The 243,793-nt window shown below is 37.0% G+C and overlaps 19 protein-coding genes and 1 long non-coding RNA gene across 40 annotated transcripts in view; 9 read left to right on the plus strand and 11 right to left on the minus strand.

Moving 5' to 3' along the window:
- Nucleotides 1–4,827, plus strand: part of LOC107224304 (neurexin-1) — a 90,363-nt gene extending 85,536 nt beyond the window's left edge. For all 5 annotated transcript variants that reach the window (XM_046744951.1, XM_046744953.1, XM_046744952.1 and 2 more), the window contains one exon: nt 1–4,827. This exon is cut by the window's left edge and continues 2,248 nt beyond it. The gene's annotated coding sequence lies outside the window, so the exon portion shown is untranslated.
- A 17,217-nt stretch (nt 4,828–22,044) lies between these two features.
- Nucleotides 22,045–24,558, plus strand: LOC107220932 (integrator complex subunit 11). Of its 2 annotated transcripts, XM_046744993.1 has the most exons (3): nt 22,045–22,253; nt 22,362–23,881; nt 24,085–24,558. In XM_046744993.1, the coding sequence occupies exons 2-3, from the start codon at nt 22,385–22,387 to the stop codon at nt 24,373–24,375; spliced, it is 1,788 nt and encodes a 595-aa protein (XP_046600949.1). In that variant the 5' UTR covers nt 22,045–22,253; nt 22,362–22,384; the 3' UTR covers nt 24,376–24,558. The 2 variants fall into 2 exon arrangements, with proteins under 2 accessions (XP_046600949.1, XP_015515225.1); XM_015659739.2 differs by having other exon boundaries at nt 22,045–23,881.
- Nucleotides 24,559–25,543: 985 nt separating this feature from the next.
- LOC107220891 (protein stunted-like) lies at nt 25,544–27,820 on the plus strand. Of its 2 annotated transcripts, XM_046744994.1 has the most exons (4): nt 25,544–25,703; nt 25,885–26,015; nt 26,916–26,941; nt 27,700–27,820. In XM_046744994.1, the coding sequence occupies exons 1-3, from the start codon at nt 25,675–25,677 to the stop codon at nt 26,927–26,929; spliced, it is 174 nt and encodes a 57-aa protein (XP_046600950.1). In that variant the 5' UTR covers nt 25,544–25,674; the 3' UTR covers nt 26,930–26,941; nt 27,700–27,820. The 2 variants fall into 2 exon arrangements, with proteins under 2 accessions (XP_046600950.1, XP_015515161.1); XM_015659675.2 differs by lacking the exon at nt 26,916–26,941.
- Nucleotides 26,696–32,115, minus strand: LOC107220876 (negative elongation factor D). The gene is made up of 12 exons (XM_015659647.2): nt 31,993–32,115; nt 30,945–31,126; nt 30,547–30,766; nt 30,344–30,451; nt 29,965–30,114; nt 29,735–29,865; nt 29,475–29,662; nt 28,842–29,094; nt 28,543–28,753; nt 28,209–28,349; nt 28,007–28,136; nt 26,696–27,915 (listed from the first exon to the last, which is right to left on the minus strand). The coding sequence occupies exons 2-12, from the start codon at nt 31,124–31,126 to the stop codon at nt 27,878–27,880; spliced, it is 1,752 nt and encodes a 583-aa protein (XP_015515133.1). The 5' UTR covers nt 31,993–32,115; the 3' UTR covers nt 26,696–27,877.
- Nucleotides 32,116–32,458: 343 nt separating this feature from the next.
- Nucleotides 32,459–39,982, plus strand: LOC107220906 (serine/threonine-protein kinase NIM1). Of its 2 annotated transcripts, none has more exons than XM_015659686.2 (8): nt 32,459–32,593; nt 32,797–32,855; nt 34,987–35,248; nt 35,565–35,779; nt 35,923–36,037; nt 36,333–36,623; nt 36,738–36,883; nt 36,997–39,982. In XM_015659686.2, exons 3-8 carry the CDS (start codon nt 35,023–35,025, stop codon nt 37,240–37,242), a joined length of 1,239 nt encoding a protein of 412 aa, XP_015515172.1. In that variant the 5' UTR covers nt 32,459–32,593; nt 32,797–32,855; nt 34,987–35,022; the 3' UTR covers nt 37,243–39,982. The 2 variants fall into 2 exon arrangements, with proteins under 2 accessions (XP_015515172.1, XP_046600547.1); XM_046744591.1 differs by having other exon boundaries at nt 32,475–32,660.
- A 1,482-nt stretch (nt 39,983–41,464) lies between these two features.
- On the minus strand, nt 41,465–49,103 carry LOC107220922 (PP2C-like domain-containing protein CG9801). 2 transcript variants are annotated; one of them, XM_015659721.2, is made up of 7 exons: nt 48,408–49,103; nt 47,127–47,353; nt 46,226–46,900; nt 44,775–44,972; nt 44,378–44,681; nt 43,768–44,254; nt 41,465–43,498 (listed from the first exon to the last, which is right to left on the minus strand). In XM_015659721.2, the coding sequence occupies exons 1-7, from the start codon at nt 48,572–48,574 to the stop codon at nt 43,280–43,282; spliced, it is 2,277 nt and encodes a 758-aa protein (XP_015515207.1). In that variant the 5' UTR covers nt 48,575–49,103; the 3' UTR covers nt 41,465–43,279. The 2 variants fall into 2 exon arrangements, with proteins under 2 accessions (XP_015515207.1, XP_015515216.1); XM_015659730.2 differs by lacking the exon at nt 46,226–46,900.
- Nucleotides 49,104–49,239: 136 nt separating this feature from the next.
- On the minus strand, nt 49,240–52,251 carry LOC107220913 (2-(3-amino-3-carboxypropyl)histidine synthase subunit 2). Its single transcript, XM_015659700.2, has 4 exons — nt 51,405–52,251; nt 50,591–50,924; nt 50,016–50,497; nt 49,240–49,900 (listed from the first exon to the last, which is right to left on the minus strand). The coding sequence occupies exons 1-4, from the start codon at nt 51,558–51,560 to the stop codon at nt 49,448–49,450; spliced, it is 1,425 nt and encodes a 474-aa protein (XP_015515186.1). The 5' UTR covers nt 51,561–52,251; the 3' UTR covers nt 49,240–49,447.
- Nucleotides 52,252–52,700: 449 nt separating this feature from the next.
- Nucleotides 52,701–56,780, minus strand: LOC107220866. The gene is made up of 8 exons (XM_015659635.2): nt 56,512–56,780; nt 56,234–56,377; nt 55,270–55,895; nt 54,505–54,725; nt 54,190–54,331; nt 53,700–53,856; nt 53,124–53,600; nt 52,701–52,969 (listed from the first exon to the last, which is right to left on the minus strand). Exons 1-8 carry the CDS (start codon nt 56,520–56,522, stop codon nt 52,798–52,800), a joined length of 1,950 nt encoding a protein of 649 aa, XP_015515121.2. The 5' UTR covers nt 56,523–56,780; the 3' UTR covers nt 52,701–52,797.
- Nucleotides 56,781–104,865: 48,085 nt separating this feature from the next.
- LOC107219738 lies at nt 104,866–110,084 on the minus strand. Its single transcript, XM_015658063.2, has 8 exons — nt 109,930–110,084; nt 109,612–109,755; nt 108,464–109,089; nt 107,944–108,167; nt 107,455–107,596; nt 106,712–106,826; nt 105,592–106,065; nt 104,866–105,420 (listed from the first exon to the last, which is right to left on the minus strand). Exons 1-8 carry the CDS (start codon nt 109,938–109,940, stop codon nt 105,261–105,263), a joined length of 1,896 nt encoding a protein of 631 aa, XP_015513549.2. The 5' UTR covers nt 109,941–110,084; the 3' UTR covers nt 104,866–105,260.
- Nucleotides 110,085–110,977: 893 nt separating this feature from the next.
- LOC107219742 (biorientation of chromosomes in cell division protein 1-like 1) lies at nt 110,978–118,061 on the plus strand. Its single transcript, XM_015658070.2, has 3 exons — nt 110,978–111,291; nt 111,724–115,574; nt 116,113–118,061. Exons 1-3 carry the CDS (start codon nt 111,157–111,159, stop codon nt 116,213–116,215), a joined length of 4,089 nt encoding a protein of 1,362 aa, XP_015513556.1. The 5' UTR covers nt 110,978–111,156; the 3' UTR covers nt 116,216–118,061.
- Nucleotides 118,062–122,737: 4,676 nt separating this feature from the next.
- On the plus strand, nt 122,738–133,325 carry LOC107219746 (mitoferrin-1). Of its 2 annotated transcripts, XM_046745926.1 has the most exons (6): nt 123,496–123,636; nt 123,707–123,885; nt 126,228–126,510; nt 126,770–126,994; nt 127,074–127,284; nt 128,831–133,325. In XM_046745926.1, the coding sequence occupies exons 3-6, from the start codon at nt 126,234–126,236 to the stop codon at nt 129,021–129,023; spliced, it is 906 nt and encodes a 301-aa protein (XP_046601882.1). In that variant the 5' UTR covers nt 123,496–123,636; nt 123,707–123,885; nt 126,228–126,233; the 3' UTR covers nt 129,024–133,325. The 2 variants fall into 2 exon arrangements, with proteins under 2 accessions (XP_015513560.1, XP_046601882.1); XM_015658074.2 differs by lacking the exon at nt 123,707–123,885 and having other exon boundaries at nt 122,738–123,636.
- Nucleotides 130,200–150,707, minus strand: LOC107219741 (dedicator of cytokinesis protein 1). 7 transcript variants are annotated; one of them, XM_046745919.1, is made up of 23 exons: nt 150,544–150,707; nt 149,169–149,410; nt 148,306–149,051; nt 147,982–148,132; nt 147,657–147,827; nt 147,178–147,558; nt 146,870–147,085; nt 145,935–146,257; nt 145,221–145,569; nt 144,202–144,300; nt 143,707–143,897; nt 143,185–143,535; nt 142,643–142,919; nt 142,282–142,529; nt 141,276–141,407; nt 140,922–141,201; nt 140,604–140,827; nt 140,148–140,459; nt 139,720–140,029; nt 139,348–139,457; nt 138,649–138,774; nt 136,792–137,047; nt 130,200–136,316 (listed from the first exon to the last, which is right to left on the minus strand). In XM_046745919.1, the coding sequence occupies exons 1-23, from the start codon at nt 150,584–150,586 to the stop codon at nt 135,852–135,854; spliced, it is 6,003 nt and encodes a 2,000-aa protein (XP_046601875.1). In that variant the 5' UTR covers nt 150,587–150,707; the 3' UTR covers nt 130,200–135,851. The 7 variants fall into 7 exon arrangements, with proteins under 7 accessions (XP_046601875.1, XP_015513555.2, XP_046601877.1 ...); XM_015658069.2 differs by having other exon boundaries at nt 147,982–148,135; XM_046745924.1 differs by lacking the exon at nt 130,200–136,316 and adding an exon at nt 137,560–137,589 and having other exon boundaries at nt 136,912–137,047; nt 147,982–148,135.
- LOC107219734 (protein ATP6V1FNB-like) lies at nt 133,662–135,293 on the plus strand. The gene is made up of 3 exons (XM_015658059.2): nt 133,662–133,931; nt 134,134–134,291; nt 134,384–135,293. Exons 1-3 carry the CDS (start codon nt 133,662–133,664, stop codon nt 134,613–134,615), a joined length of 660 nt encoding a protein of 219 aa, XP_015513545.2. The 3' UTR covers nt 134,616–135,293.
- A 3,333-nt stretch (nt 150,708–154,040) lies between the features above and the next one.
- On the minus strand, nt 154,041–190,735 carry LOC107219735 (tyramine/octopamine receptor-like). Its single transcript, XM_046745339.1, has 7 exons — nt 190,336–190,735; nt 163,108–163,391; nt 162,225–162,362; nt 159,059–159,171; nt 157,974–158,307; nt 156,797–157,106; nt 154,041–155,687 (listed from the first exon to the last, which is right to left on the minus strand). Exons 2-7 carry the CDS (start codon nt 163,282–163,284, stop codon nt 155,512–155,514), a joined length of 1,248 nt encoding a protein of 415 aa, XP_046601295.1. The 5' UTR covers nt 163,285–163,391; nt 190,336–190,735; the 3' UTR covers nt 154,041–155,511.
- Nucleotides 190,736–192,002: 1,267 nt separating this feature from the next.
- LOC124295412 lies at nt 192,003–199,959 on the minus strand. The gene is made up of 4 exons (XM_046745356.1): nt 199,936–199,959; nt 196,367–196,602; nt 194,540–195,686; nt 192,003–192,305 (listed from the first exon to the last, which is right to left on the minus strand). Exons 2-4 carry the CDS (start codon nt 196,564–196,566, stop codon nt 192,003–192,005), a joined length of 1,650 nt encoding a protein of 549 aa, XP_046601312.1. The 5' UTR covers nt 196,567–196,602; nt 199,936–199,959.
- A 5,206-nt stretch (nt 199,960–205,165) lies between these two features.
- Nucleotides 205,166–207,688, plus strand: LOC107219743 (V-type proton ATPase subunit S1). Its single transcript, XM_015658071.2, has 2 exons — nt 205,166–205,842; nt 205,960–207,688. Exons 1-2 carry the CDS (start codon nt 205,237–205,239, stop codon nt 206,479–206,481), a joined length of 1,128 nt encoding a protein of 375 aa, XP_015513557.1. The 5' UTR covers nt 205,166–205,236; the 3' UTR covers nt 206,482–207,688.
- LOC107219737 (heparanase) lies at nt 206,539–211,570 on the minus strand. The gene is made up of 6 exons (XM_015658062.2): nt 211,333–211,570; nt 210,071–210,366; nt 209,592–209,838; nt 209,000–209,353; nt 208,338–208,779; nt 206,539–208,261 (listed from the first exon to the last, which is right to left on the minus strand). Exons 1-6 carry the CDS (start codon nt 211,415–211,417, stop codon nt 208,099–208,101), a joined length of 1,587 nt encoding a protein of 528 aa, XP_015513548.1. The 5' UTR covers nt 211,418–211,570; the 3' UTR covers nt 206,539–208,098.
- An 857-nt stretch (nt 211,571–212,427) lies between these two features.
- LOC107219740 (zinc finger FYVE domain-containing protein 9) lies at nt 212,428–225,752 on the minus strand. 3 transcript variants are annotated; one of them, XM_015658066.2, is made up of 16 exons: nt 225,464–225,752; nt 225,104–225,223; nt 222,088–224,484; nt 221,579–221,805; nt 221,222–221,321; nt 221,017–221,093; nt 219,703–219,880; nt 216,856–217,077; nt 216,654–216,776; nt 216,381–216,545; nt 215,875–216,034; nt 215,305–215,720; nt 214,943–215,186; nt 214,744–214,864; nt 214,475–214,636; nt 212,428–214,342 (listed from the first exon to the last, which is right to left on the minus strand). In XM_015658066.2, exons 2-16 carry the CDS (start codon nt 225,159–225,161, stop codon nt 214,187–214,189), a joined length of 4,806 nt encoding a protein of 1,601 aa, XP_015513552.1. In that variant the 5' UTR covers nt 225,162–225,223; nt 225,464–225,752; the 3' UTR covers nt 212,428–214,186. The 3 variants fall into 3 exon arrangements, with proteins under 3 accessions (XP_015513552.1, XP_046601500.1, XP_046601499.1); XM_046745544.1 differs by having other exon boundaries at nt 219,703–219,817; nt 225,625–225,741; XM_046745543.1 differs by having other exon boundaries at nt 225,625–225,741.
- On the minus strand, nt 217,450–218,239 carry LOC124295469. The gene is made up of 2 exons (XR_006905404.1): nt 217,888–218,239; nt 217,450–217,803 (listed from the first exon to the last, which is right to left on the minus strand). It is a non-coding gene; the product is annotated as an uncharacterized LOC124295469 (long non-coding RNA).
- Nucleotides 225,753–227,421: 1,669 nt separating the features above from the next.
- Nucleotides 227,422–243,559, plus strand: LOC107219744 (ankyrin repeat domain-containing protein 13C). Of its 4 annotated transcripts, none has more exons than XM_046745545.1 (10): nt 227,422–228,134; nt 229,061–229,102; nt 229,176–229,280; nt 229,612–229,743; nt 230,016–230,227; nt 230,316–230,447; nt 230,546–230,707; nt 231,393–231,793; nt 232,649–232,708; nt 234,149–238,096. In XM_046745545.1, exons 1-9 carry the CDS (start codon nt 228,020–228,022, stop codon nt 232,704–232,706), a joined length of 1,359 nt encoding a protein of 452 aa, XP_046601501.1. In that variant the 5' UTR covers nt 227,422–228,019; the 3' UTR covers nt 232,707–232,708; nt 234,149–238,096. The 4 variants fall into 4 exon arrangements, 3 of the variants coding, with proteins under 3 accessions (XP_046601501.1, XP_015513558.1, XP_015513559.1); XR_006905403.1 differs by lacking the exon at nt 232,649–232,708 and adding an exon at nt 243,537–243,559 and having other exon boundaries at nt 227,424–228,134; nt 234,149–234,243; XM_015658072.2 differs by lacking the exon at nt 234,149–238,096 and having other exon boundaries at nt 227,423–228,134; nt 232,649–233,126.
- Nucleotides 243,560–243,793: the final 234 nt, after the last annotated feature.

The raw sequence follows: 243,793 nt of genomic DNA on the forward strand, positions 1-243,793 counted from the left end.
AAAACTGAAAATATGCAAAATTGCTCCCGCACTACCCAAATGCTTAAAAAAAAAACAAATCGAAAAAAACGGAAAAAAAAACAACAACCTTACAAGACGGTGGGCGAAAATTATCGGATATGTGAGTGAGACAGCGAGCATCTGTGCGAGTGTCTGTGTCTGTGTGTGTGTGTGTGTGTGTGTGTGTGTGTGTGTGTGTCGAGTTTTTGTCTACTGGACGATGAGACGCGTTGAAGCGTGTGCGCTAGAAATAATGTTTAAAACAATATGCGTGTGGGACAGAGTTTTTTCGATAAATATTTTTGGGAGCCTGCGAACTTACGCAGTTCGTTGTGTTTCAAATGCATGTGTGATTAATTATTGTTTGTTTTGAATTACATACATTCAGCAACGAGACGCATCCGATATACATTATACATATATAATAGGAACAAATTTTAGAAAATTTTTTAGAAGGTTCGCGTGACGCGTGTGTCTGTTTGTGCATAAACGAGCACAGGCTCAACGGTTTTACGCTTGTGTAGGTATATGATGAAGATAAAAAAAGACAGAAAACCAAAAAAAAAAAAAAAACTCATCATTAGTGTATATACGCAGGTTCCCTCTGTTATATATCGTATAAATAATTTGACATGTATACTGGCGTAACGACATATGTATACTGTGGTATATGATTTAAATAACATATATACATACATATACATATGCATATAAAGATGATACAGTAATAATAATTACACGCTCCTAAAAAAATTGTGTATAATAAATAAGGATATAGTGAAATTATGTATTTGTTGTAGAAAATTAATAATAAATTATGAATACCAGACGCGATTTTAGTTTTAGCAATTCAATCCGCTTATGTATAATTAATCCAATCCATACTTTTTCTCGGTACAGGTTATTAGATTATATTTTTCTTGATTTTTGAACGGTCCAATTTACGCATTATAATAATTACGTTATTGTACGTTTTACGTTAAGTAGAAAATGCTAAAACTAAGACGAACAAGGCGAGCGTTTATTGGATATAGGATTAATTTGTTACGCATAGTCGTTATAAATATAAAATAATAATAATTATAATTATTGTTGTATAGAAAAATGTATGTTTGTATATCTATACCTATATTCGTCTATGCATATATTTGTATAAACATATACGTATAGATATAGTGCATATAATATTCGATTGTGTTATACGTGTAAATTGTTTACCAAATTTATCGATTTTAATAATAAAATCAGCATTACGAGTATATTATGTAATAACAGAGAGAGAGAGAGTGAGAGAGAGAGAGAGTAAAACATTAAGAAAAATGATCGACAAAGTAATGATAAATTAATGAATAAAAATTAAAAGAATTAAAAACGATACGAACTTGAGAAATTTAGGAATAAATAGAGGTGATTAAAATACAACAGCATCCCAAATGCTTAATTCGAACCTATGCACGCAGAGTGCAAATCCAGCATTGCCAATATACCGAAAGAAAATTGTATAATGTCCGACAGGGTTGACTGATCGTGTTACAAAAGAGTAAGTTGATTACGTTTCATTACCCAAAGTCGTATTAATTCCGGAATGAAGTTGAAAAACTACAGTGGGCTGATTTTTTTTCATTTCAAACGGTGCGCAATGTACTTGGAAAATTCATCGTCACAAGTCGCAGCTGTTGAGGTGTTTGAATTAATAAATTAACCTGCTTTGTGTACGGTCCATTCCACGCCAAATTAGCAGCCCCGTTCACCACACATCCTTCGATTTTTATAATTTTTGAAGTGACGGTGCAGTAAATATTGAGATCCCATTATCGTGCGGTGCTCAAAGATCGCTCGCCAAAATCTCAGCCCACATCGACGAAACAATGCAGCCAAATAAATCTGCTCACTAATTACCACCCCGATTAATATTCAACAGTGGTAAGAATTTTTATTTATTCATTTATTTGTTTCTTTATCGTTAAATTTTAATTCGCAATCGCAAGCGAGCTGCGTGACGAGATAAGAGAGTTGAATTGTTGAATTATGTGAAAACGCACGAGACTAAAGTGAAAATAAATACGATAATAGGTTTGTAAAATGGTGTGAAGAGACGATTCGGAAAATTGTACAGTAATAGTTTTATTTTAACACAAGTTTGAAAAGAAAGTATGTTATACATGTGCGTGATAAAATCTAACACAACACACGCAATTCTGTAATTTCTCTCTTAATTATTTCTACTGAATTTTTTAAACCGAGTGATTACTACGCTAATGCAATTCCGGCTTATCTAGTTTGATCTGATTCTATTCAAGCTTAACTAAATGCACGGATTCTAATGAAGGATCGTTCTTTCAACCTAATCATTTTTTTCCTCGACGAAAAAACGTGCGTATTATGTAAATTATACACTATTGAAACTGTCTATTCCTACTGTTAATAACTCGTTAGTCTCTCTAGTATAAAATCCAATCATCGTCTATGCGTGCAAAATAAATTCCAGGTGTATTGCAGTGCTTGTCAAATATCATTCGAGCTAAGATTCTGGTAGCCGATGAATTGAATTTAGTCAAAAATTAAACGCGTTGTCACGTCTTGTCTGTAATATATATATTATCTTTTTTTTTTTTTATATATATAAAACTCGTAATCCAATCAAAAGACTGCGGAGATAAAAATATCATCATAAAATGTAAAAAGGTTTCGAAGATACGATTTAAGTTAACCGAGTTGAATTCAGATGAAACATATTTTCCTAAATGGGGAAATAAATTGACGAATCGAGAATATTTTTTTTTTTTTTATAGATTTTCTTGTGGAGCAATTTTTTTGCACATGCAGACGTAGAGAAAGTTTTGCTACCGTAATCTTAATACCGATTGGCATACCTGGATTGCTTTTTCTTATTATATTTATTTTTTTAAATCTATTTTTCATCCACTAGACAAATTTATCGAATCCATCCCGTAGGCGTTAGATATATAAAAAAAAAAGTATATCTATATTGTAACGCCATCAACGGCGAACAAATTTAACTAGCGACGTATAACTACTTGATACGAAACTATAATTAAAGAAAGCTGCTGTTCAGTTCCAAAAAATGAAAATTGCAACGAAGTGAAAAATTAATTAATCGAGTAACTAATCGATCCAAGCAAAGTATTAGGGACATATATTTTATAAACTTGGATATTTCCTGCGTAAATATTTGGATGCAGTTAACGATGGTGTTTTGAATTTACTTTTCATTACGCGCCGAAAACAATTGACTCGTAAACGGGCAAGTAAATTTTAAAATAATCAATTTTGTTCCCGTTCCGTATTAATGTTGATTCTTTTTTTTTTTACCAATCATCAAACAATTATTATTCATCAAGTTGGAATTAGACTCACAATAGTTGTATGCATAGGTTATACTATAATATTGTACGATTATAATTCTGAAAATCACGGATCACCTACTAATCACATTATTGTGAAGTTTCGTATCACGTGACGACTAATCACTAAACACGGCCAGCATTAACAATAAATTCGTCAAATTTGAATTCTTTTCCAAGCGAGTTTGAAGAAAATATTGTTACCACTGCCTCCGCCTATTAATATCTGCATATCGATCCCTCAATGTACTGATGACTAGGATTTATACTAACGTACTAATTAACTTCTAAAAACAAATTAGCAATTGTATATCGCGAGGATTTCGCGTCAACTCGACAACCGGAGAGAACGATATTTTCAAACACATTGCACAAAAGTCTTTGACAACGCATAGATTCGAGAGTGAACGATCTGGTGTGAAATCCCCCGTATATGCACGCATATTATATAATACGTAATATACATATTTAAAAAAAAAAAATATCACGCTATATGTAATTGATTACACATGAAAATACTCTTAACTATTACCACGATATTATTATATTATTGTAGTATCGATACGTCGAGACATTTGTTGTATGAAAAATCGACAGTTGGAAAAACCAATTTCATAATTTTCAAATTCAAACAGGACTGTTGTTCACGTTCGTTGGAGTCGTTTTAATTTCCTGCTGATATAAATATACTCCGTTTTTGGTTGGAATTTGCCGAAGAATGATAGATAAAAATCAAGTATCAACTTCAGGTAACCAAGGTATGCAAGAATACGTTTTTTATTGTGAAATTGAGGAGCTTGAACGATTGTAAAGAAGTTTTGAAGAAATCAGTGAAAAGAATTGATATTTCTCTGTACAGTATAAGTCGAAGCACTTTGCGTATTTATAATTTCAAAGGAAAACAAGTTGGGTAATATTTGGTGAGCGATATAAAGAGTGGAAAAAAAAATAAAAAAGAGTCAAATTTCGTAAACATATTCTACTGTAGGTAACTCTATCGACAAGTGAGGTTAATAATTCGCAATCGATATTAAACCTTGCAAAAATTTTTAGCTTGCTAATCAATGTTACTGTAAACAGTTGCTAAATCTTTAAGACTCATCTAGATTTTTCACGGTACAATGATTCAGAAAAATTCTAAAAATTCTTGAATCAGACTTCCACAGGTCGGAATTTTCAAACTCGCCTCTTTGAATCTTTCGCTGTTTTCTTATCGTTTCCGGTCTCACATAAACATTGATGAGTTTTAACGCTCGAATGTTTTAAAACCGTTTATGAAAATTTTGCACGCACGCACATAAGAAAACATAATATACGCAGTAATGTAGCGTGACGTGTGAATGCTGTAAAAAGCGTAACTTGCACCTACCCCGAAATATAAATACGATATTAAAACATGTAAATATATAGTAATAATGCGATGAGTAAAAATTATATTATATGAATAAAGTACTGACAAGTATATTGTACCATTCAATTTCACTCTATAATCATCACACTGACAATGAGAGAAATTTTTAGTTACGGTTACCGCTCAGTCCTTAATTATTTTCATTTTTTATCAAAATAGAAAAATATAGTTCTAGGTAGAAAACGAAAATTAGTTTTCTAGCTGTTACCGGAAACTCTAGTATCCGTTACTATTCTTTCTCATTACGATCACTGTTCCTATATTTTCTTGCAACCGTTGGGAAAATTTAATGCTCGTGCAAGAATAAATTGACGTTAAAGCCTCGTTTAACTAAAAAAGTAGAATAAAACCTCAGAAACTGATTTTGCATTGCAATTACCAAAAAAGTATCAACGATAGCGCAAAATGGTTAGGCGTACTTCGCTTTTCGTAATTCCAACAATATTCAAACAGTTTTTTTAACGATATCTGCTTTACTGAATTTATCTAGTTACTGTAACAAATGAAATTTTTCTCAGTGCAGTGTCCATTAGGATTCGCTGGTTCCTTAGTTCCGTTAAGGCTAACCAATGATTTGTCACACAATTTGGTGTTCATTCTGCAAACAATACGCAAGGAAGATAATTATCTGCAATGATCAAACAACGCGGAAAATGAACAACAATATATAGTAATAGGTAAGTGGATTTGTACTTTTGCATACTTTAAGAAAGAGCCTCTGTTACACTGCTGCATGAACGAAGGCACGAGAATAAAGTCGAATTGTAGCGCAATTTAGCTCTTGCCCTCAGATGCTTTCATTAATTATCGCAATTTCTACTGACACATTGTTAATGTGAATGTAAAAGTCAGTCTCAGTGTTTATTATCAAGGAAAACAGTGATAAAAAATAATTAACAACAAGGCGACTAGAACAGTTTATGAAAAACAAAATGAGGAAATCAGATCTCGCAAAGCGAAGGCAGAAGGATCGAATTGAATGAAGAAAAAACTGCTTGTTTGAAAATGCCTCGCTGCAAATTCACGGAATAAATAGTTCTGTCTATTGATACCGGAAATTAAAATACCAAATTCATTTCGCTGACGAACAGAATCCCCACCTACCAATCAGCAATCTTTGACTACTGAATTAATCTTGAATCGAATACGAAGAAATTCCTTGGTCGTTTCTCTGCTATTGGTCCTACGCTCTTTTTTGTGCGTTTTCTGCGTTCCTGGTGGTCCGATTAGTTAGTAAATGATCACACGCATCGATTCGGAGACATAGGAATTTCTGAACGAAAAAAAAGTAAGCCTGTATGGAATAAATTTGTTGATGCACGATATCGACGTAATTTTGCGGAAGAAAACGATTGCACGCAGTCCGGATACGCTGCTAGCTACAGATCAAAAGTTACAGCCAAACAACGGAACATTATTTTCGTCATGTTTTCTTCTGCTGGTCTTTTCTTCGTTATTTCTCTGCTTTTGGACCTACGCACTTCTTGGTCAGCTCTCTGCGTTCCTGGATGTCTACTCAGACCAGTTAGGATCGTACAACCGATACGAAGACGAAAAATTTTTGGCCCATAATAAAGTAAGGCTGACCCCTTTATATGATACATGAGCAGGGTGTTTGAAAAGGTGGTTAAGAAAAATTACAAATTCGTAGCTACGCGGCTTTAACTGTTTATTTAATATGACTTAATTCTAGTACAAGTGTTTGGGTGTCAGCGTGTAGTAATTCAACAAGTTACCTAATAGAATGAAGGTGGAAGACAAAAAGTAAATGCAAAAGTATGATCGAACATTATATATAATAATTCTGATTATTATAACAGGAATATGAAGTGCAATATGCCTTATTTCGATCGAAATATGAAAAATATAATAATGGATAATCATTGTCATGGTTACTGACTATAGTTTAGGTTCCGGCTTACGTACTAGAGCACCTCTACGGAATACGATCTGTTATGTATAATATTGTGTTAGTACTATTTTATGTGTAACCCGGATTGAAATAAATAAATAATCTAACGTTCTCATATTATATTCGCATTGTATCAGCTGTTTGTCCTACGATGATTTGAACGCCTTCTCCCAACTTCTAGAGGCCCGATCAGTCCAGGAAAAGTCGTATCACCAGAGCCATAGATGAAGAGGGTCTTGCCTAAAATATCGTAAAAAAATTAAGGCAAACCTTTTACATCCTGTTTCCTAACATTGTAATGGGGGAATCAATCAATACCATCAACCATCAATCCCTTCGGATTTTTAGGTGACAATTTGTCAGTTTGAAAAATGCTGAAATTAATTCTGAGATAAACTATATCGACGTTATTTCGCGAGAGGAATCGATTGCGTTCAGTCAGACTACGCTGCGAGCAGCGGATCAAAAGTTGCAGCCAAAATTCGAAAGACTTCCTGTTGTCATTTCTCTGCTGTTGGTTTTATGCTCTTTTTGGTGCGTTTTCTGCGTTCCTGAGTGTCCAGTTCTTAGTTTAGACGTTCTAGAAAGTATTCTATAATGCCGCATTAATAGTATCGCTGAATGAAAAATGATCTGAATAGAGGTTTCCTCGGACCCTTCAGATAAACAACAATATTCACAGCTGATGGGTTGACGTATGTCCATACCACGAAGTAGCGGTCCTTGCACATTGTTACAATCACTTCTGAGGTTTCAAGTTTTCCATTAATATCGGGAATCGAGATATCGACTATCGAAAGGGGGATATCGAAGTAACCTGTCTTGATTATCATTTGAACAAAATATGAGTAGACATGTGCAACGTGAATACGTTGACTGAAGAATATGAAGACGGATACACCTGGGTAAATTTTTCTGACCAGTTTTCCGCGAGCAAGTGGGCCCAGGTGGGCCTGGGAGCGTAGGAGAGTATGGACTCTATGGACTCTACCTAACGGACTCGCACTGACATTCGTAGCAGCCAAAGTAGTGTCGGAATGAAAGCTCGAGATTGAGTCCGTATGACATTAGTACGCAAGACTACTTGACGACTGCGACTTATCGTTAAAAATGTCGATCAGCTGCATCATCCCCGTGAAAAGACGCGTAACCGCGTCCACCGCCAACCACCGGAACAACTTCCGAGTACCTCCAACCACCGTCAACCACCTCCTCCCACCGCCGACGATCTTCGTTCTCCTCGTCCGCCTCATCGTCCTCGTCGTCCTCGTCCTCCTCGACCACCGCCGATCACTTCCAACCACCGCCAAACACCTCCTGCTACTTCCAACCACCTTCGTCCTCTTCGTCCTTCTGCTCGTTCATGTATTCCATAACATTATTATTCACAATTATTTCAACAACTTTTCATTTGCTCTCTCGATCTTGTATTTTCGTAGGTATAGAATAGAAACGCCGTTCTAGCTAGTCGCAAGTGAAGTATCTACGTTGGGTAGAGAAGCACAATTGTTTTTCGAAAAGTGTTCATATGGAATAAAATTCGGAGTAACTGTAATACATCACGAATGCGTTAATTTTGGTCGAGGTGAAATGGATGCTCCGTATATTAGGCAGTATTTAACGCAGTGTCCTGATTTAAAGACCTGAAAAGGTGATTGTCGGCGATTTTTTTTTCTTCTTTTGATGGGGAGAGATAGAACGAAGCTTCTTAAAACTTCGAGTGTATTTTAACACACGTTTGAAAGGTACAAGCAAAAATTTTTATCTTCCAACTGTCGCAGAATGACAGCGTTATTAGCTGACCCGTTAACTGGAGAACATATCCTCAGTCAACGGCTGACCATCGAAGGGCCTAGCCGCTTGAGTCTGGAATCGGCAGGAAAGATAAAGTGCGTATTTCTTGTCTGAAATGTAAAATCAAAAATCGTACATCATATCATATCATCGTACATCATACATCATACATCACCATACATCATGCATAGTATTGAAGTTCGAAACCAAAGTTTGGATGTTCGGACGTTCAGAAAGTGATGCAACCGAAAATTTTGTTTCTCTCGACGTCATCGATATAGAATCAGCTAACCGAATTCCTCAGTCTGTAAACAACCGCGCGGTAGAGCGGACGTATGAGAATCGCGCTCCGCAGATTTCGAGTAACTGGTTCTCTACCTCCTGAATCCTGCGCTCCGGGTCCACTTTCTGGTGCAACTCGAGCTCCAGGACAAGCGCTCCGTAATTTCTTTGCTCCAGGTCCGCTACCTGGTGAAACACGACTTTCAGGACACGCGTTCCGTAGTTTTTGCGCTCAAGGTCCACTACCTGCAGAAACTCGACTTCCAGAACAAGCGTTCCGTAGTTTTGGCTGTCCAGGTACTTGACCTGATGACTTTTGACCTTCCGGACTAATTTTTGAGTTTACAAGTTTTATTATTCAAAACGTCATGTTTTGTACTATCAAAGCAATAGCTAATAAAATTGCAATCATTTTTTATAATTTTCTCATAAATTTCTTGGTGAAATGTGCCGGTAAAAAAATTATATTAATCCTTATACAATATTTTTGATGTCTTACAATACTGAGAACATTTATCAGTATTCGAGTTACAAGACGAGGTGGTTGGCGGTGGTTGGAAGTAGTTGGAGGTAGACGAGGAGGAGGACGAGAAGGACAAGGATTTGTGCTCGGTGAGTTTAACGTTTGTTTAATATTTCATGGCAATTGTAATGATATTTTGTCTGAAATTTTTCAAACTTGTCATGTTTACAATCAATTATCTCAATTCATTTTTTGCGCAAGCACATATTCAGTAGCTTCAAATGCGCTGATAAATTTATTACGTATTATTAATTAATTAATTATATTAATCCTTACACAATATATTTGATGTGTTCTTATACTGAAAATATTTATTACTATTCCAGGTATGACCCGAGGTGGTTAGCAGTAGTCGTTGGAGGTGGTTGGAGGTGGTCGCAGGTGGACGAGGAGGAGGAGGATTTGTGCTCGGTGAGTAAAACATTTTCATAATATTTGATGGCAATGCAGTTATATTTCATCCATAAGTTTTCAAACTTGCCATGTTTACAATAAATTATGTCAATTCATTTTTCGCGCAAGCACATATTCAGTAGCTTCGAAGGCGCTAATATAATTTATTACATATTGATTGATTAATTATTCATATTATTCGTTACACAATATTTTTAATGTGTTCTTATACTAAAAATATTTGTTACCATTCTAGGTATAACCCAAGGTGGTTATCGGTGGTTGATGGAGGTGGTTTGCGGTGGTCGAGCTGGACAAGGAGGAGGACGAGGAAGACGAGGAGAACAAGGTGGACGAGGAGGACGAGGATTTGTGCTCGGTGAGTAAAACAGTTTTACAATATTCAATGGCAATTGTAATTATATTTTATCTAAAATTTTGGAAACTTGTCACGTTTACAATAAATTATTTCAATTCATTTTTCGCGCAAGCACAAATTCAGTAGCTATAAATGCACTTATAAGATTTATTATATTATTGATTAATTGATTACTTATGTTAATTATGTTTCAGTTCTGTGCCCCACCTAGTGATCCGCTAGTACATATCCTCCGACGTGACATCGCTCTGCTACGTATGAAGAAGAAAAGATTTATTAAGATGCAAATTGCTCCTCTCTTCTTGCCATTGTGCTTTTAGCCATTGTTGTGCTGTGTGTTTAAAATTTAGGACAGTATGTAATATAGAATAACAGGTACAGCTACGAATATAGCACTACAATAAATCTTATAGAAATGAGCTCTCATTGAGATTTCTCTGTATTTATAACTCGACGCGAGAAGGCAAAAATCAATGTAATGCCATCTGTAAGGTAATTGGACTCGTATTTGCACTACGAGAACTCGTTGGGCATTTTGCGGTGAAATTTGAAAAATTGTTGTACAAGAAATTAAATAACTATAAAAATGGATAAAAAATATTATCTCTAATAGTGAATGTAGCTAATACAGTTTTAACCGTATATTGATTATGTTAATGATCTATTGTGACAAGATCGGAATTAGATAAGCTTTCTAAATACTCTTTTCTAGACTATTAATTTATATCATGTATATGTAAATGTATATTTCTTCAGTTTATACAGTCACTGCACTAGGATTACCCTTGCCATGTTTTATGGTGCGCTTGTGTAATTTGTATATTATTAACCTTACGTTTTACTCTATTTGCGACAAGTTGTGAGTGTTTCTAATTTCTTGGCAATTATTTATGTACATGTATGTGTATATATGTATATGTATACTTATGCATGCGTATATACATATATACACATATATAAAACTAGATTTTTACAATAAACACAGAGGTTTTAGTATATTCACATACGGATTTCTGTGTATAGGTATACTTGAACTAAAATATCCTTATCTCTAATACGGAGTTCTTCGTAATTCGCATTTGTTCTTGTAACCCAATGTCCTACATACGATGGCAAAAATCGAGATCCAACTTAACTGAGTCTCAAAGCCCTGTTGACATAAAAGCAGCTATTTGATAGAAATTATAGTTTGTAGTTTACACAGCCCATTGCATGATATTTCATTTTAAATACATATGTTTCAATGTATTTAGGAATAATTTATCAAATATACAGAGGTCATGTGCAAATAATAAATGAATTTAACAATAAATTTAAGCTTTGTTACTTCTTTTATTTTATTATGGATAATCAAAAACATTTCCGACTATTCGTGCTGTGGAAGCATGGGGATTAAACCAAATGTAGCAAAAGATTAGAAACAGTGTATGTAGAGTACGGGTATTTTTTTAATAATGCAAACACGTGCCGCTAGCTTAGTTTTGACATATCTAGAATACCACGCCTTGCGAATTAGCTTTCCAGACAGAGATGAATAAGCGATTTTAAGGACTGCATTCTCGTTGTTGAATACTCTATGCCTCATGGGAAAAGAAAATCTGTAACGACGAAATTGATGCACCGGATCATCGTCGACTTCAACTTTTGAAATGTCCTACCATTTCCGAACACCTCCAATCATCCTATTTACCTATATTACTAGATTAGCTATGATATGAAAAGAGAAGAATTATTCATTTTGAAATGGGATTCTATTCGACACGCGCTCGATGTATCCCAAAACATTAATATTCAAAATTATTCCAACAACTTTTCATTTGCTCTCTCGATCTTGAATTTTCATAGGCATAGAATCGAAACGCTGTTTTAGCTGGTCGCAAGTGAAGTATCTGCGTTGGGTGGAGGAGCGGAATTGTGTTTCGAAAAGTATTCGGATGGAAAAAAATTCAGAGTACTAATTTTTAACGAGATGAAATGGATGCTTCGTATATGAGACAGTATTTAACGCTGCGTAGTGATTTAAAGACCTAAAAAGGTGATAGGGAGAGAAAGAACGAAGCTTCTTAACACTTCGAGTGTTTTTTAACACACATTTGAAAGATACGAGCAAAATTTTTCATCGCCAACTGTCGCAGAACGGCAGCGTTACTAGCCGACCCGTTCACTGAAGAATATATCTTCAGTCAACGGCTGACCATCGAAGGGCCTGGCCGCTTAAGTCTGGAATCGGCAGGAGAGATAAAGTGTGTATTTCTTGTATGAAACGTGAAAACTAAAATCATTATACATCATATCATATCATCATACATCATACATCATACATCATACATCATACATCATACATCATACATCATCATACATAGTATGAAAGGTCGGCACTAAGTTTGAATTTTCGGATATTCGGAAAGTGACGTCACCAATCTCAAATCAGCTAGCCGAATTCCTCAGTCTGGAACGAACCGCGCAGTAGAGCGGACGGATGAGAGTCGCGCTCCGCAAATTTCGAGTACCGGGTTCTCAACCTCCCGGATCCCGCGCTTCAGCTCCGCTACGTATTTCGAGTACCGGGTTCTCAACCTCCCGGATCCCGCGCTTCGGGTCCGCTACGCGGTGAAACTCGACTTCCAGGACAAGCGCTCCGTAATTTCTTTACTCCAGGTCCGCTACCTGGTGAAACACGACTTTCAGGACACGCGCTCCGTAATTTTTGCGCTCAAGGTCCACTACCTGCAGGAACTCGACTTCCAGAACAAGCGCTCCGTAGTTTTGGCTGTCCAGGTACTTGACCTGATGACTTTTGACTTTCGGGAGTAATTTTGCGTAGTTCCGGCTGTACAGGTTCGTGACCTCGTGACTTTTGACCAAGCACTGTCTAGTTTCTGCGCGGGTCTGCTACGCGGTGAAACTCGACTTCCAGGATAAGCGCTCCGTGGTTCCTGGTTCATGTTTACAATAAATTATTTCAATTCGTTTTTCGCGTAAGCCCAAATTCAGTAGCTGTCGGTACGCTAATAAAATTTCTCGACTTCCAGAATAAGCGCTCCGTGGTTCCTGGTTCATGTTTACAATAAATTATTTCAATTCGTTTTTCGCGCAAGCCCAAATTCGGTAGCTGTCGGTCCGCTAATAAAATTTCTCGACTTCCAGGATAAGCGCTCCGTGGTTCCTGTTTCATGTTTACAATAAATTATTTCAATTCGTTTTTCGCGCAACCCCAAATTCGGTAGCTGTCAGTCCGCTAATAAAATTTCTCGACTTCCAGGATAAGCGCTCCGTGGTTCCTGGTTCATGTTTACAATAAATTATTTCAATTCGTTTTTCGCGCAAGCCCAAATTCGGTAGCTGTCAGTCCGCTAATAAAATTTCTCGACTTCCAGGATAAGCGCTCCGTGGTTCCTGTTTCATGTTTACAATAAATTATTTCAATTCGTTTTTCGCGCAACCCCAAATTCGGTAGCTGTCAGTACGCTAATAAAATTTCTATAACTTTATAATCTTTTCATAATCTTTCTGGTAGATAATATCGATAAAAAAATTATATCAAACCTTACACATTATTTTTGATTTGTTCTTATGCTGAAAATATTTATTACTATTCAAGGTATAACCTGAGGTGGTTGAAGGTGGTCGGAGGTGGACGAGAAAGAGGACGAGGAGGACGAGGATTTGTGCTGGGTGAGTAAAACACTTTTATAATATTTGATGGCAATTGTAATTATATTTCATCTGAAATATTACAATCTTGTCACGTTTACAATAAATTATTTCAATTCCTTTTTCGTGCAAGCACATATTCAGTAGCTATGAATAATCTTATACAATTTATTATATTATTAATAAATTAATTAATATTCTTATAATATTTGATGGCAATTGTAATTATATTTCATCTGAAATATTACAAACTTGTCACGTTTACAATAAATTATTTCAATTCATTTTTCGTGCAAGCACATATTCAGTAGCTATGAATAATCTTATACAATTTATTACATTATTAATTAATTGAATAATTACATTAATCCTTACACAATATTTTTGATGTGTTCCTATACTAAAAATATTCATTACTATTCCAGGTATTACCCGAGGTGGTCGGAGGTGGACGAGGAGGAGGACGAGCTGGACGAGGAGGAGGACCAGGTGGACGAGGAGGAGGACGAGGTGGACGAGGAGCAGGCGGGGTGGGTCGTGGGAGAGGACCTCTCCTCTCCTCGGAGGAGAGGAGGGGGAGGGGCAGGGAAGGGGGAGAGGTGGGCGGGGAGGGGGAAGGGAAGGGAAGGGGGAGAGGTGGGCGGGGAGGGGGAAGGGAAGGGAAGGGAAGGGAAGGGAAGGGAAGGGGCGGAGAGGGGGAGGGGGCGGGCGGGAGGGAGGGCGGGGAGGAGGGAGGGAGGGCGGGAGGGAGGGGGAGGGAGGGAGGGAGGGAGGGAGGGAGGGAGGGCGGGCGGGTGGGAGGGAGGGTGGGAGGGTGGGCGGGAGGGAGAGAGTGGAGGACGGATGTCGATGCGAGCCCGTTAGAGTTAATAGAGCAGTACCGCCCCCTACACGCCCGCCCGCCCGCCCTCCCACCCTTCCCCCTCCCCCCCGCCCTCCCTCCCTCCCTCCCCCTCCCTCCCGCCCTCCCTCCCTCCTCCCCGCCCTCCCTCCCGCCCGCCCCCTCCCCCTCTCCGCCCCTTCCCTTCCCTTCCCTTCCCTTCCCTTCCCTTCCCCCTCCCCGCCCACCTCTCCCCCTTCCCTTCCCTTCCCCCTCCCCGCCCACCTCTCCCCCTTCCCTGCCCCTCCCCCTCCTCTCCTCCGAGGAGAGGAGAGGTCCTCTCCCACGACCCACCCCGCCTGCTCCTCGTCCACCTCGTCCTCCTCCTCGTCCACCTGGTCCTCCTCCTCGTCCAGCTCGTCCTCCTCCTCGTCCACCTCCGACCACCTCGGGTAATACCTGGAATAGTAATGAATATTTTTAGTATAGGAACACATCAAAAATATTGTGTAAGGATTAATGTAATTATTCAATTAATTAATAATGTAATAAATTGTATAAGATTATTCATAGCTACTGAATATGTGCTTGCACGAAAAATGAATTGAAATAATTTATTGTAAACGTGACAAGTTTGTAATATTTCAGATGAAATATAATTACAATTGCCATCAAATATTATAAGAATATTAATTAATTTATTAATAATATAATAAATTGTATAAGATTATTCATAGCTACTGAATATGTGCTTGCACGAAAAAGGAATTGAAATAATTTATTGTAAACGTGACAAGATTGTAATATTTCAGATGAAATATAATTACAATTGCCATCAAATATTATAAAAGTGTTTTACTCACCCAGCACAAATCCTCGTCCTCCTCGTCCTCTTTCTCGTCCACCTCCGACCACCTTCAACCACCTCAGGTTATACCTTGAATAGTAATAAATATTTTCAGCATAAGAACAAATCAAAAATAATGTGTAAGGTTTGATATAATTTTTTTATCGATATTATCTACCAGAAAGATTATGAAAAGATTATAAAGTTATAGAAATTTTATTAGCGTACTGACAGCTACCGAATTTGGGGTTGCGCGAAAAACGAATTGAAATAATTTATTGTAAACATGAAACAGGAACCACGGAGCGCTTATCCTGGAAGTCGAGAAATTTTATTAGCGGACTGACAGCTACCGAATTTGGGCTTGCGCGAAAAACGAATTGAAATAATTTATTGTAAACATGAACCAGGAACCACGGAGCGCTTATCCTGGAAGTCGAGAAATTTTATTAGCGGACTGACAGCTACCGAATTTGGGGTTGCGCGAAAAACGAATTGAAATAATTTATTGTAAACATGAAACAGGAACCACGGAGCGCTTATCCTGGAAGTCGAGAAATTTTATTAGCGGACCGACAGCTACCGAATTTGGGCTTGCGCGAAAAACGAATTGAAATAATTTATTGTAAACATGAACCAGGAACCACGGAGCGCTTATTCTGGAAGTCGAGAAATTTTATTAGCGTACCGACAGCTACTGAATTTGGGCTTGCGCGAGAAACGAATTGAAATAATTTATTGTAAACATGAAACAGGAACCACGGAGCGCTTATCCTGGAAGTCGAGAAATTTTATTAGCGGACCGACAGCTACCGAATTTGGGCTTGCGCGAAAAACGAATTGAAATAATTTATTGTAAACATGAACCAGGAACCACGGAGCGCTTATCCTGGAAGTCGAGAAATTTTATTAGCGGACTGACAGCTACCGAATTTGGGCTTGCGCGAAAAACGAATTGAAATAATTTATTGTAAACATGAACCAGGAACCACGGAGCGCTTATTCTGGAAGTCGAGAAATTTTATTAGCGTACCGACAGCTACTGAATTTGGGCTTACGCGAAAAACGAATTGAAATAATTTATTGTAAACATGAACCAGGAACCACGGAGCGCTTATCCTGGAAGTCGAGTTTCACCGCGTAGCAGACCCGCGCAGAAACTAGACAGTGCTTGGTCAAAAGTCACGAGGTCACGAACCTGTACAGCCGGAACTACGCAAAATTACTCCCGAAAGTCAAAAGTCATCAGGTCAAGTACCTGGACAGCCAAAACTACGGAGCGCTTGTTCTGGAAGTCGAGTTCCTGCAGGTAGTGGACCTTGAGCGCAAAAATTACGGAGCGCGTGTCCTGAAAGTCGTGTTTCACCAGGTAGCGGACCTGGAGTAAAGAAATTACGGAGCGCTTGTCCTGGAAGTCGAGTTTCACCGCGTAGCGGACCCGAAGCGCGGGATCCGGGAGGTTGAGAACCCGGTACTCGAAATACGTAGCGGAGCTGAAGCGCGGGATCCGGGAGGTTGAGAACCCGGTACTCGAAATTTGCGGAGCGCGACTCTCATCCGTCCGCTCTACTGCGCGGTTCGTTCCAGACTGAGGAATTCGGCTAGCTGATTTGAGATTGGTGACGTCACTTTCCGAATATCCGAAAATTCAAACTTAGTGCCGACCTTTCATACTATGTATGATGATGTATGATGTATGATGTATGATGTATGATGTATGATGTATGATGTATGATGATATGATATGATGTATAATGATTTTAGTTTTCACGTTTCATACAAGAAATACACACTTTATCTCTCCTGCCGATTCCAGACTTAAGCGGCCAGGCCCTTCGATGGTCAGCCGTTGACTGAAGATATATTCTTCAGTGAACGGGTCGGCTAGTAACGCTGCCGTTCTGCGACAGTTGGCGATGAAAAATTTTGCTCGTATCTTTCAAATGTGTGTTAAAAAACACTCGAAGTGTTAAGAAGCTTCGTTCTTTCTCTCCCTATCACCTTTTTAGGTCTTTAAATCACTACGCAGCGTTAAATACTGTCTCATATACGAAGCATCCATTTCATCTCGTTAAAAATTAGTACTCTGAATTTTTTTCCATCCGAATACTTTTCGAAACACAATTCCGCTCCTCCACCCAACGCAGATACTTCACTTGCGACCAGCTAAAACAGCGTTTCGATTCTATGCCTATGAAAATTCAAGATCGAGAGAGCAAATGAAAAGTTGTTGGAATAATTTTGAATATTAATGTTTTGGGATACATCGAGCGCGTGTCGAATAGAATCCCATTTCAAAATGAATAATTCTTCTCTTTTCATATCATAGCTAATCTAGTAATATAGGTAAATAGGATGATTGGAGGTGTTCGGAAATGGTAGGACATTTCAAAAGTTGAAGTCGACGATGATCCGGTGCATCAATTTCGTCGTTACAGATTTTCTTTTCCCATGAGGCATAGAGTATTCAACAACGAGAATGCAGTCCTTAAAATCGCTTATTCATCTCTGTCTGGAAAGCTAATTCGCAAGGCGTGGTATTCTAGATATGTCAAAACTAAGCTAGCGGCACGTGTTTGCATTATTAAAAAAATACCCGTACTCTACATACACTGTTTCTAATCTTTTGCTACATTTGGTTTAATCCCCATGCTTCCACAGCACGAATAGTCGGAAATGTTTTTGATTATCCATAATAAAATAAAAGAAGTAACAAAGCTTAAATTTATTGTTAAATTCATTTATTATTTGCACATGACCTCTGTATATTTGATAAATTATTCCTAAATACATTGAAACATATGTATTTAAAATGAAATATCATGCAATGGGCTGTGTAAACTACAAACTATAATTTCTATCAAATAGCTGCTTTTATGTCAACAGGGCTTTGAGACTCAGTTAAGTTGGATCTCGATTTTTGCCATCGTATGTAGGACATTGGGTTACAAGAACAAATGCGAATTACGAAGAACTCCGTATTAGAGATAAGGATATTTTAGTTCAAGTATACCTATACACAGAAATCCGTATGTGAATATACTAAAACCTCTGTGTTTATTGTAAAAATCTAGTTTTATATATGTGTATATATGTATATACGCATGCATAAGTATACATATACATATATACACATACATGTACATAAATAATTGCCAAGAAATTAGAAACACTCACAACTTGTCGCAAATAGAGTAAAACGTAAGGTTAATAATATACAAATTACACAAGCGCACCATAAAACATGGCAAGGGTAATCCTAGTGCAGTGACTGTATAAACTGAAGAAATATACATTTACATATACATGATATAAATTAATAGTCTAGAAAAGAGTATTTAGAAAGCTTATCTAATTCCGATCTTGTCACAATAGATCATTAACATAATCAATATACGGTTAAAACTGTATTAGCTACATTCACTATTAGAGATAATATTTTTTATCCATTTTTATAGTTATTTAATTTCTTGTACAACAATTTTTCAAATTTCACCGCAAAATGCCCAACGAGTTCTCGTAGTGCAAATACGAGTCCAATTACCTTACAGATGGCATTACATTGATTTTTGCCTTCTCGCGTCGAGTTATAAATACAGAGAAATCTCAATGAGAGCTCATTTCTATAAGATTTATTGTAGTGCTATATTCGTAGCTGTACCTGTTATTCTATATTACATACTGTCCTAAATTTTAAACACACAGCACAACAATGGCTAAAAGCACAATGGCAAGAAGAGAGGAGCAATTTGCATCTTAATAAATCTTTTCTTCTTCATACGTAGCAGAGCGATGTCACGTCGGAGGATATGTACTAGCGGATCACTAGGTGGGGCACAGAACTGAAACATAATTAACATAAGTAATCAATTAATCAATAATATAATAAATCTTATAAGTGCATTTATAGCTACTGAATTTGTGCTTGCGCGAAAAATGAATTGAAATAATTTATTGTAAACGTGACAAGTTTCCAAAATTTTAGATAAAATATAATTACAATTGCCATTGAATATTGTAAAACTGTTTTACTCACCGAGCACAAATCCTCGTCCTCCTCGTCCACCTTGTTCTCCTCGTCTTCCTCGTCCTCCTCCTTGTCCAGCTCGACCACCGCAAACCACCTCCATCAACCACCGATAACCACCTTGGGTTATACCTAGAATGGTAACAAATATTTTTAGTATAAGAACACATTAAAAATATTGTGTAACGAATAATATGAATAATTAATCAATCAATATGTAATAAATTATATTAGCGCCTTCGAAGCTACTGAATATGTGCTTGCGCGAAAAATGAATTGACATAATTTATTGTAAACATGGCAAGTTTGAAAACTTATGGATGAAATATAACTGCATTGCCATCAAATATTATGAAAATGTTTTACTCACCGAGCACAAATCCTCCTCCTCCTCGTCCACCTGCGACCACCTCCAACCACCTCCAACGACTACTGCTAACCACCTCGGGTCATACCTGGAATAGTAATAAATATTTTCAGTATAAGAACACATCAAATATATTGTGTAAGGATTAATATAATTAATTAATTAATAATACGTAATAAATTTATCAGCGCATTTGAAGCTACTGAATATGTGCTTGCGCAAAAAATGAATTGAGATAATTGATTGTAAACATGACAAGTTTGAAAAATTTCAGACAAAATATCATTACAATTGCCATGAAATATTAAACAAACGTTAAACTCACCGAGCACAAATCCTTGTCCTTCTCGTCCTCCTCCTCGTCTACCTCCAACTACTTCCAACCACCGCCAACCACCTCGTCTTGTAACTCGAATACTGATAAATGTTCTCAGTATTGTAAGACATCAAAAATATTGTATAAGGATTAATATAATTTTTTTACCGGCACATTTCACCAAGAAATTTATGAGAAAATTATAAAAAATGATTGCAATTTTATTAGCTATTGCTTTGATAGTACAAAACATGACGTTTTGAATAATAAAACTTGTAAACTCAAAAATTAGTCCGGAAGGTCAAAAGTCATCAGGTCAAGTACCTGGACAGCCAAAACTACGGAACGCTTGTTCTGGAAGTCGAGTTTCTGCAGGTAGTGGACCTTGAGCGCAAAAACTACGGAACGCGTGTCCTGAAAGTCGTGTTTCACCAGGTAGCGGACCTGGAGCAAAGAAATTACGGAGCGCTTGTCCTGGAGCTCGAGTTGCACCAGAAAGTGGACCCGGAGCGCAGGATTCAGGAGGTAGAGAACCAGTTACTCGAAATCTGCGGAGCGCGATTCTCATACGTCCGCTCTACCGCGCGGTTGTTTACAGACTGAGGAATTCGGTTAGCTGATTCTATATCGATGACGTCGAGAGAAACAAAATTTTCGGTTGCATCACTTTCTGAACGTCCGAACATCCAAACTTTGGTTTCGAACTTCAATACTATGCATGATGTATGGTGATGTATGATGTATGATGTACGATGATATGATATGATGTACGATTTTTGATTTTACATTTCAGACAAGAAATACGCACTTTATCTTTCCTGCCGATTCCAGACTCAAGCGGCTAGGCCCTTCGATGGTCAGCCGTTGACTGAGGATATGTTCTCCAGTTAACGGGTCAGCTAATAACGCTGTCATTCTGCGACAGTTGGAAGATAAAAATTTTTGCTTGTACCTTTCAAACGTGTGTTAAAATACACTCGAAGTTTTAAGAAGCTTCGTTCTATCTCTCCCCATCAAAAGAAGAAAAAAAAATCGCCGACAATCACCTTTTCAGGTCTTTAAATCAGGACACTGCGTTAAATACTGCCTAATATACGGAGCATCCATTTCACCTCGACCAAAATTAACGCATTCGTGATGTATTACAGTTACTCCGAATTTTATTCCATATGAACACTTTTCGAAAAACAATTGTGCTTCTCTACCCAACGTAGATACTTCACTTGCGACTAGCTAGAACGGCGTTTCTATTCTATACCTACGAAAATACAAGATCGAGAGAGCAAATGAAAAGTTGTTGAAATAATTGTGAATAATAATGTTATGGAATACATCGAGCGCTTGTCGAATAGAATCCCATTTCGAAATGAATAAGTCTTCTATTTTCGTATTATACCCGATTATTGTAGATAATCTAGTTTATCTAGTCTTCTAGAAAATTATAAAATTTATAGTATGCATCACGTATTAATCGTAAATGGATCATTTATATTAGTATCGTACGTGGACCGCATATACATATATACTTTTTGGTCTCTGCATCATTATTACATCTGATCTATTATTATTTGTGATCCATGTATACATTCTCCTCTCGGGTACCTATACTTTAATTAAATCACTGTTTTGCGATGAATTTTGGAAGAAATTTGTTCTCATTATTAATTTCCTGAATCGCCGACAAGCTGGTAAGTATACACAGGCCAAATACTGGCTTGGACTTACCATTGCGAAGACTGTGTTACTCGGAAGGCGAATGGGGTAAATGCAACCAGCAATCATGTCGAAATCGGTAACCCCCTGATGTTCTGCAATAAGTTCTCAACTCTACCATTGGCAGAGAGAAACCTCTATTGGAACATTTCAGGAGGCGCAAGCGCACAACGATTTTCGGTTGTCGTACCAAAGCCCATAGGGAAACTGTCTTTACATTCTTCAGTCAACGGTGAGTATCACTCTGGTGGTGATTTACCCATATGTAGTCATCTCGTAGTTGCACGATAATCCTAACCTAACCTAACCTAATCTTATCTTATGAAGATCTCTTTACTTATCATGTTACTTGACCTCCAAAATATGTCTATTATCTAAACTAATATGGCTAAAGCCTATAAATAATTAATATACACCAAACAAAGTGAATCAACGAAAATAAAATTGGAGGTTAGTAACGGCATCGCGATGTAAACACAACACGTTCGTACTTAAAGAAAATTATTAAATATTCGCAATTCCGACCTTTTCTATCTAGAAATTTACTCAAATCCACAGACACGATTTAATAATCACAAATAATGCCTGATATCAAAGTAACGCCTCTTGGCGCAGGCCAAGATGTGGGCAGGAGTTGTATTCTGGTTACCATGGGAGGTAAAAATATAATGCTGGACTGCGGTATGCATATGGGATTCAACGACGAGAGAAGGTTCCCGGACTTCTCATACATAGTGCCTGAAGGACCAGCCACTAACTACATAGACTGTGTCATCATCTCGCACTTTCACCTGGATCACTGTGGGGCGCTACCCTATTTCACAGAAATGGTGGGCTACACAGGTCCGATTTACATGACTCACCCGACCAAGGCGATCGCCCCAATTCTCTTAGAGGATATGCGCAAGGTAGCAGTGGAGCGAAAGGGTGAGAGCAACTTCTTCACCTCCCAAATGATCAAGGACTGCATGAAGAAGGTAGTCGCTGTTACGCTGCACCAGTCAGTCATGGTTGACCCTGAACTGGAGATAAAGGCTTACTATGCAGGGCATGTGCTGGGCGCTGCGATGTTCTGGGTTCGAGTAGGTTCGCAGTCCATTGTCTACACTGGTGACTACAACATGACTCCGGATCGGCATCTAGGAGCCGCCTGGATCGACAAATGCAGGCCAGATCTGCTTATATCGGAATCAACGTATGCCACCACCATCCGAGATTCGAAACGATGCAGAGAAAGAGACTTCTTGAAAAAGGTGCACGAGTGCATAGACAGAGGCGGCAAGGTTTTAATACCAGTATTTGCTCTTGGTCGCGCCCAGGAGCTCTGCATACTATTAGAAACTTACTGGGAGAGGATGAACTTGAAGGTGCCTGTGTACTTCGCCCTTGGTCTGACGGAGAAGGCCAACAATTACTACAAGATGTTCATTACATGGACCAACCAGAAGATAAAAAAGACGTTTGTTCAGAGGAACATGTTCGATTTCAAGCACATAAAGCCCTTTGACAAGTCCTACATCGATAATCCTGGCGCCATGGTGGTCTTCGCTACTCCTGGGATGCTGCATGCTGGACTGTCGTTGCAGATTTTCAAAAAGTGGGCACCCAACGAAGCCAATATGGTCATCATGCCGGGGTTCTGCGTCCAGGGAACTGTCGGCCACAAAGTTCTAAATGGCACTAAACGTATCGAGTTTGAAAACCGGCAGATCGTCGAGGTCAAAATGGCTGTGGAATATATGTCATTCTCAGCTCACGCTGATGCGAAAGGCATCATGCAGCTGATTCAATATTGCGAACCTAAGAACGTAATGCTCGTTCATGGTGAGGCTGCAAAAATGGAATTTCTGAAGGAGAAAATTAGGCAGGAGTTTGGTACCAGCTGCTACAATCCAGCCAATGGAGAAACGTGCGTTATTTACACTACTGCCAAAGTTCCCGTCGATGCCTCGCTAGCCCTTCTGAAAGCTGAGGCAAAGAGATACTCTGCTCTGCCTCCAGATCCAAAAAGAAGAAGGCTCCTACATAGCGTGTTAATGCTGAGGGAAGACGGCGTTTGTCTAGTTGATGCTGACGAGGTAATACACTTTGATATCCATCATAAGTCATCTCACAAGGAATTTTTATATTTTCCTTTATGATGCATTACATCAGTCATGATTTGAATACAGTTTTCAAACATTTTTCAAAATGTGTAATATAAATGGTTGCACATTTTCAACCTCAACAAAGTGGGCGAAAATCAATAGTAACTTTGAATCACATTCAAATTGATTTCCAGGTTGCCAGGGCAGCAGGAATCACAAGGCATGTAGTAAGATTCACGTCTACAGTACAAATAAGGGATCCAGGTCCTGCCCACGCGACAACGCTCAAGCTTTTGCAACCATTAACGGAAAGATTAGTAGGATGGACGGTACAACTCACTGATGGTGCGATATCAGTAGAATCAGTATTGGTTAAAGTCGAAGGAGGTGAAGATGAATCCAAGAGCGTGTATGTTTCGTGGACGAATCAAGACGAAGATTTGGGAAGCTATATTCTGGGCTTCTTGCAAACAATGCTCAACTGAAATCTTTCAATCAAATTTCTATGAAAGATTTTTATACACAGGATTTTGTATAAAACTTGTGCGTGTGCACAAACATATAGATATATAGGATTATTGACTGATTGGTACTTGTAAAAATTCATTGCAGAGATACGTCAACCAATCACCCCAAATTCGTCTTCAATAAAATTCATTGATTTATAAGAAGTGTATTTTATAATTGGTCGTATTTTGACTAAGAACCAAGACGAGCAGTTTCCATATAATTTCTCTGATGTACATATCATTCCATTGTATGATAATGATGATTTGGTGAAAAAAATGGTAATAACTTGATAAAGCACTACCTTTGCAGCATGGTTTACCGAGTCATATTTTTTTATGTTAGCTCTGTACATAAATCCAAATAAATTCAATAATTTATTTGCCTTAATATAATGTTTCCTTGATTTTAAAAAGAGTAAAAACTATTGCTTAAATCACTTAAAATAGATCTTAAATAGATTTCTCAACTACTGACCCTTTTCGAATACAATATTTTAATTTGACGGAAAATTAAAAATTATCAATTTTCTATTCTTTCGAAACGTGACAACTTTCAGCAGTAATATTGAATGTATAATATTCGAAAAGTGAAAGCTCAATAATTGTGGCATCCACCTTAAGCATTACATTGCTACATTGAGTACTTGATATCAACAGGTTCTTAATCTTCGATTTACAATGACGGATTTGACAATTTACGCAAAATAAGTCATTAGATCGAATCTCGTAAAAATGTCCGGTTCGGTTACCTGAAAAATTTATAAATCTTACTTAATAGTGGACAGCGACAATAACAAACCACGAAGAATTAATTTTCATACTTCGCGATTTCGTTGTTTCACTGCAAAACGATTAACTATCTATTAACTTCAGTAAGACATTTGACAAAATCATCAGTACTCGGAGGATGAGCAAAAATTCAAGTGATTCTGAACTATAGCGTGCCCCGCTGTCTAGCGGATAATAGCGGTGATGCCACAAGTTTGAGGTGTCGTTCTCTTTACTCTTCATACTTTATGCAATATTAATTTAGGGTGCGTTCCGAAACTTGCGCTAAAAGCTCCGTAAGACATCGACAGAGCTAGTCACGAACTCGGCAGCGCAAAAGAGATACAAAATTATTGACAGCACTGAGAGCTAATTTCGGAACACATCCTTGGAAAAGCAGACTACTATTTCCGGTAGCAGTTCTGATAGCTCTTCCCCGATCAGTGCCTCCCGTTTGGTCGATTGAGATATTTTCTGGAGTGAACTTGACGTTGAAAAGGAATAAAGATGAGTGCGTGGAGGCAAGCTGGACTTAAGTAAGTTTATGCGCTTCATTTATTGTTCAGATAAAACTAGTCCAGTAACCTATGCCACAAGAGTTCAGCTAGAAATTCGTTTCACCGATTTTTTCTGTATAAGTTATGTAACCTAACATAATGTGAAATTAATTGATTAAGGTGGAAAACTTGAATACTACATTGGTATTAATTATTTCAGCTACATCAACTACTCGCAAATTGCTGCTAAGCTCGTTCGGCGTGCTTTGAAGCCTAACTTTCAAGCTGATGCTCTCAAAAGGGATGATTCTACCGTCAAGTTTACCCAATGGAAGGATGGCAAGGCAATCAGTAAGTTGTCTACTTTTTCTTATCGTCGACTGGTTGTTCTATTTTACAAATACGATTTACTTCCCACTCTGGTTAATCAAATTTGTTTAAGATATTTCTTATTTGAATGGCAATCAAAATTAACTTAATGATTTTGCTCATATTCGTCTACTTCGTATACACAAATATTTAATAAACACAATTTGACCCAGAGAAGAGTCGTTAATTCCAATTGATTTTTTTTTTTTGGCAATACAAAGGCTGCACATGAATTTACCAATTGATTATATTGAATACAATTCGGTTCGGCTTTCATAGATTTTGATCACGTTTTATTGGGTTTCTTAACTACGGCAGTCACACAATTCTCTTAGTATTCCAATTAATAAAAAAACAGTTCACTTGGAATATGGAACAATCAGTCCTGTTTTGTATAGTTACAATACTTTAGTAAAATTTCCAGTTTGAACAGTTCAATTTATTCTAAAAATTCATTGAAATAGTTTGGTAATCCAGTTTTGTAATTTAAAAATCATCCAAATGATTTCTTGCATTTTTATTCATTTATTTTGACCTCATGACTTTGGCCAATGAGCTAATTTCACTATAAGTAAGAAATCCATTTTTATTCACTGTAAAATATAGCTACGAATATCTTTTTTAGTTACAAATTGCATCCTTACTTTTTTTCGTTCCTCATGATGCCTCTCATCTTTATTCATAAATGAATATTGCAATGGGTTAACAATATACTTTAGAAATCCGTGACCGATTCGAAGCTTTGCCTTTTGATTCAATCATAGCAGTTGAAGGATTAAAAGTTCAGATGTACTCCAAAGATTTTCACAAAATACTAAAATGTGACCCTTAATTTTAATATTTCTGATTTCTATTATCTGAGTAATTTTGTACCTTTTACAGCCGATAAATACTAAAGTCATCAATACGTAAGTTTATAGTTTCAAGTGTGATAAAACAAAAAACGCAAGTACTTGCATTTTGAAATGTTGTGAAAGTGTGAACTGATGTGTTATAATAATAATTATTTTAATCATTTACAAGTATCTATGTTTCATTATTAATCACGCATGGGACTTGATTACAATTTCGTGAAAACTAACCATCTGATTCAAGATTTTAAGCAACTAATCCTTTTGTCCAAACAATCAACAATTGATTATTGAATTAATACCATTTGAAGGCATGCAATATCGGTTGAGAATTGAATTTTTTCCCTAAAACGAACGAAGCCCTAATTATGCACAGACTGAGAGTTATGACTAAGATAGACTGAATAATTTTTTGAAAAATCGGTATGATTTATTTCAACTTCAGTAAAAGTTTAACATGTTCATTTTATTGTACGGTGGTAAAATCTTTACCTAAGTTCCAGTTATTTCGCAGCTGTATACAGCCATCTGACCAGGCTACGTCTTGACTATTGGACTCTTAGTCTCCGCCATTGGTCTTATTATCCTATTATATCGCTCTTGCGTGTAGTGGATCATGTGCATAATAGTTGACAGAGAGTAGAAAGTCCTTGTCATGATCGAATAGTCGAAGTAGCCTGATCCTGTCAGTCAAGTAGATGACACTCTACTGCCATCATATTACTAATCAATAGTATGATAAACTAATAAATATTCAAAAAAAAAAAAAACTTGAATTAACTAATTTCTGTTTAAAATGAATAACTTTGTTTCAGAGCAATAAACTACAACATTGTGGCACCATAGGGCAGTTCACCTGATGAATGCGGGTTGATTAAGAGTAATTCATGTATGATTATACCAGTTGTTATGTAAAATAAACACATCTTCACACAACCGGTAAATTTATTCTTTCGGTTCTCCATGAGCACTGGCGTCTCTGTTCTTTAACCGTCATCTCACAGCTGTGCCACTGTGTGCCTTGCAGTGAACTGAAAACAATGAAATGAATAGTACAACACTGTGTAAAGAGTAACACTTTGATGGTATTCAATTTGATGATGTAATGTTGGGCCAACGAACCTATGAACTCAGAAACAAGGTCGTTATCACCATCGCCACGCATCGTGCCTGTTATCTCATCATCTTCCACCATAGGTAAAAATAGTTGGATAAATTCCGGAGTGTATGGTGGTGCAATAGCCTCTAAAACCTAAAATGCAGATACAGATTTAGTAAAAATATAAAAAACACAGATTGCTGGAAAAGCCAAATCGGTGCTTACCTCGGTGACAAAATATCTAATAAGGGAAACGTCAGTGTCACTGCGTTGCCAGCACTGCTTAATATAGCATACAACAGGGACAACACATCCTCGACTCAATAAATTGACCATTCGGTCTATCAGCATCTTTTTCATCTCCAACTGAAATATTATAAGTTTGTCAAATACTGGGTCTTGCAATAATCGTTTATAGGAAGAGGCTTGCAAACTGTGAAACTGTGGGAAGTCTGCCTTGCTCTAGAAACTTGTAATTTCACACAGATACTAAAAATGTCTAAATTTAGGTAATAGTATTATGCGATAAAAATATAACAACTGGTAACTAGGTATTCACCTGAACAAGTATTTCGAGTTCATCCTGTTTGCTCTCAAATAACTGCACCAAGAGTTGAAGCACTTTTGGATGTAAGAGAGGATGACAGGCTACAACCTCGTCCAGAAGAGCCAAATGTATAGGACAGTGTTCTGTGCTCAATTTAAAATACGATGGTTCTGTTACCGTACATGCAACCCATCTGATCACACCAACGCTCACCACTGGAAATCTGTAATTACACATTTTATAGTTTTCTACCAATCAATCGTTTTGGAATTACGAAGCGTATGATTGCTTTGAGCTCAGATTGTGCTTACCTAATGCACTGATACAACGTGTTCAACTCGGCTATCAGTTCAGTTGAACCTTTATTAATATTGCAAATGTTATGAACTTTCTCGATGGCTTGCATCGTGGTTTTTAATTCATCTTTGTTGATCTTTCGTTGTGTTCCCTTCTTGGCTGGTGTTTCGCAAACACTAGCTGCATATGCCAGCAAGTTAATATACTTTGATTTATGCTCTGGGTTTACCTTTACTCCTGGCTTAAATAGAGCATCAACCAATAATTCTGTAGAATATTATACGACAATGAATATAGTAAAATAAAATTGTCCTGATTCACAGAAAAATAGATTTTCTTCAATCGACCGACTTCAATTTTTACTAAAACCTTCCAATTTTTACAGAGTTTCTAAATGCCAAAAATGTATTGCTACCTTGCCATTATATGTGACTCATAAAACATTTTTAGTTCAGTTCAAACTTTTTCACACATTTCAAAACTTTTCTAGAACCAATAAAATTTTGTCAAACTTGGAAGATTTCTAAATATGCGATTTTTACAGCTTCCATAACTATCTGTATTCCGTAATTATCAGTCTTATTTTTTTTTTATAACTAGTACGATTTTTAAGGGAGAATAACAGAATTAGACAATTGAATATTTACCTAAAAATTGAGGATTCCGAATTAATTCAACCGGAGGAGGTTCTGGGTTGGAGTAATTCCTAAACAATACTGTTATATCAGCCGGATTCAAAGTATTTCGTGATAACATCGAACCTAAGGCTTGACAAGCGCTTGGACTACCAGCTGCTCCGTTTAATGCCATTGTTATGGGAGTTACATCGTGACGGCTGAAAACGTATTCGTTGTCATGTACCAGTAGATCACATTAACCACAAATAAAACTGAATGATTTTTCTTACTTCTGTTGAGCGCACTTCGTAATCTCTTGTGAAAGTCGTTTCATTGTAAAACCGCCCCGAGGTTCTTGTGCTAAAATTTGTAACAATACTTGACTGTACACATATGTATGTTGCCCATGACAAACCATTTTCTGTAAGTAAAATTTTATGGATCATGAGTGATGTTTATGATTTTTGGCGGTCTGAAAAAAATGTTACTTCTTTTATTCTTATTATGAGGAACAACTTACGGCACATTCCTGTATGCTAGATTGCCAGTCCTCGGTATTTTGAAGGAATCCTGCAATGGCAGTTTTTAATACTCTCGAGAATACTTCTATTTGTTGTGCAGCTGTTGAAATGCTTGTTATTTCTCCTTGGAATCCAGCATCAGATATAAGCTAAGAGAAATGTCGTAATGGAAATGGATTATTTGATAACTTGCTATGTAGAGTATACATGATATTTTTACATCAATTATGTATAGTAGCAATTCGTGCAAACAGCAATTTTGCGCAAGGAATAACTATCACAATATCAATTATGAAATACTGGGAAGCTTTAACAAACTTATTAGCAGGTAAATAAATATTTTAAATGTTCTAATGAAATATAATTATGATTACTCACTTTTATGGTAAAATTTAACATCAAGCAATCAGGATATTCTTCAGCAAGTCTATAAATCAGTGAACGCCAAGTAGGATGTTGTATCATCTCTGTTAACCAGGCTGGAGTCTGTAAAGTAGAACAGAAATTTATTTACAAAATGATACATTTCAAGATTTTGAAACTAAGCACGAATGAAATTTGGAAAAAAAATTATAACTCACTTCACCCTCCTCAGTGAAAATTTTGTCAGCCTTTTTTGGATCAAACGTTTTAAGAATCATGTCTTTGAGATTATTTTCTACCATAGCTTGTACATCCGTTACTTTTACACCAGCAAGAATTAACCATTCGGCCAGAAGATTTGCCATCTGAGCACATGCCGTATAATTTTGAGACAATAATTCAATAACTTGTTCGGGATTACCGCCTGCTTGGAAATATCTGAAAGAAAATACTCAATTGAGATGATTTTCATATGCTTCACCAAGTGTGGATAGGCTTGGTCTTGTGTAAATAACCAATCGTAAGAACAGATAAATACAAATATACCAAAATGAAGCAAAAAACAAAATTAAATAGGAATTGTAAATTCAATGACCTCTCGGTTTGCTAGTCTTACCGTTTCAACTGAGTGAATATACCAGGCTCCATGATGTAGTCCGGCGTTTTAAACTTGTCCAAACATTCTTTAAGAACATCTTGAGGATTATCTGTTCCATCGTCACCTCCAAAATCGTCTGGGCCACCTCTACCCATGTCGTCTCCCCATCCTCCTCGATCCTCATCATAATCAGTCTCCATCTAGAATATTAAACACTTTATTGACAGATAGCTATTTGGTTATTCGATATTTAATAGAAATTAAAATTCAACGTATCTGGACTTTATACTTGTTACTTCGCTGAGAGAATTTCGAACAATTAAAAAAATATGAATATATGTTTAGATAGGACATGTTTCCTCAAGTACATATGCAATAAATAAAATATACATAATTTTGGAGAAATTATAGGTGAAGAGTAGGTTCTATAGTTTCATATGGGATTAGGGACAATGTTTAAGTCAACGCCAAGTTTTCTTTGCATTGTTAGCGATGAATGGTTGCTCAAATTTTTTAAATTCCAAAAAGCATCACTAACAGTACAATAAAGCTAAAATATGTAACTTGACAATTAGCTTTAGAGCTAGCATTACCCGTGTACTTAAAGTATACTGGCACAAGTAATTGCCTAATTTCAATCAAGAATGTCCTAAGATTTACTCAACTCCTTTGGATTGAAGTTTCTAAGATTATTTAAGGGTTTGTAACAGATAATTGTCAGTCAAAAGGAAATGCAAATAACCATTGCGAGCGATACGTGAAAACTGAGGTGCAATAAATTAACTTGCAAGAAGAAATGGTGGCATTAATAAACAAGAAATGAAAGATTGTATTAACTAACGCTGTGGTGTTTTCACAACAAGTCAACGGCAATTTTCAAGCTAAAGCTATCATCAAATTTGAGGTTAGAAATGTATTTGATGATGAAAAGTAGCTGCAATGTAGAGAAAATAGACAGTAATCCGGAGAAAATCACACGTCCGGTTGCAGTAGGAATATGTCTATATCTCTAGACGTATAGATAGAAAATTGATAGACTTTTACTGGATAAAATGAAGATTCTTACATCTCGCGCGTCAAATCGTATCAAGCGTTTCCCTCACAAATTCTTGTTATGGATCTGTACAGCAGTGAGCTGAGTGAGCTTCCAGTTAATCGCCTCGATCTTGGCCGCCATTTTCTAACGAAAAAAAATAGAGGGAAATTTTGAACACATATAAGTAGGTAGACACGTTATTGATAATAAAGAAACATATTACAAGCTAATTTTCAGCAGAAACGTTTATATAAGATATTTTTGAGAAAATATTCAGGATGTTATCATATTTGAGAAACCTGATCTAGTAAAAATGATGAAGTTGGAGAATAAATTGAAGTGACTCGGTCAATAAAATAGAACTACTACATAACCTCCGGTGAGTTTTTTTGTTTCAACACAATGCAGGGTCGACGAAATGCAACCCGATGACGCTCTTGTGCAATTCGATTATTCAGCGGACGCCAAGTGCAAATTCAAATTTCAGTTCTCGCTGGGTCGACGCGCGCGTTCAGTTTCAGTTGTCATTTGCGCTTGGTGCGCGCGGTTCTGCATCGTCCCGAGCAATGATACATCGATCATAACCTCATTAATAATTTTTCAGTATAATTGGATTCCCCGTATTCGTCATGTAAGCTTTTTTTTATGTAAGACTGGGTGTAATCGAGTTGTTGTGATCGTTCGTCGTCAAAGAACTGGTGCGTACTGTGCTTCTCACAGTACTGAATTCAAAGGGTGTATCGACTGAATATTCCTAGATGTCAAAAATATTTCTGACAGTTCAGTCTCCCATCATCCTCTCGGTTGCATCAATTAAGTGTTCAATTTTTCCAGTTGTAAAGAATCGCGCAACGGAACGACATGGCCATTTGATCAAGTCAACTATAAAACACGTAGGTATTTTTATACGTATAAATACAGTGATTGATATATACAATTCTACAAGTTTTCCACCTGGTTTCAATGAAATTTAATTCAAGGTGAACGTCCCAATTTCTAATCATTTTTATAAGGGTAGTGGCAATGTTTTCATGAATGTAACTAACGCAGTGAAAAAACGAAAAGTGTACAAATTTTCACATATTGATGTAAATCTCTAGTTTTTTCAAATTACTGCATAAATACGAAAACTTGGAACTAGATGAAAGAAAATTCAAACGGCACGTAGTACAAAAATATGACCATTTCTGATTAATCGAAAAATTCGCACAAACGGTTTTTCATTCATGACGTCTAATTAATTTGTATTAAAAAACAATCTTTAAGGTACTTCAACGCACAGCTTAAACCATATCATTCGTTCCATATGTTAAATCAGATCTTAAGGAATCAGAAATTGGATCAACTATCTTGCAAGGCGATTGAAAACCTCCAGTGTGCTATAAGTACCTACTTAGGAAGCCAAAACTAGTTGTAGGATGTGATTTGGTATTGATACCTTTGTTGCCACGTTTCAAACAGAGCTAGCAGTCTTATCACTCGCATTGATAACATTCTTAGCAGGTGTTTATTGTATCCAGCTGCCACACCAAGACAAACTTCATAGATCTGTAATTTCTAAAATAATCAGATTGAACTTGATAATCAAATTATCGATATGAAGTTGCATTAAATGGCAATCAATGCAAAACAAATAGTTGATTCTAAACCACTGACAATTTGAGAAATACAAAAAAACTATAAAAATTTCCATTAAAACAATTGAAAGTTTAAAAAATGGCATAGAAATTATTGTTTAATGTTACAAAAGTTGATCTAAATTTACCGAGTCTTTGTGTAGATACAATACTTCCTAGTTCTGTTCCTTATAAGTAAAAGAAAAAAAAGTAGAGTAGAATATTAGATTATTTCAGTAAACGTCAATAATCCAAATCGTCTATGTTGTCAATTACATTTAAACGCAAAGTAAAAAAAAAAAGAAACCAATCCAAGTTTTAAGTATCATTTCGGATAAATATGCTATTGCGAAGTAACACACTGTTCACCAAAGCTGACTTTAGACATGTATCTAAACTTGAACTCCTGAACTTGTAATTTTTCTTTCATAATGTTATCTATTTTTACTCATGTTTACTCGGCCCTGTTTTGCTCGTGACAAAAGAATTTCAAGCATCCTGAAGCCAACAAAGTTGTTTATTTAATGTAAGATGAAGCAATCTCTGGTAATACACGTGCTTTTCATTTCAAATTGTGATTTAAAAATCTAGAGAAACCGAAAAATGAAATTTCAAAGTTTGTTATTTCTGATGGAAAACTTAGTGGCGTTTTATACTTTACTTGCTTCACTGATATTCAGGTAATGGATGTATAACAGTGTGTGTAATTTTATGCGCATAAATATTCTTGGTACTAAGCTCAAATTTATGGGCATAATTTATCACCTGTACTAAATATTGATCCATATTAGTCTGCAATTGAATAATTTACGTTACACCCTACATTATATTGATACCGATTATTTTTGAACACATTCTCATGCAACTCGTTGAACATTTGTATGCATCTCATGATTCAATAATAACATATTATAAGCTCAATAGAATAATCAACCTGAACATTTGTTAGATCAGCCTATTATCTCTGATTGTATCTCATCTCTTCATTGCATCCTCCGGATCTTTCCACGTGAATTGATTCTTTGAATTTATTCTTTATTACCTCTATTCTATCCGTTTGAATTGATTATTATTTTTCAAAACGCCTCTGAGATGCAAATAATTTGAAAGATTTTCTTTTAAGGTCTTCGGAGCTAAATATTTTAGAAGAGCACTGCTAACTTTAAAAGTCTATAAACGTTCGTTGCTTTGCATCAAGCATGACTAAATTTTCATACCTTATGACGATTAGCAATTTATTTCTGAAAATTGATGCCTAGTTAGTTTATTGAATTTTTACTTATTCATTTATACAGGCGGCAAAATTAATGACGAAAGTATAGATTACATATTTACGTGAATTTCCTTTAAAAATACCCATTTTTCTAATTTTTTTACACATCATTATCAAAAAGAGTTTAATTTTTAGGAGTATCCCGGTGTCAGCGAAAAAAATAACTGATAAATGAGGTCGTCCACCATCTGTGTACCCGGTTCCGTCCCTCTGGAATCACCCTTGCAAAATGACAATTTTATGCCAAAAAATGACAGACCCATGGATCCAATGGAAGATATGCAACGGCTGCGTAATGTCACGCTCAGCAAAACTGTCGGCCTGTACAGATTGCGCGGGGATCTTGGATCCGGGAATTTTTCCAGAGTCAAAATGGCCATTCATCATCCAACTAATGGTGAGTAAGTTTGCTTTACCTCATTCCACGCCGGTTTCGAAGTAAGTGTTACATTTCTGAAATTCAACAAGCTTTCAATCACGCCTTTGAATTGTGTGATCACTTTTGTTCAAATGAGTTTATGGCATGGTCGTGTGTCGTTTGGCAATTTTATAATCTTTCCTCAGATCATATACATACTCAAATCAGATATGTGCGACAACTAATTGTAAAGAGCTCGTTGCGAAGAAAGGATAAAAAAAAAAATGAATAAAAAAACATCATCTAATAAACGTATTGATAATATTTGCATAAGCAAACTGATGTGAAATTACAGAGCGTGTGGCGATTAAAATTTTGGATAAAACGAAACTTGATGAAAAGACACGAAAGATGCTGGCCAGAGAGATAGCTACTATGGAAGGGATTTGCCATCCACATGTAATACGATTGTTTGAAGTTGTTGAAACGTACGCAAGAATCTATCTTGTTACCGAGTATGCTTCTGGCGGTGAACTTTTTGAGAAGATCTCCGTTCAGGGCAGATTCAAAGTACGTGTGTTACTTATTAATGAATTACAATTGAACCCAATGCTTAGAATAACTAAATTGAAAAGTTTCAGACTTAAAATATTTTGATATGCATGAAAATGGCGGTCTGAGTATTATAAATTTATACGATATATAACTTTCAGGAAGAAGAGGCAAAGCTGTTATTTGTACAGATTTTATCTGCGGTAAAATATATGCATACCCTGGGATTCATTCATAGGGACATAAAAGCAGAAAACGTTTTCTACGCAGGACCTGGTAAGGTAGATTCTCACGTGTCTCCACCATTTTGTAATGATAGAATTTGCAGTTGAAAACCTTTACATGCTGTTCCAAAATTACGAAATAGTATTTTTGCAAATGGGAAAAAATTCGGTGATACTATGAAGATTGGAAATCACAGAGAACATTGTTTACAGATAAAATGACACCAAAGCTAATTTTAGATACGTAGGATTCCAATAATCGACCGATGAAACATGTTGCGAAGGATGCGAGGTATCGAGTAACTTGTCAGATTTTTTTTACCATTACGATAAAATTTTTGTTCAAGGTCTGATAAAACTGGGGGATTTTGGATTCAGTACACGTCTTACCGATGGGCCTGATCAGGTTTTAAAGACTTTTTGCGGCAGTCCACCATACGCAGCCCCAGAATTATTTCGGGATGAATCATATCTCGGGCCCTACGTTGATATTTGGGCTCTGGGAGTATTGCTGTACCTGGTAGTTACCGGCACGATGCCTTTTCGGGCCCGCACTGTTCTTGGTCTTAAAACTCTGATACTTGAAGGAAAGTTTGTCACTCCTGACCACGTCAGCTTGCCCTGCCAATCGTTGATTTGTAAGCTCATTTTCACTAATCACTTGTACAACTGTTAAGCCGTGCTAAAGTCCCTGAAAATACCAAAGAAGCTTATCCTGTAAACAGTCGTTACATGTGCAAATTACTTGATAGGTGGATTGTTGTGTCAAACGCCTCTGGAAAGGTTGACAATTGATCAGATGCTGGCGAGCGAATGGCTCAAAGATACTACCGTACCTCCACATACCCCGTTTCAAGATTGTCTTTTACTGCCTACGATTACCAGCGATCCTAATCAGGTATGTATATAATGTTTGCATCGGACAGAAATTTGGCGTAAACAGTGAATGTGAAATTTGATAATTCTGCAGTAATCTGGTTTATTTATAAGGTATACCATTGATTATTTCAGATTCCTGGAATCGAGCGTGTGGCTCGATTAATGTTGGAAAAATTAGGTATAGATGGAAATTTATTAGCGACGCATGCTGACAAAGGTCCGAGGTCCAGTGTAATTGGAACATACAGGATAGTTGTGCACAGATTAACAAAACCTCCACGGAACCCGGTGCAACCAGACACGTCGAGTGTCCCGAAAACATCGCAGTCGTTAATAACTAAGAAAGGACTAAAATCCAAGATGTGTTTGATATTATGATCACTGGATAGATCAGTAAAAAAGCATGAATAAATGTTAAAACTTATTACTTGTATGACCTAAGAAGATGAGTCTTTTCACTATGAAAATTGAGAGAAAATTTGGTTTGAAGAAACTGAACTTCCTCGATACTACGAATTGACCAGTCGGTGGAGACTGGCACTAGGAATGAGTCCTAAAACAAACGAAACTATTAGCAATCGTATAATAGTGGAGGATATAAATGTACTTGGACTCTAATCCTAGAGGCAATTTGGAACAGAGGTATCCAAAATCAAGCTCAAACAGTAGTTTTCTTTGATTAGAGAAAAATTTGCAAGGTGTTTTTCAGGGCCAGCTCTTGGCAGCCCTCAACACCCGTACCGTGTAGCGGTAATAAGCTCGTGTAGAAATGTACTTCGTTTAAACGATGCACGATATTACATGATAAATTATTAAGTACAAACGTTATCAGACTATTGCTCATCAACATTATTTACTATTGTAACTTTTGACAGTTGCGTGTATATAATTGCTATCATCGATTTCTTTTAACTCTCGAGGTATGTACATATCAGGAACTGCTTCACAGTGATTGATCACATTAACAATCTTATTAATAATACTTGGCGTTTAACTGTCAAGTGCACTTCAACCTTGCACTTCAATTTATCTTTTTATTTTATCGTATTATTTATCTTTCAAGTAACATTCAAGTTGTACAATAAAGTACAACTTCATTGTTACTTCAAAGATAAATATAAAATATTACCGTTTGACCGATTCATCGTAAATCCATGTATTTAAGTTTGAAGTTAAAGTTAAGTTAAAATCAAGACCACCGCATAAGCCTAGCGTAAGGAATATTGAATTTCATAGAAAATGATTCTATGTGAAAATTTCAGTTCACTTTGTGAATAACATTCACACGATCGACGGAAAGACTTGACTGGGTAGAACAGTATCCAAATAATACACACAGCTTCTACCAAAAAGCAAAAGAGAGTTGTCCTCGGATAAATTATCCTTAGATAGTTACAGTACTTTACTGTACTTAGTACAAATGAACGTTACCCCATAAAGAGGTTTAGTATTAGAATGGTAGCCTTATACTTGTAAATATTTTCGAGGCTGTAAGATACTATTTTCACGTACCTATATAGAAGCACAGAGTTATCGACTTGAGTTTAAAGAAATTCTTTCTCTAACTCAACGTGGTGTAATATTGAAACTGGTCATGAAAGTGGGCTGTTAGATTTCACGTTTTGTTGAATTCAAAACGGAAATGCTATTTCTTTCAATGCCTTGAAGCCGTATCCTAGCAAATCCGTGTTGAAATAGATTTTGTAGCATTAAGAGGTGTTATATTAGGTGTATATTAGTTGTATATACCTTAAATTTATATTATTGGTCAAATTTTCGTGTATTCTTTTCTTTTATTCATAGATTTTTCCACTAATTACGTCTTTAGATGTGCTCAGGGTGAATAATATTGCGTATCTTATAAGACAGAGTACTTGTCATACCATTTTTTACAAGCGGAATCTCTTCAAAATATATACTGAATTTGATTGAGAATCAAATATTTGGCGTAACAACGTTATTTTTTTCAGTGTCAATTTTGATTCCACTTCTACTTTTTGTATTAATTATAATTTGTTATTATTATAATTCCGTTTTCAAAGTGGCCTTGCATATCCAAATTTAAGGTATATACACATATATTTATGTATACAATATTAAACAACGTAGTTGCTGGACAAACTACGAAACATTATCAATAAGGATATTTTCCACAAGTAAAATTTCCGTTTGATTTACATGCATTGCGCTGGCGCAATTTAATCGTATTGTTCAAGAAAATTGAATCAATGTCAAGACACTATTTTCTAGATATATTTCTTCAAGTTAACCCTACAAATTTCATATTCTATAGGTATGAATTGGATTCGCATGAATTATGGTGATGTATAATAAATGTGACAATATGAAATTTGAAATTCTATAAAAAAAATTGCTTTCGCCGTGCTATGATTTTGTAATAAACTGAATATGAACATGAGCTTTAATTCTGTAGTCGATGTATGAAAAATTTTATCAATACATACGATTATGGTAAATGACTGTAGTCACGCATTTTTCGTGGCTGAAAACCTTGATTTATTATTCATGCTTAAACGCATATCACGCTTTAAGATTCATTTTAAAAAAATTGCATTGTGGTTTATTTACCATGTTTTCAATTTCCAGAGCACTAACCTTTACCGTAACTATGATAATATATGAGGATATATTTCTCAAATTAAGTTTACGCGAAAAGGCTCGAGTATAATGGTTTTTAAGGTAATAATTTCACTCTGCACAATCCTTTGAGAATCCACGGGTAGTATATGAAAAATCGAGAAACTCTTAATATAATGTTAAACTTCAATGAATAAAATGATTTTTTCTTCCTCTGAGAAAATGTGAAATCAGAAAAAATTGTGACTGTACATGATGATTTACGAAAAATGTGGAAAGGAAATTTTTTAAATTTACACAGTGTAGAAATATATGCAGCCTATAAATTCTTACACTCTTCTTTTGAGAATAAAGTTTTCTGCACCACTTTTCGTACACAAGACTCGAAATACTAATTGTGCTACCGTTTCAAAATGAATTATTTTTAATTACGCCTAATTTTTATCATACAATAAGTGTTACATAGTTATTGTTGTGTATATAATAGAATGCAATATGTGATAATATCGAATATACTCAGTGTTCCCTTAAAAAATTTTGAATTTATTATTGTCCAAAATCATTATTCCCTTTTTTTTACAGGATTAAACTTTGAAAATACCTAATTTTATTCACTAATAGTAAGTCAGGCTTAGAGTTTGAAACACGAACTTTTCTACTCATACAATATATAGACACAGTGAAAAGTCTCTGAGATAAATATGTTTTGGAATTTTGTAGACAGTTTACCGAACATGCCCAGCAAATAATTGTTTCACATTTGCATTATTGGTAAAATTAGAAAATCTAGAAGAGTACTTTTGGTGTTCTTTTTATCATCTGGTGATGTACTTTCTTTCTTTGTCGAAATGGCTGAAAGGTCGACGATGTCCCTTACATCGTTTAGCAGACAGACATCAATGTGCAAACTTTTGCGCTCCTGCTGTACGTTCGTGTCGATCTGAACCGTTCAAACGCTAACAAATATCCTTTGAAAGATGTTGACGCTTGTATCAATTTGATAATCAAAGGAAAAAATTAAGGCTGTACGTTTATAATGATTGAATTCTGCTTCTCACCTAACGTTTAGATCCAAAAACTCTGAATGAAAATCTGTACATTGGCTCCATATTTTACCTGAATGTTTTAGCATCTCAAGCCTCTGTTGGACTGTTCGTTTGATCACAAGCTTTTTTCTCTGTTCTACGCTGAATTTTCAACAGTCAAGACTCATTTTAGATGTCATTCTAAATGCGTCGTTGAACATAAGAGTATATAGTTAGTTGTACGAATAATTATTAAATTCTCTAGTTAGTCTAGCTATTTAAACCTGAGGATTCTGTGAAAATCAGCTATTACTTAGAATAATATAAATCTTCAAAAGATCAAGAGATCTTTTAATTTTTTCTATTACTAGGAAAAATTCAGTTCCTCCGTGTGGTTCAGTTATTCATACAAATGCGAATTAATTGTATAATTTACCATCAAATCCTGTCTCTTTCTTAAGTATTACACGAAATTTTTTTTTGTCAAGTATTATATTTATTGCTACCGACTGCGAGCTTCTTTGGCTGTGTTATGATTTGAATTTACTCACGAATTAACTTTATCAAAAATCACCAAATTTCATCACCGACATTTTCTATTATTAAAACACGATAAACAAAAGCGTTTTCTAGTAAATTTTGGCATCAACTTCATAACAAAGACCTTCTCAATCTTGCCAAATTATTTCTCAACGTCACAATCCTAACGTTTGTGAAATTCAAATTATACGTTTGTTTACTTTCAAGTCATAAAAAGATTGTACACCACTACAGCTAAGTTCAAGATCTACTATACCTAAATAAATTTATTGGCTGATTACTATTTTTGAATTGATTATCCTTAGTAATAAGTCAATTTTGTTAAATACATAAGCGAACTTTATTGTTATTATTATTATTATTATTATTTATATGTATATATTATATTGTATAAAAAAGAAAACGTACGTTTACGAAAATAACACAAGACTGGGCAGTGTTCTATTATACAGGTATATTGGTTGTGGAATAATTTGGCTGCTTCAATGTACGCCTTCACCTATTCGCACTGTATACGTCTGTTTACTCAGAGATGTATAACTAATTCCAAGGCATTCTATGCAAAATCACTCACACTTCAGTTTGGCAGTTTTTGAGAAACAGTGTGTCACCAAAATTGAAATCTGCCAATCGCTATGTTTCTAACACCGTTCAATATTTGGGAAAAGTACCTGCATGATATTTAGTTATGTTGGATCGAACAAGACGACACTAAAATAATAATTCAATATCATATGTTACCTACATTTAATGAACTGTAGTTGATTAAGCAAGGGATGTCCCTTCGCGATTGTAAAACTAAAATGAATTATTGTTTGTAAATGTTACATCTAGTTATTTTCTGTTTTTCATTTTTTTTTTTTTTCTTCGTAACCAAATATTAATGTTAAATTTGTCTTTTAAGCAATACTGAACTTAATTTTCTTTCAATACTAACAGGACCACCATCCAATTATCACGTAATCAGTTTGGGCAGTTGTACAAAAGTATGTGCCGTTTCATATGAAAGTGGATCCTTGTATGAAAGTTTTTTATACTGGAATATGTATATAATATGGGTATTGATTTAAATAATTACTTTTTAGTATAAAATAGTTGGCTACATTTATGTCAATATTATCCGCGTTATATACTTCGGAGAGTTTCATATTGTTACATCTGAATATTGGTTTCCGTCTTTGGAATTTTATCAGAATGGTAAGTAAAAGTTCATCTAAAAGTGAACAATGGTGAAAAATCGTTGACAACACATTAATGTAATTAGAACGAAAATGAATCACACTTTGTGTGTTTGACAGCATTATTTCGAAAAATTAAATTTAGATCAAAAATTATAATTTGTTACGCTTATCTGTTACAAGTCGCTTTATAATGTTCATAAAATTATTAAATAAACAACAAATTTTCAGGTCGTACGATTACGAATCATAAAATATGACCCATATATTTAAAGATATTCCTGCCAGTTTGACTGGAAACTTTTGTTTTGTTCTTTCAGAATTATTTGCTCGTTAAATTATTATATTAATAGCTGCTAACTGTGAAGTGGACAAAGGACCAGACTCTAGACCTTGTATTCTTAACGAGGTTAATGTTGCTTTTTCTTTTTTTCTCAGATACAATGAGAAAACAAGAGATTTCTATGAAGGAAACACTCTCCAATGAATCAAACTTCTTTTCAATTAAGTAAAAGCAACTCGTGAGAATTACAAAGCATACTTCAAAAAACGACAATCATTAAATCCCAACTAGAGTTTGATGAAAAGTGCAAGTGACATATAATTCTGTAATATGTTGCAAATTTTAATTTCTGAAATTATGCATTTGAACAGCAAATTTTCGGAAAAAAAAAATTAAATCAAACTTCAAGTTTTTTTTTTTTTTCATTTTACATTACTATCACAGAAAATAAAGGATAAATTCGCTGCGAAAGTAGAATCTAGAGCCTGATAAAGTGAGATGAATTGCTTCATATGCTACGTTACCAGGTGTAGCGTAATAGCTTCGATTTAGTTATATGGAATCCATGTACGGAAATTTCAAACCGCTTTACGTCTTACGTGGTTTATCCTAATCAAAAGAATAACTTTCACCGTTTCTAACGCACAATATATACAAATAATTATACATGGTACATACATGGCGACTACCTTAGCTCTTTAAGAATCATACTATAAACGTTATTCTCTTGTAAAAATAAAAATACTTCCTATTTGTACATGTACACGTTATACATACAATTTTATGAACAACTAAAGATTGGTATCAGATTCGGTGTACTGACCAACCGTGTACGCCACGACAGTTGCATGATCCAGTTTACCCGGTACCATTGAAATCTTTTCCAGCATTTTTTTACGCCGATTTCTTTGTTCCAATTTTGATAATTGGATCATGTGGCCATCTTTTTGCTGAGCATAATACAGATCTGGATCTTCTAGAATACGACGTTTTGCAGCTGTGATCCTCACCTAAAATACAATTGTAACAACTTGCTTTGAGAAATTTCAATTTTTATTTCAAATAGTTATTTTGAAATTTGCCTCAATGTTTCATTCGACAAGGAAGGATTAAATCGATCGCTTAGAGTTGAGAATGACTTCGATAACCGCTGTTCCTTTACAGTGGAATGGCGAAATTTTCATTTTCAAGAGAATGATCTCAATTTGAAAATACTTGAAGTGACTTCTAAACTCTGGTATCATCAGCGATTTATTCGCTGAATTGTTAATAAACTTACCGCAAAATCGAGAAGTAATTCGCAAAGACGTCTGGCATTATCGCAAGGTGGTCCTTCCCCGGATACTCCACGCCTCAACAAATCCTCCATTCTTAAAAGAGTCAGTTCGTGCCTTTGATAAGCCTCAACGACAGGTAATCCACTGTTGCTACTACCGATCGAATCTGACCTTCTTAAATTTTCGGCAGACTTACGACGAGTTCTGGTCCTACTCTGGCCCTCATGCTTGACACTTTTGTCAGAACTTGCAGTGTTATTGGTAGGTAATATGGCAAATTTTCCCACTACTGGATCAAAGTTATCCGATATTCCATCGCTGGTTAAAAATACTATATCGCCTTTTTCCACCTCGGTCATAGACAAAGTCAGATTATTCAACTCTGGATTAGAACCGTCGACCGGACCCAAAGCTCCCAATGCATCTCGCATATCTCGCATGCAGTGAATGTCGTGAGAGCCTTGCGTTATCTCCCTTACACCCGTTCGTCTGTACAGAACAACATTTGAGTAGATGGAAGAACGTTAATGTCGACATTGACAATCGATTCATTTCGTTTAATGCTTTAGAAGCAAAAGAAATTTTTGTGACTAGTGGAACTTTTGTTTTTACCTGGAATAAACGTACGCCAAACTGTCGCCAACGTTGCACGTACACGCCACGTACCTTTCGGTACGACAATTTGACCCAGAGTTGGTACGCAGTAAGGGTAGTACAGCACATACTGTTAGAGTCGTGAGCATTCCTTGCTCCTGTAGAATGAGAGAATGCGCCGAGTGAAAGGAGCGTAACAAAGCCACGAACACGTCCCTAGTCGTAGTTACTCCACCGCCTGGTGCTGACGAGAAAAGAGCCTTGTTCAAGTATTCTATACTCCCGTGCACCGCTGCTCGAGCGGCAATGCTTGCTTTTGGGCCTAAGATAAAAAGTCGATGAGTCATAATTGTAAATAATTCTTGTTCGCTGTGTTGACATTCATGGATCATGAAGTATTTTGTCAAAATTATACCCCAGTTAACGCCATCAGCGAGACCCAAAACGGCTGCCTTTGGTCTAGCCGAGATACCAAAACAATCGGCAATTGGTTCTCCGTTGTTGATATTTGTCGTTGGATTCTTCTCATACAGCGTGGTCGCCACTCCGTAGGCTAAATCGTGAGGCCTGAACCAGTCTGATACGCAAGCTATTTCACCGTCAGATGTTGTTCCTAAACAGACATTTGGAAACCGTTAGAATTTATTGACATCAATTTTTCAAATTTTGTCTTCTATTCAATTTACTGAACATCGCCAATGACATACTTTATGAAAATTTGAATATGGATATAAAGATGCTACGTTACTTGCATGGAAGTGTTTATTTTTTGACTGGTCTACATTTGTTGGCACTCTTACTCCACCTCTTTGGATAATTATTTATAATTTGCCAAGTATCAAGACTATAACTACTACTTTAGAATTCTTGGATGTAATAAAGCTGCATCCCAAACAGAGAATAAGTAAGTTCAAATCGTAGATGTTGGAAATACACACGATTTTCCAAGAATTCTACTTGATACTAGCAAATAATTCAAGCATACCGGTAAAGTCACTAAAAGTGATTCAGGGCACAATTTCTTAGCATTATCTGTCATCTGTATATATTATAATATGCACAGACTTTCATTAGAGTCATTTTGACTAAAAATCTAAGTCATAGAGTGAACTCATTGATGCTAGTTATTTACTTCTGTTACCCCTTTCATCTTTTAACAAATAATTTCTGGCTAAAGATCGCATGTCATCTGTATAAATAAAAACCCCCTTGCCAGCTTAAAACACTGATTGAAAGTATATGAACATCGCTGCTATTCCGGAGTAAATCACATCACTAGATGTTTGGATTTTTAGGTGCTTCGGTTTTAAATTAACCAGGAAATATGCGTTCACACTGGATTTTGATGATTAATTTATTTCGTAATACCAATACCAATACTGTTTTCTTGATTCTTCCAATACTCTACGAATATAGCCCACTATTGTTTCATCATTGTCATTTTTCCATTCCCTGCATTCCGCAAGTTTTGTAAGTACCCTTGACTTGTGAATAAATGTATCTGTCCAAAAATATTACTAAACATGCAACTACTATGATTTCAGCCAGTATAAAAACATTCTAAGCATATCATTGAATGACAGCAAAATGAGTAAATCTACCCCATCAGTATCAATAATCTACTCTACCTACATACTTACAAAGTATATGAAGTGATAGTTACGTAAAGCGCATAACAATGTGCTTTAAATAATAAGTTTTATAACTATCGTGATAATAATAATGATAACAATAAAAGTAAATACTATTATCGTGTCAAAGAGCACTAATGACGAAAATTATAAGAGGTTGCAATAATGGGCTTATTAATGATCCATTAGCATATCGAAGGTTTCCAGCACATGCAAATAATGCGAGGATAAACACCTTTTTTTGCCTTTCGAAACGGAGCTGGAGCACTTTTTGATTTCCTCAATGGATTCATCTCAGAAGCAAACTCAGACGGTGGTGGAATTATGTCGTTTTTGAAATTCCCTTCCTTGGAAGCATCCGCAATATCATTGCTTATATTTTCATCATTGAATTGCATACCATTGTCATTCAGACTATCGTCAAAGCTTACATTTGCCTGTTTGGTAGGTACAAATGTACTTTCTGGTATGAAACTGGTCGTTTCAAATGTAAAGTGTTCTTTGGATGTGAGACTGAACTGAAAATTGTCCAACTTTTCTTTGATTTTAGCATCATAATCAAACGTATCTTCTAATTTGGAGGTTGAATCTTCAGCGACCATAACATCCGTTTCTAAATTATCAATATTCTGCCTAGGCAGTCCTCTGACTCCCACATCAGATTGATCTCTCGATGTTGTATAATCTTTGCAGTCATCGTCCAACAAATCAGTCTGTTCGTTATTGCAATTGGATTCCAAACTATCCAACAAGTTTTCATTAGAATACTTGGAATCTGGATCATATAACTTTCCAGCGGCACGAATTTTAATTGAACTGTTGTCGATGGGACAAGACGGGGAATCACTTGGGCGAATCATAAACCATCGATCGTGAGCCACAGAGAATATACAGTCCATCGATGTATTTACTGTATTCAATACATGCAATGCTCTTATCAAAATGTAAAAAAGCTTTCCCCTATTTCTCCGATACAGATAACTTACAATGTAATACGAATAGTTCATTTTACCACGTTATATGATACCAAAAATAAAAGCAAACGTGAACTCGCCAAATAATTTTAAAAGAATTTATAAATTTATTTGCGAGTGTTCAATCTTGCTTTTGAATATATCTGATGTTTCGTTACATACCAGTTCTTTCATGGTCGGACTGTTCCAAAATATCAATGTAGTCAACGTCTGGATCGCTGATACTTAAATGCCGCTGCTTCAAGTTTACCGTGGTCAAACCCAGATCTGGGCCTGTTAAAGCTGCAAATACTTCCTCCCCATTATCCAAGGTACATAATGGATACGATGGTAGCTCCTCCGGATTACGCCCATGCAGTATTACTGGACCCTCCATCTTAATCTCCAATCTGCATAAATAAGAATAATTGTCAGGATAATTTCATATTTCATTCAATATGTCTGGTCTAATCTTATTAATAAAATTCCTAAAATCACAATATGAGATCAATTAGAAAGACTAGTAGGGATTGAAATTGAAATACTTATACAAGATTATTATAAAACATTCATATTCGAACTATCCCAACTTTTCCACGTTTTTTAGTTCAAACAGTAACTTTCTGTTCGTTCAATTCTGATTCTAAATATACACTTGTTGAAAAAAAATACATCTAAAATAATTTCCATGCTGTTTAATTGATTATACACCAATTGATGAAATTTTGTTATCAACATCATAAAGCTGTGTATAAAGCTCTATGAATCATAACGTAAACAAAATCTACCTTGATACAATTCCCCAAAATCCAACAGTTCTTATCATAGTAGTTAAACTAGTATGTAAAAGATTATCAGTACTGAAAGAGAAACTTTAGATGTTTGACAAGATCCATTGACGTTTGTTTCTTGTAGGTATGTACATTGTCAAAATTTTATAAATGATATAATTGGTAAGGTAGAAAATTATGGCAATTACACTATTTGTTATTTACAAGCAAAATCACGTGATTTTCAAGATATTTTGGCAACATTATACAGAGAAATGTGGCAGCGGTAATTTAAATTAACGTTTCTAGTCATACGACAATGTTTAACCATTGACCAATTGAATAATAACCCTAGCAGTAAGTAAACATTGTTGAATGATCCTCGGTGCAAAAAAAAAAATAGTTTTTTATACAAATGAGACGTCTTAAAGCCTGAAACTGTTTCAGGTGTGCAATTAAGGTGTGGTGACATTGAATTAAAGAACAATTTAAACAGAGTCAGACAGTATTTCTATACAAGTACATAACACTTGCATACCTTTATTGTTGCCAAACTTAAAAGAGACTCACAATGTTGTTGACAACATCAACAATTGCGTGTGAAAATAGTGTAAAAGAAATTAAAAAAAAAAAATGAAAGAATGAAATAATTTGATTCAAATGTATATTGTGTGAAGTGATTGAATACACATACCCATTCAGGTATCGAGTAATGAAACAACCGCCAGGTAGGTCCTGCGGAACATTTCTAGGACTACGTGGAGAAGATTCACCGTGGCCGATATTCTCAACAGCAGCAGCAAGATTGCTGACAGACAGCTGACGCATAAATCCAGCAACGCGTTTTCGTAAACTCGGCATTTTAACAATCAAGGTATTACTTCAGATTCCTTAAATCGAACAACTGACACATTTTATCACAACTTTTAATACTGTCAAATGGAAATAAGGAAGATATGCTGGACCAAAAGCATTTTTAAATCGCAACCAACTTGTGTCAGACACTTATAGCAGCCATTTTGGAAAGAATGTCAAATCAACGATAGGTAGATAGGAAACGGAAAAGAGAACGACGAATTCCCACTTCAGAAATTGGGATGGTTGAAGGTTGAATGGGACTTCGTTCGCGTGTTTCGGATTTTAACCCCTAGGGGCGCTGTATCGTAAACATCGTGATACAGCGCCCCTCCTCGCCCCTCCAAACAGATATAGGTTGAATAAGCTGATTTACCCGTAATCCGGTACTTTCAGATAATCATATTTCTTTTTTACCGAAACGATTAAGCCTTTATTTATTTTCTTCAAATTATTTAAAATAGTTTTGAACCATTGAAATAGATGCAGATCTAAATTTGAATTAATTGAGTCCAATGCATCTCGAGCTGAAGTATTTTTCTACTTGCAAAATATTCTACATGTTTTAATTGTTTAGACTGCTGATCGTATTCCAAAAAATAAGACCCCGATTAACACGGTAAAAATCATATTAGAATGATCGGTGGAGTCAAAGAAATAAATGCAATATCTACGATTTTTAGCATTATGCATTATGAGATCGGTTTTGTACACGTACATTAGAAAACTTTAGCTTAAAGAATTTCTTTTTTTTTTTCGTTTTGTCATTTTCCAGATCTTAAGGATAATTGAGTAACTTCACTCAAATGCCTTATCATGCGGGTTAACATGTGTGAATAAATTATTTAATTATCGAAACACTAAAAGATTACTACGTTGTCATGTTTCCTTTTTCAAAGGTTCATTTTCATAAGCCATTGGCAACCCAATACGGCCTTTAGCTGCGATTTTAACAGAATCCTGCCCTAACTTTTGTTCAAGTCCTTGCCAACTTCTGTTGAGTAAATAGTCAGCTCCTCCCTTTCCAATCGCAACAGTGCCAGCTGACTTTGACACTAATTTCCCCATGCCGTTGACTGGAGATTCGTCGTTGGTTAAATTCCTGATAGATCCAGAAATTAGTGATACATCTGAGTCACTGGAAGTTTCAAGAGGTACATAATTAAGCCCCGTGGAAAGGATATGCCGAAAGTCCATGCAATATTGCGTTGAGAATGCTCTTGAAGCGTTGAACGCTATTTCCACTTCGAAAGGTGTTAACATTGGTTTGAAGAAATCTCTCGAATCGTATACAAGGTTTTCTGGACAAGCTATCACCACAAACGCATCTATCTATAATACAGAAAAGTTTCACCATTAAATAAGTGTAATCATTTTGTACAGATTGATTATCTGCAATCATCATATGGTAGTATGAAGAGTAGTAATTGAAGTCAGCTATATTTACCTCAGGGAAATTAGCCAATTTTGCTGGATTTGGTTTGCCAACGCATACAATGTAGCTCTTTTTATTTTTTCGTTTAAGTACGTTTTTTACTGCTGCAATAGATTCTAAGTAATTTTTTATGCCGAGCGTTGCCACCACTATACCGACAACACGAGCATCCTTCAATTTTTCGACTAGATATCTCCTTCTTTTAAGCCATATTGAATCACTTGCCGTAAAGTGAGCAATTTTGCTACCATCAAAATGGTACCAACTTTCAACCGCCATTCCTAAAGCTAAATTGTTCAAGGTTTTTCCATTTGGACCCAAAAAAATGGCCTTGTAGTCATTTATATTGTAACCAGCATCCAACTTGTAACTTCGGCCAAGAAAAATTTCACTGTCCACGTCACCGGAGTCTGTGTACCTCGTGTTAGAGGAACAATTCAATTTGGTCAGAGTAAAATTTTTGTACGTAGATCTCAGAGTATTATAAATGCATTCTGTAAAAAAAAAGTGCAAATTGTTTAGTATAATATGCTAATAATTTTACAAAATTTTGGGTGCCTGTGAAATCAATAAATAAAAATATTTACCAGCTAGATGCGCGTAAGACACGTCATAGAAAAACAAAATCCTCTCCTCTTCCATTTCAAAATGTTGCTTGAACTCGGCAACAAATAATCGTATGTCAAGTTGTTGCTTAGGCAATATATGGAAGACTGGTAATCGGCTTGTAGGGTTGAGACAGGCGTGTCCAAAATGTACGATCCCATCTGCATTGACATGTTGTGCCGTAACTTCGTCTACGCAACAACTTCCGTACGACGAATCTCCCAAAATGTAGACATTCTTGTTTAAACGCTTTTCTAACCGTAAAGCTATCTCAACAGAATCTGGTAAAAGTGAATCCGGGAACTGCAGACATACCTGTAAATTGAAAGAACAAAAAAAATTTAATATATGAAGCAATGTTACTCTTATGAATGAATGTTCATGCAATTGGAATCAAATGATCATTGAAATCCGTAACTTTATGTAAAATTAGTAACGTACAGCAAAATCTAATTGTTGAATTGATCAAGGAATTAGTTCGGACTATTGCTGTATTTTTGGATATTGCAATGATGGACAATTTTTGTTTATTTGAATTCAGTAACGCTTTATTGCATACGAGAGTTATCTCTAAACCAAAGATGACACTCGGTTAATCTATTGACAAGTTTACCTCACCGCCGTACAGAAACTTTTATCCTCAACTTATCTCAAGAATAATTTACTCGTAAACAATCAAGCGTGACAGTAAGGAGCAAATAATTCTATCGAAGTTGTTGAATGATCGGACGGTGAATTAAATTTACAAAAGTGAATCACGAATTAACAGGTATTAATTCTCCACTGCCAACTGACCTTTCCAAGTGAATTATTGTTGATCCATTCAACACACATATCCAAATCATATTGAGAATCCAAATTTTCAGGAAGCGTTTTGGTAGGCAGACCATCAACTTCAGCGACCCGTTCAAAAACTGCCTGTTCATTGCTACTGAAATCTGCAGCTGGCATTTTGGATATAAATTATTGTGCAAAAGAATACGTGACACAGATTAAAACGACAATCTTGTCATTGATTTCATACGACTTAATATCGAAATCAGACCACATCACAATCTTCTCTGTATTGTTGCACAGATTTCAAAGTGCCAAATTACAGAATTTGACATTTGGTAAAAACAAACTGCATACGAATTAAGAATCACATGTGAAGTCACGCAAATTATCACTGCAGTTGTTTTTCCAGACTGCAGATGTAAAATTTCCTCACAATATTTGCGACACTAAACTTTCAATTGCTGGGGTCAAACGTTTCGATGCGTCTCGTATCGTACACCCGTACGAACACATGGTTGCGTATATTTCGCGGGTACGTGACCCGCAGTGTGATGACAATGGCCTCTCAGCATCTTTGACATCATGCGCAGTAACCAAGTTTAAGCTGAGCGTAATCCGAGTTTGAGAAGCACTGACGGAATGCCACTCAACACACACGCCGTTGATTGAAGATATATATCAGTCGTCGCAGACGGTGCTTTCATGGAGACAACACGAGGAGCACGAACTCCAAGTAAACAGCTGCCTGAAATATCATGACACTGGCGTTTCGACACTTTGGTACAAAAAGAACACTGTAATAAGTTCTGTCAATTCACCCATTTGAGTTCCTGCTCCTTGCATAGTCTCCATGGTTGCTTTATTCACTTTTCAGCATTGCCACACTATACTTCATGGTTGTATTCCTGTTTCAACTGGCGGCGTTGTTTGAAAATACGGTTTTGAAAGACGAACGAAATTACTGCCGGTACTTGCAGTCGTTGATTTATTGCAGTAAATAATTATTAGATCATGACGGTTATCGCAAAAACGACACAAAACATTAATATTTGTGCTTTTCATTAGATAAGAATCTCAATCTGATTTTATTCTCACCGGTAAAAACTGCGATTAACGGGGTCAATTTCGACGCTATTGTATATACGTATCTCGAATTTTTCAAAACGTACCTCAAAAGCATTAAAGGACATAATGAACGCAAGAATAAAGAAATGGCATGATTTTTACGAATTTACTATCGCGATTTCGGAGAAATCATGCCATTTCTTTATTTTTCCATGACACTCATCATACAAATCGAATAAGGATAGTAACAATTTCAATTCAACATGTTTTTGTAGATGTTTTACAGGAAAAATCTTATTAAAATAAATAAATACATTTTGGCGAAGCTAAACAACATATTGGTATATTATAGACAATCCAGCCGAAACAATGAGTCAGTGAAGCGATATGGTAAAAGCAAGTCTTTGTGTACAAAATGCAAATTGAAATTACGTGGAGGTTTCTGATAACCATTATACCCGTAATCCCATCTGACAATTTCGAATTGAAATTTTGGGCGGCGCAATTCATTCTTTAATCTGAAAATTGAGAATGTACATACAAAAATATGTAATGATGCGATAAACATAACAAAGTATGAAAAACAATTACAGGATAGCTCAAAATCAAAAAATTGAAGATACTTAAAAATATATTGGATCAAAGACGACGATTTATTTGCCTTCAAATTACCTCTGTAAAACGGACTTGAGTTTGTCACAGGTTGCCTGTGTAATTCCTTGAATTTCATATATAAGTAAAACCAGTTCACACGACTGTACTAGATTTTTGATGGGCAACACCAGGTCCCCGGTGGTATGATTACCAGTACCCAAACTTTTGATATAAATTCTTCTAAGTTTGCGATTTTTTCCAAACATGGTAAATATCGTAGAAGTCTGGCCAAAGTTGTCTTGCTGAATTGAAAAGTCTTTCAAATTAAGACAATGGGCTAGCATTTGATATAGTTCATTTTTGTAGCAGCAGGCACCACGATGACCCAAATTTTCAAGCTTCAATTTCTCCAAATTTTTACACTGTTTTCCTATTTCAATAAGAAATTTACCACTCCTGATCGGCAGGTTTACCAGGTGCAAAGTTGTGAGGCTTGTCCAACCACTGATTAGATACAAAGCGGTTAAATCCCAATATTCGTTTTCTTTTAACGTACTGCAATAACAAACACGGAAAATATTTATTAAAGATTTTTCTAATTTTTAACGGTGTTACTTTCCACTTTGTCACCATATTCTCTAAATTTGCTTGTACCTTGCGCTTAGTGTCAGGTCTGATACATGTGGAGTATTTTTTACGAGCTTTGCAAAAGATGAACTCAAGTCTGGTGTTTCTGTGTCATTAACGAGGGATGTACGTCTTTTTTTGAAGGCCACTTCGGTATGAAGATCGGTTTCCTTTTGACTTGTTACTGTAATTACGCAAGTATCGAATGTTGTCGAAGGTACTTTCCAAGTCAAAGTTTATAAGGAGATTCAACTACGTTAAGACATTATTTTATGACATTTTTGTGACTCTGGAAGAATCTACAACGTTTTGGAAATGAGCAACTATTCATTGAGAAGAAAACTTGAAGAGAACTTATCGAACTCGTAAATAAGGATCAAATAACAAGCTGAAATTTGCAAAGGCACAATTGACATAAATATTCCATATCTTGTTTGTTCGAAACAGTTACAAGCCTATTGCTGCAGATGAAATTACATTAAAATCTAGTCAGCTTGGATAAAAGTAAACAATTCACCTTTGTGTTTTACTAGGTTACTTAGTATGAGTTTCGTCAGACATGGAAACGCTGATCCAACTAAATACACATCACATTCTGGTTCAATGTTGTGGCTCAAATATAAATACGAAATTTGATGCCTGGGATTTTTGAGCAGTTGCTGAAATACATATAATTTTATGAATTTTTTGAAAGTGAGGTAAATTGTTCGAATTTATTTATTCATTAAACACAACTTTTGTTTCAAGTGTTGAACGAAAGTAAAGTAAAGTAAATAAGTAAGACAACTAAGTATCCTTAGTTGGTGACTCATGCACATCGGTTATTCCATACCTTAGCTTCGTTGATCTTCAACAAACACATATAGTCAAGCGTACAGTTGGATAAGCAGCAAAATTTCTTCAGGGCTTTGTGGCTGTTGGTGATTTCGACGACCTCTCTCAGTAAAAATTGAAAAAACAGACCACAGCCAACTTTCTGAAGAGATTGCGTAAAGGGGTTGAAATCCACGAGTACTTTTGCTCTAAGCTTCTGCGATACCTCAACATTTTTTTCTAAAAACATTTGTACTCAGTGCCAACCATCATTGCACATATACGGCGGCATTTCTCCCAGTTCTATGCTGTAACACTTACCAAATGTAAAGACCCTTAGATTGATTCTGATACATTTAAGTCCATCAATGGTATCTGCGTCCCATGTTGAACAAGTAGTAACGGACCACAAAGGTTACTTTGAATGAGTCAGAATCGCTCTGAGGATCTTTACAAGATATTACAAGTACCTCGTTTAATTTCGACTGATTTTGGCAATTAAGCAATTTAAATTGAGAGCTTAATTTCGAACTGAAAACAAGCAAATTGGCTCTACAAGCCATCCATTGTTGCACTGTGTGTTATACTTGAAGTTTAGTGATTTTAACACCATTTTCGCTACAACTTTGTACATTGTTGATAACCTTCTATGTTTCGTGTTCATGGTCGAGTAACTTTTGGTACTATAGAAAATACATCAATAAATTAAAAAAAAAAAAAAAAAATTAACTGCATATTAAAATATGTCTCTTATTTTAACAATACTTTAATATAATACGCATACCAAAATAGAAGTGATGCGTATCCACAGCATCATAGGATTTGAATTCCATCCACTGTTCCGGATTTGGAAGCATATCGACAATGATTCTTCGCAAAAATTCTGTATCGCTTCCAAAGCAAGCAGCTATTTGAAGATTTTCTAATTTTTTCGGCTCAGTTAGCCAGGGGTCCCCTTCTCTGGGTAAAATATTTTCGTGTCTCTGTAATAATCGTAGCTCCCGCAACTGTTGACATAGTTCTAACGCATGAATCAGCGTTGTTTTGTATTTGACATCACACAATGTCATTGTTAATTTCGTTAGTCTATTGAATGGTAATTTCAACATTTCACAGCATTGTCTGTTGTCAATTAACGATGTAGGCCAATCAATGGATAAAATTCTAAGGCACTTCATAGGTGTCAAAAAAATTGCCAGCTGCATAACATCTATGAATTTCAGTCCAATGATGTTGATCTCGACTAGATTTTTTGCTTTGCCAATAGTATTCAGCATATCTCCTGGTCTTGTATAGTACATGTTACTGACATTTATTTTAAGTATATGCTCGTACTTTTTCTTGCTATTAAAATATTGTTGCACGTCTGAAATCGAGTTTAGGTAGCCTTCTTCGGAAAAATCTAAGTGCCTGAAAATTAAGAAATATCGTCAAAATGCACACTAAGAAGTCTATCACTAATTTCAGTTTAAGCAGTGTAAGCAGTAGGACTTTTTTTCAAACCCTGCTTTTTACACTTTTGTGAAAGGGTAGTAACGTTGTTTTTCGACAATTAAATTATCATTTCATATTATTTGGACAGCTAAAGAAAGCATTGAAATTCAAATACTGCAGTGAACGGATTATAAATGTTTTCAATATACTATTTTATCATAACATCACAAACTGATATAATTTCAGTTGAATGCATCGTAGCCTAATAATAACATAATCCTGTATACACGGCGCAGTGGAAGAGTAGTATTTACCTCAATGATTTTTTTTCGTCGAATACAAGGCTATGGAATCGCTTGCATGATTTACTGAGCAGCAACATATCCCTAGCATTCAAGTATCCAATAATTTCCAACAATATCTCGTCCGGGATATCCAAAATGCCCCAAGTAATGGAACTGAAACATGAAGCATAATACAATATCAATGGATCGCGGTCACATGTGAGATTGCTTAAAACAAAAAATTGTTATTAAGCAATTGATTGTACTGTCTGTAAGGTTCTATTGTTATATCAATTGTTAGTATATACCTGTTACTCATTTTTATTCCTTTTACGCTTTTCAAGCTTCAGAGTGCGTAGACTCGCACCATGTGCATCCCATGTAAACAATGATCCTAACCTGACTTGACCTGACAATACTGATGTCAGATCATACGGATCATACGGAGGATAATGTGGCGAATGGAAGAAAGGACCCATCATGATATATGTTCCTTTTTTCCGCTGCCAGTGCTTGTAACATGGCTGCTGATGGCGGCTTGTAGCATGCTGTTTATGCGTGTGAGTTGCATCACTGGAAAAAAGAACGATTCTATCAAAAAACGGATAGTGGCATTAAGTACCTGTTTTCACCGTCGGATAGAGCTAGCGTGTAAAGTCAATTTTCCTTGGTGATTCCCCGCTTAGAGTCTAGACGCCTTGTAGTTTAGCTATTGAAGTATTCTTGTACAAGCGGTGTGTAGATAAAAGCTATGTATATATGTATAGACATTAAAGTTATAAACGAACGTATGTAGTGGAATGAATACGAAGAGGTGAATCATGAAATCAGGAATTCATCACACGCGAATGAAGAAAAGACAATATTATTTCCATTGAATTGAAAAACAAAATAATAATAATGACTTTTTCCTTATACATCACGGGATCAAAAATTCATATAAATAGTGCGGTTTTATAATGCAGTCATACGCAATGCGTGCGGGAGGCGCTTGATGGTAACTGTTAAAGCAACTTGTCAACCAACTTGACCAGATTTTACTTTAGTAAGGCAAACTATAGTAATGATAATAAATTCATGTCTAATGTTGGGTGGATCTCAGTCCTCGACACCATCGAAATGGATGGTAAAATTAAATATTTTTTTATTCTGGGACGATATAATATGGTACGATAGCGAATTTTGCACTGTAATATTCGAAAAGAAACCTGTGTACGGGATTTAGAAAATCTCTAGGATGATTGTATCAACTTCAAATTTATTAAAACTGAATGCATTGCAATGTTCAAAACTTGTAGCTTATCATATATCGAGAGTATAAATCTGATACTGGGAGATACTAACGAAGCGTTCTGGTCCTACCCGAAGGATAAAAAATTTAACATAGTCGAAATATATTTATTTAATGATCAAAACTCGTTTCAGGTGAAGAAAAAAAAATGATAAAAAAAGATTTGTAAGTATTTTTCCATACCGATGGCCAAATTCTTCCATTTCTAATCGCTTAATTGTAGGGTTTTGTGAACTAAAAATCATGCAAGCAGTGATCAACGATTGTTTCAATTTTCCGACAAAGTAATCAGTGATTTGCAAATATGATGAAAGAAAAATGTATAACCAATTTTCTACATTTATAACATAAGAAATAATTAATTGAAGGTTATGAGGTATCAAAAGAATGATTTGGACCACCTGTGTGAAAAAGTTTAACACTATTTTTATTTCGAAATAGTTTTTTGATGTCAAATAAAACTTGATTAGAAAATGAGTCGAATTTGGACTATGTTCATTGTTTTCTCTTCGAACTAGAAAATCCACAGGGATTGATACATGAAATTGGATTGAGATGGGAGCTTGGGATTTCAGCTTCAATGGAAAAAAATTATTGAGAAAAATTTTAGTCGATAGGAGCACCAAACTTCGAGAATGACTATCGAAGACCGGCCTAGTGTAGACATATCAGATAGGGGGATGTTCAGAGGAGATCTGAGAAAAGGAGGGGATCGCACATAGTAGTGAGTAGATACTTTTTAGCCATGTGCAAGTACGAAAATACGTGACAGATAGAGGAACGAAATGAGAAGTATGAGGTTACGGCAAGAGTTGAAAGTGACAGTCCGGGAACGTGCTGGACGTGAAAGATATAAATTTGGAAGAACTTACATCATTATTATACTCGTTTCCACGCCACTGCAAGCGGTAGAGTATTCGGCGCGCTTTTTTTACCGTGGTATCCCCAGTAGGCCTAATCCACGAATAAGAAACTAGATTTAACACTACGATTTTTAAAATTATTCTTATGAGAAATATTAACGCGGTTTATCTGGGTCCGGCAAATAACCAGTCTCGGCCCACGTCCGCCCCAACACAGACTCTCCCCAGACGTCACGTTCCCGCGACTAGGACATTCAGTGAAAGTCCAAACGTACAACCCGCCGCCACCAGGGTGTCGAGACACCGCAGTGCACCAGCTTCGTCTCACCTACATAAGTACTGCTTGATTCCGGTACCCTGGCCGGGCATCGGAGCAGGTACGTATACAGAAGAGATATAGGCCTGGGATATGCCTACTGGCGTCACCATGCACAAGGACACGGTGAAACTTAGGGGTCGCCCAGAACGTCGTAACGTCTGGAACGACTCTACGGGTGCACGGCCTGCTTAGAGACGAAAGCGTGGGACAGGCGCAGTTTTCAACTAGAGATTCTTGCCATCTACGAGATGTTCGCAATTTTATTCCGAATAGAAGTCAACAATTACAAGGTGTGATACCTGTTTGAAAGGTTCAGACTCCAATTTTAAGGTGTGAGACGTGAAAGGTTCACACTCTTGTTTCGAGGTGCGGTCTCAAAATGTGAGAGGTATTCTCCGCTTCTCTTTCAAGGGTAAACCGACCAGACGTATTCACTCCTTAATCATGGAGGAACCGATCAGGGGTTTGCGAATTTTCCGTGTTAACATTAGCGTTCTACTTGTTTCCTAACGTACCAGTCAGGACCGGTAAGCAGTTCGCACTTTGATTTCGAGGGGGAATCGCGGCAACGCGTCGAGACTCCATTTCGAGGTGTGGTACATAAAAGGTTCAGACTCCAATTTTGAGGTGTGAGACGTGAAAGATTCACACTCTTGTTTCGAGGTGCGGTCTCAAAATGTGAGAGGTATTCTCCGCTTCTCTGTCAAGGGTGAACCGATCAGACGTATTCACTCCTCAATCATGGAGGAACCGATCAGGGGTTTGCGAATTTTCCGTGTTAACATTAGCGTTCTACTTTTTTCCTAACGTATCAGTCAGAACTGGTAAGCAGTTCGCACTTTGATTTCGAGGGGGAATCGCGGCAACGGGTCAAGACTCCATTTCGAGGTGTGGTACATAAAAGGTTCAGACTCCAATTTTAAGGTGTGAGACGTGAAAGGGTCACACTCTTGTTTCGAGGTGCGGTCTCAAAATGTGAGAGGTATTCTCCGCTTCTCTGTCAAGGGTGAACCGATCAGACGTATTCACTCCTCAATCATGGAGGAACCGATCAGGGGTTTGCGAATTTTCCGTGTTAACATTAGCGTTCTACTTTTTTCCTAACGTATCAGTCAGAACTGGTAAGCAGTTCGCACTTTGATTTCGAGGGGGAATCGCGGCAACGGGTCAAGACTCCATTTCGAGGTGTGGTACATAAAAGGTTCAGACTCCAATTTTAAGGTGTGAGACGTGAAAGGGTCACACTCTTGTTTCGAGGTGCGGTCTCAAAATGTGAGAGGTATTCTCCGCTTCTCTGTCAAGGGTGAACCGATCAGACGTATTCACTCCTCAATCATGGAGGAACCGATCAGGGGTTTGCGAATTTTCCGTGTTAACATTAGCGTTCTACTTTTTTCCTAACGTATCAGTCAGAACTGGTAAGCAGTTCGCACTTTGATTTCAAGGGGGAATCGCGGCAACGGGTCAAGACTCCATTTCGAGGTGTGGTACATAAAAGGTTCAGACTCCAATTTTAAGGTGTGAGACGTGAAAGGGTCACACTCTTGTTTCGAGGTGCGGTCTCAAAATGTGAGAGGTATTCTCCGCTTCTCTGTCAAGGGTAAGCCGATCGGACGTATTCACTCCTTAATCATGAAGGAACCGATCAGAGGTTGTCACTCCTCCGCAATGGGCGAACGGATCAGGGGTTTGCGAATTTTCCGTGTTAACATTAGCGTTCTACTTTTTTCCTAACATATCAGTCAGGACCGGTAAGCAGTTCGCACTTTGATTTCGAGGGGGAACCGCGGAAACGGGTCGAGACTCCATTTCGAGGTGTGGTACATAAAAGGTTCAGACTCCAATTTTAAGGTGTGAGACGTGAAAGGGTCACACTCTTGTTTCGAGGTGCGGTCTCAAAATGTGAGAGGTATTCTCCGCTTCTCTGTCAAGAGTGAGCCGATCAGACGCATTCACTCCTCAATCATGGAGAATTCGATCAGGGGTTTGCGAATTTTCCGTGTTAACATTAGCGTTCTACTTTTTTCCTAACGTATCAGTCAGGACTGGTAAGCAGTTCGCACTTTGATTTCGAGGGGAAACCGCGGAAACGGGTCGAGACTCCATTTCGAGATGCGGTACATAAAAGGTTCAGACTCCAATTTTAAGGTGTGAGACGTGAAAGGGTCACACTCTTGTTTCGAGGTGCGGTCTCAAAATGTGAGAGGTATTCTCCGCTTCTCTGTCAAGAGTGAGCCGATCAGACGCATTCACTCCTCAATCATGGAGGAATCGATCAGGGGTTTGCGAATTTTCCGTGTTAACATGAGCGTTCTACTTTTTTCCTAACGTATCAGTCAGGACTGGTAAGCAGTTCGCACTTTGATTTCGAGGGGGAACCGCGGAAACGGGTCGAGACTCCATTTCGAGGTGTGGTACATAAAAGGTTCAGACTCCAATTTTAAGGTGTGAGACGTGAAAGGGTCACACTCTTGTTTCGAGGTGCGGTCTCAAAATGTGAGAGGTATTCTCCGCTTCTCTGTCAAGAGTGAGCCGATCAGACGCATTCACTCCTCAATCATGGAGGAATCGATCAGGGGTTTGCGAATTTTCCGTGTTAACATTAGCGTTCTACTTTTTTCCTAACGTATCAGTCAGGACTGGTAAGCAGTTCGCACTTTGATTTCGAGGGGGAACCGCGGAAACGGGTCGAGACTCCATTTCGAGGTGTGGTACATAAAAGGTTCAGACTCCAATTTTAAGGTGTGAGACGTGAAAGGGTCACACTCTTGTTTCGAGGTGCGGTCTCAAAATGTGAGAGGTATTCTCCGCTTCTCTGTCAAGAGTGAGCCGATCAGACGCATTCACTCCTCAATCATGGAGGAATCGGTCAGGGGTTTGCGAATTTTCCGTGTTAACATTAGCGTTCTACTTTTTTCCTAACGTATCAGTCAGGACTGGTAAGCAGTTCGCACTTTGATTTCGAGGGGGAACCGCGGAAACGGGTCGAGACTCCATTTCGAGGTGTGGTACATAAAAGGTTCAGACTCCAATTTTAAGGTGTGAGACGTGAAAGGGTTACACTCTTGTTTCGAAGTGCGGTCTCAAAATGTGAGAGGTATTCTCCGCTTCTCTGTCAAGAGTGAGCCGATCAGACGCATTCACTCCTCAATCATGGAGGAATCGATCAGGGGTTTGCGAATTTTCCGTGTTAACATTAGCGTTCTACTTTTTTCCTAACGTATCAGTCAGGACTGGTAAGCAGTTCGCACTTTGATTTCGAGGGGGAACCGCGGAAACGGGTCGAGACTCCATTTCGAGGTGTGGTACATAAAAGGTTCAGACTCCAATTTTAAGGTGTGAGACGTGAAAGGGTTACACTCTTGTTTCGAGGTGCGGTCTCAAAATGTGAGAGGTATTCTCCGCTTCTCTGTCAAGAGTGAGCCGATCAGACGCATTCACTCCTCAATCATGGAGGAATCGATCAGGGGTTTGCGAATTTTCCGTGTTAACATTAGCGTTCTACTTTTTTCCTAACGTATCAGTCAGGACTGGTAAGCAGTTCGCACTTTGATTTCGAGGGGGAACCGCGGAAACGGGTCGAGACTCCATTTCGAGGTGTGGTACATAAAAAGTTCAGACTCCAATTTTAAGGTGTGAGACGTGAAAGGTTCACACTCTTGTTTCGAGGTGCGGTCTCAAAATGTGAGAGATATTCTCCGCTTCTCTTTCAAGGGTAAACCGACCAGACGTATTCACTCCTTAATCATGGAGGAACCGATCAGGGGTTTGCGAATTTTCCGTGTTAACATTAGCGTTCTACTTGTTTCCTAACGTACCAGTCAGGACCGGTAAGCAGTTCGCACTTTGATTTCGAGGGGGAATCGCGGCAACGCGTCGAGACTCCATTTCGAGGTGTGGTACATAAAAGGTTCAGACTCCAATTTTGAGGTGTGAGACGTGAAAGATTCACACTCTTGTTTCGAGGTGCGGTCTCAAAATGTGAGAGGTATTCTCCGCTTCTCTGTCAAGGGTGAACCGATCAGACGTATTCACTCCTCAATCATGGAGGAACCGATCAGGGGTTTGCGAATTTTCCGTGTTAACATTAGCGTTCTACTTTTTTCCTAACGTATCAGTCAGAACTGGTAAGCAGTTCGCACTTTGATTTCGAGGGGGAATCGCGGCAACGGGTCAAGACTCCATTTCGAGGTGTGGTACATAAAAGGTTCAGACTCCAATTTTAAGGTGTGAGACGTGAAAGGGTCACACTCTTGTTTCGAGGTGCGGTCTCAAAATGTGAGAGGTATTCTCCGCTTCTCTGTCAAGGGTGAACCGATCAGACGTATTCACTCCTCAATCATGGAGGAACCGATCAGGGGTTTGCGAATTTTCCGTGTTAACATTAGCGTTCTACTTTTTTCCTAACGTATCAGTCAGAACTGGTAAGCAGTTCGCACTTTGATTTCGAGGGGGAATCGCGGCAACGGGTCAAGACTCCATTTCGAGGTGTGGTACATAAAAGGTTCAGACTCCAATTTTAAGGTGTGAGACGTGAAAGGGTCACACTCTTGTTTCGAGGTGCGGTCTCAAAATGTGAGAGGTATTCTCCGCTTCTCTGTCAAGGGTGAACCGATCAGACGTATTCACTCCTCAATCATGGAGGAACCGATCAGGGGTTTGCGAATTTTCCGTGTTAACATTAGCGTTCTACTTTTTTCCTAACGTATCAGTCAGAACTGGTAAGCAGTTCGCACTTTGATTTCAAGGGGGAATCGCGGCAACGGGTCAAGACTCCATTTCGAGGTGTGGTACATAAAAGGTTCAGACTCCAATTTTAAGGTGTGAGACGTGAAAGGGTCACACTCTTGTTTCGAGGTGCGGTCTCAAAATGTGAGAGGTATTCTCCGCTTCTCTGTCAAGGGTAAGCCGATCGGACGTATTCACTCCTTAATCATGAAGGAACCGATCAGAGGTTGTCACTCCTCCGCAATGGGCGAACGGATCAGGGGTTTGCGAATTTTCCGTGTTAACATTAGCGTTCTACTTTTTTCCTAACATATCAGTCAGGACCGGTAAGCAGTTCGCACTTTGATTTCGAGGGGGAACCGCGGAAACGGGTCGAGACTCCATTTCGAGGTGTGGTACATAAAAGGTTCAGACTCCAATTTTAAGGTGTGAGACGTGAAAGGGTCACACTCTTGTTTCGAGGTGCGGTCTCAAAATGTGAGAGGTATTCTCCGCTTCTCTGTCAAGAGTGAGCCGATCAGACGCATTCACTCCTCAATCATGGAGAATTCGATCAGGGGTTTGCGAATTTTCCGTGTTAACATTAGCGTTCTACTTTTTTCCTAACGTATCAGTCAGGACTGGTAAGCAGTTCGCACTTTGATTTCGAGGGGAAACCGCGGAAACGGGTCGAGACTCCATTTCGAGATGCGGTACATAAAAGGTTCAGACTCCAATTTTAAGGTGTGAGACGTGAAAGGGTCACACTCTTGTTTCGAGGTGCGGTCTCAAAATGTGAGAGGTATTCTCCGCTTCTCTGTCAAGAGTGAGCCGATCAGACGCATTCACTCCTCAATCATGGAGGAATCGATCAGGGGTTTGCGAATTTTCCGTGTTAACATTAGCGTTCTACTTTTTTCCTAACGTATCAGTCAGGACTGGTAAGCAGTTCGCACTTTGATTTCGAGGGGGAACCGCGGAAACGGGTCGAGACTCCATTTCGAGGTGTGGTACATAAAAGGTTCAGACTCCAATTTTAAGGTGTGAGACGTGAAAGGGTCACACTCTTGTTTCGAGGTGCGGTCTCAAAATGTGAGAGGTATTCTCCGCTTCTCTGTCAAGAGTGAGCCGATCAGACGCATTCACTCCTCAATCATGGAGGAATCGGTCAGGGGTTTGCGAATTTTCCGTGTTAACATTAGCGTTCTACTTTTTTCCTAACGTATCAGTCAGGACTGGTAAGCAGTTCGCACTTTGATTTCGAGGGGGAACCGCGGAAACGGGTCGAGACTCCATTTCGAGGTGTGGTACATAAAAGGTTCAGACTCCAATTTTAAGGTGTGAGACGTGAAAGGGTTACACTCTTGTTTCGAAGTGCGGTCTCAAAATGTGAGAGGTATTCTCCGCTTCTCTGTCAAGAGTGAGCCGATCAGACGCATTCACTCCTCAATCATGGAGGAATCGATCAGGGGTTTGCGAATTTTCCGTGTTAACATTAGCGTTCTACTTTTTTCCTAACGTATCAGTCAGGACTGGTAAGCAGTTCGCACTTTGATTTCGAGGGGGAACCGCGGAAACGGGTCGAGACTCCATTTCGAGGTGTGGTACATAAAAGGTTCAGACTCCAATTTTAAGGTGTGAGACGTGAAAGGGTCACACTCTTGTTTCGAGGTGCGGTCTCAAAATGTGAGAGGTATTCTCCGCTTCTCTGTCAAGAGTGAGCCGATCAGACGCATTCACTCCTCAATCATGGAGGAATCGGTCAGGGGTTTGCGAATTTTCCGTGTTAACATTAGCGTTCTACTTTTTTCCTAACGTATCAGTCAGGACTGGTAAGCAGTTCGCACTTTGATTTCGAGGGGGAACCGCGGAAACGGGTCGAGACTCCATTTCGAGGTGTGGTACATAAAAGGTTCAGACTCCAATTTTAAGGTGTGAGACGTGAAAGGGTCACACTCTTGTTTCGAGGTGCGGTCTCAAAATGTGAGAGGTATTCTCCGCTTCTCTGTCAAGGGTAAGCCGATCAGACGTATTCACTTCTTAATCATGGAGGAACCGATCAGAGGTTGTCACTCCTCCGTAATGGGCGAACGGATCAGGGGTTTGCGCGTTTTTCGAATTTCCATCAACGTTTGATTATTGTTCTACAGCATCGACCATTGCCCTTACGCACTTAGATACATCTTACAACTAATGTATATGAAAGTAATCCTAGTCTTAGAATCTAGCTCTAGAGCAACGTTGCCTTTATATTCCCTCAAACATCAGCCTCAGCCTTTATATTTCAGCCCTCTAGGATCATTGAGTTTTGCTTCTATAATTTTACCTTCCAGCATCGGCCACTGTGAACATGCACTTTCTTACCCATACATGTATGTCTACGTCTATGTCTACCTTAGAATTTGGACTCCATTGAAATAAATCTCAGTATCTGAATTTAGCCCCAGAGCTTTGACCTTCACCTTTCTACTCCCTCGAGCATCAGCCTCCGCCTTTAGACTTCTGCCCTTTAGCATCATCGACTTCTGCCTTTAGAAATTTGCCTTACAGCATAAGCCTTTGCATGCATGCACTTTCCTACCCATGCACTTATATCTATTTCAACACTTAAACACTGATTAAATTAATCCTAGTCTCAGATGTAGCCCTGAATCATTCACCTCTGTCTAGGTTAAAGTCCTTGGGTACCATCAATCATTGGTACAGGAAATTTATTATTAAGCTGAATTCTGAAAAAATCAGGGTTAGAAAACCGTTTACATAAATCATTTGATTAGATGGAGAAAAATCTGTCGAGCTAAAAGAACAAAAAAATTAATCGGGAAAATATCATAAGGGTTGGAAAAAACTCAGATTAAACTGGTTAAAAAACTTTGTGGACGCCAACAGGAACAACTTCAATCAGGCCCCCGAAGAGATGCGACGATTCACTGGAAAGCTAATGGAATTTGGATTAAGTGTGTTGCATTATTTTGTGAAAACATAAAGCAATTCATTGGGCCGACGTCGTGGGCACACTTGCAGTACTATTACAAGCATGAAAAGCAAAATTTAGGGTCAAATATGCAAAATGACAAGGTTTTATGTGAATACGGTCTTCCAAATACATGATTTATAGTTTTCGTCGTCTATGATGATATAAGAAAAGTGTTGTCTGCTTCACAACGGTTCTGCTTTTCCCGGGAATCAGTATGAACTAACCTGATGAACAAAGAAAAAAAAAACGCTGGAGGAAATATCCAGGCAAATGGTTGCTGCCATTAGTTTTGGCTGATTGGCGCAATTCTGAAATAGAAAACTCATTTTCCGAGATCAGCTGTGAACCAAAAAAGTAAATATTTTGCAGGGTAGGGAAATAATTTTGTGCCCCTAGGGACACCGAACCCCAAATGATTGACACAACACAGAAATTTTCAATTCAGTGACGTGAAAAAGGAGGAAAAAATTATAATTGAATGGATGGAAAATATGACTAGTACACTAGATAGCTGGAGCTAAAGAAAAATGTGAGTAGCAAATTAAACTCAAATTCGGATTATTGATGGAGCGTTTAGTACGGTGACTGACGGTACTACTGCAGTTGATTTCTGTAAGTTCGTACAATATTTTGTTAGTACATTCAATATCTATCATCAGTGAGAACACTGCACAGAACAATTCATCACAAATTCAAACAAAAACATTACGATATCGTGAGGAATAAATAACGTGCGACGGCGTTCTGTTTCAGATAAACCTTGGTTCCACTCACAGCAATCACGTGAAAAGGAAATTCACCCTTATCAAGCCGCTGCACTCTTCACGTAGCGGTTTCTTCAACGTTGGTTTCGACGTGAGCATGGATCACGTAGGAAGCATTGGACTGTGTGGGAAATCGATAAAATCGTGTATTCAAACTATTAATGGGAGTCAATCATATTCAAGTGTAAAAGTTCTGAGTCGAAAGATTAATTTTCTAGATAGATGACTATTCATTGAAAATTGGATCCACTGCTGTCCTATCGTTTTTGTGTCGATAGAGTAGCTGTTCGAGTGACGTAGTAGTTTCTCAAGAAATCCAAATTGACCGAGCTGGAACGGAAAAATCTGTCTCAAAAAAGCTCTAAGGGAAAATTTATTGCGAAGGTTCTTCGTAGATTGTTTCGATTGCGAAGGAATATTCCTCTGTAGACTATAGGAAGTCGGACCAAGAACCATTGCAGAAAATATTATCTTCAAAAGAGAATTATTTCCGTTTTCACAACCAGTGATACCAATGAAAAAAGATCGATTCACCTGAAACAGAGAAATACTCGTTGTGTTAAAAAATTATTCAGAGATTTACTGAAAACAACACGTGATCCACAGAAGAATGATTTTTCCATGACTTCTTGCGAATTGGATTATTCGAATCCAGTAAAGTATTTGTGGAATGAATAAGCAATTTGCCGGAACTTGATGGAACGTCTGACACACAGACGTTTCTTTCATCATTTTAGTATGAGAAGGAAATGATTGAGTGACCTGGAACATGGTGTGAAATTATAGCTGCAATAAAGGCAAAGTTTTGTGAGCACAATAACAGTAGGTATAAAAAGGATTTTACCGTCACATCATACAGCAGAAATGGACAATTATCGGCCAAATAAATGATTGACATCATTCTGATCGTCATTTCCATATTCAGGATTTTAGATCCCATGTATCAAAAAATGCCGCTCTTGTTCTCAGTCTGAAGGTATCGAATCAGGAGTAGAAAACGTGCAATGGCGTTCTGTTACAGATAAACCTTCATTCGACTTAGGGAAATCACGCGAAAAGAAATTTCTCAGTTTCCAAGCTGCTGCACTCATTTCGTAGCAGTTTCTCCACGTTCGTTTCGGCATGAGCATGGATCACGTCAAAAGCAGTGAACTGTAATGAAAATGAATGGAAACATGTATTCAAACATTTGACGCAAGTCAATCGTATTTGCGTGTAGTACTTCTTGGTCGTAATATTGATTTCCAAGGTGGATAATTAATCATTAAAAACCCGTTCGTCTGCTCACCTATCGTTTTTGTTTCGATAAAGTAGCCGTTCGTGTGCCTACGTCGTTTCTCAAGAAAACCAGATTGACCGACCTGAAACAGAAAAATCTATCTGAAGAAAGGCTCGAAGAAAATATTTAATGCAATAGTTGTTGGCAGATTGTTTCGATTGCAAAAGAATATTCTTCTTTGAACAATCGATTATCGGACCAAGAACCATTGCAGCAAATATTTTCTTCAAAATAAGATTATTTCCGTTTTCGCAACCAGTGACGTCAATGAAACCGGATCGATTCACCTGAAACAGAGAAATGCACGTTGTATTGAAAAATGATTCACAATTTGACTGAAAACAAAACGTAATCCTCAAAAGAGTGATTTTTCCAAGATTTCTTGCAAATTGCATTATTCGATACTAGAAAAGTATTTGTAAAACGAATAAGCAGTTTGCGGAAACTTGTTGTAACGTCTGTTTGCCAGTTTGTTTGTTTCATAATTTTAGTATAAGTATAATAGGATAAGATTAAGTGACCTGAAAAAAAGTATGAAATTATAGCTGCAACAGACAAAAAGTGTTATTAGCACAATAAGGGGGGGGGGAAAAAAAAATGACTTTACCGTCACATTATATAGGAGAAATAGAAAATTATCGACCGTAAAAATGCTTTGCATAATCATCATCGTCATTTCCACATTCAGGATTTTCATTCCCGTGGATCGGAAGATGCCGCGTTTTTTCTCAGAGTCAGAGGGTGTGTCAAGTCAGCGCGCAAAAGGCAGCGATGTCTAACTTGCACACGGGTTAAAAACAAATAAAAAAAAATTCACGTTAGAATTGTTGATAGCGTTCGCGAAATCGACGCGCTAAAAGGCGCGATCGATTGATTCGGAAGAAGGCACAACTTAGAGTAACTGGACTTGTCGCATAATCCTTTAGAAAGAAAATCCGCATCAGCGTCTTTACAATTCCGACACATTGCGATGCTGATTCTTTTTCTCAGATACGAAATCAAGTCCGGGCAGGGGGTTGGGGGAGGATGAACAGCATGCATTGTCTGGCGTGACGGTCGGCGGTCCTCTTCGACGCGACGTCTTCGGGCTCAGCATCTCTTCTCATCCAGCGCACCACGAAACGCGTGGATGATTCAGAGACGCGTTCAGCCCATTCAGGCGATTACAGAAAGTGGCATTCGGAGGAACCGGCAAAGTCAAGACGTCGGGAGAACACGCGAATTTCAGCATCATCAAAAGTTACCACGACTGAACAATAATTCTGCAATCGCCTGACGCTGTGGAATGTACAAAAGTTAGTCACTTCCGGTACATCGCGACCTGCCTACCCTCGCCTGATTCCCTGTATCTTCGAACCACCCAACGGAGTTTTCGAAATATAGAAAATAAAAGAAAAAACAAATAAAAAAAGGAGAGACAGACACTCGCACTCACAATCATAAACAACCGATCCCATTGCATTCCCCTCCCTACCTGCCCGATTCAATACCTATATACGAGCTAACGATTGTCACACTCTTTCCAACACAATCATTCTTCTCCAATCGCCTCGTGGTTGTGTGTGTGACTTACTTGTTCGTCGTGTACCTGTAGGGAGGAATCTGTTCCTGTACCGCCACCCGCCAGCTACTCTTACACTGAGTAGTTTTGCGATTACTGGAGGGCTCGTGGTACAAAAACGACAAGAAAATAAAACGGGTTAGACATCCTATATGATGCTTAACAGCATCTTTCTAAGCGAGCTAAACCTGCAATTGTTCAATTCGTGCTGGCTGATGTAAAACGGAAAGTAACTCGAATAAAAGCATGCAATTGAACTGCGTTAACTTGTGCCAGACTTTAGGAGTTAAATCGATTACAGAATCGTTGAGAAATAATCAAACCTCAGGTAAATCCACCGCTTAAACGACAATACCTCGAATAATTTCAAAAGTCAATCTAATTTTGGTTTTGCAAGTGTCGAGTAAGCGAGGGTTCCCTGTCGCGATGCTCATTCCGCTTCAGGCAGCGGGCAACGGTTGTGACAATACTTGGACATTGCTCGATAAGATTACAAGGAAATGATTCGATTGACGAATGAGCTCCGCTGCCTTAGCGAATGAGCCTATCCGTGCAGCTAAGCGAACATTTTGTGTGACAATTTTTACCGCCACGCCACCTGACAAAGGGACACCAGGGAAGAAACAACCAAACCCAAACGCGTGCGACTCACGGACGTTTCCGATTATTCCAGGGGTTACTCGGATGTCTCTGCTTCCGAGCCATGGCGCAGTGTCCCCAGCAAATTCCAACAGTCATCAAATGTGTCAACGTCACGTTTTTCCTTTTGCTCATTTCCTCGAGGCTTCTCGTAGTTGAACTGAAAAGTCAATCCATATCTTTTGCTCAGTTCATCTATCGAAGTTTGTTCAACAGGTATCGGCACGGTCAAAGCAAATTAATTATTTTACATTATTTCTTCAAATAGGCATATCGTTGGTGTTACATATTTTAACGTAATTCGATGAGTTTCTTTTGCTTGAATAGTAACTCAAGGATAGATATTTCTCTTACCCGTCACAGGCCCCTTTGCACTTCGACGTGCGTTATTTTCGCATCATCTTATTGGACAGCTTCAGGATTGCATGCGTGCTCGTTGCGCTGAAGTGTAAGAGAATACGCATGTTAAATCACACGATAAATTCGGATTTTATGTAAGCACACGCCGCGCCGCTGCGTGTATCGAAAATAATTGTAACTTCGAAAGAATGATCTGCAGAGTGTACAAATGAAAGACAGAAGCACGCGTAAGTACACAGAATTGAAAATCAGATGTAGTTCAGAACGGAGTGAGGAGATTATGAATAGACAGCTGGTAAGTAAAAATCGTAACGATAGCGTACCTATATTTCCCCATGAAGAATCAGTCGGTGCAGCAGCGACGTTCCTTCTGTATGTTCGTCCGATCAAGGAACGCAATTCAGTCCATTTATAACCATGACTGACGTTATAACTGCAGTTGAATTCCGTAATTCGGTGCGATATTTTGTAAGTGTATTCAAACTGCATCATCAACGAGTACACCGCATCGTAAAATTCACTACAAATTGAAACAAAAATATAATGATAAAGTGAGGGATGAATGATGTGCGATCGCTTTCCATCTCAGATAAATTCTACACCGTGGTTTCAGGTTGCATTATTCATCGAAGCGTGAAAAGGTACGAAAAACTTGCTCGAGGTATCCGAACAGTTGTCTGATAATATTTTGTCTGCAACATCGACTGGCCATGAAAATCCGTAAGAAAATCGGTATCAGTCGACCATGAAAATATAGCCGGCAAGAATCGAATCGAAAACGTACCTGCTTATCCTCGTGGAGAAGCAGTCTGTGCACCTTCGACGTTTGTTCTGTATGCTCGTCTGATGAAGGAAAACAATTCGGTCCGTTTATGACAATGACTGACGATATAACTGCAGGTCGGTTCTGTAAGTTGGAACGATACTTTGTTAGTGTATTCAATCTACAACATCAGTGGATACCCTCATGTTGTAACGATGTAAAATTCACCGGGAATATAAACAAAACTAGAATGCTGTATGAACAGAATGAATTATGTGCGATCGGTTTTCATTTCAGATAAACACTACATCGTAATTTCAGGTTGCATCATTTAACGTCGCGTGAAAAGATGCGAAAAACTAGCTCGACATATCCGAACAGTTGTCCGATAATTTTTTTTCTCAGCAACATCGACAGGCCATGAAATTCCGTAAGAGGGACGAAATCAGTATACGATGAAAAGATACCTGGCAAGTCAGAATCATATCGATGACGTACCTGTTTATCCTCATGGAGAGGCATTCGGCGCAACTAGGACGTTCGTTTCGTATGCTCGTCCGATGAAGGAAAACAATTCGGTCCGTTTATGACAATGACTGACGATATAACTGCAGGTCGGTTCTGTAAGTTGGAACGATACTTTGTTAGTGTATTCAATCTACAACATCGATGGATACCCTCATGTTGTAACGATGTAAAATTCACCGGGAATATAAACAAAACTAGAATGCTGTATGAACAGAATGAATTAGGTGCGATCGGTTTCCATTTCAGATAAACACTACATCGTAATTTCAGGTTGCATCATTTAACGGCGCGTGAAAAGATGCGAAAAACTAGCTCGACATATCCGAACAGTTGTCCGATAATTTTTTTTCTCTGCAACATCGACAGGCCATGAAATTCCGTAAGAGGAACGAAATCAGTATACGATGAAAAGATACCTGGCAAGTCAGAATCATATCGACGACGTACCTGTTTATCCTCATGGAGAGGCATTCGGCGCAACTAGGACGTTCGTTTCGTATGCTCGTCCGATGAAGGAATACAATTCGGTCCGTTTATGACAATGACTGACGATATAACTGCAGGTCGGTTCTGTAAGTTGGGACGATACTTTGTTAGTGTATTCAATCTACAACATCAATGGATACCCTCATGTTGTAACGATGTAAAATTCACCCGGAATATAAACAAAACTAGAATGCTGTACGAACGGATTGAATTATGTGCTATCGGTTTCCATTTCAGATAAACACTACATCGTAATTTCAGGTTGCATCATTTATTAACGGCGCGTGAAGAGATACGAAAAACTAGCTCGACATATCCGAACAGTTGTCCGATAATTTTTTTTCTCTGCAACATCGACAGGCCATAAAATTCCGTAAGAGAAACGAAATCAGTAGACGATGAAAATATACCTGGCAAGTAAGAATCATATCGATGACATGCCTGTTTATCCTCATGGAGAGGCATTCGGCGCAACTAGGACGTTCGTTTCTTATGCTCGTCTGATGAAGGAATACAATTCAGTCCATTTATGACCATGACTGAGGATATAACTGCATGTCGTTTCTGTAAGTTTTAACAATATTAGATTAGTGTATTCGATCTGAAACCTCAACCGATACACCGCGTTGTAAAATTCACCCCGAAAATAAACGAAACTAGAATGCTATACGAGCGGAACAAATAATGTTCGATCGATCTCCATTTCAGGTAAACACTACATTGTAATTTTAGGTTGCATCATTCAACGGGGCGTGAAAAGATACGAAAAACTAGCTCGACATATCCGAACAGTCGTCTGATAATTTTCTTTCTCTGCAACATCGACAGGCCATAAAATTCCGCAAGAGAAACAAAATCAGTAGACGATGAAAATATACCTGGCAAGTAAGAATCATATCGATGACGTGCCTGTTTATCCTCATGGAGAGGCATTCGGCGCAACTAGGACGTTCGTTTCGTATGCTCGTCTGATGAAGGAATACAATTCAGTCCGTTTATGACAATGACTGAGGATATAACTGCAGGTCGGTTCTGTAAGTTGGAACGATACTTTGTTAGTGTATTCAATCTACAACATCAATGGATACACCGCGATGTAAAATTCACCCCGAATACAAACAAAAATATAATGATAATGTGAGGGATGAATGATGTTCCATCGCTTTCCATCTCAGGTGAACACTACATCGTAATTTCAGGTTGGATTATTCAACGAAGCGTGAAAAGGTACGGAAAAATTAGCTCGAGGTATCCGAACAGTTGTCTGATAATACTTTGTCCCCGCAATATCGACTGGCCATAAAAAACCGTAAGAAAAACGGTATCAGTTGACCATGAAAATATAGCCGGTAAGAAAGAATCATATCGATGACGTACCTGTTTATCCTCATGGAGAGGCATTCGGTACACCTTCGACGTTTGTTCTGTATGCTCGTCTGATGAATGGATACAATTCAGTCCAGTTCGAACCGTGACTGACGATATAACTGCAGGTCGTTTCTGTAAGTTGGAACAATATTTTGTTAGTTTATTCAATCTCCAACATCAATGGATACACCGTGATGTGAAATTCACCGCGAATACAAACAAAATATAATGATAATGTGAGGGATGATTGATGTTCCATCGCTTTACATCTCAGGTGAACACTAAATCGTAATTTCAGGTTGCATTATCCAACGAGGCGTGCAAAGGTACGGAAAAATCAGCTCGAGGTATCCCAACAGTTATTTGATAAAATTTTTTCTCTGCAACGTCGACTGGCCATCAAATTTTGTGAGAATGAACGAAATTCGCAGACGATGAAAAGACAACTGGTCAGCAAGAATCATATCGACAACGTACCTGGTTCTTCCTCATGAAGAAACAGTCGGTACAGCTGCAACGTTCGTTCTGTGTGCTCGCCTGGTGATGAAACGCAATTTGGTTCATTTCTTACAATGCCTGACGATACTACTGCAGTTGATTTCTGTAAGTTCGTATAATATTTCGTTAGTACATTCAATATTTATAATCAGTGAGAACACTGCACGGACCAATTCAGCACAAATTCAAACAAAAACCTTATGATATCGTGAGGAATAAATAACATGCGATGTCGCTCTGTTCAGATAAACCTTGATTCGACTTTGAGCAATCACGTGAGAAGAAATTTCTCAGTTTCCAAGCTGCTGCATTCATCTCGTAGCGGTTTCTCCAACGTTCGTTTCGGCATGAGCATGGATCACGTCAAAAGCAGTGAACTGTAATGAAAATGAATGGAAACATGTATTCAAACATTTAACGCAAGTCAATCGTATTTGCGTGTAGTACTTCTGAGTCGTAATATTGATTTCCTAGGTGGATAATTAATCATTAAAAATCCGTTCGTCTGCTCACCTATCGTTTTTGTTTCGTTAAAGTAGCCGTTCGTGTGCCTACGTCGTTTCTCAAGAAAACCAGATTGACCGACCTGAAACAGAAAAATCTATCTGAAGAAAGGCTCGAAGAAAATATTTAATGCAATAGTTGTTGGCAGATTGTTTCGATTGCAAAAGAATATTCTTCTTTGAACAATCGATTATCGGACCAAGAACCATTGCAGCAAATATTTTCTTCAAAATAAGATTATTTCCGTTTTCGCAACCAGTGACGTCAATGAAACCGGATCGATTCACCTGAAACAGAGAAATGCACGTTGTATTGAAAAATGATTCACAATTTGACTGAAAACAAAACGTAATCCTCAAAAGAGTGATTTTTCCAAGATTTCTTGCAAATTGCATTATTCGATACTAGAAAAGTATTTGTAAAACGAATAAGCAGTTTGCGGAAACTTGTTGTAACGTCTGTTTGCCAGTTTGTTTGTTTCATAATTTTAGTATAAGTATAATAGGATAAGATTAAGTGACCTGAAAAAAAGTATGAAATTATAGCTGCAACAGACAAAAAGTGTTATTAGCACAATAAGGGGGGGGGGAAAAAAAAATGACTTTACCGTCACATTATATAGGAGAAATAGAAAATTATCGACCGTAAAAATGCTTTGCATAATCATCATCGTCATTTCCACATTCAGGATTTTCATTCCCGTGGATCGGAAGATGCCGCGTTTTTTCTCAGAGTCAGAGGGTGTGTCAAGTCAGCGCGCAAAAGGCAGCGATGTCTAACTTGCACACGGGTTAAAAACAAATAAAAAAAAATTCACGTTAGAATTGTTGATAGCGTTCGCGAAATCGACGCGCTAAAAGGCGCGATCGATTGATTCGGAAGAAGGCACAACTTAGAGTAACTGGACTTGTCGCATAATCCTTTAGAAAGAAAATCCGCATCAGCGTCTTTACAATTCCGACACATTGCGATGCTGATTCTTTTTCTCAGATACGAAATCAAGTCCGGGCAGGGGGTTGGGGGAGGATGAACAGCATGCATTGTCTGGCGTGACGGTCGGCGGTCCTCTTCGACGCGACGTCTTCGGGCTCAGCATCTCTTCTCATCCAGCGCACCACGAAACGCGTGGATGATTCAGAGACGCGTTCAGCCCATTCAGGCGATTACAGAAAGTGGCATTCGGAGGAACCGGCAAAGTCAAGACGTCGGGAGAACACGCGAATTTCAGCATCATCAAAAGTTACCACGACTGAACAATAATTCTGCAATCGCCTGACGCTGTGGAATGTACAAAAGTTAGTCACTTCCGGTACATCGCGACCTGCCTACCCTCGCCTGATTCCCTGTATCTTCGAACCACCCAACGGAGTTTTCGAAATATAGAAAATAAAAGAAAAAACAAATAAAAAAAGGAGAGACAGACACTCGCACTCACAATCATAAACAACCGATCCCATTGCATTCCCCTCCCTACCTGCCCGATTCAATACCTATATACGAGCTAACGATTGTCACACTCTTTCCAACACAATCATTCTTCTCCAATCGCCTCGTGGTTGTGTGTGTGACTTACTTGTTCGTCGTGTACCTGTAGGGAGGAATCTGTTCCTGTACCGCCACCCGCCAGCTACTCTTACACTGAGTAGTTTTGCGATTACTGGAGGGCTCGTGGTACAAAAACGACAAGAAAATAAAACGGGTTAGACATCCTATATGATGCTTAACAGCATCTTTCTAAGCGAGCTAAACCTGCAATTGTTCAATTCGTGCTGGCTGATGTAAAACGGAAAGTAACTCGAATAAAAGCATGCAATTGAACTGCGTTAACTTGTGCCAGACTTTAGGAGTTAAATCGATTACAGAATCGTTGAGAAATAATCAAACCTCAGGTAAATCCACCGCTTAAACGACAATACCTCGAATAATTTCAAAAGTCAATCTAATTTTGGTTTTGCAAGTGTCGAGTAAGCGAGGGTTCCCTGTCGCGATGCTCATTCCGCTTCAGGCAGCGGGCAACGGTTGTGACAATACTTGGACATTGCTCGATAAGATTACAAGGAAATGATTCGATTGACGAATGAGCTCCGCTGCCTTAGCGAATGAGCCTATCCGTGCAGCTAAGCGAACATTTTGTGTGACAATTTTTACCGCCACGCCACCTGACAAAGGGACACCAGGGAAGAAACAACCAAACCCAAACGCGTGCGACTCACGGACGTTTCCGATTATTCCAGGGGTTACTCGGATGTCTCTGCTTCCGAGCCATGGCGCAGTGTCCCCAGCAAATTCCAACAGTCATCAAATGTGTCAACGTCACGTTTTTCCTTTTGCTCATTTCCTCGAGGCTTCTCGTAGTTGAACTGAAAAGTCAATCCATATCTTTTGCTCAGTTCATCTATCGAAGTTTGTTCAACAGGTATCGGCACGGTCAAAGCAAATTAATTATTTTACATTATTTCTTCAAATAGGCATATCGTTGGTGTTACATATTTTAACGTAATTCGATGAGTTTCTTTTGCTTGAATAGTAACTCAAGGATAGATATTTCTCTTACCCGTCACAGGCCCCTTTGCACTTCGACGTGCGTTATTTTCGCATCATCTTATTGGACAGCTTCAGGATTGCATGCGTGCTCGTTGCGCTGAAGTGTAAGAGAATACGCATGTTAAATCACACGATAAATTCGGATTTTATGTAAGCACACGCCGCGCCGCTGCGTGTATCGAAAATAATTGTAACTTCGAAAGAATGATCTGCAGAGTGTACAAATGAAAGACAGAAGCACGCGTAAGTACACAGAATTGAAAATCAGATGTAGTTCAGAACGGAGTGAGGAGATTATGAATAGACAGCTGGTAAGTAAAAATCGTAACGATAGCGTACCTATATTTCCCCATGAAGAATCAGTCGGTGCAGCAGCGACGTTCCTTCTGTATGTTCGTCCGATCAAGGAACGCAATTCAGTCCATTTATAACCATGACTGACGTTATAACTGCAGTTGAATTCCGTAATTCGGTGCGATATTTTGTAAGTGTATTCAAACTGCATCATCAACGAGTACACCGCATCGTAAAATTCACTACAAATTGAAACAAAAATATAATGATAAAGTGAGGGATGAATGATGTGCGATCGCTTTCCATCTCAGATAAATTCTACACCGTGGTTTCAGGTTGCATTATTCATCGAAGCGTGAAAAGGTACGAAAAACTTGCTCGAGGTATCCGAACAGTTGTCTGATAATATTTTGTCTGCAACATCGACTGGCCATGAAAATCCGTAAGAAAATCGGTATCAGTCGACCATGAAAATATAGCCGGCAAGAATCGAATCGAAAACGTACCTGCTTATCCTCGTGGAGAAGCAGTCTGTGCACCTTCGACGTTTGTTCTGTATGCTCGTCTGATGAAGGAAAACAATTCGGTCCGTTTATGACAATGACTGACGATATAACTGCAGGTCGGTTCTGTAAGTTGGAACGATACTTTGTTAGTGTATTCAATCTACAACATCAGTGGATACCCTCATGTTGTAACGATGTAAAATTCACCGGGAATATAAACAAAACTAGAATGCTGTATGAACAGAATGAATTATGTGCGATCGGTTTTCATTTCAGATAAACACTACATCGTAATTTCAGGTTGCATCATTTAACGTCGCGTGAAAAGATGCGAAAAACTAGCTCGACATATCCGAACAGTTGTCCGATAATTTTTTTTCTCAGCAACATCGACAGGCCATGAAATTCCGTAAGAGGGACGAAATCAGTATACGATGAAAAGATACCTGGCAAGTCAGAATCATATCGATGACGTACCTGTTTATCCTCATGGAGAGGCATTCGGCGCAACTAGGACGTTCGTTTCGTATGCTCGTCCGATGAAGGAAAACAATTCGGTCCGTTTATGACAATGACTGACGATATAACTGCAGGTCGGTTCTGTAAGTTGGAACGATACTTTGTTAGTGTATTCAATCTACAACATCGATGGATACCCTCATGTTGTAACGATGTAAAATTCACCGGGAATATAAACAAAACTAGAATGCTGTATGAACAGAATGAATTAGGTGCGATCGGTTTCCATTTCAGATAAACACTACATCGTAATTTCAGGTTGCATCATTTAACGGCGCGTGAAAAGATGCGAAAAACTAGCTCGACATATCCGAACAGTTGTCCGATAATTTTTTTTCTCTGCAACATCGACAGGCCATGAAATTCCGTAAGAGGAACGAAATCAGTATACGATGAAAAGATACCTGGCAAGTCAGAATCATATCGACGACGTACCTGTTTATCCTCATGGAGAGGCATTCGGCGCAACTAGGACGTTCGTTTCGTATGCTCGTCCGATGAAGGAATACAATTCGGTCCGTTTATGACAATGACTGACGATATAACTGCAGGTCGGTTCTGTAAGTTGGGACGATACTTTGTTAGTGTATTCAATCTACAACATCAATGGATACCCTCATGTTGTAACGATGTAAAATTCACCCGGAATATAAACAAAACTAGAATGCTGTATGAACGGATTGAATTATGTGCTATCGGTTTCCATTTCAGATAAACACTACATCGTAATTTCAGGTTGCATCATTTATTAACGGCGCGTGAAGAGATACGAAAAACTAGCTCGACATATCCGAACAGTTGTCCGATAATTTTTTTTCTCTGCAACATCGACAGGCCATAAAATTCCGTAAGAGAAACGAAATCAGTAGACGATGAAAATATACCTGGCAAGTAAGAATCATATCGATGACATGCCTGTTTATCCTCATGGAGAGGCATTCGGCGCAACTAGGACGTTCGTTTCTTATGCTCGTCTGATGAAGGAATACAATTCAGTCCATTTATGACCATGACTGAGGATATAACTGCATGTCGTTTCTGTAAGTTTTAACAATATTAGATTAGTGTATTCGATCTGAAACCTCAACCGATACACCGCGTTGTAAAATTCACCCCGAAAATAAACGAAACTAGAATGCTATACGAGCGGAACAAATAATGTTCGATCGATCTCCATTTCAGGTAAACACTACATTGTAATTTTAGGTTGCATCATTCAACGGGGCGTGAAAAGATACGAAAAACTAGCTCGACATATCCGAACAGTCGTCTGATAATTTTCTTTCTCTGCAACATCGACAGGCCATAAAATTCCGCAAGAGAAACAAAATCAGTAGACGATGAAAATATACCTGGCAAGTAAGAATCATATCGATGACGTGCCTGTTTATCCTCATGGAGAGGCATTCGGCGCAACTAGGACGTTCGTTTCGTATGCTCGTCTGATGAAGGAATACAATTCAGTCCGTTTATGACAATGACTGAGGATATAACTGCAGGTCGGTTCTGTAAGTTGGAACGATACTTTGTTAGTGTATTCAATCTACAACATCAATGGATACACCGCGATGTAAAATTCACCCCGAATACAAACAAAAATATAATGATAATGTGAGGGATGAATGATGTTCCATCGCTTTCCATCTCAGGTGAACACTACATCGTAATTTCAGGTTGGATTATTCAACGAAGCGTGAAAAGGTACGGAAAAATTAGCTCGAGGTATCCGAACAGTTGTCTGATAATACTTTGTCCCCGCAATATCGACTGGCCATAAAAAACCGTAAGAAAAACGGTATCAGTTGACCATGAAAATATAGCCGGTAAGAAAGAATCATATCGATGACGTACCTGTTTATCCTCATGGAGAGGCATTCGGTACACCTTCGACGTTTGTTCTGTATGCTCGTCTGATGAATGGATACAATTCAGTCCAGTTCGAACCGTGACTGACGATATAACTGCAGGTCGTTTCTGTAAGTTGGAACAATATTTTGTTAGTTTATTCAATCTCCAACATCAATGGATACACCGTGATGTGAAATTCACCGCGAATACAAACAAAATATAATGATAATGTGAGGGATGATTGATGTTCCATCGCTTTACATCTCAGGTGAACACTAAATCGTAATTTCAGGTTGCATTATCCAACGAGGCGTGCAAAGGTACGGAAAAATCAGCTCGAGGTATCCCAACAGTTATTTGATAAAATTTTTTCTCTGCAACGTCGACTGGCCATCAAATTTTGTGAGAATGAACGAAATTCGCAGACGATGAAAAGACAACTGGTCAGCAAGAATCATATCGACAACGTACCTGGTTCTTCCTCATGAAGAAACAGTCGGTACAGCTGCAACGTTCGTTCTGTGTGCTCGCCTGGTGATGAAACGCAATTTGGTTCATTTCTTACAATGCCTGACGATACTACTGCAGTTGATTTCTGTAAGTTCGTATAATATTTCGTTAGTACATTCAATATTTATAATCAGTGAGAACACTGCACGGACCAATTCAGCACAAATTCAAACAAAAACCTTATGATATCGTGAGGAATAAATAACATGCGATGTCGCTCTGTTCAGATAAACCTTGATTCGACTTTGAGCAATCACGTGAGAAGAAATTTCTCAGTTTCCAAGCTGCTGCATTCATCTCGTAGCGGTTTCTCCAACGTTCGTTTCGGCATGAGCATGGATCACGTCAAAAGCAGTGAACTGTAATGAAAATGAATGGAAACATGTATTCAAACATTTAACGCAAGTCAATCGTATTTGCGTGTAGTACTTCTGAGTCGTAATATTGATTTCCTAGGTGGATAATTAATCATTAAAAATCCGTTCGTCTGCTCACCTATCGTTTTTGTTTCGTTAAAGTAGCCGTTCGTGTGCCTACGTCGTTTCTCAAGAAAACCAGATTGACCGACCTGAAACAGAAAAATCTATCTGAAGAAAGGCTCGAAGAAAATATTTAATGCAATAGTTGTTGGCAGATTGTTTCGATTGCAAAAGAATATTCTTCTTTGAACAATCGATTATCGGACCAAGAACCATTGCAGCAAATATTTTCTTCAAAATAAGATTATTTCCGTTTTCGCAACCAGTGACGTCAATGAAACCGGATCGATTCACCTGAAACAGAGAAATGCACGTTGTATTGAAAAATGATTCACAATTTGACTGAAAACAAAACGTAATCCTCAAAAGAGTGATTTTTCCAAGATTTCTTGCAAATTGCATTATTCGATACTAGAAAAGTATTTGTAAAACGAATAAGCAGTTTGCGGAAACTTGTTGTAACGTCTGTTTGCCAGTTTGTTTGTTTCATAATTTTAGTATAAGTATAATAGGATAAGATTAAGTGACCTGAAAAAAAGTATGAAATTATAGCTGCAACAGACAAAAAGTGTTATTAGCACAATAAGGGGGGGGGGAAAAAAAAATGACTTTACCGTCACATTATATAGGAGAAATAGAAAATTATCGACCGTAAAAATGCTTTGCATAATCATCATCGTCATTTCCACATTCAGGATTTTCATTCCCGTGGATCGGAAGATGCCGCGTTTTTTCTCAGAGTCAGAGGGTGTGTCAAGTCAGCGCGCAAAAGGCAGCGATGTCTAACTTGCACACGGGTTAAAAACAAATAAAAAAAAATTCACGTTAGAATTGTTGATAGCGTTCGCGAAATCGACGCGCTAAAAGGCGCGATCGATTGATTCGGAAGAAGGCACAACTTAGAGTAACTGGACTTGTCGCATAATCCTTTAGAAAGAAAATCCGCATCAGCGTCTTTACAATTCCGACACATTGCGATGCTGATTCTTTTTCTCAGATACGAAATCAAGTCCGGGCAGGGGGTTGGGGGAGGATGAACAGCATGCATTGTCTGGCGTGACGGTCGGCGGTCCTCTTCGACGCGACGTCTTCGGGCTCAGCATCTCTTCTCATCCAGCGCACCACGAAACGCGTGGATGATTCAGAGACGCGTTCAGCCCATTCAGGCGATTACAGAAAGTGGCATTCGGAGGAACCGGCAAAGTCAAGACGTCGGGAGAACACGCGAATTTCAGCATCATCAAAAGTTACCACGACTGAACAATAATTCTGCAATCGCCTGACGCTGTGGAATGTACAAAAGTTAGTCACTTCCGGTACATCGCGACCTGCCTACCCTCGCCTGATTCCCTGTATCTTCGAACCACCCAACGGAGTTTTCGAAATATAGAAAATAAAAGAAAAAACAAATAAAAAAAGGAGAGACAGACACTCGCACTCACAATCATAAACAACCGATCCCATTGCATTCCCCTCCCTACCTGCCCGATTCAATACCTATATACGAGCTAACGATTGTCACACTCTTTCCAACACAATCATTCTTCTCCAATCGCCTCGTGGTTGTGTGTGTGACTTACTTGTTCGTCGTGTACCTGTAGGGAGGAATCTGTTCCTGTACCGCCACCCGCCAGCTACTCTTACACTGAGTAGTTTTGCGATTACTGGAGGGCTCGTGGTACAAAAACGACAAGAAAATAAAACGGGTTAGACATCCTATATGATGCTTAACAGCATCTTTCTAAGCGAGCTAAACCTGCAATTGTTCAATTCGTGCTGGCTGATGTAAAACGGAAAGTAACTCGAATAAAAGCATGCAATTGAACTGCGTTAACTTGTGCCAGACTTTAGGAGTTAAATCGATTACAGAATCGTTGAGAAATAATCAAACCTCAGGTAAATCCACCGCTTAAACGACAATACCTCGAATAATTTCAAAAGTCAATCTAATTTTGGTTTTGCAAGTGTCGAGTAAGCGAGGGTTCCCTGTCGCGATGCTCATTCCGCTTCAGGCAGCGGGCAACGGTTGTGACAATACTTGGACATTGCTCGATAAGATTACAAGGAAATGATTCGATTGACGAATGAGCTCCGCTGCCTTAGCGAATGAGCCTATCCGTGCAGCTAAGCGAACATTTTGTGTGACAATTTTTACCGCCACGCCACCTGACAAAGGGACACCAGGGAAGAAACAACCAAACCCAAACGCGTGCGACTCACGGACGTTTCCGATTATTCCAGGGGTTACTCGGATGTCTCTGCTTCCGAGCCATGGCGCAGTGTCCCCAGCAAATTCCAACAGTCATCAAATGTGTCAACGTCACGTTTTTCCTTTTGCTCATTTCCTCGAGGCTTCTCGTAGTTGAACTGAAAAGTCAATCCATATCTTTTGCTCAGTTCATCTATCGAAGTTTGTTCAACAGGTATCGGCACGGTCAAAGCAAATTAATTATTTTACATTATTTCTTCAAATAGGCATATCGTTGGTGTTACATATTTTAACGTAATTCGATGAGTTTCTTTTGCTTGAATAGTAACTCAAGGATAGATATTTCTCTTACCCGTCACAGGCCCCTTTGCACTTCGACGTGCGTTATTTTCGCATCATCTTATTGGACAGCTTCAGGATTGCATGCGTGCTCGTTGCGCTGAAGTGTAAGAGAATACGCATGTTAAATCACACGATAAATTCGGATTTTATGTAAGCACACGCCGCGCCGCTGCGTGTATCGAAAATAATTGTAACTTCGAAAGAATGATCTGCAGAGTGTACAAATGAAAGACAGAAGCACGCGTAAGTACACAGAATTGAAAATCAGATGTAGTTCAGAACGGAGTGAGGAGATTATGAATAGACAGCTGGTAAGTAAAAATCGTAACGATAGCGTACCTATATTTCCCCATGAAGAATCAGTCGGTGCAGCAGCGACGTTCCTTCTGTATGTTCGTCCGATCAAGGAACGCAATTCAGTCCATTTATAACCATGACTGACGTTATAACTGCAGTTGAATTCCGTAATTCGGTGCGATATTTTGTAAGTGTATTCAAACTGCATCATCAACGAGTACACCGCATCGTAAAATTCACTACAAATTGAAACAAAAATATAATGATAAAGTGAGGGATGAATGATGTGCGATCGCTTTCCATCTCAGATAAATCCTACACCGTGGTTTCAGGTTGCATTATTCATCGAAGCGTGAAAAGGTACGAAAAACTTGCTCGAGGTATACGAACAGTTGTCTGATAATATTTTGTCTGCAACATCGACCGGCCATGAAAATCCGTAAGAAAATCGGTATCAGTCGACCATGAAAATATAGCCGGCAAGAATCGAATCGAAAACGTACCTGCTTATCCTCGTGGAGAAGCAGTCTGTGCACCTTCGACGTTTGTTCTGTATGCTCGTCTGATGAAGGAAAACAATTCGGTCCGTTTATGACAATGACTGACGATATAACTGCAGGTCGGTTCTGTAAGTTGGAACGATACTTTGTTAGTGTATTCAATCTACAACATCAATGGATACCCTCATGTTGTAACGATGTGAAATTCACCCGGAATACAAACAAAACTGGATCGCTGTATGAACAGAATGAATTATGTGCGATCGGTTTCCATTTCAGATAAACACTACATCGTAATTTCAGGTTGCATTATTTAACGGCGCGTGAAAAGATACGAAAAACTAGCTCGACATATCCCAACAGTTGTCCGATAATTTTTTTTCTCTGCAACATCGACAGGCCATAAAATTCCGTAAGAGAAACGAAATCAGTAGACGATGAAAAGATACCTGGCAAGTCAGAATCATATCGATGACGTACCTGTTTATCATCATGGAGAGGCATTCGGCGCAACTAGGACGTTCGTTTCGTATGCTCGTCCGATGAAGGAATACAATTCTGTCCATTTATGACCATGACTGAGGATATAACTGCATGTCGTTTCTGTAAGTTTTGACAATATTTGATTAGTGTATTCGATCTGAAACCTCAACCGATACACCGCGTTGTAAAATTCACCCCGAATATAAACGAAACTAGAATGCTATACGAGCGGAACAAATAATGTTCGATCGATCTCCATTTCAGGTAAACACTACATTGTAATTTCAGGCTGCATCATTTAACGGCGGGTGAAAAGATACGAAAAACTAGCGCGACATATCCGAACAGTTGTCTGATAATTTTTTTTTTTCTGCAAGATCGACAGGCCATAAAATTCCGTAAGAGAAACGAAATCAGTAGACGTTGAAAAGATACCTGGCAAGTAAGAATCATATCGATGACGTACCTGTTCATCTTCGTGGAGAGGCAATCGGAACACCTTCGACGTCTGTTCTGTATGTTCGTCTGATGAATGAATACAATTCTGTCCAGTTTAAACCAAGACTGCTGATGTAACTGCAGGTCGTCTCTGTCAGTTGGAACAAGATTCCGTTAGTTTATTGAATCTCCAATGTCAATGGGTGAACCGCGTCGTAAAATTCTCTACAAATTCAAACAAAAATATAATGATAACGTGAGAGATGAACGATGTGCGATCGCTTTCCATTTCAGGTGAACAGTACATCGTAATTTCAGGTTGCATTATTCAACAAGGCGTGCAAAGGTACGGAAAAATTAGCTCGAGGTATCCGAACAGTTGTCTGATAAAACTTTGTCTCCGCAACATCGACTGGCCATAAAAATCCATAAGAAAAACGGTATCATTTGGCCATGAAAATATAACCGGCAAGAAAGAATCATATGGATGACGTACCTGTTTATCTTCACGGAGAGGCATTCGGTACACCTTCGACGTTTGTTCTGTATGCTCGTCTGATGAATGAATACAATTCTGTCCAGTTCAAACCATGACTGCTGTTGTAGCTGCAGGTCGTCTCTGTAAGTTGGAACAAGATTTTGTTAGCGTATTGAATCTCCAATGTCAATGGGTACACCGCGTCGTAAAATTCTCTACAAATTCAAATAAAAATATAATAATAATGTGAGGGATGAACGATGTGCGATCGCTTTCCATCTCAGGTGAACACTACATCGTAATTACAGGTTGCATTATTCAACAAGGCGTGGAAAAGTACGGAAAATTGGCTCGAAGCATCCAAACACTCGTCTGATAAATTTTTTTCTCCACCACAGTACACGCTGTAAAACAGTGGATCGCGAATCGACTGGCCATAAAATTTTGAAAGAAAACTGAACCTATTTCCAAATTCGAAGAAAATCTCGCAGCCTACACCACAATTCTACTTTCAAACAATATTCTGATAAACTTATGCCATCACCAATGAATACAGGCGTCAAAATAGTCTTACTCGATGATAACCGCTATTCGTAACAACCGACGCCAACACTCTTTCTCACTCACGTACGCAAATTGCAACGAATATTCACTTCATTCTTAATATCGTGATTGGTAATTCGCCACTCGATTACTACGTAGATCGTAGCAATTCTCTTCATGCAAACAAATGTTGGATTGAAACTCACTCAACGGCGACTGCGAATAGAAGTCCCAGAAAATTCGAAGCTCGCGTAGCAACTGTCTGTTCTGAGAATTCGGTGACGGATGACGCTGACGAATTGAGAAGTAGAAATATTTGAGTATCGGACCAATCGAAGACTCGCCTTCTCCCGCCGGTTTCTGATTGGCGGAAATTGAACCCTGCCGCAATGTACCGCACTGTGTTTTTTTTTCTCGACTTGCCGCTCAAATCGGGCGCAGCCATATTGAGAAAAAATGTGAATGACGCTTTTTACATTTTTCTTGATATATCCGAACGATAAATTGAGTTGTCGTTAATTATATCGATCAAACTGTCAACTAGAAAATTATCACTGTATTTTGCTATTTTCCGACTGATGTCTGATAACTATCCTCCGCGACAGTACACGATGTAAAACAATGGATCGCGAATCGGCTTGCCATAAAATTCCGTAATAAAACTGAACCTACGGAGTAATTCGAAGAAAATCTCACAACCTACACCACAACTCTGCTTTTAAACGATATTTTGATAAACTTACCATAACAGATGAACACAGACGTCAAAATTGTCTGACTCGATAATAAATGCAATTCGTAACAACTGACACCAAAACTTTTTTTCACTCACATACGCGAATTACAACGAATATTTACCATAGTTGTTATATCGTCATTCGTCATTCGCCACTACATTATTTCGTAGATCGTAGCAATTCTTTTAATGCAAGCAAATGTTGGACTGACACTCACTCAACTGCGACTGCGAATAGAAGTCTCAGAAAATTCGAAGCTCGCGTAGCAACTGCTTGTTCCGAGAATTCGGTGACGGTTGACGCTGACGAATCGAGAAGTAGAAATATTTGAATATCAGACCAATCGGAGAGTTGCCTCCTCCCGCCGGTTTCTGATTGGCGGAAATTGAACCCATCCGCGATGCTACTGTGCAGTGTTTTTTTTCTCGACTTGCCGCTCAATTCGGAGCAGCCATATTGAGAAAAAATGAGAATGACGCTTTTTAGATTTTTCTTGCACATATCAGAATGATGAATTAAACGACAAATAACACGAGACGATTTGTTGCCAGCTAAATCCGAACGATACATTGTATTTTGCTATTTTCGAACTACCTATCAAACCAACATTGTATACATCTTGCAAACAATGCTAACAATCACGGCCAACTCCAAACGAAATACGTTCGTAGTTGAATCAGACGGATGAGTATATTACGTGAGGTTGATCGAAATGAGTCTCGTTAATAAATGGATCATCCTGTGCAATATCTAGGCCATTAAACGACCATTTAGAAGTGTCACGACAGCTAATCAGGCCTGTTTCGCCCCGCGAAAAGTAGCAGTCAGAACCTGGTTTTGATCGCGATTCGAATCTTTCATCAGGTTTGATACGATCACACAAAGAGAACCAAACGTACCTTGTAGCAGTGATGGACTCTCCAATGCCAATCTTTCTATTTGCCGGGCTCCGTGATCTTCGGGGTTCGCTGCATGATTAACCATCGAACGCGATCCGCGGATTTAATTTAGGGGTAGAGCCTGGTCACTGCGCTGAGAAGGCCGGCGACTGCAATCCTCCCCCCGCCGTGGCGTACTTTTTTTTGCACTTCTCGGAAGCTCATCACGCCACCGACTAGCAACAGTGTCGGTGTAGAGTCACTTGTTACATCTCCCGTCTAAAAATTGCGCAATACGTGACGGTCGCTCAGCAGTGCCCTACACTTACCAACCTGATCGGTAAGAATGTTGACAGATTCGACAACGTACCTGGTTCTTCCTCATGAAGAAGCAGTCGGTACAGCTGCAACGTTCGTTCTGTGTGCTCGCCTGGTCACGGAACGCAATTTGGTTCATTTCTTACACTGCCTGACGATACTACTGCAGTTGATTTCTGCAAGTTCGTATAATATTTCGCTAGTACATTAAATATCTATAATCAGTGAGAACACTGCACTGACCAATTCAGCACAAATTCAAACAAAAACCTTATGATATCGTGAGGAATAAATAACGTGCGATGTCGCTCTGTTCAGATAAACCTTGATTCGACTTTGAGCAATCACGTGAGAAGAAATTTCTCAATTTCCAAGCTGCTGCACTCATCTCGTAGCGGTTTCTCCAACGTTCGTTTCGGCATGAGCATGGATCACGTCAAAAGCAGTGAACTGTAATGAAAATGAATGGAAACATGTATTCAAACATTTAACGCAAGTCAATCGTATTTGCGTGTAGTACTTCTGAGTCGTAATATTGATTTCCTAGGTGGATAATTAATCATTAAAAATCCGTTCGTCTGCTCACCTATCGTTTTTGTTTCGTTAAAGTAGCCGTTCGTGTGCCTACGTCGTTTCTCAAGAAAACCAGATTGACCGACCTGAAACAGAAAAATCTATCTGAAGAAAGGCTCGAAGAAAATATTTAATGCAATAGTTGTTGGCAGATTGTTTCGATTGCAAAAGAATATTCTTCTTTGAACAATCGATTATCGGACCAAGAACCATTGCAGCAAATATTTTCTTCAAAATAAGATTATTTCCGTTTTCGCAACCAGTGACGTCAATGAAACCGGATCGATTCACCTGAAACAGAGAAATGCACGTTGTATTGAAAAATGATTCACAATTTGACTGAAAACAAAACGTAATCCTCAAAAGAGTGATTTTTCCAAGATTTCTTGCAAATTGCATTATTCGATACTAGAAAAGTATTTGTAAAACGAATAAGCAGTTTGCGGAAACTTGTTGTAACGTCTGTTTGCCAGTTTGTTTGTTTCATAATTTTAGTATAAGTATAATAGGATAAGATTAAGTGACCTGAAAAAAAGTATGAAATTATAGCTGCAACAGACAAAAAGTGTTATTAGCACAATAAGGGGGGGGGGAAAAAAAAATGACTTTACCGTCACATTATATAGGAGAAATAGAAAATTATCGACCGTAAAAATGCTTTGCATAATCATCATCGTCATTTCCACATTCAGGATTTTCATTCCCGTGGATCGGAAGATGCCGCGTTTTTTCTCAGAGTCAGAGGGTGTGTCAAGTCAGCGCGCAAAAGGCAGCGATGTCTAACTTGCACACGGGTTAAAAACAAATAAAAAAAAATTCACGTTAGAATTGTTGATAGCGTTCGCGAAATCGACGCGCTAAAAGGCGCGATCGATTGATTCGGAAGAAGGCACAACTTAGAGTAACTGGACTTGTCGCATAATCCTTTAGAAAGAAAATCCGCATCAGCGTCTTTACAATTCCGACACATTGCGATGCTGATTCTTTTTCTCAGATACGAAATCAAGTCCGGGCAGGGGGTTGGGGGAGGATGAACAGCATGCATTGTCTGGCGTGACGGTCGGCGGTCCTCTTCGACGCGACGTCTTCGGGCTCAGCATCTCTTCTCATCCAGCGCACCACGAAACGCGTGGATGATTCAGAGACGCGTTCAGCCCATTCAGGCGATTACAGAAAGTGGCATTCGGAGGAACCGGCAAAGTCAAGACGTCGGGAGAACACGCGAATTTCAGCATCATCAAAAGTTACCACGACTGAACAATAATTCTGCAATCGCCTGACGCTGTGGAATGTACAAAAGTTAGTCACTTCCGGTACATCGCGACCTGCCTACCCTCGCCTGATTCCCTGTATCTTCGAACCACCCAACGGAGTTTTCGAAATATAGAAAATAAAAGAAAAAACAAATAAAAAAAGGAGAGACAGACACTCGCACTCACAATCATAAACAACCGATCCCATTGCATTCCCCTCCCTACCTGCCCGATTCAATACCTATATACGAGCTAACGATTGTCACACTCTTTCCAACACAATCATTCTTCTCCAATCGCCTCGTGGTTGTGTGTGTGACTTACTTGTTCGTCGTGTACCTGTAGGGAGGAATCTGTTCCTGTACCGCCACCCGCCAGCTACTCTTACACTGAGTAGTTTTGCGATTACTGGAGGGCTCGTGGTACAAAAACGACAAGAAAATAAAACGGGTTAGACATCCTATATGATGCTTAACAGCATCTTTCTAAGCGAGCTAAACCTGCAATTGTTCAATTCGTGCTGGCTGATGTAAAACGGAAAGTAACTCGAATAAAAGCATGCAATTGAACTGCGTTAACTTGTGCCAGACTTTAGGAGTTAAATCGATTACAGAATCGTTGAGAAATAATCAAACCTCAGGTAAATCCACCGCTTAAACGACAATACCTCGAATAATTTCAAAAGTCAATCTAATTTTGGTTTTGCAAGTGTCGAGTAAGCGAGGGTTCCCTGTCGCGATGCTCATTCCGCTTCAGGCAGCGGGCAACGGTTGTGACAATACTTGGACATTGCTCGATAAGATTACAAGGAAATGATTCGATTGACGAATGAGCTCCGCTGCCTTAGCGAATGAGCCTATCCGTGCAGCTAAGCGAACATTTTGTGTGACAATTTTTACCGCCACGCCACCTGACAAAGGGACACCAGGGAAGAAACAACCAAACCCAAACGCGTGCGACTCACGGACGTTTCCGATTATTCCAGGGGTTACTCGGATGTCTCTGCTTCCGAGCCATGGCGCAGTGTCCCCAGCAAATTCCAACAGTCATCAAATGTGTCAACGTCACGTTTTTCCTTTTGCTCATTTCCTCGAGGCTTCTCGTAGTTGAACTGAAAAGTCAATCCATATCTTTTGCTCAGTTCATCTATCGAAGTTTGTTCAACAGGTATCGGCACGGTCAAAGCAAATTAATTATTTTACATTATTTCTTCAAATAGGCATATCGTTGGTGTTACATATTTTAACGTAATTCGATGAGTTTCTTTTGCTTGAATAGTAACTCAAGGATAGATATTTCTCTTACCCGTCACAGGCCCCTTTGCACTTCGACGTGCGTTATTTTCGCATCATCTTATTGGACAGCTTCAGGATTGCATGCGTGCTCGTTGCGCTGAAGTGTAAGAGAATACGCATGTTAAATCACACGATAAATTCGGATTTTATGTAAGCACACGCCGCGCCGCTGCGTGTATCGAAAATAATTGTAACTTCGAAAGAATGATCTGCAGAGTGTACAAATGAAAGACAGAAGCACGCGTAAGTACACAGAATTGAAAATCAGATGTAGTTCAGAACGGAGTGAGGAGATTATGAATAGACAGCTGGTAAGTAAAAATCGTAACGATAGCGTACCTATATTTCCCCATGAAGAATCAGTCGGTGCAGCAGCGACGTTCCTTCTGTATGTTCGTCCGATCAAGGAACGCAATTCAGTCCATTTATAACCATGACTGACGTTATAACTGCAGTTGAATTCCGTAATTCGGTGCGATATTTTGTAAGTGTATTCAAACTGCATCATCAACGAGTACACCGCATCGTAAAATTCACTACAAATTGAAACAAAAATATAATGATAAAGTGAGGGATGAATGATGTGCGATCGCTTTCCATCTCAGATAAATCCTACACCGTGGTTTCAGGTTGCATTATTCATCGAAGCGTGAAAAGGTACGAAAAACTTGCTCGAGGTATACGAACAGTTGTCTGATAATATTTTGTCTGCAACATCGACCGGCCATGAAAATCCGTAAGAAAATCGGTATCAGTCGACCATGAAAATATAGCCGGCAAGAATCGAATCGAAAACGTACCTGCTTATCCTCGTGGAGAAGCAGTCTGTGCACCTTCGACGTTTGTTCTGTATGCTCGTCTGATGAAGGAAAACAATTCGGTCCGTTTATGACAATGACTGACGATATAACTGCAGGTCGGTTCTGTAAGTTGGAACGATACTTTGTTAGTGTATTCAATCTACAACATCAATGGATACCCTCATGTTGTAACGATGTGAAATTCACCCGGAATACAAACAAAACTGGATCGCTGTATGAACAGAATGAATTATGTGCGATCGGTTTCCATTTCAGATAAACACTACATCGTAATTTCAGGTTGCATTATTTAACGGCGCGTGAAAAGATACGAAAAACTAGCTCGACATATCCCAACAGTTGTCCGATAATTTTTTTTCTCTGCAACATCGACAGGCCATAAAATTCCGTAAGAGAAACGAAATCAGTAGACGATGAAAAGATACCTGGCAAGTCAGAATCATATCGATGACGTACCTGTTTATCATCATGGAGAGGCATTCGGCGCAACTAGGACGTTCGTTTCGTATGCTCGTCCGATGAAGGAATACAATTCTGTCCATTTATGACCATGACTGAGGATATAACTGCATGTCGTTTCTGTAAGTTTTGACAATATTTGATTAGTGTATTCGATCTGAAACCTCAACCGATACACCGCGTTGTAAAATTCACCCCGAATATAAACGAAACTAGAATGCTATACGAGCGGAACAAATAATGTTCGATCGATCTCCATTTCAGGTAAACACTACATTGTAATTTCAGGCTGCATCATTTAACGGCGGGTGAAAAGATACGAAAAACTAGCGCGACATATCCGAACAGTTGTCTGATAATTTTTTTTTTTCTGCAAGATCGACAGGCCATAAAATTCCGTAAGAGAAACGAAATCAGTAGACGTTGAAAAGATACCTGGCAAGTAAGAATCATATCGATGACGTACCTGTTCATCTTCGTGGAGAGGCAATCGGAACACCTTCGACGTCTGTTCTGTATGTTCGTCTGATGAATGAATACAATTCTGTCCAGTTTAAACCAAGACTGCTGATGTAACTGCAGGTCGTCTCTGTCAGTTGGAACAAGATTCCGTTAGTTTATTGAATCTCCAATGTCAATGGGTGAACCGCGTCGTAAAATTCTCTACAAATTCAAACAAAAATATAATGATAACGTGAGAGATGAACGATGTGCGATCGCTTTCCATTTCAGGTGAACAGTACATCGTAATTTCAGGTTGCATTATTCAACAAGGCGTGCAAAGGTACGGAAAAATTAGCTCGAGGTATCCGAACAGTTGTCTGATAAAACTTTGTCTCCGCAACATCGACTGGCCATAAAAATCCATAAGAAAAACGGTATCATTTGGCCATGAAAATATAACCGGCAAGAAAGAATCATATGGATGACGTACCTGTTTATCTTCACGGAGAGGCATTCGGTACACCTTCGACGTTTGTTCTGTATGCTCGTCTGATGAATGAATACAATTCTGTCCAGTTCAAACCATGACTGCTGTTGTAGCTGCAGGTCGTCTCTGTAAGTTGGAACAAGATTTTGTTAGCGTATTGAATCTCCAATGTCAATGGGTACACCGCGTCGTAAAATTCTCTACAAATTCAAATAAAAATATAATAATAATGTGAGGGATGAACGATGTGCGATCGCTTTCCATCTCAGGTGAACACTACATCGTAATTACATGTTGCATTATTCAACAAGGCGTGGAAAAGTACGGAAAATTGGCTCGAAGCATCCAAACACTCGTCTGATAAATTTTTTTCTCCACCACAGTACACGCTGTAAAACAGTGGATCGCGAATCGACTGGCCATAAAATTTTGAAAGAAAACTGAACCTATTTCCAAATTCGAAGAAAATCTCGCAGCCTACACCACAATTCTACTTTCAAACAATATTCTGATAAACTTATGCCATCACCAATGAATACAGGCGTCAAAATAGTCTTACTCGATGATAACCGCTATTCGTAACAACCGACGCCAACACTCTTTCTCACTCACGTACGCAAATTGCAACGAATATTCACTTCATTCTTAATATCGTGATTGGTAATTCGCCACTCGATTACTACGTAGATCGTAGCAATTCTCTTCATGCAAACAAATGTTGGATTGAAACTCACTCAACGGCGACTGCGAATAGAAGTCCCAGAAAATTCGAAGCTCGCGTAGCAACTGTCTGTTCTGAGAATTCGGTGACGGATGACGCTGACGAATTGAGAAGTAGAAATATTTGAGTATCGGACCAATCGAAGACTCGCCTTCTCCCGCCGGTTTCTGATTGGCGGAAATTGAACCCTGCCGCAATGTACCGCACTGTGTTTTTTTTTCTCGACTTGCCGCTCAAATCGGGCGCAGCCATATTGAGAAAAAATGTGAATGACGCTTTTTACATTTTTCTTGATATATCCGAACGATAAATTGAGTTGTCGTTAATTATATCGATCAAACTGTCAACTAGAAAATTATCACTGTATTTTGCTATTTTCCGACTGATGTCTGATAACTATCCTCCGCGACAGTACACGATGTAAAACAATGGATCGCGAATCGGCTTGCCATAAAATTCCGTAATAAAACTGAACCTACGGAGTAATTCGAAGAAAATCTCACAACCTACACCACAACTCTGCTTTTAAACGATATTTTGATAAACTTACCATAACAGATGAACACAGACGTCAAAATTGTCTGACTCGATAATAAATGCAATTCGTAACAACTGACACCAAAACTTTTTTTCACTCACATACGCGAATTACAACGAATATTTACCATAGTTGTTATATCGTCATTCGTCATTCGCCACTACATTATTTCGTAGATCGTAGCAATTCTTTTAATGCAAGCAAATGTTGGACTGACACTCACTCAACTGCGACTGCGAATAGAAGTCTCAGAAAATTCGAAGCTCGCGTAGCAACTGCTTGTTCCGAGAATTCGGTGACGGTTGACGCTGACGAATCGAGAAGTAGAAATATTTGAATATCAGACCAATCGGAGAGTTGCCTCCTCCCGCCGGTTTCTGATTGGCGGAAATTGAACCCATCCGCGATGCTACTGTGCAGTGTTTTTTTTCTCGACTTGCCGCTCAATTCGGAGCAGCCATATTGAGAAAAAATGAGAATGACGCTTTTTAGATTTTTCTTGCACATATCAGAATGATGAATTAAACGACAAATAACACGAGACGATTTGTTGCCAGCTAAATCCGAACGATACATTGTATTTTGCTATTTTCGAACTACCTATCAAACCAACATTGTATACATCTTGCAAACAATGCTAACAATCACGGCCAACTCCAAACGAAATACGTTCGTAGTTGAATCAGACGGATGAGTATATTACGTGAGGTTGATCGAAATGAGTCTCGTTAATAAATGGATCATCCTGTGCAATATCTAGGCCATTAAACGACCATTTAGAAGTGTCACGACAGCTAATCAGGCCTGTTTCGCCCCGCGAAAAGTAGCAGTCAGAACCTGGTTTTGATCGCGATTCGAATCTTTCATCAGGTTTGATACGATCACACAAAGAGAACCAAACGTACCTTGTAGCAGTGATGGACTCTCCAATGCCAATCTTTCTATTTGCCGGGCTCCGTGATCTTCGGGGTTCGCTGCATGATTAACCATCGAACGCGATCCGCGGATTTAATTTAGGGGTAGAGCCTGGTCACTGCGCTGAGAAGGCCGGCGACTGCAATCCTCCCCCCGCCGTGGCGTACTTTTTTTTGCACTTCTCGGAAGCTCATCACGCCACCGACTAGCAACAGTGTCGGTGTAGAGTCACTTGTTACATCTCCCGTCTAAAAATTGCGCAATACGTGACGGTCGCTCAGCAGTGCCCTACACTTACCAACCTGATCGGTAAGAATGTTGACAGATTCGACAACGTACCTGGTTCTTCCTCATGAAGAAGCAGTCGGTACAGCTGCAACGTTCGTTCTGTGTGCTCGCCTGGTCACGGAACGCAATTTGGTTCATTTCTTACACTGCCTGACGATACTACTGCAGTTGATTTCTGCAAGTTCGTATAATATTTCGCTAGTACATTAAATATCTATAATCAGTGAGAACACTGCACTGACCAATTCAGCACAAATTCAAACAAAAACCTTATGATATCGTGAGGAATAAATAACGTGCGATGTCGCTCTGTTCAGATAAACCTTGATTCGACTTTGAGCAATCACGTGAGAAGAAATTTCTCAATTTCCAAGCTGCTGCACTCATCTCGTAGCGGTTTCTCCAACGTTCGTTTCGGCATGAGCATGGATCACGTCAAAAGCAGTGAACTGTAATGAAAATGAATGGAAACATGTATTCAAACATTTAACGCAAGTCAATCGTATTTGCGTGTAGTACTTCTGAGTCGTAATATTGATTTCCTAGGTGGATAATTAATCATTAAAAATCCGTTCGTCTGCTCACCTATCGTTTTTGTTTCGTTAAAGTAGCCGTTCGTGTGCCTACGTCGTTTCTCAAGAAAACCAGATTGACCGACCTGAAACAGAAAAATCTATCTGAAGAAAGGCTCGAAGAAAATATTTAATGCAATAGTTGTTGGCAGATTGTTTCGATTGCAAAAGAATATTCTTCTTTGAACAATCGATTATCGGACCAAGAACCATTGCAGCAAATATTTTCTTCAAAATAAGATTATTTCCGTTTTCGCAACCAGTGACGTCAATGAAACCGGATCGATTCACCTGAAACAGAGAAATGCACGTTGTATTGAAAAATGATTCACAATTTGACTGAAAACAAAACGTAATCCTCAAAAGAGTGATTTTTCCAAGATTTCTTGCAAATTGCATTATTCGATACTAGAAAAGTATTTGTAAAACGAATAAGCAGTTTGCGGAAACTTGTTGTAACGTCTGTTTGCCAGTTTGTTTGTTTCATAATTTTAGTATAAGTATAATAGGATAAGATTAAGTGACCTGAAAAAAAGTATGAAATTATAGCTGCAACAGACAAAAAGTGTTATTAGCACAATAAGGGGGGGGGGAAAAAAAAATGACTTTACCGTCACATTATATAGGAGAAATAGAAAATTATCGACCGTAAAAATGCTTTGCATAATCATCATCGTCATTTCCACATTCAGGATTTTCATTCCCGTGGATCGGAAGATGCCGCGTTTTTTCTCAGAGTCAGAGGGTGTGTCAAGTCAGCGCGCAAAAGGCAGCGATGTCTAACTTGCACACGGGTTAAAAACAAATAAAAAAAAATTCACGTTAGAATTGTTGATAGCGTTCGCGAAATCGACGCGCTAAAAGGCGCGATCGATTGATTCGGAAGAAGGCACAACTTAGAGTAACTGGACTTGTCGCATAATCCTTTAGAAAGAAAATCCGCATCAGCGTCTTTACAATTCCGACACATTGCGATGCTGATTCTTTTTCTCAGATACGAAATCAAGTCCGGGCAGGGGGTTGGGGGAGGATGAACAGCATGCATTGTCTGGCGTGACGGTCGGCGGTCCTCTTCGACGCGACGTCTTCGGGCTCAGCATCTCTTCTCATCCAGCGCACCACGAAACGCGTGGATGATTCAGAGACGCGTTCAGCCCATTCAGGCGATTACAGAAAGTGGCATTCGGAGGAACCGGCAAAGTCAAGACGTCGGGAGAACACGCGAATTTCAGCATCATCAAAAGTTACCACGACTGAACAATAATTCTGCAATCGCCTGACGCTGTGGAATGTACAAAAGTTAGTCACTTCCGGTACATCGCGACCTGCCTACCCTCGCCTGATTCCCTGTATCTTCGAACCACCCAACGGAGTTTTCGAAATATAGAAAATAAAAGAAAAAACAAATAAAAAAAGGAGAGACAGACACTCGCACTCACAATCATAAACAACCGATCCCATTGCATTCCCCTCCCTACCTGCCCGATTCAATACCTATATACGAGCTAACGATTGTCACACTCTTTCCAACACAATCATTCTTCTCCAATCGCCTCGTGGTTGTGTGTGTGACTTACTTGTTCGTCGTGTACCTGTAGGGAGGAATCTGTTCCTGTACCGCCACCCGCCAGCTACTCTTACACTGAGTAGTTTTGCGATTACTGGAGGGCTCGTGGTACAAAAACGACAAGAAAATAAAACGGGTTAGACATCCTATATGATGCTTAACAGCATCTTTCTAAGCGAGCTAAACCTGCAATTGTTCAATTCGTGCTGGCTGATGTAAAACGGAAAGTAACTCGAATAAAAGCATGCAATTGAACTGCGTTAACTTGTGCCAGACTTTAGGAGTTAAATCGATTACAGAATCGTTGAGAAATAATCAAACCTCAGGTAAATCCACCGCTTAAACGACAATACCTCGAATAATTTCAAAAGTCAATCTAATTTTGGTTTTGCAAGTGTCGAGTAAGCGAGGGTTCCCTGTCGCGATGCTCATTCCGCTTCAGGCAGCGGGCAACGGTTGTGACAATACTTGGACATTGCTCGATAAGATTACAAGGAAATGATTCGATTGACGAATGAGCTCCGCTGCCTTAGCGAATGAGCCTATCCGTGCAGCTAAGCGAACATTTTGTGTGACAATTTTTACCGCCACGCCACCTGACAAAGGGACACCAGGGAAGAAACAACCAAACCCAAACGCGTGCGACTCACGGACGTTTCCGATTATTCCAGGGGTTACTCGGATGTCTCTGCTTCCGAGCCATGGCGCAGTGTCCCCAGCAAATTCCAACAGTCATCAAATGTGTCAACGTCACGTTTTTCCTTTTGCTCATTTCCTCGAGGCTTCTCGTAGTTGAACTGAAAAGTCAATCCATATCTTTTGCTCAGTTCATCTATCGAAGTTTGTTCAACAGGTATCGGCACGGTCAAAGCAAATTAATTATTTTACATTATTTCTTCAAATAGGCATATCGTTGGTGTTACATATTTTAACGTAATTCGATGAGTTTCTTTTGCTTGAATAGTAACTCAAGGATAGATATTTCTCTTACCCGTCACAGGCCCCTTTGCACTTCGACGTGCGTTATTTTCGCATCATCTTATTGGACAGCTTCAGGATTGCATGCGTGCTCGTTGCGCTGAAGTGTAAGAGAATACGCATGTTAAATCACACGATAAATTCGGATTTTATGTAAGCACACGCCGCGCCGCTGCGTGTATCGAAAATAATTGTAACTTCGAAAGAATGATCTGCAGAGTGTACAAATGAAAGACAGAAGCACGCGTAAGTACACAGAATTGAAAATCAGATGTAGTTCAGAACGGAGTGAGGAGATTATGAATAGACAGCTGGTAAGTAAAAATCGTAACGATAGCGTACCTATATTTCCCCATGAAGAATCAGTCGGTGCAGCAGCGACGTTCCTTCTGTATGTTCGTCCGATCAAGGAACGCAATTCAGTCCATTTATAACCATGACTGACGTTATAACTGCAGTTGAATTCCGTAATTCGGTGCGATATTTTGTAAGTGTATTCAAACTGCATCATCAACGAGTACACCGCATCGTAAAATTCACTACAAATTGAAACAAAAATATAATGATAAAGTGAGGGATGAATGATGTGCGATCGCTTTCCATCTCAGATAAATCCTACACCGTGGTTTCAGGTTGCATTATTCATCGAAGCGTGAAAAGGTACGAAAAACTTGCTCGAGGTATACGAACAGTTGTCTGATAATATTTTGTCTGCAACATCGACCGGCCATGAAAATCCGTAAGAAAATCGGTATCAGTCGACCATGAAAATATAGCCGGCAAGAATCGAATCGAAAACGTACCTGCTTATCCTCGTGGAGAAGCAGTCTGTGCACCTTCGACGTTTGTTCTGTATGCTCGTCTGATGAAGGAAAACAATTCGGTCCGTTTATGACAATGACTGACGATATAACTGCAGGTCGGTTCTGTAAGTTGGAACGATACTTTGTTAGTGTATTCAATCTACAACATCAATGGATACCCTCATGTTGTAACGATGTGAAATTCACCCGGAATACAAACAAAACTGGATCGCTGTATGAACAGAATGAATTATGTGCGATCGGTTTCCATTTCAGATAAACACTACATCGTAATTTCAGGTTGCATTATTTAACGGCGCGTGAAAAGATACGAAAAACTAGCTCGACATATCCCAACAGTTGTCCGATAATTTTTTTTCTCTGCAACATCGACAGGCCATAAAATTCCGTAAGAGAAACGAAATCAGTAGACGATGAAAAGATACCTGGCAAGTCAGAATCATATCGATGACGTACCTGTTTATCATCATGGAGAGGCATTCGGCGCAACTAGGACGTTCGTTTCGTATGCTCGTCCGATGAAGGAATACAATTCTGTCCATTTATGACCATGACTGAGGATATAACTGCATGTCGTTTCTGTAAGTTTTGACAATATTTGATTAGTGTATTCGATCTGAAACCTCAACCGATACACCGCGTTGTAAAATTCACCCCGAATATAAACGAAACTAGAATGCTATACGAGCGGAACAAATAATGTTCGATCGATCTCCATTTCAGGTAAACACTACATTGTAATTTCAGGCTGCATCATTTAACGGCGGGTGAAAAGATACGAAAAACTAGCGCGACATATCCGAACAGTTGTCTGATAATTTTTTTTTTTCTGCAAGATCGACAGGCCATAAAATTCCGTAAGAGAAACGAAATCAGTAGACGTTGAAAAGATACCTGGCAAGTAAGAATCATATCGATGACGTACCTGTTCATCTTCGTGGAGAGGCAATCGGAACACCTTCGACGTCTGTTCTGTATGTTCGTCTGATGAATGAATACAATTCTGTCCAGTTTAAACCAAGACTGCTGATGTAACTGCAGGTCGTCTCTGTCAGTTGGAACAAGATTCCGTTAGTTTATTGAATCTCCAATGTCAATGGGTGAACCGCGTCGTAAAATTCTCTACAAATTCAAACAAAAATATAATGATAACGTGAGAGATGAACGATGTGCGATCGCTTTCCATTTCAGGTGAACAGTACATCGTAATTTCAGGTTGCATTATTCAACAAGGCGTGCAAAGGTACGGAAAAATTAGCTCGAGGTATCCGAACAGTTGTCTGATAAAACTTTGTCTCCGCAACATCGACTGGCCATAAAAATCCATAAGAAAAACGGTATCATTTGGCCATGAAAATATAACCGGCAAGAAAGAATCATATGGATGACGTACCTGTTTATCTTCACGGAGAGGCATTCGGTACACCTTCGACGTTTGTTCTGTATGCTCGTCTGATGAATGAATACAATTCTGTCCAGTTCAAACCATGACTGCTGTTGTAGCTGCAGGTCGTCTCTGTAAGTTGGAACAAGATTTTGTTAGCGTATTGAATCTCCAATGTCAATGGGTACACCGCGTCGTAAAATTCTCTACAAATTCAAATAAAAATATAATAATAATGTGAGGGATGAACGATGTGCGATCGCTTTCCATCTCAGGTGAACACTACATCGTAATTACAGGTTGCATTATTCAACAAGGCGTGGAAAAGTACGGAAAATTGGCTCGAAGCATCCAAACACTCGTCTGATAAATTTTTTTCTCCACCACAGTACACGCTGTAAAACAGTGGATCGCGAATCGACTGGCCATAAAATTTTGAAAGAAAACTGAACCTATTTCCAAATTCGAAGAAAATCTCGCAGCCTACACCACAATTCTACTTTCAAACAATATTCTGATAAACTTATGCCATCACCAATGAATACAGGCGTCAAAATAGTCTTACTCGATGATAACCGCTATTCGTAACAACCGACGCCAACACTCTTTCTCACTCACGTACGCAAATTGCAACGAATATTCACTTCATTCTTAATATCGTGATTGGTAATTCGCCACTCGATTACTACGTAGATCGTAGCAATTCTCTTCATGCAAACAAATGTTGGATTGAAACTCACTCAACGGCGACTGCGAATAGAAGTCCCAGAAAATTCGAAGCTCGCGTAGCAACTGTCTGTTCTGAGAATTCGGTGACGGATGACGCTGACGAATTGAGAAGTAGAAATATTTGAGTATCGGACCAATCGAAGACTCGCCTTCTCCCGCCGGTTTCTGATTGGCGGAAATTGAACCCTGCCGCAATGTACCGCACTGTGTTTTTTTTTCTCGACTTGCCGCTCAAATCGGGCGCAGCCATATTGAGAAAAAATGTGAATGACGCTTTTTACATTTTTCTTGATATATCCGAACGATAAATTGAGTTGTCGTTAATTATATCGATCAAACTGTCAACTAGAAAATTATCACTGTATTTTGCTATTTTCCGACTGATGTCTGATAACTATCCTCCGCGACAGTACACGATGTAAAACAATGGATCGCGAATCGGCTTGCCATAAAATTCCGTAATAAAACTGAACCTACGGAGTAATTCGAAGAAAATCTCACAACCTACACCACAACTCTGCTTTTAAACGATATTTTGATAAACTTACCATAACAGATGAACACAGACGTCAAAATTGTCTGACTCGATAATAAATGCAATTCGTAACAACTGACACCAAAACTTTTTTTCACTCACATACGCGAATTACAACGAATATTTACCATAGTTGTTATATCGTCATTCGTCATTCGCCACTACATTATTTCGTAGATCGTAGCAATTCTTTTAATGCAAGCAAATGTTGGACTGACACTCACTCAACTGCGACTGCGAATAGAAGTCTCAGAAAATTCGAAGCTCGCGTAGCAACTGCTTGTTCCGAGAATTCGGTGACGGTTGACGCTGACGAATCGAGAAGTAGAAATATTTGAATATCAGACCAATCGGAGAGTTGCCTCCTCCCGCCGGTTTCTGATTGGCGGAAATTGAACCCATCCGCGATGCTACTGTGCAGTGTTTTTTTTCTCGACTTGCCGCTCAATTCGGAGCAGCCATATTGAGAAAAAATGAGAATGACGCTTTTTAGATTTTTCTTGCACATATCAGAATGATGAATTAAACGACAAATAACACGAGACGATTTGTTGCCAGCTAAATCCGAACGATACATTGTATTTTGCTATTTTCGAACTACCTATCAAACCAACATTGTATACATCTTGCAAACAATGCTAACAATCACGGCCAACTCCAAACGAAATACGTTCGTAGTTGAATCAGACGGATGAGTATATTACGTGAGGTTGATCGAAATGAGTCTCGTTAATAAATGGATCATCCTGTGCAATATCTAGGCCATTAAACGACCATTTAGAAGTGTCACGACAGCTAATCAGGCCTGTTTCGCCCCGCGAAAAGTAGCAGTCAGAACCTGGTTTTGATCGCGATTCGAATCTTTCATCAGGTTTGATACGATCACACAAAGAGAACCAAACGTACCTTGTAGCAGTGATGGACTCTCCAATGCCAATCTTTCTATTTGCCGGGCTCCGTGATCTTCGGGGTTCGCTGCATGATTAACCATCGAACGCGATCCGCGGATTTAATTTAGGGGTAGAGCCTGGTCACTGCGCTGAGAAGGCCGGCGACTGCAATCCTCCCCCCGCCGTGGCGTACTTTTTTTTGCACTTCTCGGAAGCTCATCACGCCACCGACTAGCAACAGTGTCGGTGTAGCGTCACTTGTTACATCTCCCGCCTAACAATTGCGCAATACGTGACGGTCGCTCAGCAGTGCCCTACACTTACCAACTTGATCGGTCACAATGTTGACAGATTCGTTTTTTTTTTTTTTGTGCACACTATAGTGTACAATTTTGATTTTCGTTTTTTACGATTTTTCCGAGATACACAGCATATTAAATAGTTGTCAAGGATACGAAATAGGAGTAAAATATCCTGAAAAATTGATTACCGCTATTTATTTTGTAGAATTATTCTCACATTTCAAGAAATACGCAAAATTGGAAGAAAAAATTCAATTCCTGAAACATGCCCAAAATATCTCAAAACCGTCGAATAAGTATTTTTTCACTCAAATAAAGGCACTCTGAGTCAATATTTTCATTTTAAAGTGAACAGGTTTAAATCCGACACGCTAGGTAACTTCTGAGAAATGTAAAGAAGCCTTTCTTGTAGATTAACAAAGAAATTGATCATGATTTTTGCAATTAGAAAGAAAAAAAAGAATAGAGAAAATTTTAAGATAACGGAAAAAAACACAGTTATGAAATGGATATAAAGTTAAGATGTTATTTTGGCATTAAATAAATTGACAAGTACCTCTAATTTACTATACAACATCCAAAAATGATTGGTACATTTTTTTCCTGACAACTAATGACAAATAATAATAAAGATATATAATTAAGAATTCCTTCAACTATTTAGGCGGTATAGCGAGTCGACATAGGTGAACGGAAGTAGTAAATCTTTGTGACAGTGATGAAGATCAAAGTTGAGAACGTGATTTTTGCCAGGACCGCTGCATTTAATGACATCAAACTGGAAACTCGGGCGACTTAATTCAACCTTTAAACTGTAAAAAAAAGGATAATATTAGTTCATAAATATACCACATATTATTCAAGCCCATAACTTTAACATTGATAAGTGGACTTGTCCCGTCAAATAAATTAATAAATTTAAAAAAATGTATCAAACAGAGTATTTGAATTGTATCAAATGTCCAAAAAATTGCTGTCATCACCTCTGTAAAGTCGATTTCAATTCATCACAAGCATCATCAGCCAACCCTTTATATTGGCACACAAACAATACCAGTTCACGAGATCGTATTAACTTTTCAATGAAAGGTATCAAGTTTGGTGACTTTCTTGATCTGCCCAAGCTTTTGAGACAAACTCTTCTGAGCTTGAGATTTTTGGAGAGAGTTTCGAATAAACGAGGTATTTGACACAAGTTGCTCTGTTCAATCGAGAAGTCTTTCAAGTTGTGGCAAAATGTCAGCATTTGCATCAACTCTTTTGTGTAACAGCAGGTTGGTTGCGGCCCCAAATTTACTAGCCTTAATTTCTCTAAATTTTTACACTGTGCGGCTATTTCCACGAGGAAATGACCATTTTTGATCGGGATTTTCACCAGGTGCAAACTTGTAAGGTGTCTCCAACCTGCGATCATGCGAAGCGCGGCCAGATCCCACAATTGTGCGTCCTCTAGTATTCTGAAATTATAACATATATTAGTGAAATGTTCTCATGTATTTCACGTTTATTTTATATAGGTACCAAATTACAATGTAGACTAAAATCAAAATGATAATAAAAGTGAGAATTGTTGAGTACACACGATAAATGCGCCATGTTCCCCATTTGCAGGATCAGAATCAGCGATTTTTTGCCACATGTATAAATGACTTTCGCAAACTGCATTTTTTTTATCTAGGACTTTGATGAAAGTTAAATCATACTTCATCTCTAATAATTCTAATTTCGTTTGACATAAGACAGAATTTATACTGATATGCAACCATTGCCCAAAATGATTGTGGAGTTCAAATGATGTAGATTTCACGATAATATTTTACTAATCCATTCTAATCCAAGATCTCAAAACAGTGTTTCCCTTATAAATTTAAGCGCAGTTGAAAATGATCTAACGTTATTATTGGAATCAGCTTTGTAGTACAGTTTCAAAAAATACCTTTTCACCCTTTGATATTTAGTTCACGAATTCAACTAACGCTCGTGTACAGAATAAAAATGCAAATATCGAAAACGTCAAAATTCATGAGAGTCGAGAAGTGTTATTCATGGTAACATTGGCTACTGCTACTACTTTAAATTATCTGTTTAGTCAACATTAATTACCCAGCATTTATCGTCAATGCTTTTACATTTGGAGTATTTTCCACTATTGCATGGAAACATGAAGTTTCTGGTTCTAAATCCTCGTCCTCAGAATCTTTATATTTTCGCTTCATACCTGTTATCATCAATTTTGATAAGGACCCCAAAGTCGACCATGATGGCATGAAAATAAATTATAAAAAAAGGAGAATATTATTTCTCTAAGTCAAGTTTTCAAGTATCATAGCACTAGCTAAAGTTAACAATGGCATGGTCACAACACTCAGAACTTTTCAGACCATTTAACCCTTTCAGTCACAGTAGCCACTATCAGTAGCACGCTTTTTTTCCTTTGTTGTATAATTTTTTTATATTCCATTCCAATATATTCTGACAAACTGAATCACGTGACTGAAAGTCAAGTCTATGCGGAAAAGTATAAAAAATGGATGCGAATACTAGTGAAATTCATCATTTAAGTCACTGTAAAAGAATCAGGAGATAAATTTCAGCGGTCAATAAGTGAAGTATCTTTGAATCTTTATCTTTACGTTGATAGATCAAACGTGATTCAATCTTTCAATTCATTTCAACTAGTTGAGAAGGAGCATTTTCAATTTGACAAATTACCAGGCTCCTGTAATTGAAGTGTATCATCATTGGAGTATTTTCGAATATAACAAAGATTACTTAAAATTCAGTTTGAAAAAAGCCATGTAAATATTTAAATATAATTATTCACACAATGGAAGTGAGCTACTTACGATTACTTATTATTATGTTGGACAAAACAAGTTCCGTCAAACTTGGAAACATTAATAATACCAAATACAGCTGGGAATTCTGCTCTATGCTCTGGTTCACGTTCATGTAATAAATTGGTTGGCTTGGATTTTCAAGCAAGAGCTGTAATGTTTAGAAGGTTTCAATTACCAAATCATAGTACGAAAAAAATAAAGTGATTCAAGAGATCATGGATGAAAATAATAATTTTTCTTGTCAATGCAAGTAAAAATAAAATCTGTTACAGCCAAAGTAGCGGAGGTTTCATTGTGATCGAAAAAAATTACTCAAAATGCGAATAATAAATATTTTTGTGCTGTTGATTACAGTTTTTCACGCAATAGATTGTATTACACAAATTTTACTGGACATCTCTATCAGTCATCATTAAGCCTTTGATTCATTTGCACTACTTTTTGTAATTAATTGACAAGGTTTATTTTCAACGAGTCCGAAACTTATAACTTTACCTTTACATCCTGAATTCTTGGCAAGAACTGATCTGGACCGTTATTTTTAGACAGAAAGCAGTTCCTGTTCAAGATTGTATGTTTGGAAATCCTCATCAATTCCTCCAGTATGGTTTCAAAACTTATGCACTTTTCAACTTTCGACATCGTTCGCACAGTTTCCCAAGCAGAAGCAGTGTGAATAATGTTCTCGCTTAGGTACTTAGAAATTTTAATGTCATTTTCTGTGAAAAACGAAAAGTCATTCAATAGAATCGGATCATGAGTATGTGAGTATGTGTTGGCCTATTTGCCAAATTGGTAGATCACATATCAACAACAAGTTTGTACTTTACAATAAATTTAATTATGAATGTGCAATATTCAAATAATCTTGGATCAATCCTGAACCCCTCTCCTTTGAAATTTCGATTGAATTGATTGTACTTTTCCTGCAGTTCGGAGAACTATTGCCGAGATTTCAAATGAGTTTTCAAGATAGCTCTTGTCGTACATCAAGTACAGTAATTTGGATACGTACCGTAGTAAAAGTAACGCGTGTTTCCGAAATCACCTTTACTAAGCCTGATCCATCGTTCAGGGTTTGGCACCATAGCTAAGATGATTTGTTCAAGACAATCCGTATCACATCCAATACATGCTATTAATCGGAGTTTGTGCATGATTTTTGGTATTCTTAGCCAAATACATTGACATTCAGAGTCTAAAGTAAAGTATGTCTGTACCAAACGGAGTTCTTCCAAATGAATTATTCCGTTGAACGACCTGATGAGGTGCCACTTGTCATTTACATTGCACAATCTTATGGACAAGTGGGTAAGTCTTCTTAATGATTCTACCAATATTACGTGATACAGTATTTCGTTTTTACATTCAGTCGGCCAAGTGATAGATATTTTTTTCAGCCTCTCTAAAGAGTGCAACAGATTGAAAAATTGCTTGCAATCTTGAAATTGAACAGTTGACATGTCGAGTTCGATGAGATTTTTTGCCTCGGAGATACTTTTCAATATCTCCTCTGGCTCTGGGCAGTACATGCCTGCAACATTCAAGCGCCGTATATGTTGACATATCTGTTTGTTGAAGACATATGAGTTCACATCTGATTCTGTTGTGAGATATCCATCTTTGGAGAAGTCTAAATTCCTGAAAATAAAAAAAAATCTTTTAAAACTCACATTCACACAAAACTCATACCTTCTTATTATGTAATATTTACATCTTAGAGATTAAACACATTAAACGTATGTATGGCCAAATATCGAAATCCATGAATCTCAAATGTGCAAGAGGCCTTGACAGCCCCATTCTACACACAATTCTGAACAAAAACACTCCAACACATTTTCATTTGAAACAAAAATAAAGAAATTTCATGGAAAATCGTGATAGCAAATTCGTAGAAATCATGCCATTTCTTAATTTCTGTGTCAAATGAAAATGTATTGAAGTGTTTGTGTTCAGAATTGCGTACAGAATGGAGCCATTAAGCCCTTTTTCGCGTTTGAGATACGTGGGCTTTGATATTTGGAGGTATGTACCTCAACGTTGAAATCGACCATAGCATCCCCTTAGAGTAATGACGACCGATTCAGGTACGCAAATAAACGTACAAGTGATGTAAGAAAAAATATTCTGTAGCCAAAATTGCATGCACATTTTACTCACCTCAACGCCCGTTTGTCATTCAACACAAGTGTATGAAGTCTCCTACAGGAATATGCCAGAGGCAACCTCTCTCGGATATTTAAGCTTGAAATAATTTTCATTAAAATTTCGTCTGGAAGATATAAAATGTTCCAAACTTCCGTCCTGAAAAAAGAAACTAAATAATCATTTCATCAAAGTCGATCAAAAACCTACGCCTAATAGTCACATATTCCGACGTTGAAACAAATGTCATCCACTAATTTTCTAAGATCAATTCTCACACATAAACCGTCGCGAGTGCATTGAATCATTAATCGGCTCTCTTCACGCACATACCTGCAACTCATTTTCACGTCTAAAGTCCGTTTTGGACCGCGTCTAACATTAAAAACAATAATTTCACTCGAGCACGATTACGTTCACATACTCGTCTCGTCACAGGCAGTTATTAGTGCGAAAACCAAACAGAATACCTGCTGAGCTCTGTCTCGCCAATTTCAGACTGGTCACTTTGAAAAGAGCCGGTAGCCGATTGTTTTGATCCTTGGCTAACCAATGACAAGACGCTATTTCGGCATAAGCTTTACCGCGAAACGTAGCATTCCAATATTTTAACCAATGGTCTACTTCGACTGGTTGCACTGTTTTACAGGCAGCTGATCACAAGTTTATGGGTTTGTAAACATCTGCGTTATAATTTTGAAGTGAAACTTCTTTAGGTAACTACAGAATGTTATGAAATGCTATGTTTTGAAACCCCCAACATACACCTATCATCGGTCTCTTTCCTTTGAGTGGATCTTGGTACCCCCACTCTTTTGTGCCCTAACACAAAAACTTACAAATTGCATGTTTAATATTTCAAATAAAAACTGAAAATCGCTAATTTTCCCTAACCTCATTTGTGTAATTCTTCTCTTCTCTTTCTCATTCTCTCAGCCTCATTGTTTAAATATAAGCTAATCAAAGAGGCTTTTTTTTTTTGTAACTGACGGTAAATCACTCATAGATTTCAGAAGTTTCACTTCTATTGCGCGTGATTACCACACACATGTTTTTTTATCTGCTTATAAATCTTTAATCAAGGGCTCAAAAAAATTCATATTAAGAAAGCATAGCAATCATTAACAATACAATGTTATTCATCTGTTGAATAAATCATAAAGATTTTCACGTTACTTGTTCACTTTCAACAACTGCAGTGGCCATTCGCTATGATAAACGCGCACTTGATTACCGAGTGCTGCCGGACGGTAAATGCGGATCGGTTACCGACACGCCTCACCATCATAAGGAATACGAAAGTGTTGCTCCCTTTGGGACGTAGGCGTAGTTTCAGCTGAAGGATCAGCATCAGCGGTACCTCTTCTAAGTTCTTTTTAAATCATGGAACTTGGCGAACTTTACGCATGCGTTGCGTTCCATGCCGTACTTTATCATTATAAATAAATATGGCGACAGACTGTTGAATTGTTGTGACACGTTCGAGTGGACGGTGATTTACCGAGGTTAATAAAAGGGTAAAAAGCTTGTTCGAACAGTTGACCGATTAGGAAGGTGACGATGGAGGCGGTGGATATTGGCAGCACTCTTTTGGCCGGAGATCCGCGCTTGGTTGATCACATAGTTGGGGAAGTTAAATCGCAAGGAATTTTCGATCAGTTCCGGAAGGAATGCATCGCTGATGTTGACACAAAGGTTCGTTGCTTGATTCTACGATAAAGTACATCCCCAGCAAAATGCATTCCCATATTCACTGAGTCTTGACCAAGGTGAACAGCGAGTTATTATACAGATTCAACATCAATCATCTACAAGTTTTAATTGTTATCTTTCACTCGGTTTACTCAATCACTCAAAAAGATATGATGGCGAATTTACAGCGGACAAAAATGCGTTTGGCCTGTTGCATCGTTTGCAATATCTTCAAATAAATTGGACTTAATTTTGTAAATAGATGCCGAACACCTAATTAATGATTATGTATGTCAGTTTAAAGAATTGCAGAATCGCTGCACCTCGTTGGCTTGTTAAGATGTCACGTTCTCTGTTATTCGTAGTCAATCTGCTACCTCGTACAAAAACTTGTCATGGAGCATGAATAATAAATGTCAATTAACTTTTTTACAGCCAGCGTATCAAAACTTGCGTACCAGGGTCGAAAGTTCCGTCAATACATTTCTGTGCAAGCAAATATGGAAGCCGGACATGAACAAAAATCAACTGCGAGAAAACTTACGAAAGCACATACACGACGCGGCCTACTTGGATGTTGGAGTAGAACGCATCGTCGATCAAGTTGTTAACCCAAAAGTCTATTCGGTATTTATGTCGCAAATTGAAGATGTGGTGCATAAATTTCTTGGGATTGAACGACCCAAAGAACGTGAAAAAAATGGTACAAAAAGCCTCAAGGATTTGCTACCTAAAGATTTGGATCCTGTTTCACCAGAGTCGGACAAGAACAGCTTGAAAGATGTTTCACTCGAATCTGTGGATGCGAACTTGACTGCGACTGTTGTAAGCAACGATCATTTACCACCGAAAGATGCAAATAAAACAGAAATAAATATTCAGAGTAACGAAAATAGCAACGATAAATCGGCAAACGATTGTAACTCGGCCAACAGACAATCTGAAAATTTAAATGATCAATCCGATGGTACTACGAAGAATTCTAACAAAAATCTCTTTTCTTCGAATTTGAACATTTCTGGAAAATCGGATGATAAACCTGAAGAGGAAGAAGAGGACAGTCCGATGTTTGAACCGATAGATATAATGAATTTTAATGAATCTAATGATTCACATTTGTCGGGTATTTCAGAACTTACAAGCCATAGATCACGAAGCCCAGATTTTTCCAATGATTTTTCAAGAGATAACTTGGACTTTAGTAATCACGACTCTCAACTGAGTAAGGTTTCCTCAGATTCTCGACTGTCAATAGTCACTGATTTCGGTTTGTCCAATCATGCAACGACGCCAATGTTACCCGAAGCTTCGAAGGAGGAGAGCAACAAAGGAAAGTCGGTGGAATCTGTTCACATTAGAAGTAGCAAAGATAATTTCAAAGCAATTCGAGATATTGAATCAAATAAAGGTAACAGCAAGGATGGAAGAAATTTATTGGAAATTATTCAAAGTAAGGAAACGTCGCTGGAACTTCGAGATTGCAAGGATTCAAAAAGTATTAAAGCCTCGATAGATTCCACTGATGCTGGAGTCAAGGATAAAAATGACTCCAAAGATAAATATAAAGACAGCGATGCTAAAAAGACAAAGTCTAGCAAAGATAAGGACGATATCAAGGAATTGAAATCTTATAAGGACCGAGACAAGGATCACAGAAAGAAACAGACTTCGCACAGCAGTTCTAAGCATGAAAAAACCGATAAATATTCGAAAGATAAATACAAGGAAAAGTCTGACAAAAGCCGTGACAGTTTTGAAAAACCCAGAGAGAATTTAGAGAAGGGCAAAGAGGCAGAGAAGCTCAAAGAAGAGAAAAAGGATTCAGACAAAAAGGAAAGCGTTGGAAAGGATTTGAAAGATATTTATAAAGAAAAAATTCGAGAATTAAGAGAGAAAAAAGAGTTGACCGAAAAGGAGAAACTGGCTAAAGATCCCAAAGAATCTAAATCAACTAGAGATTCTAGAGACAGAAAAGACTCATCAAGAGATCGACGAGATTCAAGGAGCTCTTCTGCCAAAAACTCTAGTCGTCACGAGGACAAAGCAAGTAAAAATGATGACAAGTCAGTCGTTAAAACAGACAGCAAATCGTCGAGCAAAGGCAACGAACTCAAAGACCCTAAAAGCGAAACAAAGGACAAAGGGAAGCGTGATGACAAATGGCAGTCTAAAGATGGCAAAGAGAGCCGAAGTAAAAGTTACAGTAATGCAAAAAGTGATTCGACAGAAAAGAGCGACAAGTCTGAGGCAAAGAAAGAAGGTAAAAATGATATTCAAACGAAAGATTTGGAGCGAAATGAGCGATCTGATGCAAGGAGAGATTCGAAATTGGAGACAAAAAAAGATTTGAAAACTGAACCACAGAGTAAAGATTGTGAGAAGAATGATCGATTGGAAGCGAAGAAAGACTCAAAGGTCGATTCCCAGAACAAAGAACGAAAGAGGAAAAATGATAAGAAAACAAAAGCAAAAGACGATCATTTCAGTTTGAGGAAGAATCCAAGTGAGCGACGCTCGACTGACCGAGACGGCTCAAATGGATCGAGTAGCAAAAATTCGCAGAAGAGTAGCTCAAGCTCCATTGCCAATTCGGGTAGAACAGGTTCTAGCAGCTTGACTAAAGAAGCGGGCGGGACGAGCAATTCTAGCAGCGAAACATCCGATAGTGTAGATATTTCACCGAGCGATGAAATCATGTCCCCGATTGAATCAATGGAAAAGGATAAGGAAAGCGTAAATAGAGTGAAACCTTTGACGATTAAAATAACAAACGAGAATGAAACTAGCCAACCCGACTATTACATCGAATCAGATTTGATGCCTAAAAGAGTAGAACTAGGGCTTGCCGAACTGAGTTTACCATTGAAAAAACGTCCGTTACAAACGGATATCTCTGCACCAAATCCGAATGACTTCAAGGTGAAGAAACCAAAGTTTGCAAAGAACTTTCAAGAAGCAAAAAAACTGATGAAAATCAGAAAGAAAATGGAGAAACAGAGAATGAAAGAATACGAAGCAGCTAAAGAGAAATTTCAGATGGCTAATCATTCTGATAAGCCTACAGCATTGCCGGCAACTGATAAAGACAAAGAGTCTCCTATGCTTCCGGACGATGAGAGGGTTCAAATTATAGAGGTCACCGACGACGACTATGAAGAACCTTATCCGGATCTTTCGATGAAAGAAATAAACATCAGTCTTGAACGACAATCTATATCCAGTTTAGAAAATCCGCTAGTCTTTAATCCTGAAGAAAATTTGGCGAATGTTTTGGAAAAGCAATCCACGTTGTCGGAAATGGAGAAATCGATTAGACGTTCGTTAGAAGATATGATATCGGACAGAAAATTAACAGAATTAAAAACGCAGGTGGAAAATAGTAACGATTCAATGGCATCCATGACAAGTGTCCAAAATAAAGCATCCGTCGCAACTGTACACGATGTTGTCGATGTACCAAAACAGAGTGAAACAGGATCTAAGTCCGAAACTACAGTAATCAACTCGGGGAATAAGAGGTCCAGCATTACGAAAGCTGCTTTTGACAGGACAATTAATGATGCATTAGCGAACAATCTAATGGAGATGAAATATACATTTGAAGCCGAAGCAAAGGTCTTGCAGAGTTTGGAATCCAAAAAAGACAAAGTAGAAGATTCAGTGAAATCAATAATACATGACGAACAAAAAGGCGATGATGATTGTTTAGGTGTCAGAGCATCTGAAGAACCAATGTTCTCAAATGTATATAACAAATTAAATGCTGACACTACTGATAAAGTTGCATTATCAACGGCGGACGACGAACATAATCATTGTTTGTACTTTGAAGCCGACAACGAGAGAGCTGTGAGATTTTCAAAATTTTTGAAATCCGTCGAGTTTGAGGCCCTAGAAGATAGTACAGGTCAACAAAATTCTACAGAGTCTCTTGAAAAGATTTTAGAAAGTCTAGGAGGTCAAATCGTTTCGTCATTGCCTAAGACAATGGCGCCGCCCATGCCAAAGCGGAAACAATCGACGAGTCCTTTGATGGATATTATATTGAATAGTTCGAATAATAACAACATTCGTCAGACGATAAAAGAATCGACGCCAGAGGTCGAGTCGAGTCCTTATAAAAAACGAAAGCTGGGCCGTCCTAAGAAACATAGAGCTGTCGCTAACATATGCGCGATCCAAAATTTACCCAATGGAGAGAACTTTGTTATGCCTTTGAGCCCGGAAAGCGACGTGTCTGCCACTAGTGAGAAGAATTTGCTTCATCTCCTAAAAGAGGACAAAAGGTATCGTAAAATGTTTCACAGAAAATCACCAAAGGAACTTTTTGTATACCTTTCGAACTTGCCAACATATCTTCAATAATATTCTTACATCAGTTTATTCGGTAGAGTGTTTTTGTGTTAACAGCAACGAATTAATCTCTTCAAAAATGATCATTCATATCAATGTAAAGTGGCCTGATTAATCTATTTGGGTCTAAACGAGACAAAAATATAGCCTACTTTTTTTATCAAAACACTATCAAAGCAAAATAAAAATTCAAATAAATTTATATACTTGGCATCGCTAACTTCAATCTCAACAACAAATCTGTATTGATATTGCCGCCATTCGTACAGTGATCTTTGGAAACTGATAGATACTTGTGAAATTTAGAGTTGTGTACATTGAATTCGATTTTCTTGGTCAACAATTGGGTTTTTTTAAAATTTTTTTATCATTACTGCGAACATTTTTTTAATCAATCTCCATTACTCAGTATCCTCTGAAAATTAAATCATAGATAGGTAATTGAAAATAGTGTGATTTGGATGATTGCAGCCGGCAGAGAAGCAGTCAACGTTACTCAAGTGACGACCTTTACAAGCCCAGGCCTTTTTTCTCCAGCTCGTCCAGGCGAAGTAGAAGAACCAACCAGGCATAGCATTCTTTTATAGCACTTAGTGTCAGATGTTAATGAAACGCAATACTCAAGGATAGAGTACAAAATTCAATATCAAAGCGAAAAGACAGAGTGGTTGAAACTGTCCTGGGTGTCCTTCACTTTCATTTCTAAAAGCCACATCTTGATAAAACTACTAGCCACTTTGTGCTATTTTTAGAATCATTTGTGTTGCGCCTCAATTATTTTACGCAAATTTACAGCTTATAGATCACGTTTCATTCTATTGATTTTCTTTTAATTCTTACAACACGATTTACTCTATTCTACTTTACATGAATGAGTACAGATGATAAATGAAATTATCATCGATATCATTCAATTAGTAAAATTACTTACTATCTTTTTGTCAACATCAGTTGAGTGGCTTACCATTGAAGCGATTCAAATCATTTCGAAAATGAGTCACTATAATCTGTCATCCGGTGTATGGACGTTTTTAAATTCTTCAACGCATCCAAACTTTTAATATTAATAATTCGTCTGTGGCAAAGTGAACATTCAATACTAGAAAACCTGATTGATATTCTTATTTTTGTTCTTCGAATCTATAATCTCTGCTTGTACAATCAAGTCGACAATCCAATATTTATTCAGAATTCTACGAAATTTTCTGAGGTGGTCAAATTTTCCAAGGATGCTGGAAACCTTGTCAATTTCAAATATCTTTCCATTTAAATCTTGATCCAAGTGTAACATAGTTCGTTATTAGTCTTCTTGAAGTCACATTTTTCTTTCCTCTTTTTTTTTTTTTTACACATTGACCACAAAATCATACATAACTACCAAAAGTACGCTTTGAGATAACCATTGAGGTACTATTTCTAATCTCCTGTAATAATCGTTGTCAGTTGATATTCAACTCTCTGAAATAAGTTACATTGTCCTCAGAAATTATATTGATCCCAAGGTGATCAGATTGTCTTCAATTTGTTCTTTGTATCGATAATTCGGAAAATTGAATGCTCTGATAAAGAAAAAAAGAAGATATCCCGAACTTGATAAATTTTGAATTTTCTGCATAATGCTCGATTCCTCAAGCTTTGCCCGATACTCTAACTTTATTGTACATATATGATTCACGATTTAATATTAAAAATAAAAATAGAACAGATTAGACTGAGAAAATTTATTCATAATTCATCATATAAAAATCTAGAGATGCAATAATAACATTGAAATGGATTCATTTTAATGAATCTTCAAATATAATTAGAATGTATTTAAATCATTATTCTTGTTACTAAAATTTCATAGCAATTAAATATAACTTTTTTTTTTCAGAATTATCGAACACTACTTAATCGTTTTGCATTGAAAGTTCCAAGTTTGATATTCCTTCACTAAAGGCCTTTTCATTGTAAATAACTAATGCATGTAAAACAACATTGTACATACATTGTATACTTAAGTGTGTGTGTGTGTGTGCATGAATGTATATACTTATATGTACATATATTTATACATGCATATATATATATATATATATATATATATATATATATATATATATATACATACATATATACATATATATATATGCATATGTATAAATCATCGCAGTTATAGGTATGTCATATATGTATATACACGTATACATATCCATGTGTTTATACAAACAATGTAAAAGAAAAGAGCTATTATTAGCAATGGTTCTTGACTACTAGAGAGTTTATTTATTGGAAAATTTCATAGGCAAAAATTATAACAACGGGCAAATCAAGTTCTTTGTAACGTATTTAGCGAATATTCGAATATTAGGCGTTATATGGATTACTTACTGCTGTTGTATGATTATTGCATTTTATATAAATAACTAATAATCGTATTTGGAAGATTAATTTATAATTTTCTCCTGATTTCCCAAACCCTATTCACCCGCTGATAACCGTATTTTCTTGTGATGCAACTACGACAGATCTGTTTCGTTGAACTACTTACATTACAGAGAATTTTTCTCTGCAGACAACCGCAAATGATAATGCTGTTCCTACAATTGCATGAAAGAACTTAATGAGGAGTGTAGGTTTTTAGCGATCATTATGTGGTACAAATAAATAGAAAATGTTGCCGACAAATTGGACAAACCAGGTCACGGCTTATAAGAAGAATAATATTTGTATAAAAATTCTGAAAACAAAAAAAAAAAAAAAAAAAAAACTGGTGCACCGTCTAGATTTGCAACACGGGTGTAAACACTTGATATCGTCGATGACGAAAAATTTCTTTAAAATTATAACTCTACTTTGTATGAAATATCTGTTAAAAATTGTTTTTTCAGTAAGCGAGACTTTCAAGCAGAAAAGAGAGGAAAAAAAATCGCAAGTATGCACAAAATTGGCAAACAATAAATTTGTGTATATTTTTGTAAAAAATAAAGTAAATATTTAGAAAATGTCGGAAAATTTACTCAACTTTTATGTTGGTCAATGATCACGATTGTAGTAAAGTATGGGGGGGGGGGGCAATAATTTTGCAAGCCAACGCGATTTGCTACGCTGTTATATATGTATAATCTAAATTCTAAACAATGATACTTTCTTCGGCAATATTAGTCGTCTGTGTCCCTCGGTAGGTAAAACAGTTTATAAACAAATTGTATAAAATTATATACTCTGAAAACATAATGAACTCGATTCTTGAAATCGACCGCAAAAGGTAAGGTCATTGCACTTACAGGCGCAGTGTACAGTATAACTTGGCAGCAAACTACTAACCATAATGATACTTTTAATGTTAACCTTTCGCAACCTCTGCTCAAGTACATAATCTTTAATTGAATCATAGTGATACGTTGCTTTCAGTAGCTTACGAACTGCAATATATAAATGTAATACGTTTACTGCCGATCGCGGTAAAGGTGTGTGTATATATATATAATAGAGAGAAGTTTACGATAACGATGAAATTGCCACTTCCTATTTGGGTGTAGTTAATAACAGGATACGTCGTTGTGCTATATTGTTGTACGTAAACAACTACACGTCGATCCATACCGATAAACAGGAAATTCAACAAATTATACATAATTCAACAAATATTGCGTAATCGTATATTTTCAGTTGATAGTGCATTTCATTCATACGTTGTACGTAATACTTTTGAACATATCCAACGAGAATGCGAAAAATCTACAGTAATAACCGTCAGTAACTCCCATTTCCGGTATTCCTTAAATCCCCGCAATCTGTTGTAATTCGGCGAAAGCGACGTCAATCAATGCACCAAGAAATTACCGTAATCTACAGGACGTAGTTTGATGCATTAAAATTGTTTCATCATCCTTTAATCGACGTCGTATATTGTACAGAAATAGGTGACATTATTATTTTTACTGTGTAATATACCTATTGTCAGACATTCCATTCTGTTACTGTCATAAATTTGATCAACTTGAAAAATACGTGTAATTTTTTGTTCGGATCGTGACTGACTCTCAGCGAATTTGATATCTCCAAATTTCTTTCTCAAAATTCATTCTTTAAATTGTACTAGATTGAAGTTAGTAAGTTTAATTTTAGTTAGTAATATTGAAACTAAAATGATAGTATTAAAAATATAGAACGACTTTGATATTAGTTTAACTTCCAATATCTGAATACACATTGCTTTTGAAAAATAATAGATTACTCAATTTGATACGATCCTACATTTGTGAAATAATGATTTTTCCTAAAAATCAACCGTTGCCAAACTTCACTCTCTTTATAGATTAACAGGATTTTAAAGGTCATGTTCGATAATCGATTCTGGGAAGTTTGTTTTTGCCTTTTTTCATCCTCGCAGGTATAACACCTAACTTATACCGAGAAATTCCGACCGAAGAAAGTTCCTTCTCTACTACGAAGATATTACGTAGTAGAGCCTAGATTTTCGTTTACATCTGTGAGGATTGAATAAAGCGGCTTGTCGCCGTATCAAATACACTCGAAATCTTACATAAGCGTCATACGTACAAATAACATAATCACCATGGTTTATTAAAAGACATTTCCGTATTATAATTTCACTTGATAATATCAGTTGTAGCCACTGTGAGTTGTTAACACTGGGTGATGAAGTTAGGAAACAAACAAAAAAAAAAAAACAATCGAAAATCATCCTATAACGGTATAATAAATTTGGGGAATTCCTCAATTGTACGTTGATAATACGACAGCAATCCCTGGGAATGAATCGAATGAGGCCGCTTACACCGTATACACAACGTAGGTTGTGTGACCTTGGATGATTGTCACGGAGGTTAACTTAAATGCATTTTAAATACACTACACGTGATATGTGAATGTAATATTAATACACAAATATTGTCACCGCTTTATTGTATATGAAAATGTACCGCAGTGTATTACAAGACTCCTGATACACTAGTTGTTACAGAGCGTTATCTACCTAACGTTTTTGCATTATATGCACGCCGGTATACGTTGTAGGATTAGGTACATGCAGATATAAGCGTGTGTTTTCATTATACGCAATGTACAATTATCTCGTGACGCGTGTATGTTTAAAAGCGTCCACTAATGACTAACGGAACAATGAGTTTGCATTATTTTCAATTACACTGGTCAACAAAATTTTGTAACAGGGAACGGAACGTGCTTACTAATTTTTAAACATTTATCTATCTTTTTTTTTTTTTTTATCTTAGTTATTCAGTAGAGTGGTTGTGTTTTGTGTTTGCCGAGTTACATGTCAAGTGATTCTTGAATAATGTCAAGGAGTGAAATTACTTTGAAAACTCAACGAAGAAATTGGTAGCATAAAAAAAATGTGACAGAGTGTGAGTTCCTAGTATCTGTTGCGTTGCAACATATTTTTGTTAATAAAAACTGTATTTTTAGAAACGCTAAAACAGAAAAAAAAACTCATATTACAATAAAACTATTCGTATCAAAAATATTCTAACATCATTTCTATTATATTAAACCTTGTTTCTAATATAAACGGTGAAAAATTTTCATATTGCACATAAAAATTGAATCTTTGTTGACCAGTGTTATCGGCTAAATTATATAGCCTTTTCTTCCGAAGGCCATAGAGTAAATTTAGTATTATATGCAGTACAACAGCGTGTCATTCTGATTCAAGATGCATATTCTTCGGGCTTGTGTGCAGTCCAAAAGGATCATGAATCGAGATAAACAAGCTCCGTACAAAAAAATTTACGGGAAAAGTGTTGCGCGGTAAATTTTACACACACATGCGCTGCGGTGCATGTTTTTTTTTTTTTTTTTTTTTTTTAAGCATAGATACATATGCAGATCTATAAATAGAACGCTGGTCCGTGCTTATACAATATTCGCGATCGACGAATGTTGCCGTTTACGCTTTCTATGTGAACATCTGATAGTATTAGTAGATCAATATTCCCATTGTACGGAACGCTCGTATTTCAATGAACATCGAACGGTTGGATGAAAAATATTGATCTGTATTTTACGTCAGAATTAACTGACGCGTAAAAGCACGCGTTGGTCAGTTTCAACGTGTGTTTTATTTCATGTTTGTGTGGAATCTGCAATAATGCATATCAAACGCGCTATCTTAATACGTTCGAAGTATCGTATGCAGAAAAAATTACAGAATGCGAGGTTCCAAAGGTGCAATCTAGGATGATGCGGTTGAATTTAACGAATACATCATCTCTCGACAGTGAAAAAATAACATTTGTCATCACAAATCTCAGCTTGTGTATATATTATACATAGGTATCCCCACATGTAGTTTATTATGGCGCTTGTAATTTTTAACCATTATTACTACGGCCTGGATTATCATGCAAATACATATTTTTTTATTTAAATCATTTTCATTCCTCATTTGTTTTGCTACATAAAGTATAATGTTTGGAGGCAGAAAATACAGTTTCGATTTTTCATATTTTTTCCATATTCTAGTTTTTTAAGTCTGTATTATACGTATATATTTCGTAATTTTGAATGAATATTTATCTGGGCTCTAATCATTACTGTTTCAGAGCGGTCACAGTAACTTACAAAATTATATAGTTTGTAATTGAAATCTCTACGAAACGTTAGATCTCAAATCGATTTCGCTTGCAGCTGTTCAGTTATTAGTCGAAAAAATCGATGCATGCAGAATATTACAGTGTGGCAATTAGGTACGATAAATTATAGGCTTGTTGTATTTGGATTGACGTGAAAATATTCTTCTTATTTCAAATCTGTCCTTGTAATTTGTGAAGGATAAAGTATGCATCTGCGAACGAAATTATCATAGTTCAACGAATTTTATCTAAAAATTTCACGACAACACCTTTGATTGAGGAGAGTGAAGTTCGTAACGTTAACGTAACGATTGATTTTTAGGAGGAATCATTATATCGCTGTTGTAGGATCGTTTCAAATTGAGTAAAACAATGATATTAGTTTCAATATTTTGTTACATTTATTTACTAACTTCAATCTGGTTTTAATTAAGCTTTATTTTTGAATGCGAGTGTCGAAGTTTGTTAATTTGTGTTCAAAAGATGTTGTTGAACAGAATTATTCGACAAGGTTCACTTCATTAACATATGTTTAATAATTTTTTTCATCGAACGATCGTAACTATATCTGTGATATGTGGATAACTTCATTCTACACAATTTGCCAACCCGTCCCCGACACCGACCACGTGGTGTCATTGGCTACATAATGGCGGTAGAGCGTTATGCTCGAAAATGAACTCTGCGCATGCGCGTATTCACGGAGAAATTCTAACCTAGCTAACATAGTATGCAGCTATAGGAACGCAGTTATCTTAATGAAATGCGAAAAGGTCACAGTATCCGAGGGTTCGAATATGTTTAATTCAATGTTAATTGACCGTTGCGATCCTAACCCGTCCGCGTCATTTTTCAACTAGCATAAAATACAGCGATTAAACCGTACCGAGGTGGGGGACTCGGGGCTTCTCCGTGGAAAGAGACCGTCTGGTTTTCACAACCACAACTAACCGTCTCATTTCTACACGACTAACGCGAGCGGCCGCATGGTGCATGTGCGGAGGAGGCCGAGCTCGCTTTAAAACCGAGCAAGTCGAAATTATCGGCGATAGGGGAAGTGATGAGGCTATCAAGCTCCTCGGATATTCGCCAATAAAGTGTGATCGTTGAGCGTAAGTGCAGTGACTGCAAATACCGAGTGATTTCTCTTCCTCTGACTCTGCCGTTGCCGCTGCTGCTTGCTCTTCTTACACCGTTACCAAACCGTCGAGCAGCGCGATTCGAGGACCGACCGTTTCTCGTTATTCAACCCCTAACCATTCGTCGCCGGTGAATAATGAATGTCGACGAATACGAAAGCCTGCCAACGGGTTCCGTCGCCGTCCACATGACAGCGGGTGCCCTCGCCGGCATTATGGAGCATTGCGTAATGTACCCGTTGGACAGCGTCAAGGTAAACGAATACGGCCTCTATCACATCCTCTCCAACCATCGATTCATTTATTTCTTTTAACTATATTCAGACAGCTAGGCGACTCCTGGATCTGGTCTTCTATCGTCTCGCATCCTCGATACGGCGTGACACTGCAAGGCCACCGAGCATCTCTTGATTTTCTGCTGTCTAATCGGGTCATTCGACAATTGGCCAAAGTGGGGAGAAAATTAATTTCTATTTCTACCATCGAGGAACTACGTCTAAAACGTACCAACTATTCCAAATCTATCGAGATCTCCTTCCGTTTCTCATTGTGCAGCAGTTTTCTTACATAATTACACATTTACTCATTTACTGTCGTGCCGAGAGACAACTAGTCCTCTCTCTCTCTCTCCACCCCCCCTTTCTCTCTCTCTCTCTGTCTGGCTTCTTCAGGCATTCCGTATATTCTATAAATAAACTCTTATTTCCAATTCAAGAGAGACACCTTGGCGTTATACACATCTTTGCACAGAGTCTTCGAGCAATTGTTACATGGGTTTCCGTGCTTCCGTTAAAATCGATAGTTTTCATAAGAATGACACATGGGTTAGTGTTCTGCTTTCGTGTTGACGGAAGTGTCGAAGCAATTGTATTTTCAACTGGACTTAGCCTTCCTCTTTGTAACTGGATACGTTGGCCAGCCTCGATTTCAGTAAATTCTAACAGATTGGATAACTGTGGTAAACAAACAATGCCACAATAAGCAGATTGAGATAGGAAATACAATCCTGCTAGGTATATCTTATCTTCTCTTTTCCCACCACACAAAAGGATGCTCCCCACTCTTTAATATCCACCAATTGTTTCACCACTCTTTTTACTGGCAAATATATTGTTCAACCTATGCAGATGTCCAATGAATATACCTAGGTCAAGTTCAATTGTCAGATGGTCGATCGTTGCATAATCTCACTTACTAAGTATCTTGATTCAGGCTTTGGAATTTACTACGCTATAATTGTTTGGATACCTCCACCTTCTACTCCCTTGCCGACTATCAATTAGTCAAAATGGGCTCTGCTTGACGCTATCTGATGTGTTACATAACCAACATGATCCAGTCTATTTTTGTCCTTTTTTTCTCCATTCAGCACTGAAACTATGATTAGAGTATTTTTACAGGATGTTATTCAATCAGGAGGATTATCAAAGTTATGCAATTAAGCCTGATGTTGTTGTCATTCAATTTTTGGCTGATACTTGAAATTTTTACATGTAATGTATATCTGTCATAACGTAACCAGCGGTGTTTCACAATCGTTTATTGGGTTACTTTGGTTATGTTCTATCTGTTTTCAATTAATATAAGAAATTTACGTCTTTTATTTAAATTGTCATTTATAAACATTAAGCAATTTCTGACTTTCGAGAAAAACAGAAATTTTGCTTTATAAACAACTTCCTTGCGCTCAACGGAGCTTCCTCAAGAACAGAATATTAAATTTACAATATGTTATTTCAATGTGACCCAGTTGCTGCGAAGTTTTGGGTTAATCATTAACACCATTTCAAGAGTTGACCCTTTCAGTGCATTTGACGTGTTATATACGTCAAGAAAAGAACCAATCATCAACTTGTGTAAAGCACACGTGCTGCGTCATTTCACTAAAAACACCATATTGAATCGTGATATTCATGAATTAGATATCATAATATGCATTTCGGTTATCATTCAGGTTCAACAACTGCTCAGCAAAAATTGAGGTTTCAAGTATCGATTTATTTCATAATTTGGAAATCTCCGAACGTCTGAAAACTTTCTGAACTTTCGGTCAGTAAAACAGCTACCCAAGTGGAAGTGAACGCTATTCTCTGGAGACCGATTACGCATTGATAATAATCGGACCGCTTTACCTTATACATTATTCATCAGAATAATACACAGTTGTTTTCGAATGATGAGTGTGACCTTTAAATCCTCGTTCATGCATAAATTGGTAAAAGTGAAAATATCAGAATCACATTACACAAATTTGTAGCAAATAGCTGCTTGAGAATCGTTTAGTTAGCTGCTGTTACATGCATTAAAAAATTTAATGGAAGCAAACAAGAGCTGGGGGATTCTATCAAACTCACAGATAGAACGCGCGATATCTTCACAATACTGCAAAAATAAACATTATCGGACTACGACTTGGAATACAACTCGACAGATTGTCTCTTGACGAGTGTTTTCTTATTGTTCAATTATCATACGTACGAATCTCAGCTCTCACGAATACCCGGCATCGTTTTTCAATACACAAAGCTTGATTCTGAGTATGTGTCACTTCCATCGCTTTACTGATCCCATACAAATTTTTCTGTGTACCAAGATATTTTTCTATCTATACAGGGAGGGCAGACGATATGTTTATTTTCCAGATGAGGTATATCGTAGTGTTTATCTACACAAGCGACATACATCACTTGTTGTTGCACGATTCATGTACACTTAGAAAATTGCTGTTTTATAATCCGATCACTTGGCGGACATTGACATGTTCATATTATAAGTGCACAATTTAGACGAGTATATTTGTCGAAAATAATTCAACTATTCTTGGAAAATTATCTGCCTCTTTCAGACAAGAATGCAAGCGTTAACACCCGGCCCAGGTGGAGGTGGCGGAGTTGGCGCGGTTCTAAGTAGAATGGTAAAACAGGAAGGACTTCTGAGGCCAATCAGAGGCATGGGAGCAGTTGTCGTGGGGGCAGGTCCTGCGCACGCCCTTTATTTTTCCTGTTACGAGTGGCTTAAAGATCACATGCTAGGACCGCGATTGCCTCCGCAATTCAATCATCTTGTTTACGGAGCCGCGGGTTGCGTAGCTACAGTTCTTCACGACGGAGTCATGAATCCGGCAGAAGGTAAATTGACGTAATAATAATCTTTCAATTGTCTGTTGCATAAATTTGCGCATAATTGGTATAGAGGGGTCTTCAATGTACTGTACATCTTATTCAGTTGTGAACAATTGCAATTTTCATTCAATGATGTGTCTGATGAAAGATAAAGAATTTAATTTCTTTTCAAACATTTTATTATTAACTAGAAATTAGAAGAAGAAGAAGAAAAGTCTTGTCGTAGTTTCAAAAAATGATAACAGTAAATCTGATAACATTACAGTGGTAAAACAGCGACTTCAAATGTACAACTCGCCCCATAGAAACGTGATCGAATGCTTACGGCATGTTTATAAAACTGAGGGAATTGGAGCTTTTTATCGAAGTTATACAACCCAGTTGGCAATGAACGTACCTTTCCAGAGTATTCACTTCATTGCTTACGAATATGCACAAGCTTGGACAAATCCCGATCACATCTATAATCCTGGAGCTCATATGATTTCAGGTAATGAGATGTTGCGTCGTAATTTCTACGATTCAAGAAAAATATAAAACACCGTCTCATAAGAATTACCTTACTTCAGGTGCTATGGCGGGTGCGATCGCAGCTGCAGCTACGACGCCGTTAGATGTATGTAAGACGTTATTGAACACGCAACAAGGTGGCGCTCAAGTTGAAGGAATGCGAGATGCATTCAGAACAGTTTACAAGTTTGGCGGGTTCCAAGGCTACTTCAGGGGTCTCAACGCTCGCGTACTTTATCAAATGCCAGCAACGGCTATTTGTTGGTCGACGTAAGAAAACTTGTCGTTTTTTTTACTCGTTACTTTAAGTTGTCGAAACTATGAATTGTCTTACATTTTTTTTTTTTAACCTTATCTTAATGTTGAGCGAATCAGATTATGATAATATATGCAATGAAAGTCATCGTATGTAAATGTCCACTTTGATCTATTGCTCTCTGTCTTTTCAATGTAAAATAACAGAACGTTGACCTGAAATCATGAATGCAAATATCTAGCACATTTTTTTTCATGATCTAGAGCAAAGAAAGAAAAAAATAGAGAACAGCATGTTCGAATCTGAGATAAACTATACCGAAAAGCAATTAACTCATATCGATCGGTTTAATAGTTTCATTGCGACACAGATCTATTCGGTATCTGGTCAGCGTATCTAGTCAATCAGGAAACGTGCAAAATCTTGAAATTTCAATTGTACATGCTTTACTTTTTTTTTACACACTGGAAATAAGACTTCAATGTCAATTCGCGATGGCAAGTGATATATTTTAATACAATTTGACGCTATCCGGTGTTGTTTTAATACTTATCAGTGCTTAACTCTTTTATTTGCGGCAGGTAAATTTGAATGCCGAGCTATATCTGCATTGCGTTCTGTAGTGCCATGACATTTTTTTTTTTTTTTTCACCTGAATTTCATCATATGTGACAAGAATTTGATGTAACTATAATACAGCCTGGATATTCAATGAGTCGCTGAATACGCATAGTTCCTCTGACTACATTACGAAAAGGAAGAGAAAAAAAAAAAAGACAACCGAAGAAGTATCGACTGGCATTATCACCTTTATGCCATCGCATTATTTTACACGCCTGGCTATATCATCGCACAGACTACCTGTTCTTAGAGCAATCACAATATTCTTATCTTCAACTGATAAATCAGTGTTTTTTTGTTATCTTGAATACTCGTTACGTCAGAGATGAGTACTCAAAGTTTTTTTCTAAAGTACCACTCGGAATAACATGAAAACTGAAAAAAAAAAAAAAAGCTAATGGTCGTAATAAAGTGTGGCAATCGGTGAGCCTGATATCGCCAACTATTTTAATTTGTTGTAATTACAAGTCATGCTGATAAATCCCACCTTTCATTCAGAGATCCTCGTATCTAAAATTTAAATCACAAGTTCTCCTGTCTGAGGAAAATAGATCGTCTTGTGTTTTTTTGTTGCTATTACTGAGATTTTACCAGAAAGCGGGGTTTTAAATTTCTCAGAAGAGTTATTGTTAGTAGCTTCGTCAATGAATTTACTGTCTCTTGCGGTTACGTTGAGTAAGAAATTCTGATATTTGTGTCCTACTTGAGTTCAAAGGTTGAATTCAATAATCGATGAATTTTAAATACAAACAACTAAGTGTGAAAAAAAATGTTATTTCTGTGACGCAGAATTTTTTTTCTATATTTCCACTCCTCGAGTCACATGGTAACACTATGGTAGAATCTCAGACGTGAATATACATGAATATTTTATATAATAGTCTCAATGTTACGCACCAATCGTGATTGATTTGTTAAAATTTTATATGAACGTTACAGGTACGAGTTTTTCAAGTACGTGCTGCATGGTAAGCAGGATGATGTTCAGAGTCTGTACGGCGAAGTGGAAAGTATGGAGAGTCAGACGCAATCGCACAGTTCGACCACAAGGCCCAGCAGTTTTCAAGGAGCGAGCGTATATTTCAATAATCAATCTCCCGGCCCAGTTTTGCTAGACGTGACTAGAAGTTAGGTATTCCTCCACAGATCGCACGTTGAAATTGAAACTTTTGTTGGAAAAGTTTAATTGCTGACTTTATACATTTCGAGAGTTTATTATTATCGATTTTAGAACGATATTTTGTTATTCCAACTGTTGATACGATATTATGTATTATGTACAATACGTGTTTAAGCAGAGGATAGAAAGCAAAACAGAGAGTCGAGTGCAGGTCACTGGCTCGACAAAACGGTATCTATCTGTTTTCCACTTAGTAATCGGCATGACTTTGGAGAGCACTTTTTATCACATTACCTATTTACCTAAAATACGACTCGTTAAATGCCAGACAAATGAAATTAGGAGAGAGATTTTAAAGTAATTAGATTTGTTTCTAAAAATTCAAGCTTCGTTAATAAAGGCTTGAAGTTGCTCTGGAGGTTCGTGACAGAAATTTAAACAAAAAATTTTTTAAGGCTACATTTGGAACAAAATATTTATTATTCTGTACAATATGATCAATGCTTTGAGACGTATCGTACCGCTTTTGCCAAGTGTATTTAGTTCTGATACTTTTAACATAGTCTTGGCACAAATGTCATACATGTAATGATTCGATAAAATTTGCTGCAAATGTAGCCTAATTGCGTGTACCCAGGAATAATCTATTTCAGTTTACAGTGCATTTAATAGTTAGAGACCCACTGTTAACGAAATAACGACTGAGAAGAATCATCTTAAGTATTTTTTTTTTCGTTTTTTTTTTTTTTTTTTTCTTCTTGACTTTTCTTTGCTTCATCGCATCAGTATTTACGGAATATGTGAGACATTTTATGACTGCGCGTGAGGTGCTTGTGTAAAAAAAATTTAAATTCCCTTCTCCGATATAAAATGTATTTGTGTGTCACATAACATGAGACTTCATTGACACAAATTTCGTAAATTGAATTAAACGGCCGCAGCAGTTACATACGCGTACCGAAGTATTAATGCGACTTTTTACATTAATTAAGAAAAATTTTTCCATCGATGTCTAAGATTTTTTCATCAGTCATAATTATGTAACGTGACTTATAGTTTTATGTAAATAAAAAGTTGCCGCAGTGCGCATCAATCATGATAATGTGGAAATTTTTTGCTAAACTATTATGCAAAATTAGTTTTAAGATCTGATGTTCAAACTTCATAATCGATTTTTTCCCTAGATAAAAAATTTTCTATGCAGTCGAAACCAATTGTTTTCGAAATGCAGAGTTGTGATCAAATAATTGAATTCTCGACATAGTGTAATTGAATTTCTACTTATTGTTAATAGAGAAAGAAGATTCATCGTATACTCCTCTCGCATATAAATAGTACAAATTTCCAATGAATATTCTCAACGAGCTGGGAAAGTTTGTATTTCTGTGATTTCTTAACACTTCATGTAAAAGATTTGTTTTTATCACAGAGCGAAATAACTGAAATGTAGAAATTAGAGGATAATCTGAGACATCGATTGAAAAATCTAGACTCATTGTCAATTTACATAGAAAGCCGCTGATATACCGTTGATACATGTGAATAAATTCAAAAGGTCTTGGGCACTACGATTATTGATTATTTAATTCTTGTAAATATTAGACACTATTCGTTGTACAGTATTATGATGTAAATTTTGTGAATGTTAGAAATATAAATAACTTAATTGCCTAATTACGAAGTATACTTAAGGTACACTGGCCTAACTTACAGTATACATTTATTTCCTTTGGAAATGTGGTAATTTATGTACTACTGCATTTCAGTACTGTATTAGATTCTTCCTGTTGTACAGTACTAATCCTCCCATCAAGCTTTGGATTAGCGCATAAGAAAATCGATAATAAAAAAGAAACAAATTTTGCAGGAGGGATCACAGATTTTGCTAATGAAGAAATTTCAACAACAATAAGTAGAATTTACCGATATGCATCGGGTATTAATGGCTGTTTTCCAGTTTGTAAGAACCGAATCCTATTTTTCGTTTAAACAGTTACGTTCCATGTTAACACGGCGATAAATTACGTACAGGGTATTCTGGTTCAATTTAATGCGCCATCAATCTCTACATTATATCATTTTTATTGGTCAGAGTATATTTTGTTACTTTAGTAAATTAGAACAGATTAATCGATCTCATTCTGAAGGACTGCGGATTGTGGTGCATGAAAAAAGCATCGATTTAACATTAAAAACCATCTTTTGAATTTCTTTAATCTTACGTATTTCAAAATTTTATTACCTGATTCATTTTCCCATACTGCTATAGAAGTTTGGAATAAAAAGCAAATTGTTACAAATATGAAAAATGGAAAGATTGATAGAAAGAAAAGTAGACGAATTTTAAACGTAAAGCATATATAACAACATCAAATACAAAGGTGAGATATTTTTGTTGTTGAACAGATTGCGTTGAGCTCGAATACTCTGCACTTTCCTTTGGTTTAAGAAATGTAAGTACCGATAAGTGTCAGACAGAAAACACAAGTATTTTCACGACTTGTTAATCACAAACGATGGTAGTCGATAAAATAATTTCGATAACTAACATCAGCTACACTAGTCAACCACATTCTATGAAATAATGGCATTCACCACAGATACATATTGCTTATATTTTTCCGTAACATCGTCTTATTTTATGTAGCGGTATACATAATTCTCAGCAACCTTGCATTTGGAATACAGCCTTGAGAGAAACTGTACAATAAAAAGTTTAGATTAAGAAATCAATTATGATGGGGAGCATGCAGTAATCAGAACTAAGCAAATAGATTTTACTGAAAGAATCAAGAGAGCTAATTTTAATGCCATTCTCAGCACAGATACGTAAGGAAATTAAATTTAAGGTATAATTTTCCACTTTCAACTATTTAGGGATGACTTTGGTCATTATTTTTTCAACACCAAACATCACTGACGAAGAATGTGTTACATTACGATTGGGTACGGTATGATTCTGACCCACTTGGTTATACGTTGCTCGTTTTAAACAGACTTAGATTCCGATACGATGAAAAAGTACTCGCAAAGAATAATATGTTTAACATGGTTTCACTGGCTCGGATACTGTATGATTCATCTAATTGAAACGAAAGCTTGGTTTATTTCAGTATTTTAATATTTACTATCATGTTGATACTAAGTCGATTCAGGACGTACGCTTTACCAAGTTTTGAACTGGAAATCACAAAAAGAGATAATGCACAATTCTTTTTTTTTTTTTTAGCGAATATCGTGATGGACGAAATATGACCCCGGAAATCAGAGCCTTTTTTTTTTTTTTTACTACAAAGAATTTCCCCAACGTTGCTTTCTATGGCTGTGATAACTGAGTCAAACACATATGATGTTGACTTTAAGAGGGAGTAATATCATGTGAAAGCTCACGCTTAATCAAGCCATATTTCGTTTCTTTTTTTTTTTTTTTTTTTTTTTTTTTGTAATAGGAGTAATAATATCTTTGACGGTAAATGATAAATACTAACTTGTATTAGGTAATTTATTTTTTCATTCTATATAGATTCCTCGTTATTCATTGCAATTCAAATTAGACCATTATAACATACATCCGTGAGTATGTTGAAATGGGTGACGAATTTTCATTCTACTTATCATGTAAATATAGGCATGCTCCCACTGATACTTTACCCTGTAAGAATGAGGACGAACTGATATTGTACCAGAATAATAAACAAGCATCATTCATTCACCGAAACGTGGAAAAGAGCAAAGTGCGGAGTGTAATAATAATGTAAATATTTAATATTATACGTATTAAAGAATGACTCAAGGAGAAATAAAACATCATGTTTTCTTTTTATACTTCTAATAATTATGAAAACAATGCGCTGGTGTATTGCTAAAGCCAAAAGATACTGCACGCATATTACAGCGTTCTGAAGAAGCAATTTGTATACGATTCTTAATTTTTATTTCTTCACTCCTCAAGTCTACACTTGTTTTCAATATTAGATAATTTTCCAACTTTGAAGTATCTAATTCAAAATAAATTATTACGTGTTTTTGTCTATATTAGACAAAATAGCAAACCAATATTCGTAAAGGTTTTTTTCATAATCTTTATAAAGATAATTTTTCAAGTATTCACTAAGCATTGCAAACATGACATGACATGAAATCAAAAAATAGTCGCACAATCGAATAAGGAAACGTTCCCACATTTTTTGACGTTCAGCATCTTTTGCAGTAAATGCAATGGTTTTTTTTTCTGCAAATTTTACATCTTAGTACTCCGTAATTGACAGTTTTAAGTAATAAATTGTGTATTTTTTTTTTTTATCTTATCAAGAGCTCGTTTAAAAAAAGTAGATATCAGAACTGAAATTGTAATCAAAGATCAAAAGGGGTTCATGATTCTACTTGACTAAATACATAAATACATTAATTAAACATTAGGTAAACTGCTGAACTTTGTTTTCGTTAATATTATTGACCTGTTTTAATCTGCGAACAGTTTTTATCCGTTACTATAATTACTCTGCAAAATGTGTGAACTTTATTCAGTCTTTGTGTCTCGTTTATTAAATTTAACCGATCAATGAGTTACCTGACAATGCAATGAAACGATGACATGAATTCAGATTCGAGTCATTAGAGTGTGATTTGTTTCTTAGTAATGTTTCGTCGATGTTGGTGAAATTTTTTAAAAGTAATATTTATAATAATATTCAATTCACAAAGATGGTTAAAAATTCAAGTGCATGCGACACGCGATGTCAGTTGTTATTCACTGAGGCAATAAACACAGAAAATTCATCCAGACTTAATTGGTTCAGGAAGAACCAACAACGGTTAATCGATAATTTAGGCAGCCAAAAGTTGGTCGGCAAAGCTAAGGCTCAAATAGCTGAACAGGAAGAGAAGCGTCGGAAACGCCTTGAGGCCGAACGTAACGAGGTGAATTGCCTTTGACATCTATTTTAATACCGGTTTTCTGAATATCAAATGAACTACCGTTAATAACAGTGAAATGAATGACAAAGTTCTATATTTTCTGGCTATCAATTTTCACTGGCGTTATTCATCATGTTTAATGAATAAATTATTGTAAAAATCTTGACTAGAAACTGTAAAGAATTGAAATTTTTTCCCAACTTAGAAACAGCAAAAGTTTACTGGACCTCCGAACTGGCGACCCGCCATTGATGGTGCATTGAATTTAGATTATATGAGACCTATAGAGCCCAGCGTATCGAACTTGTTATACGAAAAAGGAATGCCCAGTTATGAAGCGAGAAAGAATTATCTCAACGAGAGGTAACAGATATCGAAAGTACAGAATATTCGTAAAAAAAATACCGTTGTTAGCTGGCTTTGACCTTGTTTATTTGGTATTTAAAATTTTTCAGGTATGAAAAGATGTTGGAAGATCGTTATTACTATCTTTATGGTAGCAGCTGGGTTTACGGTTGGCGTTTTAAAGATTTCCCACCCGTGCAAGCTACAAAATTGGGTAAACGTCAAATAATTCAGGCTTCGTTTTACCGTCGAAACGCTTCGAGCTTGCAACGTGATCCAAATTGGTATAAAATTTGCCAAACTGGAAATCCAAAGAATTATAATGACGTTTTAACGTACTGATAAAATACTTTCAAACATAGGACTCGATCGGATAGATTGACATCCGCTAAAGGTATTGAATTAAATGAAAAATTCCGTTTATTTTATTAATGTCAATGATTCGTCAAGTTTATTGTTTATCGCGAAAATCATATTGATAATAATAATAATAATAATGCACGAGAACTAACAAGGCTAATAAAAATATAATAGAAATCTCTTAATTTATAAGTTCGCATTTCGCTACTTCGATACAGTCTTACTAATTGTGAAGATTTTCTTACCGACATGGTTAGCGTCTAAAGAAGTAATGTTTTTCTTTATAACAAATCAAAGTACGTTGATTGAACAAGTTTTAACAAACTTTTATTGGGTTGGCACAGAATATTCTAAAATCTAAGTCATCCCGCGTCGGTTTTTGTTTTTTGTTCGTTTGGCGAATAATAAAGCGATATGAACAAGTATTTAATGCAATAACTCTTTCTTTGCCGGCATCCGATAATTTTCTACTCAGCGAATGAATAAAGATTGATATGATTTTCCTTCGTTTTAACACAGTGTGTGACGTATGTACGTACGTATAAAATGTGACGCGTAATCGTGAACAGAGAAATGACTGACTTCGATATAAAAGTGTTAAAAGTGATAAAAATACTAATTGGTTGGTCCCTAACTGATAGTTTACATAAATACATTACATTGAGCTTAAAAAAATAAAATGGCACTATTCTTGTTTGTGATATCTTATTTTTGCGTGTTATTATTAAAAATTGCATATATATGCATGTATATATGTATATAAACATATATCTATGTAGACCTATGTGTATATGGTGATAAAATTTTGGTTATTCAACATTTATATGCATAATTTATGGACTAGTAGTTAAATTTCTTATTTTAAATGCTATTTGTGTAGTAACTTATAGTATTTATGCATATATATATGTAAATGTATATGTTTATGCATCTATGTTATAAGCTAGGGAAAACGTGATTTATTATCGATAGATCAGGTCAGTTTGGAACAGTTAAATAATTCTAAAATTATTCGCGATCTCTTTGGTATGATGATGAAATGGTAACCGCTTGACGAGTACGCTAAATTATTCTCAACTCTTTCGATCTTGATACGCTACAACGGTACCTTTTACTAATGTATAACTAATTTCCTTCAAACTAAATTCATAATTAAATTAAGGAATGCCAGAGGGATTCAAGATTTGAAAGCGTTAAGCATCTTTAGTCATACCGCTGTCACGCGGTTGACGAATCGTCGGTGGTACTGATGTCTGTGCTCATCATCGAAAGCACAACTGTTTGGATACTGTGCGCAGGCCGTTTAGGTTTAGGTGGCGGAGTGGGCGGAGTCGATTGATTAACAATTGGTTCCGGAGGCGCAGGAGGTTTGCATCTAATTCTTTGACTATTTTGCCGATTGGAATTGCTTGTGATTTCGGATTTGTTATTGTGTATAAGCGTGTCGTCGGGTAAATTGCAATAATCAGCCTCGCGTGTTTTTATTGGTAACGGTGGTGGAGGATCGTCCTCAGAAGCTGTACTGTCCGTAGTTCCCACACTGTCTCTGTTGCCTTTGCCTAATCCGCTAGGATCCAATCCATTGCTGGTGTTTCTTAGATACTGATGGGACTGGCCAGACCAGCGGTTACTCATTCTGCGTTCTTTTTCTACCTCAGATCTTAGCGGTCGTTTGGGTGTCAGCTGTAATACGTGCATATCCAATATTAGTCTAATGTCGACTGAAAATTAAACACCACAATGATTCATCGACTTGCTGCGTCTTCAGAATACATGGAAGAATACCTTCTGATAATAGCAAGTTTTTATGAACCACTAACAATAATTTTGTTCAAACATCTATCTCCAGACTTCTTGAGGATTGGTCCTGTAAAATTGTTTACCTTTTACAGTAGAGTTTGTGAATTTAAACTCCACGACGACTCTTTCAGTTCTGTTAAATTGTCCATTTAGAGTTCAATTGTTAAAAAATTCATATTTCACAGTATCGATCAAAGTAACTTGTTCAACTGAAGGAATTCAAGTAATTTTCTGACAAATCTTATTCATGTATATTACTTAATTACATCCAATTTTACAAGCCTTGTTACGCCAAGCCTGGCTTATATATTTGCCAATTATCGCTTTATTCCATATGTAAAGAATACTTGGAACTCACCTCTTGCCTCAGCTCAAAAACAGTTGTTATAGTTGATTGTGAATTGGAGGAAGGCAGACTCGTTGGAGGCGTCTGAGCTAGATCAGGCATCGTATACCATTGACTGGTTGGTTGATCGGTCTTGTGCGAGACGGCCGAATCACTCTTGCGGGAACTTCTTCGTTTCGTATCTTTTTTCTTGCTTAATCCAGAATTTGAATTAGCCAATGCTTTGAGCGATGCCGAGGATAAGATGTTGGAACGAATTGAGGTATTTCTGTGAATTTTCAAACAATCGAATTACTCGTCAAATATAAGATTGAAAAAATATTCAGTAGTGCATCAATTAAATTTCCAACATCAGCATTAACTTGTTACATGCAATCGGGTCTGTAAAATCGAAAGTCTTTGTTCAATTGATTCTTTTCAAGTCGTATGGCAGGCAGTCTGAATTTAATACGCTAGAATACATGATGATCTTAGAAAGCAGAAACGATAAAAACACATCTAAATGAGGTTCGTCATCAAATTTGCATAGAGCTCTTATCATTTGAATCAATATTTAATTTCAAACGACCGTTTCATTTAATCACGTGTTTTACATTTAGATCACCTAGTGGTTGCCAAACTTAAGTCTCAAGTTCCATAATCAGAATTTCATTGCGGAGTACAAGAGAGAAAAGAACGAATAGACAAGATTTTACCCAGTATTTGCTTCTAAATTGTTAATCAAAATGTTAATATGGATTTATGCCATCAATTAGCTGCATGCAATATGTTATTATTTACCGTAAAGAGTCTTAGTCGAGGCACTGAGCTCTGTTTTAGGAAAACAGGTAAAAATAATGTTTTATAGACATTTAAACATAATGGAATAATGATAACTGATTGCCAGTAATGCGAAATGCCGAATACATAAAACAGACAAAAAGAAGAAGAAAAGGTATTACAAATTATATGTTTGATAATATGAAAATAGATGTAACACAATCTCAGACGAATATTGGTGACATTAGAATGACGTGAATACCAATTTAGGTTAATTTGTTTAAAATTCTTTAAAATTCTAAAACAATTATTCAGTCCGATAATTTACTTGCGCAAAATGGCAAATAATTTTATTGTCTCTCGAAGCATTCACGCTTGTGCATATATATATACACATATATAACAACACATATTCATTTTTCAACTGAGCAAGTATTATATAACAATAATTGAGCAGCGGAAATTTCTCTTATGAAATATAAATATCAGCTTTTGGAATAGTATAAGAATGCAGTAGTTGCAATTGTTTAGATTTGATTAAAGTACAAAAAATCCGTCATGCTCGAAACTTCTTTACCCAAAGATATTGAATCTATTATTACGAAAAAATGTATTCCCACGTTTGATTGCAGTATACAGAAAGAAAGTATTGTTGATTAATGGTAAATTGATGTTGTAGGATAGACGAAAACTGAAAATGCACTTAAAAATATTAAGCTAGGTACGGAGGAAGGAAAGGAGAACGTTGTGCGTGATTTTATCTGGACCTTCAGCAACATTCCTGCAACCAGATTTCACCCAATTGATTTTACTTTGTAGTAATGAACCTTCAAGTGGTTAGTTTCAAGTTGTAAAGCATCAATTCATGTAAACGTATTATGATGTTTAACAATATATTCAACATTCCAGATGTCAGGAAAAAATTGAAAATTTAGAATAAGTTTAAACCATTGATTTGCTTGTAGAAATATTCAACCGAAACTAATTTTGTGATGCTTGTTGATGATTGCAAATAGGTTGAAGGATACGAATTATGTTCGTTGATTACTCTTCTAAAAAAATTTTCCTGACAGTGAAATTGGCAAATTTTATATTGTTAAAGGATTTTACCTTGTTAGACTGACGTTCGTGGTACCAGAGTTTGGTGAACTGTTGTTAAAATTGAACGATGTGAATGACTTGAGTGTTGGAACTTGTGATTTCGTAAGTGAACATACTCTGGAGCGAGTTCCGCCACTAAATTACAAAAGGTTTTTTATGACAAGGATATAAACATCTATTATCTAATAGTCTAGTAACAAATCTCATTTAGGTAAACGTTCACAGTACACTCTCCGTAAGTATTATAAATTTTTAATCTAGACAACTGCCTCTCGATATGCATGTTCACATATCCTAAAGCCAAGTTGATTGAGAGACTCGCTACCAAATACTACGCGAAAAACAATATCGATAAGTATTTGTTAATTCTCTGTTTCTTGAAATTTCCTCTTAAAGACCTGAGTTTGAAAAAACTCATTGAGAATGTACTGTATCACTAAACGACAATGTATTTGAACGGTTTTCAAACTTTTTTTTAACTCTATCATTGCAAGCAAAAATTCTTGTCCAGTAGTCGTAAAACTATCTGCGGTGTATGAAGGATCTGATGAAAAATACCTTGATAAAAAGGATATATAATAACATTTTAGCAGTGAGATTAGTGGATAACCCATAAACCATTGGTCAGTGATAACATTGAGGTCCAGAGTAAACAAAAAAATTGTAAGCTAGTGAATGGATTTGAAAAAAATATGCTTCGAAACTCACTCGTTGCTGACAACACTTGCTTCGGATAGTCGATGATTTTCTCCTTTCAAAGTTTGGTGTCTTCTCATTGTTACCGACTGAGTCATAGTCTCAATTTGGAGATCACATGTCTGTATAAAGAAACGGATGAATTGTTATCAAAAAAAAGTTCTCAAGAAGAATATATTGCAGCTCACTAAAATAAAAACTCTTCGATCAATACACACATCGGGTAATTGGGAAATGGCGTTTCTTAGATCATTCATAACGGTTTATAAATCAACAATGAATCCATTATTCATTACTCTCAGGTGAAGAATAGAATTACAATAGATGCATGTTACGGATGCCTGATAATCTGCTCTCCCACCATTAGCTATGAATTCAACTTACTCTCTTTCCATATTTTCCCTCAACGTGGGCGCGCATAGCTGAAAAACACTGGTCTAATTTCTGGTGGAAAGGTCCCAGTTCAGTTGGTGCCCTGGCCTTGTGTAATTCCAGACCTATGCCAAGTAAGGGAATTTGCTCGGCTATAAGACTCTCGAGTTTCAATAGCTCCGAACTATGATCGGCATGGGAATCCCTGTATTCGGGATTAAGAAAAGCCTTCTCGTAGTTGTCGACACCTCCCATCACCGCTGGATCTAGTACTCCGTTTAGTTTCATGCTTAGGGGATTCAGAGTTAAGGTACTATCGGCTCTGTAAATATCATTAAGGAAATTCTGAAGCATCGACTATTAAATTGTGTCAGACCTGAACTGACAAACGGAACTAAGTAGTTTTCAAATTTGCTATCAAACAAGTACGAGTAGCGTACCTATATTGAATAATGAGGTCCCTCAGATCCTTGTTTGTCGCTTCCATTGTTTCAATAGCGTTCTGCAACGGACTGACAAGGTATGTTTTACTCGAAGTTACTGGAAACCATCGTAATATTCCTGGCAGAGGATAGCTCGTCACTAGGACTGTCCTCTCGAGCCACAAAGAGGCAAATTCGTTAGCGTTATTCCCGCTATCCTTATCTTTGGCATCTTTTTCTGACGGTGTTGACGAAGATGTTATTGTAGAATTTCTTCTCGGAGCTGGTCTTGAGAATCGAAACCGCTGAACATTGTTTACTCGATGATGCCTAATGATCAGAATGAATTATTTATAAGATCGAGTCGCGTGCATGGATGGCCATGAAGATTTGAGTACCAATTCAAATTGAATAAATATTTCTACAAGTTTATCTAATTCAATAATCGTTAGGGTAAGTCAGTATTTGATTTACCTAAGAACCGCTTCAGCCGTTACTGGTTTTCCACTCAAACGATGCTTTTTTTCACTCATTAGAGGTTCAACTTTGTTTATCTGAACGTACTGACTAGCTGATTCGAGTATGTCGTCGCCGGGTGGTGATAATTTGTTCATTTGCTCGGCATTGGGCAGTTGATTCAAAATTCTACTACAAAAATCGCTGAGCCGTTCGTACTCCTTGCCACGGTAGACAAACACCTTGAAATAAATATTAATTAGGTAATGATGAAGTGAGATTCTTGTGCATTGAAGATTCAAACTTTAGAATTGGTAAAAATGATTCAATTATCACCTTGTTTTGTAAAAATGGAGGATGACCGCGTCCATAATAAGCTACTCTGAAGTATTCCGGCTCCGGTCTGAGCTGTTTTACAATGGAATCGTAGAAGCTTGCCATTCTCTTCAATAACACTGACATTTGGGAATAGTCAAATGTTTCTTCCTCGTATTGTTTTGCCAATTCTTTACAGACGTCAAGAGCACACTCCCACATTTTACCTTTGTCGAAATAGTCAATAATATCGTAATAGAGAGCTTCTTTCAATTCTCGATGCGTCTGGCGATTATCATACCTGTAATATTTGAAACACTAATGAATTTCTGCGATAAGATTCACAATTTCTTCGTAATCAGAGTGATTTATTACCTCTGAGAACGTAACAAAGGCGGCAGAGGTTGGTCACTCCAATCGAGTAACTGACTGTAGAGTTTCAGGGAATACGCAGCTTCTGTATAGTTGTCGCAGTCCAAATGTAATTCGCAAAGTTTATTCACGTACCTGGTAGTAATTTACAAAACAGAAACTATTCGTTAGACATTTGTATAAAGTTTAATCATAATTGTCATAGATTCTCGAATGGAAATTTTTAACTAATCCTTATCCTTAAGGGAAGTTTTACCAATCTCTTTACCAACAATTATAATTTATTTGGAACATTTATCAGTTAAAAATTACCGAGTCTAACTTCTACATAAAGCTAAATGTGTTCCACCCAAATTGTGTACTACATTGCCGTGAAAAAAGTTCATTTAAGTTTTGACTTTTGATACCTTTTTTTCGTTTATATGTAAGCATACAGATTAGAATAAAATGGACGAAATAGACGACATGACAAATTATTTATTGCAAAGGTGCATTGGAGTGTCTAGAAAAATTATTTTGCTTATTTTCCAACACATTTATCTCACCAATTGCTGATCCCTGTTCATCGATTGAAAAAAGAGAAGGCAAGTGTGCCATGATAATTTCTAATCCGTTTGAATTTTGAAATCAAGTGTGACCCGATTGATATGATTGCAAAATTAGTAGAAAACAAGGCAATGTGAATACTGTCTTATAATTCATATATAAACAGATGGAGGAATCTTTCGAATGGACGCCCAGTTTATTTCAATTGATCATATCAAGAAACCACGAACTTGATAATGTATTCATTGTCATCATCATCGGACACAACGCATATTACATTTCCACATATCCACAGAAGCAAATTCAGGTGAATAACTTGAAGGGAATAGATGTCTTTTTTTCTTTGCTCACCGGTGTACCGGATCAATCCCAACTTCGAATGACTTCGGATTCGAGAAGAATTGATTTGAGAGATTTAGTATATTAACAAGTTTTTGGAATCTGGATAGTGAAATTTACATACCTGATGTACATTTCCTTCCGGTTGATCTCAGAGTAAAAGTCTAAAAGGTTGACTGTACAAAGCATGCGATGTTCCTGAGATTCCGCATGAATGATATCTCTGTATTGCAACAGTCTTTCCATCAATCGAGCAACAATATCAACAAATCGCAAACCCATTTCGCGCATTGTCGAATGATCTTTGCAGAGAGCGGTCATCCTTTGTACCCAAAGTACACGAAACTGTTCGTCACCTCTACCACCTTCTACCTATATAATAATCCGCTAGTATTAGATATTAGTAAATTCCACAAGATGCATATACGAAATTCAAGTAAAAGTTGACTCGTGCATTTTTGGTTTCGAAATATCATATCACATACCAAAATATCTAATTTTGCAATCATCTCGTCTTCGTACTGCGAGAAATTTCCTTTTATATGCGCAGGATCACGTTTAGTATCTCCATAACCTTCGGTTATTCGGGAACTGTAAAATTCGCACTGCATCATGTCGAAAAATATTGGAATAGTAGCTATTCGTAATTCCGTTTCGGGAATCAACGTCATCTCTAATATTGCTCCAACCAACGAAGGAATAAATAGGATTTTGTGTTGTCCCAGGTTGAACCACATCGATCGAATTTCAAACGCTGTTTCCCTGTGTTAGGAAAAAGGAAAACATTTTTCATCAGGGTTAAACATCTAGAATTCAAATGTCTCAAATCTATTATAACATCCATTAATCATATGGAATTGTAATCAGAATGGATGAGCGCTGTTGAATGTTCTGAAGGTTCTTTTTCTTAATTAAAAGTAAACCATATGGTCAAATAAACATCTACTGATATTGTTTAATTTGAACAAGTTCCATTCAGAATTAAACAGTGTAGCGATTTTAGTAGTAATATTAGATAAATACATACCTGCGCATGTCTTTGTAACGTACAACTATACGATTGCGTTTTGTCGGACTGAATGTGTCCAGTTGAAGGGATGGTTGCGTAAGAAATGCAATCGCACAGTGAAAAAAGTTGGACCAAGCTTGTTGCTCAAAGTTCTTGAAGAAATAATCTCTTATTGTTTTCGAAAAAAATCGCAATGATTTCAGAATTATACTATTCTGAAGCATAATCATTTCGGACCAGTCGCTAGGAAATACACTTTTCGATACAAGATCTTTGAACACCAGTAAAATCTCCATGAGAAAATCCAGAAGATCGATCGGAGTCCCAAATTGATTGATGTAAATGTCGTAGTGATGTTCGGTCATTTGTCTGTAAACAAGAATAAAATGGTAAATTTGCAATAATACTTTTGCATCTTCGATGAAGACTTACGAAAATATAATGAAACAGCAATTTAAATATCTAAAATACGTGAAACTGAATCAGAGCATTTCCCATTTTAAATGCTAATTAGACGAAACTAGCTAAAAGCAGATCTACCTGAAAATGGCCAGCATCACGGATACCAAATTTCCCACGAGAGGATTTTCTCTGTCCATTGAAATGACCGTTTGAATGACAGTTCTCAACGCCGTCAACATTATTTCTTTCACATCGGAGACTGTCGAGCCTACGTCGCTTCTAAATGTCAACTCGAGAATGTCAGATAAGATCTTAACGCACAATTCCACCTGAAATCACCGAAATCTGTACCTCACATGCATCTGTTTACTCGGATCGTGACGAAAAGAATTTTCATTGTACTTAGAAGGTGGATGCTCAAGTGACTCGAAGTTAAACAGTGAGTTGAATTTCTGTACAAAATCAACGTTATTTCGGATATTACAAAATTCAAGCACGTTCATTCTTCTCACACAAGTTTTGATATGTGTAAAAAGGAACGTGATGCTATTATTCCGCACATATTGCATCGTCGAATAATAGTGCATTTTTTTTTGTTTCCAAGCTGAGCCACTCATGTACTTCATAAATTACCTCTTCCGAGTAGCCACGGTGCTGGTTGAGTCGATGTCTGTTCTCGCCGAGCAGCCTGGCTACCTTCGCCACGCTCTTTCCAGGCGTGCCTGACAGTCCCTTTACACGCCAATAACCAAACCCAAACCGAACACAGAAAATAAAACAACCCTGTGTTAGTCGATACTCGACAGTGGATGATACCAGTAATAATAAATAAATTAGTCGCGTTTCTAATAATAATTATTCACTCAAAAGGATTTAATTACGGATACATCTATCCGAATAGAGTCATGCCATAGGAATGGTTTGAACAATGTATTGAGAACGACAACATACTTGAAGAATTCAGAAAGTGCCACAAATCATGCTGCGTACTCTGATGGAAGTTATTCACACAAGATCTCCACCTTGGGTACATGCTGGTATGGTAGTGATTTCGTAACTGTTAACCAACAAGATCACTTTTAACAACAGATGTGAATAATGATGAATGTTAATCGGTATTAAGACAGATATTGTAGATACAATTGTGGTACAAGAGAATAGACGAGCATGGCAGTAGAAGATATCATAGAGAGCTGCGTGGCGAAAGGGTGTCAGGCTGCAGGGCAAGCACATTAAATGATTACAATATAATGATTACAAAATGCATGTAACTAATTAAATAAGCTATGTGAAAACGAAGAATTTGTGACAAGGGTACATGGAATTCATATTTTTATACATTGAGCGATCTAGCTCAACTCTGCAATTGAATCATTAAATTTATTTCATTCCTTAATACACAATCAGCGAAGCCGTTTGAGTTGAGCTAGAATGCCGAATGTTTGTACAAGACATAATTTTTATCAATTTCAGTTGCACCTTGTGTATTTGACGTGATTGTACGATGGCAGAAATTGACAGTTATATTATCGTCAAGTGATATATATTTTTCACATTCCATTAATAATTATTTGCTCGGATCATATATTTTCATGGCAGTGCTAATAGACGAGTGGTTCGATACGATGACGGTTAAATTCGCAAAATCTTACCTCTTCTTTCGCTTCTAAGAGACTTCTGACCAATATTGTAATAGTGGGCAGGAGTATTGCTCTGCATTCGGGACTCAAGAATAGCGGACTGTGAACTATGTCGTTCACCGTCATCATTTTTTGTTTCGTCAGTCTACCGGGTGGCAGGGTGACTAATAGATCAGTCAATATATTGCTGAGCTGCTTTTTATTGTAAACTTGGAGAATGTGTGGTATCGTGGTTGGTAAATACTTTAGACAAGCACCCTGGACCAAGAGTGTTCCATCAGTTTCGTGACTCATCAAATCGATTATTGATTTTAATAGTTCCGTCAATGACTGAGAAAATTCTTCTTCGTCTTGATTCAACCTTTGAGTGAAAAGGTGAGATATAATTTTATTAGTATGAAAACTTCTTGCATTCTTCAAAAAAGTAATTTGATTATAACAACATTTCAAATCGCGAGTGTCAATCTTTTGCACCGTTTAGCTCTGAACATAAAAACTCATTCGTCTATCGTCAAACTATATTTACATGGTAACGAAATGCGGCTGATCGTGAGCAGCACTATCGTTACGTGCGAACGAAAACTAAGTATCAAACAAAACAAAAAATACAACGAATTCTTATTAGAGGCCGGCTCTTAATGTCACAGGAAACTAGAATTCCTTATAGTTCCTTCTGGATTAGTGTTTTTTGGAAATTTAAATTACACAAATCATACTGATACTCACTCAGCGAATAAAAGTCGTGATTTAACAACAAATCTCAAACAGTATTGCAAGCTTTTCATAGTTTTAAGCAATAAATCTCGTTCTTGACCGTCATTATTAGTCGCACTATCTATGCGCTTGCGCAATACTGTGATTAACTTTTTGTAAGCTAAAGTTGCTGAGAAATTTTCAGAAATATACAAGTCGAGGACTGGTTGAAAGTGCTGGTACTTTCTGTCCGAAACCAGCCCAATGATATACAACAGGCATCCAAAAACCATGTCGTCGTACTCATCACTGTCCGAATTCCTCATTAAAATATTAAACAGCGCATCTAAAACATCCTGCAAGTAGAAGATTACTGTTGTTGTTTTAATGTTGTGTTGTTTTAAAATTTATTCAAATTTCTAACATGAGATGACGCATGAATCATCACGTGTATCATGTGCCACGTATGTGTGTAAGTTTCAAAGATCAATTCTCCTACTTGATGACGTAAATAGGCAAAATTGATTCATTCACGAATTCATCATTGATCAACAGTTTACCGAGAGGAAAAACGTAACTCAGGAATTGAATGAATGAGGTCATTCTAATGAGAAATATTTGAGTGCACAAGCACCTAAATACTCAAATACTTTGATACAAGAAAGACATATCAATATTTTCCTTGTTTATCTTTGAATACGCTATTTCTGTTGGCCATTCAAATATCAGTCAATCGCTAAGATAACGAATGTATTTTCATTAAAATTACGCTGTTTGAAGAAATATTAATGAAACGGAGCAGAGTGATCCATTTTGGAGTATTTTTTCACATGCTCGTGTAATTTTACACAGCAAAATAATAATGCGAAGATGGTACGAACGTGGCAGATTCAGGCACAGTTCAAGTTCGGAGAAAAACTGGAATTCAGAAGGAGTAGCAGAATTATACAAATGTTATAAAATGCTACCTGTAAGAACTTTACAACTTCTTCACCATCAACTTTCATCAAAGCGGTAAGAGACTCCTTCAAGTCTGTCTGCCGCGATGCCCACTTTAGTAAACCAAGTAGATCGACATTTTGCGTTAGTTTAGTGGAACAAACATTGGTTGAGATTGAGAAGTTATCCTTTGAACTAAGGGTGAACGGCCCTTGCGTCAGCTTCTTTTCGGCATTCAATTCTTCCTGGTGATTATATGGACATGAGGATTGATTTTTCAACATTTACTCATCGATAGAGGTAATTTTCGTCCCGTTTAGAATCTTCTAATTCTTACCAATTCTCCCTGCGTCGATGGTAATTTCAGATAAGTCGCATCCGTTTCTTCATACTTTTTATGGTCCAATTTATAGACTAGTAGCTCATGCTTAATGTCTTGCAGAGTAGTGCCGTTGCGCTGCATCAGTTTTACATAACTCAGAGCAAACGGCTTTTCTGACCTGTCTTTTGCTTCGTTCGAACTACGATGTTTGAAGGTAAACTTCAAGTGAGCGTGTCTGAATTCATCTATGGGTACAGCGATTTTAAACGTTTCAAACCACTTTGGCTTGTCTTCGTGATAGTAGATTACGCTACGATACTCGTCAATGCCTGGGGCTCCTCCTCCCAAAGTCATCACACCAGGTATGGCTACACCTCGTTCGTTACAGACTTTTATCTAAAGAAATAGGAAGTTTCAAGTATCCTGTCTTTTGCCAAAATTTTGTAAATTGTTAATCTGAACTTTTTTCCACAAAAAAACTTCTCCACACTAACCGTTACTTCCACATTTTTGTCAGTAGATTTGGATCCTTTACTGAATTCGCCTGAATTCAAAGTAAGATATAAATCATTCCTGACGTCACCCGGCAAAATAACTTCTGGAAATCCCATTTTACGAGCAATTGCCACGTTTCCAAGTACCAAGTGTGGATTTTCTTCACGCACCTGTAATAATTGGCAAACATAATGTCATTATGGTACATCGTCGCTAGATTCTAAAGACTTTACAAGTAGGTTTTACATTGTTTTTGATATTTTAATGTTTCTGCCGATATTATAAATTATAAAATGATCCCTCTATGCGTAAAAGTTTGCGTACCTGCTTAGTGTCACCTCTCAAAAGTTTTATGCTAACCCAAAGGCCCTGACCGCCTACAGCATTTGAGCTGTTGCCGTTGCCCTTCTGACTGTTCGTATCTTTCTGCCCAAGAATTTTTCGTAATGTACCATCTAGACTCTCTTTCTCACAGCATCTGAAACCAAACAAGAAGAAGCCAACAAAACTTTCTTATCTTTGGAAAACAGAATACAATCGACAGTATTCAGGTTGTATGAATGTGTGATTTAGTTGCCTGCATTATTAAACGGCAGGTATCTGAGAAACTCGAGGTGTCCCATTTGCAGAGGAATAACATTAACTTACTGCAAAAAGGGGATGAAGTGATGCGTTTCCACATCGCCTTCTAGCTTTCCAGCAATGAATAAAGTAACATCCATTGCGGCAACGCCGAAAGGCCGTCTCATGTTTTCAGAGCTCCTTTGCTTTTGATTTTGCTGTAATATGCTGGATCTTCGATGATCTATTTCCTTGGCATACATACTTCCCACGCGAACAGCATAGCAAACCAGGTAAACCTTTTCTCTTGACAAATCACGAGATCCTAGATCGGTGAAAAGCACTCTTAGATTGTGCAATTGATCGATATCTCGTGCCAATCCTTCACGGCTCCAACAAACCACGTAATTTTCTGTTATCGCCTTCATGTCTTTGCCGTCGTAAAGCGTCAAAAGTAGTTCTACATCCTCTGCCATTTTGCAGACAAAATTTCTAACGCTTACAAAAAATATGTGCGAGTACACAGGCAACTGAGACTTCACTGGTTTCTTTTTCAGACTTATTGTCGCCTTTCTTATTCTTTCAGTGGCCGTTTCATGGTGGTAATAAAGTTGGATAGTGCTGGTTTGTTCCGGATTTAAAACGTTTCCATGTTCGTCACGAACGACCATATCCAAGCCCAGCAGCTGGTTTCCTGTGTCTATTTTTGCAGTTGCCAACCTCTTCATGTCTTTTAACTCATCTACAGTTAAAGTGGCGCTCAGGATTTTACTTCTGTATCCAATCAATTCAAGAATCTGCTCTTGTATTGTACGAAAGTGCGGCGAGTGTGTCTGGAAATAGATATAGAAGAATTATCGTCAAGTATTAATAGAAATATTCCTTGTCTTTATATAAAATTAATGCAGTTTGCGAAATTCCACATTACTATATGGCTGTTCAATACTAACGACGTATAGATGCTTCCAGTGATGTCCCCATTCGCGAAGTACGCTGGTAATTTCGTGCGTGAGTGCCTCCGTGCTGCTAGATATTTTTGATGTGTGCACATAGGACTTTGGAAAGATTCCGCTATTTCCTTTGTATTTACTACAGCCGTAAAACCATTCGTCACACTCTTGTAACATTTGAACTACTTCGCCAACCGTCAGCCGCAACCGGTACGGTCCATCTTCATCAAAATTATGGATAGCTGAAAGTATATAGTAATTATCATACCATCATGTTGAACATTGTATTTAATATTTAGATCGAGTAATTAAAAAATTTGTAGGAAAGAATTTCTGGTGCTCTGTAATAACTTAAAATGAGTAAATATGATAAATTTTATCTATCGGTTAAAATTATTTGTGAACAGTCGTAAAACAGAGAATCGAAAGTATTGACAAGCATTTCCTAATTCATAAAAATTCATACTTGAGAAATCAATCATCTGCATTCACTCAATAAAAGATTCAAGCGATGTGACTTGAAAAATTTTAAAAGAACGCAAGTTTGATGATTTTGATCAATAAATGCTCAACGAATCAACGGGGACTGAAATTTCATTTTTTTGTACAAAATTTGTACACACATATGTGAGTAAGTTGAGAAAATATTAATCTTAACGCAGAGAGAAATTTCAGTCTTTAGGATCTTAGGATCGACAATAAGTGCATTGAGATAAATCGCTCAAGGTGCATTCGTTAAGTGAAAATTTGATTCGATTCGTCGGTCATCTATTTTGTTTAAGGGGTCCGATGAAAAGGACGCGGAATGCAATTTATTATTAGTGCGATTGGTAAATATTAATAATTAGGTACTAAAGTACAATTCCGCATATGAATACGCAAAGTACATAGATGTTTACTTAGGTGTAAGTTATTATTATTCATAATATTTTTTTTATAAACAAGCATTGCACGTGTTGACAGACGAATAAAGGCGAGCATTATCAATATGAATTAGTCTAATGTCGACGTTGGTCGAAATTTGCGACGTTGTATAAACGATAAAAACCTCAAGTGGGGAAACTGATTGTAGTAAAGTTTCATAATCAGATGACAGACGAAATGTAGTTCCACGTCCATAGGACGGCCGATAGAATTTCAATGAATACGTGCGAGTTCGTTAAGATTAATAATGAACAAAAAGAAATTTTTTAAAAACAAAAGAAACACGATTCGACTCATGTGCGAGGCTAAATATGCGAATAAAAATTCATTCATTCATTCCATCGTACTGGGCACCTCCCAGGATACGAAAGCTTTTCCCAGCAAAGTACAGGCTAAACAGTCATTTTCTATATGTATGATAAATTAAGGTGAATAAGAATTGAAACAGTACCAATTCCCTGCAGATCCTTGACTTTTCTCCATATTGACGTCATTTTAAAATATACACCTTACACATTTATGTACACTAGTTACATCCTAAGTAATTAACATGAACGGGGGGGAGAAAAAAAGAAATAAGGTGCGAACTGAGATGTTGTTATTTTATCGCAATATCTAACACAACTGTACCCCCACCCCGGTATGAAACAGGATGCCAGGGATCCACAGGCGTAGCTTACGAGGGAATTGGCTAATTGGAAACGGAAATCGGCAACGCGCATGGTTGGTGGTTACATATCATCATCACTCAATTATTATTCAGCACATAGAATTGCGGAGGCGTGATGCTTATTATTTTCATTACGATTCCGAAGCCTTAGTGATCGATTTCATGTTGAGCTGGTATTTTGGAACAAGTCCGAAATATAATGACCTAAGAAAATTATAATTCAAATGTAATATTAGGATTCGATTTTCGTTATCAGTTACTCTGCAATTTAACATCCTGAAAAATTTATAGCTGCATATGATTACGAAGGTGAACGATTCAACACCTTCGATCATTCCGAGATCAGATACTTTATTCAGACTTCACGTCACACGTGAGAAGAACCTATTTAAAGTAAGGCAAGCAGATCGAAAAGGGCGTCATTCATTCTGACTCATCAGAGCGAAAGGCAAAGCGCAATGTAACGCGTGTTCTCGAACAAACATTTTATGCGATGGTATTAATCTAATCTGGACAGTCGAAGTCCGGTTGAAAGAGCGGATAAAATGTTGCGTACACTTATGCATTGTCACAAACTGACGTCTACAGTTTGTTAATATTCGATGTGCTCTTTGCATTAATTGTACCCTGAAAAGATGCGAGACCGAAATAGTTGCGTTATGAAAAAGCGGACTGATATCTTTAATTCGATATTTGATAAGGTATATCATTTGATCCAAGTACACGTTGGATTGGAATAACGGTTTTTTTCATATTCGTCATCAAAATTAGGAACTTTCGAAAGGAACAGGAAGAGTAGTCCCTTTCACACCAAATTTCAAGCCATTGAGAGACTGTAAAATTAATTTCCCCGTACTCTGCATCGTTGACTGTAGATGCAAGATATAACTTTGAGTTCTTGGAAAAATCGAAAAAATATTTAGGGTAACCCCTTCTGGTTGGTACTGAACTTTGACGAGTCTTGAAACACGTTAGAATTGATTTTCGATGATGCTGAATCGATGGATTTTTTTCGGAAGGAATTGATTTCACGTAGTCTCAATTCGTTGCAGTCAGTGATTGAAATGTTACAGTGAATAGAAGATTGAGTGTGGTGCTGCGCCTAATTAGAGATAACCGGCTTTGATGTAACGCCTAACTACAGGCAACCAAGCAATAAGTTACAAAAGTACCAAATCAGAGACTACCAAATTTAAACAGTAAAACAAGCACCTAATTATGGGCACTCCGATGGAAAATTTGTCAGATTTCATACGAGTGACACAGGCAATCGATATCGCAAGCAAGCATCGTAATCAATCAGTCCCTGTTTACGTGCTACTTTCTAGAGTCATATGTTCCTTGGATACGAAGAGCAGTTTTACGATGAAATTTCTACGATTCGCTTGATTCGGACAAAACTAGCATGTAAGCAACCGATCGCAAGCCTTTCCAGGCAGGCATGCATGGTTCGGATGTTCTCCTGATATCACGGACTTTACGCTGAAATAGAACAAACAGCAGACTATATTAAAAAATTTGTTTTTCGTATTTGGTCTGTAAATTTTGATGCGTTGCTTTGCAGGGTGTTCGGATTGTGCGCAATCGATTTCTCTCGCAAAATTACGCCGATGTAGTGCATCGAAGCAATTTCTTTCTTTCAATTTTCAGAGCTTGGAAACTTTTACTCCGATTCGGTTAATTCTAATCAAAAGTAGCATGTAAACAAGCGATATCGCACACCCCTTTAAGCAAGCAGGAATGCATGCAGACACGCAGCATCAACATCACAAACGACCAATCAATCAGTCCTCGTTTTTAAGCGAACTCCTCGGTTCAGATGTGCTCCTGATACCACGAACGAACATGAAAGTAGTCGGGTAGATAGAATAAGCATAGGACACACAGATCGATACGCCTAATAGAGAAAAAGAAAAAAGATATGGCATATAATGGAAGAATAAGTTGTTAATAATGTTTAGAAAGGGAAAATTTTTACAAACTATCAAATTCTTTCTTTCCATGCTGAAATGCGGTATTATCAAATTTCAATTCAATTTTTATAATTTATTTTATACTCCGGTCACTGTCCTAAATGCAGAAATTCATATTTTGATGTATATTCACAATTGCGAGTCCAATAAGACGTTGACGACTGGCTTCCTGATTTCTGATTCAGACGGTTCGGCCGATTTATTCTATAAACCACAAAACACAGAGCTAGCTGTACAATCCTGCTAGCAGATTTGATGTAATCGTAAAGCATCGCATTACCCGTAGGGACCATTCCGACCAACGCGTTCTATCTAATATTATAGAACCCGATCCACGAGAGATAATAACCTCCCGAAACCCTCGTTATGGGGGTCTATCACCACGTAATGTTCCGGTACCTAATTTCTCATTGGTACGTAACGAGCATTTCACCAACTTACGTGCAACTGGTGACACGCCTCACGGGGTCACCTTTGATATTAAACTGAACAATTTGCACCAAGCCTTATTCTCGGGAGGAATTTAATCCCAGATTTCATATTCCCATAGAACGTAACCGGGGAAAATTTAATGAATTGCGTAAAAATTCCCCCAATACTTGCCTGCGTGTGAAAATGTATGAAACCCCAGCAAAAACATAATTACTTTTCGGTTTAAAATCAGTGAATATGACAACTAGACATATCGAATTAATGGTATAAGTTATCATTGGTGATGGCATCGAAGGACTAGGTACTGAATTTTTATCTCTAAAAACGTATTATTGCGGAAAATTTGCGGCAAACAGTTCCACGGAGATTCGACTAGCATTGAAGCAGCCGAATTCTACGTTTGGCCCGGACCCACGTTCGTAATTTGATCATCCTTCACGAAGAATGTTTTTCATTTAGAACCACTTCCTTAATTGGTAAAAATGACGTTCATTAGCGTTTGCCATTAGTGACATAAATTACAGACTGAGCTCCCCGATGGTTTACTTCACCAAGACGAGTTTGTTGCGTTTTTTTCTTTTTTCTTTTTTTCTTTTACTTTTTGTTCTCATTTACTCCGCAATTTCTTTATCCCACGCAACTAATTGATGGAAGATAATAAAGAAGCAATACATACATACAAGCTTTTAGCGAAATAGCCGTATTTTGACATCGAGTGAACTTTGTCTTCTTGTGTAATTTTGATGATAGTATAATAATGTGGTAACGGATTTTTACCATTCATACGCTACAATCTACGTGATAAAGTTTGTACTTGTTGGCGAACGGGAAAAAGGACCAAGGGGACAGTGATCGGAATGATTAGAATATCAATCAATTTTAACTAGAATCTTCATTTCGATTAAATAGTTTGAGATAATTAACAGCATACAGTTCTGACTAGATAAAAGTTATGGATAGTTTTAACGAAAATTACCTCTAGAACGTCAACGATGAGGCTAATTTATCCGACGCTAAAAGTATAGTGTTATGGTAATAATATATTTTCACGTTATTATAATTATAATAATAGTTGTTATTGTTATTATTACCGTTTTTACACAATTGACATCGCTATTATAACAAGATCACGTCTATATTCGTACAATTTTGCACGTCGATCTGGTATAACGTCAAAAAAAAAAAAAAAATATCGACGTCTCATTAAGTACATGAGTTCTTGGAATTAGAAAAATTATTAATTGTCTTTATGGAATTTTCAATCACCGTAAGAAAACACGAGTGAATTTGAAAATCGTTGAAACTTTTTTTCACTCCTGAATTGGCGTTATTTGTTGATTGTTACAAGCTTACATATATGTTCTATTCAACTACAAGTTGATATACGCTATATAAACTGCGGGGAATAAAACGATTGAAAAAATGGGTGCTATGTAATAAATCGTTCCACAGATCGCGAAAAATCGCTCGTTTCACTTCCCTGCTGCTCGTAAATCAAATTTTTGAATCGTTTAGATACTGCCGTTACAGACCAGGGGCTATACTTTCATAATTATTTTTTCATTTCAGTGTGTGCATTTGGGCTGATTTCGTAGAAACGTTACATGGGGAATTTAACATCTTCTAAATTCTCCTGCATTTATGCAATTCAAGATACATTTTACTGAAACTCGCCTCGATATAGGGAACTAAGAATACATTTCACAGAAATCCGCCTGAATATATGCAATTCGAAACACGTCGCACTCAAATCCGCCTGCATTTATGCAACTCAGGATACAGCTTAACCAAATCCGCCTGCATTTATGCAATTTAGGATATACGTCACAGTCAAAAATGTCTATTAAACGTACTAAATAGTGTCACAGATCGCGAAAAATCGCACGTTTCACTTCCCAACTGACCGTAAATCAGAGTTTTGAATCCTTTGGATGCCGCCGTTACAGACGAGGGGCGATACTTTTATAATTATTTTTTTCATTTCAGGTTTTGCATGACACTTTTTGCACCGTCACGATGAAAATTAATGTCGTTGACGCCCTTTCGCCACAGAAGGGAACATTTTTCAATATTTCTTACGGACGTTTTATGGATCATCTACGCCCTGCGATTTCTCAACCTGCACGGATGTACGTATACGCGTCGATGTTCCGCTTTTACTTTTCCTTTATCGATGAGAGAGCGCGTGAACGTCAAAGTAATTGATGACACTACCTACTGTGCGACACCTTCACTATTCCCATCGCGCACAAACCGCACACCCATATATCAGGTCACACTATTAATTTCACCCCAAACCAGATTGACCTGTCCTGCACTTTGTCCGCGTCACGCGTCGTCGACTTTATGTTCTCGAAGCTTCGGTTCTTGCATCGGCCGTTGGCGGTTTTACTCGGCGTTGAACAATCGGTCCGGCTCTTCCTCTGCACAACTTCTGGCAAGTCAAACGCCAGAAAGCCAGTCTGAAGTCGGCCGAGTAGAAGGCGTAGATGAACGGATTTATCGCCGAGTTGATCCACCCTTTAATCAAAGAATTACCGGAAACACCTCAATATATCACATTTTGGAACTTCGCTTTTTATCGAAAATCTAACAGGCTCCAAGTTTGTAATTTTTTGCAGACAGCTTCCAACTGATTAGTATGATAGAGTAATTCGAGGTAAAAGTCTAACGAATCTCTGGAATTTGCTCATATTCTTTCCAATCTTCTTTCTCTATTTGAAAATTAACAAAATTAATCAAATTTCTCGCAGATTTTTCATATATATAATATCTGAAGGTTTTTGAGAGTAATTTTTATGTACGATTAATCGATTAATCGTAAAAACCAAAGTAGTCGACTAATCACACAGCAACAATAAATAGAATTAATAAGCCTAGTAGCAAAATTTTCTTTACTTCGAAATCGCGTGACTATTAAAGAGGTTTAGAACTTTTTCAAGTTCCTAGAAGTTCTTATTTGAAACGGAACACCGCGAGACGAAACGATTGATCCTAGTAGGTACATGGCACTAGAGGGCTAAAGCTTTATTGATGTTCTTCGACAGGTTAATCTCCCGGTTGAAGCCCACAGGGATTGACGATGAGCATGGAAAAAATGACGTGCGAACGAACGAAAAAGTCGTAAATCCGCACGTGTATCAGGTATTTCCCTGGATTTCCGGTCAGACATAAATCTGTAGTTCGGATCTGGTTGAAGAAAAAGCGTTCATCGAAAAACAAAACGGCTAACAAGAGTTGGAAAAGATTAATTATAAGGGGGGTAATTACTAGTTTTTTCGAAAATTCCAAATCAGTATAAAACGTGTGGTAAATTTTATCAAAATATTTCAGCAATATTATCAAACAGTTTTTTTAACGACACTTGTTTCACTCAATTTTTCTAGTTACCGTAACAAATGAAATTTTTCTCAGCGTGAAATTATAGAAAATTTGTTTCTTCAGAAACTTTAGGATAATCCAATCTAATTTGATGGGATATAATAATGCAAAACACATTGATCGCGTCCTGATGGATCAATTCTATTACGAAAAGTGTTATTTAGCAGCAATTATTAGGAGAAGCGCCGAATGCAATGAATAAAATCATGAATAAAATGAATGAATGTTTGTAAAAATCGTACACGTACCTAACCATGTAAGCGCCGGCATAAGGGTGTTGGGTGGATTAGTGGGCATGAATGGGGTAGCAAGGTAGAGAATGAAAAATGGAAGCCAGCAAGCGACAAAACCACCCACAACAACCGCCAATGTCCCGGCAGTTTTCGTCTCTCTTGCCACCCTGTTGATGCAGCTCTGCTGATGAGTCCTGAAGGTCATCCTTTTCCCAGAGTTCTCAGCTTCCCCTTCGTCGGCTATCTGATCGAAAGGGATGCCTCCACTCTCGAGGGGCGTAGAGCAGCCGGATCGCTTCGATTTCACACTCCGCGAACGCTCTTTCTGCAAGATTACACATTAATTCATCTTAACGTTTAAGACGGAAATGTGATGAAAAGTCAAGCTAACTCGATCCGGCGTAATCCATGCATCCGCGTTTCACTCGGTCCAGCGACTTGAGAGGAGGTCGATTCGACGGCAAACGGAATGTATCGAAGAGGAATCAATACCGCTTCGTTCGTTTTATTGGGAGGCAGTCGGGCGTTGGGTATTCAAAAAATTTAGGGATCCGTATTATACGATAATGTTTATTTCTCTTCATTATTATAAGCATGCGGAAAATGCTGAAATTGTAAACAAGAGCTTGAATCAGATACTGACTTTCGATTTCGAATCGTTTTAGAAACTTGACAAATATGGTACTTTGATTCGTTTGTCTTTAACTCTGCGACGTATCTTCTCTCATACAATCCCACTAATCGAGACACCAATTTTTTTTTTAAATCACACTTGTACCGTTTCGAATATTTCATTATTCAATATTTTCCTGACGTTAACAAAAGTATCGAATCGGTTGCAAAAAAAAAAAAAAAATCTGTATCAGTGAATTTGTTCGGTGATTCTACTAAATTTCTATCACCATCTCAAGGCTGCATATATGAAACTGAACATCGTGACCAAACAATTGTCTTGTCCGTAATTTTTTTTTAATTTTTCATATCTAGAAACACGATCGTGTCTTACGAATATTTATATACTGCTTTTTCTACATGACAAATGCTCAGTGTGCGACTACCTCGTGATAAAATTGCCAGGTCATCAGATGATTTTCAAATTACCTGTTCGAGCAGAAAAATCTTCAAGTAAAAATTTTATTAAGGCTGTAAATGACGAAAACCAGCGCCATTATTTCGTTACACGAATCCATACCTGATTAGTAGTTCGTCTGTTTAACGGTTCCGAGCTGGTAGTTTCGAGGTGTCTGTGACGTCTGGCAATGACGCATGATATCCTAGCGTAAACGTAGAGCATGACTAGCATAGGAAGAAAGAATGAACCCATCGCGGAGAATATAACGTAAGAGGTGTCCATGTTGTATGAGCATTTTTTTTTATCTGTACTCTGGGAGTTGGGGAAGCATCCAAGCATCGGAAGGCTCGCTATAGCGCCAGCGATTAACCAAACGACGATGATCATCGAGCCGGCGAGACGTTTGCTCCTTCGACGTCTGCTGTAGACCAGCGGTTGTGTCACTGCGAGGTACCTTCAAGATTCAATGTTCGTGATATAAATCATTCGATGAAATATACATGTTGCTTGAAAATAGATACCCTTTGATTAATTTCATTACGTTTAGTACTGTCGCGAAATCTTTAGAAATACGACGATAATACCTACTGGAATCGCAAACAAGAGGCTTAGATATGGATTCACAGTTTCAAATCCCTTTGAAACTTTTTAAATCTAGTAGATTTGTTCGATTCTACCCCACGATGAGGCGTTTTATTCGAAAGGTTGTTTTCTACAAAGTTACTGAAACGGATTGTCTTTTTTTTTCACCAACTACATTCAATATTTACCATTTGTTAATTATAGTCTAGGTATATCATTACAATATTAGAAGTAGTCTTTTGAAGAAGACTAGCTGTCATGTATTGAAATCGAAACGAATATTTTTAACATACCGGGTCTAAACGTGAAAACAAGGCACTTTGGTGCCTACAGATAGGCAGCCGGGCGTTACAACATCGGTTTTGAGATAGAAGATTGTAAATCCGGTTGCCTGTTTGTAGGCGCCGAGATGGCTTGTTTCCACGTTTAGGTCCGATATTTAAAACGATTCTAAATCAAGTATCGATGTTTAAGCTTCTGTTTAAAATTCCAGTATTTTCTACTTTCGTATTTGTGAACAGATCTTCGTAAATTCCGAGTATAATCATTTGGTAAGTACTGAACCAATAAAATTGATGAGAAGTACGGTTTCTGGCCAATCAACGTCCTAAGTGATTAATTACCTATCGATCGATATGGCGCACAGGGAAAGAATGCTCGCGGTGCACAGAAGAACGTCTAGAGAGACCCATGAATGGCAGAGGATTTCTCCCAGTTCCCAGTGTCCTCCGTTCAGCTGCAAGCATTGCCAGAAAACACGTAACGGGATAATAATTTCAAGTCTGAGCGGCTTTCGGCCTTTCGTTTGATGCTGCGATTCTCTCACGGAGGAAAATCGTGATTCCACTGTTCTCCCTAAATTCTACTCAGTAATATACCTTTGATCACGCGAATCCACTATACGTATCGGCTTATTTCGTGGAAATGTTACACGGGTAATTTATCATCTTCTAGTTACATTTCACCGAAAACCGTTTGCATATCGGAAACCAAGAGTACATGTCAACCACATCCACCTATATTCATGCAATTTAAAAGGCATTTTAACCGAATCCGCCTGCATTTATGCAACTAACAATACATTTCAATCAAATCCGCCTGCATTTATGCAACTAACAATACATGACAACTAAATCCGCCTGCATTTATGCAATTAACAATACATTTCAATCAAATCCGCCTGCATTTATGCAACTATCAATATATGACATCCAAATCCGCCTGCATTTATGCAATCCAGAATACATTCTACCGAAATTTGCTAGAAGTTGGATTACATTTTACACATCGACGTTTGTTCAATATTTTACGATTGGCCTACTCAGTATACAACTTTTATCGAGGTTTGCGTCAAGTTTCTTATTCGCCAACCTCTAACATCGCATATTATAAAAGTAGAAAGTTCTTCGCGTTAATTTGAAACACAATGATTGAGTAATTCAGTTGCTCTGCGCATCTCCGTTGAAAAGACCAAGTATCGGTAGATTGCTCGTGATACATTTCTAGTAAGAAAAAAAAAGAAAAGAATTACAGAGCTTGAAAATTGCCGATGAAAGTTGGCAATAGACGATTAAAATTTAATTTTTGTTTCTCAGTTTCTATAGTTTTTTTTTCTCTTTTAACTGCTTAAATTAGAACATCCACTGGCTGTTCGGTCTAGTATCAAACTACTCTAGCACTCAAGAAAGTTTGGAGAAGTGAGAAAAACAAAGACCATAATTGTAAGATAAAACAAAGTTCCGAAGTGGGCAACAAATTTCGATAAATTTCTCAGCGCGTTAACTTCTACCGATTTATTCGCACTCGTTGAAGCATTTCAGGTATTCGTCCTATTTTCTGCTAATATTATTTGCCCAAAAAAAAAAAAACAAACAAAAAGTTGAAACTCATTTATCGACGAAATGAACCGCAAGTGTAAATCACGACGCATTTAAAGTTTCAAGTCTAGAGATGAGTTTAATACTGTTTTTGTGGGCAAGACGGTGTTCAGAAAAGTCCGACTTCGGCAATCAAGTTACGTCTGAAGCTGAATCAAGACTGTCTTGAATCTAGAAACGGCCTGTGAATACCGGCCCAAGTGCTAATGATAATTTTATTATACCCTTGGGAAAATTCCACGGAGATGTTTTGTACATACCTCAATAAAATTCAGCAAGGAAATAACGAACGCTTTGAAATATTTATTCCATGCTTTTTCCCGAGGACAATATATTCGAAATCAAACTGTATTCATTGTAACAAACGAATCGTGAATTCAATCGTACTGAATTACGATTAGAAACTATTTCCATCATCGCCGAGCTCACGGGCTATAAAATTATGCATCCAATCGTAGCCAATTTGGCGTATAATCGATCTACGTGACGTGTGTAACGCATGCAATTTTGTATCCAATTACAATTTCTGCGTATCCCAAAATTCTACCTTTGAACAGTGATAAACTTGAAACGCAACTGCAGATCGGAATGAAAAGTCAATGTATCGAATGATTCAACGTCATCGGATCTAGGCGACGAAATTTTTAGATTAAAAAATTTCTAAGCGTTGAACTTAGGTTGTACGGTAAGTTTTTTTGAACAAACGACTTTGGGATTCGGTTATGAAATTTTTACTCCAAGGAAAAAAAAAAAAAAAAAAAACAAAACGATGAAATACAAAATTCCTAAATCGGATTCGAGGGCTTTACTTTTTAAGCTCGTCGCTCATTTTGAGTAAGTTAACGACGCGTCCGTGAGTACTGTAGCCAAAAAATTTCTCGTATACGGTTTAACAGCGCACCTATACACGGAACTTTGTATTCCACTCGAATACAACGCTCATATACCCGCCCAGAGAGGTCAGCATAATTGATGGGGTGGTTTACAAAAAAAAAAAAACACTGAACCGGGAACGGGGATCCCTGTAGCCCTCTTAAGGGATCCGAGTTCGTTGTAAAAACTGACGGTACTTTATTTTATTTATTTATTTATTTTTTTCTATTCTAATTCTATGGAGCGCGAGAGAACTGAAAGTCGAACGCTTGCAAATCCCATATATATATATATATATATATATATAAGTAGGGTAAAAGGTTTCTCGTCACTTTCGAAAATTCAACCAATTTCGGCGAGTACGTAACAGAGAATTTTTTCCTCATTTGCAATAATACTTAATTGTAAAAAATGCAGTGCGTATTGATGAAATTTGTAAAAGGTAAACCTTCGGATTGCAACTAAAAACAAAAAGAGATATATTTTTACATGGATATCTTGTTTTTCTTTCTTTTTTTTTCACGAAGATAGTAATAAGATTTATATTTTTTTTTTTTTTGGGGGGTAATATTGGTAACGGTAGACGACGTAATTGATTTTGTAAATTATTCAAATTAATGTAAAATTTCAATTAAGAAGATACGAATTCGTAATATCGGAATCCGTCGAGAAGAAAAGGAGCGAGGAAAGTTGGTTGAAAATTGATTGTCATTTAGTTAAAGGTGTATAAATTATTTTCTATATACACAGGGTTTGAAGTTACTGAAAATTCCGGTATACCTTGTATAACTTTTAAGCGATACAACCGACCTGCAAGAACTCAATTCCGTCCCGGCGTAGGGATTACAAGTTTTAATTGTGACAAAGTCTTTCAAGTTATAATCCGTTCATTATTCGTAACGAAACGATAATTTGATCATCCGATAACCAGTCGATCAGATTAAAAAATTTTAAAGACCAAAAGGTCATTCGGCTTGCGCACTTTGGTACGTATGTACATATTAACAAATAATTATCGGTACAAATAATTATTACATACCTGCAACAAGACGGCCGGTGGCATAACTGCTAATCCAACTAAGAGATCGGCCGCTGCTAAGCTGGATACAAAACAATTTGTAACCGACCTGAGACGTCTCGTCGTAATTACGGCAGCAATAACCAGAGTGTTTCCCACCTTGTAAAAGTGAAAAATTAAATAAACATAAACTAATAGAAATTTTTAGTTCCTGTTACCGCGCGGTCCTTAACTATTTACATTTTTTACCACAATCGACAAAATGTTATACTTTTTTTTTTTTTCTTTTTTATCACGAGGCCCAAATTTCAAATCAAACCCTCGGTAGACGTGACAAATTTATGCAATATACGTTTTGGCTATTTTCGAATAATATTCTAAAAGATTTTAAATTCTTGTGTCAAACGGTGAGAAATGAACTTCCAAAAACTTTGATCGGTTCCGATTACACTCCAATTATCTTCACGCAATTCGCAACACTTTCAGATTCCCGATGACAAATATTTTCGGCAAAGTTTTCTGGTACTAGAGCAGAGTTCGACGATATAAAGGAACTTTATCGACGTCTCGAGAGATTTATTTCACAAAATACCTCTTGCAAAACCCATCCAGCAAAGTTTCCGAAATATTTTCATCCAAGTTGTCGGTCTCGTTAATTGATTCTGGCAAAATAATTAAAAGACCAAAAAAAAAAAAAAAACTCGAACAGCCCCAAAATACTTTTCAGTCAAATCCATCAAATATCTCTGGTAGTGTTGAAATTGCGTGAAATTAATCAGAATAAAATCATAGATAATCGACAAGTTTTTGAACGAATTTTTCAGACGCAGTGTCAATAAAAAAATTAGTCAATGGCTCGTTGGTTTAACAGTATTTTCCACCTAAATTCAATCACGTAGCTTACAATTGTGACAAATATGAGCACGGAGAATACAGCGGCCTGCAGCAAATCCGTCCAAAGAGGCGTGTATTCGTTCGTGAGATTTTTCCCGCTAGTTGGAACGAAATTATTATTCGTACTGTAGGTTGCAGTTGTCCAGATGGAACCGGATGTGGCCGCCGTTGCTGCCGGGCTTGCCATTTTAAATCTCAACTGTAGGGCGCGTCACGTTTCTGGAGCCCGTAATTTTATCGGGCGGCGTTGAATTTCCTGCGATTGCAGGAACTCGTTCAGGGTTCCTTCATTATCTGGAATGACGAAAAGAGCGCTCGTTATTACTCGAAAATTCTTGTGATAAAATTCACCTCCAAAATATCTGCAAAAAAAAAAAAAAAAAAAAAAAAAAAGGGGGAATCAAGCGAAACTTTTTGTAAGGATGTTCAGTTTTAAATGAGGGCTGATTTTGAGTTGTATTCTACGTATGATGATTTCTTTTTAAATTATACAAAGTTTTTCGCTTGTTTTTCTTTACGCTAATTACCGATATACGAAGAAAGAAGAAACAAGAAGAAGAAGACAAATAAGAGGATCACGAATCACTAAAAGATTAGCATTGGAAAAATTTGTTTAAATTATACTGGAACATTTTTTTTTATGTTTAGTAAACTGATAAACGTGCATTCACAATAATCACACATCACGTCGCAGAGTAAAACAGAAAAAAGCATATTTACCGAAAAAATTTTACTTGACAGGAAAATTTCTGTTTAAAGGCTGTCTTTTTTTCCTTCTTTTTTAATCGATACAGACGACTTTTACGTGGATTCGAACGGTTCGAAATATCGACACGAATATGATCCACTGCAGTTTCGAAAAGACTGAATGAAAAATTATCCTTAATGGTTACGTGCAAGATTATAAGACAGCGGTTTTCAGAAGAAGAGAGAAAATTGCGAGACTTAAATTTGGCCGGAAGTTTATGCGCTGCGGTAAAACTTCGCCGCGATAAAGAAAAATCCTCAAATTGAAAGTCGCATTATACGATACTGACAGTCTGTGAATAATTTTAACTGCTTCTTCTGGCAAAATTATTGGACTTTTTTCTAGAGGTCATCGAGACATTGAAAAGTTTTCAACATAATTTTCCTGTGTCTTCGAGAGTCAAGTGTGTCATACCGTTTAGACTAGGCTTATCGTTAGAAATATCGTTTTTCTGTCTCCCAAAACTATTGATCTGGTTGTAACGAAATATAGCCTAAAACCTGGCCAGACGTTGTAGCTATTCACAGAAAGAAAAATAACCAAAATCTGTTCGGCAGTTTTGGAGTTATAAGCGAACGTACGAAAAAACGTCAAGATTCACGTAGAGGGAATTCCGTGCCAAATCGACCAGGACCTGGCCCTCGACCTCTCGGATTTTGTCCATAATTTTTCATATTGTCGTTCCAATATTAAAAAGCAATAAAGTTTTTCTTCACTCGTTTTTCAATAAATTTGTTTTATTCATGATATTTGTAAATTTAGAAAATTTGAAAAAATTATCATACAATTTTTGTCAGATGTAGAAATTTTTAATTGTAGACCCAGACTCGGTTGGCTTTTGAGTCTACTCTTATTTGAGATCTTGAAACAAAAATTTCCAAAATTAGATGCTCAAAGTTTTTTACTCAAATTTTCAAAAGGATCAAACCCTGGTCTATTCTACGTGGAATGCCCTATAGGTAGAGATGCAGTTCGACCCGTCATGAGAATTGCATGATTTTTAATACCCGTTCGATACCTCGGGCAGAAAAAATATCGTCCACCATCACAGCAGTTCACCTCCTGCAGAAATTTAATCTTCATTCAGGAAGAATAAACCCTTAACTCTGATGTTGACTGTTTTTAAATGTCCAATTCGTGCAGAGCAACGACCCAGTCGTTGACTCTAAGTCAAGCGTGCAAACAGGAAAATTGTACAAATTCTGAGCAGGAATATAATCCGGAAAATTCGATCGAGGAAAAATGTTGGTTTTTCCACCTGTCGAACAACTTTGTTTTCGTGAAACTGGAAAATACGCGAATAGAATTATAATGCGAAAATTTTTGTCCCGATTCTTAGATCGACATCCAGGGAAACTTGGATACGTTGCTTTGTATTTTTGCCTTGCTCGGCACACTCCCAGGAGAATTTTACACCCGTCACGCGGCTTACGACGATATGACACGGGAATCCAGAGGGAATATCAACATGAAAGTACAACACCGACAGCGTCACCGTACATCATGTATCTATATATATATATATATATATTTCTAATGTACATTAGGTGTACATAGAAGGTATCTCGATCAGATTTACGGAATATCGTGACAAACGTTACTGTCGAAGAAGTTCAAAGCTCCTCTTTCTGCCATCGAAATGGAGGAAAGAAAATATAAGCTGCAATAACGGATAAAACCAGTTTGAACATCGACGTTTTTTCCCCGCAATGTAAATTCAACCGCGGCACTTTTTTGAGTCTACATCATTGCCGGGAGAAATTTCAATAACCGGGGTTATTAAACGGAAAATTTTGTTCTTGGTACAAAGTGAAAACTAGATTTGTATCTGAATAGGTAGACAATCCCATTTCTCAAATGATCCGACGATCGATGAAGTAAAACAGAGTCAGAATATCAGCCGACGTCGAAAATTCTAGAAAAAGGTTTGTGTCTTGGCTAAGTGTCGGTAAGAACTCGGTTTAGGAATCTGTATCCAAAACCGGGCTTGTACGTACCTACTTAAATTAGCTGTAACGGCAGAAAATATAGAATTTGTTGGTATTCTTTTTTATCGCGGTTGGCGTAGCGGTAAATTAATGTTAAACCCTCGTTGAACTAAAAAAACAAGTAGTCGAATAAACAAATAAATTCAAGTACATCGGTGATAGTTGTGCCGTATCTAAATTCACAAGCTTTCTTACTTGACTTCACATCGTCAGCGTTGGCTTCTATAAAATCGGCTACAGCTGTAGCGTCGTGTAATTTATAATTTCTGCTGCAGGATCCCCTTTACCGACCGAGCTAATAACGCTCGATTCAAAAACAAGATGTGCCGATATGTTCGAGTGATATTCGCGGGTTCCGAGAGGCCGTTAACCGGCTCTCGAAGTTCGTTGACAACATTCGGCTTCGTAGCCTGGATCCTGCAGGACCTGGGATATGCGACGAGGAATGGCAAATTCACCGATGGGTCAATACCGGATGACTCTCGTACAGTTTCAGCGCCCGAGGCAACGCCGGGCGAAATTGAGTCTTCATTTTCGCTGACTGCTTCGACTCATCTCTTTTGCAGGGATTTGGCAATACCGGCAAAGTAGCTTCGACACATTTTTGAGTGGGTGTTGACTTTTTTTTTCTTTTTTCTTTCCGTTTTTTTTCCCCCCCTCTTTCTTCTTTCGTTTCGTTATTCTTTCTACACGGCTTAGGAATCGAAGAGAATCCGATAGTCGATACTTCTATGTACTTTTTTATATCTGCGATACACTCACTCCGCAACTTTTTATTCTTGTGCATTATACGTGACGTTTCCAACTCATAAACCTTTATGTATGTATATAAGTGATACGAGATTTGAGTCAACTTTCTGTACAATAAGAATACATACTTTTTTTCGCATTTCCACCCCGAAGAGTTTATTCCGTGATATAGATAATTCATTGCCGATCATAGGTGAACCTTTGTATCGATTTTAAACATCTGATCGGTATTGTTTCAACTTAATTTAACTCAGCGTATCTAGTAGAGTGAATGAAAGATTGACGAACACGTAGCGAGCTTTTACTACCTTTCAATCTTACAAGTCGATTGGTTATGGCCAAAATTCGATACTTCAAATCAATTATCTTTGTGTATTTATCGAATTGTTACATCGGTAAGCTACAAAGATTTCTTGAAACATACGGAAATAAAAGATACTGTAATACGTAAAAAAAAAAAAAAAAACTTAGACAACGCTTAAAAATTTGTTGAAAATTTGATAGAAGTAGTAAATTTAAAAAAAAATTTCATGCCATTTATGAACAAAGCATCAATATCTACATTTCTTTACAATCCAAATATATTCTATTATCATTTTTCAGGACAGATCTTCGTAGTTTACAATTACAAAACCAGCTTGATAAATACTCAATGTCCGATTATCTGGTAACAAAATTGACAAAAAGCTCTCGATTTCGAATTCAAATTAACTGTCGGAATAAAATCACACAAAAAAACAGTTTCAAATTCGAATCCACTAAATATTTCAAAACAGATTCAAAATCACTCGCACAAGTTCCCGGGTATCGGGTGATAATTTTACCGGCATTGATAATGATCGGAAAAAATTCTGCGAAGTTGTCAAGCGTTTGTTTGAGCATGTGTGAACAGACTTGTACGCAGATACGCGGTACGAGCTTTCTATACGTGTATATATACATATCATCGACACTGGTACCGATAATAATAATCATATGTGTAGATGCAGAGCATATTCATTTCAATGGAGCTTTATTCAACATATTCATCCCCGCAACTGAGGGGCTGCATTCGACTGATTACAGATGCATCACGTGCATACGAATCATGCTCTGCATTCGTGTAACGGTTATTCGCTTCTCGCTTCAAGAGTTCGTCATGGATTGTCCAGGATTTTTCTTTTTGAGTTTATATTTGAATAAATAAATTTTGATTCTATATAACTGCGCGAAGGGACAAAGGTAAACTTTATAAGTAACGTATGGAGATTATTGTTATATTATTCGATTAATGGAATCAAAATTTATTTATTTAAATTTTAAAGTCGAAAAAAAAAACGACAACATTTTTTTCTGTTCACCTGTGGTTGATTATTATTTTTAATATAAAGTGATTTAAATGCGAGACTGAAAATTGTTTCATTGTTATTTACAAAAAATATCTGAGGAAATTGAAAATTTTACTCAAAATCCAAAATATCGTTCTGGTTTCTACGAACGTTCTTGACACTTTTTTCTGAAAAATCTCTACTCAAAATTGTTGAAAAATACTTAGCAACAGAAAATTTATCTGAACAAAGAACATTCGGTCGTTGTTAACTTTGAAAATATTACTTTATCGTTTGCCAAAGTGAGTTAATTTAATCCAATAAAACCGAAACTGACGTGTTACGTTTTTTCCAACAAAAGAAAATAACCGTTTAATCTAATTTCACTCTGAAATTTTCTTATTAATCGGAAATTATTCAAAATACAAAATTCGTGTATCGAAACTAATTTTTATTCTAAACTAGATTAAATTCCCAACATTTAATAAAACATTTCCTTCGTTACTTTCAGTCTTTTCAATCGAAATTTTCACTTCAAATCGTTCGTCCAATAATTCGCCGCTTTTATTTAAGCCCCCTACGAAGTCATTGACTTTTCAATTTCACACCGATACATGAGGAAATAATAAACAAGCTCTCGTAGCTGTTCGCGAACTGTAATTAGCCGTCTCGTGTATCCATTGCACTGATGAAATTGCACTTTCATTGCACGGAGAGAAAGGAAGAGAAAAAAGAAAAATTAAGCATAACAAGAAAAAAAAAAAAAAAAACGGTTCAGGCTGCTATATTTTTCGTTCGCGAATTATCGGGGATGCTGAAATTCTCTTGCCTTTGCTATTCACGGATTATAATTATTATGCCACTGAAGCATGTCGTTGAAATATGTATATATATATATATATATATATTTTTTTTATTACATATATATGCGCGAGTTTCAGGTATTTCATTAAATTAATTTCTTGCGTACCTCGCGCTTGTACTTGTATTATATATATATATACATGTACGTATAAAACGCACTGGCTAAAAAGATGTGCTAATTTTAACGGATTTCGTTGTACCTTCGTTGCGAAATTTATGGTAATTCAAAAACACACGCGTTTACGAATAAAGTGCGTTAGAAACAAATTTTCACTTATTATTCAACATCTTGTTTACTGTAATAATACAACATGTTTCTTAATTTATTTCGATATTTTCGTAGCGAATTAATTTAATGCGTATTTATTAAACAAATCAAATTTTGAAGTTGCGTGTGGATTGGAAATACTATAAGTTTACGTTATTTTTTTTTTTTTTTATAACTTTGAGAACGAACGGATTCTTATAATTAGACAAAAAAAAATGTCAACTATTTTTTCCATTTTTATTTCGCATAACACTACCGAATTTCAATTTTTGCACCGCTATGCGGTCTTGTGTAATATAATATATGTATGGGAAATTCCATGCGAATTCCCAACCAACGCTTGACCCTCACAATTTTTGACTTTGTTGCAAAAATTTTACTGCAATTGTCCCAACTCTGAAAGAGTATCCTGAATTTTTTCACATTTTTTATTCAACTGATCGATTGTTTACAAATATTGAGAGTGATTTTGAAAAGGATCTTTTTTAAAATTCTGAAAACAAGGTGATAAAAAGTAAAAAGAAGCAGCATGCTTATTAGGATGGTTCTTATATGGGATCAGAAAATAAAAAATCATGACGGAGCCTGTTAAATCGATTCCAAATGAGGGAAAAAAAAATCCCTAATTTTTTCGGACTTTCATTTCATTTCCCCAGTCTCTCTGTTTAAGCGGGAGGTTTCAAATTATTCAAAAATGTGCTCACTCACTATATTTTATACTGAATTTTGTATCAAAGTTATTCGTTGGTAAAAAAAAATCCATAATCTCGAATATTCAGTGCGATTCGTCCAAAATATGATGGACATTTTTTTGAATAGTTTGAAAATTCCCGCTTAAAGGGTTAAACTAGGGGAATGAAATAAAAATGTGCAAAAATTTAGGGATTTTTTTTTTCTCACTATTTGGAAACGATTTGACACGCTTCATCATGAATTTTTATTTTTATTCGATCCCGATGTAAGGACCACCCTAATTCACATAGATGCAAATATGCGATTTCCGTAGTTTCTAGTAGCGGAATTAATTTTCCGGCCGCATTCGGTGATCGATGCTTTCCCCCTTTAGATATGGGAGTAACTATCTACTACCCACGTATCTACATCGCGTAAAGTCGATGACGTTACAAAGCTGCTGCACTTACGATTCGAAACATCGAACGAGGAGATTTCATGACGGGGAGATTATCCCGAGGGATTTTGATCAGCAAAGAGGAACGGCGTTGTTCGTACAATAGAAAGGTTCGTTTCAGAGGCATCATCGCGACGAGTAATATATGGTACAACCCGTGCCAATTAGGAGGGCATTAATAATAAGGGATAGTCGGTATGATAATCCAGACGTGATTCGCATCTCTGATTCGATCATTAATCACCTGCGTGTCGATCGGCAGCGGCTCTGGATTATTATATCAACGCAACGCCGAATCGGGGGGCTTAATTATCGTGAAACTTATAAAGCCGAGCTGAATTACAGGTAAGGTTTCTTAATTTATCCGTTAACTTCGCACAATCGCGAACTTTACCGCGAAACGTTCGTTCCGTTATTCAAGTTGAAGCTTTTTTTTTTTTTTTTACCTCATACATTATTTTTAAACATGGAATACGGTTGAAAAAATTTTTCAAACTCCGAAGAGGCAAAATGCTTTTCGATAAAATAATACGATAAATAATCGAGTCGAGAAAAAATTAAAGGACACGAATTTCAAGCGAAGGTAATTAATTTGTAATTTTTATACAGTTCTCCTGCTTCGATGTCAAAACTCGATTGTAATTCTTCGATGTCGTTAAAAAATATCTAAAACAAATTTTTCATCGCAACAATTACCTTTTACAATCAGCGACATTTTTTTTTTTTTTTCTAAACTTTATTCTAGACTGTAACGATTTTTTGACGAATTGTTTTTTTCGATCAGGTGAGCCGATAAACTTATATCAAATGTATATTTTTCGTAACGAGAAAACAAAAAAAAAAAAAAAACAAGGAAAAAGTACCGATACAACTTGTCAATAATATGACTTTCGATATTTTCGTTGAAAATGAAGGCGTCTAAATATTCGTTCTACACGAAGAAGATTCGGTTTAACTTATCGATTGATTTCAGTGATAATTTCTTTAAACAGTGTAGATATTTCAGAATTGCATGTTCTCCGTTCAGACATTGAATCCGATACAAAAAAAATCCTTGAAAAATTGAGCGATCAAATATTCTTTCATCCACGTATCCGCGTACGATTGTAAAATCTAGATCGATGGCGGAGAAGAGCTTACAGAAAGGACTGGCGTAAATTTCGAGCTTTTCTATTACGAAAAAGGGCTTTGTACTCTGCAGAGAAGGGGCTTAGATTCGAATTTAATACCTGCGTCCGTCCGCGACACGTTTCACCCTGAGCGTGTATGAATCAGGGTGCCACATGCCGAAGGTAAAAAAAAAAAAAAAAAAGGGGGGGGGGGGGGAGGGAAAAAACGACACGAAAATGAAGAAAGAAATAAGGAAACGAAGAGACAGAGACGGAGTAAAAAAAAAAAAAAAAAAGAGGGAGGAAGGAGAAAATATTGCATATCGTTCGCCGGGATATACGTGAAGAGGACGGTAAAAAATTTTGCGCCGCAATGATATCCAGTCGGAATAATCCTCTGGGGGATGACACGCCTGTCTACCTCGTTGTCTGCTGCTACCATTCCCTTTAGATGCATCAAGGGGGACGAGGGTGATTGTAATGCTGCTCTACATCGTCGTGCGGTGAAAAGAGTGTAACTCGGAGCTGCGAGTAATCCGAGGATTGTGCGATGCAATCCTGTTCTGTACGTGTACGCTGAGAAGAATTTCATTTGCGATAGTAACGAGAAAAATTGGGTGAAAAAAAAAACTGTTTGAATATTGTTGGGATTACGAAAAACTAGGTACGCGTAAACATTTTGCGCTATCGTCGATCATTTTTTGGTCATTGCAACGCGAAATCAGTTTCTGAGGTTCGCTCTGATTTTTTAGTTAAACAAGGCTTTAACGTCAATTTATTATTGCACGAGCGTTAAATTTTCGCAACGGTTGCGAGAAAATCTAACAACAGCGATCGTAATGAGAAAGAACAGTAACGGATACTAGATTTTCCGGTAACGGCTAGATAACTAATTCTCATTTTCTACCTAGAACAATATTTTTCGATTGTGGTAAAAAATGATAATAGTCAAGGACTGAGCGGTAACCGGAAATAAAAATTTCCCTCAGTGTACGTACAATTCATGCAGCGCGAATTCTACATGGCTAGATTTTGACGTTGAAGTTTTTATGTTCGAAAAAAAAAAAACCATAAAAGCTTCGTTCTTTTGACGCTTTCGCGAGCACCGAAAATTCTGTGGAATTGATGCCGTTCACAGAGAATTCGAGGATCACAGGTTGAGGGGTTGAAATTCCGAATTCGAAAAGTTTCGAAAGCGGGTAATTACGAATTTTTTGGTGGCTAAAGATAGGGTAAAAAAAATTCTACTCTCACGAAACATCAACGTTTCGAGTGTTCCGAATCCCGAAGCTCAAAGCTCCGAAAGGGCGAAAATGAGAAAATTTCAACATCTGAAACATGGAAATTCTGAATGATCGAAGATTTTCAGCTCTGTGGATTTCTGGTTCGGTGAAACGTCGCCACTTTGAGTTTTCTTTGTTTTCGACTTTCGATATTTTTACGTTCGGAATCATGGTTATTCTGATTTTTTACTTCGCTCTATCGTAACTTGATTTTTCGAAACCCAAGAGGAAATTATCCGAGTTGTAATTTTGAAATTTTAAAAGTCACTGTGACGAACCATAAACGTTTAAAACACCGAATCTCAACTGCAAAACAGTTTTTATCAACGAAGACACTGCAGAAATTTGATTTCACTGAAAAAATTCATGCAGTTTGTACGATTTTATAAGCGAAAAATATATCTCGTTTGACTCATGAATTTATTTCTGTACTACAAATCGTTTGAAAATCAGACAGATTTTTCCCTCAGCTTGTCGGATGAGAAAGAAGAAAATCCGGTACGCATAAAAGCGTCATAATTTACGGACGATAAAGTCGCGATGAATCAGCAAGAAGCGAATGCAAATTATTGCTATCTAACACCTAAAACTCACGGACGATTTGCGAAAAATTCAATTACGAAATCAGCAAAAAAAAAAAAAAAAAAAACGACGGATGCAGTCTTAATAATTTACAGATGTTAAACTTGTGATTGAAAAAAAAAAAAAAAACAATTTTGACGAATAAAATCAGCTATTTCTCGCTAGAATGAAACAAGGAATATACATTTTTCGGTAAAAACAAATATTAGCATAATTATATTTCTATGATGAAAAAAAAATGGTAGAATAATATGAATTTTCAAATTTTTTCAACGTAACGAGAATGTTTCAAGTTAAATTTCAGGTTCCAAAATTTTGTACCGTTATCGTAAAGAGACATTTTTAGTTATAAGTGTTAATAAATTAGTTTCAGTGACGCGTTTGGAACCAAATCGCTTTGCCACATTTTCGTTTAAACAATTTTTGAACCTGATTGTACTACGTCCCATACATTTACAAAGAAATGAGGTCGACTATATAACCGGAAATTTGTAACGACGCACTTCAGAAGCACATTACACAAGTTCGAAAGGAAGTTAAAAAATTTACCCTTCAAGAAAAAAGACAAAACCCCCAACAGGGATATTTCTGTGCTAAATTTGATTTCACGCCTGTCGCTTATGGCTTACCAATGAAATTTGATACCCGGATTTAATGCTTTAAACTACCGTCCTCGTTTCGGGCACATTTTACGACGACTAATCGTCGAATTTAAATTTCCACCTCGCCGCTCGATTCTTCCTCAAACGAATCCCGCAGAGCTTTCGTGACTTGCCTCGGGCAATAATACCGGATTGCCAAACACGGCTGCAGGAGTGAGATGGCCAATTTTTACCATCCGTTTGCCGTATCGTTTCGAAATATGACAAACACGTGTTCAATTTTATCCACACGACAGACCTCAAGGATATCAGGATATTACAATAATTTCAGCGTAACATCAGGACCAAGGGCGTAATCTTTCTTGTAATCTGATGCAGATGCTTCGTGTAATTTTTGTAATCGCTTGTAATCCCCCGTAATCGTTCGTCACCTTACAACTCTCTTTGTATCCGTCGTATTATCTTCACAATCCTTGAAATCATTGTAATATTTGTAATCACTTGTAATCTCTTGGCAATCCGTGAATCTTCGTACAATCCTTGCAGTCTTTTGGTAATCTTTTCTGTCTCTGAAACCTTTGTAATTCTTGTAATCTTTTTACAATCCGTGTGATCTTGGTGTAATCCTTGCGATCTTTTTGGTAATATTTATAATCTTTGCCGTGTTTGGAATTTTTGTAATTATTGTAATCTCTTTACAATTCGTGTAATCCTTGCAATCTTTTTAAGCAATTTTTGTAATCTTCACTGTCTCTGAAATCTTTGTAATTCTTTTAATCTCTTTAGAATCCGTGTGATCCTAGTGCAATCCTTGCGATCTTTTTGGTAATATTTATAATCTTTGCTGTATCTGGTATTTTTTAAATTCTTGTAATTCCTTTACAATTCGTGTCATCTTCGTATAATCCTTGCAATCTTTTTGATAATTTTAGTAATCTTTGCTGTCTCTGAAATCTTTGTGTAATCCTTGCGGTCTTCTCGGTAATATTTGTAATCTTTGCTGTCTTTAGAATTTTTGTAATTCTTGTAATCTCTTCGAAATCCCGGCAATATCTTTGCAATCCAGTTTATCTACGTGTAATCCTTGCAGTGATTGGTAATGCTTGTAATCCTTGTAATCCTCCATGTAATCGTAGTCGGTGTTCGCCACTTTTACACAGCGATTAACCCCTTAATCAAAACGCGTTGAAAAATAATTTTCGGTTTTTCGGTGTAAGAAATGTTTGATGAAATTGTCGATTTCTTTCAGAGTGTACGACTTGTCGGACATTCTTCACATCCGAGTTTACATCTCGTTCGGTTTTGATGTAGATAATTTAAAAATCTAAATTTCATGGATACGCGTATCTTCTCATCGAAGATTGATAAACCGAAGTCAAACGTTTCGCGGTGAGTTGAAATTATGACAATTTCGGTTTCGGAAGGTAATCACGCAATACGTTCGTATTTCCTCAATTAATCACTGTTGTTGTACACATTCCACAGCGTCGTTTTCATTCCGATGTCGTATAATAATATATGTACGCGGAAATGATAAATTGCCCATCCTCAGTTGAGTGTGGTAAGAGCGTGGATCGCCATCCGTTAGGAAAACGATCGCCGAACAATTTTCCAGAAAGCTGTTTTCGCGAAAAAACGAGCATAACCGAATCTAGTTGAAAAAGGAAAATTCAACGCGTTGTAATTGATCGAACTGTCGCGATAAAATTCTCGGTAAAAAAAAAATTTATAACCTTCTCCGCGTATCACGATTTAATCCATAAAATTGCCTGAATTGAAGATTTTTGATTCATTCATTCAAACCCTTTTTATCGTGTGAAATTCTACAAAAATACGATTGCGTTGAGGGACCGAAGAAATTTTCGAGAGATACATTTTCCGCTGAACCGGCTCTTTCGTAATTTATACCTTCCATCCAGTTCGCCAGATTTACCGACCTATGAATAAACGCCCACGTGAAAACTCTCAACTTTTCATCAAGGATCTCAATAACTACATTCGAGAAACTTTAAGCCCCAGTCGAGATTTTGTTATTTGTCTGAGGAGAATACGATACCATTTTTGCCGTTCAAGAAACGGTCCAATTACGCGATCTCCTAAAAGTCGTTATAAAATACAACTGTGTTCAAGATTCCACAGTTGAAATTCGTCGGAAGTTTTTCAAATCGTTTCTTAAATCTAGGGAACAGTTATGTCGCATATATCAAACTTCGAATCGATGATCTGAAATTTCGATCCCAACTTCAGACTGCGGAATAAGATAATCGACGTGTCCTGAGCAGCTTATTTCGATTCGTCAATCCTTGTTCAAAGGGATTCGAGAAGTTGAAGCTGCCTAAATTGCCCGGAAAAAAAAGACCGCCGGAAATTAGGCTTTACACGAAACTTGGAAAAGGGTTCGACGTGCGTTCTTTAGCAAGAGACGGAGAAAGATCTGCGAACCGCCACATAACCGACACCCTTGCCGAGAACCGCAGACCTATTTCGAGTTGTTCGGGGAGAGTTGGCAAAACTGCACAGAGATCGAGGTAAAAGCATCATGCCCGACAGAAGTCGAGTCTTACGATTAGACTGCGGCTCGAATGGAAGAAAAAAACTTGGAGGCGAGGTAAAACTTCTATTTCCACAGCCTCGAAAGATTTGCAATATATACGTAATTCCTGCGCAGAAAAACTTTTTTTCGGTACGTCACTTTTTTATTCGGGAGATATGCGACGATCGGTTTTAAAGATAAATGAGCCTGCCAAGAAAAAACGTTTCAAAAATATCCAGAAATGCTAAATTTGGGCCGATAGTTGTGAAGAGAAATGAATATAAATAAATATTAAACTCTGCACTGAGAGAAATTTTTAATTCCGGTTAACGCTCAGTCCTTAACTATTTTTATTTTTTTACCACGATCAAAAAATACAGTTCTAGGTAGAAAATGAAAATTAGTTATCTAGCTGTTACCGGAAACTCATTTTGCTCATTTCTCAGATCCCTGCGAATTGTCTGAAGAACATTCGTGGAATTGTACGTCATAGTATGGTTATAACGCACAAATATAATTATTTACGAACACCTTTTGTACTGTGCTCAAAACACGCGATACTTTCCATCACCACGAAAAAGGAACAAGGACCCTTTAACTCTCAAAACTTTAAGAACAAACCTTGAATCGAACCTCCAACTCCTGAAAATTAAAGTACCAAACTCTAGTTCAAAGTTTTCAGTAAACGATTGAACTTGTTTTGACGGTATTCAATTTATTGTATCCTCCTCTATAGATGTATTATTACAGCAACATTCGAGTGTTCACACTGAATAATCCAAGAACCATTTGGACAGAATTTTGACAATTTTCAATAACATTTGAAAATCAAGCAAAGCAGTTCGACTGTATCTATTCAACGTTCTTACGAATAAAAAAAAAACCTTTTAACGAGAGTAGCTTCAAGTTAATATGAATGCAAAGTTCAAAAACTTGTGATTACATTGAACAGCACTACCTCTGCAGGATTATAGGAGGTTCTAAACAGACCCTACTTTGAGCCTAAATTCGGTGAATATGGAAATTTTCGACGTTTTTAGCGTCAAACTTGGGGTCTAATATTGCATGGAAGTAGAATTCACTCAACTATCTTAAAGCCGTAGATTAAAGTAGGCGCTAAATTTCGACTCTTGACTGCTCGAGATTTCTTTTACCCAATTTTTTCTTAATATCCCAACTCTTGATTCAGACGTTACATCTCATTCATTCTTAATGCAAAAAAGAGGAGAATCCAATGTAACGAGTTTGGACCCCATCAGGCCAAGGATCGAAAGGATTCAGAATCAAATTAGAACGGTCCAATTTCGAAACTTTTGGAAGCAGCCTTGTTGCCCGGATCTCGAGCTGAAATTCGATCCGTTTCGGGCAACTCGGCTCGAGTACTGAGCGATTTTAATATGTGAAATTGGAGGTCCTAACATGGGTGCGTCGGTATTTGCTACTTGTTCTCTCGAGGCTGCCGGTTTCCCTTCGTTATTGCAACCGCAGGGTTCGGTAGGAATGTTTCACCCGAGGACCCGGGTATGAATGGATGTAAAACCACACTTTGATCAGTCATTTTGAACGGAAGCATTAACAGCTGCATCGTATAAGCCTGTGTTGCAATATTGTTAGCACTGCAATTTGAAAGATACGTTCGCAATTTCCGCACTAAATTATAACGCACCTACTCATCCAGCAGCATTGCTAATTAAACAAAAAATTTCTCTCAGTGCCCGAGCTGGAATCGATAAACAAGTTTCAAAGATTGTGTCAAAATTTCAAGTAGATCGGATAAAAATTGACCGAGGAACCATTTTCTTATTAATTTCAATGAAAAAATTTCAAAACATTCTTGAAACGCAAATTGTTCCAAGTGTATTCGTTTGAAAAAAAAAAAAAAAAAAACACTCCTACAAATAGGCATGATTTTGGACCGCCAAAGCTGTACCACCACCCTTAATTGGGCACGATTATTAGCGAGTGCAGAAGTAAGGACTCTTTTCCCCCGACGCGTTTAAGCCGAATAGAAAAATCGCTTTCTTCGCCTTCGAATAACGCCGAACGGTCCATCATCCCTTCTTATGGTTGGCTATTCCCGCGACCCCTGAGAACTCCTTCCCGCCCGACTGGATACGGGTAAAAAGCTCCGATTGATACGTCGGATGTTAGCCAGCTGCAGGCAAAGAAAATCCCACCTCGTAGCAATGTTCAATAATGTTCTTATAGCCTCGGATTATCAACGCGACTGATCCTTAACGATGTAATGGCTATACATTGATCCAGTCTTGTATTTGCGAGATGATTGATAATCCGATACATCAAGTGTGACATTTTCTTGGACCGACTCTCAAACTTGTGATTACAAAGAAGTTGGCATGGTTGAAATAGCTCCAAAAGCAGTAGCAGTTCATCACTGTTGACTCTACATCGTATCGGAAATTCTTTGGAGTTCCCACGATCCAAATGCGAAATGAAGGACAACACAACCTGAGAATCAAATAAAATCAGGTTAAAGTCACTTCTCTTTCGCAAACATAATTTCTCAATATTTGATCAGAATCAGCCGCATGGAGGTTATCCCCGTGTTCGCAGTTAACCCTCTGCTCAAACCCTGATTACGTAAACTTTTCCTATACATTTTGAGAAAACACGGTCAGTATCTACACCTCAAGAACAATAACCGTAAGCCTTGTGCGTACGATGAATATACAAAGGTCCAGATGGCGAACCATCGAAGTTGGAAGCATAACCTCTTGGTATGCGCGAGACGTTGAGTTTGAAGCCTAAGAAATAGGTGGTTCTCTTTTAAAAGGGGGCTGGCACAGGCAGCGTCTGAGAAGCTGCCCGACGTGTCTTGAGTCAACAAATTTTATCTAAACAAATAGTCACTCTCGGAAATGGCAGTCTCCTTTATATTTATTGGAGGTATAGTATTTTTTTTTTTAACCTATATTATACCGTTTCGAATTGGTTCGGCAAAAAAGATTCAGGCTATATGTGTAGGTGTAACACCCGTACGCCTATACCGGGAAAATCTCTGGAAACTTGAAAATCAACCGCGCATGCGTCAAATAATTAAATCTCATTGGTCGGCGAAATCTTCCCGCAGCGATATTCTTGTCCGCGACGCAGGCCGGCCAACGTACGAAAAATGTGTACGTTTTAATTTCCAAAGAGCATAAGCATTGAATTCCGACCGTTCTTTGAAGAATCAACTTTCCGACCCGACAACAAACGCTTCCCAAACCTTTCCGAGTCGCTACCTCAATTATTTGAGATTCTAACCTCGAAAATTCGTATCAACTGCATCGCCGGCAGAAACAGTTTGACAGCTGAAAACTCGGGTTGGCCAGCCTGGAACGAAGAGCCGATAAAACTCGCGCATGCGCGGTTGATTTTCAAGTTTCACGAGATTCTCCCGGTATGGAGATATACGGTATCATGGTCGAGTACAAATTACGTCTATGTATCCTGCAGCCCATGTACTCGTAACATCGGCAAATACGAGGCTCAACGAATTTTTTTTATACATGCAGCCCGATCGTATAACCGCTTATCTCGGATTCGGGGAAACTCCGACGTTGTTACGAGGCTCTGGAGCTGAACCCGTATTTGTTACCCTACCGCCAAAGCTCATTTGGCTCTGTACGATCTGTTACGACCTGTAGTTAACCGTGCGAAGTTCACGCGAACCCCGAATTAATACCGCCGCAAAATTTCTGTACTTGTATATATAGACGCCCGGCTGTTGAATTATCGACGATTCGATATTCACTCGAACAAATCTCTCACGTGAAATGATTGTTTTCAGACTCGAATGAATCGCTCATTCTTTCGAGTCCTGTCCTCTGTGATAGATACTCATTTCATTCTATTGAAGGTATTTTCGGGTTAAGGTTTTTTAGTACTCCTACCCTTACCGACCGAGTAAACTCGCCCTTTTTTCTTTCCACATTAAATAAGCAAACGAACGGAAAGGGTTCAAATTTCGATTTTTCACAATATTTCATTGCGTATCTTGAATAAAATCAGATTATTTTAGATCTCAGATGGTGTGAGCTTATTTCGACCCCGGTTTGAAGCGGAAGGGTTGACGTATCACATATTGTAGCTACGATAAGAGTTATTATCGTCGTATTAGATATATATTAGAAATCTGATGAGAAACACAATTTGGCGTGATCTGATATGACGCTTACTATTTCGTGGTATCTTTTTATTTCCCAGATAGATGATTCCTCGTGGTATAAGTCGAAGCAGATTCTTTACGAATAAGGATATAATAAATTTCCACCGAAATCACGATATTCAGCTGATTCGGTTTTAATTTCGTGAGATGATGAATGTCTTTTAAGCAGTATGAATGAGAAAAGTCAAATCTTGTTAAACCGAACAGAGCTTTGGAGAATAAAATTGTACATAATATATATATATATTAAACATATAATGTATATATATATATATATATATATATATATATATAAATATTGTAATTCACGTCTGAGCGAAGAAGGAGACTCGTTTTCTAATTGAGGGTGAAAATGCTGTTTTCACCATTTTCCTGCCGGTGGTTTGGCCTGACAGCATCAGATCTGTTATATTCTCAAGTGGCAAAAGCCCTCCTTCTCCCCCCTCCAGAATTCCGCTCGATTCTTTCTCCCCGTAGCCGAGGCAGACGACGAATTGGATACGAGATAACACGAAACTCCGAATATTCTGCGCTTTCCAACCGACTCGCAACAATTTCGCATTCCTGTTAATGAGACGTGGAAAGGACTTTTTCACACCTAATTCCCCTCCCCATGTTTTCTACAAATGAACCAACAAGACACAGCTCTCTCTCTCTTTCTCTTTCTCTCTCTCTCTCTCCCTCTCCTCAGACTCGTTCTACACAACACGCTTTGTTTTCTTTGTTTGCGTAGCCGCGACAACTCCGTTGGGATTTGGAGATAGGATGCAAGAACACTCCACTCGATTATTATTACTCACACATGTGAATTTCCAAAATTTATACCATCGTCACGACGAGGAGATAATTTTTATTTTTGTGCTTCAAGCGTCGTTCGGTTTATTTATTCATTTATTTTCTTTTTTCTTTCTCTTTATCTCTATCTGTTTCTATTTCTCTCTCGCCTTACTGGCAGACTGATATATGAGACTCAATATATACAGACTTTCAATGCCTTTTCACAGCTACGATATTGATCTCAAGAAGAATGAGTTAATCCTCCCCGTGTCGAAGGAATATAAAAGAATGAAAGTATCATGTATTTATCGTTCGAAGGGACGGATTTTCCCGACTTCCGTAAACTTTTCACTCGGTGGTATTTTCGGGTCGAAAAGTTATTAGTTTCGAAACGAAATTTCTTCGCTCTACAGGGTGTTTCCAGGTAAACACCGCGGTATGTTGGGTTGCCTATTTCTGAGCGGAATAAATATCGGTAAAACAGAACTACCGAGTCAGGATCACTTGGGTCAAGTCAAGTCGTACAACAACTTTATCGTGACTCCGGAATGAAATCACTGAACGCTTCAGCATAGTTTACAAAAAAATGAAATAACTGCTTGACCAAATTCATACAACTTGGCAACACGAGTAGTTCAATCTGACTCGCGTGAACTTTAAAAGAGCTACTTGCCGATAATTCGGTACGTCTGTTTTACCGATATTTGGTCCCCTTAGCGGCAGGCAACTAAACATACTGCGTTATTTGCGAAAAGGAATTTACGAAAGCGAAAAAATTACCTTCCACGTTATACGTAAAATTATCATGGTATTATCACGTGCTTTACTTGAATGCTTGGTAATAAATAATATTCGTATTCTTTACAACCAGGTGGGAATAAGAGTGGAATATACTTGAGGGAAAGAAAAAAGAACAAAAAAAAAGAAAAGAAAAAACAACGTTTTGAATGATTCACGCGAAGGGAAAGCCGTCGAGAGTCACACAATGGATAATGAAACACGTGGACGAGATTACGTGAGCACGCAATGAAATCGGTTCAATTATACTGTCGAAACACTGCACATGGTGAAAACCCAGGGGATTACGGGTCAAATTGCAAATTATTGTTCACCCCAAATGGTTATATTCTCACGGTTGTTCATTGTGTTATCAAATGTCTTTATTCGCAAGTTGTGAAATTATTTTTTATATAAAATATGAAATTAAAAATCTATGCTAACCATTTTTTTTTCTTGTGTTCAAATGATTCGAAACAAATCAGAGCGACATCGTCAACTTTTACGTATGACTTCAGTATTTTCTGCTTTCATATTTTTAAAGAAATTTTTTCACATCCTTCGAATATATAAACTTGGTAGCTAAAAAACGTACGACTGTATCGTGATAAAATGAACAAAATGCATTGACTTCCAACCAAGCAACCTCTTTGAAATTTTTTTTTTACACGAGGTATATTATAATGTAACCTACCTCGTTTCATCTTTACTACATATGGAAAAAGAAGATCCCTTTTGCAAAAAAGAGTCAGAGAAACTCGAGATTCGGGCTTATGAACCACCGGAATAAAGCTACCAGAATACATAAATAAATAACGCAGACAACCCCGGTGAATATATTTCTCTCAATTATTTACGTCTTCTGCAATTTTCACGTATATCCTAATAATTCCAAATTTCCAGAACTCAGTGAAATTTTTCAGAAATATTCCCAAGATTCTTTCTATACATAACTTGTTCGTTAAATTGCTCAGATTTCTTTCAAGAATTTTTGGTTGATCGTAGATTAAAAAAAAAGAATAAAAAAAAAATATATATATAAGATAAATAAAATTTTAAATTCCAGAGAAAACTTCAACATTTTTTTTACGAATAATTTCAGAGAGAAATTGTGTGTGTGTGTGTTTTTTTTTTTTTTTTGTTGTACTGAACAATTCTCATTTTTCATTTGTGCCAAAAATTTTCGTATACCAGCTGCTATGAAGATTTTCGTTTCGGGTTCGAATCATTCTGGCTTGAACCTTTATTCCGAGTTGCTTGTTTTCGGCTACGTTTCCATCACATTTTTATACATATGCACGGACGAGTGTTCCGACGGTCTTCCATACGCCCCATAATACACGTAACGTCTACAATATTACTGAACACATTGCTTCTGCAAGGATAAGGGAGCCATAAAGAACTTAAGCTCCTGCTTTACGATTGCATGTTGTAAAAATAATGGGTGAGAGAGATAACTGGCGCTCGATGCTGCGATTATTTTGGGATTTCGGAGATGTTTATTAATATTTCAAATTCAAAAAACACGTAACGATATTTTCGAATGGAAATTTTTTATAAAAATTATAGGAACAGATACAAATTATATGATAAATATAATCATCGAATTTCGATTAATCTGAAAGAAATTAAAGATAAGAATAGTTCGATTGGAATTTCTATTTTTTTTTTTTCTCACTTTTATCTTCGACGACCAGTTTGAATCGAAGTTTTATCGCAAACTATGCTAATGCAGGTTTAATTTCTTTCTTTCTTTCTTTCTATCTATCTCTCTGTGCGTTTGCATTCAAGTGGCGCAGGACCAAAAAAAAAAAAAGGAATAAAATGAGGACACAGTGAAACGGGAAAAATGAGAAATATGGGTAATTACGATACATATCTCTCCGGTTTGTACAATATTTCACATACGGATTTCAGATTGCAAATCTTCCACTCGGATGAGGATATAAAAAAGCTGACCGTATTTTTTTTTTTTTGTTTCTCTTTTTCCGTCTGCAGGAACTGAATACGAAACAAAAAAATAAAAATAAATAACGATTCATCGTCGCGAAATTCGTACGTCACGAATATAGAAGATGAATTTTTAGAAACAAACGATTGGACTAATCTGAGAAAAGAATTTTGTCGATGTTTATAGACAATAACAACAGAAAATTGCCAAGTATGAGTTTTTTTTTTTGTTTAGCTTTCAACACCAGACGATGTATTTAAACGAACTCATCTTCAAGCTACTAGAACTTTATATCAATTTTTTTTGTGTATTTAGAAAACTTTTCATCATGTTTCTTTGCGGATTTTTCCTATTTCTGACAGTATACTAAGGCGTTTTCAATATTCAAGAGTCATTATTGCGATATAATGTACATTATTATTGTTAGAAACAAGTTGATTGAAAAAAATTGTAAAATTTCAAGAAATATTTCATTTCCGAGAAAGTTATATACATGTTGTACATGAATTATAAGTTTTTTGGGATCGCTGATTACGCATCTGAAATTGGATTTAAAAAATTCGAGATGGCAGATCCGATATGGCGGACAAAAATTTCAAATTCCATCGAATCCGGATAAAAAAGTCTGTCCAGAAACTTTTGGGATCGCTGATTACGAATCTGCAATCAGATTTAAAAAATTTAGTATCGTGAATCCCATCAGCGGCCCTGAAATCCCTTGCATAGAATTTTTAGACCGTATTCGATCAAATTAGAAATTTTTGTCCGCCATATTGACTCCACCGTCTTAAATTTTCAAAATCCAATTTAAGATTCGTAATAAGCGTCCAAAAAAAAAAAACCCTGGAATATTATCTTGTTATAAAATCAGACTCGGCGCACAATAACTCTGTGTGACTCAAAGGGTTGGTTTAGGTTACCTACTAAAATTTCTTTTTTTTTTTTTCCAACGATTCTGAGATGGCAAAGAGCTTACACATCAAGCAGGCGCGCATTCATGCACGGCACGGCATAGAGAGAGAGAGAGAGAGAGAATTAAGAGCGCGAGAAGGTGAAGAAAATTAATACTTGCGAGAGTGGTGCTAGATTATCGTTAAAAACTGTATTAAATTTTCCCTAGACGGAGCGAGTGTAAGAAGCGAAGAGAATTTGAAAAATAAAAAAAAAAAAAAAAAAAAAAAATTGAAAAAGCTACGAAAAAGTTTCGCAGTATCAAGCTATCGATAAAAAGAATGTGATTAGCATAAATGTATATGCATGTAATACATATATATTGCGTGTATAATGTACAAATCTACAGACTGTTTCAGGTAAAAAAAAAAAAAAACAGGAAGAGCTAAAAAAAAAAATATACGGCCTTTTTTTAAATCCTCCCGCACATGGCTGAAACTTGTACGCGGTGTGGTGGCTTGAGAGCGAAAAGAATTTCACACACACACACAGGTAGCATTAATTGAATTTATTTTCCCCAAGTAGCCAACGCGCACATTTTTCTAACTGGTATAACTTAAATAAGTCGAGCTTGCAGCGCGTGGATACAGAGAAAATCGTTTGAAAAGAAAAATAAATTACTAAAAAAAAAAACAAAAATTTTTACTTTTTGCCCAACGTATATGGGGGGGGGGGGGGTAATTAAAACCCTCGAACGCGATTATCGAGTGGTGGGAAAAAAACATATATATATATATATAACGCATACGTGGATATATAGATATCTACTCGTATATATTGCGAAATTAGATTAGCTTATTTTAAGTGAAGGTTTTGTAATTTTTTAGGGCAGAAAATTATCTGCGATATTTTCAAATCGAGGCAAATACACAGAGTGACCCGTTTTAAACTATGCACTCAAATACATCGAAGACTATATAAACTTTAAACAGTGATTAATTATTACCGACAACTGTACAGATTTTTAACGTTTAATCAAATCGATTCAATAATGATATAATAAAAGGGCATCGAATCAGCTTGATTACTACGGAGTTTCAAACGATTCCAGAAAGCAGCGTAACGGTCTTGAATTTAATTTTTCTTTAACGCTAATTGAAATTTGAAATATCATTTTATGGATGCTCGTCGCGTATTTATCATCGATAGAAAAAAGGAGGAGCCGAGAAGCTAATCTATCGAGATTCGTAGTTTTCTCACGCGCTTCGGTTAACTTAATTTCCAAGTATCGTGATACGCCTTTCCTCTGTCACTATCTTCCAATTAATTTCTATTTTTACCTCCCTCGGGATATCCACAAAGAAAATCAGCCACACTTCGGGCTGAATTACAGCATCGAGAAACAATTAAGGAATCGTGTTGCGTCGGTGTAGATAAAGCGAAGCGAGTTTCATTGGTATTCAAAAATTGTCTCGTGGAGGTAAAACTTCATCTGATATCTCGACGCGAAAGTGTTTGAAAAAGTGAATCAAGTCTGATTCGTTCTTTACTTTCTCACGAGGTTTAAACACTTTTGTACATATTTTCAACGGACAACGTTTTAAAAGAATCTTAATAAATGATAGTCAATTTCTTAATTCAGGTGGAAACAAATTTCTAATAAATCTTTCGTTCCAGTGTGACAAAAAAAAAAAAAAAAGAAAAATTGCACCGAGAGAAATTTTTAGTTCCGGTTACCGCTCAGTCCTTAACTATTTGCATTTTTTTACCACAATCTTTGCTGTAACAAATGAAATTTTTCTCAGTGTGAGAACGAAATAAAAAATTTTTCTTCATTGATAAAATTCTTTCAACATTGTTCAAGATTGTTTCACACATTTCTTAAACAATTGTTTTCTACAGTGGATAAATATCCAAATATTTACTACTTAATATTCGTCGATCCCTACAGTTTTATTTTTTTTTTTTTAATTCACAATTCCACATTTATCTTTCACACATCTATGCAACTGTGCACGTATGCTTTCAGGACTTGTATGTATTCAAGAATATAATACAACGAATCAATCTGAATCCGACTCCGCATCTCTGGCCACCAGGGACCCTTGCCTCTTGGCGAATCAATTCAATTCTATTGTATTCACATCTCTCTCTCTCTCTCTTTCTGTATGAGGTATAATCTACAACCTAAACAACATGAATAAATTTTCATGTGACCAAAATTTGGGAGAAGAGAAATTTGATATGACACGAAGGTAGAAAGTTAAAAGAAACTAGAATTCTATTAAGACGATTGAAATAAAAGTTTGGAAATTGTTGTAATTATATTTATAGTTGTCAAAATTGTATTTCTTTCAATCATAATTGCTACGTAACATATTTTTCTTTCGGTTCACTGAATTTTTTAAGCAACGAAATAATGCTTGAAAATTAATTTTTTTTTTTATACGCAATAGTTGAGATACAGTTGTAAAAAAAGGACAGCAAAAAACGCTTTTAGATTATCTGAATACGTTTATAAAGACTGGCGCAAATTTTCATTTTCTACAAAGAACTTTATTTATCCGCTCGTGATGGGGAAAATCACAATGTTTCGGAACACTATAACTGTAAGAAATTTCTCTCGGTGATAAGGAAGTTTTTCTTTTTATCGACGAATCTAATCTGAACTTCCGACTCGTTGCAGCCGTTTTTCGTTCTTTGCTAAAAGAAAGGTAAGTAAAAATGGCAAAAAAGAAAAAGAATTTATGTACGATCTGAAAGTTCAATTAAGTAGTTCGGAATGTAGAAACTTGCCTCTCGATTTCTGTAATCCTAGAACCAATCGCGTGCAACTTTCTATGAAAACAAACCAGCCAGTTACCGCTAAATTGATATAACGTCAAATTCGCGATCCTTTATCGCGCCAAGGTCCCAAGGTGTTTCCTGTGTCTTCATTTATCAAAGTTATGGGGCGCAAAGTTTACCCATTTCGCCTACAACATTATTACAATATCAGAGATGCATCACCGTCTTCAATTTTCATCGTATTAAAACGCTTTCCGCTATACATTCACTACTGTAAAAGTTCAATCGTTAGAAAAATATCTTATTTCACGGATGAAAAAAATGATCCGTGAAACGTCGATGAAACAGAAAAAAAAAATAAATAAATAAATAAAAAAAAAAATCCACCAACAGACGGAAAAATGTGAATACGAATTAGAATTAATCATCATACTAATTTTCACAAAAATTTGAAATTCCAGTCGAGCTTCTGTATAATTGAAATATTTAGCAGTATGTTCGTATACAAGTTTTAAAATATTCTAAATTTTATATTATAATATTGTAAAAAACTGTTGTGTAAAGGATTTGGGTAAACGGTATTACGAATACGGCGGTATTTTTTTTGTTTTTTTTTTTTTTTTTACAGCGACAATCAAAATTTTTGCACCGACTGTATAATGATGATATTTTATAATATACGGAAATACGTTTCACGACTTTTCCTACCAAATGAAATCATGTATGAGAGAGTCAGAGAATATTGCGGGGGACGATGCCCGACAATCATACTTGAATCGTATATGAGAATCCACTTCTTTATAAAACGTAAATGGGATTTTCTCGAAATATATGTAAAAATTGAGGGTAGTAAGCTTTTATGGCTGAATGCTTGATCCCAAATACTTTTGGTAATACGATTTTCGATACGGAGGCGAATCAACCTCAAATTTCATTCTAATGAATTTATTTATTACGCATCGTATGACAATCGATTGACCGAGTAAGCAAAAAAATTTTCCTTTTCTGTCCTGCGGTAAAAAAAAAAAAAAAAATAGAGATATTTAATAAAAGATCATCAAGTATCATTCAAATTTACATATAATGTTAGTTCTGTAACTGTTATTTACAGTTTAATTTTTAAGTAACTGCAATATATTCCGTAATAAATTACGCGCCTTTGAATGTTGTGTAATTTTCTTTTTTTCACACGTTTCGAGGACGTTTCTTTTTTTTTTTTTCTCAGTGCACGGTTAAAAAATCTGTGTAGAAAATGACTCCAAAATTTCGGTCGAGCAAGCTTCAGTTCAATAGAAACGTACTGTCATTTGTCGTTTATTATACGAGAAGCAAAAAGCGTTGTCAGGGTTTCGAAAGTGTAACTTGGGGGAGCTTAAAACCCGATATAACGGAATGAGATATTACGATCCCCGGTCGTTATTTGCAATATTTGTAAGTCAAATGCCCGCCGGCCTCGTAAATTATCGTTTCTTTTTTTCGATAAAGATAATAATAATTATTGGATGTAATTTAAGGTCTGTGTGTAAATCGAGAGAGCGAAATATCTACTTTTCTTTATTATTCGATACTTAATTATTGTCAAGTTTTTCCACAATCGGTAGATATTGTTTATGGATACAAAATGAAAGTCAGTTTTATGCCTGTAACTGGAAAATTTACTACGCCTCGTTATTCTTGTTTTTTTTTCTTTTTTCATTATAATCACGGTCAAGATATTTTCCTGTAAGTATTTCGATAATCGGATTCGTTTTTGATCTTTCTTTTTATCAGATATTTCGTAAGATCGTATTGATCGTTTGTAATTGTAAACTGTTATTCGATTTTGAAAATTTTATAAATCAGAAGAGTTATGCCCGGTTTAAGACTAACGTATAATTACGTCAGATTGTCCAATAGTTATACGTAACAATGAAACTCACTTAAGCACCTGTAAATTTTGTACATTAAATTCTTGAATTAAAAGAGTCAAAAAAATTGCCACCATACCTACATATTATCTACCAATTTCGACGAAAAAGTAAACAAGGAATTTCATTTGTCAACGAACTTGTTTGGCTAAGAAAAAATTTAATAAACTAAACTGCGAAAACAAATTTAATTCTGCAATAACCAGAAAATTTACTATATTAACAGTTACAATTACCCTAAACAGTAACTTGTGCCATATATTTTTATATAACACGAACAATACCCAAACCGTTATAATAATAATTTTGCCAATTTTGCCATAACTTTGTAGAGAAACGAAATTTGTTTCCCACGACATATTTAGACGGCAAGAAACGAAAAGTTAAAAATGATCGAGAAATAAGTTTCAGTTTGGATTGTAAAAAACTTTTCTACCAAACATAAATAATTTTCTATTAACGCTATACTGCATATTTCTGCTTTTCTTCGACTTTCACGGTCCGCAAGTACCCGAATTTTTCAATCTAGAAAATCAACTCGGTAATCCTTTTTTCAAAAAACATAATACCCTACAAGAGCATGCCTTGAAATTTTTTTTTATCGCAAACGCTTCAATAGTTACAGCATTTTTAATGAAAAAAAAGAATTTTTTTTTGCGCGTTATTTAAATGAGAAATTTCAAATCGCCAGCGAAACCTTTTAAAATTGATCTAAAAATCTTTCCAAACGGGAGAATTTTTTTTTCGACAGATTAGTTTTTTGGCTCACCCTCATATGTATATTATATACATATATATATACAAATATACTTACAAAAATTATTCACGTCGTCCCGCGATCCGAAAGTCTGTCGAGGATTTTTTCGCCGTTATCTCTTTCGCCCTTGCATGCAGAAACATTTTGATCGGAACCGAAGCGCGGGATAATAACCGAGGGTGTTTTTCGGCTGCTCTTGGCAGCTGTGATTTACTTACGATCTGCTGAACGCTCGGAGCATCTTCTATGTATCAGTGATATATACCGTCTTTATTATCGGTACACACCGAATGCGGGAATGCGATCCAAACTCTACCCGATAAATTCCTTCCAGTCACCCCCACGATGGATCGTGCATTATACCTACGAGTAATGTTTTCAGCCCTTTTCAAACTCGGTAGTGAATTGTAGTAACAGTGGTGGAAATCGATGTGGTAAACACGCCGAGTATGAAGATATATTTTTACGAACGGTTAGTTAAATATACATATAATATATATACATGTATATGTATACGTATGTATATCACACCATAAATTCACTGCCCTACAAAATTTCACCCCCCGATTGCAAATAAATTTACCCCATCGATTTGTCGTTAATTTTTTCTTCATCTTTCAACGGTCGAGAGAACGATACGAGATAGGTTACCAAAAAAAAACCTAAGGTATTTTCAAAAATGCATGGTGGGGGAGAGGGTTGATTTTTCAAAAAGATTTTCTTTCGATTTTTTTATGTTTTTTTTTCCTCTCGTTTACTCTGAATTTTCTATTATAATCGTTCTTTTTTAAATTTGCAAAGTGGAAGGAGAGGCGCGCAAACATACAAGGAAAAAAAAAAAAAAAGAAGAATTGATTTTGAGGATTTTGATCGGCTTCGAGGGTGAGAATTTCAATATTTGAAAACGGTGCGTGGCCTCGATTTCAAAAAAAAAAAAACGACGTTACGATCGTGGTAAGAATCGATTTAGAACGGTGACGTCCTCTCGCGGCGAGAGTCACGCGCCGACTGAACATCCCCCAGAAAGACAGAAACAACCCCCTGGTGGACCGGCTGGCATGATTCGCCTTGCGTTTTACGCGTACGATACGAATATATCTGCGCGATTGTGATGACGCTGCTGCTCGCATCGCGGTTCACGTGTAAATTAGGGTGGGTTTTATTTTCAAGCTTTTTTGAAATTTCGCAATCACAAGGAAGGGATATCTCAGATTTGATTTATTTTGTAATACGTTATAGCAGACTAAAAACTAAGCGACAGGTATTATTTATTTATTATTTTTATCTGCCATTAATGCATGTCAAGGGGTGATTTTGCAGAAATTGAGTAGGTGTCGATTTTTGACTAACCAACCTCTCAAAATTCTCACGAGTTTTTTTCCGTTTCTGAAAATTACGTCGATCGTTACACGTTGAACATTTACAAGAATGGAACGTGTAAACAATCTTGCAATAATACAAGCATGAAATTTTAACAATCAACAATGATTGAACTGTAAATTTTGTGTTTGAATGAATTAGAAAAAACTTTTAAATCAATTTTGAGCTCCTTCCTTTCCTATTCCAAATTTATAACTATACAATTACACACGTCAACAGACCGATACTTTTGTCTATAATGTAATAAATTTATACATCGCTATATGTTCGACCATAAAACTGGTTTGATATACGTATAAAAAATAAATTTTATAACGTACAAGATTTACAAAATTACATACGAATCATATAATGTTTTGATGGTGTTTCTTTTGTTCGGTCGAAGAAGAGGCTTGAGACGACTGTGAAAGAGGAAGCGATTGTCTGGGCGAATAAGAATCCAAGATCCTTTCGAGGTTTTGCAGTTTCCTCAGCTCGTCCTGAATGTGGTTAAGATAATCCCACCGCAGTAATTTCAAATGCCTTACGTATTCGGGCGCGTTGCAATTTTGGGCGTAAGTTATACTGCAGCAGTCACCCTGAAGAGCCCGCGCTATTTCAACGCAAATTTCTTTCTCCGACTGACTCGGACGTGCGACGCTTTCCACCTAATCAGATAAAATTAATAAGCCCGAGAGAGTTCTTGATTTAATTAATCTTATCTAGGCGTGTCTGGTCTGCATGCGTGTTTGCATAGTGTGAGCTGTATATAGCTGTACAGGGTGTTTGCGAATAAATGCATCGGTATGTTGGGTTGCCTACCGCCGAGGGAAACAAATATCGGTAATACAGATCTACCGAGTTATCGGTAGGTCGCATGTTTAAGGAGGCATTTATGGCAAAAAAAGAAAAAAATCGGATTTCAGTTTTTTTTTTTTGCATTTTCATCCCTTCTCTGAATGAACCCGTATCGATTTTGGCTCCAAACAAATTTTTGAAGGTCGAAGACCGTTAATTTTGATGAGCCTGCGTACTGCAATTATTTGACAATTTAAAGTCTGAACGTATTTTTCTTTACTTTTGATTTTTCAAACGTGCCCGCAAGGTTTCTCCCACAGTGTCTGACCACTTCGCCTGAAATTTTTACATAGAACAGAGCTTTGTCGAAATTCTCACCTGGTAGTGAGATACCTTAAATTTTATGTTGAAAAACGGTTCATTTTTTGTCATCATTGAAAAATATGATGTGTTTTCTTTCAAAATAAATCTGTTGAAAAGATCCTATGAAAATTTGTGGACACTTACAAGTAGATTGTGACGGAAAAATCCGTATGCTATACTACAAATATTCAACTAAGAAACCTTACGCGCGATGAAGTTTCACCGTTTTACACTCTATTAAATTTTCACTCTGAGCATCCCTGATACATTTAAATGAGTATCTAATGGGACAAATCTACCCTAAAAGATGTAAGAAATGCATACCTAAAATCTATAAAAAAAATTAACTGAAATACTTAAAGTCCTCGATTGATTGTGTGTCTCGACTAAAGTGATAACGACTCGGTAGATCTGTTTTACCGATATTTGTTCGCCTTACTGTTAAGCAACCCAACATACTGCGATATTTACTTGAAAAGACCCTGTATAGACGTGTTCAAATGGTGATTGAAGATACCCAGCGGACTGTTTTTCATTGTGCGCACGTTTCGGTTTCGGGAAATATGTAATTAAGCGAGATATTCCCAGAATTACGATGTATCATATGGAGGAGGAGGAGGAGGAGGAGGAGTGAATACTGTGAAGCGCATTGGTTGTTTCCAACGATGATAAGTGCGGTACTTGATATACATGTACATACATACGCAACATGTAGTCACAGCCGTTTCTTGCGAAGTCCTTTTTTGTTTACTTACACGGAGAAAGAGAGAGAGTGAGAGAGAGAGAGAAAGAGGAGAGAGAGAGAACTCGCATAACAGAATTTACCACCACGCGTCTGGAATGTATCAGTTAATGCGAAAATTCATCATGTGTCACAATTGTAATAAGATTTATAGCGAGTCCCGCTGTATTATTTCGACCCTCATTTGTCTTCGTGTACTTTTTAGCGATTCTCGCAAATTGTATTATACAGAGAATGTTATTTAAGCTGTATATTCGCATCCAAATGAAACTCGCCCCGCTCAATGAGGTGCTAGTCATTTATACTATGTGGGGAATGTAAATCAGGTTTAGAACATATATCGTAGCTGTATCGTTTATCGTAAAAAAAGAAAATCGTCGAGACAGAAAATTATAAAACAAATGTCCGAGGCTACCCTACTGCATAAAGGTGATCAAGTTGAACTTGATAGAGATTCGTTTGATTTAAACAATATCAATATCCTCAGAGAGATTACGATTTTGTCGATGTCTTTAAATTCGAATGTGTTAAATTGTGTCTAAATTAGTGAAACTTGCAATAAAAAAAACTCACAAAAAAAAATCGCATTCGAGTTGGGTACAGCAGACATAAAATGCTCTAAAATCGATGCTGATATTTTTATTGAACATAGTAATCAGTGTTCACTGCAATTTCTCAAAGCAAAGATTTTTTTTGCAAAAAATTGTTCCTGCGGCGAAATACTCATATAATGAAACTGCAGTAAGAACGTGTGTATTTTAAATGGCAAACCTTACAACCCTTGCGCAAGGGTTTGGACTTCAATTTATTAATTTCGAATCAATTTGGAAGGCGACCAAGTAAAAAATTAAAAACCACTCTAATCTATAGCAATTGTAGCATCAAATTTGGTATAATCAAATCCAGTTTTGCGTCAGGATAGTTTACAACGATAATCCACCCCAACCAGTAGTCAAAATCCAAATCCCTGATCCGCAACGACGAAATTGATCAACAAACCTTTCTCTCTTCGATAGCAGTGCCGAGTTCCCTGCTCAAAGCTCTGTCGATCAGATCAACGATGTAGCTTTTGCTGGCATGTAAGTCAAGGTCACCCCCAGCATAGACCAACTTCTTTGTACTCCCAGGTGTAGTTTTGTTGCTCTGAGATAGACCAGTCCTAGTTTCGTTAGCCTCAATGACCTGCCCATCGTTGTTCTTGGAGATCCGAGTTGTCGGAGTTGCGAGGCACCTACCGTAGGTAGGATCAGGGTATAAAATATCCTTGAGATCCCGGGACAAGCTGGATTCTCGAGATTGGATCTTGCCGTAATCCTCAGGGCCCATTAAATTCTCCCCTGATTCCTCATCGTTGCCTTGAGTAATCAAGGACGTCGACTTGCGCTGCACGTTACCACCATCAGCCCCATGATCGCCCGAAGGACTCCTACTCCTGGCGTCCTGGTTCCCGTTGACCTCGCAATTCTGCGTTGCGGCCGGAAGTTTACTCGGCAGAAAACTAACCCTACGTTTCAGTTGGTCTCCGTCCTCACCGGGACGTCTTTTTTCCCACTGTGTATCACCACCCTTCTCCATCTCGAATTGGCGGACTTCTTTGCTGAGCTCGTTAAGCTCTCTATTGTCCTTCTCCAACTGCCTTCGCTGCTCCTCGTCCTCAAGGTCCATCTCCTTCGACCCGACCTCGTCCTCCTTCTGGATCGAGACTCCCACTGATCGTCCCTTCGGGGTATTGTAGTCCCGGAAATACCGAAGCACGGCGTCGCTGTCCAGGTCCGTAACCTCGTGGTTACTCTGATCAACTCTGCTCCTTTCGACTCGACGATTTGGCCTTTGTCGGAGACTCCTGATGGGAGTTTGATACTTGGCACAGGCTGCCCGGGTCGTTTCCTCGTTCGCCAAACCCGAGCTCATCAGGTCGTGATAAAGGACATTGAGCATCTGGTCCTGCTCGCTTTTCCGCTGTTGACGAACCGCCAGGCTACTCATCGGCTTCTTCGGATGAAGTCGGACGCAGTTTTTCACACCCTGCACAGAGTTGGTCGTCGGTCTTCCGCTCGGTTGCTGGATCACAGGACCTCCGAATTCCCGGGGGTCACGGGCAAGTTCCTCGAACCTCGCAAGGACCTCGTCCATGTCTTCGACTCCCCTGTGAAATTTCAAATTTTCGTATACGATATTGATATGATCGTTATTCACTGTTTGGACAGCACGAAACTGAAAGTTGTCGAAAAGGTGTCGAAACGAAATGTCTAACCAAACAGTAGAAACAAAACTGAATATCGTCAAGATCACGTCTAGATGACGTCTTTTAACCCATTTTATTTTTTTTTATTTTTGACATCTAAAAGTCCTCATGTACATCTTGTCGAACTAAAGATATCCAAGTTATCTTTTCCATGTCGACAAATAGATCATACATACATCAATTCGTCGACATTCAGTTTTGTGCTGTCTGAAGATGATAAACGTCCTCATTTTTTACGTCCAAAAGTTACCAAGAACGTCTTTTGGACATCATCGAGCTATATATTGGCCGTCATAAAATGAGACGTCGGTCATATTCCGGAGATATTGTCGATGACTTTCAGTTTTTTCCTGCCTACAGGGGTGTTATTTATAAGCTGTTGGATTCAAAGGTTGGATGTCTTAAAAATATCTTTTCCATGACAGCTCAGAGACGTCGGATAACGTTAAATTCATCGTTTTATCGATATGTTCTTTTGGCCCATTTCTTTGATGAAAATGTTTAAAGATGTCTTTTCGGATTATAGGATGTATATCAGACATCTCTGAGACTTCGGAGAGTTCTGAGTCGGGTGTTGTTACCTCAATCCGCCGGACGATGATCTGACGACGTCGGGAGGACAAAGACAAGAGGGACAGTGCTGCGGGATTTTAGGGTTTCCTGGTTTCCTTTTCCGACACCTTGCGCAGTTGTTACTTATGCGTGGCTGACTTTGGTGTTCTCGGCGAACTGGAGCCCGCGGTGCCTGACGATGCCGGCTGTTTCTACTGTACAACTCCATGCAACTGCAGTCCGTTGTATCAGACTCCTGCAAAACCTGACGAAGGAATGTGAGAATCAAAAGATTCGAATAAAGTAAATATGCGTACATCCAGCAGTGACCTTTGCGCCAATGATTATAACAAGGACAGAGGGGCAGAAAATTTTTTGAAAAAAAAATTCCACGACGTTTCCAAAGTTTTCCTGAACCTAAAACCTACACTAAAAAGATTTCCCCTTTCAAATATGCACATTTCACTACGTACGTGCAGACTACAGAAAAATTTCACGACTGCCGTGATTACAAAAAAAGCAATTATATGTAATAATCTGTAATCATCGGTGATCTTTTTTTTTAAAAAACGTCAAATAATGTACACCAAAGTATAGTGCATACTCTTTTTGTCTAGCTGACAACGGGAAGCGAATTGAGAACATTAAATGCTTTGCTAACAGCAGTCTTTATTCCAAATTCGGTCGTTGTATGCTCTAAATATTATAGACATTTTTGGTGCATGTTGTTATTATTATTAATATTATTTCTGTTTTTCCTGTAATCACAATAACTACGATATTATTGAAAAGATTACAATTGGGAAAATTACTGTTTGATTGCAAACGTTTTTTTTATGATTACGCAATGACTACTCGAGTGGCTAACCCCTTGTATTATTATAATAAACACGAATGGAATAAGCATAGAAGAATTAGAATCCGAATACAACGTTGTAGATAAAAAAAAAATTTCCCAATTTGATGACACCTTAGCTTTTTTTTTTTTTTTAGAATTCTATTGTCACATAGTATGTATCACTATATATCATTTGTACAATTAACACTGCTGGACATTTTCCAAACGGTTTCTTTTTTTCTTTACTCTCTTTTCTTAACTTTGGATTCATTGTCAGACCGTGCGAAAGTTGTGACACAAGAGATTGCTGCATTTAAAATGATATTTTGAATAGCAGTATTTTTTTCCTGCTACTTCTTTCGCGTACACACACACACACACACACACAAACTATGGGTTTTATCATACGTCGAAGAGTGAAGGAGTAAACATAATAATCTGTATATATATGTACTTACATATGTTTGTATAACCTAGTGTCAACATTCGCACAAGTTATTTCTTTCAAGTTGAGAAAACTCGTTTGATGGTTTTGGTGTAAGGAAAGCTCATAGTAAAAGGAAAACTTTGACCCCATATTGCATGCATTTAGATGAAAAGCAATCAGCTGGATGGATCTCATGAATATATTTGCAAAGAAAAGAGAAAAAGAAAGAAAAAAAAAAAAAAAACACGTTCTTCTCGTGTAAGACAAGATCAGAATTGTGATAAAAGACACAATGTTTGCATTAGGGTGCTTCAAAAAAAAAAAAAAAGAAAGAAATATGCTCCTTGCTTCCTACCGAAAAAAGTCTCGTATTATTTTCTGATAAATTCACTCGCTTAAAAGTTATTTAAGGACCTTAAATACCTTTACGTGTTGAATAATTTTTGAACGAGTGAATTTTATTGGAAAATAATAACAGACCAGGTCTGAAAGAAGAAAAAAAGACAATTTTTGTTTTTTGAAACACCCTAGTTTACATATGTATAAAGAAATAAATTGAAGCAGATTATTTAGAATGTACAAGATAGGGCAAGTTTGAAGTTGACTAAGGAGAATATCGAAAAGCCTCAACAGCTGGTGCGTCTCTCAAACGATAAATTAACGATTGATTACATACGGTTGAGAAACTAACCGGTTCGCCAGAGTTTCGAATCATATTATTTACAAAGCCACCGCCGCCAGGATAAACTTTTGCTTGTAACTTCTCGTGCGGAGATATTTCGGATGTTTGATGACGAACGGCATGAAATTACGTTCATATTATACGCATGGCAGGGTTTTCTTTTCCCGAAGATATTATATTATATTTTGCACATATATATTACAATACTTTAAACCGATTAATATGATAAATGTCGTGTAAAAAAATCGCGGATCTATAAGTTAAACAAGATGTCACTGTGATTCGCTGTTTTTGAAGAAGTTGAACATCGTTACAAAGATTCGATACTCGATTAGTAAAATTATGATAATTATAGCTTTGTTCGTAAGTGCTTTACACTCTTAAAAATTCTAGAGAAATTCTTATAACTCAAGGGTTGTAAGTTTTCATGAACGTTATATACATATATGTCCATACTTGACGTTTTTCAATCTCATTTGAATAAATATTGAATGCAATGTTCGAGTGTTCGCAAAGTGTAAATTGAACTGAATACGTTTCCGACGGTATGCTTTGAATTTTTATGCGAATTTATCCCCCCCTCCCCTCCCCCCCCCCGCCCCTCGAATACGACGGAGGTCATGTATTTATATTGTATATTTTTTTTTCATGCTCCTCACACGTCACACTAACTCAATGATATAAATATGGAATTTAAAAAATTGAAACACAGATCAGTGAGCAATGTTAATAATTTCGCGTCGACTCACACAATTCGTCAATTAATCACAATTCGAGTTCAATTATTTAGCGTGAAAAGTTGTTGAACAGTAATTACCGAAGCCTCGAAAATTCTGTAAATGTGCGCAATGGAAATAATCAACTAACGGAGGCAGTGCAAGTTCGATTTTAATTAAACTTGGCGGGACTGTCGAAGGGGTGAAAACAATCGTAGCAATTTTTTTTCTTTACATCGTTTGAATGCCGCCCTATTTTGCGGGTAATATCAACCCCCTGAAATGATGTTTGTTTCCTTTTTTATACGCCCGAAGTAAATGAGGGGCGATTTAACTTTCTTATCCGATTGATCGCAGTTGTTACTAATATCGAGTAATCGCAAAAATGATCTTTTTTTCGCATGTGTTAATTTACCCTCGATGACGTAGTGAAAGCGAAAACACGGTTATATTTGTTACATCACAATGTTGGCTTTTCTATTTTGCATCTCAACGGCATTGCCGTGAGGTTAGAATCGACTTTCGTGACCCCGAAAAGCATTGGACAAGAAGATTGTTTTTCTAGATTTTACTTTGGCGAAAATCTCGATTCACCCGCGTTGGAAGGGTTAATCTATTTATATAGTCGATTCTCTTGGGAGTTGTAAAAATATTTTCAACGGTTGGAGAAAAAATACGTCTCTGACATTAAAGTGAAGCGTTTCAGAGTTTTTCGATTCCCCCTTAATATATACGACACCTACTAATATTGTTTATACCTATTCCTCATGATCTATTTATTTTTTATCTACATAACTGCATTTTTGACATGTAAGAATTTACGCTTCACAATTTTCACAAAGCCTGAATTTTCAAAATGTTTCACAGCGTAGCTGGATAATACATAAATATACGTTAAATATTATAGATTCGGTAAAACAGTTTTCTGCAATTACCTTCCTCAGAATTTTAGCATCCCCTATGTATCTTCAGAGCAATCCCTCCAAATTGTATATCCATATATCGTCGGTCGTCGAGTAACCACGTTCTACACTCCCATTTGTGTTATCCTGAAAAATCAAATTCAATTTTTTTATCTTCAAAACGTCGTATAAAGCTAAAAAATATTTTCTGTCTTCTAATTAGCCTCCAATGTCGTTATCGTGTTTGATATTTGATCCTTGCAAATCTTTCGTCCAAAAATTTGTTCTCAACGTTGTTTTTTGGTCCTTATAAAATCGTGTCTAATACATCATTACTTAATATTTGCCTGTGCTTCGTCTTTGAAATTAGACTATTTTTAAAAACGGTAATTAAAACCAGTTCACGGAGACAAATTTTTATATCCGGTTAGCGCTCGGTCCTTAATTATTTTCATTTTTTACCGCAATCGAAAAATATTGTTCTAGGTAGAAAATGAATATTAGTTTGCTAGCCGTTACCGGAAAGTCTAGTTTCCGTTGCTATTCTTTCTCATTACGATCACTGTTGCTAGATTTTCTTGCTATCGTTGCGAAAATTTAATGCTCCTGCAAGAATCAATTGACGTTAAAGCCTTGTTTGACTAAAAAATTAGAGTAAACCTCACAAACTGATTTTGCGTTGAATAGCGCAAAATGTTTTACGTTAAGAAAACACACTATATTAAAATGTTTTTCGATGTACGATATCGTCTTTAATAAAACGGAAAAGTGTTTGCTCTCCTTTCGCAAAAAAATAATAAAAATTATAAAAAACACGAATCAGCACACTCCTTACATTCTGAATTCGTAAAACCGTTACAAAATTTTTTGACTGAAGATACATAAAGACTGATAGCCTTGTCGGACTTTATATGATCGAAAATTAGCGAGATAAATTCATAGCCAAGCGACGCCCTCTGAGTTTTAACTTGCACGCGAAACTCAATCCGGCAAGCGGTCGGTACGTAAAGACGACAAGAACTGATGTTATCATCGCTCGCCGTGTGTGCCCAGATAATGCAGAGTCGAATATTGTTACAGCTATGAAATGACGAACGGTAACAGACTGAAATTTTCGTGCAACCCCGTATGGACGCCGAATACTTTTCAACTACGCGAATTCATTTGGGCCAAATTCAGCGATGTCGATCTAACTCCATCGGATCGACAAGAGATGGAGATATATAGTTGTTCCTATATGTACCTCATGTAATTTCTGTACATATGTTTATTAGCGCTATAATGAGTTAAATTTACGCGCGAATAAAATTGTCATTCAAAAAACTACGATATTTTAGTATTTGAACGGTGAAAATAAATTCGCCTACGCTCGTTTCCACACCACCGCAAGCGGTAGAGCACCCGGCGCGTTTTTTTTTTCACGTGGTGTCCCCGGTAGGCCTACTCCACGGAGAATAGTTGCAAGATCGATATTACGTTCTTCGAAAAACTGCAGATGGCTTTTTTTCACATGTTAATTATGGTAAAAAACTACAGCTGAATAAATTTTACTACACTTTTTGATCATGACGATTCTGAACTACATCGCTAAATCTATGCATCGGTAGAAGCAAGATGACTGACGTTAATTTTTCAGTATAGTCAATAAAACTCCGTTACCTGAAACAGATGAAAGTATAATTAGTGACATATGCCGACACAGACAAAAATACACTTAGCTTAGATGAGTAAAAAATATAATCAACGAAAAAAGAGACAAATTAATTAGTTGAAACGGACAAAAGATTTGATTAACTGAAAGAGACGGAAACTTTGACTAGCTGAAACATTGAAAAAGTTTGATTAGCTGAAACAGACAAAAGGTTTGATTAGCTGAAACAGACAGAAAGTTTGATTGGCTGAAAGAGAAAGAAAGTTTGATTACCTGAAAGAGAAAAAAAGTTTTATTAGCTGAAACAGACTAAGGTATGGTTAGCACAATCACATAAGTTTACACAGTGAGAAAAAATGGGTCGAGTCCGACATGATATTCGCTTTAATAGTCGTTGCTTCGATTATTAATTGTATGGATGAATGAAAGAAGATTCTAAATTTTTTGAATCGACGTCTCTTTCCGCTTTGAGTTATCAAAGTGAATATCATTTTCGACTGAACATTCTATAGTTTTGAGTGCATTTGTTAAAAAAAATTGATTTTGTTGCCCTGAAACAGAGAGTAATGCGATCAGTTAAACGATTATTTCTGTAAATGTCAGATATTATTTCATAAATATTTACGCCAAGATTTTCTACTATCAGTGAACACTACCGAGATTTTTGTTCCTGCGCGTTGAGCGGCGGTTTTCAAAGGTCGCGCTCTCTCTCATAACTGAAAGGTATCAAGTCCACGCGCAAAAGGCAGCGTTGAACTTGAAAACTTTATTAATCGTCAAAAAATTGACCGAAGAGCCGAAAAATCAGCACATCGAAAGTGCGTAACTCTTTTGTATACTGTTTGTAAAATCGACGCGCCAAAAGCAGCGTCCAATTCTCGTGATTAATCTACGCGCAATAAGACGCGACAGATCAAACCGTCAAAAAATTTGTATTATCTGAGACTTGTCCCAAAAATTCTGTAGAAACCCAATCCACATCTGCATCTTTTTGAATTTGATACATTGCTATGCGGATTGTTGTTCTCAGATTACAAATCGAATCGAAATCGGGAGGGAGGTTGGAAGGCATGCATTATTGTGTGGCGTGACGGTCGGCGTTCCTCTTCGACGCGAAGTCTTCGAGCTCAGAATCTCTCCCCATCCAGCGTACCACGGAACGCGATGGATGGTCCAGAGACGCGTTTTGCCCATTCAGACGATCACAGAGATTAATTGAATGGAATAGTGATCGGCAATGGCTGAATAATTGTATTGAATAACGATTGGAGATTGTCTGAAGATTGACAAGAAATGGAAAATTCAATCTAGTTAATATTCAAATGCTTAAAATCGGTCGAGCGACTCGAATACCGAATCTTTTGGGAAATAAATTTCTGTGATCGTTTGACGCTGTGGATTGCAAAAGTTAGCAACATCGCGGTACATCGCGACCTTCCTGCCCTTCACTGTTTCCCAACGAAACCACCCAACGGAAAAGAGAGACTCTCACACACACATGCATAAAGCCCGCGACGGATCCCAAAACGTCCACCTATACCTGCCCGGTTACCTATATTCGATCTAAACGATTCTCCATTCTTTCCAACACACGTCATTCTTCGTCATTCGCGCCGTGGTCACTGACTTACATTTTCGTTGTTTACCTGTCGGGAGCAAAATGTTTTTGTATCGTAGTCTGCCTACTCGGAATACAGCATTGCGGTTATTTTCCGCCAACCCTAATATCGTATGTATTATTTTAGCAAATGTTGGCAGACTATCGGTACATCAACCTTTTGTAAAATTGATTAAAAACATCCTGTATGCCAATTGGCATTTTTCTAAGCGAGCTAAGAAAGAAAAGCATTTGATCGATACTTGTTGAATGTTAAAAGATTGAAAATGACATGTAATACAAGATGCAATTTGATTACGTTACGTTATGCCAGACTTTGGAATTTTATCGATTTAACAATAATGTGGATAATTGAATACGTTAAAACCTCAGGTGAACCCACCGCTTGAACGACATCATCGGTAAATTCAAACGTAGATTATTACATCAATTGCAAAACGCAATTCGATCTCGCGAGTGCCGAGTAAGCGATGGTTACCTGTCGCGATGCTCATTCCACTTTTAGCAACGTGTAAAATTTCTAACTTCAAGTAAGCTACGGTTATTTAATTGCGAAAAAAAATTATTCGACTGAAAGTCAAGCACGTTGCGATAGCGAATGAGCCTATCCATGCAGCTAAGAAATCGATGATTTGTGTAAAAATTGTTACCGTCACGCCACGTGACAGGGGAATACCAGGGAAATACCCGTAACCTAAATACGTGCAAACTCACCACGTTGCCGAGACATAGAAAAGTTACTCGGAAGTCTCTGCTTAAATCTGTGAAAAAGAAAACAAAACGCTTGAATTAATTTAGTAAATCGGCTTTTTCAGTCTTGAAATTAATTATCACTGTTGTCTAGTTTCATATTTATGCATTCCATGTTATGCAAGAACAAAATTTCGGCTTTAAATGCGCCAACTTGAATTATCTATCGATAATTAAAGTAAGTATCGTTACCTCGACTTTGGGCTGCTCCAAACTTTCACACGTAACAGTTCTTGTAGCATCTCTCAGGTTGATTGGCGAAGCGACGCACTTTTCACATAATTCAGACCTTCACTAACCTTTTATAACCCAAAAATCCGCACCTCACTAACACTCGATTCTACACTCACTTCTCGTACTGTAGCTGTCTGTTTGAAACGACTGAATAAACTTGCTAACGATGCAACTGCGCATTTGCCGAAGATCAGCCAAAACAATAATAAAATGGACGCTCGACGCACAGAGAAAAAAATAGACATCGCTGCAATCTGAAGTTACACAAAACAATGAAGACTCGGGACACGAAATTGACCTTCAACGTTCGCGGGATGATTTATTTCAGCAACTCGGTTCTTCTTCATGCTACAAACGCTCTGCTCTTCGTGTATCATTCACAGATGAGTATGGTGGAAATACGCTGATCAAACAACGCGACACAACACGAACGACACGGTTTGGATGTTGAACCGATACTGAAAGCACGCAACTTCACTCCGATCGCTCGGAAACAATTGATGCCGCACGACGCTCAGAACAGATTTAAATCACTTTTCTGAAGGACGAAAGATAATAATTCTCCCACTCTCTGTTTGTCGCTCTTCCTATGGAGTGGGGGTAGCTGCTCAGTCCCTCTAGAGCGGCAGAGTGGGAGGGGGGGATTATTATCTTCTGTCCTTTGGAGAACCGATTCAAGTCCGTTCACGGGACGCTTACGCCGTTGCTTACGCTCTATTTTATGTATGTGTCTATGGTTTCAACGGCCGGGAGAAAATACCACGTAAGCTACGCGCAACGCGACCTAAATATTTACAGGATTACCGTAACATGCGTTGTCAGGCGAAGTTTGAATTCTCCCAGCACTTGCGGCGTTGTCGCAGAATTTATCGATATCGTTGTTGACTGAAGATATGTATCCTAAGAACCCGCCACTTTGGATCGTATCTGCGCATGCTCCGGCGGTGAAAGACGATTGGCGGATGGTCACGCGGTACGTCATATGACAACAGCAGAGTTCGAGAGGCTAGTCAGGCGGTCTCTGCCTTCTGCTAGCGACACGGAGAGGCCACCTCAGTGATCCAAGTGCCAAGGTGTAGTGATGGGTTCTCGCAAAATGTTCGCTCTCGGGTTTTTAATCCTCGTCGAAATATCGGCGATAATCTGCGGAGACGTCGCACCCGTCTTGATATGCGGCGGGGATGCAGTGGACCGTTTGGAGCCAGCAAATCCACTGCTAAAAACGTCCCAGACCGAGTTCACCGAGATCCTGGCAAACAAGGTGGGCGGGTCCCGGAGTCCCATGGTCGTTTTTGAACAGGAGAACTTCTGCGTCGAAGATATAACTCGCAACAAGCATCAGCTGAGCGGGTTGGGACTGTGCGATTATTTGTCAGCTGTCGAGGCTCCGCTCTCATCCCTGGAAGACCTCGACGGTTACAACGTCTCCAGGGAGGAGAAGCCCGAGACCATCGAAGACGGTCAGGCCGTCATCGTATCAATTTCAGAGCTATCGACAGTCCCTGAGTTGTACAGGAATTTTGTCGCCAACAACCCAAACCTGATCGCCATCCTGACCGGCGTCTCGTGTAGCTACAACCGATTGGAGAGAACTCGCCGAGCCGTTACAGCCAGGAACGACACTGATGCTATTCTGTTCTATGCCGATAGGATACTCTTTTATTCCCCGAGTGGAATTTACGCCAAGGTGAGAAATCCAGGCACGGTTAATTTGCCTGCTTCTCCTGTCCGTCCAAAATTGAGGTGTTACACTCGTTAGAACACGAAGATTTACTTTATAATGCATTATTTTTTTCAATTTCAGACTGGCAGTAACGACTATTCTTTACTTGGAACACCAAGTAATACTTCGACTGTCGAAAATGGAACAACTCAGATTCGTCTCGACATGGTTTTCGATACAGTAACGTTGCGCATACAATTCACCAAAAAATGGGCTGGATACTGGTACTTCGAACATGTCATATACGAGAATGACACGGCGACCGAAACGCTAACCAGTGATTCAGCGATATACTTTCCGACCGGTTTCTCTTACCATTGCTCGTTGAAATCTGTCTTTTACTCCAACACGACATATGTCAATATTACCGATATCCAGGTACAAATCGACCCGACTTTAAGTAATAACAATAGCACAGTTGTGTTCAGCGATGGGTACGACTGCGTCGGTTTTACCACAATTCCAATTTGGAGTGGAATTTTTGTCACTGCTATTATGGCTTTAATTATGATCTGGGGATTGACTATGATATTGGACATTCGTACCATGGATCGCTTTGACGATCCCAAGGGAAAAACTATCACAGTCGGATCGGCCGAGTAAGAACATTCGCTTCAGTATGTTCTAAAATGTAAATATAGATACTTTTTTGTGATTAAGTCGAGTCAAGAACCGGAAAATCAATGAACAAAGAGCGTTTTCCTCATGTATAGAAGTTGATTTCTTAACAGTCAATTTGACATCAAACACTGGCGTATAATATACATGAGAAAGGTGTTAGGAGTATGTCGAACATTGTACATTTTTAGTAGGGTGGCAGTATCTTGAGCTTTATTTGTAATTTTCGGTTTAGCCATAAATTTTTTCTCGTTCAACCGACAAACTTTTACTGAAGAAAAAATGTTTCAATACCGCTGGGTATATTTCAAAGTGTATAATTCAATCCAATAAATCGTCTATCGTTGTTAATTTAATAGACTACGATAGAATTTGTTGGAGAATAAATTTTGTTTTCTACCAATATCGATGTAAATTATTAACTCAATTTGTCGCAAAGCCAGATACACTTGTATAAAAGAAATTACACGAGGTTGATCGTATTTACCTATTTTTTATTCAATGGCAGGGTTGAAAAAAAATTAAACGTAAAGATTGTGCCACTCGGGTGTATAGTTTAGTAGTAATCTTCTGTTCCCTAACGATAAATTCATATAATGTACATGAATTGATCCTACATATAAAGTAATTTAGAAATGTAATTCATCGATGCTAGAGTTTTTTGGTACAAAGGTGCCAAAGTTTAAGCATAGCCTAGTACCAACTCCATAATTTCCCTCATCCTTGTGCGAAATTTGTGAAATAAATAGTAAATTAATTGCGGTGGCGGTTCTTAGATGAAATGGAGAACTTTGTTCCACCAGATAATAATAGATAATACATAGCGGTAAATAAGTTATTTCATTTCGCTGTCTTGTTTAACATCAGAACGCAGCATATTTATAGCTTTCAACTGACAGTTCTGGGCATAAATATGTAAATATGCGACCCTGTGACTGTTTGGTCACTAGTCCGATCCGCATTTCCCAAAAATATGCATAAAGTCATTTTCTTGATTACTCACCTACTAGAATTTATTTGGCAACTGCCACATTATAGTCATATTATACATATACTGGTATCAACATTCATTCCATTGTCACACCTAGAATTACATTTTACGGTATTAAGTGTGAACATAAATTTCCCATATGTATGCGCATACTGTCGATTGTCCAATATCAATGAATAAATTAACGGTGTAGACCTTTCATCATTGGACCAATTTTATTTCTCAGGAAGACAATGTTATTCAGATCTTCACGTAAAATAGTAGAAAAGTATCAAAAAAAGAAAATACACACACATATATACATATATGAATCGATTGAAGGAGTTTGAAAGTCTCATGACCTACTGTTTACGAGAAACACATGAATAGACTTTTGTGATTTGAGTAGATTAAAGGCGACGTTCAAATATTCAACAATTAATTAACGTACTTTACGTAAACAATATTTTTTATAAGTTTAAAGTTTGTACAGATTTTCGGATCTTACTGCATGCTGTATAAAGAGAAAAGGACCGGCAGGTCAATATCACAGTCTCAGACCGTCGCCTCAAATTTGGTGACATTTATTCTTATGTACAGACTTACTTTGTGCGGGGAGTCGTCACTATCACCTAAACTTCACATGCAGGTATCTGCATACCATGATAAATGAGAAAATACATAGAGTGAGGGGGAAGTTCGATTTTCTCATCTGGATCTAGTATTATTGGGTTGAAGGGTGGTAATTTGCCATCTGGTCGCAGCATCAATGTTTGGTTATTCATTTTTATGAACCTGAAATTCGTAAGTACATTTCACACAGTTGTTGAGAATATGATGTCTTCATTTAACTTTGAATATTAAATATTACCTGGATTGCAAGTGATCCGCTGTCAAAACATACAGATGCAATGTTATCGATTTCAAAGGCGCTGGATTAATCATTCTGATAGCAACTTTCATTGGTTTATTATCCAGATGGACACCATATTGCGTTATAGCGGGTACTCTATTGATAAGCGCACTTTTTGCCGTACAGTGCCAGTATAGTCTTAATGCTTTAGAATCCAGAATGGGTGGATCCAAAACCCTTTCAGATACAAACTGTTTGTAGATAACGCTTACCCACCAATCTGGATTTGGAGTCAAATCATGTGCTACGAGCGCGTAATGACCGCCAAAAAATGACTGTCTCGTAACAACGTCAATTCCAGCCCATGCGCTATATCCAAGTTTGTCCAGCCACAAAAATCCAGCCACAAATCTGTCAGACAAGTTTGGTGCACCGCTTCCCCAAGCCGAGCTTGTTTCAGCTGTGGATTAAATTTCGTAGAAAATTATTTAGCGTTTGTAAGTGTAAGAAATTACATACTACTTGAGACTAAAGTTAACAGCAAAACAATTTTCAATTTTGTCAATCTTCTAGTGAAGAGTGAGTTGAAAAAAATAAACATTGCCTTCTAACTACCGAGCTGAATTTTTTATATGATATTTTTCACAGGGTTTAATCTAGTGATAACATGACCAACGTACAAAGCCAAACACGAATATGATAGCCCCTGATGAAGTTTGATAGAGAATTTATTTGGTTTGCTAAATAATCGAAGACAGTCCGATTGATAAAGTCTTCAACTGTTGCTATGTGACCATTCAAGTAGTACTGATGCCAGGAGAAGTAAGTCACACTGGTATTAGCATGCTTCAAGAACTCTGCACCGTACAGTTCACCCTTGTGATTCGCATCTCCTATATGATTAACTTCAGGTCCGATCAGATTACTAGATTCGTATCCGTTGTCATCCAGAAGCTTTCTGAGGTCCGTGTAATCCGATGCTAATTGGGTGGCTGTAACGGTTCTGTTAAATACATGGTGGAACGAGTTTGGCTCTGTAACAAATAATGAGAAGTGACACTTGCGCACCTGGATGTATTCAGATCTCCATCTCCAACCGTGGTGGTAAAAGTTACTCCAAAAAGAGCCAAATTGAGTGTATTGAAGAAGAAATCTGAACACAGTACATTATTTCAGTTTTTCAATGTCGAAACAAACCTCGACCAATATTCATAATGACGGAATATTTTTTGTTTACGGAATCGGAATATCACTTTCCAATATCTAACTAACCATTTCCCAACTGCCAATCCAATTCAATATTGTGCGCCCTGGCAAGTGGAATTATCTTTTCGGCATCTGAGTAATTCCAACTACCGTCGGGCCGTCGGAGCAAAACATTTAGATCAAATATCATCCTGGCTCCACTTTTTCGGGCAAAACGACTCAAAGCTAAGAAATCTTTGTGAGTTATTGTGAAATTTGAGATATCCTCTCCGTTGATTGGATCAAAAATTTTGTCCGCCGACGATGATGGCGTCTGTTTAAAAATTAAGCGTTCCGTTTTAATATTTTTATTTGCTTTGATACCAGAACCGTAAACTCCGCTAAGTTGTATGAATCTTCACAGAAATTCAGAAGGACAAATTTTTCAACATATTTTTCATGTAAATATTTCCAGGAGGAATCGTACGATTCTCTCATCGCTTTGTTAATAAATACAATAATACATACTTGTATCTTGCTATGAGCTTTAGATTTGATAAAAATACCTCATCAAAGAATAAGCAATCGGCAGAAGTACCGCCTACTCTGACATAGGCTGGACTTAGATGATGTGCTAACATGACGAATCTTTTATCATTGATTGGTAGTGTTTTCATGTCTCTTAACAAGGATGTATCCAATCCATAGGATAAATATCTCGTTGAAGTCCGTCTGTGTACGGATTGCCTAGTATCCAGATTAATTACTGTTACATCCTCAACTCGCTGTAGGTTCAAGGTGAATAGATACAAAATCAAAAGGACAACAAAGAATCCCAGCATGTACCAGTGAATGTTAATATCTGAAAAATGGTAATGGCAATATTGAACGTGGTTGTCATGAAAAAAAAATCTTTTTTCTAATTTTTCACTGAAATTGATAAATAATACATCCTGGACAGTATCAAATACCTGAATGAGCTGAAGTATTCGAATTCTTTTAAGAAAAACTTGAAATACTTTGAAAACATACATGAAATTACTGAAATATTGGAAGTATCATTTCGTTTGAATATAAATGTATAAAAAATATTTCGAATGAAAATTATTTAAATAATATGGTTTAAAAGAATGTTTTCAATGAAATGTTTCAGAAACATTTGAATGAAACATTTTTCAAATATCTTCGAGAAAATTCGGTGCCCAGTGGGATGCTACTTTCATTGCAATTTTTCGTCTTCGTATCAAATATTCGGTAGTAAAAAAGTGACTGGAATTTGTTTATCAACTAAGTGATCTCATAATTCGTGACTCTGAAATAGGCCACAAATAATTGCATGCTTCATTGTAGTTTATAATTGAAGTAATTTTTTCGGTGATTATTTCTGTTCGAATGATTACAGCGAAAAATCCCGCAGAAATGTCTAATGGAACAAATTTCAGTTAGAATTTAGTAACGTTATCGTAACGATTAATGCTGAGGAAAAGCCGTTATTTCGTGATTTTGGAATTGCCTAAAATTAAAATCAAACAAAAAACAAAAAAATAAAAAAACTCCAATCCATTTTCATGTTACGCAGAAATAAAAAAAACGTCGTCTATTGTGTAACAATGAAATACATCGTGAAACTGTGCAGTATTTTCATTCGCATCATAAACAACATGTCTAAGATATCTAAGATATATATTCTGGACCAGTATCGCTTTTCTCAATCTTCGAAGCTTGACCCAACAGGAAGTTCATTTCCTTCTTTCATACCGCAGTCACGATAAATTGGTATAATTGTTATTGTGTATCAAAGTAAATTCTATTATTCAAGATCGCGTACTTCTCTTTCGCGTAATTTCGTAGGATTCGATTATATTACGGTACTGCGGGTCTTTCCCTGACTTTTTATTCCCGAGATATTTCATTCTCGCTGCCTTTATCCTCAACTTTCCAACGTATGATACGAGAAACGCTGCTGCAGCATGAAGTTGTCAATATATCTACTAAACTCCAAACTCCAACCGCTCCGAATTGTTCCAAACCCGGCGATATCCAAGCGTAGACTAAATAGATTCAAGTATTTCCATCAAAGTTTCGAGTCGGTTCGAGTAATCAACGTTCAAACTGCGAGGGGCGTAACTAGATGTTTAGGACCCCGGGGCAACGACGCAAACTGCGCCCCCTGTCTGAATAATGAAACATGTTTTTCTGAAGAATGAATCTGAAAATACAGTACGAAAATAAAGGAGCTAAACATCGTGACTACGAATCTGAATAAAATATTACTTCATTTTTTACCCCCTATTTTCAGGGCCCTGTGAAGAGTTCAAATTCTCTATTGTTGCCTTTCTATTTTCGCATTTTTCTACATTTTTAGTCCCACTTGGTAAATTGTATGTAGATTACTAGGGTCTAGTATCGGAAATCAGCTTTCGATTAACAGAAAGTAACGATGAAGAACAGTGAAAAATTAAGTTATTAGAGCTTCGTATTTCTACTTTAAATATAATCTAAGCAAGTTTTCGCATTGATATCTAGTGTGGCATAGTGTTGTCAGTCTACTTTTTGAAAAAATAAATGTGTACTTGAGGTAGCGTTCTTCCTAAGACAGTCTCCGATAGTCTTACAGTTTGGTCTTACTTCTCATTTTGATTACTTTGGACAATAAATGATTGTTACTAAATGTCGCTTAAATTTCTTCTCGAAGTCGATTTGACATCAGTACGGTATTTTTTATTATCGTCGGGGCTATTTAAAAGTAAATAAAATTATTAAAAAAAAAAAATTGTAAGGCGAAAATATTGCAGAGATCGATTTAAAATAGTGGAAGTTTGAACAGTTTTTCGTATGTGGCATTGTGCAGTAGTACTTGTGCAATGTCAATATTTAGTTATTTCTCGTAAATTAAATATCATATTTCAAACATATGCAAACCTTTCGCAATAAAATTTTACTTATAATAATAGAAATATACTTAGTACATTTGTTTATAACATGTATCGTACTTCGATATTTTTTACCACCACGAATCATGCTGCAGAGCTTGTGAAATTTACGTTAAAATGCGAATGGAATTTCAATTCCAAAACAGACTTGATTTTTATAATATGTACAATTTGAATCTTTATTCATATGTATATACATGATATAGATACATCTTATAGGTATAGTGAATATCTTGGTGTTGCGAAAATATTACAACGAAATCACAAAAACTTTAATCCAGGACGGATAATGAGCCGTGAGGATTTCGTTTCACTCTTCATCTTCCAATAATTTTGCATTCAGCGTTTATTATTTAAGACTACATCAAACTTCTGGATAACATTCAATCATCGCGTTGCAGAAATGGAAGGCGATCTGTAAAATTCAAGTGGTGTGATTGAAGGTATTGATAATCTATTGAACAGGGATGATTGAGAGATAACTAGAAGTGTGATGCTGCCTGTTAGACAACGCTGGATACAAAATACATTTATAAGGTGGGGATAGAAATTTTAATCTATACAAAAAACAACTATATCATTTCGGTTGTCGTGAAAAATTGCATCTTTTACCTTGTTAATAATCGTCATTAGCATTTTCCTTTTCTTTTTTTCTCATTATCATGCCACTTCTCTTTCTCAGGAATTAACAAAATATACAATAAAACTTTGAATAATTAAAAACATTCGACATTACAAAGATTATATAACATTATTTTTTGCGTACAAATTGTTTAGTCGCGAGTTAAACTATAAAAATGTGAATGCAAACGTAACATACTCTGTAGATCAAATTTTAACGTGCATCCTGTAATAAATATAATCTGCACGCTTATATTTTGTGATCATTGTGTAAATGACTCATTAATTTTATAACAAATTTTTTCAGTTTTCTTCACAAAAAACTGTCCCACAATCGAACCTTACCAATTTTCGCTGCCAACTTTAGGCAGCCGCTTAAAAATTTTACAATAGCTTTTCACTTTTTCAGTTCAAGATTTAAAGTCAAGAAATACAATATTGTTTTTACCATCATATTTGGTTCAGAATTACTTTATGTAAGAAAGTGTTCAAATGTGTCGTTATTTAAAAATGTTCAATTACAAAAAGATTAGAAGAGAAATGTTTTATTTTCAACGTAATGAATTTGAAACCTTAGTTCGGTTGGATCTATTCAACAATCTTTCCTTGCCAGTGTTTGGACAAAGCACCGTATACAAGTGATTATCAAAAATCATTGCACGTAATTTAATACCTATCAAATTATACGAAGCTACGAATAAAATGCTTTCACCAAAATTACGAAAAGTTGAAGAATTTTCCTTGATTGGTAAAGACAAAAAAATTACCTCCACATTTCAAGAATGTGAATTGTTACACAAATAATAATGGCCGAATGATGTTTGTTGACGTTTCTTCAGCTTTTTTTTTCATTTTAAATATTGACCGACAAATCGTCTGCAGATAAAATTCGACACTGATGAAAATCTAGTAATGATTATCTCGAAATCTTTTTAAACATACATTGCATTGTAAGCGACACTTAATATGTACCAATTAAGTCTTCTATAATGATGGTTTCCTACTCACTGTTTTTATGTTACTATACCTAATTCGAGATCTCGTGATATTTTATATCGCAGTAAACAGCTTGATGTGAAGAAATGTAAATAACCAATTTTTAATCTGGCACTAAATATATCATCACCTTCAGTCATCTAGTACATGAAATATCAATTCTAGCACTGTGTATGTATCTTGACTGCTCTGAGCAGCCTTGTGGAGTACTTGGATCAGTTCGTTGTCAAGACTCTTCATGTAAATAGGTGGTAATCGCGTTCCTTCACTACCCGCCTCATAGCCAACCTAAAGAAATTCGTCGATTAAATAGAAAAGCCGTAAGTTTCCTCACGTTTGCCTTAAGCGAAAAGAACGTTGATCAGCAAACACGAGTCAAGTTTCACGGATAAAAAAGAAAAACCTTGCAACGATACTCACATTGTCAGGGTGTATGGTGGATCTTACTGCAATTTTACTTAGGCCAGCTGTGGCTAGTAGATCCAATAACTTGACTAATGCTGCACAAGTCGCTCGCGCAATATTTTCTGAAAGTCTGTTAATGTCCACAGGATCGTGAACGCCGTTTGGATGGTCGTCGGACTGAATAAAATAATCAAATGACCAATTAATATTGATTTAAATTTTCATGATCTAACATTTGCTTCTCTTCTTATTGCATTGTTTGGAATAATTGAAAAACTATTCACCCTGATGATAAACACTTCTGTCCAGCGTATGAAACGGCTGGTTCCCATGTAGTCGGTACCATTGTGAACTCTAATTGACGGTACACCATCCATTGGTTTGCTGTCGATAGGACTCTTCACTCTGCAATTGAGCAAATCGACCAAATCAGTTGTGATGATTCGATCGTAAAAGTAAAGGAAAATTCTTGTCAAGACGTACCCAACGTTGAACTGCATGTCGTTATCGACCCATTTGATATTTACAGTTTCGTCCGGTTCTGGAACACCTTGCGGACCGCAACCGATGGAGAAGTCTTGCATATTTTTTAAAGCTGCCTTTAAAGCCTCCATTTTTTCCGGCATTATTTGTACCATCAAGCCGTCCTCGACTATGCTCGACTTTGCCGATAGTCCCATTGAGGATTTCAACGCACCATTGATGACGACGAAACTAGCTCCAGTGACTGGAAGGGTCGAAGTGAAACTGGTTTTAATTTTCATTTGATATGCGGCGCTCGGTAAAATCGTATCACTGCATTGTAGGTGGATAAAGGCTAATAGATGCATAATTACAGAACTCACCTCTTCTTGGTTTGTTATGGATATTAATTGCCTGCGTTTGATAGTTGCTTTCGTCACCTGTATTTGTCTGTATGCAAACCAAGTGGGAATCTGCATTTATACTAAAGTTTGACGCGTACGCGAGTACATGGTCATTCGAATTGTTAAGACCCCTGATAACTTGGTCGTATCGATTTTTCGGAAACATTACATCGGTAGTTCTGTCCTGCATGTGAATGGCGAGGCCTCTTACGCCGGGCAAAGTATAGGCAAAGTTTCTAAAGTCAGCCAGTACTTTCATTATTGTATGTCCAATTTCTGAATAGACAGCGTCTCGAAACCTAACTGAAACCAGAGGACAGGGATAGTATCGATACTCGGCACCAAGACGCAACATCAATCGAAGTGGGAAAACTTTAGCCCACGGCGTTTCCCATCTGTAACGTCAAAATTCAATCCAACGGTTACAACACTTTTACAGGTACAACAGGTTTTCCTCTTAGAGCGGCGAATTCTGTCACAATTGTGCAAGTCCGTCGATGGCATTAGTCGTTCGTTGTTAGTATTGGAAAGTTTTTAAATTTGCCTCACCTGTGAACAAGAAGACCAACAAGGAACGGCGGAGGTGGTAATACAATTCTCTGTAGACATTGGAAAGTTTGACGAATAAAAATAAATCCTGCGTGTTCTCGAGACCCTAACAAATTTCCACCCTGGTGTATCGATACGCCAAGTTCAGTAATGGTATTGCCTGAATGTGAAACAGATAAAGTTCATTGAATTCACTTTTTTTCATAAATTCTATATGCATAAGAGTATAAGGAACAGTCGTACTTCCTCAACATCTTAGGTTTGGTTGCTGAAAAATCTTAAATCGACACAAAACATAGAGCAGCATTAGGAAAAAGAAAAACTTTTTCGTAACAACCTGTTATTTATTACAACATACCTTAGTAAGTAAGTTATGAGTTGCATGCCTTTAAAGAAATTCTCTTGGTGTAATGAACTACTCTATAAATGTGTCCAAACGAAAGATGTTGAGGAAATTAATGGTAGACCAATACATGGAATATTCAATATACAGTATGAATTTGTACCTTTGATCGCCTCAACGTATATCAAATTGATATGAATAAGAAGATCCTTTGGAATAAGTGTTTCGTCAGGTAACGTTTCTACTAAAAAAATAACTTCATCCTGACCTACACAGGCCAAGCCTCTAGACGTTATATTCCAGCATATCCTGTTGACGCAACAACTTACTGTAAATAAAAACGAAAATGTCACTTGCCTTAAATTATGTATCCCGATTATAAATCGTATAAAACCACGTAGACGACACAAGTATTATTGACATTTTTTTTACGTACAATTTGTTATTTTCACGTAAGCATAAAGATTCCTGTTTATAGCAAACATTATTGGTGGTTCGCACTCGTTCTTCAACGATTCGTACAGCCGCGTTTGGTCCAAGACATCGTGATAGCTAATTTCTGGAAAGATTGTATCCTTTAAGCACAAGTACAGCCTTTAAAATCGATCCTGTTAATCGTCAATTTAGTATCGACTTACGCCCTTTGTGTATAGTTACAGTTGGCGGCAACAGATTCGTGTCCTGTGGTATGTAACTGTTCGTTTCAGGATCTAGTGGCGGAAGATTCTGCCGCTTAGCCATCGTGGAAGCGGATGATGGCCCTGGGGGAGTAGGCAATCGTTTATTTCCAGCTTTCCGATACGGTGGTTTTGGATCCCAGGATGAATCAAGTTCTGTCAGGTCACAGCCAGGCCTTATTCCTGTGTTTTATTTAGAGGTGTTTGAAAACAAAACAAATGGGAAAGGGCATAAAACTTCTTCGGAAGTTTATTCGATTGGGGTGAAAATAATATGTTAACATGTGAGTGTAGTGAAAAAAAAATAAAACAAAAACACTGGTGCGTCTGATAAATCAAATTTAACGCAATAAGGACATGAAAAAATATTGAAACGGAATCAAAAGGTAAAAAAAGAAAACTGTGAAGCTGTGTAAAATTATATCATTTACATATGTTCATAGAATACCATGAATTCAATTTGTTCAAGCGAGTGGAGTGAATATTATTAGCATTATTTGATACATTCTAAATTTACGTCTAATTTAAATAACAAAAAAATTACGTCTTTTTTCCGCTGAAGGGCTAACTAAGCTGGCGCGTAGATCTTTCGCTCCGGCTTTTTTCAACACAAAAGTGCTGCTAAAAGTGTTTAGAAAATTTTTTAAACTGTACCAACATACACCTAAAACTAAAAGTTATGTCTCGACAAGAAAAGTGAAGATTCTGTGCAGTTATTGAACTTTCTATCCAACTAGGACTAAAGTGATATTCACTGAAAAGTTTTCAAGTGCTTTTGGCTTTCCAGTGCCTCCAAATTTACTCCAGCATGTCTAAATGCGCCGAGTGTTCAGGTGAATTCAGTGGTGGCCTCATACTCCCATGCATCGGATGCACATCTCTGTTCCATGCCAACATAAAGGGTTTGAACTGTAAAAATCGTATCCTTGAGATAGTTGAAAATGAAACGCCACCGGCTCCAAAAAACTAAAACGCAAACTAAAGGTATTCTACCAAAATGTACGTAGTCTGAGAGGAAAAACCACGGAATTCCTTAAAAACATTCTAAACTCTTCGATTGAATACGATGTTATCATTCTAACAGAGACCTGGCTTGATGAGAACTTTCGAAACCACGAACTATTTCCACCAAACTACAATATCTACAGATGTGACAGAGACTGCATCATAAGAAACAAAAAAACCGGAGGCGGTGTTTTGATCGCAGTGAGTACTCGACTTCGATCCAGTCTGCTGCTTTCAGTTGTAAACAACTATACATCGAAATCAAATTAAACGTAGAGTCTTGGTGGGGGATGTATACTTTATCCCCTCATCAGACTCTCAAGTATACTCCGATTACAGAGCTACATGCGAAATGCTTGTTTCGAAATACCTGTTCAGCGATTTTATATTTGCTGGGATCATAACCCACCTAATTTCAAGTGGAGTCATACAAATAACCATCTCTCACACGAATGTAATCATCCTAGTGTCTCTCATAGAAACTCCTGTAATATTGTATGCAATGCATTTGACTGCCGAAATTTGAGACAACTCAATGATTTTGTAAATTCTTCAGGAAATACACTTGATCTACTTTTTACCTAGTTTTCAAAGGCCACAATTTCTACTAGCATCTATCCACTGAGTAAAATCGACAAACTACACGAAGCTTTTGAGATATTATTATATGGCCAAATGTTTGTACCATTGGTGAATCAAATACGGGGTTTAAATTTCAGAAAAGGTAACTACGATAACATTAATAAAGGTCTCAGTGAAATTAACTGGGAATCTCTTTTCGAGAACCGCCCTATAGATGATATGTGCAATACTTTCAACCAAAAACTGCAAGAATTAGCTATGAAACATGTGCCACAGAAGAAAAAACATGATAACAGGTTTCCTAATTGGTATAGCAAAAAGCTGATAAGTCTAATCATTCAAAAGAAAACCTCACATCGCAGATTTAGGCAACACAACTTTGAATGTGACTAGTTAGAATTCAAGCACCTCAGAGCACAAGTGAAACTGCAATTCAAACGTGATAATGCCCAATTCCTGTCAAACTTAGAAAAAAAATTTGGTCCAATATTGGTCTAACAAAAGTGTCATAGACTGCCCTTCAATTTTGAAAATGTTTAACCTAAGAGTGCCAAACAGAAGATCGAGACACAATGTACACACATTTGCAATACCGAACCAATATCTAGCCAGTTACACCCACAAATCCATCATTACGCAACTGAGTATGTTAGCGAATAGTAACAGCGGTTGGATGGTTATCTTCAACCAACCGATCAGTCACTTCAAAGCGTTAGCCAGAGAAGCACTTTAGTTTTATACTTTGTTAAATTCTTATACAATATATTGTTTTTTTTTTTTATATATTCTATATTAATGTTATGTATTTTGGGAATATTAAGTTATTTCCGTTGATAGTTATAAATAAATAAACAAATAAATAATAATAAGCTTTTTGATTGTTTTTAATGCACCTGAAAACACTGAATATAGTGTCGACTAATTTTAGAATTAGCACGTGGAAAAATCTAAAGTGCAGTTGAATCATGCACAAAATATGTCGCATCTCAGTTGATATTTATTCTTTTATTTTGCTGTTGGTTGGGATAAGAGTAATGAGTTTTTAGTAGCCATTAGCAACATTTAACGACATGGTTTCCAATATTTATTTTAACTGAATTAAACATCGTGCATTTGGGATCAGCAAATTATTAGATCAATAAAAACCTTGTACATATTTTCGAGTTAATAAGGTTTGTTCCAGTTGAACGTGAACGCGGCATAGAAATGAATGTTTCTCACCGTCGCTAAACATGACAGATTTTTGTCCCTCGGGTCGTTGTTTCGTGCTCCCTTCTCTCTTAAGCACCCCAACTGGGACCATGACAGTTGGCGGCGACGGCAATCCACCGGCTAACTGTTGCAAAGGTGGTATAGTCGAGCAATACTCCATCGGATTATTTGGATTTGGCTGTCTTCCCTATAACGATTTGTTGAATACTCCATTTCCTGACACTGGCTTGGTTATTATAGGAGATCAATCAAATATTTTAGTACAAAGACTAATGGTTACGTGAATAATTGATTGAAGCATATGTCTTTCCAACTTGAAAATTTTTTCAACGTTTTCTTACTTCATATCAAAGCTGCATTTATTTTCATGTTATGTTATTAATGCAAGAATTAATAGCTGAAAAACTAATCTCAATATTTAGAAATCAGATAGTGTAAATTGATTTATTAGTAATTAAGTAAAGGATAAGCCGAACTAAATTCATGCGTAGAACAAAAAGAATAAATAAAACACGCTATTTTATACTGGAGTAGCTGTTACGCAGATCTCCGAAAGAAAATAAGCAAAAAAGCAAAGTACAGAAAAGAAAATTTGTAACAGAAGATTTAGTTTGTTTTTTTTTTCTCTAATATTTATTGATACTCAGATAACAGAGTGGCCATCAAAACTAGTTGAACATGCTGCCGGAATTTTGAGATAAAAGAACTAATAATGAACTGTGACATGATGGCTTCAAATCAAAATGAAACATGGGTAGAGTTGAGAAAGGCTAGAGAAAAATGAAAAAAAAAAAAAAAATAAACGACAGGTCGTGAATGATATCGAATTGCGTAGAGCGAAATCATTTGGAGCAAAAGATATTCAACAATTTGTTAACGGGGATAAAACCATCGTAAAGAAATAATAAGTATAATTGATTCTAACGTACATCTAGTAATCAACGTTTCCAAGATGCTAAATAATATTGCGGAACAGTTTTCTGTTTAGAGAAGAATGGAGAACTAAGCGTAGGAAATAGCTAACAAACGTTGTATTTTATGCATCATTTACACTCATTATTCTTCAAATATATTATATATAATATTTTTATCAAACAGAGTAATAATACTGATATTGCAGAAAATCAGAACTATCGTATTGGACAGACGTTTCACCAATTATGTACACACAAGGTTTACATCGGTTTACGCACAATTTATAGATACATAATCAGTAAAACGCCTCATTCAAACTATGCAAGAAAAAGTATTTCTACAAATTATTTTCTTTTTAACAAGAGAAATAATGTTATCAATAAAAAGTTGAAAGACTTGTGGACTTACATTCGGCGAGTTAATATCGTGCCCGGAAAAGTTTGCATAACCGCTTTGTAGATCTCCGCCACCATCTTCAGCCTCGGCTAAATATTTACCGTAAACATTATATATTCGGAGACATATACGGTGCCAGATGTATCTACGTCGTTCGAATCTCATTTGGCAAGGAAGATCGAACGTTATTTGAAAAACGGTACTCTTGAAAACTTACCTCTGACAAGTAACTGATAACAAGGAAGACAGACTCGCGAATCAATGTTGCCTTGGTACTCCAGTCGGTATTTCATTCCGCAACATTTACTGCACAACACCTGAAAGAATACACCACCATACAGCGTCAGGTGGAACCGAACATGTAGAGTAAATCGGTTGAACAGTTTTTTACAAGTGAGAACCGCGAAAAATGTTACGAAGCTAACTGGTGAATTTTATCTTACCTATTTTTCAATAGAACAAACCTCGATAGAATTGAATAATCGGTTATCGAGATATTAAATCGCTACCAGTCAACTACTTTTTCAACCGACTACTCATATATCATACCCTGTTTATTCGGTCAAGTTCATACTTTGCCACAAGCACGACAATGGTGCCGCCTCTTGATGACGGTAAATTTTGCTTCGCATAGCATGCAGAAAGGTGCCTCACTATCGGGCACCCAAAATGGTGGCTGCTTTCCCAGAACCATACCAGACTCCAACGACGAGGTTTCAGAAGCATTGGGAGAAGTTTCTGTTTCTCTTTCGGTATCCAGATTGACTCGCTCAAGCCTTCCAGGGGTTACACCAGGAAATCCTACGAATCATCTATTGATTAAATCGTGTGTGGCCTGTTGATATTTGTTGAAAATCTTTGACGACAGTAAAAAACTAGCAGAAAGGGTACATTTTAATTCAGTAAAGAATTTCAGGCTTTCACATGCTTGTCGGGTATCGATGTTTTCAATGTTGACAGTTTGCGGATATAGACCTATACAGTTTCACAAAGGAAACATCTAACGATGAAGAATTTTTAAATTTCTGTGTAGTGTTTAATGAGATTACTATTTCAAAATTTCATGGTAAATCAAATATTTACCTGTAACATTTTGCTCGTCCATATTGACCGTTGATACGATGTCCAAGGTTAGGGGTCTGGTAGGTCGTTCTGTGCCTTCGTCGTTTTCCACAGGATCTGTGTTGTTTTCAGGACTAACTTCACAGTTTTCAACATCTGTTGGAATATCGTCAATTCGGGTCTGAACGTTATTTTCTGACGACTGCTGGACGTCGTTGGGAATGGAGCTGCTATTATTGGCAGATAATTCGGAAGCATGTGCATTATTTGGGTTGTTCAAATTTGTACCGGTCATCATATTGGGGACAGAGATAATCTGGTTGGTTTCGGTCTCCGCATCTTCGTCCTTACCGGTCAATTTTGAATTTTGATTCAAGTTTGTATCAACGATTTGGTATTCTTGCTCAGATTTGGGCAAGCTCTTATCTTTTTCCATTCCGGATTCTTCCGCCTGTTGGCTGATTTCTGACCCAGACGCAATTTCATGAGTTTCCAGGCTCTCGTCTGGACTTTCTACCGCGACTACGCTAACCTCCTCGACTTCGACAGGTTTCAGATCATCGTCTTCAGTTCTAATGTTTTCAGCACTCGGTTCCGAATTATCCGAGGTTTTCCTCATTTTCTCATTGGTCCTTTTGCTTTTTCTTCCCTTTCCCTTCTCTTCCTTCGCTTCGGAAATAACCTTTGTATGTTCGGAAAATTTTTCGGAACCTTTCCTCACTAAAAAATCTGCAGTCCCTTCGCTGCTCGGACCGCTCTTACTGTAGTCGATGACAGGAAATTTTTTGGCTTTTTCCAACAATTCTACACTCGATACTTCCGGCAATTCGCCAATAGTAACGCTTTCAAATATTGGCGCTTCGTTCGCGTCCTCATCGTCACGCATAGTTTGAAATTTGTTTTTCGCTAGATTGTCGGAATCTCGATATGAGCTCGGTACCGAATTTTCGAATGACGTCGTCGCTTCCTGGGCTCTTTCTTCAGCCTCCAAATCTGCCAAATACTTGTTCAATTCTTCCTCCGATAAATCGTCAATATGACTGAAGCCGACCGGTTTGGTTTCCGTCTCCGGTGTGCCAAGTTGTACAGTTTGAAATACCAGCTTGGCAAGATTAATCCCTTTGGCCTCGGTGTCCGAATTTTTCTCACTCACGTGTAATTGGTCGGTTATTTTTTTAGCTGCTATTTCTAACTCCGTCGTTGTTTCTGGAAAATTTTCTCTGTTACCAATATATATGCACTCGTACACGTTTTCTTTGCCGTCAGTCTTTCCCACTTTCTTTGGCTCGTCAAAGTCCACGTTTTCGTACGTGTGCTTTATCTCTTCTTGAGCTTTGAGCTCGGGTGGCTTCGGTTTCGCTTTATTAACCGTCGTGTACAGTTCCTGCGGTTTCGGAATGTCCGTGCCGATGTAAACGTTTTCGTAAACGTGCTCAGGCCTGTCTATAATACTTTTTGACTCTTTCGGCCTGTCGACAACAGTCGGCAAAGTTGTGTTTGTATACAAAGGTTCTTTGTCAATTTCACGTAAATTTGGTAACAAACTGATATTCTCCTCAAGTTTAACTTCGTTGGTTTCTCTAGCGTCGGACAACGCGGTTTCTAATTTAACGGGTAATAAAATATTTTGATACTCTGGCGGTACGACAGTTGAGATTTTTCTAACACTGCTAACAGCGTCTCTTCTGCATTCTATGTTTGATTCTACTCTGCTCTCTGAAGTATAGCTCGACGAGTTACCGCAGTTATCTTTAACAACATTAAGATCTTTTGTCGTATCGCTAATTTGAAGTGAATCTCCATCGCGCACCTTGTGACCGGTATCTTCTCGAATAACTATATTATCTACATTATCAACTTTAGCACTAGATGCATTTATGTATTCGTTTAAACTGCTAAACACATTGCTCACACTTGGTTTGGCATTAGGCTGGTTTAATTTCTTGTCGTAACTGTTTTTCAATTTGGTACTATTGTTACTATTGTTACTATTACTACTAATACCACTAGCATCATTTTGTTTTTTCTGTAGAGGCTTTTGCGCTATGTCGTTGTGTATCGTCAACGTTTGGGCGTCAGAATCATAGCTTTCGACAGACTGTTTGTGCTGTATTTTATTTGCTGACGAGGATTCCTGGGAATAAAAATTATTCCCCACATCTGTGCTGTCGTATCTTGCAAATCCTTTTTGAATATTTAAGTCACGAGTGTTTTTATCATACTCCCCGTACCTTTTGACATCCGAACTCCTATGAACATCAGCCGTTTCATCTAGGCTCTCACTTGGTGTTACGTTTGGCACAATCACAGTCTCAAAGGCTGCTTGATTGTGATTTCTTTGAGGTAAACATTGGGATTGACGATCAACGTTAACGTTATTTCCAGGCAATGGAATAGACGCAATTTGTTCAGCACGATCTGAAAATAAAAATTCAATTCTGGATGTGAACAATGATTGGAGATAGAAAAAACCTTCAAGCCAAAAAGGAGAACTCGAATTGAAAATTCATGCAATGTGTTCTTAATTTCCTCCAAAAATTGTAATGCAGTCTAAAAACAGATTCTGTTCAAGATAAGCATGGATGATAAAGTATACAGTGATCATTATGTTCAAACAAAATTTTTTTTTATCATGTTTAAAGATCGAAGTTTATAATGCAGTATTTGCACTATGAATTAAGACATGTCCAGAAGACAAGATACCATATAAACCACATTGGAAAGAAAAGTGCAGCTTGTTTATCGAAGGATGTTGATTATGAGTAGCGTAAAAAAGTTTATCCTCATGTTTATATACCATGTTATACATGATAAATAAAGGAAAATAAAAAATAAACACACACTGAAAAATATATACAAAACATTTCCAGTGACTGTTGCATAAAGTATAATTTCCTGAGATTATTGGAATTCTATTATTTCCCTCATGTACAGACACGCCGACTCAAATGTTACATTCCGGGAAGAATGGTTTCTATTTTCCCCTAAGAATGCGTTATAAAATCCTTTATAAAGGGAAGCAAATTGGATTGCTAACCTTCGTTGAATTCGAGCTCGTCAAGTACTTTGTCGATATCCACAGCAAACTTTTCCATGGTGTTCTCCTCGGTTGACGTTACGTTTTGTGCGACTGATAATAGTGGATGAAAAATCGTAGCTGAAAATTGTCCGACAACACGGAGCGAGGGATTAGATAAGCATGGGGTGTAAACCAACTCTTGGCATACCTATGTAACTAGATTTTCACAAATACTATGAGCATGCATTTGCATGTCACAAATGTGCTGATAAATTGCACGTAGCGATAAAGTTGAAAGTGTAGTTATGCAGGAGCGATTAACGATGCTGTTGTTATTCTAAACAAAGAAAAACCTGGTGACGTTTGAACACCACCTACCTTCGTTTATCTACCAGCTACTGATTTTTCTTGGAAACTTAATTTCTCGCTTTAAACTGGAGGTCGCGAAAAAGACCGAACGCGATTTACCGTAATTAATATGCGCCGAAATTAAAAATAGTGAAAATTGAGCGCCAAGCGTGCGACGGACAGCGACTCACACTTCTCGGGTGTTCCCATCGCGTTATACAGCGTCAAAATTCAGCAATATCAAATTATTTCCCGAAAATGACACATTTCAACGCGACGTCAGAGTGCCATCTTGAATGGGCGAGTCCTACTAACCGTTCCGCTGAACATCAGCCACTCGCTTTGACAAATGAAATTCTACGCGCAAAGTACGCCTACCTTGTGTTTACTAAAGTGAGTCTTCTTCGTGTGTATACAAAGGTCGGTAGTGTGTAATGCGTATGCAGAATCACGTGTCGAAGCGATGCGCACAGCTCTATCATTACCTGTTACCGACCGAATCATAGATCGTTCGGATTTTTCAAGGTTCGTTGTCTGAAATGATTTTCGTACCTCCACTTGAAATATAATGTCAATTCCCCGTAATTTTAGGGGGAATTGAACGAGCCGTGTCATTCGAAGCAGCTAAATAGTCTCACAAAGCTTCTCTTCCGATAGCTTGTAATCAAACTAACGCCCGTTTCCTCCGACGCAGTTTAAACGGCGTTCAATTTTGACAGCATAGTTTGGAGATAGGCTGAACTTAGTTTAAACTTCGATTAACGTTGGAGGAATGAGTCATTAATCTGTCATTAATAAGTCAGGTGAATCAATGACGTCACGTTCAATTGATTTGGTCGGTAAGAGTAGGACAATAATGTATCGCCTAGAATGATACAGTCGTACCGTGAACTTCGAATCAGCAAAAAACCATGATTAATAGTAATAAGAAAAGGCAGTAAATCATTCTCTACTGTTCACCTAGATGTTTATGACCTAGTTTATAATTATTAATTCATTTATTTTTATCTGCTATCGGTGGGGTTGATGTTTTCAGAACGGCAAATCACCGAGCCATAGATATGAGGGAAAACAAACGCCGATCAAATTGGCATGCTTGATCAGGTCACATAACTCCCGATTTCCGTGTCTCCTCATTTTGGCTGTGTTTTTTCTGACAGTTAATTAAGCCCGTGTCGGTTAACGACTCACACTCTACCGTACTTTTAGCTCCACAAAAGCAGCGAATAAGACAGATCATCTTTACCATAGCAAGGTGAGCCAGCAGTGGTGAAAACAACAAAAATAGTAAACATTAACAAATTTTATGTGTTTTCAATTTCTGGTAAAACATTATTCATCGCCTGTTAGTGAATCTCCATCGCATGACTGGACCTGGGTTTGGAATTACGCTAAACGCGTTTTGAGCGTTACAGCATTCGTGAGACAGTACATATTATTGATTACGAATGAATAAAAACGTGAATACGATTTTTCTGTGTATATTTATATTTTTGTTACAATGATTTTGAAGTAACTAGGATTACAAAATATGAATACGTTTCGTTTCATTACGATTTACAAATTTGCAAAACAGTGTTTTACCTCGTACGGTAATTACTGTTATATATTTGAAAAAAAATTGCCCATGTCACAAAGTGAAAAAATCAAACACAATATGTATTCTTGTATTTAATGACTTTCAATACCGTCAAACATTACTATTGAAAATGATAAATATGAAGAATTATTGTGATGCCATCTAAATAAGAAATCTAAAGATATTTGGCAACGCTGGCCTGAAGTTAGCGCTGGCCTGAAGTTAGGGCTGGAGCAGCGACGCTTGCGCGGGAAAACGTGAAGACCTCGCTACGGTAAGTAAATATGCTCTGTATTATCATCACGAGATCACGAGACATGCATTTACCTTCCAGACCCCTCGAAAATTAGTTCTATAATGTTATTTCGTTTCAGAGGACGTTACTAGAGGGGGAACATAAAAAGCGCTGGCTTGTGTGAGCCGCGAGCGCACGGTTTGCGTCACTTGCGTGTTGCAAGCCTCTCGGTTGTGAAGAGATTCGTATTTCGGCCGGTTAAATTTCGAGTATGTAGAAGTATAGTACTTATTATAGTTTAAATCCCGCGGCCCTTATCGCCTGACCGAAACTGAAACACGCCAGCTCTGATATAATAAACAGCGCGTCGAACGCGCAACGTTTGCAAATCCTCGGGTGAAAAAGAGCGGCGTCGACGAGCGAGGACGGAAGGCATGTCCGGCATGTTCGGCAGTGAATCGACTACAGCTCGTCGGTGTGATTGCACGGTATCATCGCGGAAACTAGCCGCGAGTTAAACGGGTTAAACGTGTATCACCGACGTTAAACGTCATCATTGAACGTCGACGACGCGACAGCAATAACAGCGGTGCATAAGAGAGTGAGGATGATGGGAGTGGAACGGATACGAAGATAAGGATGACGATCGACGGGGGATATTATCCGAGATTTAATTTTAACGGCCAGAGTGAAACTTCGCTGATCGCCGATTAGGGACGATCAGAATCGCATGCAGCAGCTGCAGCTTTCGAATAATTAGGAAAGAACAAACATGGCGGAAACATCGGACGAGCCTTATCCACTTCACAAATCTATTTTTCACGGGGACCTCAAGGAGCTGAGTTACCTTATAAGGACTCACGACATCGCTGAAAAGGACAAGCAAGGTTCGGCCTTCTGTTTAGTATTTCTTACGCACCGGCGCGATTTTCGCGACTCAATATTTTGTCTCGTCGTTTGAAACCCCGATCGAATCCTAACCTCTAATATTCTACGATTGACACGCGAGGTCAAGCTCATTTTCTCTGAAATATATGTCTCGATGAAACCTTGCGAATGCGTGAAACGATTATCATCAAATTTCACCGATTATTGGCACTTTTTCAAATACTGCTTGCTATGAAAATAACGAGAGTTACGAAAGTTTACTCTGGTGGAAAAACGTTTTTTTAAAAACGTTTTCGAGGATTTTACCAAGGAACGATATTGATATATGATTAATTTCGTTGGTGTGTGAAAACATCGATCTGAATTCATTTTGATGTCCTTGAAAGTGCTCTGTACATTTTTTTTTATTAGCTAAATGTCATTTAAACATGAAAAACTCAATCCAAATGCCGAGCAGAAATCTTTACAGAAATTGTCATAGCTTTCTATTGGTGGAGGATGCATCAAATTCGTTTCATCATGGATGGAACCACCTATCTTATCTTGTAACGTTAGTCCAAAGTCTTTTAGTTTCGATAGAAACTTGGCAAATGGATGAAATTAGCAGTACAATTTTTCGATGAACATTTTCAACATATAATTTAGTATGTTTGTAAGAAAAGTTCGTTCTTATCACGTAAGAAGTTGTCTGGAACCAAAGAGTACAGATTTTCTACTTAACGTACATCAGTTATCGAGTTGATAATACATCATCAATCATTGAGGAGTGATGATAACATTCCCCAATAAATTACGTCTTTAGTGTTACAAATAAAGTCACTGGAAATATTTGAAATTTTTTTAGAAAACGCATAAAATATTTAAACTGCTAATAATTGACTTATTTTGACGATTAAACTGTCGTTGATACCGAATAACATTTCAGGAAATACTCCGCTGCATTTGGCTGTTATGTTAGGAAGAAAAGGTAAATGAAACATTGTCAAAACCTCGTTTGATATGAACTGTTGTCGCTTATTCTGCATTCCTGCCTCTTCCAGAATGTGTTCAATTACTGCTTGCACATGGAGCACCGGTTAAAGTGAAGAATCTTGCTGGATGGAGTCCTCTTGCCGAAGCTATTAGCTATGGAGATAGACAAACTAGTAAGCATCGGCTATTATTCCAGTTTCGTAAAAGCTGTACCCAAGCACTTATCGATAAGTTTTGACCATTCATAGATTCGTATTTTGTGTAATAGACTTTAACTAAACGCATTGAATGTACTGAAATTCGATTTTCATACAATTATTTTCAAATATCTTTGACATACAAGTTATAGAGCAATTAACGTTATTTTGTGGTTGGAACGCATGATCGTATATGGTTTTTTTTTTTTTATTTTGATATCACACTTGTCTAATTTCTTGCTATTTGATGTAAAAAATATCTGTAATGAAACGAGTAAGTGAAAAGCTGGATTCATTTTTGTTGCAGTATCGTTGCTCGTTAGGAAATTGAAACAACAAGTGAGAGAACAAATGGAAGAGAGAAGACCAAATCTAGTTGAAGCGCTTAGACAAATGGGAGACTTTTACATGGAACTTAAATGGGACTTTCAAAGTTGGGGTGAGTAATGTGATTACTTCTACTGAAATGTACCCGAAATATTTTGTAATGTTGTGCTGTTTGTAGAAAATTTTGTAATTACTAAGAATTAATGTCAATCCCAATGAAAAAGTTTTTCTGAACAGATTGATTAAATTTTAAAAAACCATTAAGTATTATCGACAACTCTAATATCACTTCGTTGATGTAATGTTCTAAAATGAAGCTGCGTTGTTATTATAGAACTTAATTTACAAATTAACATTTCATCGCCGATATATTACTCTTTTCAGTTCCCCTAGTGTCCAGAATACTTCCGTCTGACATTTGTAAGATACATAAATCAGGGGCCTCGATTCGTATGGACACAACGTTTGTTGATTTCAATGACATGAGATGGGAGAGAGGCGATATATCGTTCATATTTAACGGCGATCAAAAGCCGAGTAAATCTCTCACTGTCCTGGACAACAAGGCAAAACTCTATCAGCGAGTGAGATACGAGGTTGAAGATATTCTTTCTATCGACATAAAAATAAAAAGACAAAGGCACTTGAGAATCTCTCCAATTTAACCGATTATTTTTGAATCAGGAAACTGAGGACGAGATAGAGGACGAAGTGGATATTTTAATGTCAAGTGATATTATGGCAGTCCAAATGTCGACTAAAGGAATTTCGTTCTCTCGTGCTCAAACTGGATGGATCTTTCGAGAAGATAAAAGAGTTGGTACCAATGTCTAGTCAAAATTTGTCGTATCACTTGCGTTGTGAGAGGTAAATGCCATGTTGAATAAATTTGATGTTATATATTTATGGCTTAGGAAATGGTAGGTCCATTTCACGCTGATTTTTATCAAATCAACGGCATGGTGCTGGAGAGCAGGAAGAGGCGGGAACATTTAAGCGAGGAAGATCTTCAGAAAAATAAAGCAATTATGGAATCGCTTACCAAAGGCAGTTTTCAGGGCTTTCCAAACGGTGAGGTTAGTAATTATATGTGGTTGCAAGGGATTCCAAACGTTGCATCGCATGCCTTCGTTTATAAAATGGGTTTTTTTTTTTGTTTTATCTTTTTTACAGGGTGGTTATATCTCATATGATATATTATTTGGCAGTTTGTCATCTGGTAGAATCGTTTTTAGCGAATGAATAAATTTTGCGAATTTATAACTCAACGACAGATTATTCGATTGAGATTTGTTTTATTCAAAAGTACATGGATCGAGCTTTGATGACGTTTTTTTTTTGTTTTTTTCTGCGATATCATAAGAACATTTCAACTAATTTACTTCAAATCTGTAGACAGGATTCTTGGACAGTTCATGTTCTTTACCACTATTCGAAATTATTATTATCGCCTTTTTGTTTCAACAAAATGACGACCGTTGGAAGTTGACATTTTATTTTTCATCCCAAATTTATGTCTCATTTTGTTTATTCAATGAAAAATGATTGTGGCAAAGAGGATAGACTGTTCTAAAAATATTGTCACCAAATTCGAAGTAAATTGGTTTACCTGTTTTTGAGATATCGTCAGCACCGCAAAACATGCGAATAAAACAAACTGTAATCGAATTGAGTTATTACTTCTCTAGATAAAATATCTGAAAATTCACGCATTCTTAAGAGCAACTGACGATCTTAACGGTTTTATTGTTTTTCGCGTAGCTGCCAGCCAGAAGACCGTCGCTGAATCCGCCTTCGGAGCCTCATGTTAGTTGGGAAGAGTATTCGACGGCGTCACCCGGTGAATGTCCGACGCTGGGTCGAACACTTGCCTACAAAGAAAGTACTAAAGCGTTCAAAGCGACAGTTGCAATGAGTCCGGATTTTCCGTTGACTGTCGACATGCTGCTCAACGTGCTAGAAGTTATCGCCACTTTCAAGCATTTTAGTAAACTCAGACAATTTGTGCTGATGAAGTTACCGCCAGGATTTCCTGTCAAGATCGATATTCCCATACTGCCTACAGTGACTGCAAAAATAACATTTCAAGAATTTGTATTCAGAAACGACATTCAACCTGAATTATTTCAAGTTCCGTCGGATTACTTCGAAGACCCCATGAGGTGAGTTTTTACTATTATCGTAGCACACGTTTTACTTCTATAAGTAATATAGGTAGTTATTATATTGCCTAAATAATTATAGACCGATAGGTTTTTTACCGAAAATTTATTGTGCGTTCGTCAGTAAAAAAAAAAAAAAATAATAATAATGATAAATAAAGAATGAAGAAAAATCGTTGTATACTATCATTTTCGCAATACGGTTAAATTTGTAGCTTTCATCTCTGTTTCTTTTTGAATAGCGAATGACGATAAGTGCCAAGTATCTTCATGTTTTTTTCACAGAACAACATTTTAAAATTGGAAGAAGAAAAAGAATGAAGTTGATTAGAAAAATGACTATTATTTGTTCGCTTTGAATTGAATAAAAAAATCTTCCTTATATCTTTTCAAATGAAATTTTTCTTTTCTGCGATATATGTTGATAAAACACAGAGAATTAAACAATTCTGTTTTATTTACTATCAAGTTTGAAGAAATTTCATCAGAATGAATTTCATTTTAGTATGCATCGAAACAAAATTAGTTATTCATCGTGTTCCAAGGAATATCTTTGCTGTAAAAACCATTACATGTACATATAAAGGAGCAAATTGTGAAATGCAATGTTTGCGATTTGAGTACGCAAAGAAATTCGATAGTGGTGTTATTAGCCTCGTAGTTGCGTATGTAGTATTTAAAGGAATAATAAATGACGATGACTGAGCCCTGCTTTCAAAATTGTTTGCAGTATACTTTTTCACCATCGCGAATTTTCACGAAGTTTTCTGACGAAACTGTTTGCGTTTAAAAGAAAATCGAAACAAAAAAAACATTGTGACGTATTAATATATTGATGAAATCAACAAATTTCAGGGGCTATGGGGCGTATTTATCGATGATGATGATTCTGCACACAGCGTCCTGTGTCTGAAGATAAGAATTTCAAGAAATTTTTACGTTCACTAAAATCCGCGAATGAAAACAAACACAAAAATCAAAAAATAAATAAACAATGTATTTCCTTCAATTTAGAAACGTTAACATCTTCGTTACAAACTAATTTTTTTAAGTATTTCATTATTAAAAACTGATATAATGTATCAGAAAAAATTGGGTGTTTGTATATTTTAGTTGAGAAAATACTTCAACAAGGGTATATATTTTTTTCTTCCAAGCAAAGTTATCCAAATAACGAATCATCTAATTATTCTTATATTGTTTAATGAAGTTTTTGAAGAAACTTGTTGAAACGGTGTTATAATACTCTTTTAAATTAGTTTTTTCGGTTGCAATACGTACGAAAACTCCGATAATTCAATTGTCAATTAAAACTTATTTAAAAAATAAAATACAACGGTGTAAAACAAATTTATTTGAATGAAGAATTCGGTATTAGATTGCGATATTTGAAATTCTTACCTCAAGGAATATCAATTACAAAAGTAAAGTATGATGATCAGTTAATAATCTAACAATTGATTAAGAAAAAAACGCCTCGTATTCTGTAAACGGGAAAAATTTATTCATGCATCTGCATTTTTACGCCATCCTTATTGACTGTAATTAACTATTTAATATCGTCATTGCATTTCTCAATTTGCTGTACTAACCATAACGTTTTTTTCACTATTCGTACGCAGAATCTAAGTACACCTGATAAAACGTACTTGTACGTACTAAAAGATATCGTGAATAATTTCAGTATGAAATATTTTTTGTCCCTTTCAAGATATTATATGAAATTAACTCCTTAACTCTTGGCTAATTGAAAATCTCACAAAGGAAATCATTTGGGTGGCTTCAGAGTTGAAGGATTAACATAAATATTTTTGCAATACGAGGGCAAATATTTTGTACGTATAATTTTTTTTTTTTTTTTATCGTTTTGTTCTTCTTTTTTGTAATCCTTTCGTTTCACATGTTTATCAAGTGGACGAGGTCACGTCTCTTGCAGAAAAACGTTATCATTGCGTTAGCTAATAAGCGGATTTCTTGGAAATGACAAAGAAACAAGTTATGCTTACGCCAAGCATGATGGTCAATAACGAAGCGTCGCTAGTTTTAACACGATGGGAATATTTTTGTGGCGAGGGTCGTATTTAAGTAAAATTGATTTATAGTTTAAAACAAACACAAAATTTTGATGCTCACGTCAAAGTAACATGAATAAACGTAAATCAGATTGAGAAAAGAAGAAGAAATTCGAAGGAAAGAATTGATCGAATCTCGTAAGCCGCTAATTGAACATCAGACTCGATTTGAAACTTGACCTTCGTTGTAAAAATTTCCCTGCCGCATTGGGAATAACATTGGCATTAATTTTCCACGTATACTGATAAATAATGAATCAACAAATGTTTTGCAATATTGCAGGTTTCCAGACTTATGACGCCTTGACATCTCAGCTGTATTCGAGATGAATTACTGGACGAGCTTGGAGTTGGACTCCGAACTAGTCGATCCCCTAGGTGCAAACTTCGACGATACTTGTTTCGATCACCTTGTAGTTTTTATCGATTAATCGACGACTGTCCGAGCGCAGGAGAAATTTAGTCATACAAATGGATATCGGACTGTTGATTATCGAGATTATTCGAGAGATTAACGTACGCGAGAATCCTTGTCAAAATACACGCAACTAATCTACAAGTATCGGTTGCTCTTTTCTGTACCGTAGAGAAGAATTTTTCTGCTGGTTTAAAAAAGAAAAAAAAAAAATGAGACAACTTCGCCATCTCTTCTTACAGAATTTCATCTTTTCTATACTTACATTCTGTAAGAAAATAATATTATTCCCATTACTTGTGCGTATCGTCTGGCTTTAATCATAAATCACGATGTAAATACTTCATAATTAATGGGTAGTAATACCCTGAATGGAAATAATTTTCCAAGGACTGCTAATTATTCTACAAAAATGGTTTTCGCTCGTCTAATTTCGTTACATCGTTTCGTTGCAAAGTAAGAAAAAAAAACAAGAAAAACAGAATTCGCGTGCAATTAGGGCTTCAATTTTGCCATAGCTTGGCGTGCGAACAATTTATTATTCCTAAAAAAACAAAAACAAAAAAAGGAACGTATCATGACAAAACGAAATCCTGCCATCCTTTCTTATTTGCTGAAATGGAAAGTATTATTATCCCCCCCCCCCCCCGAGATTAGATATATTATCGATGCTCCATCGGCATCCGGCACTTCTTACTTAATTTATTATTAGTTTTAAAATTATTTATTCTACTCGCGTTACGGGTTGTGTTGAAAAAAAAAAAAAAAAAAAAAAGAATTTCAAATCAACTACATTCGTTCCAAGTTCTGCGATAATCACATATCCGTATCATTAACTGGCAATCTCACTGACATTAGCTACTTTACCCGAAACCGTGACAATATTTAAAGTTTTTTTTCCTCTATTTTTGGTGCTATGGAATTTTACATTCAACTCTATTTTCATCGAAACATGTGCGCTTTAGTTTTAATTTTTATATTTCTGATCTCATTTTTCCCCGCCACTCTTTTGCGATGAACTTTTTTATTATACCTTCAGTTTGTGACTGTTCCGTATTTTTCGTAGTTTTATTAATAATACGACTTACAATCAATTCGCTCTTCATTTGATTCCCTTGTTATTTATATTTCGCTGGTCTGAATACGGGTAATTAGTGAAAAGTAGTGCCTCCGATAAAGAAATTATGCCTCTTCAGAACGAATGTTCTACCAGTGATTATCATTTACGGTCGTTTTACACGACTAAAAGCAAATAAAATGACAATAATCTTTGAACAATCCAATTCAAGCTGACTCAATTCTTTGTTATAATGTAGAAAAAAATCTTTGTCTAGTTTGATTGTCTAGTAGTCACAGATAAATCAGTATTAGGTATAATTCCGAATTTGAGAAATGCCAGTTACTCCATCAATATAATTTTTATCTCAAGTACAGAAAATGTCTCGTTCATCGAAAATTTACTCAATTATTATGTGTAAAAACCATTTTTTTTTTTTTATTTTCAACGATACTAAGCAACAGTTTAAAGCACATATCGACAAACAACTCGAGTATTAGGAGTGTTTTTTTTTTTTTTTCTTTCTAGAATTTTTTCTTATTCGTATTTATGACAGTTTTTTTTTCTCTCTCTTCTTCCGCACAGAATCGCACTGCAATTTTTAACTCTTGGAGTCTCATTAGAACTAACGAAATTGGTGAGATTAAATCTCAAAGACGCCCAAAATAGATTTCGCAAAATTTTTCAACGATTCGTTATCGAGTCTTAGCACTAAAAACTTACGATCGCAATACTTGCTTCACGCGTTTAACACAAAAGGCGCACTTGCGATTCGACATAAATATTCTAATCTTTCTCAATTTACGTTTCAGCAATTTTTTGTGCACGTTAAAACGAATTTTCACCGGCGTGAATGTCTAGCTTGGAAGAATTTATGATGAGGTGAGAAATTTTTGACGAATGATCTCATTCCAATAGTCATCGTCGGACGTGCTCGAGGTGAACTGAAAATTTCTTTTCGACTGACAGTAATATAACGATAGCGGTAAATTTAACAAATAGATTATAGATTTCCTATTAGACGATGATTAACGTTGAAAGATTTTGTTTTAAACCGTTTGACGATTATATTTCGTTACAGTTTGAGAAGAAGAGTTTAATTTTAATAAGCAGAAAAGAAATGTACGATTAATCATAAGAGTTACATAAACAGGCAACTTTATTCCTAGATTGAAATGTTTTCAATTGGGTTATTTACATTCTCTATTAAATAATATGAAAATTACTCTACATTGACGATTGTGTTGCACCGAATTTGCATATAGTCAACTAGTTGCAATGCTGTTAGAATTAATAGTTTCTTGCACAAATGACACAGCTTCCTTCAGCGTAGTCGATCTTACAGTTGCGCCAATATATTCATATATATTTATACATATACCCGATACTGCGACGAATCCTTATTTAGATATCTAATTAGACGGAAATCTACCTTAAATAATTTCGACACGATGTTACGCTAACGTTTAAAACATTCTTGGGAAAAACTAGTTTTACCGATTCCACGCTCTAGTTTAAATATTTCACCCAATGTTGTTTGTATATTAGATTCTTTTCTTTTATATATATATATATCAGAATTGTGCAGAGTATTATGTCTGGTCTAATTAGTTTTCAAGTTTAGAAAAATCTTTTGAAAAATGAGTAATCTACTATCGCGAGTAAAGTGGTATTACGATAATACTTCTCATCGATCGTGTGTAAGTGATAAATGACTAGTAAGAAAAATATTTTTTCATCAATCGTTACCTAATAATTAGTAACAACGCGTATAATATTCTTACGTTCTAACAAAAATTTTTTTTTTTATCTTTGTTCCCCATAATTATCACGTACAGCTGCTGAAATAATTACACAGCTAGCGACGTGCAGCTAGTAATATAATTTATTGATAGTATTAGTCGAACAATTATTGTACAATTGGAAAATTGTTCATTATGCGTTTGACAGGAATTCCAATGATTGTATACCGAAAAGTATCTTCCTAATGGGCATTTCGTATAATATTTTATTGTTTCTTGTTTCTTTGAAACGAGTCCGTTCGATTTTTTTTTTTTTTTTTTTTCTCAACCTTATAAAATTAAATTCTTATGCCGACGAACTTTTTTTCTTTTAAATCTACATAGTTATTATATTTCATATATTAAACACTGAGGTACTGAGGACATTTGGAATAGTCGATAAGTAAATACGTGACTTTCTTGTAAACCTGATCCTAGATGTGATAAAATTATTCAGAGATAAATAGACATTTAACATTTATCAAAAAGAGGGATTAATTTATTATTTATATTTTACGTTACGTAGTTGCGTGTGTGTATACATATATATGTATATATGTCCATTTTATTTGAATACTTTGAATGCGATTCTTGGATCCCTGCGTTTATTAACCGTTACTTTGACTGTAAATATCCAACTTCGCATTACTATCTATTTTTTTTTTTCTTTTTTTTGATAATTATACCCAACAAGACACGAGATAGAAATCTAGAAAATTTGGCATTTAGAAGAAGAAATGCGAGAAATGTGATGAAACGGTAAATTCTGATTCCTCTTGAAACATATTTATTCTCCGCTTGTTATGATTTTCGTTTTCAACTGTACATATGATAAAAATTAAAAATAACTCGTCGCTTCGGACACAGGGTGGATAATTTCAAGTGGGAGTTTGTGCGCTAAGGATTTATAAAAGGAAAAAAAAAAAAAATGAACAACAACAACAGCGCAAAATGTTCTTTCTATTCTATGATCTTATACGTGATAATAAAGTAGAAATTATTCAAATTGTGCAACGGGCAGATTAACAATTTTCTCAGAAACACCATCGAGTAGCATTTTTTCTTTTTTTTTTTTTTGTTCGTTCTCGTTAGTACTGATAAAAATATTCAAGTCAGGGAAAGTTCAATCTTTTTCAAGATCAGTTTTATGCCTATTCTTCAAATATATTATATATATACGTGATATTATAAGAGACAAGATATTTGTATAATGCAAATTTCACTTCGCCGGAAGTTCGTAGTACGTCAAGTTTTTCACAGAAATATATTAATCGTATACTGTGACGTAGAGTTTTTCACTTTTAGATATCCTTACGTAGAGAGAAGAACTGCGCAAGAATGAAGTTTATATTTTAACGATGAAAAATAATTTGTTCGGTATAAATTTTTCAAAATTTGTTTTTCCATCCGATCTTAATATTGTGATTCAAATTGCGTTAGTTGCCAAAGGTTTCGGTAAAACTTCGTCGATGTGAAGAATAAGAAATTTTAATAGCTGTCGTGTAGTATAATTCTTTGTTTTTTTTCACCGGAAATCTTATCCGTATAATTTTAATATTGTTGAGTATTTTTTTTTTTTTTTTTTTTTTTTTCTTCCCCTTTTCTAAAGTCGATATCTGGCATTGATAATAATTCGTGATTGTAAAATTAATCCTGTATTATTGTAGTAAAAGTGAGACTTTTTTTTTTTCAATGCCTCAAGCGTTAGTTTATTCGATTAAATTAGTTTTCATACGTACGTAAAATTGGATCTTTTATTTGCTGCTTGAAATTAAATCTTTATATATATATATACATACATATCTTAACCTTGTGCAAAGAAATACGGCTAATTAGCTTAATTATCATCCCAAGAATTATCTTTATTGCGATAAAACACTATTATTAATATATTATTTCAACTATGAAGTCAATATATATATTACAAAGTCTAGAATCACTTATTCCTAAAGACCCATAATATTCGGTCAATGTTATGGGTGTTTAAATTTATGGTCTAAGGCACCGTAAATGTACTGATAAACATACATTATTAATACATTATTTATCGCAGTTTTTAGAACGCTTGTCCGACTGCGGTATAAATTAATGATGTTAATTAAAAGTGTATAACATAACGTATAATATATAATAACGATTGTACATTACTAAGTACTATATATAATATATATACATATACATATAACGCATATGTCACAAAATACATTTTTTTACGCCGATATGTTAATCTTTGTAGCGTTGTATGGATAATAAGCGTGAATTTGTATTTGTCGCTTGAAAATTTATTCGGTTATAATACGTGTTGAATCGGTTGTCGGGATCTCTTCTTATTAATATCCACTTATGGATATTTAGAGCATTAGAAACATCTCCGGAAGATCGACAATATTGAATATTTTTTGTTATAATGAAAATTGCAAAAAAAAAAAAGAAAATCAACCGCAATAAAGACGATAAAAAATTTAATTCGAATAATAATAGTGCCCAAAAGTTATCAATAAATTGTTTAAACAAAACATTGTTTAGCAAATTTTCACGGAATGTTTATTTCTGTTGTGTGAAATGAATTCGCTGATTTTTCTGATGGCGTATGAATTTTTGAAGAATTTTCTCATTATTTTTACGTTTCCGGTGGTTTTGAAAATTTTTAATTTTGAAAAATAAAAGAAAAATCGAGAATTTTCGATACCAGAATTTCAAGGTGATGATAAATTTTTTTAAACATTCATGTGTATTTAGAAAAATCAACGAATTCATTTCACGAGACAAAAAAAAAAAAAAAACTACCTAAAAATTCGCTGAACAATGTTTTGTTTAAACAATTTATTGATTACTTCCAGGCATTATTATTATTTAAATTTAATTTTCGTATCGTTTTTGTCGAGGTTGATTTTCTATAGATTTTTATCTTGTCACAAATTATTCAATATTATCGATGATACTGACTTTTGGTTGAGAATATATAATCAGTACATCCTTACAAGAAAAGAAAGAAAAAGAAAAAAGAAAAAAACGTCAGTCCATCGAAAAGGAACTTCCGATACTTTGTCTTCTAATCAATGAGCTTTGAGGACAAAAATGATATATGACAAGGGTTTAAAAGTGCAACTGATGTTCATCGAGTTGAATTTAAGTCGATAGAAGAAGAAAGTCATAATTAATTATGCTGTTGTAGCTGATATTTATGACGTTTTAAAAAACAAACTTAATTATTTATATGATATTTGTGTTCCTATAACTTTTTAATTGGATATTGAATTGAAGTAAAAAGAAAAAAAAAAAAAAAAATGACCCGAAAGTTACTTAAATCATGGGATTGCTGTTGGTCGATAATATTCGTTAATAGACACTGTAATTACAGGATGATTAACGCATTAACATATTTTTTAACAACTTTTAATTGGTGACAATTTGTGCCTGATATTTAAAAAAAAATTTCACTCACAACATCTCTACTTCATGGAAAGAAAATCTTCGATTTAAGTCCTTAGGAAATATTGTTAAATACAGATGAGTAGAAAAATGTTTTCAACTCGACGTAAATTTGAAAAGTACCAGCGCTATTTGCCTATCGCAAATAATTGTAATTTATTACGGTTCAAATAATAGTTTTTTTTTTTTTTTTTGTTCTCGTCACCATTCGCATATGCCATTGCCACTTGCATATTGCAAATGAATTGCTTGTATATATTAACCGCGAGTAAACCAATTGGCTAACAATCATTCCAGAAAAATTTCGCGATAACGATTGATTGTTTTCACAATGGCTATTGTAATTGCAATCAAGTGAAGGGAAAAGTTCCAGCGGCGATTAAGGAAGGCGTGGATATCAAGGAAAAAATAATAACGAACAAAAAATATTTATAATGATAAAAGAGAGTGTGGAGAATTATACATTGTTAATACACTTCGCGTAAATCGTACGTTAAAACAAAGAATCTCAACTTTCAACGATCTGCACTGCATTTTAAACAGCGTGAATTCCTATCGACCGCACGTTCGGTTGTATGCTGAAATTTAACGCGCATGCGCGAAAATTCTAGAGCGATTGTTTGCCAGAGTGGCCAACCGTCATAAATGTAACCCGAAAAATTTTGAGAGTTGCCGGTATCGAGTGTCAAGTGTAAAAATTTTTAAGGTTATATTCGCGACGGTTGGCCAACCTGGCAAACAGATGCTAATGGATCTTGGCGCGTGCGCGTTGAATTTCAGCAGACAACCGAACGTGCGGTCGTTAGAAAATCACTCTGTATGCCCTCATTCATTCGTACGCAAAGGTGTAACACGGTATTGAATTAGATTGAAGAAAAAAAAGAAAAGAACCGAGTAATTTGGCAAAAAAGTTTTATCCACGATTTGGTGGGATTTTTAATCATGAATAAGGCTTGTTCAGGAATGGAAGAAATATTTCGTAACGACATCTAAGAAAATAATAAAAGTAAAATATTAATAAATAAATCGATTTATGAGAAATAGATGATGAAATATTACGTTGAAATTTATCTCGATTCACGTTAATCGTAAATTGATCCACTCAATATTATTGCTTCCATGACACTTCTGACTAATTTCGAATATAGATTAATGGTATGAATATATATATATAAATATGTGTTTTTTTTTTGGATTTAATATTTCGCAGTATCGGTTCTGCACGGGTGGTTATAAAAAGTTGCGGAAATTTTGCACAAGGTACGAATATGTTTACGACAGAGATGGCGGATGATCGATGACGGTCGGTACACATTTATCATGGTAAGCCGATACATTGACATAGGTATAATACACGAACGCAATTTCTCTAATGCTTCGATTGCAAAGCCGGGTTATGCAACGTTGTTGTAGAGCTAACATATTTTTTTTCATCACCATATGTAAAAACTGGCGCGTGTACGTATGTATATTATATAAATGCGATCACATTCTGCTGATGAGACGTAAGAAACTTTTTTCCTGCTTTTTACACATCCGTAATTAATCTCAGACATTACACTTCTTGGAAAAATGATCTTGTAAAGTAAATAACATTTTTCACGATTAACGAAACATTTCTTTTTTTTTTTTTGTTTGGAACACTGATTACCAATCTGAAAACAACATTATTGAAATACCTAAAATCGTAGAATCGAAAAGGATGTCCTATATTTCAGAAATAAGAGAAGTTTTGCTAACAGTTTTTTTTTTTTAACGATTTACTTCTGGTTTTTTTAAAACTAGAATTTTTGGATATGTTAAACCTTTAAAGAAGATGAATTTTATGTTAATATATATATATATATATTTTGTTGTTTGTGAAACTTTGTTCACAATGAATTGACAAAGATTTTCAAATAACTTCAGAATGGTTTTGAATGGATTTTTTTACTCTCCGATGAAATTAATTTTTTTGAACCCGTTTGACGAAGTTCCTCGAAACATTGATCTGTGTTTTTAGTAAACTGAAAAGTGTTTAACAATTTCCTAAGAAACTTGAAGTAAAATCAGATTTTTTATTTACACACTGAGAGAAATTTTTAGTTCGCGTACCTCGTTTTTCGCAACTCCGACAATATTCAAACAGTTTTTTTTTTTAACGATACCCGTTTTACCCATTTTTTCTAGTTACTCTAACAAATGAAATTTTTCTCAATGCACACACTTCCGTGACAGCTTTATTTATTTTTTTTACCTAGGACGAGAATTTAATTTCTGTCGTGCTGGTGTATTGACTCAATGAACGGTCATTCAATTTCGGAACGTTTATGTGATTCAATTATACCACCAGTTATATAGGCTGTTAAGTAGGTAGGTCCTTGTCCAATACCAAAGTCGAACGTCTGTCTAACAAATCATAATCTGTCTAACAATTGTAACGTTGACAAGAATTACACTCAATGTCTAAGTAATATCGTATTAGGTTGAATCTTTGTTTTCTCTGTCGGACTTGGTTCAAATTCGATGTGAGAAAAATCACTGATTTTCGCGATTTTCTTTTTTCATGGTTAGGCTATCCTAATCGGTCTGGGTTTTTTTTTAATAAATTAAAGCAGCGATGAAGAATACAAAATGATTTTTGTTGTGGTGATTTTTTAGTTGTTTTATTATGGTTATTGATTATCAAAAATGTTGTAAAAAAAAAAAACGAGTCCTCATCGGTGTTCACTTTTCCGGGCTCAATTTTGATCTGAAACAAAAATTTCAAAAAGATTATCAATCTGTAGGAAAGCCGCTATCGTCCTGTGGAAGCTTTGTTTTTTTTCTTTCTTTTCAAACTTCCTATTTTTTTCTCGAAAAACTGTCGAAAAAAAGGCCAAATTCATTACTTTTTGTTCAAATCGCCGCCATTTTGTCAAAAAGAATTAAAAAAAAAAAAAAAAACTCCATAGGACGATAGCGGCTTTCTTACAGATTAATAATCTTTTTAAAATTTTTGTTTCAGGTCAAAATTGAGCCCGGAAAAGTGGACACCGATTGAAGACTCTTTTTTTTTACAACATTTTTGATAATCAATAACCATAATAAAAAGCTAAAAAATTACCGCAACAAAAATCATTTTGTATTCTTCATCGCTGCTTTAATTTATTAAAAAAAAACCCAGACCGATTAGGATATCCTAACGATGAAAAAAAAAATCGCGAAAATCAGTGATTTTTCGGGCGGTCACACTGAGATGATCCCTTAAACGAGTGACTAACC

This window comes from Neodiprion lecontei, chromosome 7, assembly GCF_021901455.1.
Source record: "Neodiprion lecontei isolate iyNeoLeco1 chromosome 7, iyNeoLeco1.1, whole genome shotgun sequence".
NCBI lineage: Eukaryota > Metazoa > Arthropoda > Insecta > Hymenoptera > Diprionidae > Neodiprion > Neodiprion lecontei.

What these genes read in the sequence shown, in the direction of transcription:
- LOC107220932 (XM_015659739.2), top strand. Translation starts at nt 22,385, where the DNA reads ATGCCTGATATCAAAGTAACGCCTCTTGGCGCAGGCCAAGATGTGGGC. An exon ending in GTCTAGTTGATGCTGACGAG is followed by an intron (nt 23,882 to 24,084) that starts GTAATACACTTT and finishes ATTGATTTCCAG; the next exon opens with GTTGCCAGGGCAGCAGGAAT.
- LOC107220891 (XM_046744994.1), top strand. Translation starts at nt 25,675, where the DNA reads ATGAGTGCGTGGAGGCAAGCTGGACTTAA. An exon ending in TGGAGGCAAGCTGGACTTAA is followed by an intron (nt 25,704 to 25,884) that starts GTAAGTTTATGC and finishes TAATTATTTCAG; the next exon opens with CTACATCAACTACTCGCAAA.
- LOC107220876 (XM_015659647.2), bottom strand. Translation starts at nt 31,126, where the DNA reads ATGGAGACTGATTATGATGAGGATCGAGGAGGATGGGGAGACGACATG. An exon ending in CTAGCATACAGGAATGTGCC is followed by an intron (nt 29,866 to 29,964) that starts GTAAGTTGTTCC and finishes TTTTACTTACAG; the next exon opens with AAAATGGTTTGTCATGGGCA. An exon ending in TTAGATATTTTGTCACCGAG is followed by an intron (nt 28,137 to 28,208) that starts GTAAGCACCGAT and finishes TCTGCATTTTAG; the next exon opens with GTTTTAGAGGCTATTGCACC.
- LOC107220906 (XM_015659686.2), top strand. Translation starts at nt 35,023, where the DNA reads ATGAGGTCGTCCACCATCTGTGTACCCGGTTCCGTCCCTCTGGAATCA. An exon ending in CATTCATCATCCAACTAATG is followed by an intron (nt 35,249 to 35,564) that starts GTGAGTAAGTTT and finishes GTGAAATTACAG; the next exon opens with AGCGTGTGGCGATTAAAATT. An exon ending in CCGTTCAGGGCAGATTCAAA is followed by an intron (nt 35,780 to 35,922) that starts GTACGTGTGTTA and finishes TATAACTTTCAG; the next exon opens with GAAGAAGAGGCAAAGCTGTT.
- LOC107220922 (XM_015659721.2), bottom strand. Translation starts at nt 48,574, where the DNA reads ATGCCGAGTTTACGAAAACGCGTTGCTGGATTTATGCGTCAGCTGTCT. An exon ending in GTTTCGAAAGGCAAAAAAAG is followed by an intron (nt 44,973 to 46,225) that starts GTGTTTATCCTC and finishes ATGTCTGTTTAG; the next exon opens with GAACAACATCTGACGGTGAA. An exon ending in CGCTGATGGCGTTAACTGGG is followed by an intron (nt 44,682 to 44,774) that starts GTATAATTTTGA and finishes TTTTTATCTTAG; the next exon opens with GCCCAAAAGCAAGCATTGCC.
- LOC107220913 (XM_015659700.2), bottom strand. Translation starts at nt 51,560, where the DNA reads ATGCCAGCTGCAGATTTCAGTAGCAATGAACAGGCAGTTTTTGAACGG. An exon ending in ACAATAATTCACTTGGAAAG is followed by an intron (nt 50,925 to 51,404) that starts GTCAGTTGGCAG and finishes TTCAATTTACAG; the next exon opens with GTATGTCTGCAGTTCCCGGA. An exon ending in AATTGGCTAATTTCCCTGAG is followed by an intron (nt 49,901 to 50,015) that starts GTAAATATAGCT and finishes TCTGTATTATAG; the next exon opens with ATAGATGCGTTTGTGGTGAT.
- LOC107220866 (XM_015659635.2), bottom strand. An exon ending in TACGCATCACTTCTATTTTG is followed by an intron (nt 54,726 to 55,269) that starts GTATGCGTATTA and finishes AAATGTTTTTAG; the next exon opens with AAAAAAATGTTGAGGTATCG. An exon ending in GACCTGACACTAAGCGCAAG is followed by an intron (nt 53,601 to 53,699) that starts GTACAAGCAAAT and finishes TTGTTATTGCAG; the next exon opens with TACGTTAAAAGAAAACGAAT.
- LOC107219738 (XM_015658063.2), bottom strand. An exon ending in CACGCGTTACTTTTACTACG is followed by an intron (nt 108,168 to 108,463) that starts GTACGTATCCAA and finishes CGTTTTTCACAG; the next exon opens with AAAATGACATTAAAATTTCT. An exon ending in CAACATAATAATAAGTAATC is followed by an intron (nt 106,827 to 107,454) that starts GTAAGTAGCTCA and finishes TGATGATAACAG; the next exon opens with GTATGAAGCGAAAATATAAA.
- LOC107219742 (XM_015658070.2), top strand. Translation starts at nt 111,157, where the DNA reads ATGGAGGCGGTGGATATTGGCAGCACTCTTTTGGCCGGAGATCCGCGC. An exon ending in TCGCTGATGTTGACACAAAG is followed by an intron (nt 111,292 to 111,723) that starts GTTCGTTGCTTG and finishes ACTTTTTTACAG; the next exon opens with CCAGCGTATCAAAACTTGCG. An exon ending in CTCCTAAAAGAGGACAAAAG is followed by an intron (nt 115,575 to 116,112) that starts GTATCGTAAAAT and finishes GGATGATTGCAG; the next exon opens with CCGGCAGAGAAGCAGTCAAC.
- LOC107219746 (XM_015658074.2), top strand. Translation starts at nt 123,520, where the DNA reads ATGAATGTCGACGAATACGAAAGCCTGCCAACGGGTTCCGTCGCCGTC. An exon ending in AGTCATGAATCCGGCAGAAG is followed by an intron (nt 126,511 to 126,769) that starts GTAAATTGACGT and finishes ATAACATTACAG; the next exon opens with TGGTAAAACAGCGACTTCAA. An exon ending in TGGAGCTCATATGATTTCAG is followed by an intron (nt 126,995 to 127,073) that starts GTAATGAGATGT and finishes ACCTTACTTCAG; the next exon opens with GTGCTATGGCGGGTGCGATC.
- LOC107219734 (XM_015658059.2), top strand. Translation starts at nt 133,662, where the DNA reads ATGTTGGTGAAATTTTTTAAAAGTAATATTTATAATAATATTCAATTC. An exon ending in TTGAGGCCGAACGTAACGAG is followed by an intron (nt 133,932 to 134,133) that starts GTGAATTGCCTT and finishes TTCCCAACTTAG; the next exon opens with AAACAGCAAAAGTTTACTGG. An exon ending in AAGAATTATCTCAACGAGAG is followed by an intron (nt 134,292 to 134,383) that starts GTAACAGATATC and finishes AAAATTTTTCAG; the next exon opens with GTATGAAAAGATGTTGGAAG.
- LOC107219741 (XM_015658069.2), bottom strand. Translation starts at nt 150,586, where the DNA reads ATGACGTCAATATGGAGAAAAGTCAAGGATCTGCAGGGAATTG. An exon ending in TTGCAAAATTAGATATTTTG is followed by an intron (nt 142,530 to 142,642) that starts GTATGTGATATG and finishes ATTATTATATAG; the next exon opens with GTAGAAGGTGGTAGAGGTGA. An exon ending in AGGGAAAATATGGAAAGAGA is followed by an intron (nt 139,458 to 139,719) that starts GTAAGTTGAATT and finishes TTCTTTATACAG; the next exon opens with ACATGTGATCTCCAAATTGA.
- LOC107219735 (XM_046745339.1), bottom strand. Translation starts at nt 163,284, where the DNA reads ATGGCAAGCCCGGCAGCAACGGCGGCCACATCCGGTTCCATCTGGACA. An exon ending in TGCTCATATTTGTCACAATT is followed by an intron (nt 162,363 to 163,107) that starts GTAAGCTACGTG and finishes CACTTTTACAAG; the next exon opens with GTGGGAAACACTCTGGTTAT. An exon ending in GCCGGCGCTTACATGGTTAG is followed by an intron (nt 155,688 to 156,796) that starts GTACGTGTACGA and finishes CTTTGATTAAAG; the next exon opens with GGTGGATCAACTCGGCGATA.
- LOC124295412 (XM_046745356.1), bottom strand. Translation starts at nt 196,566, where the DNA reads ATGGAGTTGTACAGTAGAAACAGCCGGCATCGTCAGGCACCGCGGGCT. An exon ending in TCATCGTCCGGCGGATTGAG is followed by an intron (nt 195,687 to 196,366) that starts GTAACAACACCC and finishes GAAATTTCACAG; the next exon opens with GGGAGTCGAAGACATGGACG. An exon ending in CTGCTATCGAAGAGAGAAAG is followed by an intron (nt 192,306 to 194,539) that starts GTTTGTTGATCA and finishes TTATCTGATTAG; the next exon opens with GTGGAAAGCGTCGCACGTCC.
- LOC107219743 (XM_015658071.2), top strand. Translation starts at nt 205,237, where the DNA reads ATGGGTTCTCGCAAAATGTTCGCTCTCGGGTTTTTAATCCTCGTCGAA. An exon ending in CGAGTGGAATTTACGCCAAG is followed by an intron (nt 205,843 to 205,959) that starts GTGAGAAATCCA and finishes TTTCAATTTCAG; the next exon opens with ACTGGCAGTAACGACTATTC.
- LOC107219737 (XM_015658062.2), bottom strand. Translation starts at nt 211,417, where the DNA reads ATGAAATATCTCGGGAATAAAAAGTCAGGGAAAGACCCGCAGTACCGT. An exon ending in ATTGCTTATTCTTTGATGAG is followed by an intron (nt 209,839 to 210,070) that starts GTATTTTTATCA and finishes ATTTTTAAACAG; the next exon opens with ACGCCATCATCGTCGGCGGA. An exon ending in TCATATTCGTGTTTGGCTTT is followed by an intron (nt 208,780 to 208,999) that starts GTACGTTGGTCA and finishes TTTAATCCACAG; the next exon opens with CTGAAACAAGCTCGGCTTGG.
- LOC107219740 (XM_046745543.1), bottom strand. An exon ending in TTATCAGTTACTTGTCAGAG is followed by an intron (nt 221,094 to 221,221) that starts GTAAGTTTTCAA and finishes GTAAATATTTAG; the next exon opens with CCGAGGCTGAAGATGGTGGC. An exon ending in GACATGCAGTTCAACGTTGG is followed by an intron (nt 214,865 to 214,942) that starts GTACGTCTTGAC and finishes GCTCAATTGCAG; the next exon opens with AGTGAAGAGTCCTATCGACA.
- LOC107219744 (XM_046745545.1), top strand. Translation starts at nt 228,020, where the DNA reads ATGGCGGAAACATCGGACGAGCCTTATCCACTTCACAAATCTATTTTT. An exon ending in CTATGGAGATAGACAAACTA is followed by an intron (nt 229,281 to 229,611) that starts GTAAGCATCGGC and finishes TTTTTGTTGCAG; the next exon opens with TATCGTTGCTCGTTAGGAAA. An exon ending in AGGGCTTTCCAAACGGTGAG is followed by an intron (nt 230,708 to 231,392) that starts GTTAGTAATTAT and finishes TTTTTCGCGTAG; the next exon opens with CTGCCAGCCAGAAGACCGTC.